Source organism: Meriones unguiculatus, chromosome 12 (assembly GCF_030254825.1).
Source record: "Meriones unguiculatus strain TT.TT164.6M chromosome 12, Bangor_MerUng_6.1, whole genome shotgun sequence".
NCBI classification, from domain to species: Eukaryota; Metazoa; Chordata; class Mammalia; order Rodentia; family Muridae; genus Meriones; species Meriones unguiculatus.
In genome coordinates, this window is record NC_083360.1 from 77,561,852 (window position 1) to 77,812,209 (window position 250,358).

The following is a 250,358-nucleotide window of genomic DNA, read 5'->3' on the forward strand; positions in this document are numbered from 1 at the left end:
TGTCAAATGAAAGGGAGTCTCAACTACGGGGTTGCCCAGGTTAGACTGACTGTGGGCATGTATCTTGGGGACTGTCTTGATCACTAATTGATGTAGGAGGATCCAGCCCACTGTGGGTGATGTTATTTCCTAGGGGAGGTGGTCCTAGGCTGTGTAAGAAAGCTAGTTAACATGAGCTAGAAAGCAAGCTAGCCAGCACATTCTTTCACGGTTTCTGCCAAGTCCCTGCTTGGGTTCCTGCTGTAATAATAGGCCACATTCCATGGTGGTTTCACACCAAGGATTACACAAAATCTAATTTTAAGATATTTGACCTGAAAGGAAATTCCATCATGATGTTCAACACAGTTCCTGCGTTAAAGATAACTTATGCCTTGAATAACTGAAAAATGTGTACGCTTTCTTCAGTGTCCAAAATAAAACAATATACACCAAATCATATAGTATGTCTGAAAAGATTTATTTTGTAAAATTAAAAGCCTTTTAAAATATTATGATTTAAGTATGTACTATGGTAAAACAATATGAAGTATATTTAAGTTGGTAAGAAAATACTTTTAAAGGTAAACCTGGAATTTGACAATAGAGGGATGTCATACTCAAAAATATTAAGAGAATAAAAAACTACTTTAAACAGAGTTTTCTAAAGTTAAATTATAACCATTTTTTTCATCAAAAGTGAAATAAAGATTATACTTAATTAAAACAAGATTATAGAAAACCATGAGTCAAAAGGAAATACAGATTTAATTTCTCTTCAAATACCTAGTGCTTAATTAAATTCTATTCTGAAAAGAAAAATACTGTTGTAAAAGTTAAACTGTAGGACTCCTTCAGACGGGTTCAAAGGCTAAGAGGATCCTAACGACATGAGAAAGACAAGAGTCTTTTCCTATGAACTATAGATAGGCTGGTGAGGCTTCCTGCGCCTCCTCAGCCTCACCCACTTGCCGGACATCCACCCACCACATCGTCACCAAACAACAAGACACAAGGCAAAGCATTCCTGTCATAGCCTTGGGAGGACCTCCGGCTTGACCCTGGGGAAGGAGACTTCAAAACAAAAAATCAAAATTCTGAAGCCAAATGGATCTTACCTTCCATGAGGCCTTTAAGATTTCAAAGTGATCTTGTTGTTGTTGTGGGCATTTAGGTCTTTGAGAGTGGTTTGATCGGGTTATTTTTAAGCTTTTAATTTAAGTGCATATGTGTGTGCTTGCTTGAGTGTATGTATGTGTACCATGTGCTGACAGGAGCCTGGAGAGGTCAGAAAGGGCATTGGATCCCCTGGCTCTAGAGTTACTGATGGTGGGAGCTTTGTGTGGGTGCTGAGAACTGAACCTGGGTCCTCTGCAAGGGCAACCAGTGTTCTTAGCTGTTGAACCATCGCTCTAGCCCCCTGCTCCGCAGCTCCAAGTTGGTTGCCTTTATAAAAATGCTTGATGAAGGGCAAGGGCTTACTGAATCTTTCTTTAGTTTCTAGTTAGTAGGTTGAAAGAATTCACCTCAACCCAAAATAGCCCTGCTGTTGAGTCTATTTGTTCTGTTTCTAGGATGTGAAATACAAAAACAATCCACGTACAGAGGCTCATGCTCCCTCTCCCTTTCTTTTCTTTCTTACCAAGTTTTTTTCTTTTTTCTTCTTTTTTTTTTTTTAATGTTATATGTGTACATGATTTAAAGGACCTCAATGGTTTTGACAAGAATCCCTATTCTCCAGGGCAATCACTGTCAACTTCTGGCTGATTCTTTTGAATTGTATCTAAATAGGGGGATTCTATTTCTAGATTGTGATGTTTTAGTCATTACCTGTTGATTTCCAGGATGAAAGATGCTTACCTTTTTTTTTTTTTTTGAGATGGGATCTCTATATAGTCCTGGATGGTCTACCAGATGGTCCTTGAACTCACAGAGATCCACCTGCCTCTGACTCCCAAGTGTTGGCCATAAAAGGCCATAAATGTTGTCCATTCTCAGCCCCATTTCCCTTTCTTTTGCATGTTCCTCTGAACCTCCAGCATGAAAGTACATGCCAGCCTTGTAAGCTTCTATACTTGCTGTAATTTGTCCCTTCTACTTGAGTAAGAAAATGTCACTGATATAGTGGGCCAATGTGGTGCTCCGCAAGAGGTCTAGAAGGTCTCTTCCGGCTATTTCATGAGAGGCAGCAGGAGTGCCATTAGAAAAGCCTTAGGACCAAACTACAAATGCGCCCTCTTCTCTGTTTCATGAAAATGCCAACTGTTTCTGACCCTTCCTTCTGTTTGGAATAGAAAAAAAAAAAAAATAACATCCACCAAAATCAATGATGCATACAGATACCCGAGGCTGTATGAACCTGCCCTAGAAAACGCCCAACATCTGGCGCAGCAGCTGCATTCTGACCTACTAATAGCGCAAGCTTGCAGTAATCTTCTGTCATTCTTCATCGTCCGTATATTGCTTGTAGGGCCAGATGGTGAGGTAAATGGGGATGTGCTCTGTAGGTCTGTTTCGAGTCATGAGGGTGGCCCTAATTCCTGCCATTCCCTCCTGAAATACAACATTGTTTTCCTGTATGTTCAAATCTGACTGTTTGTGACAGTATTTGTGAGTGAGTCTCTCAGAGGTAAATAATGTATTGTCTTTGTCCTTTTCAGGCTGCTGTGACTAAACTACAGACTGGGTGGTTTATAAACAACAGAAATGTATTTGCGATGGTCTTCAGGGTTGGGAGCCCAGGATCAAGGCACCAGGAGATTTGTATTTGGTGATGGCTGCTTCCTGGCTGAACACTTGCATGGGGACAAAGACTACAATTTCCTTTTTAAGAGCAGTTTATCCCATTTCTAAACAGCTCCCAAGGACTCCAAATGTCACACTGGCAATTAGGAGTCAGCGTATGAACTACTTTGGGGGACACGTACATAATCTGTATTAGATGAGGTCATGAAAATGGACCTTTCATGGTGTGTGTGTGTGTGTGTGTGTGTGTGTGTGTGTGAGAGAGAGAGAGAGACACGGAGTCTCACTATATCATCTGGAATATTTCCAATTTATGATCCTCCTGTCTCAGTCTTTTGAGTGCTGGGATTATAGGTATGTACAGCATGCACAGCAGATCACTATCTTTATTTTTTATTTTTTGGATATTGTTATCAAGTCCTTAAGATTTTATACACTATTTTGATCACATTCACCCTCTACTCATTCTAGCTCCATCCCCACCTCCCTAAGTCCCAACTTTATGCCCTCCCCATTTGAAAATTGTCTTAAAATAACCCATCAATTCCAATTTCTACTACCCATATACTCCGGGGGTCACAATTTTTTTTGGGGGGGGGGGGTGTTCTAGACAGGGTTTCTCTGTGTAGCCTTGGCTGACCTGGACTCTTTTCGTAGACAGAGATCTGCCTGCCTCTGCCTCCAGAGGATTAAAGGCGGGTTGGGATTAAAGGGGTGAGTCACATGCCTGGCTGGTGCTATACTTTTTTTTTTCTTATTTACTTTTAATTCATAATCATAAACTTAATCCAACTAGACTTGGGGAGAAATGAAAAAAATATGGAACCCAGAGAACTTCCATGAGAGCAGAGATCACAGGGCACTTTGAGCAAATGGGATGGGGATGCCCTCCTGAGCTACAGAAGGAATGGTCTGTGGGTAAGATGCCCGCAAGCCAAAATAATTAATTTAGAGTTGTCCACAGTCAGAAATTGTGGTCCACTTGCTGGTCTTGCCATTCTTGGACCCAAAATGCTCCATGGCTTCCATGATGTTCACCTTCCCAAAGACCACATACTTGCCATCCAGCCCCTCAATCTTGGTAGCACAGAGAAAAAATTGGGAACCATTTGTATTTGGTCCAGCATTTACCATGGACAAGAGCAGTTTATCCCAGGACATGTATGCTTCAGGATGAAGTTTTCATCCTCAATTTTCTCCCTGTAAATGGACCTGTCACCAGTGCCATTATGGCATGTGAAGTCATTATCATAGCACATGAATCCTGGAATAATTCTGTGAAAGGAGGAACCCTTATATCCAAATCCTTTCTCTCCAGTGCTCAGAGCACAAAAGTTTTCTGCTGTCTTTGGAACTTTGTCTGCAAACAGCTCGAAGGAGACGCGGCCCAAGGGCTGGCCATTGGCCTCGATGTCAAAGAACACGGTGGGGTTGACCATGGCTGCAGCAAAAGACAACAGGGGACAGCGGCGTCTGCAAAGCCAGTGCTGTACTTCTTAATAAGTTTGTTTGGCCTAAGACATAGCTTGTACAAGACCTCCGGATCCCAAACTTTATCTTCTCTATCTTCTATCATTATCTTCTGATCTCCCAGACCTCTTGTGAGGATCTGGTCACTGAAGAACAACCTGCTGGTCCTGGTCATGGCTTGGTAGCTAAACGCACCTACAGCTCTTACTGAACCCAGGTCCAGAACCCAGCATCTTCGTGGGAAGCCAACATGCGGCCCATGACAGCACACTCTCGGGAGCTGTGAGCTGCTACACGGATTATTTACGATAAAAACACATGCATTTTGAAGGTACAAAAAGACAAGGAAGGCTGGAAGAGAGAGGAAGAGAAATTGCAAGCCCCAGTCTCCAGAACAGCTCAGAGTGCTGCCAAGCCTTTAGATCTAAGAACTGTAACACAGGCCGCGACGGGAACCAAGGGTCCTGGTTCCTGGGGGCTAGTCAGCGCCTGTAACACTACGGCAGCAGTAGCTGCCCGTTTATTGGAAGCTGATGATTATATAACAGCTTCCATTGTGCTGGTCCCACTGGTTGTTAAAATCTATAGCTGTAAGCCTCCCATCTGAGTATTTAGAACCATATTTGGTATCTTGATAAACTCCTAGGGGATAAACTCCTAGGGCTTGTTCTGGATCTGGCAGTTCCATCCCTAGTCTTTGGGCACTCAAGGGCCCCATTCTGCCAATACTAGCTTGTTATTCTCATCTGGTTATGCTAGCTGGCTGACTGGTAACGAGTCCATTTACTAACCAGCTTTTCTTTGCTTTAATGCCCATGGCAATACGGATGCTTCTGGCCTCTGGATGTCAATGTTACTTCAGTCCCTATGAGTTCCACCTCCTGACATATCTGGCAATGTCCATTCCCTTAGCATAAAGTTACCCAAGAAATAGCCAAAGATCTCTTTTGTTAGTTCCAGAGGAAGCTCCAATTCCCCAAACTCCAAAACGCAGTCTAAATATTCAGAAATAAACTCAACCTGGACTATAGGAGGATTTCTGATGACTAGATAAAAGTCAGCCTTCATCAAGAACTTCTGAAATGTGTTTCCATCTACCAAAAGAAGTGATTTCCCTTACCTTTGGTAGAGGGGACATATGGCTACCTGTGGCACCTATCAGCTTATCAAAGTATATATGGCCTCCATGTTCCTTCAGTATCACAAGTACCTGTTTAACAGTTCAAAATCCATGATAGCATTCTGCTTTCTCACATCCTCCTCCACCCTAAACTCCCTCCCTCACAGCTTCCCTTCTTCCTACTCATTTGTCTTATAACCCTGCTATTTGTATGTTTGCTCTCTTTCTCTGTTCTGCTCCTTTCACTATGCTTTCTGTATTCTCTGCCCCTTGTTATTCTCCCTTCTCTCATAGATATCCCTGGCCATGTCCAGGCTGCTGGCCATCCTCAGTCTACCTCTTTCTCTCTCTGCTCTGGACTCTCCCGGATGCCCGTGGCTATTCTCTCCTAACTATAATAAAAACCTTCCCTTTAACTATGCCAGAGCAATCATGTCATCAGTTTATACACCTTTGAGGACGAACTGGGGTGTTGGGGTTTCTATTTCTGTGATAAAAACACCATGACCGAAAGCAGGCTGGGGAGGAAAATATTTATTTCCGCTTACATCTTATAGTCAGTCCATTATGAAAGTCAGAACAGGCACCTTGAAGCAGGAACTGAAGCAGAAGCCATGGGGTAACACTGCTTAAGGCTTGCTCTTCATGGCTTGTTCAGCCTGTTTTGTCTGTTTGAGACAATGTCTCACTATGTAGACCCGGCTGGTTTGGAGACATTTCAGTCAGCGAAGTCTAGGCTTGCAAAGGGGCCGAGGACTGTACACTTAGCAGTCCACGATTTACTGCATGACAGACTCCAGCATCCTGGCCATCTGTGGGGCGCGATCTCAGTGATTGTTGTGGAGGGCTCGGGCCACTATGGGTGGTGCCAACACTGGGCAGATGGTCCTGAGTTGTAGAAGAAGATGGACTGAGCAAACTAGGGGGAAGCTAGCTAATAAAAAGTATCCCCCAGCTTCTGCTTCAGTTCCTGCCCTGCTTGAGTCCCTGTCTTGACTTCATCACTGATAGACCATTACTTCAAAGAGTAAGATGAAATAAACTCTTTCCTCCCTGAGTTGCCTTTAGTTGTTTTATCACAGCAACAGAAACCCTGAGGTGTAAACTGGTACCAGGAGTGGGGTATTGCTGTGACAGACCTCATCATGTTTTGGGAGGACTGTAGGAGGACTCTGGAACTTTGGGCTAGAAAAGCCAGTAAGTATTCAGAACTCAGCTCATATTGCAAGGACTTTGAAGAGAATGCTAAGAGCAATGTAAATGATGGAGGCCTGGTTTGTAAAGTTTTAGAGTCCCTTAGGGAATTTAGTGAGACCATTCCATATTTTGAACTAAGAGTCTGTTGCTATGGTCAGCTAGGACTGAAGACTTAGCTGTGATTAGGGAGAAGTAGGCACAATGTAGCGCATGCCTGTAGTCCTAGCACCGAGGGAAGCGGAGGCAGGCTGGTCTCCGTGAGTTCAAGCACAGCTACAAAGTCCAGGACAGCCAAGGCTACACAGAGAAAACCAGTCTTGGAAAAAAACAAAAACAGAAGCAGCAAGCATCAGTGAAGCAAGATCTTCCAGGAGATGTTTTAAGATGAGCACACAGAACCTATGACCTAGAGGGGACCAAGGCTGTTGTGCTTTGTGCTGGCAGCTGAATTTGGCAGTGTGTAAGAGTGTCTCAGCTTGGCAGGCTCTTTGACCTCCCCACCCCGCAAGGGAGGAGCCACCCTGCTAGGCTACTGAGGAGGACTTTAAAGCCAGGTATTTATCAGATACCTGATAAAACAGGGTCAGATGAAAGGGGAGTAGGTCCTCCCCTATCGGTGGACTTGGAAAGGGGCAGGAGGGAGATGAGGGAGGGTGGGTGGGATTGGGAGGGAATGAGGGAGCAGGATACAGCTGGGATACAGTTAATAAGATGTAACTAATAATGTGTCTCAGCTTGTATTGATTATAAAGGTCATAGATAGCAGCTAAGTCTTGGCACCATGAGAGGCAAGGAAAGGCCATTGGTGAAGGTACAGCTTCAACTCCAGTAGGATCTCCAGGACTGAAAGGCTCATGGACAATATATCTCCATTTCTACCACAGGGGGCAAATGATAACCAGCAAGTCCACTTTTCAGAGAATCAAAATATGTCCTTATGACTTTCTTTTCCACTTTCTGGGAAACCTTCAGTAGCTTTTTTTTTTTTTTTTTTTAAACATGGTTAGAAAAAGCATAGCAAACAACGCTAATTGTCCCCTTTCTTAGTTTAGAAGGGCATGCAGTTTCCCAGAAAAGTTCTGAACTTCTGTAAACTAAACAGAAGACTAGTTGCTGCAGACAGTTGGATTTCAAGAAATGGAAAATCAGATTTGGTTAATCAGGTAGTTTGAGGTATCTCTTATTCTGTCAGTAGAAAAATGAGGCACTTCCAGTGCCTTGCACAGGATGACGACCTAAGACTGATTTAGATTATTAACTCTAGCTTTGCCTCCTGTGTATTTGCTGGCTCTGTTTGGTCTCTGTCTCCCTAGGCATGTTTTATGTGAAAAAGGCAGCTTCGTCTTTTTAAAAACTTTATGAACACGAGTGCAGGCACATTCCATGGCATTCATGTAGTGAGAGGACAACTTTTGGAAGCTGTTTTTATCCTTCCACTGTGGGTTCCAGTGTTGTCTGGCTTCACCGAAAGCACTTTTTCACACTGAACCATAGTGGCAGTGGTTTTTTCTTTTTTGGGACAGGGTCTGACTACGTAGCCGAGATGGGCTGTGATTCATGATTCTTTTTGTAAGCCTTCCGAGTGTTAGCATAATAGGTATAGACCACAACACCTATATCTCAGTCTGTGAAAGAATGCCAGTCCTTTGAACTTCTGTCAGTTCTTCTGCCTCAGCCTCCTTGGTGAGGGATTACAAGTGTGCACCACCATAGCTGGTGTGATTCCTTCCAACATAAGGTCTCTACTCTTGCCTTATTGAATTAAGTCACCATTTAGTCCTTGGCTTTGTGAACCACCCTCTTCGCAGATCTTTCTGCTCGTGCCCTGAGGTCCAGTCTCTTCCACCAGGAGTCACTTTACAAGCCGTGCTACCTACTAGTTCGGACTATTCAATGGCATTCAGCCAACTTAATCAGAGCTTTGACAGGACAGAAATTATGGGGAATTTGGGGAGAAATTATGAGAAGAAACATGGGCAGGGGAAACAGTCCCCTCGGCCTGGAGCGTGCAGGCTGAGAATTCCAACTCATTTGCATTAAGGCTGCCTACATAGCATTATTTGTACAAAGATACTGAATGCCAGCGTGGACGGTGATCCAGGCTTAAGGCTGGAGTGGGTATGAGCCTGAGTAGGGCCTCATTCCTTTCTTTAGGCATCACCTGAGAATCTTAAATGAACTGTGAGTTTGTCTACTTCTCAGTATCCCTGTGGGCTACATCTTTCCTTTACCAACCCTAATCCTGTCAGGAGCCCCCTAGAAACCAATCAGCTATCTCATTTTAGGTTTCTTAGAAACCCTTTAAAAATAGAAACTTTTAATACCTCCAAAACCCTATTCGGGACTACCGTTTTTTTGTTTTTGTTTTGTTTTTTTAATAGCTGCAACTGTCCCTTGAGTTTGTATCCACACTTGGGCACTCCCTTTCTTTCTGGGACTCTTGTTTCTTTCTCCACCCCACCCCCCAGGGTTTCTCTGCATAGCCCTAGCTGTCCTGTCCTGGACTTGCTCTGTAGACCAGCCTAGCTTTGAACTCACAGATATCCACCTGCTCAAAGGCGCCACCACGCCCGGCTGAAAGTGTGGGGTTTTGGGTCTGGGACTCTTCTTTGAGCCTCTCTCAACCCTCACCCCTACATTAAAGTATCGTTAAACTCCAATCCTGCTTCACAAACTGGCCCGTCTGATGATGTGGTTTCTGTGATTAAGCCGCGAATCCCAGCTTGGGCTGAGTGAAAGTCCCTAAAAGTAGATCAGACCGCCTCGGGCTGCCGAGGGATACCTCGGGGAGGCATGACCTGTGCTTCTCCCCTCAAACGCTCACTTCACTGCCATTCCTGCCGTCGTACTTCGACTCGCTATTCTGTAAGCATCCCGCCTCGCTGCTTCCCCAAACACCAAGCGCCTAAAGCTTCCAGGTGCTGCGGACATTTGTGAGGAGCAGCGCTTTCTCCGCAGGGGACCTTCCCTCCGGTCCTGTCGAGGTGCACTTCTGGAAGCTGTCTGCTTAGGTCAAGTCCTTCTCATTATCCCATCGAAACCACCAAGCCGTTACCCTTTTAGGATGCCATCCTGCACTGCTTCAGATCACCGGTTTAACTTCGGTGCCCCGCAGACGGTAACCCATTCACTTGCCGGGCCCCCTCCCTCGAAGAGGGACTGGCAGCACAGTGGGCACCCCAACCCCCCCCCCTTGAACGGATCTGTGCCGAGCTCTCATCGACGGCAGCACCGCGCTCCGAGACCGGCTCACCGAGACGCAGCGTCCAAACCCAACTCCCCCAAACAGGTAAGGCCGTGGCCAGCCTGGGAACGCAAGCCCTCCCGCAACCGGCGGGAGAGGGCGGAAGGATCCCGAGGCCCCAGGGCGTTCGGCTGAGCACCGCCCGCCTAGGGCAAGCGCTCGTTTTTCGGTCCGACGGCCCGGGGCACGCACCGCGGCGGCGTCCGCAAACCGGACGGCCCGGCGGGCGCCGAGCGGCGAGCGGACGAGCTCGGTAGCCATGCTCGGGGAGCCCTGCGGAAGAGCGCATCCCAGAGGGGAGAAAAGGGACGCGGGCCTGCGCCGGCTCGGCCCAGAGGCCACACCCTCCGGGCTCCCCGCCTCCCGGCGCTCCCAGGACGCAGAGCGGAACTCTAACCGCCGGCCGCGAAAGCGCGCCCTGGAACGCCAATGAGCGCGGACCGAGCGGCTCCGGGGGGGGGGGGGGAAGGAGCGACTCCGTCTTCCCGGCCGGGATTGGCTGGGCCTCGCCCCTCCTCCTCTTCTCATTGGCCAGACGGTCTCCTCGGCCCGCTGATTGGCTTTTCGCTTAGGCACTTCTGATTGGTCCCTCTGGGGAGCGAGGTTTTGGAAATCGTTCATCCCGGATTGGCGCATTTGAGGCCCCTCGAGGAAGGGGCGCGTCCCCGCCACACCCTGTCCCGGCTCCCGACGCCGAAGCTCCCGCCCCTCCAGCTCGCGAGCACGCCTGTTTAAAAAGGAGCGAGGGAGGCGGGCGGCGGGGGCGGGAGGAGGGCGGGAGCGAGCCTGCTGCGCGCCGGCCCGGCCCCCTGCGCGGCGCGCGCCTCTGCGAGGACCCGCGCGAGCTGCCCGCGCCGCTGCCTGCGCTGTTTGAACCGCGGGGACCCGTTAGGCCCCGGGAGGAACTACCGTTCCAGCTGGTTCCGGAGCCGAGCGCGCCGGGGGCGAGGGGCGGTCGCGCGGCGGCTCGCGCCTTTCGCGTCTCTGCAGCGTGGGGAGGAGAACCGGCACTTTCCGAGGACGCCGCCTCCCAGCCGCGACGCTGGCGCGGGCGGGGGTTCACTCGCGGGGGTCCTGAGAGTGAGGAAAACGCGCCAAGTTCCCGTCGGCGGCCGAGCGGGGACCCTGCGGCTCGGGAGCGCCGCCAGCGCCGTGCGCCCGCCCGCCCGTCGCCTTCCCGGCCGGGCCGCGCCGGGGATGTAGTGGGGCCGCGGCGGGCAGGACCGAGCGGCGGCCCGGCTCCCGCTCCGCGGACGGATGGTCACTCCCCCGCGGGAGGCTCCCTCCAGCGACCCCTCTCCCGGGACGGCGGCCGGGCTCACCTGTCGCGCCCGCGCCTTGCCCGGCTGGTCTCCCCGGCGGCGGCGCCGCGGACTCGCTCAGGGCCATGACCGGGTAAGGAGGGCCCGGGCGGCGGGGCCCCGCGGCGGCGGCGGGGGACGGGGGCGGACCGTGGGGCGGCCCCGCGGGCCCGGGCTGCCGGGCGGCTCCTGGCCGGCGGGCGCGGCGACCCCCGGGGGCTCGCCCGGCGGCCGAGGGCGCCCCTCTCCCCGCCCCGCCGCTGGCCGCGGAGCGGCCGGCCGGAGTTGGTGTCGGCGATCGCGGCGTCCCGGGATGGGGCCGGCGAGTTTTTTACCGCGCATTTCGTAGCCGCACAGTTTCCCCACAAGTGTGTACGGCGCCACGTGTCTCAGCCCCGCGTCCGAGCGCCTGTCTTTATTGTTCCGTGTTTTTCTGGAAGAACTAGCTGAAGCCTGTCACTCTCCACAGATCTGAAGTAGTGGGGCCGGGGGTCCCCGGTGTCCCTCGGTCAGGAAGGCTTCCTGTTGAGTTCATTGTGCGAAGCTTGGTTTCTGGTGCCGGAGAGACGTTTTTTTGACCCAAAGCCTTCACTTAGAGGGGACGGGGAGAGCGTAAGGTTTGGGCATCCGGGGAAGGGTCGTGCTCTTGGTGACCGTCAGGGCTGGCTGGTTGGTTACAGGCACCCAGAAGGGATGATTGGCCGAGCTGACGGTCCGCTATTTCAGCCGGCTGATCACTTTTTCTTTCTCCTTGGCTCCCGGGAAGACACCTTTTTCCCCAGTCAGTAATGTTTGAAGAGCTCTGACAGTTTAGCGAAGGTTATCGTTTCTAACAGGACATTTCATCAGAAACATTACGGGGCTAGGAGACAAAATCTAAGTTGTGGACAAGGTGGGAAAATTTGTCAGCTATCCAGTTCTCAAGTTGGTTCCCAAATTGGTTTTAGTGGACAATGAACTTCTGGAGTGAAATGTTTAGGGGTAGAGTTTGAGTGGATTTTTTTTGTGTACCTCTGCTTACTACTCAGGTAGTAAATTAAATTTTGTAACTTAAACTTTGGGATAGAAGGATATTTTCCTTCTAGACGTCCCAAATGGAAAGTAGACATTTTATAAAGTATCACAAATATTGCCCTATCCCTTTTTTCCGCTCACATTTTAAAAGTTTTACCTTGAAACAAAAAGGTTCTTTTTCAGTGCAGCTAAAAATCCCAGTTTTGAAAAAACTGGAGCTGACAGGTGTGGTAGCCCACAGGGCTTTCCTAGCAGCACTGGGGAGAGGCTGAGGAAGGTGGGTCTCTGAGTTCAGGCCAGCCAGTGCTACCCAGTCAGACCCTGTCTCAACAAAATTGGAAAACTGGAGTCTGTTGTAATGTTAAGCATACATGCAATGGAGGAAGTTTTTCCAACCTTTTTCAGCTTTGGACATGTAGTTATCTTTCAGGTTTTATAGCTGAAGGCCAGATAATGCTTTTCTCTGCATGTGAATTACACTTGAAGCCTTTTCGAGCCTCTACTGTGTATACTCATATTGACTACAGTGGTCTTTTAAGGACTTGGTAGTGTTCGCTACTACTTTGGCTTCTCGTTCATCCTCGTCTCTCAACTCTTTACAATTAGAGACACTTGTTCAGCCACCATTTTTGCATTAAAGAATTTTTTACAGATTTATTTATTTATCGATCTGTTTATTTATTATGCTTTATCTGCATGTGCACCTGCATGCCAGAGAGGGCATCTGATCCCAGTATAGATGGTTATGAGTCACCATGTGATTGCTGGGAATTGAACTTAGGACCTTTGGAAGAGCACACAGTGCTCTTAACTGCTGAGCCATCTCTCCAGCCTCTAAACCTATTTTTTTGAAAACCTTTATGTGTGTGCGAGTATTCATGGTTGTGCACAGGAAGGTCAGAGGGCACCCTTGAGAAGTTGGGTTTTAAGCTCAAGTTGTTAAGCTTAGCAAAGTACCTTTACCCACTGGGCCATCTTACCAGCCCTGCATTTTTACTTCTAAATTCTATGAGTTTATTGTTCGGTATGAATGATTTTACTAAATGTGTGTTTTGCGATATGGCTTTACTGTCACTGTGTGTGCATACACACACATGCATATATATGTACACACTAAGGCAGCAAAGATTTGGTAGCCTATCTTTAAGAAAATTAGACAGTGTAGTGGCATTTAAGCTAGTGGTTCTCAACCTGTGGGTCATGACCCCCAAGGCTCCAACGATCTTTTCATAGGGGTCACACATCAGATATTTACATTATGATTTATAACAGTAGCAAAATTACAGTTACAAAGTAGCAACAAAATAATTTTATGGTTAGGGGTCAGTAACATGAGGAGCTGTATTAAAGTGTCCCAGCATCAGGAAGGTTGAGAGCCACTGAGCCACACTGTCCAGCGTTGGGTTTTTTAAATACCATGTTCTGATTTGAACCATTCTTTTGGAAAAATTTTCACAGCTGCTAATTTTGTCACTTATACCTGATAGCTGAGGACTAATGAAATTTTCTTGTATGTGATTAACAGATATAATTGGTGATTACAACTTCCTTCAATAAGTTAATTCTCGTCAACTCCTTGCAATTTTAAAAGAAGATGCCTGGTGTCATACCTAGTGAAAGTAATGGGCTTTCAAGAGGTAGTCCATCGAAGAAAAACAGACTTTCTTTGAAGTTTTTTCAGAAAAAGGAAACCAAAAGAGCTTTAGATTTTACTGATTCTCAAGAAAATGAAGAAAAAGCTTCTGAATATAGAGGATCTGAGATGTATGTATTTTACTTTAAACATATTTCTGTACTTTATTCTCAATCAGTGAAGGAGCATTGAATTTAGGATGGTACTTCTGTACTGACCTGACGGTTCACAGGGCTAAACAAACTTACACATGAATTTGCAGTTAGTGAGACAGGAATTAAAGTGAACAGGGTAAATCTGGTGGTGCCGCATATGGATCACAGCCACAGCGTTAATTTATGGCATTAACATCATCGTTAGTAACTAAGACTAACTTGGGGAATCAGCCACTAAAACTCTGAGTTTTATGCCTGATATTTTGATATACTGTTTGTAAAAACAGGTTTTTCTTTGTTACACTACAGAACTACTCATATCTGCTTAAAGGCAGAACAGTTGCAAATTATTTTGAAACTAGATTTTTAAAAAATGTTTTTTAATGCACATAAATTCTTTAGTCACTAAAAAGAAAAAAAAAAGATGGAGGGAATGCATACAAAGTACAGTGAGTCCAGTCATAGGAGCGGGTATTAAGCTAATTCTTTTTCTAGTCTAAACTCTTTTTTTTCTCTTATTTATGGTGGATAAGTACACAAAAAATGTAACAAATAATAGATGTATAAAGCTCCATTGGAACTCCATGGCTTCAGAATGGTTGTCCTATAGGGCTAGACAAGTGTTTATTTGAGTGGCTACATTAATCTAGCTGCACAATGTTTTTAGTTGTGAATTCATTACAATAAAGTGGTTTTTATATTTAAAAATAACGAATAAAAGTGAATATTCCAAATCACTCTAGCTGCAGTTGATAGTAGCTCTTTGTTCAACAGATGGGCAGTCTTTTGGGTAACTAAAAGTGGATTTTATCTCATGTATGTTTCCCCAGTAATTGTTCAGGGTTGGGTATATAGTTCAGCGATCCCCTGGGTTCAGTCCCAAGTACCAAAGATGAAAAAAAAGGTAACTTACTTAAAATGAGAACCAGTAATAATTCTCTTCATAGACTTTCTTCTAAATCTGTCACAGTAAACCAGCATACCAGTTTATCTACTTTTGTGTGATTAACCTCGTAAGGGAATCATTGTGAGGTGTGTGGAGCATAATGTTTTAAGATCTCTTGTGGGGCCCGCCTGGTGGTGGTCATGCCTTTAATCCCAGCACTTGGGAGGCAGAAGCAGGCAGATCTCTGTGTTCAGGGCCAGCCTGGTCTACAAAGTGAGTCCAGGGCAGCCAAGGCCACACAGAGAAAGTACCCTAAATTTAGGGAAGTAGTATTTCCAGGTTAAGATGCCATGCTTTATACCTTTTCTTCCTTTCCTATTAATAGTGATCAAGTTGTTCCTGCTGCACAGTCCTCACCAGTAAGCTGTGAGAAGAGAGAAAACCTGTTACCATTTGTGGGACTGAATAATCTTGGCAATACTTGTTATCTGAATAGTATTCTTCAGGTAAAATGATACAATGTTTAAATTTTTAGATTATTGAATGGGGTTGTGCATACTTTGTCTTAAATTGTAAATAAACCAAAATAGGCTATGATAGTACTTTAAATTGCACATTACTTCCTTTGGGGTAAGAAAAAAAAAGGTGAGATACTAAAATTGGGTAGATTGGTTAAGAAAATACCAACCCCTTTTTTTTTTCTTTTCTTTTTCTGCTTGATTCCTGGTGCTGTGTCTACTTAAAAACTTGGTTTTGGTGTGCTTTGAAAAATATTGTGATTTTTTTTTTTGGGGGGGGGTCTTTGTTACCTTAGTCTTATTAATATTGCCTAGGTTCAGAGCTAAGTGCTATTGTGGGATTATTGGGTTAGTATTGATGGGAAGAGAACATGTTTTGAGGAGGACCTTAATGTCACAGTGTTAGGTAACATGCATTAAGAGTGCCCTGCAGAAGGCATCAGTGATTTTAGGTGTGTTGTTTTGCTCAGTACTTGACGGTGTCCCTTTTTAGGTGTTATACTTTTGTCCTGGGTTTAAGTCTGGAGTGAAGCACTTATTTAACATTATTTCAAGAAAGAAAGAAGCCCTGAAGGATGACTCTAATCAAAAAGATAAGGTAAAAAAATTAAGAAAATAATTTCAAGAGCAAAATAAGCTAGGGGGAAAGCCATGCATGCTGATTGCACACCTTTAATTCCAACACTTGTGAGGCGGGTATGGGTGGATCTGTGAGGCTGAGGCTAAACCTGGTTTGTCATGATAGCGATTTCTTGGCCAGACAGGGCTATTCATTGAGACCCCCTGTCAACACCTCTCCACACACAAGAAACTAATAGGAGGAGTTGAATTTATTTCTTGAATAAAAAGGTAACAGATTCTCAAGAGAGTTCAGTACAGTGGTGACAGATTATTTCTGTTAATTTATAAACAAGAATTACGTTTTTCAGTGGTGTTATGTTGTATTTTTCATTTTGACAGTCTATTGGGTTATTCAGAGTACTCTTTTTTCCCCCCTGCTTTACCTTTTATGCATTGTTTACGACACTTGTCACTTGTACCTCACAATCTCAGATGTCTTACTTGAGTACCAGGTTATTTATCCACTGCATGTTAATTGACATTAATTTTTTTTGGTGTTGAGGACTGAATTTATGGTGCTACACACAAATGAAGCTCTCCCACTGAGCCTTACCCTTAATTGTAAACAAATACTGTAAAACTAAACTGATTAGAAAATTATTGTCTATATAGAAAGCAACTGGGGGGGAAAGTTGGCTTGTATGCTTAATAGAATTTTTGCTGTACTGAAATAAAATTCAGAAAAGCTACATTGTTCCATGAAACTAAGAAGAGGCACTTATGTAATGTTTATAAAGTAATTTATGTTTTTTTTCTTGATAGGGAAGCTGTAAAGAAGATCCTTTGCCAAGTTATGAGCTTATATGCAGTTTACAGTCCTTAATAATTTCAGTTGAGCAGCTTCAGGCTAGTTTTCTTTTAAATCCAGAGAAATACACAGACGAACTTGCTACACAGCCAAGGCGACTGCTTAACACACTCAGGTATAGCCTCTCCAGCCCAGTTCTTATCTTTTTGTTTCTGTCTTTAGAAGAGAGTGATATATATGAACACGTAGGAATAAATGGCAAGAAAGTCGAAGCTCCGGGCTCCAGCCTTTTATATCCCAGAAGTTTTGAAAACTAATTTTTAAAAACAAATGAAACTAAATTAATTAGATTCAAATTTATATTAATCTGTGTATACTTTTACTCATAGTTTTCCTTGGGAAGAGTAATGTTTGATTATAGACTTGGCCTCTATGTAGATGGCTCATACTATTACTTAGGTGCTATATTGCACTCCTTTAAGAAAAATACAGGTATATGGGCCTCATACCAAGTCGCTCTCTGGCAGTAAAGTGCAGGTATTTATATTTCCTTGTTTTTGTGGCACTGAGGCTTAAACCCCATACCTGTACATGCTTAGGTCGTATTGTCATTAGAAATGAAAGTGCCAGAATTCCTAAACAAATGTGGCCCTGAGGATTTCAGATTAGAAATTGTAGGTCTGTATACAGAATGTGGCATGCATAGAATCTGCAGGTTTCAAATACTTATCATATCTGTTTAAAAATATATATATAATAACATTGAAAATGTTCATAATGAGGTCTTACAAGGAAGTCCTTAATAGGGCGTTTATTTCCCTTCACTAAGAGGCATTATAAAAAGATGGCCAAGAACTGACTTAGGGCTCTTAAATAGCTTTATGACTGTTAACAAGCTACTTAACCTTGTGGCATCTGTCAGTGGTTACTGGTAATAACAGTCACTGAGAGGGACACACACAACCTTTTTAATAAAGGCTAGCATATGGTAAAACACCGTCCGTATTGGTTACTCACAATATTTTGAAGAGGGTCACAGTATTGTGATAATAAAAAAAAAAAATTGCTTTTACTTTCAACTATAAATTTAGGTAAGAGATTTCAAATTAGTAGAATGCTTTTGAATATTTAAAATAGTTAATGAAAACATTTTCTTTCATGTTACTATACAAAGCTAGAATTAGCTAAAATAAACACTTCTATTCATAGGGAACTCAACCCTATGTATGAAGGATATCTACAGCATGATGCACAGGAAGTGCTACAGTGTATTCTGGGAAACATTCAAGAAACATGCCAACTCCTAAAAAAAGAAGAAGTAAAAAACTTGGCTGAATTATCTAAGGTGGAAGAAAAATCTCATCAGAAAGAGGAAATGGGTGGAATTAACAGCACAGAGATTGACAGCGTGAGGAATTTGGAGGACTTGAAAGAAAAACTCCCAAAAGGAAATTGGAAGAGAAAAAGTGACAGTGAATCGGGTAACATGAAGAAAAAAGTTAAATTGTCCAAGGAATCCCAGCCATTGGAAGAGAACCAGAGACAAACTAGATCAAAAAGAAAAGTTACTGGTGACACATTAGAGATTTCTCCTAAAATCATCCCCAAGTGTGTTTCTGAAAATGAGAGTGTAAGACCCTCACAAAAGAAATCAAAAGTTAAATTAAATTGGTTAAAGCCTACAAGTAAGCAACCCAGCATTCTTTCCAAGTTCTGTAGTCTGGGGAAAATAACAACAAACCAGCGAACCAAAGGACTACCTAAAGAACACGAGTGTGCTTTTGAAGAGGACTTGGGGAAGTACGGAAGTGACAGCACAGCTAACGGTGTACAAGACTCTCCAGGAAGTAGCATTACATCTGTGGACAGCAGTGAAGTTAAGTCTATAAACAGAGGTCAGTGTAGTTACTAGATTGACAAGTGGGAATATTAGTAGCTACAGAAGTACCCACTATTTAAGATTTTGTTTTGAGAAGTTAATTTACCATTGGCTGTCAACTGAGTTTTAAGGCATTGTACTTGAGTGTGTGAACATGTATTTACTGTTATTAATGTTATGGTAATTTTGCTTGATGGTTTTTAAGGTGGGGAAGTTTAATAAATTTTTAATGGGAAAACTGTGGGGTCCCCCTTTTATTTATGCAGTATGATGTAAAAATATAAGGGAACCGAGTTCAGTAAATCTAAGAGCTAAGCTATAACTGCCTTGCTTGGGTTTGTTTACACATGTATGCATCTTAGGTAAAATCTATAATTAATGTGGCTAATGGTTGTGCCAGAATTTTTTGTTCTCTGGGATAGTTTTATAAGGACATGTCTTTAGGAAACAAGTTAAAGACACAGCTGATTTTATTCTAAAGGTAGTAATTCATATTTGAAAAATTTTGGATTTCATTAATAAGGCAGTGCTTAAGTGAACATGGCTCTTGTGTTCATGATATACCTTTCCAGTGGGAAACTGATGAATTGGGCTATACTGAAAAACATATCTATATAGACTTACTTTCCTATTCTCATTTTAGGTGCAGAGCAAATTGGCTTTGAACTAGTAGAGAAATTATTTCAAGGTCAGCTAGTATTAAGGACTCGCTGTTTGGAATGTGAAAGCTTAACAGAAAGAAGAGAAGATTTTCAAGATATTAGTGTCCCGGTACAAGAAGATGAGCTTTCCAAAGTTGAGGAGAGCTCTGAAAGTAAGCAGATGGGGGCCTGTGGACCGTGGGATAGTTACAGAGTCCTTGCTATATAGTAGATAGCCTTCTAGTTCTCTCAGCACCACTTGTCAACTCTGAAATTGTATTGGTGGGGGCTAGCGAGAGATCAGAGGTTCTTCCAAAGGGTTTAATGCCAAGCAACCACACTGTGGCTCATAACCATCTATAATGAGATCTGGTGCCCTCTTCTGGCCTGCTGGCTCACATGAAGGCAGAATACTGTATAAATAATAAGTAAATAAGTAAATCAAAAAAAGAAAAATTGTAATGGAAAAATGACCTTAATATTTTAGTAGCTTAAGTCTTTTTTACAATTTGTACTTGAGCTACTGTTGTATTTAATTTAAACCATAGAAGGTATGGAAATGTCCTGAAGAATCAAGAGAGACAGCTTTTACTTGTCAGAAATTGACAGCTGATTTTTGAGACTGGGCTTATTCGGCTTTCAATGTCCCTAGCATGTATGTTTGTATATATATGTATGTATGTATTCATTTACTGTGGTTAATACTAAATATTGAAAAGACATGCACATATACTTTCAGGATGATTTCAGAAATCTCTTTAGATGTTGGGGATGGGTTATTTAAAACTGATAATACCATACATGAAACCTTGTTTAAGTTTTGAATGTCTGAAAGATATTTATGAGTGAACAATTCTGTTTTACAGTTTCTCCAGAGCCAAAAACAGAAATGAAGACCTTGAGATGGGCAATTTCACAATTTGCTTCAGTGGAGAGAATTGTAGGAGAAGATAAATATTTTTGCGAAAATTGCCATCATTATACGGAAGCAGAGCGCAGTCTCTTGTTTGATAAAATGCCTGAAGTTATCACTATTCATCTGAAGTGCTTTGCTGCTAGTGGCTTGGAGTGAGTATTGTAAATAAACCAAGGGAAACAGTAGCTTTGTGTACAGTGCTGTGTGTAGTGAAGGCATTTGTGCGAATGAACTCTGCTCTTAATTGAGCAGGTTATTTGAGCAAAAATATATTAATATGATTTGGGGGGGCAGTGATATAGCTCAGGTAGCGTGCTTTCTAACAAAGTTGAGATCCTGAATTTTTTTCCAGTGCCAAAAAGAACAGTGTAACTCTCAAAGATCTTTTCATATTCGTTCTATAGGTGCTAGTAGTAGAATTCTGCTTTGATGGAACTGACTGAAATCTTTTTTTTTCCCCCCCAAACAGGGTTGCTCTGTGTAACCCTGAGCTGTCTGTCCTGGCATTTGCTCCGTAGACCAGGCTGGCTTTGAAATCAGAGATCCACCTGCCTCTGCCTCCTGAGTGCTAGGATTAAAGGCATACAAACACCACACTTGAGCTGAGAAATGTTTTATATATTTATATATATTATATAAATATATAAATTTTTTAATTCCTCCCCCACTTCCTTCAATGAGACAGGGTTTCACGATTGTAACCACAACAATCTACCTCAATGTCCTCCTGACTCAGATTCAAGCTGGGATTACAGGTGTGAGCCACCATGTCTGACCCATCTTTTTTTTTTTTCTTTTCTTTGGAGGGGTGGGGATGTGTAGAAAAGCACATTTTCTGTTTTAAGGAAAGTTAGGAAATCTAGCTCATCTCTGAAAACTTTGGGAAACTTTATAGTTGAGAATTTGTCCAAAAACTATTAAAATTAAATATAAACATGGATGTTTTGGATAATCTGTCTTTCCTGACATGCCATTGTATACTTCATGTTTCTACATTTATTGGCTTGTTTAAATTAACCATGAGAGCTTCCTAGCAGTCCTCCCATGTTGTCACTAAAGTGATGTATGGTCTTTTCTTAGTCATTTTAATATATATTATTTGGACCAAAAATAAAATAAAATATAGAGGATTTTGGTTTCAGATGTTTGGTCTTTTAAAAGTACTAACTTCCAGAAATACAAGTCTAATAAAAGAATGAAGAAAATCCAACATCAGTCAGTTTTCTTTTTTAAAAAACAGGGTTCTCACTGTGTAGCAGTGGCTGGCTTGGAATTTGTTATATAGATCAGGTTGGCCACAAGGGATCCACCTGCCTCTGCTTCCCAGGTGCCAGGATTAAAAGTGTGTACTGTTATACCTAGGTTCTCTTTTAATGTTTTTGTGTATGCATTTATTTTTCAAAATTGAAGTCTTATTCTGCTTTTGTCATAACCAGACATTAAGGACTTACTTTTTGGTTTCACATTGTGTGTAAAGTTTTAGATTGAAAACAATGACAGGAACCCTTTTTTTCCTTCCAAAGGTTTGATTGTTATGGTGGTGGACTTTCCAAGATCAACACTCCTTTATTGACACCTCTTAAATTGTCACTAGAAGAATGGAGCACAAAGCCGACCAATGACAGCTATGGATTATTTGCTGTTGTGATGCACAGTGGCATTACAATTAGTAGCGGGCACTATACTGCATCTGTTAAAGTCACTGACCTTAACAGTCTAGAACTAGATAAGGGGAATTTTGTGGTTGACCAGATGAGTGAAATAGGTAAGCCAGAGCCATTAAACGAGGAGGAAGCAAGGGGGATGGCTGACAATTATGATGATGAAGTGTCATTTAGAGTTGGTGGAAATGCTCAGCCAAGTAAAGTTTTGAACAAAAAAAATGTAGAAGCTATTGGACTTCTTGGAGGACAAAAGAGCAAAGCAGATTATGAGCTGTACAACAAAGCATCTAATCCTGATAAGGTTGTCGGGACAGCATTTGCTGAAAGTAGAAACTCTGAAACTAATGATACTAATGGGACCCACGAATCTGACAGGAACAAGGAATCCAGTGACCAAACAGGCATTAACATGAATGGATTTGAGAACAAGATTTCATATGTAGTACAAAGCTTAAAGGAGTACGAGGGAAAGTGGTTGCTTTTTGATGATTCTGAAGTAAAAGTTACAGAAGAGAAAGACTTTTTGAATTCTCTTTCCCCTTCTACATCTCCTACATCTACTCCCTACTTGCTATTTTATAAAAAATTATAGTGAGTATATTTTCCTTGTATATATTAAGCAGACCTGAACAGACCTTGGTAAAGTTGATTACATCTAAGAGTCTTTAGTTATCTTTTGAAGCTGTTGGATATTATTGGTCTCTCTAGGCTTTTATATAAACAGTAAGATTTTAAGTACTGAAAACCATGTTAATTTTTAGAATCATTTTCCTTAGTAGAGACTAGTGATGAATAAGCTTCTGGGAACAAACTTGTATAGGTACTAAATGATCCAAAATGGAAGCTTGAAGCAGTTAACACTTTGGGACTTAATATAATCTTTTGTTTGCTTTTTAAAATAAAGTGCTTGTATTTGTATTCTCCATATTTTGGAATAATTAATTATCTACTTGATGTTTATAGGTCTGGCTTTTTCACCCAAGAAACAGAATCTCATTCAGTATATTTAGTTTTATAATAGTCATCTGAAACCAAATCTTTGGGCTATATCAGAGGCACAAAGTCTAGAATGTGTATATTCACAGTGGTGTATATTTTGTGCCTTGAAGAACTTTGGAAAGTGTCTCAGAAAACCTGGCAGTCTCCTATCTTCATAAGAATTTTATATGTATTTATGAAGATGTCTCTGTACTCTATCTAGTCAGGCTTTTTGGCTGACTAATTTGTATCTCTTCATACTCATTCTGCATGGTCTGTATATAGTACATCAATTTAGAGGTGTGACCTTTAACTTTTTTTAAAAACTGGGAGGTCAATAAAATTTAAACTGTTTAACAACCATGTATACAAATGTGTGATTTTTTTTTAAAAAAAATGCATACTTTTACCAAAGTGAGTTACTTTAAAGACAGATGTATACATACAAGACAATAATCATGCACAATTACCTTTAATACTCAATTTCTGGCAGTGGAGGAACTACTTCAGTCCATCAAAGTTGTCTTATTTTTAAGTCATCTGCTTTAGAACTTGTAAAGACACACTCAAATGAGTAAATACACAAGGGCTACTGCAGTAACATTCCATTTCAGTAGGAGAGATTGCTTATTCCACTAACATTTTCTCACAGATGGTGTGATGGAAATTAAATGATTCTCCTTGCCTTCCCTTTAGTTTAGAACCAGTGGTAGAACGTTTAAAAAATAACGTGTTATCAGTTAGAGCTTAGAGATTCCTGAGGTGAGAAAGGTTGTATTTTTAGAAAACATTGTCAGGAAGTATAACAAAACAGAGTAATAAGTCTCCATTCCAGTTCATGAGAAAATAACTGGTATTTCATAATAAACCATAATTATATAAATCATGATGGTCCTTTCTGCTATCACTGAGATGTGAAACAGATCAGGTAACCAAGTGGGCAGTGACAGGTGCTCACTCTGTTTCCTCCCCACAGAGGGGAAAGGGTGTCATTTCAAGTGACTTCAGGAGTGGGTCAGCAGTGTTACCACTGTTGCTGTTCTAGATGCCACAGTATCACAACAAATTTGAAACATTTCGAAAATACGAATATTCACTGGGGGAAGAGTGTAAAGTGTCAATTTTTTTCTGTGTACCTTTTTCAATTATTTTGATAGCAACTAATTTATTCATTTTGTAAAAACACATGACATCTCATTTATTTGGTAGAGTAAAATCAGTGAAACCCCAGCTCAGTGTTACCTTCCTATCAAACAGCCTTAAAACAGATTTCTAATTAATGGTTCAGTCAATAAACATTTGATAGATTGAAGTACAGAAATCAGTTCAAATTGCTAGCTCATTAAGTTGATACTAATAAAATGACCCATAAAGATTAAACTGCTGTCATTAGCATTCAGTATTAGGTATTTTGGTACATAATTTTTGTTTTTGTTTTTTGAGATAGGGTTTCTTTGTGTAACCCTGGTGTCCTGGACTTTTGCAGACCAGGCTAGTCCCAACCTCACAGAGATCTACGAACCTTGCCTCCTAAGTGCTGGGATTAAAGGTGAGCGCCACCTTGCCTGGCCCTAGAAATGTGTTGTTATAAGGTAATTTTTTTTGGCAATTCTTAACAGGTTGTCGTTTTTTGGGGGAGAGTTGGGGGGCAGAAATGGTGGCAGTATCTGCCATCATTAACTGATCAGGGGAAATTTGATGCCAGTTTGGAACCAGTTTTTGAACAATTCATTTCCCACTGTAATAGAGAAATTAAAATCCCACTCATTAAAATTAGTGTAAACATTCACATATTTAATAGTACCTTTAAAATAAGCATTACTACATTTAAAATGGTTCCAAAATGAATGAATCTATAAATGGTAATATAAATTAAAAAATAAGAACTTAAAGTAAATAAATTTAACATTAGCTATGGTATAAATAATTGTAAATGTGTACTGTACCTTTGAATCATTAAAACTTTTTTTTAAAGATGACAGCATGTTACCAGAAGGTTAGAAACCACAGCCATAAGCCTCACGTGTAACAGCCTGCATCTGGCAGCACATTCTTCAGTGAGTAAATCAATGCTATTGCTTCCAGAATGATATCCAAGTCTATTTCTCATCAGAAGACCTCACACTCAATGATGAATACATGGCTCTTTTCAAATGAATAGAACAAGTATATTCTAGAGTTCCATTTTTCGAAGGCTCATTCGGCTGAAGGAATCTCTGAGGAAAGTAAGAGGATATAGTTAAGAACAATTTTTAAGCTGTACCACAATTGGTTTTTTTTTTTTTTGGTTTTCCTGCCAGACAGACCTCAAAATTAGATGCTCATCTTACATGCCACATTCTGGTTTGAGATTTCTCCACAGATTAGAGGTATGTGATAGCAGCTACTTTGCCAAATATACTGATTATTTGTCCTTTAGGTGCCATGGGAAAGATTTTTGGAGTATTCAGAATTTCTATGGTAAAAGGCAAGTGTTTCTTTAATCATACATTTGAAATCAAACAAGTGGCTCTCAAACTACAAAATGTTTTATGTGTGTTTATATATTGGTGTTTGCCATATCTAAAATGAAAATGTAAATTTTAACTTATTTTTACAAAGTAACTGATTGTTATATTTTATTAAAAATTACTTTCAAGGGCCAGGCATTGCGGCTCACACCTTCAATCCTAATGCTCGGGAGGCAGACAGAGGTGGATTTCTGAATTTGAGCCCATCTAGGGCCAAACAAAGCAGAACATTTTGTAAGAGTAGTGTGCGGGTGACATGCGGAAGGCACGGACTCTCCCACCTGCTTCTACAACCAACCATTTACAGCGGCACATCCCAGACTGGGAAAGTCCATCCTACCCATGGGAGGGCCAGAGGGTGGTCAAGGTCCCACGTCACATTTTGAAAATTGAAATCCTAGGAAATTTTTATCTCCTAAATTCTGAAGATTGGAGGATTTTATCATGAAATGTCTCTTCATAAGATTTTTTTCCTTCCTCATAAATTGGTTTCCTTTGCTTCCTGATGTTCAAGTTAAGTAGGCATGTGGGCGTTTAGGAAAGGTGGAAGCAGATACCAAGAGAATGACATTTGGCTCTGCATTTCAAAGGCTGCTTTGTTGGCTCCGGGGGAAGGTTTTGAAAGCTGGGTACTATTCGTTAAGACCAGGATTGATGGCTCTGTGATCAGTGTCTGCTGCCCTTGTAGGGAGACCCAGGTTGGGTCCCCAAGACCCACATCAGCTGGCGCTCAGCTGGGACTCCAGTCCCAGGAGAGTGGAGGCCCTTTAGACTCTCGGGGCATCTTCATGCACACGGCGCACATAAACTCACGTACCTAAACAGGAACACACATGCACACACGCGCACACACACATGCTTTCAATAGTCTTTTTGGGGGGTCCTGAGAATGTAACTCTGTTGTTGAATGCTTGTCTAGCATATACCAGTCTCCCCAACACCACACAATCTGGTCTGGTATCCTTATAATCAAAGTACTTTGGAGGTGCAGAAAGAAAGTTCAAGGTCATTGTCCCCTTCATACTGAATGCAAGGCAGCCTGAGCTACAGTACACCCTGACTGAAAAAGAAGACATTTTGCTTTTTAAACAAGAAAAGGGAGGTTGGGCAGTGGTGGCACAGGCCTTTAATCCCAGCCCTGGGGAGCCAGAGGCGGGTGGATCTCTGTGAGGCCAGCCTGGTGTACAGATGAGTTCTGGGACAGCTGGGGATACATGGAGAAACCTTGTCTTGAACTCTCTCACGAAAGTGCCAGAAACTAGGCCAGGACTTTACATGTCGAGAGGGGTTTATGAAGGCAGGCCTAGGAGTACTGTCCCAGTTAGTGTGTCCTGCCCAGGAAAGGGTGACTTTCGGATTCCTTAGGGATTAGGTGGCAAAGGCTTATATAGTAGTTGGATCTGTTCGGTTTCTGGGGATACAACATCTGGATTTTTATAATAAAAAGCTGTAAAACTATTAAAACGAGCCAGGTTTTCTCTTCCTAAAAATCTCTGAGGAGAAAGCACTGGGCATACCTGTGGCAAGTGACAGGCAGCACAGCCTTGTAGAGCTGAGGGATTTTCCTGTTTATCAGTGGCTGCAGAGCCTCTTTAAGGCGATGGTAGTTCCTCTCCAGTTCTCTTTGATACTCCTTTTGATCTGGCCCGATTAAGCTTTTATTTTTTCTTAAGGCATCCTCACACCTACGGGGTAAGAAACACGTTTAGATATTTCCGGTCCCTGGAAATTTGTAGTTTTAACCCCCTCCCACCCCACTCGCCTCTTCTAGTTGATGGCAAAAGACTCTGGTCATTTTGAGGTGCTGCTATGGCTTAGGTATAACATGTCTCCACAGACTTCATGTGTTGAAGGCTTTGTCCTTGCTTTAGGTTTAATGCGCTGTTATGGTTTAGGTGGAATATGACCCCATAGACTTCCTGTGTCCCCAGCTCATGGGCCCGAGAGGTGACAGGGTCATAAGGTCAGTGGGTTATTAGGAAGGTGACCTGGCTACAGCAGGAGGTCAGCAATGGTGTGCCTCTGAAGGTATACTGTGTCCTGTCCAGTTGCCCCTCTCTGCTTCCCGTCTGTGATGCGATAAGCATCTGAGTTGTTTTTTTTTTTTTTTTTTTAATCTGATAAACCACCTTCTGTACTCATAAAATTGAAAACATTTTAATTCATAGCCCAGGCTAGCCTAGAACTTGTGATTCTTCTGCCTCAGCATCCTGAGTAGTAGTGTGCGCTGCAGTTCGTCTTCCCCAGTGTTGGGGGCTCAGGGGCTCTATCGCCGAATTGCTCCTGAGCCATTTCCCTCGCCCACACTGTTTCTACATCAGAAACTCTTGAGTGTGGTCTCCTGCATCTGTATAACACTGGCATCAGGCTTGCTCCCGCCCTACCCCTTGTTGAAATAAAAGGTTTGGTTTAATAAATAGGTCTTTACCACTAGCCCATTTATTCAAATAGTTAAGAAAAAGACATTTAAAAAGTAATACACAAGCACACACCTGTAATCCTAAATGCTGAGAGACTGAAGAAGGCGGCTTACGCGGCTGTCACAACCAAGCCACATCTAATATGCTTATCTAAATATACTGCTTGTAGATGCAGCCCAAATGATAGCAGAGAAATGCATAGCTTTAAAGGAGTAGAGTAGAGTGGATGAGAGAAGGCCACCCAGCCTGACAACCTGACCCAGAGCCCCACCCGGCAGAGAGAGAACAGCCCCCTGCAGTTTTCCTCTGGCCTCCACAAGCAGGTGCGGAGCTTTTCCATGTGCATGCACATACACATATAACCACAAATGTGATCTTAAAAATGTTCATGCTGAATAGTAGGCACTCTGAGCAGACTAACTCAAACTATGAGTTTATATATTTCTGAAAAAGTATGCTAACACCTAGGTGTGGATGAGCATATGAACCCAGAGAACTATTCTAGGGGCACATCTGTTGTGGCATTCCACTCAGACATTCTTCTAGGTACATGTTTTGTCCGTATATGCTTTGTAATAGGAACAAAGCCAGGAATCTCCAAACATAACCAAAATATACCATCTGGAGAAAAGAAGCACACATGTTCATATAATGGAACACGCAGATTACCTCAACAACAGATAAGCACTGAAGACGGCAGCTGGCAGAAACCAGTACACACTATTCATCTACATAAGGCTAAAAGAATGTAAAACAATCGAGCATTCAGAGATTCAGTGATTTCTGTTAACACTGTAAAGACAAAACAAATGAGAAAGCGGAAATCTGGGACACTGCCTACTTCTGGAAGGAAAGGAGGAGGATGACATCACAGTGCAGAAATGGGTTATTTTAATTCAGGATTTAACGGAGGTAAGTTTTAAAAGACAAAACCTCACACAAAAATTAGGTACACAGAAAGTACTTTCAGTAATTAAAAGCCAACGGAAGTATCACTCAAAATTGATGAGCAGAAGGCACCCTCTTTATATGGGTTATGTAACGAAGTGGGGCAGACTACAGCACCTGCGTTCTTGGTATTATTAATACTGAGACATTTTGGGGACACACTATGTTAAGGGACAAAAATGCTTATGTACTTTGGCTCTGTGATTTCATGACGGAAATTTTAATTCAACAAAAGAAAAGACCCACTGTGGTATAAATTACACCATATTTAAATTCAAACAGCAACACAAAACATCAGAGCGGTTAAATTGATGAAATAATATCACCATTTACATAATGGTTCTAACTTTAACTGAAATAAAATTTAAGATTATTTACAAACTGAACTATGGTTGTGTGTGTGTGTGTGTGTGTGTGTGTGTGTGTGTGTGCTTGCAGCAGAAAAACACCATTAACAGAGAAAAATAAAAGTGGAGTATTAACTGTAATTCTTTCTTCCCTCCTACCCTTCCACCCTCTTATTCTTTCTTTGAAACAAGAATTCACTTGAGGCCCAAGTAGGCTGGCTCTCACTGTGTAACCCAGGCTGACCTTAACTTAACAGCCATCCTCCTGTTTAGCCTCCAAGTGTTGAGCTTATAGGCACGTGGTACCACACCGGCTGTGTAACGTTTCTCTGTGAGGTTTGCATCATGATGGAGTTAAAAACTTTGGCCTTTTTTATAATTGGAAATAAGACGTCCTCTGTCCGGACAGTAACACTGGAGACCTGTTGTCTACAAGTGCTCATTCCTCTGAAGTCTGTTTGGGCTTAGGATGCAGCTCACTAGTCCTGTGTAGGCATGGTTGTGTGAGACCCTGCCTTTTATACCAAGCACCAAAGAAAAGACAAATGTTTACAATTGCAGTCACAATAAAATATCCTAAAACAGCAAGAAGAAAATTATCTGGTTGTCTGCTGTCCATTGACATTTAGTATGTCAATGACCCAAAGAGACCAACTGTCCCATGATCACCCAGCCCAAACACAGTAGGGGTTATTTCATTGTAATAAACCTTCCAATTAATGAAATTAGTGTTGGAACCTGTGAGTTCCATAAGTCTGAAATACGTGCACCTGCCAGTAAGTGGCACAGGTCAGGTGCTTTCATGTTAGGAGCTGGCTTTCCCCTGCTTCCCAAAACCAATTCCATGTGGCTATGTAGCCTTTGATTACATTATAGGAAAACTTCAAGCTAAAGAGTTTCTTATAGAAACTTCAGGAAATAGCCAACAGAGTGCAAGAACAGCCTATAGATGGGCAAACATATGTGCAAAGTATACCTGTGACAAGAATTAATATCCAGGGCACATAGTGAACTCAAATGTAAAAATCTAACAATGTGACATGCTATAGATACTGATCTTGAAAGTTACCCAAATGGACAACACACAACAGTTCAACAACACTAATTAGAAAAATGCAAATAAAGGCTATCTTCTCAGGTAGAATGGTTATTATCAAAGGGATAGTCAATGCCTGTGACGGTGGGGGTGTGGTGAGAAGGCAGCCCTGCTCTGGACAGGCCCTGAGTTCGCCTCCTGGCACACACATGGTGGCTCACAGCTATCTGTAACTCCAGTGCAACTGCTTTTTCTGGCCCATGCCGGCGTCAGGAACACACAGGATGTGTGTGCACACACACAGGCAAAACACAGTAAAAAAGCTTAGGAGCAAAACCAGAAGTACCAAATGGACAGTCAGGCATACACCCAAAGGAAACCAAATCAGGTCAAAGCGACATTTCCACCCTCACCCTGTTCACTGCAGCATGCTTCACAACAGCCAAGAAGTGGGAACAACCTACGCCACCTATCAAGTATTTAATGGGGTTTGCAGGGTGTGCAGGAGAGGAGAGGGTGAGAGAATTCAGAATGCTTTACATAAATGTATGAAACAGCCAAAGGACACAATAATAAGGGGGGAGGGGGCAGATGGCTCATTTGGGGATGGGGGAGGTGCCTTAGCTGGTACAGCCCAATCCATTAGCACACATGTAAACAAAGAGGCAGACAAAACACCAAAATGAGCTGGGCGTGGCAGCACACCCTTTTAATCCCAGCACTTGGGAGGCAAAAGCAGGAGTAGCTCTGTGAGTTCAAGGCCAGCCTGGTCTACAGAGACAGGACAGCCAAGGATACATAGAGAAACAACTTCTTGAATCCCCACTTCCCCAAACAAACAAACAAACACCCCCAAACCCCAGACAAACTGGGCCAGGCATGGGGTTTAATGCACATATTAATCTCAGTAGTACGTGGGTGGTAGAGTGGAAGCAGGAGGCAGGAGGACCCTTGGGGCTCACTATCTAGCCAGTCTACTTGCTCAGGGAGAGACTCTTTCAAAACATATAAAAGACAGCCCCAGTGTCAACTTCTGGCCGCCTACGCACGCACACACAAACATACAAATATGGTGCATATGTACAATGGAGTACACTCGAGCCTTAAAAATCAAGTTTTAGCCACAACAACACGTAAGCGAGTGGGTACTGTGCACCGTGACATAAGCCTAGCACAGGGAGCCAGGTACTGCGCGCGTGTAATTTAAAAATGTGATTTTCACAGAAGTTGGGGAAAGAATGCTGGTTACCAGATGCAGGGGAGAGGGGTGGGAAAACACACAGAGAGAAGCTGGACAAAGGCTGCTCAGCCACCTCAGACTGGGATGAGACACACTGGCAGGCTTATACAAAGTAGGGTACCACAGACAACAGTATTACACAGTATACCCCAAAAAGTTAGAAGAAAGGATTTTGAACACTTTCACTATTAGGAGATATATTTGCTCCTGATTATTATAGTGTATTATGTATAGTGTAGAGGAATTTTATTTTTCATTTAATTTAATTAATTAAAAAAATTTTTTTTACAATTTATTCATTTTATATCCTGACTGTAGCCCCCTCTCTCATCTCCTCCTTCCCTCCCTCCCTCTTTTCCCCCTATTCCCTTCCCCTAGTCCACTGGGAGCAGGAGTCTCCTCCCCTGTCATCTGATCCTAGCTTATCAAGTTTTATCAGGACTGCCTGGATCCTCTTCCTCTGTGGCCTGTTAAGGCCGCATTGCCAGGGGGTAGATGATCAAAGAGCAGGCAACGGAGTTCATGTCAGAGACAGGCCCTGCTCCCTCTACTTGGGGACCCACATAGAGACTGAGTTGCCTATGGGCTACATCTGAGCAGGGTGTCTAGGTCCTCTCCATGCATGGTCCTCGGTTGGTGCATCAGTCTCTGCAGGGAACCCCAGGCCCAGATTTTTTGGCTTTGTTGGTCTCTTTGTGAAGCTCCCAAAGTTTGGCTATGAGTCTGAGCATCTGCTTCGATCCCGTTGGGTGGAGCCTTTCAGAGGACTGCTATAGGAGGCTCCCGTCTGCTCAACTGTGTTCGTAGCACCATTATTCATAATAGCCAGAATCTAGAAATAACCTAGATGTCCCTCAATGGAAGAATAGACACAGAATTTGTGGTACATTTACACAATGGAATACTACCCAGCTATTAAAAACAAGGAAATCATGAAACTTGTAGGCAAATGGATGGAACTAGAAAAGATCATCCTAAACAGTGAGTGAGGGATCCCAGAACCAGAAAGGCACGCATGGTATATACTCACTTATAAGTGGATATCAGCCATATAAAATAGGATAACCATACTATAATCAGACCTGAAGAAGCTAAACAACAAGGAGAACCATAAGGAGAATGCCTTTAGAATGGCACAGTGTAGAGGAATTTTAATTCAGAACATGGCTGCTCTGCAAAAGCTCACATCTAAGTCTGTGTGAGCCACGGGAATACAGACATGCCTTTAATCCAGGAGAGAGAGGCAAGAATATCTGAGCTCAAGGGCAGCCTGACGGAGAGCAAGTTTCATTCAGGTAAAGAAAAGCTTAGGTCCAGGTGTGGTGGTACATGCCTTTAATCCCAAACAATGAAGGTAAACTTAGATTGTAGAAGGAAGCATCCATGTTTGAAAGTGATGTTTAATTGAGTGGCAGAAACATCGACACATCAGAGAAAGACTTGACAGAACATGATACGTCCAACTCTCAAGAGAGGAAAGGGAAGCCTCGGAAGGGGCCAGGCTGAGAGCAGAGGAGGCAGTTTACTGGGACAGCAACAGAGAGACAGGTTGCAGAGAGGAAACTCAGGTGAACACCGAATGAGCCAGAGAATGAGAAGGAGCCTGAAGATTAGAACAGATTGCTGGAGTTAGTTTGAGGCCAAGCGGAACAATTCAGAGGCCAAGAGAAGCCAGACTGATTCAGTCAGCTGGGAGAGGAGTCTGAGCCAGAACAGCTGAGTTGAACCAGCCAGCCCCAGCCCCGAGCTCAGCAAGAACAAGAAAGGGGGAGCTCATAAAGTTGTGCAACCCAGAGCCTGAAAACATTCTAGGTCTAGAGTAGGCCTCGGTTAGCAGAGGGAGGCAACAGACTCTGAGATGACAACCGAGACAGGCAAATGAACGTTCATTTTACAGGGCAGTGCAGTGTACATCGTGTAATCAAAGCTTATCCATGTGTAGTTAAAATAAATTTAAAAATCGCAAAATTTCAGAAAACTGATGATGTTTGTTTAGTTTTTCTGACAGAGTCTGATTCAGTCCAGTCTGGCCGGTCTACCAATGGAGCTGTGTCCCCCAAGCCCCTGATGAAGTTTTCTAAGCATTACTTTGGGATGTCTTTAAAGCTCAGGCAGAAGGAACTGAGAGTTTTGTAAAGCTAATGCAATACAAAGGCAGTGCCATCCACATTTACTAATGAAAAAAACAAAAGAACAAAAAACAATGTTCAGCTATTGGTGGAGGGACAGCTTTAATCCCAGAACTTGGGAGGCAGAAGCAGGAAGATCTCTGAGTGTGAGGCCAGCCTGGTTCCAGGACAGCCAGGACTGCACAGGAAACAAACGAAATGAAACAAAACAAAGAAACAAACAAGAAACCAATGTCCAATATATTCAATAACCGATTTGACAAGACAACCTGTGTTAGGAAGTACAGGCCTGGGGTCTCCGGCTCTAGCCCTGCTGCTGTTAGCTGCTCCTCAGGCCCATGGGAATTTGCTTACTGGGTTAGTGGCTCTTTCAGAAACTGTTTTGGTAGCGTGGGGGTTGAAGTGAGTGCCTTGAGTGTACCAGGCGAGTGCGACTGAGCTATGGCTACAGCTACGAGAAGGCTCTTTCAGTCTGACCCCTGTTTCACCTTCCCCGGTGTTTCTCAGGCTCTTCTCCCCGTGGCTTCTGTGGCTTTGGCATCAGGGGATTACTGACCACTCCTATAATGGCACAGAGGCTGTCTTATATTTTCCCCTATTCAGCACATTCTTTTACCTTTTATACTTATAATCTAGAATTAATTCTTCAAGGTCCACATAAAATGTGCCAAATTAATATTAATCATTCTCTGTCTTGGGATCATACTGTTAGTATAAAAATTAAAAATTGAGTAGTGAGTTGCTAATGATTGTTTCCCCTATTGTTAATATTTACTGAATATCTACTTTGTGCTAAATATTAGTCTAGCAAATTTTTTAGGTTCCTTTTATGCTGGGGGAGATAAGACTAGATGCCAACACTGCTGCCCTTAGCCTGTCCAGTGCTGACTCTTGGGAATCTGGATTTGGGGAGGGGCTCGCTGTTTCAGATAACAGGTTGATATCTGCCTCCTCCTCCTGCAAGTCTGGTGCTTTTGTATGTCGGCCTCAAAGAGTTACTGGAAGAATTCAACACAGCCTGAGTCTGCAGAAGATCCTCTGAGCTCTAGACCAAGCGCACCTCCCCCTGCTGACACTACTTTGTATCTTTTCAGTGCAACAAGTCACAGCAGTCAGAACGGTTACAGGCAGAGTCCCTCTTCCTCCTCCTGATAACTTGGCGAATAAGGTGCCTTTGAGATCCTAGACACCTAAGCAATATTTAACTAATTTGCAAACCTTTCTATGAGAGGGAGATTAACATTATCTTTCATTTGTTAAGGAAACTGAAGAACACAAAGACTGGACAAAGATATACATGCACTGATAAGGTATAAAAGATAAATCCTTTTCAACTTTTGTTTGTTTCCAATTTCCGGAGGGAGGGAAACTAGTGCTGCATACTGGAGAAAAATACTTTTTTTTTTTTTTTTTTTTTTTTGCATAAACAGGAGGCAGCTTTCAATTTAAAGGAGTCAGGGTATGGAAGGGTGTGGGTCCGTGCTGGCAAATGCCATGCAGATTGCTTCTCATGGTGAATCAATTCCTATTTCCTCCTTTCACCAGCTCCTTGTGATGCCGACCTCAAATCGGCATTGGCCACTCTTAATCTGAAGTTCTTTGCAAGAAGCCTCAAGTACCTTTTAGTAAAGTCCTTGAAGCAAAGGCGCAGCTTGTTGTGATGTCTGAAGAGCTTTGGGTCACCAGGTATTTCAGACAGGAAGACCTGGGCAACCTCCAGAGGTCCCTGAAAGACAAAAGGAAACAATTAAGTGTTTTTATTCTTGAGAGCCATAGAGTTTATCCCCAGGACCACAGCCCTGACAGGGCCCCATTTACACTGAATACACGCATATCTGTTAGGACTCTTGACAGACAGATTGCTTCAGATAAACATAACGTCAGATCTACATTGTTGCCTCCTACACTTATTAATTTCTTACTGGTTCATCCTTCAAAGAAATGAATAGGCCCGTCTCCTCCAGGACTTTCTATTTCTCTCTTCCCAAAGTTTGGCTATGAGTCTCATTATCTCCTTCCATACCCTGATAGGTACAGTCTTTAAGAGGCCCTCTGTGTAAGGTTCCTGTCCTGTCCCTTGTCTTCTCCTGCTTCTGATATCTATCCTGTTTGCCCTTCTGAGTGAGGTTTCAGCCTCTTCCCTATATCTGGACTATAGATTTTAGTATATTTATCCTATATTATATGGCTAATATCCACTTATGAGTGAGTATATACCATATGAGTCTTTCTGCATCTGGGATACCTCACTCAAGATGATCTTTTCTAGTTCCCACCATTTGTCTACAAATATCATGATTTCCTTGTTTTTAATTGTTGAGTAGTATTCCATTATGTAAAAACACCACAATTTCTGCATCCACTCTTCTGCTGAGGGACATCTGGCTATTACAAATAAAGCTGCTATGAACATAGATGAGCAAATGTCCTTGTTATGTGGTGGAACATCTTTCAGATATATGACCAGTAGTGGTATAGCTGGATCTTGAGGTAAAAATCTATAGTCCCAAAGAAGCTAAACAACAAGGAGGACCCTACAAAAGAGGCTGAAACCTCACACTGAAGGGCAAATAGGATAGACATCGGAAGTAGAAGACAAGGAACAGGACATGAGCCTTCCAAAGAAAGGCACCTCTTCAAGGCTAACGAAGGAGATACTGAAACTCACTGCCAAACCTTGGGCAGAGTACAGGAAACCTTATGGAAGAAGAGGGAGATAGAAAAACCTGGAGGGGACAGGAACTCCACAAGGAGACCAACAGAGCCAAAAAACCTGGGTCCAAGGGCCCTGCTGAGACCGATACTCCAACCAAGGACCATACATACATGGAGAGGACCTAGACCCTCTCCTCAGATGAAGCCCACGGGGCGGCTCAGTTTCTAAGTGGGTTCCCTAGTAAGGGGTACTGGGGTGTCTCTGACATGAACTCAGTGGCCAGCTCTTTGATCACCTCCCCTGGGAGGCTGCAGCCTTACCAGGCCACAGAAGAAGAAGAAGACGCAGCCAGCCCTGATGAGACCTGATAGCCTAAGGTCAGATAGAAGGGGAGGAGGTCCTCCCCTGTCAGTGGACTAGGGAAGGGGCATAGGGGAAGAAGAGGGAGGGAGGGTGGGGCTGGGAGGAGATGGAGGGGGGTTACAGCCGGGATATAAAGTGAATGAACTGTAATAAAATAAATAAATAGGAATAACATTTTAAACTGAAAAAAAGAAATGAATAGGCCTTTGAGGACTGACTAATGACTTTATCAAATGCACTTTGCTCTGTAGCTTTGTTTTTAATTATTCTGGCCGTACAAGTTTCACTGCATCTGCCAATCCACTGGTTATTACACTTGATTTTACAAAAACAATTTCCCTCAACATTGTGAAGATTATATTCCTGATACAGCACATTGAACAAGATCTTTTGTCTTTTAAATCATCTGAAGGGGAAAAAAAAAAACACCAGTTATATGTTAGGTACACAAAAGTCTTATCTTAGTTCTATGCTGGAGCATTTCTTGACACTGGTTTTTAATCCAAAAATAGTTAAGACATATTATGCAAAATTCAACTAAAGCTTTTCCTGATGCTCTACAAAACTGGGCGATGCCTAAAACCATGAGCAAGACTATCTCAGGAAGTCAACTTTAGGGGATATCACAATGACTTCCAAAATGCATAGAAAACAGTGGTGGTATCTTATATGAAAATATTATTACATTTTCCAAAATACTTTCACATTAATTATTCCACAGAATTTATTGTGAAAAGATCTGGAGAAGGGAACGTCATCAAGGATCTAAGACATCAGAGGTTCACACGCATTTAACACAGACCTGGAAATGAGTCTTTTGAATCATGTATACTTTTTTTAATGAAAGATTTTTTTGTTTTTGTTTTTGTTTTCTTGTTTGTTTTATGAGACAGTGTCTCATTATGCATTCTTGGCTGGCCTGGAATTTGCTATGTAGACCAGGCTGGCCTTGAACTCAGAGAATCTGCCTGCCTCGAACTTCCTAGTGCGGGATTAAAGGCATATATGCCTACACAACTGTCTAGTAAAGAATAGTTTAAGTGACCAAATTCCTGCAACATAACAGACAGGCATAGGCAGCAGGGAACGCAGGTATGAAATTTGTGACAATCCGTTTCTCAGTTTATCTCCATGTATACTTCAGTGCTGTGTGACTACTCCAACAGGAACCTTTTCACTTGATTTGCACAAGTCTGTAGTTCTGTAAACATCACGATGCTACTTCAACTGCACACGCCCCGCGAGAAGCACTAACCTGGTTCACAGTGGTGCCTACGGATCCCTGGAGAACCATCTGGAGCATTTTGGGGTCTGCTGGGTCTTGATGTGTCGCAAACGCCAGTTCCTGAGTCTTCTTCTGCATGTCTTCGATGGCAACTTCAATTGGTGTTAAGATGATCTGAGTAAAGCAGGCGCAGTCCGGTCAGTGTAAGGACTGAAAACTACCCAGTCAGCTTTACATAAGAGAGTCAGGCGGGGCGCAGGTGCACACGCCTGGGATCCCAGCGCTTGGGAGGCAGAGGCAGGTGGGTCTCTGTGAGTTCGAGGCCAGCCTGGTCTACAAAGTGAGTCTAGGGCAGCCAAGGCTACACAGAGCAACTTTGTCTTGAAACAACAAACAACAAAAAACCCCCAGAAGAAATGGGGACCCAGTATAAGCTTTCATGTAACAAAAGCCAACCCTTGATCCCTAAATTAATAAAAATTAAAAAAAAAAAAACCCAATAATTAAAAAACTAAGCCGAGGATGACTTCACAAATTTCAAGATAGCCACTAATGAATATGCAAAAACTGCAAAGTCCTCGTATGCCAAGAGGGTGGGACACCTTGTGCTAGGACCACGTTAATTCACACTGTCATGTACTTGTTCGTGAGCTCTCTCCCCCGGTAGCGGCATTACCTCTTCCTTGTGGGTGACGTGGACCCTGGTTTTGATGTAGGGGAAGGCGTGAGACGTGGTCAGAAGGGCCTTGCGCTTGCGCTGCTCGCGGAGCCCCCCGTGGGCGCGCCCGTCTAGCGTGAAGGGGGTGCAGTACACGAAGCGGCGGAGGTTGTAATTTTTGTCAAAGTAAGTGACTCTGTCCTTCATCTCGTAGGTGTCAAAGAACGGCTCCACGTAGGTGATCTGAATGTACGCCTGGAAGAGGGAAAAGGTCCTCGCTCACTGACGGTGATCTGTCCCTCGTCCGCAAGAAGCAGAGCAACGCGGAAACCTTCCGAGACAGCACCGCGCTCCCTCCAAGTGCCAACAACCCACCTTGTTGGGGTCTAATTTACACTTGTCTACAGGATTGGAGTCCTTGATGACTTCAACCACATCCTCGCCAAATCTTTCTCCATAAAACCCCTGTAATGAAGAGAGGGACATTTTTTACGTGATTTTCTTAGTAAGCCACAGTAACCCCCTGAGGAGAACTATGGGATTTGGCAAGTTTTGTTCTAACCATGTTATTTCCACCTATGCAATTAAATTTAACAGCCAAAAAATTAATTTTCTCCAACAAAAGCTGTTTTTTACATAAGGACCTCAAGAGGTGAAGTCTGGGCAACGGTCACGGCTCTGCAGAAAACGAGGCCAACAAAGGAGGTGGACGTTAAATGCAGCCACCCAGGAGGCTCTCTAAGAGTTATCCTCACGCCTCCACAAAGGGGCGTCGTATGATAAAGTTTGGGAAACAGGGTGTCAGTATTTCTCAAGACTTGGCTAGTTCATAAAAAGAAAAGAACCATAGATTGAGCCAGTTTATGAAAACCAAACCCAGTGAAGTCACATGTAAGACTTTGAAACTCCAGCTGGGAGGAGAAGCAAGCCTAAAGCCCTGCTTCCCAAACTGTTCACAAGTCTCTTAAGATCTTGTCAAATGTAGACTTTGATTTGGAGTCTGGGGTGGGATCTGGGATTCTCCTAGGTGACACTAGTGCACCTGAGACATAGCCACACTCGGAGCAGTAAAAGAAGGGTCCAGAAGAGCGACTGGAAAGGAAAGCTGTGTTAACAGAATAAATACACAACAGTCATCTATGAGAAGCGAGGCATTTTTCAAGAGGGGAAGCCACAGGGTTTCCCGATGACTCCAGGTCAACCTCTGACCACGTCTCACTGGACAGCTACTCCACAGAGACAACACTCTCGAGGCAGCTGCCTCCTGGGCTTCTGCTTCCAATCTCATTACACACTGCTCCTTGATCTCTCGTCTCTCAAGTGTAGACAAATTGGAGTAATTCTGAAGGATAAAGGAGCTTAGAAAATGTGTGAAAATAAAACCTCAAAAGTGTAGCTGATAATTTACTGTTTGTCATTAAAGATTTAAAGGCTTTGAAAGGGTGCTGTTGTACCTCTCAAAAATTCCTACACACCCCAGAAGTCATTTATCTGGCTTAGCTAACAAACCTGATGCAAAAGTCTATTCGCTATAGAAACGGGAGACGACACTTGTGCGCCCCCGGAGCATTCACCTCCAGTCTGTGAGAGATCTCTGCGAGTTTGGTTATTGCAGGCTCCTTGTAAATAAACTCCTGTTCATCCAAGTCCCCGAACTTGGTCCCATAAAAGCCAACACGGAAATAGGTGCCAAACATCCGCTTACCATCCTGCGGTTAGGAAAACGAGAACATTTAATGCAAAGCTTTTTCTTTTTTGAAATTATGCTCAAATTGCTACATTGTAAAAAGTCCAAAACAGGGCAAAAATTAGCTCAAAACTATGTTTATTTTCCAAATAAGGGCAATAAAATGAAAACAGTCTTTTTTCCTTATTTCTAACAAGGATTATGCAAATTAGCTTTTTCTTAACCAAATAAAGCAGAATGGCCTCTGTCTTAAAGTCCATACAGTTGGGCTACATTAACTTACTTTTCTTCTTGAACCAAACGGTCTTAATATAAAAGTTAATTAGAACACATCGCTACTATATTTTCAAGTCAACGCAATCCTTCTCATAGTCTCTAAGTATATTAAAAAGACACAGAAGCTGAGGCAAGGATAGCTTCCGGTATAGCATACAAAATCAGCAAAACGTCAAAACCCCTCAGAAGTATTAATATGAAAACTCCTTCATCAGTATCAGTGTTGTTAAAAATATTTGTTATGTAGAAGAGTAAAAATGAAATAAAAAGGAAAAAAGTCTGAGTGCAAGGTAATAACAGAATTTTGAGAGAAGCTATTATTTTAAAGAGTGCTAATAGCAACCTCTGAACTTCCCGATACTCGACCTTTGTATTAGAATTACTATTCAGCTTCCATTTTATTGGTCTTTTCAGTGACATCCTGTATGACTCCCAGCACCCACAATACTGTGCTATGAGCTAATGTTAACCACACACCGACAGCAAGTAAAAGGACAGAAAGTCACCCTAGCTCTCATACAAGCTCAGCAAGAACCAATTCTTTCAATAAATATCACACCTGGACATTTTCCATGCAAGTTAGGGACCACAGAGCCAAAGCTATTCAAAGGGTTCTGCAGTGACTCATAAGAAGCAACGTGTGAAGCCCCCCTGAGCTCTCTGAAAGCCCACTGTTTTGTATTTGGTTTTGCTGTATAGAAAAAGGCAGATGGTGTACTCATTTAAAAAGGGAACAACAAATGTTACAGGCAATTAAGCAAAATGAGAAACTTCAGTCCTTAATTTACCAGTTTTATAATACTGAAGTGAGCAAAGGAATAATAAATTAACCCCGTATTCTCATTCATAAGAAGAAGACTATCTTTGGAGCTAAAGAAATAAAATTTCCAACTTAAAAACATTTTTTTCAATTACTTCACTTTAAAATTTAACATAAATATTAGCTGATTTTTATAGAAAATAAAATCTATGGGTGAATTAAATAAATTTTACAAGGTTTTTTTCTTAGAACCACCAGTAGGCCAATAGTGTACTTTGACACAATCAAGGCAGGAAGGCATAGGGTAGAATACACACAAAAGATCTAAGATGACCACACGCAAGTCTGTGATTGTTCATTTTCAAACTATGTCTCATATATGAATAATTCTCACTCTTGAACTCCATAAACACTATAGTATGGCTCAAGAGGCTTCCAGGTTAAAATGTTATTCTAACTCTTTGATATTATTTAAAGACAGTAATTAGGGTTTGCTTCCCTGAGCTAAACTTAAAATCCTTAAAAAAAAAATATATATATATATATATATTTATTGTGTATACAATGTTCTGCCTGCATGTACACTTATATGCCAGAAGAGGGCACCATATCTCATTATAAATGGTTATGAGCCACCATGTGGTTGCTGGGAAATGAACTCAGAACCTCTGGAAGAGCAGACAGTGTTCTTAATCACCAAGCCATCTCTCCAGCCCAATTTTCAAATTCTTAATCTTTGCACAATGGGATTTTGCTACCTTGCTTCCATTTTATTGGTATTTCCACTGACAATGCATAATGTGTCTGATCCCAAACAGACACAATACTGTGACATGGCCTGATGGTGAGGGCACCTGTGACCTCATTGCCTCAGTGATCTTCACTACCACTTTTAACATACTTTTGGTATTGATATTGTCATGCTAGCTATTATTCATCTTCACTAACAGAATAAAAATAAGACTTGCTCCTCAAAAGAATAAACTATGAAATCAAATAAAGTACATACTGTAATTATCAGTGTCAAGAATAGAAGATTAATCTTGAAGCCAAATCACAGTTAAGGTTCCAGCCACCGACATTTAAAAGTAAATGGCCAAGTGAACAGAGAAAAAAGGAAGGGATATTCGAGTAGATAGAGGAAGAAAAAAAAAGGGCAGATCCAGTCATAAAAGATAACACATGTGAAAAAAGCCATCTAACCACCTATCCAAGGACTGAATGCCTAAGGTTTTTAGGGTCTATGACACATGAATTCACCACGGAGGTCTCATCAAGCAGGTGACAACTGAGGAAAGAGGTGCAAAGCTATTCATACAGATTTCTGGGGAAGATCTAGTCCAGCCAGAGGATGAGCCAGTGCAAAGGCCCCACGGCAAGAGCTACCTGAGGTGCTTGAGGAGCAGGATGGAGAACAGTGTGGGTGGAACAGAGGAAACCAGTTGAAATACAGGAGACAATAGCGTCAGAGACACCACGAGGAGTTCCTGGAACGTGTGTGAGCGTGTGTTTTGTGTGTACGTGTGGAGTAGAGGGTGAGGATAGACAAAGAGAAAGGCTAAGGGTCTGATATTTTGATTTAGAATCTCTACCACTCACCCACTGGACACCAGTTTTTAAGGCATAATCACAAGCTTCACTGCCAGCAAAAAACATCCCTCCAACTTCATTTTCTTTTGTTTTGTACCTGCTTTTGTTCTGAATTGCTTCCTATAACTCAGCATTACTTCCTCTACTGTTCAGAACTCAGGCTAAACTTCCACCACCCCCGCACTAAGCATAGCTCATTCTTCCTAAGTGGTTTACTGACGGCTTTCCTAACTCTGTAGGTTAAGAGAACTACTTCCCACGTCAAAACCATTTCACATCTGTTCTAGGTGTAAAATGATTTGTGCTCTTTCCTGAGGAAGAAACCTGTTGGGCTGGTGGAACACTTGAACAATGACAGCTGCACCCGCTACCCTACCTACTCACCACGCTACCTCACCTCCACAGGCACATTAGTTATTACTGCGCACACAGTCATCTCCTTGCCCCTCTCTTAGCTCTATTCCTAAAGACCATTTGTTGGACTCTTCCGCCCATGATTTCTACACGGGGACGTAATGCATGGGGCCATGAAATTGACCTTTTTTTTTTGAGGAGGTTGGAAGGGATGACCCTGGGGCCTTTCACGCTCTAGGCAAGCACTCTAGCAATAGATAGCGTCTCGACCCCTTCTCCTTTCTGTTCTCCACCTTGAGACAAGACTTTGCTGAATTTTCTAGATTAGCCTCGAACAGCCTCCTCCTCTGGAACAGGTGGGGTTATAGGAATGCCATTGCACCTGGCCTCTTAACTTACATCTTACGTTAAGATTTCAACAGGAGCTGGGGCAACAGCTCAGCAGTCTAGCCCCAGCACTTGTCGAGAGTCCGTGAAGTCGATAGGTCTGATCCCCATCATATCATCATCACCATCAACAAACCCAACAGGTTTCAAGTTACAGTCATGGTAATGTCAATGATGTCAACAAAGCAGCAACAAAAAGTGACCAACACTTTTTGAGTATTTACTATGTTATAAACATTTTGTATGTATTATATTGACTTTCTTTTCTTTTTTAGTTTCTGTAGCCTGTGCTGGCCTTGAACTCTCAATCGTCCTGCTTCAGCCTCCAGAGGACTGAAATTACAGGCATGCAATAGCATGCCTAGCCTAAATGCATTATATTAATATTTATCAGAATTCTGTGACTGGCACCATTATGTGACCACCTCTTACAGACGGACAAGCTTGCCTGTGATCAGACTGTAGTGAATGATGGAGTTAGAAGGTAAAGTCTGGCATTTTTATGTGACACCAAATCAAGACTTTATTTCAGTTACACCTTTTCTGTAGTCCATACACAAGTACAAACAGTAGAACACAAAAATGACCTTTGAGTTGCCTTTACCTCTCTGGTATTTTTAATAAGAACTCCTGTGAATTTCTTCGAGTAATTCAACTTCTTTTTAACTTATTGTTTTGTTCCAGTTTTAAAACAGGGTTTCATGTAGTCCAGGACAGTCTAGAACTCCCTATGTAGCCAAGAGTGGTCTTGAACCGCTGATCTTCCTGCCTCAGCCTCCTGAGTCCTAACATTATAAGCATGAACCACTGTGCCTGCTGAGTAATTCACTATGGAATTACTTCCTTCTGCTTATTTCCCTCAGTGTTACAGTGCCACCCTCTATCATGGCTGCTTCTGCATTTGCAGGTCTTTCTTGTGTAAGCCAATGTAAAGATCAAGTAGTGGCTCACCAGACACTCTTCTCAGACACAGCCTCAGCTGTGTGTCTTACCAGAGGTTCAGTTCTGATCATTACATATTTCCATGACTAGAAAGGATGCCATATTCAATATCATCTATAGTTTGCTGACCACAGAGCCAGCAGAGCAGGCATAACAAACTGTATCATGGTCTTACTGGAAGGTCCACCTTCCTGCATGCTACCAGGGAGGCTCTGACTCCACAGAGCACTTCCTCTCCGGTGTCCCTCTTCCCACCCCATCCCCCAAGTAGTATAGCTAATGTCTTGTTTCTGAGGTAAGGACCCATGAGGGTCTCTCCTCTTGTATCATACAGTCTCCCACTCAGCTACCCTAAAAGTATCATTATGCTCCATCCTCAAAACAAACAAGAAAAAAACCTCTTCTTTCAGTGTTCATTCCTTTCCTCTCATTAATTAGCTGTTTCTAATTCTGCATTCATTTTATTTACTGTATTAATTTCAGTATTTAACTCAATATTACTGAAGAAACCAGAACTGTAGCCAGTATTTCTGAGTACACAAAAACCAAAGCATTAACTCATATTTATGTTCATCCAATTTGGTAATGAGTTAAGACAATCATTTTAGGTGCTTCAAAGTCAGGGGAGACAGATCTCTTTAGTAATGCATCACGGTTCATCATTATAAAACTAAGTTTATTCGCTAGTTGTTCTGGATACTAAGAGATGCATGGAGCAGGGCATGGCAATCTCTGTCTGTCTGTCTGTCTTTTTGAGACAAGGTGTCTGCATAGCCTTGGCTGTCCTGGACTTGCTTTGTAGACCAGGCTGGCCTCAAACTCACAGAGACCCACCCTCCTGTGCCTCCTGAGTGCTGGGATTAAATGGGTGGTCTACCACTGCCCAGTAAGTAATCTCTTTAAAGAAATAGGTTGTAAAAAAATTTTTTAATAGAGAAAATATCAGGCATAGGCAGGCGGATTGCTGTGAATTCAAGGCCAGTTTGGTCTAAAACCCGAGCCTAGAACAGCCAAGGCTACGTAGAGAAACCTTGTCTTGAAAAATCAAAAACCAAAACTCAAAAGGAAAAAAACAAAAAAACAAAAAAAAACATGTGATAAAGATGGATTTCTTCTAACAGATTGATAACTTTTGGGCAAATAAACAAATACATCTTTCAAAAATAAATAGGTGTACACAAAATTTGAAATTGTGATCAAATTTTCACACAAATGAAATATTTTCTTTTAAAAATAATTTAAGTGAATCACAGGAAATATCTTATTTCCTATTATTTTGAGAACAAGAAAAATAAAAATAAATGTGAGCAGCAACCAGGTATCAAGGAGCAAAATGTGGTCAGGAGCGGCAGGTTCTGGAGGGCTTCACAGGGCATCCGCTGATGCGTAAGCACCTCAGCAAACTGCTACGTTCCTGGGCTGAGTCTCTCTTTGTCTCCCACACTCTCACAAAAGCTTTACCAAGTCAAATATTCCCTACTGAATCAAGAACAGAACTGAAGTGAGGAACAATGCAGACTTCAAGGAACCTTATGCAATACAGAAACTGTCCTTACTAGGCATCGATCCAATGAGAGTTCTATGAGGATACTACGAAATTAGCTAAGAAACAGCTTTTAGAAAAAATGAAATCACTGAAGCTGTCAGAGTCAAACAGGAAAATATTCACAAGATAGGAACTTACCACAATAGACAATAGTAAAAGTAGGGAGTAGGTCAGCAACCAGGGGCAAGAGAGAGAAAACAGAAAGCATTTTAATTAGGGGAATTTCAAAACATTTAAGCAGCAAATGGTAGCAAACACATTTTTAAAATGCAAGCGTCCACTTAAGTTTAACAAGTACAGCAAATAACACACGTGCAACAAGTCAGATGCTATGGGGCTGAAGGTCCAGTACAGGCAGGGTAGAAATGCAGACGAGGAAGTCAGGTCTGTGCCACCGTTACCATGCAGCAACATGATGGGAGGGCGGTATTAATGTGTCGTCCAGGGGTCGATTTAGCATCAAGCAGACTAGAAAACACTGCTCAGAGGTTTTGACATATTCGTAATTTCATGTCTAGTTTTCAGCTAATTCTATTTCATGTTAGAATATCCATGAAGAACTTTATCCCTCAAAGATTGCTGTGGCAAGACTTTGCATATGTCTAGCTGAAGCCACAGAAACCAGAGACTATATCTGAAGTATTAATAAGGGCATGCACACGTAATCTGGAGAACGAAGGCAGGTGTAAAGGTGATGGCTCATGTAAAGAGAAGCAGACGGTAGGTGCTGTTTTAGAAATGGAAGGACATCCAGTAGGAACATTTGTTCTCCAAGGTTTTCTATTTGGGTCCCCAAATAAGGATTGTAAAGGAATCAAATAGAGAAGCCTAGTCTTTTCAGCCCCTGTAAGTCTAACTACAAGGTGAGAGGCAAAGCCAAAAATCTTACCAACACACCTAGCCCCAAAGAGACCTTAGTCACTATTAGGGCATTAATTCATAGAATTCTCTCCTTTACAGAAAGATGAAACTTCAGTTAAGATATAATTGAATTGTATTTATTTAATATTTCAAAATTTACCTACTACATAAAAGGAAGCACATGTAGTCTTCATTACAGAGTAAGAAACACTATTAGAATATGATCTTTTTTTTTTTTTTTTTAGTTTTTCAAGATAGTTTCTCTGTGTAACAGAGCCTTGGCTGTCCTGGACTTGTTTTGTAGTCCAGGCTGGCCTTGAACTCAGAGATCCACTTGCCCCTGTTTCCTGAGTGCTGCGATTAAAGGGGTGTGCCATCATGCCCAGAAAGGTCAATTTTTAAAATTTTCTCAATTTATCTTGCTCCCCCAACCAAAGCGACTCATGATCAAATTAAACACCATTTTCTCAATTCCAGCATGCCTATTTTCTGTCCACATTTTAGTTATATCCATAGTTGGCATCCATCTTTACTAACAGGATGCCCAGTTTTATACACAAATGACTTTTCTCTTATACAAAGGCACAGAAAATAGCATGTCCTGTAACTAATGGCACAGACAAAATACGATATATTCTATTTATACCTCTGAGCAATAACATATAAATCGACCTCTGTAAATGAACGATCGGTTATAAGAGAAATCTGTGTATGAGTGTTGATGAAAGAAATGCATCAAAGGGTAAAAACAAACTATAGAGTGAGGACACAGTGGCTCATTTACCAAAGAATCTCATCAGTGAAACGGGTTTCCATGCACTGCCTAGAACCTCTAAATCAAAAAGTTCTTAAAATAACTTACAGTATTTAAATAAAATTTCTTTGGTTAATGAATTCAGTTGATAAGCAGTCAGCAACAGAATGCCCACAGCTAGCACATGTGGGCAAAGCATTGGCATAAGAAATCTGGTCAAATCCATCTATTAGTGTCTTTAACTAACTAAAATATTACCTACCTCCCAGCCAGTACTCTGTGTAATAAAAAGTAAAAAAAAAAAAAGGGCAAGTCATAAAAAAAAGTTCAAATGAACAAAGAGGCCAAAGGAAGTTCAGTTATATGGTACCATACCACAGATTCTTCTCCACAGAGGATAACAAAATATTCTAAACAGCACATATTCGTTCACTCATGACCAACAGAAATTTTATAACGTATTTGTTCAAAACTCAGTACCTAAAATTTTGCCTTTGAAAAGGCAAGTTTTAAAAGTAAAAGCACTTTTTAAGTAGAAGCACACATTTTAGAAAAAGAGAGGATCTGTTGCCTAATCTTTCTGTGACTAACTCAGATCTCTCCTGCCAGGAGCTTCATGCCACTGAAATATGCAGGTCAAACGGTACATACTCTGCAGCGTTGCCAAATGCCAGGAACTCAATCGAATGGATAAAACGTTCTGGAAAACCCCTAGTGGCTCTCCATGTTCCAGACTGGATAAGCAGGATTTGCACCCGAGAGCTCTCAAGAGGAAGTTCCTCAGAGCATGTGCATAACTGATTATAAAAATACCTGGTGGCACCATGAAACCTAACCAAGCTTTTGCAGCTTCGATACTTTAGAAGATTACAATAGAGTCCTGGCTTAACAAACAACTGACTTCACTTTTAGATTGTCAATTCTTCTCTAGCCACGGTGAAGCTCGCAGAGTTCTAGTATGCAGGGGTGGGCAGTCACTCCTCCGAGCCTTTCAGAGGGCGTGCGTGTAAACAGAGGAGGAACTGCGTGAGGAGAAGGAGGCCCAATAGGATTTCAATGGTGCCGATTCAGTTGGAAGGCACCAACCACTAATAGTCTATTTCATTTTCCAACGAAGTTTAACTGATCAGAATTTTGGTGATAACGTGGCCTACTTTGTGAATTAAAGTACTAAGATCACTCAATAAATTACACTAAGAACTTGTTTAATTTGTTATTTTTATATTAGAAATATACTGTGAGTAACAGTGCAAATATAGGAAAAACGAAACAAAGCTACAGCAGGATTTCACGAAAATTTCACATCATTCAGCAAAAAGTTAATTTAAACATAGTAACTTCTGACAGCAAAGGAACATATGTTAACTTAAATATCAAACCCATAATTCTAACCTACAATGTAATATAGAAAAAAGATGCCAAAACATTGCTAAGTGGTAAAAACTTAAAATTTTGAAAAAAAAAATCATTTGGGGAGTTTCTAATAGTCATAACCACTTTTGGTTAACTTATTCTGCTTGTTTGTTTGCTTGCTTGTTTTGTTAGCTATGACCCATCTTTTAGCCCAAGTGAAATGGTCACTCCGTGGGATCTAGTTAGACACGAGCACAAGGCAATGTTAAGGTCTCTAAACACTCCGCCCACCAACAAGCTACAGGGGAACTGTTACCTGGTGAACGATCTTGCTGAACGCTTCCTGAAGTTTGCCATGGATTGTGGAGAGCTTCTTTGCATCCCGATTAGCTTCATGAATAGGAATGAGTACTTTGTAAACCTCATTAACTGCTTCGTACATGCCAGCCTATAAAAACAATGTCTGTCAGATACTGCCTTCTTTTACATAAACGAAAAGTAAGATTAATCAGAATTTGTAAATGCACTGTATTTTTTATTAAGATACCGCCGAAGCCTGCCCAGTAGGCCTAATTTTTAACCATATTAAAAGTTAAAGCCAATTTTACGTAAGGTATCATTCCCTCCGGAAGAACTCAAGTGGGTATGTGCTTATATTCTATACATTAATGCTTATGTTGATCTATAGTTTGAAGTGGACACCCTGTTCCTGTCTAGCCTATCACGACCTCACTAAGGTACACATGTAGATGTGCATATAAACTCTTGAAAACTATTCTGAGGACTCCAAGAAATTCAATTGTTACGAGTCACGAATCCCCTATTCTTTTCTCTTACAATCAGAAAACCTAAGTCATTTACTTTTCCAAAACTGTAGGTCGGCACAGGAAGTTGCTGGAAATTCATGGGAAAGTCTCTAAACGTGTGCTCGTAAGACACGGGAGGTTCTGACGACCGCACTGCTGTTGCACTCTTCCTCCTGGTAGCCGGCCGCTGTACCGGGAGCAGACAGCAGCAGCTTCCAGGGCTCCACACACCAGCAAATGTGCTTCCCCGAGATGGGTTTTATGTGATCTTACAGAAGGATCTTTAAGCAATAATGTAGCTTCAATAGGGAAATAAATTTAGCATAACTAAAACACTCTAACAATTATTTTAAATTAAAAGCTTGAATGAAAGAATTAATACAGAATTAATATAGCAATACTATGTATAAACAAAAGAATGTCTGTACAATAGGCCACTAGTCTTTAATCTAAATCTGAATTATTGAAACTACATATACATTCAGCCACACAAATAAAATATAGTAAACTATTCTGTCAATAGCAAACAAAACAAAACAAAATAAAGCCAACCAAACAAACAAACAAAAAACCCTGCCCCATGCCCCTAGCTGTTTATGGCAAAAATGAGATAGACGTCCTTATTAATAGAACTTTTTTGAAAAGTCTGAATTCTGGAAACATATATATATATATATATATATATAGAAAAAAATATAAAATATATATATATATAAAATATATATATATATAATTTTATTTTTTTGAGACAAGGTTTCTCTGTGTAGCCTTGACTGTCCTGGGTTCATTTTGCAGACCAGGCAGGCCTCCAACTCAATGATATACACCTGCTTCTGCCTCCTTGAGTGCTGGGATTACAGGCGTGCACTAGCGCGCCCAGCTAGAAAACTATTTTTAAAATAATTTTATTTATTATTTGTACAATGTTCTGCCTGCACATATGTCTGCTGGACAGGAGAGGGCACCAGATCTCATTATAGAGGGTTGTGAGCCCCCATGTGGGTACTGGGAATTGAACTTGGGACCTCTGGAAGAGCAGCCAGTGCTCTTAACCTCTGAGCCATCTCTCCAGCCTAGAAAACTGCTTTTAAGAGCTTGAAAGTCATTATACTTAAATACATGGTTCTAAGGACCAACAATGCTAACTAAAGATGGCAAAAATGCCAGTGTACAAGTACTGACTAGGGTATGAGCACTCTACATGTGAACTTATTTGCTCCTCCCTTATGCCAGACCAAAGCACAAAACTATTACTAGATGTTTTTAACAGTTAAGAAAAGTGCGACATGAACAGACTGAACAACCTGTACCTGAAATCTACAGCTGCTAAGTCTGGAGCTCGGACTGTACTCTGCCGAGCTTAACCAACGCACAGCAGGACAGGGGCAGAGCCTGGAGAAGAAAGCTAATCCCGGGGGAGAGGAGCTGTGCACACGGTTTAAAGCTTTGCCTTCATCCTTCGTGAACCTCGTGGTCTCCTGAACCTCGGTGCGGGGGCCCTGAACACTAGAGTCTGAGCAAGCAGGGACTTGGTTTGTCAAAGAAGCTGAAGGTTAGGGAGGGGTCGGCCCTGTTCCGTCTAGACGTCCTGTCCGGGCTTCCTTGACAGGAGCTTCAATTCTTCACATACAAATGGGAGGGAACAAGGACTGATGCTATACAGGAAGGGCAGACAGTACAAAGGATGCAGGATGTACTCTGACAGGCAAAAACCAGTCCCCCAAAAGGCCACCGAGGAAGGATCACTGCACAAGCACAGATTAACATGTGGAGGGGGAAAAAAACTCCAATTCACCTGGCAGAAATGCTGTAAAAGCATCCTAATTTATTCAGACAGAACTTAAAAGTTCAGAGAAGTTTTATTTTGATCTTTGTTTTTTTTTTAATAAAGGTTTCAGAAACTATTTTGTAAACCAAGAAAATAACTGTTGGGGGCTGGAGACATGGCTTAAGAGCTCTTAAGGTTAAGAGTACTGGCTGCTCTTCCAAAGGTCCTGAGTTCAATTCCCAGCAACCATATGGTAGATCACAACCATTTGTAGTGAGATCTGGTGTCCTCTTCTGGCATGCAGGCACACATGCAGGCAGAATACTGTATAAATAATAAACAAATAAAAATTAAAAAAAGGAAATAACTGTTGCAGATTAACCCTGGTTCATAAACAAGCAAATGAAAATCCTGGGGAAGACACAGAGCATCAGGATGCAAGGGAGTAGCAACGGTGGATCTGGACTGACAGTTTTAAGGACACCTGGAGCAAATGCTCTCAAAGGAAAGGCAAGGTAGCAAGGCAAAGAACACTGACATACATGTCTATCATCTAGGAATCAGGAACCTGAGAACAGAATGAGCAAGGTCACCTACCATGGAGAAGGAAGCAGCCGCTTGTTCCAGTAACCCCACGAGCCCTGACTCAGTAAAGTACTTTCCAGAGCAAATACCTTCTTCATCTGGAGATACCACATCATCCGAGACAGCAGACTCTTCTAATACATTAGAGGAAATATTCTAGAGAAAAACATTCAAAAGTACTGGCAGTGAGTTACTTTCCTAGCATAAAAAAAATGTACACAAGGAAGTAACTGACAACTAGGTTTAACTATTAACTAAGGTTAATGACGAGAAGCTGGGTAGAGCTTACGCCCAGGCTCAGCTGTGAGACCCTGAACCCAGGCCTATACATTTCTACACAAGGGAAGGAAGAAAGCTCCACAGACACACTCTATTGTAAGATGACAATAAAGCTACAACACTGTTGCTAGGCAACTTTTCCCCAATAACAAGCTGTGGGAAAAAATGTCTCCTGATCTCCACAGCTGCACCACAGCACATCATGAACACACACACACACTTTTATTTTTATTTCTGGGAAAGGAAATTAAGATGGCTCAGCAGTTAAGAACACTGGCTGTTCTTTCAGAGGACCTAGAATTGAAGCCCTAATTTCAACTTCAAATTAAAAACCACGTCCTCTTTGATAGGGCTAGAGATGTGGTGGAGAGGCATGCCCAGTACTCGGAGGCCCTGATCACACTCTCAGAACAGCATGCAAAGCAAAGGAACGATGTGAGAGCGCACGGAGCACCGGCCTTCCTTTCTGCTCTCTCTCCATTCACCTTGCCGAGCACCGGCCTTCCTTTCTGCTCTCTCTCCACACAGCCAGGTAAAAGTAAAAACCGAGGGACACGACACTCCTTGATCCCACACGCGCGGGGCAGACCCCTACCTGGAATGTTACACACCCCACGGGAAGGTACTTCCGGTCTTCCAGCATGCTCAGGTACTCGGCGACAAGGGCTGCCGAGTGGACCAGGCACTGCGCGGCTTCAGCGTGGTTGCTTCGTTCAGAGTGCTTGCCCGCCATGTTCTGCAGCCAGGTCAGGCGCAGGTCTGGGGAGGTCTGGTAGCCCTTGGCAATTCTAATCGGACAGAAATGAGTCTCAGTGGCCATTAGCTTCCCCCAGTGGGTGGGAATTCAGAGAGCCGCTCGGTCTCCCTAGATGACTTCCTGCTAGTGCGCCAACCTGTTAGAGCAGGTAGTTTGTTTGGAAAATGGCATCGTTTATGGATAGCCATTGTGGTCCTAAAATGGACATTATCATTTTTGGTTGGAGTAAAGAGACACACTAAATTAAAACTTGGTTGCTAGGAAAACATATTTAAATTAGAAAATATATAGTATATATTACAAAATATATAAATTTATATAATAAATAAATACATAAGAAAAATTAGAAAACATGCAAGCTATGTTATATCATCTTTATTTGAAGAGCAAAATGTTTTATTTGTGTAGGTCTTACTAGGGGAAAAACTGTGAAAGAGAGGGCCAAATAAAAAGAAAATCCCATTTTGCTGTTGTGTCTATAGAGATACAATGGAAATTGTATCTCAAAATCTGTACATAGAAACACTGTCCTTAATCATAATCACAATTTGAAATTATGACAAATTCGTATTTTTTAAGATTTTATTTATTTTATGTATATGAGTGCTCTACCTGCATGCCAGAACAGGGCATTGAGGGTATACAAGGTTGTGAGCTTGTGGGTGCTTGGAATTGAACTCAGGTCCTCTGGAAGAGCAGCCAGTGCTCTTAACCGCTAAGCCATCTCTCCAGCCCCAATGTGTATTATGTTAAACATTCACATAGCATGTTTGTTTGTTTGTTTTTAAGATTGTTTTTTTACATTTAAAATGTGGGCTTAGAAAAAAAAATAAAAATTGGGCTTAGGACTCGTCTAAGAAGTTCAAGATCAAGGACACCAAATTTATTTAAAAAAAATTTTTTTTGACAAGCAATAAACATACTGTATTCTGAGGCTCTTCCTTTGATCCCTTGCACTGCAAAACCCACAACATACAAGCAAACCGAAGCTAACTTTAAACTTTAACTTTATGTGTGCGGTGTTCTGCTTTCATCCGTGTCTGCACGCCCCTCGAGGTGTGGTGCTCGTGGAGGCCAGAGGCGGCAGCCGAGCCTGTGGGGCTGCAGCTGCGGACGGTTCTGAGCTGCCACGTGGGCGCTGGAAGCTGAGCCTGGGTCCTCTCGAGGAGCAACAAGCACCCTTAACTCCCGAGCTAGCTCTCTAGTCCACACTCAACAGTATAAAAGCACTGACAGAAGATCTGAAAATGTAGCCTCAAAAAGGTCTGGCTTCTGTGGATATCAGGCACACACGCGGTGCACAGACATACAGGCAGGCAAAATGCCCACGCAGAAATAAAAAGTAAAATTCCTTTTTTTTTTTTATCTGTCTTAGAAAGTCACTTAAATAATTTTTGTCTATTTCACCCAGGTGTTGCTAATCCCACAGTGCAAAGCATGAGAGAACCACGCAAAGGCTACCTGTACATGAGGTCGATCAGCATTTCGGGGTCCTCCTGGTGTTCCTTCATTTTAACAGTGTCAGAAAGGATCATATGAAGGTTGAAAACCAAATCTTGGACCTGTAGTGGAGAATTATATAAAATTTTTCTCTGTCATTCATTCCAATAATTAAATGAGTTTGGAAGCTACTTCAGAAGCTTCCAGAACTTTGAAAACAAGTTACAGCAAGTATGTGGGTGTGGCAGAGGGAGGGCAGGAACTCTGGATTCTTTGGTAGACTAGACTTTTCCACTTCATGTGGTGCTGTAAGCAGGGGTCAGGTGCAGCAAAACGAGGACTGCAAGAGCACAGAAGGAAAGCTCCCTCACAATGGTAACTGTCAGCTTGTTCCTAGTATTACTAAAGGCAAATTAATATTTGACTGACAGGCAGGAGTGCTCCATCACAAATCACTGTCCAAACTGCCTGAGTCTACTGTTATAGTCGACAGAATGAAACACTCACATTAACTCTTAAAAACAAGGGGCTGTGGAGATGGCTCACTTGGAATGGGACTCTCTGTGAAAGCATGAGGACCTGAGCTTGTCCTCAGCACCTACAGGCCAGGCGTGGTGGTTGGCACTTACACATAATTCCAGCACATAGGGAGGTAAACACGAGGATCCTTGAGCCTCACTTTGGGCATCCCAGACAAACTAGTGAGCTCCAGGTCCATTGAGAGAGGTGGGAAAGCACTGAAGGAGTGACAATTGATCTTGACCTCTGGGTCTTCACATGTATGAACACACATGGGCATACACGCATATGTATACACACACACACACACACACACACACGACAGCTTCATGAGACAGTCTTCTCTGGGTTACATGTGGAAAGAAATATGTACAATCCTCGAGCAAAAGCGCAATTTAATAATCTGTAAAGTCTGTACTCAACAGTTCTATGGGAATTAAAACTTTGGATAGGAGCATTTCTCACCTGATCAGGAAATGTTGTTTCCCTCAATTCTAGATCTTCTTCAGCATACGTCAAAATAGTTTTTAGAGACCGTCTTAAGAATTCTTCATTAAAATTCTGAGATGTACCCACCAAAGAGGACAGTGACATTGTTACTTGCATTTTCACTCTGGCAAAGTTCTGCGAAAAGGAAATTGTCAGTATTTAAGACAGTTTAAAAACATAATTCTGAAAGACTTTTTTTAAAATAATGAAATATACGCACTGTAATCTGATTTGAAAAATGTACATAACATACTCCAGGGAACTAAGCAGATTCTCTCTTACAGCTTTCCTTCCTCACCTCCTATCCCTTTGTCTCACTCCACTATCACACAAAACAGTCTCTCCAGTCTCTCCTGGGAATCTGCTGCTCTCGCTGGCAAAGGGGTCAGATCAGCTAAGTGATTTTCACTCTCCTTCCCAACTACCAATTCCAGTTTCCTACTCTTATTCCATCTGTGTAGCGACCAACTGCAGTGCCTCTCCCTTGTGTCTGGTCCCATTCCCAGAGAATAAGCACATTCTCTTCTACAGCCTTTCTTTTCACCCCTTCCCTTTGTCTCAGCCACCAACCCCAGAGACATTCTCTCCCTCGAAACCCACTGGTGGCCAGAAAAACAGATTCTCCAAGGGCCAAATCCTTGAGGTAGACCTGTTTTCTTCCCTCCTGTGGACCTTCTCAGTGTCCCTGCCATCCTAGTCCACCCCCATTCCTGTGTGTCAGCTCCCAACACCTAGAAATACGCTTTACTTGGGAATCAGTGTTTACACATGACGTACTCAGAAGCACCCCATCTGGGCCACCCACCCACACCACATGTTCCTAAGATCCAGAGAGGGCAACAGAATCCAAAGAACAAAAAACACACCTAACAAAGAGAAGACCAGACATCCAGACCTAGAATGACAATCATCCCAAATCCAGAAGCCTAGACACCAACATAAAAGCACAGTCAATAACAGCCAGGAAGATGGCAGACAATATCTTCAGTATAGCCTGGAAACCCTACCACAGCAGGCACCAAGTTTTCCAGCAGAGCTGAAGCACAAGACAAAGACTTCAAAATACCTGTTATGAATATGCTCAAGGATCTTAAGGAGGAGATAAATAAACTAAAGAAATATATTAAAATATAAACAGAATAAAATGAAGAAAACAGTTCAGAACATGAAAGTAGAAATGAAATAACTAAACACCAAAACTGAAGTAAAATTAGACAAGAAAAATTTAGGAACTCAAGTAGGAAACTCAGAGGCTAGCCTCACCAACAGAATACAAGAAATGGAAAAGAGACGAATCTCAATCACTGAAGATAAGATAGAAGAAATGGATACCTCAGTCAAAGAAAATGTTAAATCTAAAAACAAAACAAAACAAAAACACCCTGACAAAAAAACATCCAGAAAATCTAGAAAACTGTGAAAAGGTCAAATCTAAAAATAATAGGAATAAAGAAAGAAGACCCAGGCCAAAGGCATAGACAACATGTTCAACAAAATCATAGAAGAAAATTTTCCTCACCAAAAGTGCTTATCAAAGTCCAAGAAGTATACAAAACACCAAATAGACTGTACCAGAAAAGAAATTCCACATGATACTTAATAATCAAAACACTAAATGTACAAAGAAAGAATATTAAAAGCTGCAAGGGAAAAATATCAAGTAACATATATAGACAGACCTATTAGAATAACACCTGTTTTTTTCAATGGAGACTCTAAAAGCCAAAATTTGTTTTACAAATTCTCAGAGACCACAGTTGCCAGCCCAGACTTCCATAACTAGCAAAACTTTCAATCATAATAGAAGGAGAAAGAAAGACAATCCATAATGAAACCTACTGAGTTTCCTACTGAGTTTCAAGCAACAGCTATAAACCATTCCAGCTCTAAGACAGCGTTAGGAGAAAAACTTCAATGTGAAGATGTTAACCATACCCAAGAAAACACAAGGAATAAATAATCTAAGAACAGCAAATGAAAATGATTTGATATAACAACTAAATGGGAAACAACGAATACTGCTCATTAATAACTCCCAACACCACTGGCCTCAGTGACCCAATTAAAAAACATCAATTAACAGACTACATTATGGAGCAGGGTCCATCCTTCTGCCACATCCAAAAAAACACAAGGATTTTTTTTTTTTAAATTAAAGCTTTATTTGTTTATGTCTATGGGTATTTTGTCTGCATATATCTGCACACCAGAGGAGGGCATGAGATCTCCAGGGACTACCATTGTAAGCGGCTGTGAGCCATCATGTGGGTGCTGAGAATTGGGCTCAAAAACTCTGGAAGAACAGCCTTAATTGCTAAGCCATCTCACTAGCCTCAAAAAATATACCTCAATATAAAGGATAAATATCATTTCAGGGTAAAAGGATAGAAAAAATATTCCAAGCAAATGCACCCAAGAAACAAGTCAGCGTAGCCATTTTAATATTTGACAAAATACTTTAAACCAAAACTAATCAGAAGAGAGGGGGAATGACACTACATATTCATTAAAGGATAAATACATCAAGAGAATATTGCAATTCTAAACATATATGCAGCAAACACATGGGTATCCAAGTTCATACAAGATAACTACTACAGCAAAAGTCACACTGACACTCCGACAGCGGGCACTTCAATATCCTACTCTTACCAATAGACTGGCCATTCGGGCAAAAACTAAACACAGAAATGCTGGAGTGGACATCATAAACATAATAGATCTAACAGATATTTATAGATCATTTTACCTAAACACAAAAGGATATACCTTCTTCTCAGAATCCTACGGAACTTTCTCCAAAATCGACCACATACTCGGACACAAAGCAAGCCCCAAAGGACTTAATAACACTCTGCATCGTATCTGACCGCCACAGGTTAAAGCTGGGCATCAAGAGCAACAGAAACATCAGAAAGCCTACAAACTTACAGAAACTGAGCAATTCACTGCTGAATGAATGGGTCAAGAAGGATATTAAAAACTTTTTAGAATTGAATGGAAATCAAAGTACAACATATTCAAACTTATGGAACATAATAAAGGCAGTTCTAAGAGGTAAGTTCCTTTAGCACTAAGTGCCTATATAAAAAAATTGGAATATATCATATTAGTAACTTTATAGCATATCCAAAAGCTCTAGAACAAAAAGAAGAAATCACACCTAAAAGGAGATGGCAAGAAAGAATTAAACTCAGGGCTGAAATCAATAAAATATATATAAACAAAGAATGAACAAAACAGAGTTGGTTCTTTGAGAAAAACCAATAAGACCGATAAACTCTTAAGTCAAATGAACTACAAGGCATCAAAACCAAAAAGGCATCACCATCAAAAATTCCAATATAATTTCTTCAACAGAAATTAAAAGGACAATTTTCATCTTTATATAGAAACTCAAAAAACCCAGGATAGATAAAATACTCCTAAGGATAAAAGAACTGCTGAAGGTATCAACATCCCTCACTTTAAACTATACTACAAAGCTATCATAATAAAAACAGCATGGTATTGGCATAGAACGGACACATTGATCAACTGGAACTGATTTAAGACCCAAACACAAATCTACACACCTATGGTTTTTGATAGGGAAACCAGAAATACTGACATTACAAAATTCTTCAGCCCAGGGCATCAAGCATGCCAAGGATGTACTCCACCACTAAACTATGTTCAGGCCTCCAGATCCATAGTCTAAGTGGAGTGTTCAACTCTAGCTTACTTCACTAGCCCACGATGTGACGAAAGTTCACTAAGACAGGCCATGCAGAAAGAGCGGTGCAGCAGACTCCTTTATAGAGATGCTTAAGAGTTCACAGCTTATCTTTTTTTTTTCTCTCTCTCAATATAAACCCATCACAGCTCCATTATTTCCTATTATGAAGCCACCCTGAAAACTGTCTTTTTTTTTTTGGACAGGTTTCATGCCACACTTCTGTGTATTTATAGCACTGGTCACTTTCTCCCTGGAACCTCTTGCTTTACCTTCAGTGGCACTGCAGAATATAGATCTCTCATTCTTTGTGTAGTGCTGGGGACTGAACTAAGAGCCTCAGCAGAAGGCACGTGCTACATTCCCAGATTACCTTATTTTTTTATTTACTTCTTTTCTATCTTGTCTATTCCATTGTTATCTGTTTTAAAAACAAATTATGATGGTCATTGCTAATTTGAAAGACTCTAGAGTCACATAGGAGATGAGCCTTTAGGCATTTCTGTGAGGGACTGTATTGATTAATCTCAGCCTCTAAGAACACCTACAAAGGATTCTCTTGATTACATTGATACAGGAAGACTCATTTTAATTGTAGGTTAGTCTATTCCCTGGGCAGAAAACGCTGAACTACATTAACAGAGAAAGAGAACCAAGCAGCGGCCTACTTCTTTGGGGATGTGAAGTGACTAACCAGCAGCTTCAAGTTCTTGCTGCCTCGACTCTCCTGTCATAGTGAATTCCACTTTGAACAGTGAGTGGAAATAAACCTGTTCTCCCTTCCGTCTCTTGCGGCAGGGATTTTACAATAGGAAAAGAAACTAAAATACCAGCGTTCCCTGTTTTCATAAAAAATCTCTTCACACTAGACAAGCACGAAATAGCTACAGTGATGCCTTCCCTTCAGCTAACATGTATACTTGTTTGTCTTCAGTTCATCCTCCTCGGTAGAGCTCCAGACCACTCTGTTTTACTAAATAGTTCTGTCTGGATTCTGCAGGGATGACTGGAAGTCAGTATATCCTATGTACCTTGTTTCCATTCACTTTCTCAGCCAAAACCCGAGAGGTCTGCCCACCTCATCCTTCTCTTACTTGTCAGAGGATGGACCTAATCCAGTCCTTGCTGCCTTCTAAATTGTCAGTTTTTCATTCCCGAAATCTCTACTTTTATCAAAAGCCTTCCCATTTCTGCCCTGAGTCACCGTAATAACTTTCTGGCTAGTCACCTGTTTTTTCAGCCCTGCACTTCATCCTCTGAGTAGTACTGAGATGCTAAATGCACATCCCTCATTTCTTTATCATAGGCCCATGGCCCCCACAGTGTGAATAATACAATTCCAGTATTCAGGGGAGTAAGTATGTTACGCTACACGGTGGGAACTGAGCAGGCAGTGGTGATGAACAGAGGAAGCATCGGTGCCAGTTTTAAACTGCCAATTTCTATTTAGAGGTGCTGCCCAACACTACTCTATAAATTGTCTTTTTTTTTTTTCCTGAATAGAAAAAAAGCATTTCCCAGAACAATAGAAAATGCTATCAAGAATATGTATAGTTAAACTTTAGGGACTTTGAAAAACTATACCAATCTCTAAAGTAACTAGACTCTTTCGTTCTGGGTTATGAGAACCTGGCATGTAGTAGAAACAGAGCAGTTGAGTTTGTATTGCCAAACACACAGCACACGCATACACGCGCCCATGCACACACACACTTCGCTAAGACAGCCACAGGATGAGAAAGACATTCTAAGTTCTTAATACCTATCTAGTAAAGCTGGGTTCCACGTGAACCCAGACAACTGTGAGGGCAGACACTTACATTCCCGATCTCAAAGTTCTGCCTCATGAGGAGGTAAAGGGAGGCACTGGCGTGTGAGCGGATCGTGCTGATGCTGCTGCTGCAGTGTCGGAGGAGCCGGAGGCACAAGTCTGCGCACTGCTCTGTCTCCTCCTCAAACAAGAGCTCAGGAAACTGCGAGAAACAGACAGACATCTGTTACGGTTGCCTGGCGTGGAAATCAGATGGGTGAGCCCAGAAATGAAAACGGTTAACAGACAGTATTAGTTAAGAGCAACAGTGCAGGCCATAGTCAGACAGACAGGGCTGGAGCACCAGTGAGGTCACCTGTTAGGTGTGACACTGGGGATGTCTCTGTTTCCCATGCGGTAGGCCTAATAATATTATCTACAGAAACTAGTGAAACGCTTTGGTCAGGTATTATGAAAACCTGGAGGACCATGTAAGAGCTCAGCATAAACACATAAACACAAATGTGTATGCTTCCAGGAGGAATCAAGAGAGGAAATAAACCTCTGAGGCAGCAGAGCAGAGCCCCTTCTACACAGCAAGGGTGGAACTGTGCACACATTTAGCTCTTAACATTAGCTGAAAAGAAAGATACATGGGCGGGCAACAGAGCTCCGTCCAAGAGTGCTTGCATCACATATGCAAGGACCTAGGCTCAATTTCCAGAACCACAAAACCCAGACGGAACAAGGCAAAATTAAGAGCCTACACTCCATCAGCTACTGATTCCAGGCTCTTCTCAAAACAAAATGGTTTTTACATAAACTATTACCAATAATTCAAATCAATACAAGTTCTGAAGACAGAGGCAGAGACAGAGGAACAAGGTGTCAAGTGTTTAAAATTAATTTTTAACGTATTGACCAGTCAGTGTGGCAAATGACCTCGACCGTGCTGAAGAAGAAAGTGAAGTCACAGAGGAGCACAGGCACAAAACAACCCACCTTTGAGACGAGGGCTCTCTGCGTGGCAAAGCAGTGTTGCAGATACACTGCACTCTGGTTGCAGGCCATGCTCTGCAGAAGCACTTTCAGCACCCCACCCAGAATGCTCTCTTTGGATTCTGTTACAGAAACAGTCTGCGATTTAAAGATAAATACATAAAACAGACATGTGTCTCTAATGTGGCTAGGTAAGTGAACGATGTATGAAAATCCAAACATTTCAAGATAGGGAAATGGTAAAAGCCAGGAGGACTTTCAGAGAAGAGGCCAAGCAGGAGATGGAAGAAAAAGAGAAATAAAAAGGCCAGAGAGAATTTAAGTTGGGTGTGGGGGACAGGAGCACTGACATGGCAGGAAAACATGAAGCATGTTCTAGAAAAATTTGAAAATCAACGTGGACACCTGACTTGAGCACCTGCAGCAGATGAAGCTGCAAGCTGGGCTAAGCACCCAAGCTACATATCAACGGCTACACATAAAAAACAATTTTCTCTCTCTCTTTCTTTTTCTGTTTTGTTTGTTTTGTTTTCGGTTTTTTAAGGCAGGGTTTCTCTGTGTAGCCTTGGCTGTCCTGGACTTACCTTGTAGACCAGGCTGGCCTTGAACTCAGAGATACGCTTGCTTCTGCCTCACTGAGCACCAGGATTACAGGTGTGTACCACTATGCCTGGCTCTCTCTTTCTTCCTTTCAGAATAGGAATCCTGGCTATTGTTTGGAGACTTGGAACTAAGCTAAAAAGAAACACGAACTAAATAAAAGCTTCCTCTATGAAGCCTGTCCTTAGGAACACAAGTGCTCTTGTATCCAATGAAATATATTGTGGTAAGGAGTGAAGCCCAAACAAGCACTGTGCATATCTATTTTAGAAATACTATTTCTTTTCCTACTGTTTTTTCTAAACTAAGACCTAGTTTAACTAATAGAGGTCCAAAATATAAAAGCCATTTAAAGAAGAATTCCACATTTTTGTCATTAAGCCATCAAGAAATACAGATTTTTAAACACTATTATTTGTCATATTTTGTGGCTGTCTGCATGTTGTATGTGTATGTATGTGCATGCTGGAAGAGGGTGCTGAGTGTCTCTACCATGCTCTGACTATGCCTTTGAGGCAGGGTCTCTCTAAACCTTGGGCTTCTATCTTCCTAGCTTGGCTGACAGCCAACAAAACAATCCTCTGCGATCCTCCTGTCTTTAACGTCCACTGGCACTGGGGTTATAGGTATGTGCTAAATGCCAGGCTTGTTATGTAGGTGCTAGGATCTGATCTGCGGTCTTTGCAATTACACACCAAGTACTCTTAACGCCGAGCCACCTCTCTAGTCACTAGAAATACTGAAGGTTTTATGTTTTTAAAATTTTAATCAGGATAACAGCCAGTAAAATGTAAGAAAAATAATCTCAAGGAAGTAAAAAGAACAGACTACAAAGAGAATACAGAATGTTCTAAAGCAGGCAGCCATTATAACAGCACTGGGTAAAGAATCTGACAAAGTGATGGCGGCAGAAGGGAACGGAGAAACAGGCGAAATGTGTACTAAGACAACAGGGGTATCCCAGAAATGGAGTTACATCCTGGTTCTTCTCCTTCCTTTTGAGCACGGGGCACTGCTTAAACATCTGTGACTAATGCTGTTATCTACAAGATGAAGACGATAATTCAACTGCCTCTTTCTTTATACACCAAGTAAGTTAATACTTGTGAAGTACTTAGGACATTGCTTAAAAAAACTTTGTTACGAGGTTCCTGTTACTAACAGGGTAATATTGTCTAGGAGGCTACTGATAAAGCAGTTCACATTTATGTTAAATTACCCAATAAGGTGATTACACACAAAAAAACCTAAACCACTGCTTAATATACAGAATGTAGTGAATAAACCCAGCATAGTTCTATGTTCTATGTTAAATATATCCCAGCGGGACACCCTATCATAAACACAAGTGGTCGTTAGAAACACAAGATCAGGCCTTGAATACGTCAAACAAATGTAGATTTTTATAAGCACCCTCTAAGAATAAACATTGGAAAACCATGAGAGGAAATGGAGTTTGTAAATACAGAATCACCAACCACTTAGAAGGACACGTCAGCTCCTGATGTCTCAGCATAAATAAATACATGGTTCAAACTGACTCTCCATCTCCATCAGCCCAATCTGTACTTAAGCAACCCTTGCCTGCCCTTACCTGGACAACAATCTCCAGTGTGTCTAAGATGATGAGGTTTGCTTCAGTAGCCAGGTTCCCATCGATCAGTGCTTCATGTTCTATCTCTGCTCTTGACCTAGTACAAAATATTGTAAAGAAAATTTTACTTATCTTTTAAAAAAGCCAGAAGTAAAAAATGATTTAGAGATTTATTAAAACACCTTGAAGCTAGTAACATTTGCTTAAACAAAAACTTACAGAAGAGTAAGACGAATGCAGTGTTTCACTCATTAAAAAGTCTTGCTTCCCTCTATCTCACTGACTGAGGCAGCATGCACAGCTTCCGTTTGTTGCTCTGAACAGGTTCTCTCTGTATAGCCCTGACTGGCCTGGGAGTTGTTGCGTAGACCAGGCTGGCCTCCAATTCAGAGACCCACTTGCCTCTGCCTCCCTAGAGACACCATGTGGCAACACAGACGTCTGTCCCCAACAAAACACAGAGTGCCACGAAGGGCCTGACTGTTTGCTTTGTCTTTCAGGCCCGAGGCACTCTTCTTTCCGGCCAACGGCACAGGCGCTAGGTGGCGCTGTGTCCCATAGCGCACTTGGGACGGCGTGTTCTAAAGCCGAGAACTCATCATAGATTCCAAACACTTTTAATGTATTTACTAACAACAATAAAAGCACTCGATTTCTGTAATATTTTATGTAATTTCCTCTTAGATATTCACGCAAATATTCTCAAAAAGTTAATTTAACTCTTAAACAAGACTGGATGGAATCATACATTAGAAATAAAACTTTTTTAAAAAGGCAATAAATTCTGTTAATAAACTTGACTATACCCCCAGGATGTAAAGTAAATAAACTAATATAAAACTTTTAAACACTTGATTATAATCATTAGACAATTGTATATACATGTTAAAACTCATATTGTATAGTATAAATAAGTTTCTTGCCAATTATAACTCAACAAAACAAAAAACAACAAATGAAATACAACAATCTGATGCTGAAATCGGTTGCCAAATGTATTTTCCACTGAGGATTAGTTGGGTTTTAAAATATGCAATGTATTTTACTATAACATATAAAATTATCTTCTCACAGTTTTTAATTTAAAGCTTAAAAACCAACAAACGCTTCTCTTCTAAGACATGAACGCCTAGTAAGAGCAGACAGCTGAGCTGAACCGTGCTGTTTGTGTCTAGGCGGCGCCTCAGCCCGGCAGCGTCTCAGTACTTAACACGGCGGAGGTTATTACTTGTCAAGCTTCTCTGTGTTCTGCCGCCAGTGCGTCATGTCCTTTCTCCAGCGCAGATTCTCCTGGCTCCCAAAGGCACTTCCAGATGGGCTCCTCTCTGTCAAACCAATTCCAAGATGGCATTTCAGCTGGAGCACATATGTGCACATTTGAAAACATACAAGAAATAGTGGGCTTCCTTAATTTTATAGAAAGCCATTTCTCTCAGTTCAAGGGGAAGAAGGAGGCAGTGGTGATTTTTATTTAAAAGTTTTCACAATAACTTAGGAGAAATCTTTTCTATATAGGACATTTTTTGGGGGACTCATCCTTTTAAATAAGCAAAGAAAGGCTCTAACATGGTTTTGTTATCAGGCCAAACGGAATGGTCTCGTTCCCTTGAGTGGTCAGCCGTTCTGCTCTCTTGCTCCCCCTACAGGCAGGGACAGTCTGAATAGCTTCACTGCACACGCTCCTGATCTAGGACATATGCAGGTGGCTACCGAGACGTATCTGCCTGGTCTGCGCACCACTCACTCACCTCCTCCTCATGAGCCTCTCCCACCCTCCAAGGCCTCTTCACCTAAGTATTTGCTTTGCTTTTGTTCGTAACAGTAATTATACATTTTTAATGAGACAGGGTCTCACACTGTAGCCCAGGCTGGCCTGGAATTTAGTAGGTCGCCAAAGCTGGTCATGAATTTAATATAACTGCCCTGCCTCAGTCTGCCAAGTGCCAGAATTACAGATATGAGCTACACACTGGGCTCCATAGCATTTATTTACATAAGGACATGTTACTTGACAGAAGTGATTTCCATTTTGCTCAGTATTTAATAACAAATTACCTGGAATATACTGAGTACACCATAAATGTGGGTCCATAAGAAAGTGTAAAAGGGACCGAAGAGATGATTAAAGTGTTTGTCATGCAAGCAAGAGCAGGAATTTAGGCTCCTAGACCCACACCCACGCAGGGCAGATGTGGTAACCTGCTCATAATTTTAGCCTTGGGAGGAGAAAGGAGACCCTTGGAACAAACTGGCTAGCAAGATGGTCATCTCGGAGTGCTCTGGCTTAACTGCAAGACCTTGCCTCAAAGAATAAGAAGGAATCTTGAAAAAGATTATCTTATCAACCTTAGCCCTCCACACGTTTGCAAAGTACACAGCCCAGCCAACACACACACACACAAACATGAAAATAAACACCCCCCCCCACACAAACCTGTAAGAGTGAGATTAAAATCTTTCTTTTTTTAAAAAGAAGATATTTTCTATGCGAGAGAAAGAGAGGGAGAGAGAGAGGTAGGGGAGAGAAGGAGAGAGAGGGAGAAGCAGAGGGAGAGACCCCCACGGAGGTTAGAAGAGGGTACTGGGTGCGCTGGAGCTGAGGCTGCAGGAGGTTGGGAGTTGCCGAACGTAACTGCTGAGAACTATTGTGTCCATATACAATTACTTCCTTTGGTCTACTTTCTATAGGAAAGGGGCTTCTTTGTCTAGGATTTTAGGTTTGAAGGCAGACTGGATGGCATGGGTAGTCTTTGGAAGAGACAGGCACCAGAAATCTATCCTGAGTGGAGAACGCATGGAGACTGGTGGGAAATACACAAGCATGTGCTGGGGTCAGATTTCAAGCTTCCAACTAGGAAAGGAAGACTCTGACTTCTGAAAACAGTGACACTTAAAGCTGTTGGAGAGGAAGGAAGAGCAATGAAGGTAAAAGTTCAGAGTTGACAAAGGAATTTTAAAAATACTAAGAAACAAAGCCAGGCATGGTGGCTCACACTTATAAGCCGCCCTGCACTCTGGAAGGCAGAGGCAGGAGGATCTCTGTGAGTTCAAGGTCAGCCTGGTTTACAAAGTGAATCTATGACAGCCAGGCTACACAGAGAAAAAAAAAAAAAAAACACCTGTCTTGGAAAAAAACCCAACCAATCAACCAACCAAATACCCCTAAGAAACAGAGATCATTTTATATAATGACAGACAAATCTCTATGCTTTCCCATTGTTTTTCTTTCCTGCCTTTCTGAACGTTTAAATTTGAAATAGTTTTTTCTATATTTATTAGTACTTAATTACATGTTTGTGTGTCTGTGTACTCAAGGGCAGGTGCTCATGGAGGCTGGAGACAATGGATCCCCAGGGAACTGAAACCACAGGCAGTTGTAAACCACCTGCTAACATGCCTGCTGAGACCTGAATTCAGGTTCTCCGCAAGAGCATAGGAATGCTTAACCGCTGAGTCAGCTCTTCAGCCTTACTCTGAAATGTATTTTGATCATATTAACCGTACTACCCCTTCCCCAACTTCTCACCCCTTCCACTTCTCCCTCTTCCTTTTAACCACTGAGTTCAATCTGCATTACTCAGGTACTGCTGGGTGCAGAGCCGCCATGAAGCATGGTCAACACCCCGGGATCACATCCTTAAAGAAAACTGATTCTTCTGCTCCCAATAGCTATTAGTGCCAACAGTTCTTATGCTAAGGGCAGGACTTGCCTACCCCCATGCTGGGATTGTAGGTTTGAGCTCTATAGTTTCTTTCCCAGGCAGAGTGTGTCTTATTCATCATTAAATTCTAAACATCTACAGCTTATAAAAGCTATTTAAATAAATGATCTATGCTAATGGCATGTCAGAAAACTTCTAACAATTACAGCTCATAGGCCAGATGTGGTGGCACACACCTATAATCCCAATACTTAAGGATTGAGATAGTGCGACCACCAACAGCTGAGGTTAGCCTGTTCTACAAAGTCAGTTCCAGGGCTAGACCACCAGACCAGAACCCATCTCAAAATGAACAAATATATAAAGTAGAAAGTAAAATTCATCACAGATTCACATTCTCCACATTTCATACCCAACAAATACATGTGTTTAGTATGTATTCTTTATACAGATGACTGAGCCATTCCTTTGACATTACAGAATTTTTATCAATGTTAGTGTTTATTAGCCATTTTTTAGCATTTGCTAAAAACTTGGAAAATTTAGCAAATGCTCACACATACATTATCATCACAAAGGTGGTAAGATCAGGCACTTGCACTACCTCTAATTTTTAAAAATAATTACCTAGAGGTTAGGAAAAAGAAGCTGGGAGATTAAATATCATGGCGAAGGTTAATGGCAGCCAACTGTGGATTAGAAACAGACTTCAACTGGGAAAAAACTATTTTTTCCCTCCCTCACATATTAGTCTTGTGGGCAACATTTTTGCATTTGATACACAATATATTAATTTAGTGTGCACACTGGAACAACAGTCAAGGGCAAGTTCCGTAGAGCAGACCTATCACACACTAGCCTGGGTGACGGTGTGCTGTGTGGGTTACCATTGTAAGAAGGGCTGATGGCGGAGGAAGCCATGCACGTGTCTTCATGGAGGGCATGTGTATCTCTGTTAGTGCTTAATTTTGCCCTGAATCGAAAGTATTTTTAAAAGGAATGGGAAGGATACTAACACAAGGGCAAAGCTGAGACCATCCACAGCAACCTAGGACACACGCCCATCATCTGACACCAGAATTTAAGCTAGCATCTTCAGAGAACCAACTACCCTGGTGATTCAGTTTTGTCCAAAGAGTTTTTGGAAAGTCACTGGGCTTGCAGCAGTGATAACTATACAACGCAGTTCTTGGAAGTGGTGCAGCCCTGACCAGGAGGAGAAGATGCACCTACCGAGCTGCCCTCGGCTCCGCCGTACCATTTCCTGCCTGGCACCGATGCTCCCCAGAATGGCTTCTTCAAGCTTGGCTCTCATGTCTTTTGATTTCTTAAAGGTTAAACTATTCATTCTTTCAAACACCTTTTTCCCCTAAAATGTAAACATCAAAAGAGGCACTGAGGACATTTCCTTCTTCCTTTCCATGTTACTTTACTTCCTTGTACGTTCCAATGGTGTAATGGCTACTTACTTTGTACTCAAAGCAAGATACACACAGATAAAGCAGATCTAACAGCCGGTTCAGCTGGAGGACCGAGAGGTCGGTGAACCACTTCTGCAGAACTGACTCATCGGCGTTCTTGAGCACCCACAGCAGACAGATCAAAAGGCTCCGGCTTGATTCCGCCGAGAAGGTGGTATGCTGCCTGCCACTCTGAAAACCAAGAACAGGAGCATGAGACGCAGTGACCAGTGATCACTTGTATAACTCCAGTATTTGGGCAACACAGGTAGAAGGCCTCCAAGTTTGAGGCTAGGCTGAGCTACCTATCAAGCTTTAGGCAAGCCTGGTTATATACCAAGACTCTACCTAAAATCAAATGTACAAACAAGTAAATACTTTAAAATAGAATTTTCTTATAAGTATACTACTCCAAAGGTCATTTCATTTAGATAACACAGGGGAAAGCCAGCCAGTAGAAGTTTAACGAAGGGCAGTAGACATTTGCTTTTAATGTGGCAGAACTGCCATCAGAGAACAATACATGGTAGGAAAAAGCATAAAGAGAAAACAAAGTTTCTACTGTTAAAACCCAAAGAACATATCATAGAACATCCGAGAGAATGAGAACAAATGAGCAAAGCAATTGACTCCGAGTAAGTGGTAGTATGTAGTATGTATTCAAAACTAATAGTAAAAAAATGTTTGTAAGGTCCAGAGGACCACGGTTTCTTAAAAATCACCAAAGACACAATGGGGGAGATGTGAAGCCATACTCTGGTGGTTTGAATGAGAATGCCCTCCATGCTGTCAGACATTTACCACGGCTTCCCTGTTGGTGGGAGTGTTTGAGGAAGTTCTGGTAGTGTGGCCTTGCTGGAGGAAATACGTCACTGGGGGCAGGCTCTGAGAGTGAAAAGCCTTGAGCCATTTCCAGTTTGCTGTCTCTGCTACATGCTCATGGTTAAGACACAAGCTCTCAGCCTCCCATTTCTGCCACTAAGCCTCTGTTTGCTGTCGGGGGTGCTGTCCCTCTGGACTTTTATGTTAGACTTTCTTCCTTAAATTGTCTTTGGCCATGTGCTTTATCACAGCAACAGAAAAATAACTAACATACATATAGTAAAAAAAAAACAAAACGCTATTTTTATTTACATCATATAAGGTTGAAAGGTATGTCCTATCTGTAATATGTATCAGGACATAGCATGAACTATACGTGAAAAATGAACATTTACTTAAAAAAAAGAAAGAGATTAGTAAGGAAAGACTCAAGAATGCCGAATACACTTAACTGCCAGGACCTGATTTTACTTGTCTCCACAATCTGCCTTCTGTGTTGTAGGTGAGAATGATTGGAGCAGCTAACACAGATACATGCTCTGTCCTAGGCAAGGCACTAATCGCTGTATGCATATGAACTCATTTATCTCTTGCCAGCACTCAAAGACATAACTATTACCACTCATCCTTATTACAGCAAGAAAGCAGCCACCCCAAATATTCTGCAGCTGACAGTGGGACTGGGATTCATGCTTAGTAATTAGCTCCAGAGAACAGCTCTTATCCATACACTGCCTCTGACACATTCAATCATGAGTGAGGACCATGTGGATGCAGGGAACAAGAGAGACAAATTTATTCTTCTAGATAGCAGCACATTTTAGAAAATCAGGGTGATGAGGACATTGATTTTGGTGTGATGGAGGGACAAACAGTAGAAGAGAAAGCATGCAAAGTGTCCTATGAATTCTGAAAATATGATCCACAACAACACACAGTGTGGGTCAGTGATGAGATGATGGATTATTTAATAAGTGATATTCGGACAACTTATTCCTCTACAGGGAAAAAGACTGAATTGCTATTTTGTATCATTCCATAAAAAGTTAATTTCAGATAAAGAAAGAATTTAAATGGGAAAGGTGACATTCAAAACCACTAGGAAAAAATAAAGAGAAAAGCAGTTATTTCATGGCAACAAAAGATGTAAGCCACCAATATACATTAACAATTTTAATTTAAACTGCTGAATGTGTCATTATCAGTCTATGAAGGAAACCAAAATCTGGTGGAGTAACAATGTCTAAACCTCAACTTCTGAGAGAAAGCAGAGGAAACAGAGAAAACCCCAAACCCAGGAAAGGCCAGAATATTTAAACAGAAGCACCAGCTAATACTATCAGATCTGAACACCATGTATTTACAAAGTGGACCATACACCAGGCCTAAACATAGATCTGGGAAATGTAACATCTTCATGGAAATCCAGATGCACATTCTCTGACCATGAGCAGAAAGAAGAGAGTAACTAGAAATCTTTACAGCTAGAAATTTACAAGGTGTAATTCTTAAGTAGCCAGAAATCTTTACAGATCACCATGAACATTTCAGACATTTTGAGCTGAATAATGAAAATGCCATGTACAAACAGTAGCAGTTAGCTAAAGCAATTATAAAAAAAAAAATTGACAGGCTTAAAATACATATCAAGGAAGAAATGATGGGAACTACTGAGTAAAACATTTATTTGAAGTAAAATAAAATCCAACAAACAAACAAAGAAGAAAGAAAGGAGCATTGTACACAGGAAGGACAGAGAGATGCCAAGATCCAGAGCTGCAGAGTGAAATCCCATCTCAACCACCACCAAACAAATAAACAGAACAGCAAGAAAGATTTGAAAGCTGAACAATCTCATCATCTTAATGACTAAAGAAAAAGTTTTAAAAATAATTTTAAGATGTATTTTTTGATTAAAGATTTTTGTCTCTCTTTGAGTGTGTGTGTGTGTGTGTGTGTGTGTGTATGTATGTATGTATGTGTGTCTGTGTTTGTATGTGAGTGCAGGTACGCCTGAAGGCCAGAAAAAAAGCACCAGAAAAGTGATCATCATACCACTTTTTAAAATGCCTTGTGTGCTTTTCATATTTTGAGTACTGTTATCCATTTCCTTAGTATTCATGGATGCACATTTTTTTTTAATCAAAGGTAGTCCTACTCTTTATCACTGAAAAATTTTAAGATATTTATTTATTTATTATGTAAACAGTGTTCTGCCTGCAGGCTAGAAGAAAGCACCAGATCTTATTATAGATGGTTGTGAGCCACCATATGGTTGCTGGGAATTGACTTAGGACCTCTGGAAGGGCAACCAGTGCTCTTAATCTCTGAGCCACCTCTCCAGCTCAATCACTGAAAATTTTATTGTTTTTCATTATTAAAAAAATTTAAAGTGAGACAGAAAGTGGGGGTACACACCTTTAATCCCAGCACTTGGGAGGCAGAGGCAGGCAGATCTCTGTGAGTTCGAGGCCAGCCTGGTCTACAAATTGAGTCTAGGACAACCAGGGCCACACACAGAGAAACACTGTCTCAAGAAATAAAATAGACGAAAGAAAGGAAAGAAGGAAGGAAGGAAGGAAGGAAGGGAGGGAGGGAGGGAGGGAGGGAGGGAGGGAGGGAGGGAGAAAAGAAGGAAGGAAAGAAGAATGAACATGTAGACAGACAGACAGACAGACAGACAGACAGATAGATAGATGAAAAGAACCCACAGACACATGGTGCTGGATGAATAGAGAAATCTTAAAACCATGCATGGTGTGCAGTCACAGGAAGGAGACACAAAGGTTACAGCATACAATTTCATTTACATGAAATGGCCAGGACCCTTAAGTCTACAGCAATGGAAAGTAGGTTAGTCACAGTCTTGCCCGGGTTGGTAGAAACAAGGGGATGGCAGACATAGGCTCCTTTTGGCAAGATGGAAATGTTATCAAAACATTGTGTAGAAAAAGTTGTGCAGTTTTATCAGTAACTAAAACTGTTAAGCTCTTCAGTTAAATAAGTCTGCTTGGAACATATAAAGGTATTAATAAGCTGCCAGACATGGCAGCATCCATATATATTACTATGTTTTCTGAGAGAAGTAACTTAAAGCTTTAAGAATGTGAAGTGGAAAAAAAAAAAAAAAAAAAAAAAAAAGAATGTGACGTGGTTCCATGCTCTCATAGCCCTCCCTGCTAGGGGAGAAAAAAGGCCATGCATATCTTCCCAGATCACTCTGCTAAATTTAAAAGGCATGAAATTTAAAGAGTAATTATTAATTTTAGATTGTTCCTTAGAGATGATAAAGTGAGTTTTAAAAATGAAGGAAAGATAGCTTGGTGGGTAGAGTCTTTCAGAGGTCCTCTGTGGAAGGCTCCTGTCCTGTTTCTTGTCTTCTCCTACTTCCAATGTCTATCCTGTTTGACCTTCTGAATTAGGGTCCTCCTTGTTGTCTACTGTTTAGAGCTACAGATTTTAGTATGTTTATCCTATATTATACGGCTAATATCCACTTATAAGTGAGTATATATCATTTGTGTTTTTCTGCTTCTGGGTTACCTCACTCAGGATGATCTTTTCTAGATCCCACCATTTGTTTTTATTTGCTAAGTGGTATTCCATTGGGTAAATGTACCACACTTTCTGTATCCATTCCTCCATTTAGGGATATCTAGGTTGTTTCCAGATTCTGGCTATTATGAATAGAGCTGCTAAGAACATGGTTGAGCAAATGACCTCACTGAATGATGGGGCATCTTTTGGGTATATGCCTAGGAGTGGTATATCTGGATCTTGAGCCAGCACTATTCCTAATTTTCTGAGGAAGCACCAGATTGATTTCCAAAGTGGTTGTACAAGGTTACATTCCCAACAGCAATGGAGGAGGGTTCCTCTTTCTCCATATCCTCTCCAGCATGCATCATCCCTTGAGTTTTTTATCTTAGCCATTCTGATGGGTGTAAGGTGAAATCTCACGGTCGTTTTGATTTTGCATTTCCTAAATTACTAAGGACATTGAGCATTCGTTTAAGTGTTTCTCTGCCATTCAATAAGACTCATAGCCAAACTTCAGGCAGAGTGCCAGAATCTTTATGGAAGAAGAGGGACATAGAAAGACCTGGAGGGGACAGGAACTCCACAAGGAGATCAACAGAGCCAAAGTACCTGAACCCAAGGGGTCCTGCAGAGACTGATAAAGCCAACTAAAGACCATGCATGGAGAGGACTTAGACCCCCTGTTCAAAGGAAGCCCATTTGCTGCTCAATTTCCCAGTGAGCTCCCTTCCCTAGTAAGGGGTATAGGGTCTTTCTCTGACATGAACTCAGTGGCTCTCTGATCAATTCCCCTAGGGGGGCTACAACCTTGCCAGGCCACAGAGGAAGATGATGCAGCTAGCCTTGATGAGACCTGATAAGCTAGGGTCAGATAGAAGGGGAGGAGGTCCTCTCTATCAGTGGACTAGGGAAAGGGCATTTAAGGAGAAGAGGGAGGGTGGTTGGGACTGGGAGGAGAGAAGGGAGGAAGCTACAGCAGGGATACAAATTGAGTAAATTGTAATAAATAAATATATAAATAAAATTAAATTTAAAAAAAAAGAAAAGAAGCTACATAAAATAAGGTACTTTACAAAGTTCTTAAAGACAAAAGACAGGGCTGCATCCTATAAGCCCCAAAGATAACAGGTTTTTAAACAACCTGATATATGACCTTTAATATTCTGGGAAAGTTAATGTTTTCACAGGGCTCAGAATATAACTGCATCGGTTAATATAACTTTGGCAATGGACACCTCTTTGTATATACTTGGTAGTCTAAAATAGCTAAACAAAAAATTTAATTTTATAAGGGTTCATGAAACAAAAAAACTAATTTTACAAGAGATTCACTTTACCGTTGAAGTGAGCAGGAAACTGCCAGGCCTTGTTAGCTGAGGGACTGATGTTCCTGCAATTGCCATGGCAACTGTCTGGCTTATCATGCTCCCACTCTCACTATCGTAGTCATCGGGGGCTATACAAACTGGCCTTCCTCGTTGATTGTGTGTTTCTGAAAGGGAAGAAGGGAGGAAAACTTTAGGTCAGCTAATAGTTATGCCCTCCTTTCTTACTTTCCACGATTCTTTAAAAGAAAAAGCCTTCAATATAGACATCTGGCTGACTCTTGAAGAACACTTGGGTTAGGAATCCCAGAGCCAGGAATCCATGTGTAATTTTTACTCTCCCCCGACTCAACTACTAATAGGATGGTGGTTGACTAGCTGTCCTACTGAGACCATGATACTGGTAACAGTGAGAAAAAGCTGCCTTCAGACTGCTTTCTGCTTTCAGAGGTACCTTACTGGCCGTATGAATGCTTAGGCAGAGACGATTAGTGTCACAGCACTTTAAACAGATACTCTTGACACGTTAGCTCGCTGTCATAGCCACAGGAGACAGCTAAACAGTTATTACAGCACCACAGTATGTACCAAAAATAATCCATGCTGTTGCTTTAATGCTGAGTCTTATATATATATTTATATGTCCTTCAACTTTTAATACCACCATGTATACATACTGTGTCTATTTTTAAAATAAATGTTAACTTTTCATAATAGATTTATATACATTATGGTAGAAAATAGTTTTTAAAAGACTATTACCTATATTTTATCATTCAGCATATATCTGACTTTCTCTTGATGTTTTTGAGACATTTCTAGACTATGTAGCTTGTCTGAGTTATGGCAGCAAATCTTGAAAGTATTTGCAGTTTAAATCCATTAAGACACTATCAGTTTTTGCCATCAAGATTCATGCCTTTTTAGGTTTAAACATTAAGTCAGTTCTATTCTAGTACTTTATTGAGGAAACCTCAACTGACTAGTCACAAAGAAAGACACAGCCAGCAGCTGAGAAGAAACCTACCGCAGAAGGAAACAAAAAAGCCTGTTGCATAAACTATTAAAATTTGTTTCATTCCACAGAGCAAATAGACAAGTCTATTTAGATAAAAACCTAATCAAAAAAACCAAACCAAACCAAAACAAAACAAAAAAAAAACCAACTACCAGCACGGACGTTCCTGCTTTCATGCATGAAACAATCCAGCAATTCAAACCCAGGAGGCCATACTCTGCTAATCTTTTAAAGACAAAGAGTTATTTCCCAGTACAGAGCAGGTACCCAGGAAATGCTTTTGACTTCATTACACTAGAAGGAACATTATCAGGCTGCTAGTTTAAATACGGTTCCATCCTAAACTGTGCATCTAACTACCTTCTAAACAGCCAAAGTGAGAGGAAGGAAACTTTGGAGGTTCTTGTTTTATGGCGCAGTGTAGTCTCAACACAAAAACCTGGAGCACATGTGCTTCTTGATGCGCAGGCGAGTTAACTTCAGTCACACATCCCCGGAGGAAGCAGACCATGAGGCAACTGGACAGAGGTTAAGAACTATTCTCTCTTACTGTGCGCAAGGCACATGCACACAGGATCTGTGCTTTCTGAAAGGCAGATGTGAACTGCTATAAACTCCGAATGTAAAATTCACACTAAGATCTTCTTATGGGAATTCACAACCGATCTTCTCAAATACTCAAAAAAATTTTTTAAAGATTTTTTTTAATTTTATGTACATTGGTGTTTTGACTGTGTGTGTCTGTGTGAGGAGTTAAAGACAGCTGCGAGCTATCATGTGGGTGCTCGGATTGTACTCAGGTCCTCTGGAAGAGCAGTCAGTGCTCTTAACCTCTGAGCCATCCCTCCAGCCCCTACTCAAAAGTTTTTAACAACATGGTTAAACATGGCTATTTACAGTTTCTTTTTATAGGGTTGCATTTAAAAATAATTTTAAAATAATTTTCTTTATATATGTATATAAAGAAATTATATTATACATGTATATGTGTATGGGTGTTCTGCCTGCATGTATGTGCACCTCACATGTGCCTGTGCCTGCAGAAGCCAGAAGAGTGTACTGGATCCCAGAGAACTGGGGTCCCTGGTTGTGAGCCACCATGTGAGTACTGGAATGGGTCCTCGGCAAGTGCAGTCAGTGCTTATTACTGCTTACTGCTCGGCCTCTCACCAGCCCTAGGGTGTATTTCCTTTATATTTTTTGTTTGTTTGTTTTCAAGATAGGGTTTCTCTGTGTAGCCTTGGCTATCCTGGAATTCACGGTGTAGCCCAGAGATAGACCTGCCTCTCTCCACCTTCCTGAGTGCTGGGATTAAATGTGTGTGTCACCACTGCCAGGCCGTTTATAGTTACTGAACCTTAAAAGACATTTTCTAGAACTTTCAGAAAACAGGCTTTGAAAACGGCATTAATTAAATTAAGTACCTGTAAAATCGTACAGTTGAGGCACAGTTTCCATGATGATACCAATCAGAGGGAGGTACAACATGGCCACCCGAGCCTTTATCTGAGGGTCAGAGTACCGTGGGTCAGAGTCGTGACTGGACAGTAAGTTGTGTACCATATTGATGACTTTCTTATGCAATCCAAACAGTCTATTTAAAAAGAAGAGATGAAGAAGGAGAAGCAACGGGGTCACAGAGATTAGTAATATCCTCAAAACAAATAGTAAGTAATGGCACTCAACCAGCCTTGTTTAATTTCTTAACTCTGACAGCTATACTTCTGTTATCATTCCTATAAAATACTCACTTTAAAGTACATAAAATACATAAATTTGAAAATAGTGTAAAGAAAATATGGTATCAAAAGGAAGCACTTTATCAAACTCTTTGATATAACTCCTTGTTGGTGCTTTTCTATGACTAGGAACACAAGAGCACACATAGTATCAATTTCAACAAAAATTTACATGTTGTTATTATGTGTAATGACACGTGCCCTGGTGCATGTGTGGAGCTTCGAGGACAACTTTTGGCATTTCTCCTTTTACCTTTTCCTGGGTGCTGGGATTGAGCTCGGGTTGTCAGCTTGCACGGCCTACACTGTACCTGCTGAGCCATCTCACTGGCTCTGGAGCGACAGTTCTGAAGTGGCGGCTTTCACTTTTACTCCAACAAATAAGATCTTTTCACATTAATAAAAAAACGGACTACTTCCTCTCCATATTTTTATTTTGTCTATGTGCTTGGCATAAATATACACATGATTCTTTGTGTTCATGTCTGAGAAACGTGTGTGTATGAGGCATGAGTGTGTGTAGGCATAAAACGCAGATGTGTGGATTTCAGAGAAGGACATCAGATGTCTTCCTTAATTGTTCTCCATTTAATTTTCTGAGGCAAGGTCTCTCACTGACCAGAAGTTACCAGTGAGCTACAGGAATTCTCCTGTCTCCGCCTTCTCAGTGCCGGGATTACAGGCACACGTTGTTGTGCCCAGCATATGTAGGTGCTGGAAATCCACTCGGCTCTTCAAGCTTGGATGAGAACCCCTTCCTGAAGGAGTGAGGCTCTTCAAGCTTGGATGAGAACCCCTTCCTGAAGGAGTGAGCTGTCTCCCCTGACTCTATTGCTTGTTTTGTTTCCTGAAAGAAAAGTCCTCTGACATATCATATATTCAGTAGCTGGGATTCCCCTCAACATCTCTCTTTTTAACTGCTTTGCTCGTGCATCTCATTCTGGTTTTTCTACCATCGGCGAGTCCTCTAACAAGAGTTCTATCCTCTTCACACACTTGTTCCCTCCAAACAGCGAGTACTTTGACTACACAAACCATTCTGATGAAAGTGCACCCACTCCAACTGGCCCTTAAGCTGCAGCAGGCAGCAGCCTCCACGGCTGTCTCTGCAGGATAACTCACCAGCAAGTACTTATCTCAGCAAAAAAGAGCGTTCTGGGTCTCCTCTGGCCATGTCTTTTAAATATGTTCATCTTGTCTAAAAGATTTTTTGCTGTTGTTGTTGTTGTTTTTTAAGAATATATGTATATGTATAAATACAATGTATGGAGGGTGGGCGTGAAGGCCAGCAGGGGGCATAAGATTTCCTGGAACTGGAGTTAGAGGTGGTTATGAACCATACATCATGGTGCTGGGAACTAAACCCAGATGCTCAGCAGGAGCAGGAGATGACTGACAAGTCATCTCTCCAGCCAAATGTGTCTGTCCCTATTCCTAAGACACAATCTTTTTTTTCAATCTCAGAAAATGTATTTCTCCCAGAAAATGTTTTCCCCTTGTTGTCAGAGAATCCCATCTCCCTTCAACTTTCAATGACCACCCTGATCAAATTCTTCCCTTGCTTCAAACAAGCCTTTCCTGTTTTGAAAGCACATCTTAATTTTAGCTATAGGTTTATTCATAAAGTATATGTTCAAATTCTGTCAAAACCACACTCATAGACAGGTTTCAGTCCTCATTCCCATTCCTTGCATGATGCTCTTCCTAAGCTCCCGTTGTTTACACACTCCCCATGAGGCTAATCCAAATGCCGATTCTTTTTAACTTTACTCATTCCTTTACAACTTCAACACAGGCTTCACATATGTTCTTTCTTTTCCAACAAGCTCCGCGCCTACTTTCATGTTTCCCGGAGTGTAAGCATGGACACAGGTGGGGGTCCCCAGGTTCAGCTTTGGAACCCCTGTTGTTTACACTCTTACCACAATGACTTCTGTGCCTGGACAGGCACTCCTACCTTCTCACACCCACACTCCAGCCTGTCTAAGCTGTTTTCAAGAAGCCTCTTCATGTATTTTACTACTTAGTCACATTAAAGTAGTATGTATATAATTATCCACTGCTCATTGCTGAGGACTGAATCTAAACTTGTGTGTAAGCCACACTTACATGCTTCCCTGGGCTCCTGCCCCAGCTCCTGCCCCATTCTTGCTCTCTGAATTAAGATGCTTCTCTTGTCCTTAAAGGGTTTATTGTAGCCAGAGAAAAACAGATACACATACAAAAAACTTTTGCATTGTCATAGACAGTAATATACAAATAAAAAAATATAAATCTTCTCATTTCCCAAACTCTATGTCCTACAAAATTACCATTTAATCACAGTACAGAGTGATATCGGTTAGTTTTTGTTAACCTGACACAAACTAGCGTCATCCAGGTAGAGTGACTGTCAACTAAGAAAATACCTCCATCAGAGTGGCTTGTAGCATGTCTGTGAGCATTTTCTTTATGGATGACTGATGTGGACCCAGCCCTCTGAAGCAGGCACCACCCCTGGGCTGGTGGCTCTGGGTGCCAGAAGAAAGAAAATTAAGCCAGCTGTGAAAGAAGACCATAAGCATCAGTCCATCAGGACCTATGCGTCAGCTCCTACTTCCCGATTCCTGCTTTGATTTCCTGTCTTGACTTCTCGTCATGACAGATTGTGATCTGGACATGTAAGCCAAGTAACCCCTTTCCTTTCCAAGTTGCTTTGGGTCATGGCATTTCATAACATTAACAGCAAGCTGTAACAATGGCTCTTTAAAAGACACAAGGATCTGTGCCTCTATTACACTGTTTCTTGGTCAACTTTCCAGCTATAAGGGAAGTTTGTAACAAGCACATCTTTGGCTACTTATAGAACATATTACTGCTCATCAAGGAACGACTGTAATTACCTACCAAGCAGATGAAGTCAGAGGACAAGCACTCTCCTAAAGCTCTGACAATGTATCCTGCACACTATCTCTGCCTAGACCTGTAAGACTGCAACATGGGTATATGACCATTGACCATCTTAGGGTCATTCAAAGATTGTTTTAGACAGAGAAAATTCAACTGCTAAGGGCCAAAGGTAGAATGGTTTATCTTAGATGACCTGAGCCTCTAGCTACTGAGGTTGTAGGAATACAAAACTGAGAGGGAAACAGCTGTCTGCTCTCTAGCTTATACTCTAATGGGAGGGGACATATGATAAACTTCAAGGAAGCACTTTGCAGAAGAGAAAGCAGGACTGCAAGGCTAAGAGTGAATGTAGCCAGGGCAACAGGCCTGTAATTTAGCAGGCAACGAGAGCCTCAACAGGAATATCCTGCTTTAAAAGAAGATCTGAGAAACTACAAGCAGGAATGGCCTATGGAAGACCCTAGGCCCGTCAAGCACTACTTTGGTCAGAGAAAAACACAAGTGATGAGGCCCAAATGTATGAACTTGTCACATTTAAGATACAGACAACAGCAAGGTAGAACTTTTAGGACTATTACTACAGGTCTGGGTTTTATTCTAAGTGGCATTTAACTTACAGGGAGAGAGCAAGAATAATTTTCAGCAAGGTCGTAGCATAACCTTACCCCATTTAAAAAGACTATTCAGGCTATTGTGTCGAAAATTATTTTAGAGACTAAGAAGGAAACATAATTAGTTCCAGCAGAAGCAGGGATGTAAAGAAGTGGCTGAACTTGGGATATATTTTAGAGAGCTGCAGAATTTGCTAATGGAGTGGGCACAGGAAAGATAAAGAAAAGAATGAAACAAAAAAGGGTGTAAGCTGATGTTCACTTTTAATATGTAGCACACAGGCTACAATGTCTGAATACAAAAAGAAAGGTGATAGCGAACATCATTACTCATGGGATTCAGCAAAAATCTTTCCCAGGGCCGAAGATCAACACATTCTAGCTTAAAGAAGAGAGTTAGTAACAAATTCCTTCATAAGCTTCCTATTATTCCATATAAACCCCATTTTAATAAAATTGGTTATGATGTGCAAAAGAAACATCATTACAGGAATTGCCTACCCTTTATAAAAGATACTGCTGAAACCTAGACAGCATGCATTTCCCAATCATCCATCCTACTTCAACCAAAACTGTGCTCTCCTATGGCTCAGAAGAAGTCCACTGTCTCTAGTTTCAGCATCAGACTCTAGCTAAATCATCCATGATGCTTCAAATGGCCAGTTGGCTAGTTCATTTGTGACAGTCTATGAAGAGACAACCTCTAATTAACCCAGCTTTCTCAGTAGAGAAAGCCTGACAATGATAGCATTGCTTACCCACACAGTTGACTTAGAACTGGGTATACCATGCTTGTCTTGTGTGCCGTAGCAAACACTCTCTGTTTGCTCTAAGTCACGTGATTAGAACTAACCCAGCCTGACCAGCAACCTGCACGACTTTGGGGGCATATCCATGAGAAAAGCCAGCTGGCCCTAACGAGCCTGCACGCAATAGGGAGTCATTCGCCCGCTCACCTGCGAGCCTTTAATTCTAATTCTGTGGAAACCATCCTGCAGTCAGACACCCTGCAGCCAACATGATGAAATCAGTGAGTTGAAGGCTGAATTACACAAAGAACGGTCTTTCTTCCAGATATGAACAAACTTATTTCCTTTAACAAAGCCAGTTTGAAGTTGTTCCAGTTTCTTATACCTAAAGCCACCCTGACCAAGTGAAAACACTGGAAAAGAGAATCACGAAGTTGGCTGGCCTAGCTGCTAAGAGGCATGCATCAGAGGTTTTTCAGGTTAGAGTCCACGGCTCCTGGGACACAATGTGCCCCTTACAATTCCTGAGATACTGACACACTCCCTCAGGGAACGAAGTGTCCCAGCCCTTTCTGTTTCTTTGCATGTTCCCTTGGAAGTCCAGGAAGCACAGAGGCTTGACAGGACGATTAGTCTTAAACATTAATCTGTGTACTCCGTATAATTTGCAAATGCCATTGTATCTGGGCAACTACAACTGTGTTGATCCTAGCAATTGCCATTTTATTCTGTTTCTCATAAAGATACAAAAAATCTGATTGTTTTCTGTAAAATTGTCAGAGCCTCAGTTGTGCTGTGGCCCCTCCACCTGGCTGATTTAATTCCCTGAGGCTGTATCTGGTGACCTTGGCATGGTAAGTAAGAGCAGGCACTTACTCAAATACCTGAGGTACACCAGTGATTAAGCAGAGCTAGTACATTTAAAAGAACTGTAGAGTATCTTCACTCCTCAAAAATGGATACCTTTATTATCTTCAAGTGATGTTATACTTTTTTGTCAAATGGTAAGACATGAAAGTGCTTGAAACAGAACTGGGAGGTACAGTGTCTCAGCCAACTCAACTTTCCTCTCTCCACAGAGTCTACACAAACCCCTACTCCATATGGAGTCCTATAGGCATAGGACACCTTTTCAGAATCCCACAGTTCTGGTGAAAACCAGTTCTTTAAAGGTTATTCCACATGTAGGTTCTCATTATTTTACAAGTTCAAATCTTTCATTTGCAGTCGGTCTGGCCATTTAAAATGTACTCAGTATCAACTATATCCTTGACATGTTACTAAGGACTTTATGAACCTACTTTTTCTTAAGTAGATGATACATTCATTAAAAACCTGTGTAAGGTTGTATGTTTTTGTTTCCTGGACCTCTTTTATGACACTTAACTTCAGGATAGACTTAAACTGATCAGAGTATTTTTGCTTTTAACAATGTATTTTATTTTAATTTTTGTGCATGTGTCTGTGTGTGGGATGAGCATGTGAATGCAGGCGTCCTGAGAGGCCAACGGGGATGTCATATCTGGGGCTCATTCTAGGTGGCTGCAAACCACCTGACGTCAGTGCTGGGAACCGAATTCAGCTCCTCCAGAGAGGCGGGACACACTGTCAAGTGCTAAGCCACTTCTCTGGCCTGTTTTGTTCTTAAAGAGGAGATAGAGTCTTGCTATGCAGACCTGGACAGCCTCAAACTCAGGATTCTACGGCCTCAACCTTCCAAACAGCTAAGAATTTGGGTTAGTGTCATGATGTCAGACTATCAGACAGATTTTTTAATGTTAACTGTTAAGATGGACACCACCCATAAGGGCTACGATCCCGCAAGATCCCTATGTATTTCATAAATGAAAATCAGTCACCAAAGATCCTCCAACAGTGTACTCAAAAGCAGAATTTTTAAAAGGATAGGGTAAGTTTTAAGATAAAATGTTACATAGTAGGATGGCAAATTATAAATTTTTCTCACAAGAAATTTAAGAAAAAAAAGTCTATTTTCCATAACTGAAAAGTGCCTACTGTATTTTAGCAATAGTCCATGTACTAACATACACAACTGTTTCTTATACTACTAAAACATGCTATCGCATCAAACATGATACACCATCATTGTAGATAAGCTCAAATTCAGAGGTGATTAACTAAAATATAAACACCATTCTTGAAACACTCTTCTTGAAAGTAATGAACACAGAAATAACACATATATGGACCTTAGAGAATAAAAAACAGAAAAAATAAACAGGAAGAAATAGTATTAATTTAAATTTCAGCAAGATCTATCCCACTGTCCAAAATCAAACTGATTTTCCTTAGTGTGAAACAGGTCACTCACCCTTCAGCATCCGGGTCTAAAATGAGTGCAAGTTCCGTCAACACGAGGCCGGCCAGGTAATGCTGCTGGCGGAAGGGCAGGGACAGTTCAAACATGTTTGCAGTCTTCTGGTCCTGCACATTTGTGGAAAATCCGGAACTCTGTGGGGGTAAGGTAGAACTCAACTGTTGACAGCTGGGCAACAAACATGCAACAGTTGGGGCATTGCAACCAATGAAACGCAACGTGATTGTGCCAGAGAAACGCTATTCCAGAGAGCGCACAGAAAAGGAACTGCTCTTACTTTGGCTATGGGAGCCTGTGCTGACATTTCTTTACATCCTTTGTCAAACACAAAAGGCTGACCTAGCCTGGGGAGTCTATAGACCTTAGGAAGAGTACTCGTGAGTGCACAAGATCACCAAAGACTTCAGACAGAAAGAGCTTAGCAAAGCAGCCTGCTCAATCATGAATTTGTCTGACAGTAGAAGATGGGCTCTTGCTATGCTGGGCCTTAGTCTTCCAAACAGTTTATCAGTTTTATTACTGAAATTAATTTGCAAAAGTTTAGTTTGCTTTTTTAATATTGAGATTTTCTATTGTCTTCATCTTTTATTTTTTTAATCACCTACTATTTCAGAAATCCTCTGAAGGAAAGAAATGGAACTCAACACAAAAGTTATGTACACCCTTACCCTAAAGGACAAGAGAAATGTCCGTAATCACAGCACTTAGTTTCTATCAAGTATCACCTATGCTACTTTACACAGAATTCACTGCCTCTGAAATCTGTGGATCATCTTGTAGTCTCTTCACTAAATCTTCAGAAATTGTAGTCCTGAAAAAGCTTATATCTCCTAAGACACATTCTATAGTCACATATATGAATATGCATATATATTCATTTTATATATACATGAATATGTATGTCTATACATGTATATATATTTAGATATGTGTGTGTATGTGTACATGTTCATGTGGGTGTATTTCCATTTAGAGCAATAGGCTTCCTATTTCTATAGAAAAAAACTTCCAACTAAGTGTAAAGAATACTTTCTGCCCTTGCCCCAAAGGATATGTCTATGTTAGCCACTAAAATCTGAAAATTACAGTTAAACAAGAAAGTAAACAAGATAATTAAAGGAATTATATGAGAATTTCATAGGTAAACGCCATGTAGTAAGAAAGTTTTAGGAAAGGCCCCCAAGCGGATGTCTGTTGTGGTGGTTTGAATAGGTGCGGCCCCCATAGAATCATGTGTTTGAATGCCCGTAAGAAGTGGCACTATTAGGAGGTGTGGCCTTGTTGGGGTAGGTGTGGTCTTGCTGGAGGAAATATGTCACTGTGGGAGTAGGCTTTGAGGTGTCCCAAGCTCAAGTTATGCCCAGCATAGCACAGTCTTCTTCTGTTGCCTGGGGATCAAGATGCAGAGCTCTCAGTTACTTTCCAGCACCATGTCTGCCTGCATGCTGCCATGCTTTCCACCATGACAATGGACTAAACCTCTGAACTGTAAGCCAGCCCCAATTAAATGTTCTCCTTTATAAGACTTGCATGGTCATGTGGACTTTTCAAAGCAATAAAATCCCAACTAAGACAGAAGAGTAGGGTATTGCTGTGATAGGCCTGACCATGATTTTGTTTGGAGGAATGTGGGTTTTGGGACTTTGGATTAGGAAAGCCGTTGGATGCTTTATATGTGGCTTAATGGGTCATCCTAGAAGGAACATGGAAGACAGTGGTACTAAAGATAATTTGAACCCTGTGGCCTGGGCTTTCAGGGAAGAATTTTAGTATGTGGCCTAGAGAGTGTTATGACAGTTTGGCCAAGAATTTGATTGCTTTTTGCCTTCTCTGAAAAGTTTCCCTAAGGCTAAGGGAAAGAGTTTTGAATTAATTGCATTGGCAAAGGAAATCTGAAAATAGCCTAGTGTGGACTCTGTAGTGTGATAACTAATATTAACTCTTATGAAGAGCATTTTGATGAAAAGGATCAAGCTGAGCAACAACAAAAAATACAAAATAAATTATGATTCAAAAATTAAAGGGGTACCAGGAAGTGGAACAGAGCTAAATACCGTGTTCAAGGAGATAAACAGATTAAAGATAGCAAATGGAATTAAGGGAGTGGCGACCTCAAGGCAAGATCCGACCCTGCTAAGCTTCCCTTTGTGTGAAGGAATTAAAGAAAAGCTTAGGTCCAAGCACTGGTGGCGCACGGCTTTAACCCAGCACTGTGGAGACAGAGGCATGCAGATCTCTGAGTTTAAGGCCTGCTTGTTCTACAGAGCAAGTTCCACAACAGCCAAGGTTAGGTCCTGAAGGCAACCATCAAAAACAGAAAGCTGGTGAAGATGTCACTGAACCATGGGGCCATGGTCTAGCCCCAGCAAACAGCAGATTTGTCAGCTGCGGCCACATGGTTCTGGCTTTAGAGTCAATAACTGAAGAAAGGGGTTACGGAATCTTTCTCCCTACAACTAAGGACAGCCAGTGAGGCCAGGTGTGTGGCAGAGGCGTCCTTGCATATGTGAAGCTGTGAAAATGAAGCCTGAATTGTGTAGAGGCCCCAAGAGGTTAGAGATGACAGAACCATGGGATACCTGCCAATGGAAGATGCTAACAGCAAGTGGAGGCAGCCCGGGAGAAAGAGGTGTGCTGCAACCAGCAAAGCTGAGATAAGCTGGAGATCTGAAGAACATTTTGACATCAGGCGTGGAGATGCAGAGTTTAGAGTGTGCCCACCTCATTTTCAGTCTTTCTTTGCTACAGTATTTCTTCATTATGATCCCTTCCCTACTTTTTGGAATGGTAATGTTATATCTTGTGCCATTATATTTTGGAAGTATGTGATCTGTTTTTTTATTTTGATTTTATAGGGCATTACAGCTAAGAGATTGCATGGAAAAAAGGAGATTGCATGAATCTCAGAAAAGACTTTGAACTTTGGACTTTTAAACATTGTTGAGCCTACGATACACTATAGAGACCTTTGAAGTGGACTAAATTGATTTTGCCTTATGTTATGGGTACAAGCCTATAGGGGCAAGGGACTAAGACATCTACATTAGTCACTGATATCTGAAAATTACACAGCTAAACAAAAAAAGTGAATAATATAACTCAAGAAATTCTATGAGAATTTCATAGGTAAATGCCATGTAGTAAAGAGGTTTTAGGAAAGGCACTTTTGATTAATTTGCCTCTGGCTATACATCTTTGGAAGAAAACAAATGAAGAATGCAAAAGGCCAGATGCATCTGTTAGAGGCAGAAAGATGTGAAAGGAGGTTGATCTGGAAGACGCTCTGAAAAGATGAAATGAAAAGTTGTGGCTGGCTCTCCCATATTTTCCGGTTTATGTGAGGTTTAATATTTTTAAAAACATGTTAAGACTGAGCTAGCTAGGGAACTGCACCTGGGCATTCCACACTACAGAAATAGGATTAGGAAATGTGTGAGATCAACTTTGGCTTCAGGCATTAGACACTACTATGAAAACAGCTTGTCCAATTCATGAAAAACAACAAGAACATATGATTAGGGAGGAGGAAAATCTCGGCTTCCACGACACTACAACTGTAAAGTCTTAATCTTCTTTATCTTCAAAGAAACTGCTAGCTGTGAAAGTCAAGTGCAACTGTAAATGTCCACTGAGTTTCTGCACTTGAGAGAGCCAGGCTGAGCTTGGCAGGCTGGCTGTGCAGCCTGGCTCTTTTCTCTGCTTCCTTTCATAGGTATTTACCCCAAACTTGGTCTCCATAAATGCTTCAAGAAAAGAACTCAAAGCCGGGCATGGTGATGCATGCCTGTAATCCCAGCACTCTGGGAGGCAGAGCAGGTGCGTTCAAGGCCAGCCTGCTCTACGAAGTGAGTCCAGGACAGCCAGGGCTGTTACACAGAGAAACCCTGTCTCACACACACACACACACACACACACACACACACACACACACACACACCACAAAAAATGACTCAATCTGTGAAAACATAAAAGTAAATGAGTTTACATAGGTGAACTCATACACCTGCAAAGGAAGTACCACACATGCTTAAGAACCTGGCTCTGCAATAAAGTCTACGTTCACAGCGTCATCTGACCACCTCTTTCCATTTGTCTCTGATGTGGAGGTATCCAATATGGGTAATAACAAGACAAGCTCCTAGGGCTGTTCTGGGAATCAGATGAACTGATAATTACACAGCATTCGTCAGAGAGCCTGTTACCTAACCAATCACAAAATAACACATTGCCACTTTTCCACCCACTGTTTTGAATCCTTTTGCATAAGTACGAACATATGTCGTATGTATGTTCTCACACTTTGCATACCTGAGATGTTGCAGAAGAAACAGAAGGGGACGGAGATGCGGGCGGGGTGAGCAAGCTGCAGGGTAGGTTTAATGTAACATAGTGCTCATGGCTGCAGATGATTCGCAGGAAGTCCAACCTCAAGGACACCAGGACACTCGGATTTGGCAGCGAATAGAGCTTTGTTGTCACCTTGGAAGCATTGTATAAATAAGAGAACACCAACTGATGTATTTTTTCCTCCCACAGTAATATGACAGCAACAGCAGTTTGGAGTTGTGTGGCTTATACGACAATATCCTCTTTCCTAAAGTTACAGCAAACACGAATCCACAAGTCTACAGCATAAATCTACTTGACGAACCTAAAGTCACAGTCTTTTATTGCCAATGTTGCGTTAATATTTCTGCTTCCCAAAAGGCACTTTGTGAGGGAACAGCATAATTTAAAGAAAGCTCTCTTGTAACACTGCTGTTTCACGCATTTATAACTGTCTACCTTCCCCAGCTATGTCTCAGGCTACTCGAGGAGACACGCAGCTGACTTAACCCATACAGTCATTATTTGAGACAACCTCAATGATTGGCAAGTGTAGGAGGTCAATAAACCACACTAAGTTTGGATAGTAATAAAATATATATATTTTTTTTTTGGGGGGGAAGAAGAGTGTTTTACAAATATCTGTGAGTCAGTGCTCATGCATAGATAATTTCTATGACTGTAAAATAAAAAAATCCAATTCAACAGGCCTGAAAAATTGTAACAATAATATTGCAAAATAGAATTCTTTAAACATTTTTAACTTTAGTTTATTTTATGTGGATGAGTGTTTTGCCTACAAGTATATCTGGGCACCATGTATAGGCCTGGGGCCCACAAAGCCAGAACAGATCGTTGGATTTCCTGAAATTGGAGTTACAGATTTGAGTTGTGAGCTGCCATGTGGATGCTGAAAACTAACTTCAGGTCTGCAGGAAGAGCAGCTAGTCCTCTTAACCACTGAGCTGTCTCTCCAGCCCAGCAGAACTAGTGATCAACAGTTCTCCAAAACTAATACAGGGGTCAGCCAGAAAGGGCTTCATAAGTTTTATTCCTAAACCCCACGAGCATTCACACTTCTTAGTAATTCTGAGATGAAACCCAGAGATTTTATTTATTTTAAAAGAAAGATTTATTTATTTTTTCATTATGTATACAGTGTTCTGTCTGCAGGCCAGAAGAGGGCACCAGATCTCATTATAGATGGTTGGGAGCCAGCATATGGTTGCTGGGAATTGAACTGAGGATCTCTGGAAGAACAGCCAGTGTTCTTAATCTCTGAGCCATCTCTCCAGAGATTTTATTTTTTAAAGTTTTATTAAAATGACTCTGGGAGGCGGGTATGGTGGTGCACACCTTTAATCCCAGCACTCAGGGAAGCAGGGGCAGGTATGTTTCTGAGTTTGAGGCCAGCCTGGTCTACAAAGCTAGTTCAGGAAAGCCAAAGCAACACAGAGAAACCCTGTCTTGAAAAACAAACTCTGGAGAGTCTATCTGCATAAAGGAGCCAATCAAGAAACAAGAACCAGTATTTCCCAAAAGGCAAGATGTTAACAGCCAGTTGATTACAAATTACATTAAAAACACAACTTGCTGGGGCTGGAGAGATGGCTCAGAGGTTAAGGCACTGGGTGCTCTTCCAAAGTTCCTGAATTCAATTTCCAGCAACCACACAGTAGCTCACAACCAGCTACAATGCAATCTGGTGCCCTCTTCTGGTGTGCAGGCAGAATACTGTATAAATAATAAATAAACCTTACAAAAAAACATAACTTGTTGCTTGCAAAAAAGGTGTAGGGTATTTGTAGTTTACTAGTGACACGATAATATACGGCATTTTGAACTTCAGCAAATATATGACCAGGGGCCCAAACTTTAATGTTTAGGGCTAAGTGGTAGTAAAAATCACAAAGCGTCTACTTGAAAGACCACTCAAAAGCTGGCATAGTGGCTCACACTCATAAGTCCAGGAGGCAGTAGGTAGACCAGGAGTTCAAGAGCACCCTCAGCTACACAGTGAATTTGGAGCTGGCCTCGGCTATATGAAACCCTATCTCAGATAAACAAATAATACCCACGATAGGGAAAGTTCAGTCAACTTGACTCAACATAAATGCTGTACCTGCACAGCACTCAAAGGCTGCATCCATCACTACCTGACTATCCTTTAACGGGAAGAAAGCAACTGAGTGGTAAGCTAGCTACTCTGGGGTCTGCTTGCTACAGTCCTAGTGAGTACAAGTCATGGACTTTCACCACAGCAGGAGCCATACGTAACTCAAGGCTACCTTCTCCTTTTAAGACCAGTATATGAATGTGCTCTTAAAGCAGCCTTGAACCAGCTACCCCACTTAGTCAATTACTAATTTTATAATACCTGTTTGTAGCAGGACTTTATAAGGGAAAAGACAAAACCTCTGTCCATAACAGACAACAGATCATTGAGAAAGAAGGCAAGGCTTGTATTGAGTCTCTCAACCATTTCTGTGTCCTAGGAAAGAGAACATAAGCAAAAATATTAAGGATAGTGAACAAAAGCATGACGGTTCACTCTTAGCTTCTAAGAGACATTGATGGAGAGTCCTCATCACCTTCTGGAATCGTGTCACGACGTCACCAGCAATTGTGCTGACGAGGGCAGCGATGTCATCCAGGAAGCGTTCTGGAAAGCGGGTTTTCCTTGGCGCATCAAGCTTGTCATTAAGATACAAGTGGTGCATCATGCTCTTTACCTGTGAAAGGACACTGTTATCTGTGCTGTTGCTCTGCTTTACTTTAAGACAGCGTCTTGCAATGCGACCCAGATGAGCCCTAAGTCCCAAATCCACCTGCCTCGGGCTCTCAGCTCTTAGGATTACATGCATGCTCCACCACCTGGCTAATTTCTTACTTTTAGGTAAACTGTAATAGCTCTACATACTCTGGCTGTTTTTAAAAATATACCATGTAATTCAAAGTCAACTTTTGACAATGTTCCTCAAGTATTTTCTATATGTCAACGAAATGTCTAACATAATACTTTTCCAACTATCCCTATAAATTGTTTTATCAAAAGGAAAAAAAACCAGTGTGTAACAGAAAATAACTTCACAGTATAAGAAAAAAAAATTTAACTAAAAAAAATGTCCAGACAGCAGCTTTAAATTGAGAGATCTGCCTGCCGCTACATGGGCACCCTGCTACTCCCAGCACCCAGGCTTCTTGTTAAAAGCCCTTGGGACAGGAGGTGTGCAAGCCAACTCTTGAACTATAATCTCTGGACTCATTTGAGAAGTCTTAACACAGATGCTAAGACTTCTGTTAAAGCCCAAGTTAAAATTCTTATCTTACAATAAAAGTATATGAGGTACAAATTTGATATTTATAGTCTAAGAGAAAATGAGCCTTTGGACACTTACATATTCCCAGGTTTACCTTTTCTGTAGATTAGTAAATCTATTGGGAAAAAAAAATGTTTTCTATCTCAAATATAGGTAACAGTCAACACTGATAAGGACTCTATGTTGTATTCTAAAAGCCCCTATTGTCTTCTTCTTTCTGTCCTCCTTCCCTCTGTCCCTCTCTCTTTCACTGTCCTCATTTCTTTGTTTTTGTTGTTGTTTTGTCCCTTATTAATTAAATACTATTTTTGTTGAAAGAAAATATTCCTATGATCTTAGTTTGTAGCCCTAAGGGAGAAAAAGAAGAGGAAGAGCCCTAGTTCCAGAATGCCTGAACTTGAATTACAGAGCTGCTATCTAAAAAGTTACTTAGCCGCTCGGAGCCTCAGTAATAGGGCTGATAAGCACTTGCTTCTTTGGTTCATTAAGAGGTGTTCATATATATAAGCATAGCCATGTTTTATAAGACATGAAAATATTAATTGGTTTGTACTATCACTTATTGAATTAAGCAAAAAGTGTTTCTCAAATTAGTTATAACCAGCATTTCCCTATGCAGTGTTCACCTATAACGATAACAGAATACACTTATAAAGCTCTAAAATAATAAAAAATCTACAGCACTGAGTTTATTAACTTGCACTGTCTTTATTAACAGAGTAGCAAAGACTGTCATGTTTCCTTGCTCCAAAAAGAACAAAAAGTGTCCAAAAAGAACAAGATAAGACAAATTAGAGCCAGATTTCAAATGAACCTCACATGGCATAATATAAGCTACATTGTGTTGGTGTCCATATTGTATAGTTAGGAACAAATACATATAATTTTGCTTTGGGGCAAACATGGGAATGTAGTTTCTAAGAAAAGAGAAAAATGAGCTGATACAAAATCGCTCACTGTGCTAAAGAGTATGAAAGAACATGGTCCGTTTGCTCACCATCAACTCAAAAAAGAACCAGGCTTGCTGCAAAGCTGACTCCCGCACGCCGCCACTGCAAACGACCCACTGCAGAGCCAGTTCCTCGTGAAAAAGCTATTCAGAGACACATCAAGTTATTATCAAAGTTCTGCTGGTGACATAAACCAAATGATTACACGGGTACAAATGAAGGTGTAATGAGAATAAGTGGACAGGGCACATGAATCACTGGAGGATGCAGTGGACACACCCATTAACGAAACGGCTACGTATGCATGAAGACAGTGTGGCATGTTCAAAGCTGAAAAATTACATGTTATCTTGGGAGTAAAATGTAATTTTAAAAGGACAGGCAGGAAACAACTTCCTAAATTGCACTTGCAAACAAAAAACTAGACCAAAACCTCACAGCTACAAATTGGATTTTGTCTGTATTTTAAATACATATTTGAACATATGATACGTTCATCAACTTTGCTGGTACAATTTAGGAAACACCATTACAAATTTATACATTTCCATGTGCTGTTAAGTTTCAGGTGTTTAAGATGTATTTTTTGCAGAAACTTCCTTATAATGGATATGCATACAGAGCACTGGCGAAGTAGCACAGAGTACTATGGAAGGCCTGACGGGGCTGAGCATAAGGGGCAGGTCAACAGCGCTTACTAAGAGTGAAAACTTTTCTAACTCATCTTCCTTTCCCTGGAGATTCAAAACAAAACAGAAGTAGTTACAGAAACAGAATTAAGAGCTCAGACATTTTTCTGGTATTAAAATTTGATTACCTAATTTGAATTACTATAGTCTACAGTCAATTTCCAAGATAGAAACACCATCTTAATGTAAAGAAACCCTAAATGATGGTGGTACGGCCCAAAAGGCTCCAGACAAGCACTGCTTGTTCAAATGTATTTTTAGACACACCAAAATTATTTTAGTATCTCACACTGGTTGTATAAAAAGACTTTACAAGTATTTAACTGTTGGAATTACTTTCCCCCTCTATGAACTGTCTTCTTATGGATCTACCTTTTTAGTTGGTAAGCGTCCCGTTAATGTTTGTAAGAAACTTGACGTCTCTGTGTGCGAAGACATACGATTACAACTTCGATCCATAGCCTATGGAGTGAAGATGAATGAATGACGAGATAACATTAACACTGTTGTGGATGATCTGAAGTTCACGGACTGCGCGCAATTTTCAACAGTTAATATTATTTCTGATCTTGTTATGTTATTTTAAGCTGCTTTAAAAGCAGTTATATGAAGATTGCTTCTGTTTTTTATCTTTTAGATGAATTACCTTAGTAATTATAACAGAGTGCTGCAAAGAATGAAACTTATCTGTGTAATCTACACATGCACATATCTAGCGAAAACATGTAAGCTGTAAAAACATACTTCTCAACTGATGTCTGACAAAAAAGAAATCAATAAAGGAAATTCAAACTTTAGAAACTTTACTTTTTTAAGTTTGTCAAAACCCATATGTAATGTCAATCAGTTATATGTAATGTCAATCAGTTATAATCTTAAACAGAGACTTGGGTTCTGTTTTAGGAATAAGAGGATTTTCCTTCAAAGCCAATACACAGGTAAGAAGTATATTTGGTGCATCATGCAGTTAGTTATCAAGCAACTAGTCTTAAATTATGATATAGTTATAATAAATTTCATACTTTGCAACACAATACAAATTAAATGAAGTTTTCCCTCCAGCATTTATTCTTACATCATGCACACTATACACTTCATATTTATTTCTGTTTAACTTCAGCTTACTACCAATCTTTCTAGTTGGTAGTTATGAAAAAGAGATAAGGTAATAAAGACCACAGGAAATGATATATTTAGCTATACTTTAAAGCAAATGGAAAACTGTTAGGTGTTCTCTACATAAAAATTTCCTACTAAAGATGTACAAAAGCCCTGAACAGAATCTGTTAGAAAACTATCAGTGCATAAGCAGCAGGCACAAAGACACTGACACAGCGTGTAAGGAGGAGGCAGGAGGAGGCAGGAGGAGACAGAAAACAAAAAAAGAGAGCATTACTGGTGCAACTGGTGGTATTCATGCAGAGTAGCTGGGAAATGTGCTAAATAAAAATTACACACTTAGAATGATGCAAAGAAAAGCAAGCCACTGAAATCACAGCATGTAGGAAAAGGTAGTGTTCTAAAGGGAAACATCGACAGCCAACAAAGAAACCTCTAATGTAAACACCACCTGTGTTGACTCTGCACTTGGACTGGGGTTGGATCCCCATGGGGCAGCTTTTGGACCAGTGTTAACCCAGGAATTGGAGCGGTCTAAACCCTGAGCACATAACAGAGAGCAGTTGGAAAGGAGAGAAATGTTACATGGTGCATGCTATGAATTATTCCTAAAGAGACCCAGCCCTCCCAGTGCAAACATGTTCCTCATTAGTACTGTTAAAGCCACCGAAAAGATCTCAGGAACAAATACAGTATTAGTTCATCACATCATCTTATCATATAACATAATTTTTAAAGAAAAGAATTATTAAGTATAGTGTGTAAAGGTCATTTCGATATAAAGTGAGTACCTTAAAGTGCGATCCACAGAAATCTCTGCATTACCCTCAAAATGCTTCCTAAATATGGTACAAATTCTCAACTGAACTGAGACTTGGGGGGAGGTGGAGGAAAAATAAAGTCTTTGCTAACAGACCTGAATTTCATTGCATTTCCTACATCTGAAAGCTACTATATAATGAAAACTGCACAAGTCTGTCTGACCTTACCTCTTCTTTCAATTTCTTTTAGAGAACAAAAAACATGAAGGAAAATGTTATGCAAAGGAACAGCTACATTTGCCCTTTCCTAATCGTAACAGTGAATTTACAGTTGTGTTCCTTTTTATTACCATTTGTCATTTAGATATATGGGATACTATCTTATATAAATATATAAGGAAAACATCTCTAGAAATTATATCTTCATCATCACCTTCATTAAGTTTTAATACTAGCACGTTGTCTTTTTTTTAAGGGACTACTGATTCCTGATGAAGTTAGCTGACACCTGACTTCAATTTCCCAAGCCTTAGAGATCATCAGAACCAAGTAAAAGTGCTATATAAAATTCGGACTAACCCCCAGCTTTAACCCCCAGCTTTCTGTCTTCAAACTCAAAAAGGGGTAGAGAACCTGTTAAATTGAGTTGAAGCAAGTTGTAATAGGAGTTTGGAGGACTGAAGGGCAAGAATTACAAAGATAGCCCAAAGCAACCTGATTTTAAAAAAACTAAAGCAGAGAATGTTCTGGAACCAGAAGCTACCATAATCAGACTGACTGAAAATAAAGAAAACGTTGGCAGTGGTGACCAGCTATCCACACAGCAGGCTGCTCAGGAAGAGCCCCTGTAGCAACAGCAAATGTGGTGGCGACAGCCCACCATAAACGGGGCAGTCAGAGTCGACGAGAGGAAGGCCTGCACATCGGTACAGTGTTTAATATTTAATATTAAACATTTAATACTCAAGAGACATTTCTGAAAGGAAAATAATCATTGCTTCAAGTTTGAGTTTAGGGAGAATATTTTCTCTACACGACTTTTCTTCCCAAACACAGAGCAGCTGATGCACTTAATGTTAACTACCCATTTTCCTACATTACTGACACTGCCTAAGATGGGAGCTAAGGTTCCTCTACAGGCTTTCCTACCTACTGATTTAAAAATCTAAAATAAGTGACTATTCAGATTCTTACCTTTAAGACAGAAATAATGATAGTCTTCCTTCTTTTTTTTCCTCCAAGACAGGGTTTCTCTGTGTAGCCTTGGCTGGCCTGGACTTACTTTATAGACCAGGCTGGCTGGCTTTGAACTCCCAGCAATCTGCCTGCCTCTGCCTCTCTTTGAGTGCTGGGATTACAGGCATGTGCCATGACACCTGGCCTTATATTTTAAGAAGGCCCTAAGTGTAATGCATTTAAGGTGGTAGATACCAGAAGTTCTTTATACAAAACTTTTATATTTGAATTAATTAATTTGTAATTAGTATGACTATATTACTAGTACAGATGTATATGCAACCCTCTTTAATAAATTTGGGGAGGGGGGCTTGGAGAGATGTCTCAGTGGTTAAGAGCATTGTCTGCTCTTCCAGAGGTCCTGAGTTCAATTCCCAGCAACTACCACATACTAGCTCACAATCATCTATAATGTGATCTGATGCACTCTTCTGGCATGCAGGTGTACATGCAGCCAGAGCACTCATATACATAAAATAAGTAAATAAATCTTTAAATAATAATTTCTTTTCTTAAAACAATGTTTTTGGTAATAAATATCAGAACAAAATATCAGCTTCCTGCCAGTTATATTTCATACACACAATATTGATGATTAAACAGTTATAATTATACACCAAAAGCTAAGTAAAGCCAGGACAGCAAAGGCTACAGAGAAACCCTACCTTAAGAAAGAAAGAAAACAAAAAACAAACAACAGAAAAGCTAAAAACAAAAACATGTAGCCAATTAGTTTGTGAGGAAGATAACTAATTCAAGTGTTCTAAAACTGAATTATATTTTCAAAGCAACAGTCCTTAAATTAATTACCAATCTAATTTAACAACTTTGTAGCTCTCCAAGAAACAAGGAAAAGGTAAAATGTACCCAGTTGTGTGTGCCAGTACTATTTCTTTTTTTTTGCCTTGTGCCAGTACTATTATTTTTGTCTTATCTTGTAGGTAGACAAAACTTTGGGGGGTGGAAACAAAGCTTTATGAGATAGTCTGGGGTGGGGTGGGTAGAAGATAGGAATTCTGTAAGAAATGCAAGACAGTGGCAGCTTGGCCTGTGAGGCCTCATGGGTACAAGGACTCTCTGTCAAGATCTGAGCTGGTGGGACGTTCATGAGTACTTTGGTCAAAAAGGTTTCATTTTGTCTGTGTCCTGAGAACATGAGTGAAGCTGAATCTAAAGTTAATGGACTAACTGATTTGTGTGGTACAGGGATTTTCAAGGCAGAAATAGTCAGACTGGTGGTAAGAAAACAGCTGTTAAACAGATCATTACCACTAAAGAGAAACCTGTGTGGCACTGGGACAAGAGGAAAGACATCTTGAAGCCAGAATTTCACCCCCGAGAGGCTCTAACTTGTAAAGATCCAAATACACTTCAAGAATAAAATTAACTTGATGGGTTCACCAATTCTCAAAAGCAACTGCCTACGAGAATGTCTCCCTGTGGTCAGCACACTGAAGCAGCGACAGCTTTGTTCCAAGAAACTCAGGCTACGCCTTGAGATGACAGCATAATTTGGCAGCCTTATCTCCCTGACCCTGTTTTTTCAAGGCATGAATACTGCAAGACTGAGAGGGTCTTGGAAAGCAGCTGAGGCCGAGCATTATACGACAGGGTTGGAGTCTCTGGAGGAGACTGTGAGTGGCCACTGTGCAGAGCTATGTAGGTAAAGCCCACGGTTCAATGAAGACCTCGAGATATTGGAGATGCCGGACCCATGAGTCAGGGAGAGCTGTGGGCACGGATGGAAGCTGGCCTAGGAGAGAGCCTCAGTGTTCCGAGGGCAGCAGAGATGGAGGGTGGAGTTACTCCAGCCTTTTGGAACCCAGCTGACTATCTTATAAGTCCCAGAAGCCAGACACGGAGCTGCAGGATTTGGTGGTTGCCACGCTAGCTTCTAGTTTTGCTTTGGTGTGATTGTTTCTTGCTACATCCCAGTCTTTTTCCATTTGGGGATGGGGGTATTTATTCTGTGTCATTAAACGTGGAGAGTATCTGACCTGTTATTTGGAATTTTAAAGGGTAGGAACTGCTAATCACTGTGAGGATTTTTAAAGATGGAGTGAATGCACTGTATGTTATAACAGGGTCAAGAGGCAGTAGGTTACAGTTTAAAAGTGATTTAAAAGTGATTGGGTGCCGATTGGGTGCCAATCGGCAACGGGTGGACTAGTGATGATCAGGGCTAGTTGTCTACTTGACAGAAACTAGAATCTAGAATCTGGATGGTCCTCTGGGTCCATCCTCCTGTGGGGGACTGTCTTGATTATGGTAATTGGTATGTGACTGTATGTAATTGGTATGTGACTACACTGTAACTGTAGGCAGGACCACACTCTGGGAAGAAGACCCTGAACTTGGAGAGAGTGAGCTGAGACCCACATGCAATTATCACTCTCTGCTTCTTTATTAGAACTGCAAGGTAGTCAGTTTCCTGGAGTTCCTGACATCAACTCCCTGACATGAATGACCATAACTTGGAAGCATGAACTAAAGTAAATGCTTCCTCCCTCTAGTTGCTTTTGTGGTGGTATTTTGGTACAGCAATGGGGAAAAAAAAACACAAACACTAATTATACAAGAATTAAACAAGAATCTTAGGCAGACCTCACTGGGAAGGTGGACTTCTAAGAAAAGTCTGAAAGGATTGTAGAGACTTGGTCATAGGAGGATCTTCCTGGAAGAATAAATCTGACTTGATTTCTCTTCTGTATCGTAATTTTTAAAGGAACACTCTAGATGAATGAACTTAAGTCTATGGTTCACCAATTCTCAAAAAACAATTGCCTAAGAGTGCCTATGTTGTGAACAGAAGGTAAAGTAACAGCAGGGTAACGTCTTAAGATTATCATATCAATCCAGGGAGACATACTGGCATCTTTAAGATGGCGAAGATGGTAAGCAGAGAAGAAGGAAGGAAGAAGGAAGAAGGAAGGAATGAAGGAAGGAAGGACTCTACCAAACAGAACCCCCTGAAGCTCTCCTTTTAACATACGTGCAATCTAAGAAAGGATTCAGAAAAGCAGTTTAGTGGAATTCCTGAGGGAGATTTATACTGAAAAGGAAGCTGAGGAATGATTAACCTAGCACTTACAAAAGCCCTTCCTAAAATACTAGACTCGCACAGTAAGAGATTAGTAGAAAAGGAAGCACTCAGAGAAGAATAGGAAAAGATAGAAACGGTAAACTATGAAGAGGACAGAGCCAGTGCGGCATCCCAGAAGAGGAGCAAACTGGACAAAAAGAAAAGGCAGCATTTGTGTGTCACAGATACTGGCAGGACTGGACAATGGCTAGGAGGGAAGCTAGCAGACAGCTGGCAACTGCCTGCAATAGAGAATTTGAAGCTTTTGTACTCAAAAAAAGCTTTGTACAGGCACCTGTACTCGCTTCGCATACCCACACACAGAGCGCACAAAACATAATTTAAAACAAAAGAAGTATTTTTAAGGGAAGCCAAATTCGGACACACAACTAATGGATCTACCAAGGTAGAGAACAACTGTAATATTAACAAGTGCAGTTTCCAGGGGAGACAGTAGGAAAGGTCATTAGAGAAGACAGCAAAAGTCAAACACACATACACACACACAACTAAAGATACCAAGTATAAAGGGCTCTACTTAAAGAGATGGCTTGACTGTACAGTTACCCAACACTGTTTCAGGCCCACTGGTCCCACAACAAAACGAAACAAAACAAAAATCAAGGTAGCAGAACACAGCATAGAAAGTAGCAATAGGAACACCAGGTAATTTTTCTTAGCTGAGAAATGACGCCCTTGTCTGTGGGTGAAATGACTTACTATAGAGGAAGATACTGAACTAGACTGGGAATCCTGAGTAGGTGAGAAAAGGAGACTCAGACATGAAGAAGTAGTGGACTGAAAACAAGGGAGGTTTATCTCCTTCAAGCAGTAGGGAATGGCTAGCAGACATGATTGTCGACACGATCGAGGGGGAAGTATAAGGTGGTTTGTGCAATACACCATGGCAGAATGAAATAGTAAAAAGAACACAAAATGACTATCTGACAGTAGTAAGAAAACTTCAAATGAGGCTAGCTGCCATTTTTCAAAACATAGAAGGGGCAATCAGTTGGTTCGAATGATGGCTTCAAGTTTGAGAAGAAAACAGAAACGGAGGTTTGGCTCTAACAAGAATATATGGCTGGTCCTGACTAGTTAGGCTGACTAAGGAGGAAGAGTATGTAGACACTCCTTCCTCTCCCAAGAAAACAAGATTTAAGGGTCCAGAAGCTGAAAAGGAGCGGAAAACTACCAGACTTGGGACACTAGAAAGAAAAACAGATAATGGTCAGACACCAGGATGCATGAAACTGAAACCCTGAAGGCTAAGTTATTTGTACTGAAATATCTAAGGTGAGACCATGATTGAGACAAAAGACAGTGCCTCCAAAGAGGAAGGAGCTACTGAATCACCTGGACAACAAAATAAGACTAAATGAAGACTAGGCATACAAAAATTTTCAGACTCCTTGCATTTTACTAGATAACAGTATGTGATTAACATTAAGGAAAAATATGAAAGTAATCACCATTTCCAATAAAAGGGAAAAACATAAAACGACTTAAAATAAAACTTAGATTGGAATTGGCAACACATACCTGTTATCACAGCAGTTGGGAGGCTGAAGCAAGAACAGGAGTTCAAAGCCAGCCTTGGCTACATAAGGAGATACTGTCTCAAAGAAAGAAACTTATTAAAACAGGACTGAGCTATTATAAGACAAATTCTCATACTGTGATGACCTTTTTTTTTTTGTTTAAAAAGAAATTAGTATACACACATATATATATGTATACTAATTCATAGATATTTGGACAAGTTGTTACTATGTTCCATTTAATGATCTTTAAATGATCTTTAAGCAAAAAGTAATACCAATTAATATAGATTTTCTTGCTCTAAATCTTGAAGTTATATAATAAGTATATAGAGAATAACTCTTTTTATGGGGCACAATGGAAATCCTACAGAAATGAGGAGATCTTTTCAAGGTAGAATTTCAAGAAATATGCTATCTACAGCCTTTGAACATCAGACATCCGTGGCTCACAAATGTGGCTCATTCTACCTAGGAACCATACTGCTCAGCACTGCCCTTACTAAACAAGAAACCACTGAGGATGAAGAAAGACTGAAAATCTGGAGTACTGTTCTTAGCTTCAATTCAGACTTATCTTTGTATTTCTATGTAGAAAACTGGTCCTCCTGAACATTTTTGTATGAGAACAGTTGGGGGCTCTGAATAAAGTACAGATGTGTCTTATCTCAGATGGCCTCTCTCTCATCTAGGATAATTACTAAACACTGTTAAATAGTCCCACCGCTCTAACCCTAGCGCAGTGCACACAGGTTCATATGAAATGGGCCTATCACCACCCAAGGCCGGTAACTATGCTGGCTGCTATTCTGAGGGCGGAACTCGCACGTGACATCAATGACAGCATGTCTCTATACACAGCAGTCACACAGGTCCCTCCCTATGCTGTAGAACCAATCTACAAAGTTTTCATGTGACACGATATATCCTGAACGAATTTTAGAACTTGGCAGATATTTTTTAAATGCACAATGTACTGACCAGTTTATAACAGCAAACATACTTGAATGTGAAAAGTACTTACTGACAGAATAGGAATACAGAAATTCTTCCTTATTCCTAACTCAATCAAAATAGAAAAACATTCCTTACTTACTTTAAACTCAAATACATCTTAAAATTAAGAATAAATCAAATCTTTGGATAACTGTCAGAAACGGATATTATGTCTTCAGTTTACCTTACTGCCAATGATTGACCGAACTTCATCATCCGGTGAGGTGGGAGTCCCAGATATATCCGGATTACTGTTGCTAAGGCTTCGAGAACGATTTAAGTTAAGGCTTGCCGGCCTCACCGCAGACCTGGCCATTGTGGCATAGTGCACTGATCCTCCCAAACCCCCAGGGCCTGGAGTTACAAAAACAGCACACAGTTAACAAGAGAGAACCCCAGGAACCCCCAAAATATCTCAACACTTTACAAAACTCCACAGAAATAGAAATTGCTTTAGTTTCTAAATGAAAATTAAGTTTTTTTAAAGTATCATTACAAAAAAAAATACTCAAAACCCAGTGACAGTTATATGAAGTTCTACTGTATAGCAGTTGACACAAACCATATGAATTATAAATAAAAATCACTGTCTTAAGTGTTTACGTGTGTGTATACAAAAGTTTACGTGTGTGTGTGTGTGTGTGTGTGTGTATGTATGTATGTATATACAGAGGCTGTTTTTTCAAGACAGGATTTCTCTGTGTAGCCTTGACTGGCCTGGACCTGCTTTGAAGACCAGGCTGGCCTAGAACTCACAGAGATTTGCCTGTTTCTACAACCAGAGTGAATGTTTCTATATTTCATGAACAATAAAAAATTAAACCAATAAGAAACACACAAACACTTCTTGTATTCAAATATAGTTTTGTCTAGGACCCAAAATGTGGTATCTGATACCTCTTCTGTCCCCTTTTTGCCTACACTTCCTGCCCTGCCCCAGTGATATATGGTCACTGCAGGGTCATCCAATTTATTACCAACATCACTTAAATGAAAGCATGTTTTTATTTCTCTATCTTCATGAGTGATAAGAAAAATAATAAAATAGCATCTTTATTGCACACACACAAAACTAAAGACACTTCTAAGAGCCTAGGTTATAAAAAACAAAGAATTCCTTTGTTTAGATAAAATAAAAAATTATATCTTCTTTTAAACATGTACCATAAAAGCAAAAATATCTAGCAATTATATTCATTATATACATCTTTTTGTGTATGTGTGTACAAATGTATATTGTGTGAGAGGGCATACAGATTTATGTAGGTGTGTCTTCGTAACATGGGTTCTGAGGTCCCCATGATTGTATGATAAGCATTTGCAGAATAAGCCATCTCCTCCTCAGTTCTACCCATGCCTTTGAATTGTAGAATATTTTAAAATATCTTACTGAAAATGATACAAATCTGAAAACTAATTAATGTCCATACTTTTTTTTTTTTTTAAGGTCAGGACAAAAAAAAAGCTTACATTAAAATGTGTGCGAGCTTAATAATGAACTAAACACAAAGGCACATGGAAAAGTATTCCAGGTCTACCACTATCACGCACATGCTTAGATGCTCAAGTTCTACAGCTTAACATCAAGACAGTAATTGTGGGTCAGGATAGAAGACAAACGTTCCTTCTTTCCACAATGAAGAAAGGAAATCCCTGGCTAACGCTTAAACCAGTAACATTGCCAATAGCTGCAGAGGGACACGAACCCACCATCACTAGAGATGAGTGATTGCTTCTACACCAAACAGGTAAGCAGCTGCAACAGTTCAATAGTTAACTAAGTGGAAATTCAAACTCAAGCATCCCTCACAAACACCACAATCACCAGCGTCAAACAAAAGTAACTAACTGAGGCTTTAATATTCAGAAAGCTTACGTTATTTTACCTGTCATCAACAAAGTGTAAGTTTTCTAAACAATCATTTTTATATTACTATTGACCTTATAGGGTTAATAGAATCTTAGTCTACCATGCATCTCCTTAAACGTCCAGAAACACTCTGAATGACAAATAAAATATACTATTAATTTTAACAAGAAACGATAAAATGCAGGGACGGAAGAGGTGATCGTCATGGCTCACTCCTGATAATTAATTTAACCGAGCTCTCCAATTCAACTCAAAGAAAGCTGTATATATGATGGTGTTTTAAAACGAAACACACCCTTCAATGACTAACACGGTGAACGGTCCTCAGTAGAGAACGGACAAATATTGCGAATGCGTGAATCATACCATGGACTACACGACTGCTGCGGTCTTGGCATGAACACTTCATGAAAGACACTTAAATGCTCGAAAGAATAAAATACCTGGTGACGGGGAGTTAGGGTAAGTATTTGGCAGGCGGAACACGTAATAGATGTACGATGCGAGAAGGTTGTTCCTGCCATGCTGGTCATGGTTTCCTTCTAAGTTTTTGTGAAGTCGATTTATAATTGATGCCATAGCTTCAAAAGATGCTTGCCCTAGATTAACTTTTCAGAAAGAAGAAAATATTTTTGCTTTAACGTTTTTAGATTTGCAGTTTCACATAGAAGGTGGCTCTTCCCTGTTACAAAAGACTGTAAGTAGAAGGACTGATACAGTAAGTGTATGAGAGATAGAAATATTATGATTTTGGTATTTGGTACTAGCTCAACAAAAAGTAATCTTGAAAACAAGAGGAGCAGAAACACATTTTATGAATTTAGTGTGAAAACTGTGTCAGATTAGTTAACACAGAAACACTGCCCAAGTAACATCTGAACAAAGTTCCTTAACGTATTTAATCATGTCAGAAAACTATGGACAGATAAAGGAGGCCACCTGAGTTTCCTAGTATGAGATAATCAAGTGAGGTGGCTACCTGAAGGATTAATGAACATGTACTGCACTGAAAGGGCAAGAGGACAAGACAGAATCCCTAGTGGGTTTAGCTGTCCTCTGCTTCCTGGTTGATTCCTTTTCTTTCTCCCCTCATTGGAACTATTCCAAATCAGCACAATCCTTCCCAAAGCCAGGGCCAGGGCCTGGAGAGATGGCTCAGATGTTAACAGCACTGACTGCTCTTCCAAAGGACCAGGGCTTGCTTCCTACCACCCTGGTGATGGCTCACAACCGTTAACTGAGTCTCCAGGGATCTGATGCCCTATTCTGGCCTTCACAGGTATCAGACATGCATGAGGTATTATTATATAAATATATGTATGAAAAAATACATATATATCAGGTAATACTCCCATACACATAAAATAAAATTGAAATTACATTACAATAAAAAAAATCCATCTTACTCACTTCCTAGCAATTCTTACCTTCTATAGCACTCAGAACAGGCATAAAGCATGAAAGGCCTCAAATCTGTCTATAAACTTATTAGAAACTGAAACTCCTATCATCTTTCCAAGAAAAAGCAACACCCCATGAGAGATCTAATTTCATTTTCATTCTGTGAACATGCTTTAGTGATCCTTTTCACACTCCATCATCTTGCATTTTTCTCCTATTTTTGCAAAAGATTTATTCAAACATGCTCACATTCACTTTTTAATTTTTATCTTATTTGACATGTATGGGTGTTTTACCTGCATGTGTTTCTGTGTACCACTTGCATGCCTGCTACCTGCACAGGCCAGAAGGGGGCGTTAGATCCCTCTGATACGGAGTTACAGATGGCTGCAAGCCTCCGTGTGGGGGTTGGAAAATGAACCTGGATCCTCTGGAAGAGCCACAGTGCACCACCAAATCCACTCTCAATGCTCCACTCAACCCATCTTTCCCTTCTAACCAAACTTCCTACATTTCTTCCTTCGTTAGACTAAACTGTACTTAAAAACTTGATCAGCGGACACTTGTCAGGCATGAGATGTACTCTAGAGCCAGCTGCTTGGGTTAAATGTTGGCTGTGGTTCAATAGCAAACAGAAATAATTCTTTTTAAAATCTAAGTTAGAAATGCAAAATTATAAATTCCGAGCTTTTTTCCACGTAAACTTAATTACCTATTTGGCCGGCAATCACAGGTGGTCTAACAACTAAAAGTATCAGTTTGTCAAGCAGAAGATGAAGAAACCGGACCACGGGTTCTAGCTGTGAGGAACTCAAGGCTGAGATGCTACTTTTGAGCTCACTCTCTAAGTTGTTTTCCATGATCCGCATGTCCCCAATTCGGACCGGGAACATGTGTTCATCCAGAGCGTTGACAAGAGCAAAGAATTTGTCAAGATAAGGATCCTAAAACAAAGAACAAACACAGAACTAAACAACACTACCCACGTTAATCCCCAAATCCGTAAGAACTTCAGAACACTACTATTAACTGATGAAGAAAAATAAAATAAAATAAAACCACATACAGGTATACACAAACACTTTCCAACTTAATATATCCCTTTTTACGGACCACTGTGAGACAGCCATTTCCAATACTCAGTACTCAAGGAATCCTTGAATCTCATTTTTGGTTTGAGTTTGCCTAATTTTCTGCAGCTCAATTCTCATGGCAGGTATTTCAGTAACCTGTGTCTGTTGCTGTCTCACTGTCATTTAGCTCCATCTCCCTTGTGAACTGTGCAATAGAGAAGCTGGGTCTCTCCACCCATGGTACCTCCTTATCAGCTGTAATCTGCGGGGATGGACGACTTGAAAGGCTCATTCCTACTTTCCTAGTGGTGGCTAAAGGAATAGATGTGCACCACGGCAGTGGCGCTCTCCGCCAGGTTTCTCTGACACCACAAAATGCTACACGTTCTTCAGCAACAGCATCTTCTTGCCAGAGCTTTCTTTGGACTTCTAGGATTCTTCCTTGATAAATCTCTGTCTGTTATCTGTTGTTATCACAGAATTCTCTTAACATCCATTACATCATCTTGAATGTTTTGAAAGGTCTCTATCTAAAATGTTCTCCGCTCAGACTGCTGGTGGATTGTCTCCTAACTGAGCCTGTCTTATTCAGTGTCCCTCTTTACTACAAACAGTGAAAAACCTGGAGCAAATGACCTCAAAACCTTTCCACCTGAGATATTGGACTCTGCCAGAATTAAATGAGCTTGCAATAGATTTTTCTACTCTTATTTTGCCCGGCACCAGAAATTAAGAGTTGGAAAAAGAGCATAATTTGTTCAAAATACATCAATGGCATTTAAAAGACAAAGTATTTCATGGCTTTTTCATTAATAGTTAATGAAAAAGTCCAAATCTATATTTTTAATAAACCTATATTCTTAAGTTCTTGCAAGAGAACAGAACTGACTTAGAAGATAATATGTTCAATTCATTTACGTGGAATCTGATTATAAAAACTCACTTGTGTGTGAATGGACGAAACAGCAACAACTTCAACATTAAATACTCCTTTGTGGTTATCTACCCACTTCATACCAGGCAGGGGAACCTGTAAGACACCAGGCAGAACAGTCATACACGTGCAAAGGTGTTATGAACTCAGCAAACTCAGTAACTCCAAACCTTAGTGACTGAAAATACTGTGGAAATAGCTATTTGTATTTATTCTTTGAGAACTCCATACAAATATACAATGTATTTTGTGCGTGTGTATATGTATACACATGTATGTGTGTATATGTATACACATGTATGTGTGTACATATATATATACATACATACATTACATACATACACATAAAATACATTATACACACACACACACACACATTCCACTTTCTCCTTCCAACTCCCCTGAGGCCCCTCAATATCGGCAAGTATATACACTAGATTCCTTTCGTTTCACACAAATAAAACTGATATAATTAAAAAATTGAATGCAAAGACTTTGAAAGGTGAAAAGAAGGGATGGGCTAGCAACCTCAGCCAGCAAAAAGCCAAAAGCAGGTTTCTTCTGTTTTATTTGTGCTTTATATACCCAGGACTAGATGTGACAGAATGGCAAACAGCCAAAGAAAGAACTCTGCTCTAGCTAATACAATCATAGTCCAGCTATCAGGGAACAACCATCCTTGACACAGATGAAAACCAGAAGGACTTGCAGTCTTGCCAAACAAGCCAAACACCACAGACACACACCCAACCTTGTGGCCTTTTTATGTGTAGAAAAGAAAACCTAGTCCAGCCAGGTTCCCATTTCAAATTCCCACACAAAGTCAGAGATCCAATCCCTCTACTGAGGCAAATAACAAAGGTTTGAAACTTCAAAAATATTTGTTTCCCCTTTAAAGACTATGTAGATAAAATGTATAACGTGTTTATAATTTCAGTATTTCTATGGTCTGGGAATTGGCAACATAAGTATCTGGACACTCTTTAAAAATGTCACCTACATGGAATATTACTCAGCGATAAAAAACAAGGAAATCATGAAATTTGCAGGTAAATGGTGGAAACTGGAAAAGATCATCCTGAGTGAGGTATCCCAGAAGCAGAAAGACACACCGGGTATATACTCACTCATAAGTGGATATCAGATATATAATATAGGATAAACATACTAAAATCTGTACACCTAAAGAAGCTAATCAGGAAGGAGGACTCTGGCTAAGATGCTCAATCCCCATTCAGAAAGGCAAAGAGGATGGACATCGGAGGAGGGAGAAAACAGGGAACAGGACAAGAGCCTACCACAGAGGGCCTCTGAAAGGCTCTACCCTACAGGGTATCAAAGCAGGGGCTGAGACTTATGGCCAAACTTTGGGCAGAGTAAAGGGAATCTTATAAAAGAAATGGGAGACAGTAAGACCAGAAGAGGACAGAAGCTCCACAGGAGAGCAACCGTTCCTAAAAGTCTGGGCACAGGGGTCTTTCCTGAAACTGATACTCCAGCCAAGGACCACTCATGGAGATGGCCTGGAACCCCTGAACAGAGGTGGCCTATGTCAGTTCAGTATCCAAGTGGTCTCCATAGTAATGGGGACAGGGACTGTCTCTGACATGAACTGATTGGCCTGCTCTTTGATCACCTCCCCCTGAGGGGGAAGCAGCCTTACCAGGCCACAGAGGAAGACAATGCAGCCACTCCTGATGAGACCTGATAGACTAGGGTCAGAGGGAAGGGGAGGAGGACCTCCCTTTTCAGTGGACTGGGAGAGGAACACAGGTGGGGAAGAGGGAGGGTGGGGTTGGGAGGGTAGAAGGGAGGGAGGTACGGGGGGGATAAAAAGTGAATAAACTGTAATTAAAAAAAATAAAAATAATTTTAAAAAATCACAAACTAAAAAAATAATAAAATAAAAATGTCATGTACATTTTTATCGCAATCTTTTAAAAACTTCTAATTTAATGCAATTTGAAAGCAAATAAATGGAATGGGGAGAAGATAAATGATGTAAGTTACTAATGTTCCACTGCTTGAATCAATAGATTTAATGAGCAACTATATTATAAATAAAACATTTTATATAATATTATTTTACAGGTAAAATAATAAATTAGAAATTATCACTATCCAACATGGGCATACGGTTGTTGTGTAATTCAAATGCTGATTTCTGTACCCTCCATATCTGGTTGCAATCCTTGTTCTGAGAATCTCCTGTCTTAATGGTGTGTAAATATTGTTCCCCAGTTGTGCCCTGGTATGCCAATAAAGCAGCTTACAGCCAGTTACTGAGCATGGGAGAGAACAGGGCTGGACTTCCTGCCAGCCAGAGAAGGAGGAGTTGGAGGAGGGGCATTCAGCCACAGGCAGAGGTCCAGGAGATACCAGGAGAGAGAGCTCAGCAGAAAAGTTACAAAGTGCAAGTGTCTCTGGGATGCACGCTGGGAGGAATCCAGATTAGTTTACAGGGTTAAGAATAGAGTAATAACTGCTTAGTTCTTGTGCTGTGAAGCTTGTTATTAAACAAATGTAAAGGAGTCTCAATTATTTGTGTGATAACCAGGTTAAGAGAGAAACTGAGAAACAAACACAGTTTTATAAAGATAAATAACAGTCCATCTATAGTGCAACCACTATCAAAGTGAAAACATTCCATATTCAAATCTTCTCACAATTATGCAAATACATCTCTAAGATAAACATCTAGAAGTATAAATCATGAGGTTAAAAACAAATGTATTTTCATTTGATGCTGTTCCGGCATAAACAAATAAAATCGTTTTAAGATCCAGGGAATAATGACGAATAGTCTACACCAAGTTTCATACTTCTACAAAGAAGAAAAAAAATCTAGCCCCAGGCTGAAACACTTCTCTCTCTTATGAATTTGCTCCCTAGAGCCCATCAAACATGGCTCCGGAGGCCATAACATCCAGGGATGTCACCACTCTGCTGAGACACGTTAGTGACTACGATCTTTCCTTCATTCTAAGGTTCTAACAGTATTCAACAAGAATGAGAGCAATTTGGGACATTCTTTGAGGTATCCTTGGAGCTCTCTAATAAAGCGATCACTAAAAACATTTCTTTACCAGAAGAATAATCACAAAAAAAAAATGGATACACAGAAATGATACACCTGCTCATTGTAGAAGTCAAAGGCACTGCTGTGGTTTGGTAGGAAGTATGCCCCAAATGCGTGGATGCCAACTGATGGGCATCAGGTGAGTGACTGCGGCAGCGGTCTCTATCCTCTTGAGTAGAAAGCACGCATGTTTCCCTTGCTGTGTTCCTCTCACAAATGCTCATTAATTGACTACAATAAGCTAAGTACCGTTGTGAATACTTACAGACATCCTGCCTTCACAAAAGGTCTATTCTATAGAGAATGACTACAGAAAAAGTAACAGCCAATGACAGAAAGTACGAGGAGGAAAAAGACAAAGTAAGGAAGTCAGGTGGTAGCAGCTGCTTCTTAGAATAATCACAGGTGACTTCTCTGAAGAGATATTTGAGTGAGTGTTTGATGAAAATGAAAAGCAGGTCTTAAGATACAGCTTTTCCAGGACAAGGAAATGCAAGGGTCTGGGCCTCAGGAACAATCTCTGTGCAATGGTGAGAGCAGAGTGAGTGACAGAATAGAGTATGAGGGTCAGAGCGATAGCCTGGTGGTCTGTTTACATATATAAGCTGATCTGAAAAGCCGTCTTGAGCTTCAGTCTGTAAACAAACATCACGAAGAGAATACACATATATCTCAGGTTATGTTTACCAGTGGCCAGCCAAAAGCACTGACAGACACTACTAGTCATCAGGGAAGGGTTATTTCAAGAGGTACCACAGCTCTGTGAACCACAGCTGCTGGTTCTTCACGAAGATTTTTCTGAGTAAGGCAAGAAGCAGAGATGGGCAGAGTGGGACTCTGCCTTCACACAGCCCAGTCACATCCTGTGAGCTTCTGGTCTCTGGTGTAGGAGGCATGGGAATTTGGCTCTGACAGTTCATTTTGTTCAAGATGACCCAAAATAGAAGCCTCCTACAGAAAACAAGCTGGAGTGTACTGTCCACATCATAGCCTGGAAATCCTGGACACAGAAGGGACAGAGCCACTTCCAACACTGCAGGATTGGCTTGCTGAGAATGGCTACCGGTAGCTTCTCCTTAATTCAGATTACATTTAGCGAACAAAGAACTTGAAGGAAAAAACTGTATGGACTATAATGCAGAAAATGTTTCCCTGGTTGGCAGAAAATGTGACATAGAAGGTAAGTATTAGGTAGCAAAGAACAGGGACAGAATTTGGCAAGATGGTGTATTAACTGCGCTCTTTTAGAAGGTCAACACTTACAAGATAATCTATGGCCTGGTGAGATCACTAAATACAAATTGACATAGAAAAGAAGCTTAAAAAGAACTCCACTGGATATTCTGGACCCACGGTCAGCACCAGCCTTGAGCTGGTTACAGGAGCAAAGAACTGCACCTACTTAGAAAGTGCCAGGATTGCAGACTTCAAGAAATAAAAATGAAGGAGGCTCCCTTTTATACACTACGGGAACAATTTAGCTCTCATACTGGTTTCTACATTGTTCGCTAAAGATAAAACATCACTGTGTATATTGCTGGAAAGTGATAAAACAGACCTTCTCCCTTTGCAACAGGAGCTGTAACATGAAAGTGAACATACTTTATCTAAATATAACTACACGAAGAAGCAGAAATGAATCTCAAATGTTAGATATTACTTGTATAATCAAATGATTTAATGTTTGTTTGGTTTGTTTTTTGAGACAGGGTTTCTCTGTGTAGCCTCGGCTATCCTAGACTCACTTTGTAGACCATACTGGCCCCTAACTCACAGAGATCTGTCTGCCTCAGCCACCACACCTGGCTTTTCATGTTTGTTTGCAAAGATTATACTTATATTATTATTTGTGTACATGTGTCTGTTTGTCTGTCTACATGTTTATATGTGCAGGAGTATATAAGCGCCTTTGGGTCCAGATGAGGGTGTTGGATTCCTCAGAGCTGGAGCTGCAGGCAGTTGCACGCCACCTGGTTTGGGTGTTGGTAAGTGAATCTGCGTCCTCTACAAAGTAGCAAGTGCTCTGGACTGCTGAGCTGTCTCTCTAAGCCTCCTCATTATTTATCCTTTTATGATTCTTCACTGTAAATTATTGAAAAGTTAAAGCATTATATTTTATATCTATAATGACATAGATTATAAATTCTCCCAAAATTATTATAACATATAACTTTTTAGTCATTAATTTTATGTTTCAAAAACTATCAGTTAAGCCAGCAAAATGGCATAGTGGGGTGAAGGCTTTTGCTGACAAGCCTTATAATCTAATCTCGAGCCTTGGAATCTACACGGTGAAAAAAGAAAGTTGTCCTCTGACCTACATATGTGTATGATGAAATGCATATATGCATAAGCGTGAGCTCACACACAAAATCAGCCAAGCAATAAATAAATGTCAAATTTTTAAGTTATCAAGGCTGAGAAGATGGCTCAGTTGGTGAAATGCCTGTCATCCAAGTGTGAGACCCTGCGTTCTCTATTCCACAAACGCACCCAGGCACAGACAGCCACCGCTGCTCACCCCAGAGCTAGCGGAGGGGAAGCAGCAGGTGGATACTGGGGCTCACTGTCTTATCAAACCAGATAAACTGAGGTGCTCAACACTCAATGACAGGCCCTGGCCAAAAGACATGGCAGCAAATGACTGGGGATGACACCCACGTTTGCCTCTGGCCTCTACACACACAATCTAATATACCACACACACTCACACATGCATTCCCAGGCTGGCTTCAAACCTGTGTCAGTCCTTCTGTCATAGCCACTTAGGAACTAGTTTGCTACCAAACCTAGATAAAACCTCTAAAGTTTTAGAAAGAAAAATGATAATTTATCAATTTCTTTACTATTTACATTCACATAAAAGAAACAGCAATCTTTGTTTGGTAAACATCTTTATGATCAAAATCTCCTCTCACTGAGCTGGAGAGTTACGCATGCTGAAAGGCACTGACCTCAGGAGAGAGCACGGAATATGCCTGCGGTGGCTTTTCCAGTGAGACCGGAAGGCAGAACTGCCCCGTCTTCAACCGCCCATTCTGCAGCATTGGTATCCACTGCAAATGAGAAAGAAATCACTGTGTGGACAGCCTGCTTTAAGGATGCGATACAACCCAAATTTCTCATGTATCAACAGGCATTAAGAGTTTTAACTACCAAAGTAATGATGGCCTTCAGCATTCTATTTCCCTGATGATATTTAATTACTGACTATTTTAACATGTAGAATTTAGTATGTAGCATTATTTATCAAAGAAAAATCAATTCTAAAAAGGCTACAAAATGAATCTATTTAAAAACAGTACTTTCAATATAAATAGCAAAAACCTTGAATGCTGGAAAAAAAAGTATATTTCCTTATAGTGATTATAATTTGTCGCAAACATGAGACAAAAACTAGTGAATCAAATATGAATTCCACAATTTGAGCTGAAGGATAAATTGCACAACAAACTTGTGTGACAGCACCTCATGCTGGCCTTTGCTGTACTTTTGACCTTGGCAATTTGACCATAATTAGTTTTTTTGTAAACATCCAAAGGCTTTAATTTCTTGCCTATGGGTTTCTTTTATTTGTCAAATTTATATTCAAATTCTCTCAGTAAATTTATTGTGTTTATATTACATTAAGAAAACACCCAATAATCAGAACCAACATATAAGCCTTTATGAAGGTTACTGGCTAGCTAAGGATATTATTGACATCTGTGATGAGGACGCTTCCTCACCAGTGCACATTTTTATATCACAGAGCATCAACGGGCAGTACTCAAACAATAGAACCATCTACCGAGTACGACATTTGTTGGCATAATGTTCTTGTGGAAGGTATACAATTTACCCTTGTTCGTTGAAATGCTCATTTCTCTACCCCACTATCTGGTTTCAGTCTGGACACTGTATCATGAGGCTTATCCTAAGCATCACCTGTATCAAGTTTATGTAAACATGCCACCACTTGTTCTCTGTATTACCAATAAAGCAACCAGCCAGTGCCGAGCAATGGACAGAATAGGGTTGTCTGGAGGAGAGGAGAAGGAAGCGAGTGGGAGGAGGCTGGGAGAAAGATCTGAGAGGAGAGGACCTGGAGCCACGTGGAGAGATGAACCAGAGCAAAGATATGACTAAAGGCAAGTATAATGTGGGAAATCTGAATGGGAGGAAACTGTGGGCTGAGGTTTAGGATAGAGTAATTATTGCCCAGCACTGTGCTCTAGGTTAATTAAATAAATCCTAGTCTCTGTGTGGTGATTTGGGTATACAGCTAGCTTAGGAATAATCATTGTTTAACTAAAGATAAATCAATAATAAATATTAGTAACCAGCAACATACATTCTATAAATATTTTAAGATATTGAAGATCCCTTAATACTAACGTAATATAATAACAGAATGACTTACTGTGTATCCAACTGGGGTCTCAAGAGGAGTGTTTTGTTTTTGTTGACAACTAACATGATAAAAAGTAAAGAGCAAGTGGTGATGGTCAGTTAAAGTGGCAGGGAGTTTAACCTTGACTTCTTCATGAAAATCAGGAGACCTTAATACAAAGAGATAAAAAACAAAAATCAATAGTCAATAATTTGTTTAAAATAGGTAACACTGCATCCACTTATCTGAATGATCTTAAGATTAACTCAGGTTCATGCATTATTTTTCCTTTACTCCAGGATATTTTTCATCATTCTCAGTTTCTAAATAACTAACTTCTACTTCCAGATGAGGGAGCTAATACTGTTTCTGAAATAGTTCATCACATTTTTATTAATGAGCTGAGGCATCCTACTATTTGGAAATTCATTAATGATTACTGCCTGGACACTGAGATCGTCACCACACTGGATGCTACTACATTTATGAACCAAATTTTACACACTGCACAGAATAGTCAAACAAGAATTGCAGGTATATACTTTTAAGCCATACCATACAAAATCATTTTTCTTTTGTTGGAGTACAATCACGTTTTGAAGGGATATCTCTAACGATACCTTAACATTAAGTTAGCCTCTGTGGAATGTTTTCTTTCAACCGTTTCATGGTTAAAAGGGATAAATAATGTTAGCAAACACACTACTGCTGGCTGACACAAGAAAATAAAGACAAAATCAGAGAAAGCCCACAAATTGCACTTGTTCAACCGCATACAAGTGCTTCTACCCATTACACGAATACAAAGACTGTCACGCTGCATGGTCATGATGCTTCATCTCAAGGGACACTTTAACAGAACCATGGTAGTTTTTCCATGATGTACTAATAAAAGGAACAGAAGTCAATGGAGGCATCTTAGTTCTCCATTCTCAGCATCTTTCAGAATTACAGTCAATGGAAATACACGTAAGTCATGGTTCCAGCCACCTTTAAAGAGAAGGCAGTCCTTCCTGCCAGGTAAGCTTCTTTCTCAGATGTCAGTCAGTGCTTTTTCTGTCCAAATACGCCTCAAAACTGCATTGGCAGGTGTGGCTGTGATCACAGAACACTAAGCGGAAGTAGGGCCTAAATAATGTAACAAAAGAGCTAGTGCTAGCTGAGAGTCTGGGGCCTGGTGATCATTCTAGAAGGCGTGGTGGACCTTGATCCCAAGCTCACCAATCACCACGATTATAAAAACCTGGATTTATTAGCAATGTCAGATGGTATTGCCATGCTAATTCCACTAACAATTAAAACAACAATAATGACGACCCAGCCCAAATGAGAAACTTTTAGAAATTGTTGCTTTTATAAAAATATATTTCCTGGTATGCAGTGTTTGGGTTCATTTCTTCTGGAAATTTTATCATTGGTGTGTGTAGGGATTACTGATTTCAATACCGTGGTTTGTCATATTTAGACTTGATTTTTATTTCTGTGTTTTTTTAAAAGATAAATAAGATAACAATTACCCTCAAAGCCATATAACTTAGTAGGAAAATAAATTGGACACATATGTCAAAAGGTACCCTGTAAAACAAGGGTTGGCAAATGCTCACTGGTGGTAGACCAGTCTACCGCCTAGTTGTATACAGCCTGAAGATCATGAATGAGTTTCATACTTTTAAATGATCTTTAAAAATCAAAATAAGACTGTTTCTTGACATGAAATTCAAATTTCAGGGTCCTTAACACAGTTTTACTAGAACACAGCCATATCACGCACGTTACTGTAACATTATTGACCGTTGTGCTTTGGAGCTACAGCGGCAGAATTCAGTAGCTGCAAGAGATGGTGTGTGTGCCACAGGCTTAGAACTCTTTCATCCTTTTTAGAAAATGTTTGTTAACTACCTTATGTAGTACCCATAAGGTTAAGCATTTCTAGAGAAAAATTAAACAGTTTTTTTTTCAAGTATGATATCAAAATATGATATTTGATACAGGCCTGAAAGAATGTATAGAGTTTAGTAAACACAGATCCAAGAAAGACCCAGAAACAAAAAAACAAAAAAGCAGAAAGGAGAATTTTAAGACTTAAAATTTTTATTAAATACCAGAGAACAAAGAAGAACGTCAGAGATGTCAAATTCTGAACCAGAAAAAAAAAATGATTATAAAAGTAGAAAGTCAGAGTGTAGTGAAGCCAAACATGGAAACCAAGAAGACAAGACACACAAACCAGCGTGTGTCACTGTTAGTGAAAAGATGCATGCGTGCAAAGGGGCAGGGCTGAAAAGGACTTGGAAGCACGCTGTGCACATGTTAAAGTATTAGCATGTTCACTGAATGCAGAGGACAGCATGACTTAGGAGGGGACATACGGAGAGAATCAGGAGCAGAGATTTAGTATTTTGTTTGAGGTGCCTATGTTTGGAAACGGGGTCACTGCAGAAGAAAATCTCAAAAGCTAGACAGAAAGTAACATGTGGCTACAAGAAGAAGGTGAGAAAGAGGGAAGTTTAAAGGAGAGCAAGGAAGCACGCACCGGAACAGCACCAGGGAATGACTGGTGTCTGTTACTGTGCAGCACGAGGGATACTCTGAGGTAACAGATGGCGCCATACAACGCCTGCGGTGAGCAACAGACAAGAGCTGAGCATCTCCTGAAGAAGTGAACGGGACTAGGGGCACATGTGAGCCATGAGCAGGAGAGGGGCCCCTGCTGCCACTGAAAGAGAAGGAAAGGCAGACAAGTGTGGGGAGAATCTGAGCAGTGACGAGAGAAATTATGGATCTCAAGTTTGACAACTATAATCAATAAGCTAGAAATACTGAAAAAAAGAAAAAACAAAACAGAAGCTGCAGGAAACCCACACAGTTCCTTATCTCTCACAGTTCATGAGAGGAAACTACAAAATAAAACCAAATCAAAATGCTCCCAAGACTGAAAAAGAGGAGCTAACGGACGGTCCATGTGATACAAAAGCACAATTCTGCGATGGCTCACCCAATAGGACAATTTTGTGATTTTTTTTCCTAACTAAATTTAATAACTACCCCTCTTACATGCAAAGAAGAAAATAAAAGCTAGCTAAGGTTAGCAATTTCTCATAGATGTAAAACTCGAGTCACTAAATCAAAAGATGATGGACTTGAACACATCACCTCTTCAATGGGCTTGAGCATAGCAGAGTTCAACAAAATGGGGAAGTGGCCGAGGAAAACAATAAGTCGAAGACCAAAGGACCAGAGTACAACACAAATAACCATACAGGAAGAAACAGAATTTTTTTAAAAAGATGTTTTTTGCACAAAGGCTTACATTTGAGACATCTACCAAGAAGAGCTGTATATCTACAGACTGAAAATTGTCACTTTGATGTCAGTCGTGAATTTGGCACATTCAGTGCAGCAAAGCATTTGGTAAACATACGAATGTGAATGCTAACAATGCCACTAAGAAGTGAGTAACTTGAAAGAAATATTTTAATTCAGTACCTGTTATGATATACTACGGCTGTATAGGCTTCCTTTGAAAATTCTGAACAGCTAGATTTACCAAAGATTACCTGTAACAAATAACAGCATGTTGAAACTTGGTTGAAATAAATGCTAGATGTTTCATATCTATGTAAGAATTGTATGCGTTAATAACTACTTGAGAAAATGGGCAAACTCAGCCCAGTGGAGAACAAATGTGCCTACTTACGATCTTTAAAAGCTCAATGGCTCAACTGTGTTTTCAATGGGAGACCCAACTGACATTCAACCATTCAGAAAGCTTCTACACTTATATTTCTATTCACTGAGTAATAAGATACATTTTTGTCCTCTTCCCTTCCCCGGCAGTTTTGAGGCATGTGACCAAAGGTGGCCTTGAACATGTAGTTGAGGAGGGCCTTGACACTAATGCTGGGACGACAGGCTGGCGCCACCACGCCTTGTCTTATGGCCCCAGGGCTTCACACACTAGGCAAGGTCTCTAGCAACTGAACGACATCCTCAGCCTTTTTCTTAGGGAAAGTGAACATTCTGGGCATGACATGTTATTTTGAACTTGTAATAAGAAAATGACCCTACTACGGTAGCGTAAATGTACTATACAAAGTGGTGGCTTTACCAAAACATCAGAGTACTCCTGCCGGTCAAATATTAACTGTTCGTAAATGATACAAAAGTATTATTTTCAGGTTATGCTGTTTACATGCACCCTGCAAGTTATTTCATCATAGAGGTGCTCCAGGTTAGACTTACGCATATGTGTTATTTTAAAAGTCCACCACATTTAAAAATGTACAGTACTTACACAAAATTGAGCCAGGGACACTGGTTAGAGACTGACATCAGTGTCATTACTAGTACTATGACAGTACAGCTTAGAAATGCACAGACTGAACGCTTAAAATCCAGCAACTATCTTTGCATATGCATCAGTATACACTTGTATCATCATACTGTAAGCAATCCAGTCTATTCCTTTTGTAAAGGAGGTAACTGGCATTTGTTTCTTTTCTAATATTTCAAGCAGGTGCTTCTATTTTAACGGAATAGCAAATATAGTAATATTTAATTCTTTTGATAAGCTTTATTTAATCAATTTTCCAATGCCTTAGAATGTTTCTATTAGTTTATTTTGTTCTTACTTTCATATGAGATATGTAGCCCAGGGTGGACTTAAATTTGATATGTAGTCCAGGCTTAAATTCTTAACCTTCCTGTATCAGCCTGCCAAGTACTGGGATTAAAGGCATGCACCACCATATCAGTTACCTTAATATGCTTTTATAACATTTTACGTTAGCCCCATAATTACAAATTTACAGTTTTGTCTTACTGACAATTATGTAATCAAATTATATGAAGACCCCTTGAACAGTCATAGCTTAAAAATATAAACAGTTGCATTATGCCTGTGTATATACTTTTTCATAGCAGCCATTAAAACTATAAAAGCATTACACGATATGTGTATATCTGTATGTAATACACCGTTGCACATAAAAGCATTATATTCTCATATAAAGAATAGTCAGGTGAAAGGAGCAGAGCCTCCTTTTCCTTTAGAAGCTGTCTCTTTTCATAACGCAGAATATTTACCTATGCAAGAACAGAACCAAGTGACCGTGTTCAGTTCTGACCATCTGACGTGTATTTTGTCCCTCAGCAACATGGGTGAGCACCAAGTAAGTAATCAGCGTCAAGACACACAGACGAGTGAGACAGGGTCCCTGCCCTCAAGGAGCGCACAATCTAACACATGCAGCCACACTGTGGACGGAGGGAGAAAATGCTCTCCTAACGCCAAAGAGGAAGGTCTGGCTGCCAGCGTGGGAGGGATGCCCCCAGTGCTGTGAAGAGGAGGCCAGAATGTGCTCAGACACAGAAGACAGGGACAGGGAACGATGCAACACTCTTTGACATACAGGACATCTTTCACGAAGCTCAAGCTTACATGGCAGTTCAGATACAGTGTCTTTTCACAATACAGTACCTCATCTAAAATTAAACATTCATTCGTTTAGCTGAAATAAGGCTCTGATAAAGAGAAAAATACTAGTTTCAAGGCTCAGAAATGTACTGCACATCTATTTAGAAAATATTCAACTCAACATGCTATATGAAAGATATGAAATAGCTGCTGCAGGAGAATACAAAGATGAATAATTTGTGTTCACTGATGTCAAGGAGATCGACAAGTGGATACAACTGTGACAACAGGAAAGAAAAAAAAACATCTTTCCTCGTGAGTAGAACAATCTAAAGAGCTTAATTAAAAGACGGATTTGAAGTATAAAATGAGCAATGCAAACCCTTGCTTAGCTAAGCATTTTCATTACATTTGCATTGTCTGGAGCTAAATGTACAGCTTTGGCAGATGCCCATTCTATGTTTCACTTACCCCAAAAGCTTTATTGTCACAGGACTTGAATGCATTAGCAGTGGTGGCTGTGGTACTCAAGAATCACCACAGGCTAGCCACAACAGATTTCTAAACATCTGACTTGGGTCTGGCTCACTGGCGACTTCACTGTACTCGTCACTCTCAGGGACAGGCCTGGACTCTCGCTGTCATAACCATTTTACTTTGGAACAGGGAGAGGGGAACTTCTTCATAAAATGATTACTTATTATCTCAGCCATCTGTCCCACCTCTCAACACCTTTTCCTTTGACTCAATTAATCTTTCAGTAACATATCACAGTTCTCAAGAGTTTTTAAACTGCTACTTTAGAGCCACAGAGATGAGTTAATTCCAATGAGACTCAGCCTGGGCACTGGGAGTTTTTAACAACTCGCTAGATGAATCCAGTGTGCACTCAAGATTAGTCTCTAGGGGCCACCTATAAACCCCTGTAGATGACAACCTCACCTCCTCCCTCCCTCACCTGCCATTCGTCCTAACGGGTGCTGAGGAAAATCAGAATCACCAGAGCCAGAAGTAGAGGAAAGCCACCCATTCTTCGAGGGTGTTCCCCAGATGGACTCGACTGCAGCCTCTCACTGGGTTACACTTGCTAGACTGAAAGATTTATTCATCTTTGCATCTCTGGGAGTGCTTCACAGAAGCCAAGTATCATAGCTAGAATTAAGCATGTTACTATCTATTCAGGAAGCAATGCAGTTGAAATTTCATTGAAAGATCACATTACATTATACTTTGGAGCTGCCAATCAGTGATATGCAAGAACACAAAAGCATCATGTATTTGAATAAAGCATGAAAAAGGGAGACGGTAAAGAGCGATTCTTACCGGCATTGCGTTACTCGGATCTTCTCCATACATAAACTGGACTTTCACTGTGATATTTCTGGCAGAACCTTGACGGTTGGCAAAATTAAGACTTTGAGGGTAAATGAAGAGGAGATTTCTGTAAAACCAAAAAGTATAAATAATAGTGAATGCACATCTAAGACTACTATTATCGTGAGTGCATACTTGAGAATATTGTGTGCGTGAATTCTGCTGAGTGTATCTAAGAACACTGTGTGTCTTTCACTATCACAAAAGACAGGTAAATCACACTCAGTCACTATTTGCCAGGGCCTATGCTCTACGTGTTTTTCATGGACTTGATCCTTAGAGCAACATTCAAAACAACAGCAGCAATCAAATATACCCTAATTTTATAGGTAAACTAACATCCAGAAATTTAATTCAACCAATCCATCATAGATTGAATTCCACCTTAGACGTAGGTTCTAGTCCCCAAGGTATTTCAGTACATAGGCAAACATCCTAAAGAATTTCAAATTATCAAGTACTTACGGTCTCGAGCATTTGGGCTAAAGGATATTCAATCTATGATGGTTTGGTTAATTAAACTATAGTTTTGGTTAATTAAACTATGGTTTTCATATGCAATGAGATTAAACCTCAAGGTTGAAGACAGACAATAAATCAGACTCCAAACATTCTCTTTCTTCTATAAGAGGCTTTTGAAAATTAAGTATGAGCCAAGACATTACAAAGATTTTAAAAGACAGTTTTAATTCTATTTTAGCTCCTCCAAGTAGATACAAAGAAGACGAACTTCCCAAATGTGTTTTTGGTATAAATCTGATCAAGAACTTATGAGGAACAATATGCCAAAACTATATTCAAAACTATATTGTAGAAACCAGAGTAATAGCTCATTAGTAAAGTGCTGGCCATACATCAAGAAGACCTCACTTTAAGGGCAGAGCCCACCCAAAAGGTGCAGGCATACCTGTGATAGCAGTGACAAGCAGAGACAGGCGGCCCAGACCCTATTCAACATCCAGTCTAGGCCAATCATTTGAGTAATAGGCTCAGTGTGAAACTCAAAAGTAAGTTGTCTCAAAAAATAAGTTGGACAGCTCAATGAGGAGGACACCTAAAATTGACTTCTGGCCTCAACACGCAAAGACATCCATGTGCACGTGTGCCTGCGCATACACACATGCACAGACACACAAGCACACATTCAAATGTATGTATGTATATTACAATACAAAAGAGACAACAGAGTCACATAGTTATTGTAAAACAATTATATTCTACCCTTCATGTAACAGATGTCTTTCCAGTACATAATTGTATATCTTACACTGTTGAACAGTTCCTGCTATCAACAAAGAAAAGAGAAATAATTCAACCAAAGACATAACTAAAGAATAAAAAATGAGAGTTACTTTATGTGAAGACCATTGCTTAGGGCTGATGAACAAAATCTGAATAACAACTCTGAAAACCAACTGCTGGGGCAATGAAGAGAGACCTAAGTTTTCTAGAGAGCGGTACAGTGTTACATAACTTCTTAATAAACATATCTTTGACTCAACAAATCTGCTTCTAGCCTAAGGAGAGAAATAGGTAAATGTGGTGAAAGTAGTTCATTACACTCTTTTTATAATTAAGAATAATTAAAGATAAAAAGGATATACTACACACCACGATGTTAAGCATCCCAAATAAACAGAAGTTCAAAATATTCCCAAGCCTGAAACCCTCTAAGAGAAATTTTATTTATTCGAGCACTTCTAAACTTTTAAATTTATTTTTTATTTTATGTTTTGAAACAGGCTCTTGCTATGTGGCACTGAGTGGCTTGGAACTCCCTCTGTAGACCACGCAGAGTTCAAACGCTGAGATCTGCCTGCCCTTGCCTCCGCCTCAAGATTAAAAGTGTGCAACATCATGCCTAGCTTTTTTGTTTTTCTCTTTATTTCTTTATTTCTCTTCTTTCCTTTCCTTTCTCTCTCTCTCTCTCTTTTTTTTCAAGACAGGGTTTCTCTGTGTAGAGGTAGCAGTCCTGGACTTGCTTTGTAGACCAGGCTGGCCTCAATCTCACAGAGATCTGCCTGCCTCTGCCTCCCTGAGTGCTAGGATCAAAAGCGTGTGCCACCACACCCGGCGAAGGCTTTTAATTTTTTTAATGACACTTACTAAGTGCTGGCATTATACCACAAATATCATGGTTCATTGTACACAAGCTTTTTATTTTTTAAATATACAATGTATTATTTCAAATTTTGCATACATTCCTTCACATGCTATACCTGTGAACCATAAATGAATTCCATCCTTAGACTTAGGTTCTAGTCCCCAAAATATTTCAATACATACACAAACATTCTAGAGAATTTCAAATTATCAAACAATTATAGTTTCAAGTGTCTGGGTTAAAGGGCAATCTACGATGGATTTAAGTGATACCTAACTAGCATGCTGGGCGGAGGATTAAATGAGAAGAAGATTCCAGAAGAGGGATGTGCAGCAGCATTTTCATGTTTATGGAAAATTCTGCTTAGTAGCTTGGGGAGGGGAACGATAGGAAAAAGAGAAGCCAAAAAGAGAAGGTAGGCAAAACTGCAGTTCTAAAATACTTGCTTAAATATTTCAATAAAAAAAATAAAGATTTCAATGATAAGGGATAAGAATGTCTGACAAAAAAAAGCATGTATCCACCGTTACTAATCAAAGGGAGCACAGTACAAAAATAATGACAAGTGAAAAAGGCAATTTAAAAGGCATCAGGATGGCCCATCTGTGATTAATAAAGTGAGAAATCAAAGATGACTATAGCTAGCCAACTGAAATATTTGCTGACCACCGATGAACCTGTACAGAATGTTAGGTCATGGGAAGTCAACAGAAGATCTGGACTGCTAACCCGCTCAGCAGGTAAATACAATGCCGTCAAGCCTGGAGACCTCAGTGGAAGCAGTATGGACTACTGCTAGTTGTCCCCTAACCTACAGCATGCTGTGACACACGCACACACATACACCAGTCTCTTGCAAAGTCATGCAGACACACAGCCACATACATACTCCCGAACTCTGATTTCTCTTGCCATCACCCTACATATTCTCCCTTTTCTTTCCCTCCCTCTCCACACACATGCACGCTCATGCACGCATACAGAAACACTCACAGGCAATGAGATATCTCAGTGGGTAATGAGCTTGCTATGCAAGCTTGAGAGCCTGAATTCAATCCTGGATCCCACAAAGGCATAAGATGAGAAATGACTCCACAAAACTGTCCTCTAACCTCCACTGCTATACTCCCAACACCCACATACATTAACGACACTTAACTTGATAAAAAAAAATAGGAATATTTAAAAGCCATTCTCTTATGGTGAACGTGTAGCTTAATGGAACAGAAATACCTGTAAACAGATCAAAATAATTAAAGAGGTATGCAGAAGCTTTGAAAGACATGCATTTATTTGACTATGAACTTTCTTTTTATTTATTTATTTTTGAGAAAGGGTCTGGTGTAGTCAGATTATTTATTTATTTGTTTGTTTGTTTATTCAGTTAGTTAAGTAGGTAGACAGGTATTTTTGTGAAAGGGTCCCATGTAGCCTACACTGGCCTTGACTTTACTACACAGCTGAGATGGGTCTTAATCTTCTTGCTTAAGAACATCTTCTTCTTCTGATGTCCATCCTCTTTGCCTTTCGGGATGGGGATTGAGCATTTTAGTCAGGGTCCTCTCTCTTGATTAGTTTCTTTAGATGCACAGATTTTAGTAGGTTTATCCTATGTTATATGTCTATATACCGTGTGTGTCTTTCTGCTTCTGGGACAGCTCACTCAGTATTGCCACAGAGGGCCTCTGAAAGGCTCTGCCCTGCAGACTATCAAAGCAAACGCTGAGACTTATGGCCAACTGTTGGGCAGAGTGCATGGAATCTTATATAAGAAGAGGGAAATAGCAAGAGCTGGAGAGACAGGAACCCCACAAGGAGAGCAACAGAACCAGAAAATTTGAACACAGGGGTCTTCCCAGAAACTCATATTCCAACCAAGTACCAGGCATGGAGATAACCTAGAAACCCTGTACAGATGTAATCCATGGCAGTTTAGTGTCCAAGTGGGTTCCATAGTAATGGGAAGAGGGACTGCCTCTGACATAATCTGATTGGCCTGCTCTTTGATCATCTCCCCCTGAGTGGGGAGCAGCCTTACCAGGCCACAGAAGATGACAATACACGCACTCCTGATGTGATCTGATAGACTAAGATCAGAAGGAAGGAGAGGAGGACCTCCCCTATCAGTGGACTTGGGGAGGGGCATGTGTGAAGAAAGGGGAGGGAGGTTGGGATTGAGAGGGGAGGAGGGAGGGGATTATGGGGGATACAAAGTGAATAAAGTGTAATTAATAAAATAAAATTTAATTTAAAAAAAAAGAACATCTTCTTGACAATATTTTCTGTACTAATCTAGAATTGAGCATTTCCCTAAAGAATTTGGTTCCTTTGAATAAGAAACTTCCCTCCAAATTAAAGTTTAAACACTCACTAAGGGTTAACACTTGCTTATAGTTCATTTATTAAGTGTAAACAAGAGAGAATGCTTTAACATGGAAATAGATCTTCCTGTGTCTGTCTCCAAAATTATGTACCACCATATTGGCCATACTGGTGTTTTTAATCCAAATCAGGACTAGAACTATTTACTTGATATTTTATACAGAACATCCACCTATCGTTTTTCCCATGCTAGGACTCATTCTTAAGGACATCAACTGTGGAAGAATCAGAATATTTCACTTGATCTAGGAGTTGAAGTGATACATTCCTCAGGAGGTAGAGGCAGGATGATCATGAACATAAGGCCCACAGAGCAGGGCCAGGCAACATCCCGAGACCCTGGAAGGAAAACGGAGAAGGGGAAGAGAAGGGAAGGAGGATGTCAACACTTACTCACTGGGGCTACTGAGCACCTTGGAATTTGCAACATGAACATCTCCCCTGAAGACAGAGAAGCAAGTGGGGGTGTCCACAAAGAAATGCTTAACACTCTAGCTGAAACTTTTCTCCACGCTAGAACAAGAATGTCAGTTCCCGGAGATGGCCAAAGGGAGCCCAACACAAAGCATGTCATAATGTAGTGGCCTTAATTAGCAACATGACACAGGCTGAGGACCTGCATAGGTCTCCTTCCTGAGAAGGAAAAGTTATTATTCGTTTATTTGCAGGCATAATGGTCTAGAGCTGAAGTCAGACAAAGCAGGAAGTTATACTGCTTTGTTATGATAAGCAAAGGGGCTCATGCCAGAGTGTGAGAATAGTAAGCTCACAAAATAGGTGTGGTGGCAAACATCTTTAATTTTAGCAATCAAAAGACAGAGACCAACAGATCTCTTTAAGTTCAGGCCAGCCAGGGCTACATAGAGAGATCCCGGTCTTTAAAAAACAACAAAAACCACATCTGCCCCAAAATTTTCAAGAGACATTTATAAAATAAAACAGTCCTGTAAAACACACAGAAAAGAAAAACTACTGTGCCATCATTCTACAATTAGACCACAATACATAATTATGTTATTCATATACACACACCCACATACACAGATATATTTTAAAGTACCTTCTCTAATTCTCCAGGAGCCCAAATTCCATAAGGACAAGAGCTTATTCATGTAACTGCCTTCTCTTCCAATGTTTAAAAAAATATTTCATGTTTCTTGAGTATATAGTACAGAATGTTCATAAAAATCTGGCAATTTAATATAGACAAATTCGGACTCCAAGTTAATTAAGAATTGTGTGAGCATTATTTATAAACTTTGATTTCCACAATAAAAAATACAATTTTAAACTCAACTTGGTTTAAATAAAGAAAGGCATGAAGCTGAATCTATTAATTCCATGTATGACTAACGACTCCACTAGAAAGTTTTCAAATAAGCACGCCAAGTCTGCACCCTCCAGAGTGTTCCAAACTAGCAAGGAGAAGACAGACAAAGGAAAAGTGTTAGAGAAGGTCACTAGTCATTGAGAGGAGAAAAAAGGGCAAATATTTTACTTAACATGGAAATCAATTCTATATTAATCAAAGGATTCAATAATAAAACCATGAGTATAAGAAAAGCTTCAAAAAGACTAGTGAGAAGAGAAGTTTCTTAGCATAATGAACAAAATGATACACGACATACATTTTGAAGCTTCTTCACAGAAAGCAGTACCACAAACAGGAGGAGGAAATTAAGAAACTCAAGAAACACTATTTGTTATATATATGACTGGGTATTCCTAAAGTCAGCCAGAAATAGACAAACTGTAAAAGGCACAGGTCCAGGAAATTCTCAGACAGTGACATAGATGGCCAGTAAAACAAACTAAGTGTATATAGACCAACAGATTCACCCATAAGAATTTTTCACTGAAAGCACTGATAAAAGCATACAGTGAAAGAGACTCTTTTACTGACAGAAATATAAACTGGTACCTATGTGAAGAAGCTCACAAAAGCAATCCTAACTTCCAAGTCTGTGCCTATGTAAAAATATTTCCCATAAGCACGGGACATACTTTCTGTAAACTGTTTATAAAGCTGAAAATATTTATTAATCTTAAGGTGCATCCAGAAATAGAAGACAACAAAAACAGAGTATTATTGAGTCCTTAAGAAGACATGGAGGTTTCAGACTTGTAATCCCAACACACTGGGAAGCTGACGCAGGCGGACTCAGAGCTCAAGTCCAGCCTGGAGCATCGCTCAATAGACAAGAAAACAAAAACTGAAGATAACCTACCACGGTAAATCCAGAAGTATTCCTATGTAAACAATTTCAGAAAAAATAAGATCTTGGAGCATGTTAGGTGCATGTGCATGAACTACATGTTCTGCTTTGTTAAAAATATATCTAACTGCCATTCAAGAGAGATGGTATAGCACATAACAAAATATTCGTAAAAAAGAGTCAACATTTTCACTTGCATAGGTTTTTAAATACCTGAGCTCGTGAAAACAAGAACAAAACAAGCTATGTGGAGCGCACTTGAACACGCGCACACACACGGGTTTCGGCTCAGTACTAGAGTACTTCCCTACCACATGTGAGGCAAAAAGTACTGCCACAAACAAACAAAACATAAGATATTAACAGAGGACAGACAAAAACTATACAACTCCTTCCAAGCTCACACAACCTCTGGGTCCCCGTATGACAGCTTCCCTGCTCTGTTTCAGCACGCGGGATAGCAATATAATGCTATGTAACACGCTACACAATACTCTCATGCTGCAAAGTGGTAGAGAACTGTGGTTCTTACACAACCCCGGAGTACCTCTTTAAGGCAGTGACGCTGGGCTATGATGTTACGCTGCATTTAGATGCAGTTCAACTACGTCATTCCCAGCGCAGATGCTGACCATAGGTCAAAGAACACCTCCACATATGTGGCTCACTCTGTAGTTTTTTAAAGAGCAGGGTGTCACGTGTCCCGTCTAGCCTGGAAGTCTCTGTATAAATAAACAAGGATGATGCTGAGATCCTGGTCCTTCTGCCTCCTCCTCCTCCAAGTGTGACTTTACAAGCACACGCCCCACACATGGCTGTGCGGGGGGGGGGGGGAGAGTGGAGCCCAGAGCAATGGGCATGCTAGGCGACCTTCAACATCTATTTGCCTGATGCTGTTGTTCTGATCAGAGAAAGGAGGACTAATGGATCACTCTAGCATTGTTCTTCAATTCACAACATTTGTATTTATATATATTTTTCTCAACTGTCTTCAAGTATTTCTAACAAATACATTATACTAGTCTTTCATTTACCTACATGGTAAATAAGATCCAGGGGATCCAAAGCCCTCTTCTGGCCACTGCATATACACAGTGTACATATAAGCAAGTAAAACACCTATATACACAACATAAATAGAAAAAAATTCTAAAAAAAAAAAAAAAGCCAAAATACCTTCTTTAGCACTATAGATTTTAATACGTTTATCTTATATTGTATGGCTAATATTCACTTATAAGTGAGTATATACCATGCATGTCTTTCTGTTTCTGGGTTACCTCACTCAGGATGATCTTTTCTAGTTCCGTTCATTTGCCTGCAAATTTCATGATTTCCTTTTTTTTTTAATTGCTAAGTAGTATTCCATTGTGTAAATGTACCACAATTTCTGTATCCAGTCCTTCACTGAGGGACATCTAGGTTGTTTCCAGATTCTGACTATTACGAATAGAGCTGCTATGAACATGGCTGAGCAAATGTCTTTGTTGTATACTTGAGCATCTTTTGGATATATGCCCAGGAGTGGTATAGCTAAATCTTAAGGTAAAATCTATAGTCCTAAAGAAGCTAACCAACAAGGAGGACCCTACAAAAGAGGCTGAAACCTCACTCAGAAGAGCAAACAGCATAGGCATCAGAAGTAGAAGAAGACTTGGAACAGGACAGGAGCCTTCTACAAGGCACCTCTGAAAGACTATACAGCTACCACAGTATCGAAGGAGATGCTGAGACTCATAGCCAAACATTGGGCAGAGTGAAGGAAACCCTATAGAAGAAGAGGGAGATAGAAAGACCTGGAGTGGACAGGAACTCCACAAGAAGAGTAACAGATCCAAAAAACAAAACAAAAAACCTGGGCCCAGGGGGCTCTATAGAGACCAATATTCCAACCAAGGACCATGCATGGAGAGGACCTAGACCCCCTGCTCAGATAAAGTCCATAGGCAGCTCAGTTTCCAAGTGGGTTCCCTAGTAAGGGGTACAGGGGCTGTCTCTGACATGAACTCAGTGGCCAGCTCTTTGATCACCTCCCCATGGGAGTTGGGGGTGCAGGCTTGCCGGGCCACAAAGGAAGATGATGCATCTAGCCTTGAGGAGACCTGATAAGCTAGGGTCAGATAGAAGGAGAGGAGGTCCTCCCCTATCAGTGGACTAGATTAGGGGCATAGGGAGAGGAAAGGGGGGATGGGTGGGATTGGGAGGAGATGAGGGAGGGGCTACAGCTGGAATACAAAGTGAAAAGAAAGAGAGAGAAAGAAAGAAGAAACAAACAGACAGACAAACAAACAGCCAGCCAAAATACTTTGTTCTTAATTTGGACATATTACCATAAGATCACATAACCTTGGGAAAAGCAAGCACTCTCTGTGGTTTGCTGGAACTTAAGCATGTTAAGACTGCTGAGTGCCCTATAATTTTGTGTAGCTAGGAAATTTTATATAGGGACTCTTAGTAACAGGCATTCCTAAACTAAATACTAAGCTTACTTTAACAGTGTTTTTTGTTTTCTTTGGTATACTGGCTATATTTGATCACGGTTCTATTTAAAGGACCCCTTTTAGGAGAATGGAGAGATGACTTAGCAGTTAAAAATACTGGCTGCTCTTCCAGTGAACCTGGGTTTGATTTCCAGCACCCACAGGGCAGAACATGTAAGTTTTATACTTGTTACATAAAAAACTCTTACCAATCCCATAGATAGTTACTGTTTCTATAAGGTATAAGACATTGTACAAAGGAGCGAGGGTATACATTAATAATCATTTGGCAAAACAATTGCACCGTAAGAGAGCAGAGTGACTGGCTCATCATGCACTCAGCTAGGGGACGGAACTCTGGTCAAAAGCTGACAGCTTAGTCAAGAAAAATTTCGAAATACGCCCTGCATGACCAAGGAACACTAACATTGCCCATGAAAGGAGAAAATGTGACTGTTCAGTCTAGTTCAACATGCAATTTAATAGTGCCCTGACATACATCAGTACACAGGACAGGAAACTGGTTAGTTTTCATATTTATTGGCGGATGTACACACACATGTGTGTGTTACTTATTTCTGCCCAAAGTACTTATATAATTCTGTAATGCATACTTAAGTACAGGTACTCACAGGGTAAATGCTCAGTGGAATGTGCTTGCCTTGTTTGCCAAGGCCCCATAACCACGCGCATATACATCCTAAAAAGAGAATGAATGCACACATACACAAGCTAATCAAAAGATACAGTTCCTTACCAAGACACACGAACATATCTCATAAGACCTAGATATCGGCAACATTTCCACATCCACATGATCTTAACATTGATCTTCACCAATAAATACTGAGAGTCTAACAACACTCTAATTACAAGGAACAGCCTACTACACAGCAAGATAGGTTCACTCTTCACAATTCCAAATAAAGAACTGTCTCCGCGGACAAAAGAGGAAACAGAGAAAGTTAATGATTTGACCAGGGGTGGAGGAGCTGAAGAGCAGCAGACCGAGACTGAGACTGTACCTCAGGCAGTCTAGCTCCAGAATCAGGCTCTCACACCAATCCTTAACGGCCATCTCCAAAGAAACCCTTAGCTGACCCCTTAACACTTAATCACCCAACCAGGAACACGAATGGGTATTTCTATGAATTGAGTTTTAGATATGGCGTAGTTAGTAAAATTTTGCCTGACAATTAAATTTAAAATTTTTACATTGATTTTTTTTCTTTGCAAAAGAAAAAAAAAAAGCTAAAAATGTGAGTGTTGGAAAGATATGAGCACTGGCTGCTCTTCCAGAGGACCTGGGTTTAACTTCCAGCACCCCCATAGTGGCTCTCAACCTTCTGTAACTCTAGTTCCAGGAGATCCAACATCATCTTCTCACCTCTCTGTTGGTGCACAGACAGACATGAAGGCAAAACAACCATACACATAAAATAATTTTGTAAAGCTGTGGACATGATCCCGATATCAATGCCCAAAATCCTGAGATCAGCCTAGGCCACAGAACAGAACAACGTTACAAATTATGTAGTGCAACTATCCCACCAAAGGAGGAAACTGATTCATGGGAAATTAAATAATTTGTTTAAAGCCAAAACACTGGAGCTTTTAGAACTAGACAACAGTGTGGTTCCAGGACTCATATTCTTAGTAATTCTACCGTGTCAATTTCCCCAAATGATTTATACTTATACTAAGGATAACCACCCATAACCTAAGTGCTTCTCACTTTTTCTTTTAACATCAATTGAGGACACTGGCACATTTACTCTTAAATATACTACTAATCTTTAGTTTTGTTAAATTTATAGTAACAAAACTGTTATTAAGCTCAAAAACTTCAGAAAAATATATGATGAGCAAATCTTCTTTGCCATTGGAAGCTTTAATAATTAATTCTAGTTTATATTCAGATGACCACGTGAAAACAAAGGAAAGGGGGAGAAATTCATTTCCTGACACTATGTTGGGAATTTGTGGTAACACACAAGATAGGTTATGACATATGTGAAGTAAAGACATTACTCAGTAGCTATAGTGACAAATAAATATGTAGTTACAGGTTAGCTTATACAGACTACAGAAACACGAGCTACAGCAATGAGAACCATAGCACCACCTCAAGGACTGGGAAAAGCTTCACATAAGGCTTCTGGGGAATGATGGATGTTTCCAGGATAAACTAGAACTAGGGTACAGATGCTTAATTTTTTCCTCAACTGTAATGACAACTTTACCAACAGAAGTTAAGGCTTATCTGTAAATCTCTTCACAGTAAAAAAAAAAAAAAAATTAAAACGAACTTTTAAAACCAGGTAGATGCTTTAATACTGAAAGAGTAATTCTCAATACAGCAAATATAACTAAATAACAATTTTTAAAATTACCTCCTGTTAGTTGCTAATTTCCTTGATTTCATTTGCCATTGATCCAACTCAGTCTGGGGGAGGGTTACATTCGTGCAAGTTAACACAGCTTAATCGTTAACTGTATTCACCTGCCAACCTTGTGTGCCTGCAGCAAACAGTTGTGTCTATATAAAGTCAAGAGGTCCCAGTCTCCTTACAGGAGAAAGTAGTTCCAAATTGCTTGAAATTGAATGATTAGGGTTAAAAATGCACTCAATTAAAATTTTTCTTTTTCTTATTCCTTTAGTAATTTCTTCCAGAATTGATCTAGATAATTCACCATTTGATCCTGTACCTTCAGAGCCAAAATCAAGATTTGCTATGTTGGACGATGTCAAACTTTTAGCCAATGGTCTCCTTCAGCTGGGACATGGCCTTAAAGATTTTGTTCATAAAACTAAGGGCCAAATTAACGACATATTTCAGAAACTCAACATATTTGATCAATCTTTTTATGACCTGTCACTTCAAACCAATGAAATCAAAGAAGAGGAAAAGGCCCTAAGAAGAACTACATCTAAGCTACAAGTCAAAAATGAGGAGGTGAAGAATATGTCACTTGAACTGAACTCAAAGCTTGACAGCCTCCTTGAGGAGAAAATCGCACTTCAACAAAAAGTCACCGCTTTGCAGGAGCAGCTAACCAGTTTAATACAAAACCAACCTGGGGCGCAGGAGCACCCAGAGGTGACATCACTTAAAGTAAGTAGAAATCATAGCACTCTAAGGGCTTTCAATGTGCATTTTTAAAAATACACTTTTAAGATATACTAATTTAAATACTCTGCTACATTACTAAAACACTTAATTTTGCCAAGAGATATTATTCTAGGAAATAAAATTTTCTTCTGTAACTTGAACTCAGGTTTTGCTTCTCTAATACGTTTGAAAAGAGCTAAAGTTTTTATTTTGTATGATAATTAAATAAAATTTATAACATTCAACTATTATTAGCAGTAGCTAATAGAAGTGAAAAATTAAAAGAAATTTAAACTGAAAAAGTTTTGTTTAATATTAATTTCTATTAATCAAAAATTGATTATATTAAAATTAGTTTTATACTAATCCAAAAATGGACTGATATAGTAAATGATATAATCTAATTCCTCTGAAATATTGTTTAAGTAAAATTCAGAAAATTTTAAATATGGCAATTTTTAATACAGTAACAAACATGTATATTATTTGAGAAAAACATAGGACAATGATAGTGAATGTTCATTTTTCTAACCTACCACTGGTTTAAAAATTAGATGACTATTACAAATAAATAAAAGCTTAAATAAAAGACAGAAGAAATTTTAAACAAACTACAATCTGTGTGCAGAGTTTTGTAGAACAGCAAGATAACAGAATCAGAGACCTCCTCCAGACTGTGGAAGAACAATACAAACAATTAAGCCAACAGCACAGCCAGATAAAAGAAATAAAAAACCAGGTAAGCAGTCTAACGCTGTGGCAGTCTGCTGCACCAGCTGATGTCAACACGGGCTGTCAACCATGCTCCGCAGCTGATCATCTGCTTGCAACTTTCTGTGCAACTGAGCAACTAACCTCTCCTCTGTCTCACAGTTCCTACCACATGTTCTAGCAAGAACGCAGCAGAGCCTATCTTGTAGAACTACTGAGGGAGGAGGATCCATAACCGAGTCCATTAAAGGGATCCTATTACATTTTAAATCAGGTCATCAATCTGTCCTACTTAAAACCCCGACATGGCTTCCCATCTTGCTCAGAATCCCTCTTGGAACCTGCAGCAACCTGACCCCTCATTATCTTACAGACCTCATCTCACCAGCTTCCTCGCTGTGCCTCAGCCTCTGTCTGGGTGATCTCTTGTCTAGAATGCTTTTTTCTAGTATCTGCACTTCCCATACTTTTATCAAACACAAAACGCTTGGTGAAGCTGCCCCAAGTCATTTAATCAAAGATAAAAAAGTCTCCCCCAAATCCATTACATTGCGTTTTCTCTTGAACATCTTTACATTTATCATAAACAGAAGCTATTTCTTGCCTATCTCTGAATTCAAGTGGAATATCGGTGACCCTGGGATTCTTTTTTTATTTCTTTAATTACTAAAACCCTTCATACAGAACACAGTATGACACGTAATAGGCACATAATAAGCAAGACATACAGCCTTACTAGTGCTTTCCCTTTTAATCAACGTTTCTCGTTTGCCTCATTCTCTTAATTTTGTCCTTCATTAAATAATACATTTGGTTAAATATCTCAAGAACAGCATGTCTGTGCATTCTGGAAAGCATGTTTATTCCTCTCGCTGGCGTACAGAACTGTGGTCAGGCCTCTGCACGTGCCCCGCAAGCACTCTGCCACTGAGCCGCACCTGCAGCTCTGCTCATTGTTCTTAGCATCGAACAGTAATATTGTAAACGGAAAGACATGTCCGTAATTGCGATTTTGATATCCTTCCCCAGCATTCCTTAATTTTAAGAGTAGACTTATGATTTATATTCTTTTATCAGCTCAGAAAGACTGGTATTCAAGAAACCACAGGAAATTTTCTTTCTTCTAAATCAAGAGCACCAAGAACTACTCCCCCCCTGCAGCCGAATGAAACAAAAACTATAGAAAAAGATGGTAAGATAATTTGGAGGTATTCTCCATAAAATTCCTATTTTTTAGGGCCTAGACTAAAAAAGTAAAAAGAAATATATATCAAATGCCATCACCAAATGTCAATTTAATTGGATCCTGTTTCTTTTTTTAACATTTTAACACTATAAATGACATTCTTAGGATATGAAGCTGATATAAAAATGGAATGATTATTGAGTTCATAGATATAAAATTATACTACACGTGTAGAAAAGGAATACACTCACATTTATAGGACACATGGAGAACTATGCAAGGGGCCAAAAGTCCTATTTAAAAATTACTTTCAAAAGCAACAAACAAAATACATTCATGTGTATAAAAAAAATGCACTTCTAGAAACTGAAAGATCACGAAGTTCTCTTCCAAAATTCTATTTTCCTATTTGTTTAAATCCTTTCACAGGTAAAAACAAAAGTTCCAGGGAACACAGCCACCATTTCCAGCTAGACTTCAGTAAAACAATACATTTCCAGCAGTTACTTTGTTTCTGCAATTCACACAGGAAAGACACCTATTAGCTCTCTTCCTGTACATTCAGTTTCTACACATCTGTTGGTTCTAGTTATGAACCAAATCCTGTACTAAGGTTCTGCTCCTTAATAATCTCACTATGTCTAGCAAAAATAATGCTTTTTAAAGCTATTTTCTTTTAAAATAAATAAGTTGGAAATGTTATTTGGATAGTTTGCCATCCAATAAACGTGCCTTAACATAAACGTTAATGTACACTCACAGCAATTCCATGACGTGGTAGTGAACTTGCAAGCTCCAAAGATACTTCTAGTCCTAAATATTGTGTAATAATGTTTGTTAATCTAGACCTTCCCGCTGACTGCTCTGCCATCTATAACAGAGGCGAACATACAAGTGGCATATATGCTATCAGACCAAGCAACTCTCCAGCATTTAATGTCTACTGTGAAACCCAATCAGGTAAACCCTGCAGAAGCCGGGAATGGGACGCAGTGAATTCAAGGTACTCATTACCTATTACCAAAACTAAGCCTGTTATCAACCTGTAAGACATGATCATTCATGCAAATAAAGTATATTACCTTAACTATATAGTACCAAATTAACAAATCATCTCAGACAGCCAAAGTTAATACCAAACTCAAAACATGGTTATTTTTCCCGTCAACATTAATCTACTAAAAATAACTACGTTCATTCACTCTCCAGGGCGTCCATGGACATTAATTCAACACCGGAAAGATGGGTCACAAAACTTCAACGAAACGTGGGAGAACTACAAAAATGGTTTTGGGAGGCTTGATGGTAAAGTGATTTCCTCACATTGTTCATTTATCTGCTAAGTATATTAACTGGATGTGTTGTCGGAGGGCTAAAATCTTAACACTTGGGGAAGAGGGTGAGAAGTGAAACAGGAGGACTGAAAGCTTAAGGCCAGTCCAAGTCACACACTGAGACCCGCTTCTCAAAAGAATTATAAATTAAGAAACAACTATAAAATGGGCAGTTTCTGGAAATTTAACAACAGAAAAAAATCCAGCCTTCCTAAAGCTGATCGATACATATTCTACATGTTGGCAATTACAGTTATTGTAATTATACTCACACTGTTGCAAGTCTGCTCTTAAGAATGCTGGCTGAAGTTTAATTCAATAGTTCATGATTATGATAGTTATTAAGGAAAACAGTGTCATGGGTTTTAGCGAGGTAATAATATGAATGAGCTGCAAAGGTAGCATGATGGTACTATTTCATTGAAGTAGCACAGGTTAAAATGTAGCTACAAGTATGCATTGTGGAAGAGCATTTAACTAGCACAATACTGGGCCATATCCCCAGCAGCACAAAGGAAGTAATAAAAATGAAAAATGAAACAGAGTTAGAAGGGACAGGTGAACTATCAGAGATTCAGCGTCTAATTACTTAAGTACTAATTTGAATTATTTAATATTATAAATATACACTAAAGAACTGTGGTTCTCTGTGATATATAGAATATAATATCCTATTTTGATCACAAACAAAACTATAGAAATAAGTAAAAGAATAAAAATAAACAGATACTTCAAATCAAAAAAGCACATTATGGACATTTATGAATGTGCATTATTCGTTTATAAAGTAGCATTCAACTGCTATTATACCAAAAAAAAAATTAAAGACGTATTATTTGTATATCATTCTGCCTGCATGTGAGCCTGCATGCTAGAAGAGGGTGCGGGACCTCATTATTGATGGTTGTGATCCACCATGTGGTTGCTGGGAACTGAACTCAGGACCTTTGGAAGAACAGACAGTGATCTTAACCTTTGCACTCTCTCTCCAGGCCAATATACAAATTTTTTAAAATTCAGTACTATTTGATTGTTTTTAAAGTTCTCTATTCACAGCACTAGTTAAATATCTAAGAGAAGGTCTACCCAGTGACATTCTGCAGCTCTAATTATTCTATTTCTGAACAGGAAATAGCTCCATTTACAATCTTTAAGTGAAGTTTTCTAACTCAATAGTAATATTTATCTTTTTCATTAAACACTTCAATACAGATTTATAACGATCTACTTGTAGCACTTATATTATTTATTTCAGATTTTTAATCCTAAATAAAAAGTTTTAATAATAGAGAAAAATACTAATAACATTCAAATCTATCTTTTAATTTATGAGGTTCTTTCTCTATAGAAAAACCTAATTCATATTTGAAAAACTTAACATCACCCTTATGTAAAACTGGATCTATAAAAGCATTCTCTTGACTAACTGTGGGCATAGTAATGAACAGCTGAGGTAAAGTGGTGTGTGTGTGCGTAAGGAGGCACGAGTCAGCTACTACTCCGCCAACGACCAAACCTGAAAATATCTGTAATATGGAATACGTCCTATAGAAAACATTCTGTAAAACATATCTTTGAAGTAAAGTTGAATTTAATCAAGACAAAATTTTAATATAGACCTAAACACAGGCTTAATTAACATTAAGGGAGAAAAAGTCACACTTCAACTATGAACTGAGAATACAGTTCAATGGGAAAGTCTTTCTCAGCATGCATGCAGTCGGATTCAGTCTCCAGAACTCAAAGAAAGTAGAAAATAAATAAATGAATAAATAAATAAATAAATAAATAAATAAATAAATGGGAAAGATCAGAAACAGAGGGAGGGTGGAATGTAGAGAAGTGCATACACCCAGACACAGACATATTTCGCAAAAGTGTGTGTTAATATAGGTTTTAGAAAGTATTTGGGGTTTTTGAGATAGGGTCTCACATAGTCCAGGATGGCCTTAAATAGCTTTGGGTCGTTGAGGATTTTGAACAATTCTTCCTGTCTCAAGCTCCCAAGTATAAACATTACAAGCACATACCATAACATCAATAACATAAATGTTTTACAAGATTTCAGTATAACCACAGCGTCAGTGCTAAAATGACTCATTTATGTCAACAAACTAGAAATAACTTTAACAACTGGCCAGGGCCCTGTAGTGACAGTGCTGGAGTGGTTAAGGCAGGAAGAGCTGAACTTAACTTCCAGGCAGGCAGGACCTGATGTGTAGGTAACAATACACGGGCTTCTTCTAACCTTTCTCTTCAGGAGAATTCTGGTTGGGCCTAGAGAAGATCTACGCCATAGTAAGACAGTCTAACTACATCTTACGACTGGAGCTACAAGACTGGAAAGACAGCATGCACTATGTTGAATATTCCTTCCACCTGGGCAATGGCAAAACCAACTACACACTACATGTGGCTGAGGTTGCTGGCAATGCCCCTGAGGCACTCCCAGAACGCAGAGACCTGATGTTTTCTACATGGGATCACAGAACAAAGGAACAGCTCTACTGCCCAGAAAATGACTCAGGTATTCAGTTAAGACCAATGCTTTTTTTTTTCTTCAAAGTATCCCTTACGGTTTTGGCTATTATCTATATCTATACTATTATTTCTTTAAAATAGTAATCTCAAGCAAGCCTTCTCTCCAAAGACAGACCTGTTGATTGTAGTTGAAGTGCCAACGCTGGTTCAGCTATTTTCCTGCAATGTTCCTCACTATGTGATGGTGTACGTGAATTGCACAGATTGATGAATATTGGAATATGTACACCCATAATATAATAATAGTTATATGAAATAAACATACATCTTTGCAACAAAGCTAACAGCTTCTTGACAGCAGCCATTTATCCAATTAAATGATACGTCTGTCTTCTTCAGGAGGCTGGTGGTGGCGTGGCGCGTGTGGAGGAAACAACCTCAATGGTAAATACTACAAACCCAGAGGCAAACCCAAGCCGGACAGAAAGAGAGGGATCTACTGGAAGACTCAGAGTGGAAAGCTCTGCTCCATCAAATCATCCAAAATGATGGTTCAGCCCGCCAAATGAGAAGGCTTTGCACGAGCCGAGACAAATTAAAAGGCCACTAAACTAAATATTGAAACCCTCCCAAGATTTAATTTCTGGCATTAAATTTTTAATGGAAAGCTTGGGAAATGAATTTTCAATCAGCTTTAAAGTCACAGTTAAGATGCTACAGCACCATTCGTTCATGTTTGTGGTGTGGGAATCCATTTAAGATGGCCCAAATCCTGGGGGAGTGGTGGCTCATGCCTTTCAGCCCAGGAAAGCAGAGGCAGGCAGATCTGAGTGTGAGGCCAGCACTGTTTATAGAGTGTGCTCCAGGACAGCCAGGGCTATAAAAAAACCTTGCCTCAAAAACACATCAAAACAGAACAACAAAAACAAACAAACTACCACCACCAAAACACCAACAAACAAAACATAAAACCACGATTCCAATCTAAATGGGAACAGGGAAATTCTAAATCGTTCTTAAATTCAAAACCTTAAAACTTCAAATTTTTAAAAAAGAACAGTTTGTTAAACTTCAAAAAGCGGTATATTTTACATTTCTCAGATTCTGAATTACTAGTTTCAAATTTAAATTCGCCCAATTTAAAATACATACCTGTAATAGGAACTTTTAAAATTAAACGTCATTTGCTATAACATAATCCGGAGTAAAGGATTCTTTAAGGTCGTCATGTACTGAAAGCTGAGCGCGATGGAGCGTTTGCACTAGGCTCCATGTCTGCCAGTACAGTAGCTCTGGTCGCTTAGCATATAGTTAGCTTATCTGCACTGTGAACACTTAATACTATGATAATTTTAAGTGATATCTGTCATAGTGCAATAAGAATTAATGCCGTTGTAATATTAAATTGAAATTTAACAAGAATTTATTATTCCTGGGCAGGATGGGAATCTAACATCTTATATATAAGTAGAAATAAAAATCACAATGCATTATCAAATGTTTTAAAACCTAACAGGCATGTATGTTTAAAATTCATAGACACTGGCAGTACAATAAGCTTGATTGTTTCTAAAAAGTAATTCAAACTTTAACTCCCCATGGATTGTCAGATACAATATCATGACATCACCTGTCAGCATTTGTCCCAAGTCAGTTTTTCACAGTTGCTCTTCCAGAAGACCTGAGTTTGGTTCTCAGTATCTACACTGGGGGCTCACAACCACCTATAACTCCAGCTTCAGAGGATCCAAGCCTTCTCACCAACACGAGCACACAAAGATCACACACATACACACACACACGCACACACAAACACACAATTGGTGTTTTGCCTACATGTATGTGTAAGAGTGTCCAATCTTTTGGAATTGGAGTTACAGACAGATGTGAGGTGCTACATGGGTGCTGGGAATTGAACCTTTGGGTCCTTTGGAAGAACAGCAACTGCTCTTATCCACTGAGCCATCTCTCCAGTCCCCAAAAATATATCTTAAAAAAAAACCTGCCAACAATGAGAATTTTGAGTGAAACCCAGTTTTTAAAGATAGGTAGTACCCAGTACACTGTGACTTGACTCGGTCAATACACAGCGTGATAGCTTAAGGTAGCCTATGTCATACGTAGTTTTAAAATCGCATGAGATTCATACGGTCTATATGGACCCTACATTTTTTTTTCTACAGAAAAACACATAAGAATAAAAGCAAGAAAAAGCTATAGTTTTGAGATACAGTCCAATTTGCCAAAAAAAAATTTTTTTTGAGTGTTACCGTGGAATGCCAAAATAGATCCATGACCAAAAAACAACAGGAAACTTTCAAAAACAAAATGACTCTTCATGTAACACAGCAGGCATTTGTTTCTTCTATGCTCTCCTTTTCTCATGGAGTGCTTCGCTTGTTCCTTTTAGAACCACATTGATCTCTCCCCCACCCCCACCCCCCATAGATTGCTCAGATTGAGAAACTACTCTGGTAGAGAGTAATTTCATTTCTTTGCCTGGAGAAGATTTTAGCATTGACCCCCAGCTGACTAATCTGGGGGACTTTTCCTACTCACTTCCCCTAAGCACTCTCTAAAACTTACTAATCACATTCTAGGACCACTACACTGAGCCTGGCTTATCCCTAGCTTCCATCTATCTCTATAAACTTGTCCTTCCTCATATCCTCTTATCAACATGGATCAATACAACCCTTCTTTTGGGGGAGGGAGGCCTGTGTGTAAGAAAATATGTGTGTATTCATGAAGGAGTGTACGTATGTGTAAGTGTGTGCACATTCGGAGGGCAGAGGTCTGTGTCAGCTGTCTTTCTCAATCACTCGCTGCCCTATTTTTTTAAGAGCGGGGTCTCTCACTGCACCTGGAGCTTTTTAATTCAGGAGGTTAGACAGCCAAACAGCTACAGAAGCCTCCTGTCTGGCACCAGACACTGAGGTGGCAGGAGGAGGCCTGCCATTCCTGAGTGTTAGGTAGGAGATGAAGGGGATCTGAACTCAATCTTCCTAATTATGTGATGGGCGCTTTACTGACGGAGCCATCTCCCCAGTCCCAATATGATCTTCGTAAAAGTGACCCTCAAACATTCCATCTACCTTCATGGACTCTGTTTTCCATGGATAATTTTCCCAACTCTATCTATTCAACCCATAATCTTTGTTCATGTGTCCTCACACTGCTTACTGGCCACCTCATGTGTCCCTCTCTGCTATCCTAGGCCATCAAGTAGCAGCATAGTCCCTCCAGGTCTTTCCAGTTGCTCTCCCTCTCTCTCTGTGCCCCACACCCTCCTAACTTCTCTAACCATCAGCACACTACCAGGCCATCAGCCACAGAAGTCTGGAACCTGAAGAATGTCTGGCTTTTTACTTGAACTTGTACACACACTTTCTTGTATCCTATAATCTTTCTTTTGAAATGTTCCTCGGATAAGCCTTCTTCTCAGGGACTGTTTTTAGCCTGATCTACTCCTAGCCCACTAATTTTACTTCCCACTCAATCATGCTATAAGTTTATGATAATGATACAATACCTGTTTTGTTTAAGGTTGTCTACTATAGAAATACAACAGCTAAGAATAATTAAAATATATCCTTATAACAGATTTTAGAGTTATCGGATAATGACCTGCCACTAAAACATAGGATCTTACAACATACTGATCATAAATCTATCTTCATAAACATTCCCCATAAATCTATGTTCACATGAAGCTCTTTTCCACAAGAATCAAAGGAATGATACTCCTTTATGAGTCCGGTCTCTTCTGTGGGCTTCACATATGCTCTACAGCTATACCCTCCCAAGAATATTTCCCAATTCCAAGAGCAAAGATTCAGATCCTTCCAGCAATCCAAGATCCCTAGAACCTGACCCCAATCATCTCTCTAGGTTTTTTGAGCTGGGGACCAGCCGTGCAGCCCAGCTGGCGTCAAAAATGCTGTCCACCTTTCTCAGCCTCCTAAGGTCAGGGGCTGTGTGTGTGAATCTCCAGGGCTGACTCCTCTTTAACAATTTCCCCAACACAACATTGCTCTTCTGAAATCAAAACGTACATACTTTAAATTACAACCTCCAGTGAGCATTTCCCAAATTAATCCCATCTGCCTACACTCCCACCCCTCCTTTCTGACTGGATAGAATGTATTTACATCCCGAGGCTCGGCAATCTCACTTCTTCCACAGATGTAATAAATAGCAGCTCCCTCCTTCTGCCCGTGAATGATGCAGCACTTGTGTCTATAGCCCTAAGTGGCAGCATTACACAGACAAAAAGTAAACCTAGCGGATTGTAATAGCAAGTCAAAACTAGAAAATTAAAAGGCTAAGAGCACCAAACATTCATCTACCCGATCTTAGGGAATACTATAAAATCTGATGCCAAGAGCTTAGTTAGACAATATGAGAGCTAGCACACACATTTCTTATTCCAGAGTCACCTGCTGCTGTATGGTCTAGGAACATATTTTCTCAGAACACAGTAAGCATCTTTTCATGCTATCACCTTCTTAGTAATTCATGGCAGTCAGTTTACTCAGACATTAGTAGATACGTGTTCATCAGCCAGTATTTATTGAATTCCTACTTTACACAACGTATTCCAAATTTGTATTATTAAATATCCTACCTTCTGCACAGAATAGTATTACCTCATGGTTTTGTTTTGTTTTGTTGTCCCCATCACTAACACCCACAAACAATGCACTTATGTGTGCACTACTCGGCATTTTGAAAACTGAAAGTCATCAAGCAATTACCCCTTTTAGCAAAGTCCAAAGTATTCTCCCTGGGTGCAAATCACCTAGAGCAAAATTACTCAACTGATGTCAACTGTGCGGTTCAAGGTTATGGGAGCAGGGTTAACAAGTCCCCACAATACGCCTTCATAAGCTGATATGTCAACTGAGTTTTAAAAAAATACAAAATATAACAAAGAATTCCATCTAAACCACAAAAATGTTTGCTATAGCTCAAATGCTCTCAGGTAGTAGCAAACCTAAAAATGCTTAGGTTTACTGAAACAGCAATAGACAATTACCTTAAAGTTACAGAACTGTTGCTGTTCATCTCTGGAGAAGCAACCAAGCTTCAGTCTACAATCCACACACAGGAGTAGGCACCAGCCAAGCCTGTCTGGGTCGTCACAGCCAGAGAAAGCACTTAAATGCTCTTATAAGCAGAATGTTTAAATACATGCACATATTTTTTAAACCTGGACCTGAGGTTATCAGTGTTCAAACTCCTTCAATAAAATAATCTATATAAATACTCCCCATGAAAATACTTTAATTTTTAGGGTAAATGAACAAAACTTTCCAGGCTGCTCTTGTTTCTGGAACTTTCTCTCTGGAAAAGCAACTGCCACCTTGACTCTTTAAAAACACTTAGGTGACAGTATGAAAGTGCTAGGAAATTGGATTCTCAAGCATGGGGGGGGGGGCGTGCGTGTTTTTGGTTTGGGGGGTTTTGGTGTTTTTTTATTTTTGTTTTTCAAGACAGGGCTTTTCTGTAGTCTTGGCTGACCTAGAATAGCAGGCTGGCCTTAAACTCACAGAGATCCACCTGCCTCTGCCAACCAAATGCTGGGATTAAAGGCATATACCAACACTGCCTGGCTCCTATAGATTTTCTTAGTTTTCATTACCACTCATATGAAATTCAGAATGTAGAAAATTGACCACAGAAGTATTAGCAGTATTTAAGGACTCTGATATTGAGAAAGCATACATATTTTTATATCCCAACTATTATGGGCTATCTCAAAATATTTTCTTATAAACAGTCTTTTGATTATATCAGAGGATAGAATATTTTAGTTTAATTCATTAATAATGATTGGAAGTAATACTTTGATCACATTAATTCTACACAATTGATTTCTTTTGTTACCCTATATATTTTATGTACTAAGCTATTATTCCAAAAAGATCACAGAATTCACATACACACTGAAAACAAATGAGAACTGCTCTGCAAAGGGAGATCTATTATAACACAAGAATAACTATAAGAAGCAAGTGTCACATGGTTCCCCATGTGCTCACACTGACCTGGTCTGACTGGCCAAGCTGTGCCTTGAAATTAAACATTAGTGGAAAGTTTAACCGGTACATTATAAGCTTATGAAATGACTCAAGGGAAAACTGATAATACGTCATTGAAAACAGATTTAAAACTAACATTTGTTACTGTGGCTATTGGAGTACTTATCTGTCACAGAAGTACACCTCTTATCTACAAATGAAATGATGCAACAGTTAATAAAATGAGGAAGTCAATGGTAATTAATGTGAGGGAGGGGTGTGTGTGTATTTGGAATTTCCTATGACAAAACATTTAGAAGTATATCCAGAGCAGTTTACAGACAGTAAGATTACCGGTGTTAATGCTGGAGTCTGCTACATGCATTTACTTTGATACTCACACTGATAATTACCACTCTCGCTTGCAGTCTTAGCTCCACCACACTGCTAAGACTTAAAAACAACAAGCACCAGAAAGAAAAACAAAGACACACAAGCTCCACAGGCAGTCAACACCAACGCCACTGCTGGGAGAGGGCAACTCTCACGGCCTGCCAAGAATACCATGTACTCTGTGGACATGTCTCAAAAAAGCAGAGGTCAATAGAACAAGGATTTGCTCAATTAGATGTACCTTGATCTAGTACAAGTCAAAAAAGCTACAAAAAGGAGTGACTAAGAAGTGATTTGGAACACAACATTATGAGGAATCTACTATCTGACCTCCAAGAAACTTCAAGCATTTCCTGAAATCCCAGTGAGAAGCAGCCCACTGTTTACTGACCCCTGGCATAACAACTGCACAGGATTAAACGACACTCTGAAAGCGTAAGCAATCATTTGATGTAAACCTCACTCATGTGGCCTCTTCTTCCCTGCTAAGATACCTAGTTATCGTTTACCACTGTAGAGGGTTTGGGTTAACTCTATCCAAAACTAGCTAACCAGCTACACAGGGAAAAGCTTGTCCTCTAAACGTGACAATCTACACCTGGAGTCTCAGACTTGGGAAGCAGAGATGGACGAATCCTGAGTTGTGGGCTACATACTAGCATCCTATCTCACAAAATATACATGGTTATCAGTCTCGTGGACACTGAAGGCCCAAGGAAAAGTGCAAAACCATCCAATGCTAACTTTCACAGTTTCTCTTCACATTTTGTATTTTATACTGAAGGGGAGGGCATACATACAGCCCGTGTGTAGAAATCAGAGGACAACTACAGAAAACTGACCTGCTCCTTCCACCATGGCTTCTAGGAGATAAAACTGGGTCATCAGGCTTCCACAGCAAGTACTTTTACTCAGTGAGCTAAATCACCAGCCCCAGGCCCTCATTTTCAAAAACATCCTTTTATCTATTTATACCTCCAATATAAGTCCAATATCTTCATACTTTCCCTTCATACTTTCCCTTCATACTTTCCAAACCAATCTCTCTGTGGCTGTACAATGCATGAATTCCTAGGACATATGGCATTCCATTTTCCCATGTTGAGAGAGGGAGAGTCAGTTGATCTCAGTTTTAATAATCACTTAAAAGTAAACATGGCCACAAAATATTTGTTATGGAGCTACTCTCCCAATTTTTCTTAAGTTAAACAAACAATTATCATCTCAAAAATTATTTCTTTTTATAATTTGGTGACTATTTTTTTAAAGTAGTTTTATAATCAATGTATCATTTCAAATAGAGAAACTCTGGAGTTGAGTCAGGGTGTCTCTGTGTTCTGGAACTCACTATGCAAACCAGGCTGGCTTTGAACTCACAGAGATCAGCCTTTTCTACTTCTAGGGTGATGGAATTAAAGGCCTGTGCTAACATGTCTGGCCAAGAGAAACTTCTGAGCAACAAAACAGAAACAGCCAACCAGGGCTGGAGAGATGGCTCAGAGGTTAAGAGCGCTGTCTGTTCTTCCAGAGGGCCTGAGTTCACTTCCCAGCAACCACATGGCAGCTCACAACCAACCAAAAATGTGATCTGATGCCCTCTTCATGGAGGGCATGGAATGTACATGCAGATAGAGTACTCATATACATAAAAATTTTTAAAAACGACAAATAAACATTTTAAAAAAAGAAACAGCCAACCAATACAATAACCACAATTCTACTTCTGTATTTTAATGTAATTAATTTTCTTTAATTCCTCGAGGATATTCATTAATTTCGTTCTTAACTAAAATGATACACATTTTTCTTGCTTCAAAAGCTCATCTCAAAACTAAGAAACCTAATAACTTGAATATCCTATAGCACAATTTATTGTCTATTAATATCAGTTCCTTATAAAGCACACACAGAGTTATATAAAACTCTAATATGAAGGTAAGTTCTTCTGACTAAAAATAATAAACCTAGCCTGGGGAGATGACTGGCAGCAAACATGAGTGCCTGAGTTTAACTCTCCAGACCCACATAAAAGCTGGGAAGACATGGTGGTTGCCTATAATCCCACCTTTCAGGAAGCAGGAAAAGGGGACCCCCCCTCCCCAGAGCATTCTGGCTAGCTAGATAAACCAGAATCAGAGCGTTCTGGGTTCAGGGAGAGACCCTGTGTCAATAAATACAGTGGACAGTGACAGAAAAAGACACGCTCTCCAGACCCATGTATGAACATACACACACATGCAGATATACACACAGACACACACACACGAACAGTGTACACAACTGTATGTACACCAAACACAGATGATGCATTTACTTGTCATTCCCTTCAGGAGGGTATAAGCATTATGAATATTAACCCTGGACACACACTTAAAAAGCCTCATTCAAGGAGGTTTTCCTCACTTGATGAGTCCTACACCCTCTCAAATTCTATTACATGATTTTCTCAAGCGCTCCTATTTTCTAGTAATTTGTGGCTATGATTCTCTAGATGTCATTTATATCATTACATTGTGTAGACTGTAAGTCATCCATAGAAAATGATGATTCAGATTTTGAGGCAAAAGCATAAGATAAAATTATCTGGCCTGCTTTAATAAATATATATCAAACAACAACCCAGTAATGACGAGAATATTTAATTTTATTCATAACATATGCAATTATATATATATATTGGGTATCCTTTGTCCTACAGTATGAAGATTATGGAAATGAAGCAATACCTAGATTTCAGACCAAATAAGCCTCTTAGTCTCAGCTTCATGTTTCTCTTCTACACAGAAACAATACCACCAAAATTACATAGTTTCTAAGATGTCTATGAAACTGAATGAACTAATTTAAGTGAAATAATCAGAATAAAAGGCACTAAATAATTATCATCTACCACTAACTAGTATCAACATAAAACTTTAAAACATAAGGAATAAAGAAAATAATTGGAAAAAAGCCTTTTGAAGAAACATGACACAAAAAGTTTGCAAACACAGTATCAGACTCTTCAAAAACCACCACTTATAGGGAAGAGATCAGCTATAGTCTCAAGTTCCTGGAGAAAAATAATTTACAACTTAGAATTCTGTACCTAGCAAAACTGTCAATCTGGGGATTCAAAATATTACACTATATCACAAATGAGGAAGGGTGTGTTTGTATTGCTGACTGAGGAGGCTGGGGAGGAGACCACCGGAGCCCAGGGGCGATGAGATAAACAAAGAAGACGAATGAAATCAAAACACGGTCAGGTACATTTTTAGAAGTATCTCCCATACATCATACTTAGGAAGATACTGAAATTTTTCAGTAAAATAAATACATCCAGAAAGAAAAACACGGGAAATATGACTCCATTGAAGGGTTTTAAAAAATCTCTAGGATAATGATAAATAATGGATCATAAGTAGTGATGAATAATGGCTAGGATAATGAATAATGGAGAGTAAGTAACGGTAAAGAATCTCCAGGCCAGTGGTAAACTGGCAGCCAGACAGAGACCACACAGTCAGTCAGTCAGCTCAGGGAACATCCAGCACACGCAACTCCAGGCAGGAAGGAGCGGCTGCTCTGTTCTCACCGCACTGCCAGACACGCCAGCAAGGTTTAATGACAGAGCATAGAAGGTGGGGGACGAACAAGGGAACTATTCAAGGGGACGAACTGCTGCAGCAAACAAAGCAGTAAAATTCACAGTCATCTATAGAGCTCAGCTGTGAGAGTTATGAAATAATCATGAACATTCACAAGCTAAAGTTCACAGTCATCAATATGGCTAGGTTGTGAAAGTTATGCAATAGTCACGAACACACAAAAACTAACACTGACACAAAACACAGGAACAGCCCTAACCTGGAAGTGAACTGTGACATCAACACAGAGACAGGCTGGCAGTAGAATCCAAACCTGGGTTCAGTTTTTAGCCTTATTCTACTCTGTGAACTTTACACCCATATAATTCTTCCAAAAAATGTTAAAATGTAATTAAATAACAATGACAAGCAGAAAAATGAAAGAAAGGACAACTCAGAGTTTCTAACTACTATTTTCTTTGACTGAAATTTTTCAAGCCAAGGGAAGAGGAAGAAACACAAATTGAAGGTACTTTTGTCGACTGTCCTCTCCTGGGGGAGAAGTTGAAGGCGTCAGTTATGCCATACACAGCCTGAGTTGTGCAATCCCTTCTTATTCCTGTCCTTTAAAGCAGTCTCTTGGTAACTTACAGAATAATCTGTATTACTTTCTTCTTTTAAATGCTGTACACAAACATATATGGACACATATGAATATTTCTTCCTGCACTGCATTTTCTTTAAGATGTAAGCACCAGGAATTCACTCACATCAGGTATCGATTACATGGAATAAGGTGTGCTCTGAACTCTGCCAAGAGCATCAAGTGTCTCATATTTTATTAATATAAAGCCCATATGTAGCTTTTCCTAAGCCATCGAAGAGTGGAAGCAGCACCACAGCCATATTCATGGCTCAAAGCCCCATTCTACAGTTCTGACTGCTTTAAATCACTGAATAAGTATTTACCATATACTTTCTATGTTCTCGGATAGTACAGAAGCTCAAAGTAAAGTAACTGATAAAATTAAGTCTTGCCTCTTACAGTAATTATATTAAAAGGAGAAAATACATACTTAAGCATATAAGCGACAGATGATGGCACAGGGAGGTGAGAACTGGAGGAGTGGGGAAGTAGACCAGTTAGCAGTGAGAAAGTTGAGAACCTCCAGGCAGTAGTGTTTCAGCATGTGAAGACAGGAGGAAAACCAAGAAAGGCAAAGGGAGTCTTGGTGGAGAACTGTTAGGCAAAACTGACTTTGTTCAAGGACAAACTGGAGGTCACTGAGAAGAAAATGAAGTGAGGACACAAAGATAACAGACTGTGAGAGGAAGACGGGTGATGGGGAATGTAAAGTCTACTGCACTATTGTAAGGAAGTACATACATTTTCTGCCACTCGAAGGTGCTCTGGTTTATCATGTGTAAAGCCGTTGTTACGTGCACGTCAAGAACTGACTGAGACAAGAACGGAAATGAAATCACCGAGGAAGGTACAGCAAACTCAGACCAGCTGCTATACAACATGAAGGTCTTTAAACCACAGGTGACTAGGAAGAACTTAAGTGTGGCTAAAATACACACAAGATGTTGAAAACACCAAGAAAGAAGAGAAAAAGTATTATTTTGTATTATATGGCATTTATACTGATTTAAATAAAATTACTAAGATTATTACTTTCATCTGATTATACTATAAATTTTTACATTACGAGTGTTGTTTCATAATATTTCTACCTAACAGTACTGTTCTACACGGTAACCTACACTAGGGTTTAGAAGATAGAATGTTTAAAGTATTGGACTAACGGCACATTGTAAGAGTAGACTCTATGTAACTTGATAACCAAAGGAAAGTAAGGAAAGAGGTAAAGCCACTATGATCCCAAAAATCTGGCTTGAGGAACATGGGAAACGACAGTAGTACTACTGGGATGGTGATGTGAGTCTAGAGGAACTCAAATGCTGTTTTAGAGAGTCTGAGTTACCCTGCTAAGATTTCCGAAAAACATGTCAAGTTGTGATCTCAGGAAAAAAGGGGGAGGGAAAGGGCAGGGCATCATCCCACACAGAATATGCAAATGTCAAGCCTGCAGCTGCACAGTACTCAGCCCGAAAAGCTGCACGGAATAATGGTTTCTCAACAGAGTATATACTCACCAGGTGCTGATTACCTACATCATGATGCCAGAAGCATATACATTAGGTTCACGTGTGACCCGAGATTCTACTAAGACTATGAGGAAACAAATTTGCAGTTCAAATGCTTTAGCCTAACAGCCCCCAAATCAAATGCTGGCCACCACCGAATTAAAATGGGACGCTCAGTAATATTTTACATCTTTCTTTCAGTTTAATTGCCTAGAATATGAGGGTGACATTTTGTAAGAGTTAATATTATACCTGGCACATAGGTATAGCATATTACATGTTTTATATACACACACATATATACATGTACATTATTGCACATATAACAATTGCTAATGTAATTGTGCTATAAGAAGTGGAAAACGTAAGGGGTAGAAAAGTAATAAATATATATAGGATATTTAAAATTTTTCATTCCAGTTCTACTTTAATATTAGAACATATAGGATTTTATCCCAGAATTCACGAAAATTGTGTTGTCTCACCTGTAAGTGGTGTTTGGGACATAGACGTCCCGGGCAGGAAATTCTAAGATCTCCCTGGTGGGCCTGACTCGGCTGTCGGGGTAAAGCTTCACCTGAAGCAGCTCTGGGGTTAGGCAGTAATGGGGGTTCTCGGGTGCAGGAGAGATGTCTATCTTCAGCTGAGCTGCAGAAGATAGGTTTTAAAGCCAAGGTGAACACAAATGCTGCAACCACCTCCAAAGACCTTCCCCCCAGGGTGCGGCACACTGTGGCATGAGAGGGAGAGGGGCCTAGCCGAAGGCACCGTGTCACCGGAAGTGTGCCCCTGAGGAGCACCCTCCGGTCCTTCCCTCCGTCCACCTACTTCTGGGCACCACCAACGAAGCAGCTTTGCTCCACCCTGTCAGCTTCACCAAAGCACCCCACTCCACGACGGGGCCCAAGGCAAAGCCACTCAACTAGAGGGGCTAGAAGCGCCAAAAGGCGGGGCAAACTAAATCTTTCTCCGTTTATGTTGATTAGCCTCAGGTAATTTATTCTCATTTGAGGCAATCTGTCAAAGCAACAGAATGTTCGCCTACACTGATAAAACGCTCTTAGAGAGACTTCATATTATTTTGTCAAATATCTGGGATGAACATACAAATATCAAATTATTAAGAAATTAGATATTGAAATCATTCCATTTTATCAAGATTTAAATTTTTAAAATGAGTATATGTAAAACAATAAACGCTAACTGAACGGATGGGGAGTGAAGAGCTAACAGCGACAGCGAGCTGGGCGAGGTGCTGCCCGCCTTTAGTTCCAGCTCTCAACAGGCAGGCAGGTCTCCGAGTGCCAGTGCAGCCTGGCTACAGAGCAAGTTCAGGGCAGCCAGGGCTACACAAAGAAATTCTCTCTCGGCAGCAGCTCAGCTCTAGCACAGACCTGAACAAGCTTTCAACAAGAAGCGACTTGATTTTTAGCTTGATGGGCTCTTCTGCAGACATAGACTCCTGCTGAGTTCTATTCTGGACTGTCTTCTCAACAGTGGCAGTGACCTGGTTCTGAATATTTACTGCTCCATGTGCACTTTAAGGCACAGTTATGATTCATCATTCTCATTTTAAAACTCTATAAACAATGGTATTGAATCCTGACTCTAAACGGTTACTCATGTGATAGTGAGATGAAAAATAACAGGTATTGAACACTGAAAGGTGGGGGCAGATTAAAAAAAAAAAAAAACGGAAAACACAATGGCAAAGAATTGTCAGTAAGAAACACCCTATCACTCAAAATTTGAAAATACCTGTAATTGGTCTCAGTCTCCGTAAGACAGAAGACGGCCTTCTCATATCAGCAAGAAACTTGTACAGATCTTCATCACTTAAGCGGTCTCCTTCCTGATTTCAATGACATTGAGAAAAAGTATTTAATAAATAAAACTAGGAGCTGGGAAATAAACTCTTAGAATTTGCAAATAAGCACTGACTTCTGTAAACAGTGCTATTAGAGTGAAAGATTAACATACTTATGGAAATAAATATATTTATAAAAAATATAAATAAGCCTCTTATTTTTAAACCTGCAACCATTTTAATTATTACACAATTATGATCTATTACTTAGCCTATAAAGTATTACAGGACATCCAACATCCTGACAGACAATACAAAGTACAGGTAACAGGTGTGAAAGGAAAAATAAGAATGTAGACATACGACAGAACCAAAAGAAGACATATAAGAACATGGGACAATTACACAGGTGTCACAATTTAGATTATGTATGTCTTTTTAACTTTATAGTCCAAAACTTCTCAAATGCAGAATCTTTAGACTGTTAATTTCTCACAAAAATAAATAACAAATATGATGTTAGAAAAACAGTCCTATCCTGATATGAAAACCAGACAGAGAATTCCAAATGACCTCAGCTGATGATGAAAAAGTATAGAGAGAAAAGAAAAAGCTAAATGGTGTTTATTTTTTTCCTTCTAGCTACAACAGTTAGTTGATTTTAGTGTTGGACTAGAAAGTAAATCTCTACTGTTTTGTGACACTTTCCTGTCACAGCTGTCCTGTCTGTACTGTCATCTGTGTGGTAATGGTTGATTGAACTCAGCCTCTTTCTTTCCGTGAGCTCCCACTGAGCCAGCTCCCATTTATTCATAATACAGGGGCAATCTGCTTTGTACCATTATTTGAGGAAATGATTTTTAATGTCTAAATAGTGACTATTTAGGGTTAGTGCCTCTAAAATAGTTCTAACTTCTACTGAGTTACAGGTAGAAAATGTGGCCTTATTAAAAAAATTCAGGGGCTCTATGTTATTAATGAAAGCAAATTTTCCATCAGTTGCTAAAACAGTATATTCTCTTTACTGAGCATAGAATACAAATCTTCAATCTTTATTCATTAACACATTCAAGGTTATCACTAGACTTATTTTTACTTACTTAATATGTTCAATTACGTTACCAGCCTCCATTCTTTAGTGATGACTACCATCTGTTTTTTGTGTCTTTTACTGGGTGGGACACACTTTCCTTCCCAATGCTTGGTTATATACCTCCCTCCCTCTTGGTTATTATGTACCTCAAATATGCAAACTGAGACTCATAAAACATTTAAACAGCTAGACTCGGCCTCTCTTGAATTCAGTCCTCTAGTTTATGGAGAAGCTAAGTTTTCCTAGAAACCAGTCTATACTGCTAATCCAGCCAAACTCCACCCTGGGAACAGCTGAACTCAGAGTGGTCAGGCTGACACTCTAGACACCACTCCTTGGTTGGTACTGTGTACCTTGAAGCAAAAAAAAAAAAAAGTTTACTACTATATACAACAAATATCTTTACAACCACTTATAGATTTACTTTTGTTTTAAATCTCCGTGTAATTCTAATAATTTTAGGCTGGTACACTTGAAAGCTTACATGATTATACTACCACAACTATGGATAGTAATTTTTCATAAACTAAGAAAAGGGGCAGAATCTCATTTAGAAATTCATTCCTTGAATTCTTCTTTGTCAAATAAAACTACAATTTCTGCTTTTTACCAAATTTGCATCTCAGTGATGCACTATTTTCTAGCTATTTAAATATGCTTACAAAATAATACATATTTATGGCTAAATATTTTTAATAAAGAACGTCAACTGCAATGCTTTCCACTGCCCTGTATTTTTAAGTTTTTATGAGCATTTCGTGCAGCATCCAACTGCTTAAGTGGAAATAGTACCTACCAGTATGTGACTATCCAACAGAATGATTACAGATCAGAATAATGAACTCCAATTTCAAAACATGGTTAGAAAGTATAGTTTTCACAATAAACATGTTAGCAATATTTGAGGAGCTTATACAATGCACACATGTAATAAAACATTAGGTATTAGCATTAATACGACAGCCTGTTATGTTTCATGTAAGTTAAATAGTACTTTAATTTAAAGTTTATTTTGGGGGGCTGCAAAGATGGGTCGGTGTTTTACAGCACTTGCTACTCTTGCCAAAGACCCAGGCTTGATTCCCAGCACCTGCATGGTGGCTCAAGCCTCTGCAAATTCACCCTAGAACCTGATGTCCTCTTCTGGCCCGTATTGGTACCAGGCACATATGTGTATAAGATCAAGCAGTCATACATATCAAATAAAGCAAATCTAAAAAGAAGATCAAACTTACTTTTTAAACATAATTTTTTTTTTTAAATAGTGAATGCTCAAAAGTATTAGCTGTAAAAATAAGGTGAGTGGCTTCCTCGTTTAACTCTACCGGCTCAACTATGAGGCTTGACTACAGAGGCAAAAGGCTAGTTGTGTGAGTCGGAAGAGAAGCAACACTGCAGCCAAACGCTCCCACCAGAAGGAAGGCGGCAGCATGGTAACTGCCCTGTGTGCGGCTGCTCCCTTCATCACATTTTCACTACTGTCCCTAATACAGAGATCCTGGCACTCGGGATGCACCTCACTTGCTCCCACCCAGCCACTGTCTCGGAGCTGTTGGCTGAGCAGGGCTGCCAGGAAACGTCTCAGCTCGAAGCCTGCTCTGCTTCTGTCCTCTTAAACACACCGGCAGCTCAGGGTCAGCTCCTCTCCCTTAGAATAGCACCTCAGAAGGAGGAATATGGAGATGGTTCTCGGCATTTTCTTTAATCTGCCCCAAAATTAACGTTGAGAGACCTCACTAGTCTGTCACACTAATACATTTTCTCCTCATTCTTCCATAGTTCTGGGTTATCTGGTCACAAAAAACACATTTTCAATTTTTTAAAACTTGATTCACAATATAAAACCCATTTGATATCAAAACCCAATGTATGCATACATATACAAAAGCATTCACATAAAAAAGAGGAGAAATGAGAGCTCTGTGAAGAAAGATTTAAACTCAATATGTGAAATGCACTTATTTTTTTAGATTTTTTTATTCTCCTTTTTTAAAAGCCGTGTGTTATGTACTAAATTGACTTCCGTACTAAATTGACTTCCGTGAAATGACAAGTGAAAAACACTGATCTGATCTGAAGTAGGCAGACTAGAACTGAGAGGATAAAATGCCTTTGATTAAAAGAATATCTTGGACGCAGACATTTACCTCTACAATATTAAGTGTTGACACGGAAATGGGGCCCACGAGTTCTATTCCACAAGCCACAGATACAATCATTAATGTCAGAAAACCTTGGGTGGGGAATCACACAATCACTGACAATTCACAAGCCCTCAGTGTTTTAGAGAAGGCCAACGGGGCTAGAGATGGCTGAGCGGCTAAGAGCACGTGCTACTTTCGCAGAGGACGGACTTCAGTTCCTAACACCCACATGGGGTGACTCACAGCCATCCGTACGAGTAGCTTCAGGGCAATCTAATGTCTCTGGCCTTTGCAAGCACCTCTACTCGGCTGCACATGCCCACACACAGATACATGCAGACACAGAATTAAAAATAATAAAAAGTAAAATAAAAAAGTTGACTATTACAACTGAATAAGATACAGGTATAAAAAACAATTTTTGATGCATCAAAAATGCCAATGCAAGCATTAGTGATAAAACAAGTACAATGTCAATTATTTCATTTTTCTTTTTTTTACCAGTTTTTACTCTTTTATTTTTTTCTTAAATTTGTTAGAAGTTCTTATCATTATGGCCATGGACACGCACAAAACAGTCACCAGTCCCCTGACAGGAGGTGAAGCCTTTTACAAGCTCCTCCCCAGAGCCCCGTGCGACAGAGCATTACCTGCTTGAAGAAGTTTGCCACCGTGAGGGTAGCAGGCCGGAAGCTGGTCAGGTTGCAGGCGTCATCCCCACTGGTCGTCCTTTCCAGGGACCGTCTGCCAACAAGACTAGAATTCCTCCTCTCTGACCAAGAACCTTTTCGTTCTACCAAGGAGATAAAAAGATGGTCAGTTTCGTAAAATGCAACTGTTTTTAGCTAGCTTTTTCAACATGAGAAATAATCCATTAATGTTTGAAAGTTATAGTTTACTCAGCTTATAGGCTACACTAGAAGAATTCATGTCTGGGGAAAATAGTAGGAAAGCAGTTCCGTCTGAATTTTATGGTTGCCACTTCTACAATTTTGCCAATACAAAGTCTCTAACATATAATGATCTACACGTATGACCAAAGATGATATAAATCAGCTAGAGAGAACTATGAACCCACCAAAATGAAATATAACTAATGTTCTCTCAGATTTAGGATTTGACCTTGAAACAAATTCAATAGACAAGTTGCAAGTTCAAAGTCTTGATAAGATCATCTTTTTTTTCTTTTTCCCCCTTCCTCATGAAGCTGGAATTCAAATCTAAGGCCTCAGAGATAATCCCATTTTCATAAAATAGAAGAACAAGGATATTAAAGATGAACAGGGAAAGATAAGACTTTAAGAAATATGCAAGCAATGCCATCTAATGGACCATACTGTCGTGGAAGTTTTGGTTTCTTTAAAAACTCAGTTATGTTATGCAAAAAAAATTTTTTTAATTCCAAGTGTGGGATATGGGCCTGCCTTAGTTGTCCACAGCTGACAACAGCCTCATGCTGCTCAGAGAGGGCAGTGGTCTTTGCCAGCTGGAGATAGTTTAACACTGAGGACTCTGTGACGGTATAAACGTCAGAACCCTGAGAGAAAGGATGCTTCAGGAAAGCTCAGAGCAAGCTTCCAGGAGAAGGCTGCCAGTTCTGCTGGACTGATAGACATCCTGACAATTGATACTGGTATTTTCCCAAAGAACCTGATAACTCTAACCAGCAGAATTAAGTCTAAAGAGCTCTATGTCCCCTGTCCCTTCTAACCATCTTTCTCTCCTACCTCGGGTTGGGGGTCGGAAGGGAAGTAATGACCTAAGGAACCCAAATAAAATAGATTAAAAAGTAGCACCTATACCATACCCTAAGAAAAGCAGAATACGCATTATTTTCAAGCAGTTAGAGGTCATTCTCTAAGACACAAGACAAAATATGAAAAGACCAAAAAGATGAAAATATTTACTAAGAATTGTGTAATTGAACTATAAATTAGCAATAAAAGAAAAAGTAGGAAATTCACAAATATAAAGAAGTGGAGGGAAAAAAAAAAAACACATTTCTAAAAGGCCATGAGAAAGGAGTTGTTCCCAAGGAAAATTACTAAGTGAGATGTATGGAGATGTAGCTTATCAAAACATGTGTGACACCTTCTGCAGCAGGGTTCCAGGGAAGGCCATGGCCAGAAATGCTTCCAATGAAAAGAAGCACCTCAAGCTGACGTGCAGCCACAGGCTGGTAATCCCAGGACTTGGAAGGCTAACATGGAAGAATTACAAATCCAAGGCCAGTCTATGCTCACAAGAAGATCCAAATTCAAAATAAAGAAAACAAATTCTCAATTCAGTAGTTACGTCTCACACTTGAAGGTACTGTGTATCCATAGAGGCTGAGCATGATTACCCAAGGGTAATCACTGGGGGAGCCAAGACACCAAGGTCACTATATAATGATATCTTTTCTTAGAAAGAGAAACTAGAAGGGGAGTTAGTCTGATGGGGAAAGGATAGGAGCTCCACAAGGACCAAATATATCTGGGCACAGGGTCTTTTCTGAGACTGACATTCAACCAAGGACCATGTATGGATATAACCTAGAACCTCCACTCAGATGGAGCCTGTGGTAGCTCAGTAACCAATTGGTTTCCCAAAGTGAGGGGAACAGGGACTATTTCTAACAGGAACTCAATGACTGGCTCTTTGGTCTCCCCACCCCCGAAGGGAGGAGCAGTCCTGTTAGGCCACAGAGGAGGGCTTTGCAGCCAGTCCTGAAGATACCTGATAAAACAGGATCAGATGAATGGGGAGGAGGTCCCTCCTATCAGTGGACTTGGAAAGGGGCACGGTGGAGATGAGGGAGGGAGGGAGGGACTGGGAGGGAATGAGGGATTGGGACACGGCTGGGATACAGAGTTAATAAAATGTAACTTATAAAAAAAATAAAAAATAAAAAAATAAAATAAATAAATAAAATGTGAACAATCAAAAAAAAAAAAAAAAGAAAGAGAAACTAAAGGCCTCCAAAACAGAAAGTCACAACCGTACAGCAGGAGAATGGAAATATGTGAAACAGAAACTAGAAAAATGAAATCAGCAGAGTTTATTAAAACTGACAAATCTTTAGCTAAACTGAAAGGAAAAAAACAAAGCACTGAAGTTACTATACTAAATTCATGCGTCAAAGTGTTATCACTAGGTTTTACTGGTAGAAATGGTTATAATGAAACAAACAGCTGTAGAGTCATACTTCAAAAACTAGGTGGAACCCCCCTTTAAGAGTCAAGCATTGATAAATTAAAAAAAAAATTTTAAATGATCGAAGTATGTGAATATATATTTCTTCAAAGAAGAGCAAACACACACAAGACTTAACATCATGAGCTATCAGGGAAGGAGAATACAGTCCAGAAGGAGGGGCCACTTAACCTACGGTAGGACGCTGTCCTTACAAGCAGACAGCATTCAGCACTGGCAAACATAGGGAGAAACTTTTACACACTGCTGGCAGAATTTTTAAAGCGCAGCCATCCGAAAGACAGTTTGACAGTCCCCGAATCTCTACCAGAGAATTACCACATGATGCAGCAATTACCTTCCTAGCTAGACAGTCAAAGGAAATAAAGACACACAACACGCAAAGGCTTTTACAAAGACTGGGAATGTAGGTGGGGTAGAGTGCTTTGCATGCGTTGAGAGATCACGGGTTCAGTCCCCAGTACCGGGGACCTGAGAACTGCATCTCCAATTGCTCACTGCAGTATTATCCATAATAACCCGCATTGTCATTGGTAAGGAACAGGCTCAAGTGCAGTGTATAAGTATAATGGGGCGCATGACAACAGAAGGAACCGAACACCAGTACTTGCTACGCCATGCATAATAAAACATTACGCTATGCGAAACAAGCCTGCAGCACCGCACGCCATTAATTCTATTTACAGTAAGTGCCTGGGGTAGACAATTCCATGGTGACAAAACGTATATTAGAGGCTGTTTGGAAATGGGCGTGAGAATTTGGGGATAATGAGGAACAATTGCTAATGGGTATGAATATGTTTAAAAAACAAACAAACAAAAGAGATCAACTTTAAGCTGGGTGGTGACGACACATGTCTTTAATCCCAGCACTCAGGAGGCAGAAGCAGGAGTGAATTCTGTGAATTAGAGGCCAGCCTCGTCTATGAAGTGAGTTCCAGGACAGCCAGGACTAAAACTGTCTTGAAAAAAATAAAATAAAATAAAATAAAATAAATAAAACATTGACTTTGGTGGTGCCTGCAGAACCCCATGAAAGCCCAGCAATATACACTTTAATGGGTGACTTGAAGAATGTGCAAATTGTATTTCAATGATACTGTATTTCAATAACAATATAATATTTAAATTTATTTTCTTTTCTCTTTTTCATTTTGTCTGTTTCAGGGGAAGCGGGTGGCACAGCCTCATGAAGAAAGCCTGCGCTGATGTGGAACTGAAGCTGATGCTGACTCGCACAAGCACTGGGATTACAGGTGTGTAGCCCCAGCCCCAGCTATAGAAATCTTCTAAAGAGTTGCCTAGGCTCCAAAAAAAACAAGCCTATAAAAGGGAGAGAGATCACTACATTAGAAACAACTTTTACGAAGCACTCTTACCTCCAGTACTGATCTCTACTTCAGTGGAGTCTCTTTCCAAGCTGCCCGCGCTGCTGACGATATTCATCAAATGGATCGCAGTCCAGGCGAAAGGCATACGGTATTTCCCGAGTCTCTGGCAGAACTGCTCGGCTTGACTTTTCAGCTTCTCCAATTTTTCCTTATTCTGTAAAAAAGAACTTGATCCGTGATCACACTTGAAAGAAACCACCTAAGGGCTAGTTCACGCGGTATCGAGGGCTGGTTAGAAGTGCTCAGCAAGACACAGGTTGAGCAGCTCAGAAGTCGAGCACTTGCTTGCCTGTTGTTTTCAGGGACCTGGGTTTTATCCTGGTGTGAAGGGAGAAAACAGTAACTTTCAGTTGTCAAGACACAAGGTGCTACCTGAACACCATATCTCAACTCATTCTGCAAACACATGCATAGAAAAAAGCATTGCAATTTCTGTTTGTGACTATGTCACCGTGGCCGAACAAAATGGTGACAAGGGCCAAGCACATGTCTGCAAATGGTCTTTTTAGGAGTTAAAGTGTAACAACGGTCAGTCTTTTTAACACAGATTTAATACCAGAGCAACTGGGAAAGAATACAATCTAGGAAAAAATTTGCCATTATGAGCTCCAGAACAAAAACTGAGTCTTTCTTCAAACTTTCTCAAGAACTAAGTTTTTCTCAAAACATTGTTTATAACAATGCTCACACAAAGAACTGAGTTCATTTTAGGCTTTTATGGTCGTTGGTTATGCAGTTAAATCCACGCTAAAGCATTACTGTTCCCATCCCATGGCTGCTGTAATTTATGGAGTGTTTAAAATTAGCTCAGCTACTTCCCTCTTTTACAGCATCACAAGTTTAACAAGTCACAGGCTGGTATTTTATTGCAGCAGCTGCTGACGAGACCACAGCTATCTCTCCTTTCTTAACGTACTTGTAACACACATGCACATGTGGCCCCTGACCATCCTTTTCTCTCAAGAAGACAAAATCACAAACTGTAATTTCAATGCCAGGAAGTTTCATCAACATTGCTATTTGGTGAATAAAAAAACAACTTTTATATTATTTATGATTTATGCTTAATTAGCTCCGTTTTCATCAAGAAAAATAAGTTTTAATCTCTACTGAAATTACTATTACTATTAGCGTGTGGGTTTGTGCTGTGGGGGGAGTGTGTCAAATTGTGTGTCATCGAGTTCAGAAAAGAACATTTGGAGTCTGGGGTCAAGCTAAGGTCATCTGGCTTGCACAGCAAAAACAACTTTACCCACTGAGTTATCTCTCTGCTCCTCCCCACAAAAATAACTTTTAAAGAATTAATATAAGTAGAAGAAATGTTTAAGACTAGCACAGGACATGACACAATCTAAATGACAGAGAAAATGGCAAAAAAAGGATGAAAGGAAGTAGACCAAAATAAAGAAATGAATTAGCAGTAAAATTTTTTTTAACAGGGTTTATATATTTTTGGCTTCCTCAATAGAAGTGATATGGGGAAACTCGGGGCCTGACATGGTACCTTGCTGGCATCAGCTTCTTTGAAAATCATGTATGGTTCTGCACACTCTCCAATGTCTCCTTGCTGCAGGACTTTTTCTAGCTGTCAGAGGCAAAAACAGAAAAGTTTAGTTCAGGTTTAAAATCAAAGCACCGAGTTAGAACGGCAAACACAGTTCAAAATGCTAAAAATCGATGTAATGTCAGTGGCAGGCAGGAGAGCTAGCCTCACAACTTGTCTGCCTCAAGGGAGAGATGCCTTCTCCTACCCTTGCCGCTTGCCACCTATGGCAGGTGGGAGAACTGACCATGGGGCCCTGAGAGCAGGAGAGCGGGCCCTGCCTCTCTCATCTGCTGCGGCACTCAGGAGAATGGGCCCTGTACCATGACTGCTCAACACAATAGAGCTGTCCCTGGCTGTGGTGGCTGCAGTTGAGCCAGCCCTGAGGGTATGAGAGCAGAAGAGGAAGCAAGCTGATGGCTCAAATACCTCTCAGGCCCAGATCCTGGGCTCTGAACTGGTCCACCCCAACATCTACCCCATCATGAGCTGCTGGAGTGCTTGAAGAAGCACGTCCTTCAGATCCAAAACACAGCATCTCCATGACACAAGGCAACAAAGGATGTCTGGGAGGAATCCCATTGAAGTTCTAATATCAATAGAGTAGCAGAAGCCAAAGGCCTTGTACCAGACCAAGGAGCCACTGCCATGAACATTTGCAAGCAAAGAAGTGTGGACAAAAGGGTATACTGTGACACAGTATGACACACTGTGAAACACTTTTTTTCCCTTTTGGGAGAAAGGTTGCAAGGCTAAAGGGTAAATACAAGGGGTGAAGGAGATGAGTGGGATTGGGGTGCACGATGTGAAATTCACAAAGAACCCATAAAAAGTTTAAATCAATATAATACTTCACACATTAATGGAATGACACATGGAATGATCATATCTGTGCAAAAAAATGGATCCAAAAAATAATTCAGAATCATTTCCCTAAAGAAATGCTCAACAAACTATGAATACAAGGAAATTTTCTCAATATAAAAAGGCTATGTATGAAAAGCCCACAGCTAACATTCTCAAGAGTGACTCAAAACTTTCCCTCTGGCAATAAGAACACCCAATTTACCATTTTCTATATGAACCTGTGCTGGATTTAGAAGCAGAGCAACCAGACAAGCAAAAGATATAACAGACGTGAAATGGGAGGGAAGAAGTGAAATGGTCTCTACTGGCAGTGTGATCTTTATCACTATTATTTGGAGGAGGGGGGAGAACAGGGTTTCTCTGTGTAGCCCCGGCTGTTCTGGAACTTGCTTTGCAGACCTCGAACTGCTTCTTCCTCTCAAGTGCTGGGATTAGAGGCGTGCACCACCACACCTGGCATCGTGAGCATAACATCAGCATCATGAATGAACATCATCAGCACAACAGACACTGGTTTTGACAGCATCATCACTTGCGGAAAAACTCCAAAGACTTCATTCAAGGGAAGAGAAAACAGCACCATATATGCTGGCTACTGTTGAGTAAGCCTGCACTGCTGGTCCTGCTGGCACTTAAGAAGATGAGGGCAAGGGTTGCAGCTGTTGAGGCCCAACCGCTTCAGGCCTAGCATCTTCTAAGCTGGCCTGGCCTGCCAAGTGAAATTCGGCTTCAAAACTGAACAAACTACCAAAACTAATTAACGAATACAACAAACTTTCAGTGTACACATTAACAAGGAGGAGTCTATAAAGAAAATTAAAAAAACAATTCTACTGACAACAGCATTAAAAATATTATTTAGCAATAAACTTAACCAAGGAAGTTAAAATCTATACAATGAAAACAAAAGGTTGTTGGAAGTAATAAAAGCATTAAAAAAATTTTTCAAAAGATATTCCAAATTCAAGAAGTGAAAGATTTAATAGAATTAAGAATCCAATGTTTTCCAGTAAATGATGGGATCTGGAAAAGATCATCCTGAGTGAGCTGTCCCAGAAGCAGAAAGATGCACACAGTATATACTCACTCATATAGACATATAATATAGGATAAACCTATTAAAATCTGTACACCTAAAGAAACTAATCAAGAGGGAGAACAATTGCTAAAATGCTCAATTCCTATCCAGAAAGGCAAAGAGGATGGATATCAGAAGAAGGAGAAAAGAGGGAACAAGTCAGGAGCCTGACACAGAGGACCTCTGAAAGCCTCTGCCCTGCAGACTATCAATGCAGATGCTGAGACTTATGGGCAACCTTTGGGCAGAGTTCAGGGAATCTTATGAAAGAAGTGGGAAACAGTAAGATCTGGAGAGGACAGGAACTCCACAAGAAGAGCAACAGAACCAAAAAAAATCTGAGCACAGGGTTCTTTCCTGAGACTAATACTCCAACCAAGGACTATGTATGGAGATTACCTAAGACCCCTGCATAGATGTAGCCCATGCCAGTTCAGTGTCCAAGTGGGTTACATAGTAATAGGAACAGGGACTGTCTCTGACAGGAGATGATTGGCCTGCTCTTTAATTACCTTCCCCTGAGGGGGAAGCAGCATTACCAGGCTACAGAACAAAACACTGCAGCCACTCCTAATGAGACCTAATTGACTAGGATCAGAAGGAAGGAAAAGAAGACCTCCCTTATCAGTGGACTTGGGGAGAGGCATGCATGCAGAGGGTGGAGGAAGGGAGGGATTGGGGCGGGAGGAGGGAGGGAACCACATGGGGGGATACAAAGTGAATAAAGTGTAATTAATAAAGAATTTTAAAAAATGAAAAAAAAAAAGAATCCAGTGTTGCAATTGTGTGAATAATAAAAGCCTCCCCCAGAAGGCTCCTTCAATGTTGCTCAAGTACACAATTAATAAAATTCCTATCAAATTTTTGAGAGAAATAAAAAAATCCATCCTAAATTTGAAAAGGAATATCAAGAGAAATCTGAAGCTGGAGAAAAGCAAACAAGTAGAAACCTCACTTCAGATGTCAATAGAACTGCGGCCTCGAATGAAGACACAGCCGCACTGGAGATCTGCAGGGGCAGCCACGGGTTCATGGTGTGAATGCAGGGCCACAGACCTGCAGGCTGTGGGCACGAAGGAAGTGGAGCCTTGCTGGGGAATAACTCACGGGGCTCCAGTCAAGTATCCTCTGCTCTCCAGAAAACCACAATGTAAAGAAATGTCATTTCATGTACCTACAGCCACAAACAGAGCCTTTTCGACTGTGCTTCTCCAAATGGATGGGAATTCCTCTAAAACTTGAAGCCAAAATAAGTGTTTTCCCCTTTATTTTGTCAGGTGTTTGGATGGTTGGAATCCTTCTGCAACCATAAGTCAAAATCGAGTCTCCCTCCCTTGGGTCTATCAGGCATCTGGACAACTATAAGCCTTCTGAAACAATTAGCCAAAATAAGTATCTTCTCCCACGTTCCTGTCAGGTATTTGGTCATACTGATGTAACAATAATAAATAAATGGAACAGAAGAGGAATTCCAGAAATAACCCTTGCATATAGTCAAGTTTTAAAAAATTACGTGTATGACTCATCTGCCTGGATATATGTGCATACATATGTGCCTGGGGCCTGTGGAAGTCAGAAGAGGGTGTCAAATTCATAACACCATGTGGGTGCTGGGAAGCAAACCCAGATTTTGCACAAGAGCAACAAGTGCTGTTAACTGCTAGGACATCTCTCCAACCTGGTCAAATGTTTCTTGACAAAAGATGCCAATACGATTCACTATTGAAAAGGCACTTTTTCCAGTAAATACAACTGTGAAGCCTGCTAATCCTGCTAAGCTGGCTCCTTACTTTACACTTTACCCAAAATTCAAGCCCAAACGGACCTAAACCCTAAATGTAGGACTATTAAAACTATAAAACTTTTTTAAAAGTGCGTTATGCATTTGGAAGAGTTTGTTCTTGACCTGTATCATTACAGTGATACAGGTAAAAACAGACAACCTACACCCAAACTTACAATTACCATTACAATTAACTTACGTTAAAGGACAAAATATACAGAATGAAAAGAAACCCTGAAGAATCGGATAAAATTATATGCAAAGCACTTGTCTGGCTACAAATTAGTATTTCAAATGCATAAAGAACGACAACTCAGGAACAGCAACAGTGGTGATGAGAAATCCAATTAGCCAATAAACAAACGATTTTATTATAGCTTAGTATAAAATATGCCAAAGAAACTCATGTGTTTTAACACTTGGTTCCCAACCAGTGGAGCTGTTCCGGGAGATGATGGAACAAGCAAGGTATGGCTTGGCTGGAAGAAGGAGGTCAGCTGGGGCTGGCAGTGTGGCTTTGTGGCCCTCTTATTCATCCTATGTGCTCTCTGCCTCCAGTTCCACGCCAGCTGCACATCCTTGTCAGCACGATGCTTCCTGTTGTTGGGCCTCCTCTCCATCGTGGAGGGCATTCAAACTGTTAGCCAAGGAAGTTCTTCCTCCCCTAAGTCGCTTGTTGTTGGTTATTTGATAACCAACAAAAAATGTAACCAATGCAGAAAATCATATCAGAAGTGACACTGTCACTGTGACAAAGCTGTTGTATGGTTCATAGACTCTTGAAGCAGGTCTAGAGAAGGAATGTGGGAGAACTTGATCTGATCCTCGTTTGGTCTGCCTTGATCCCTTCTGAACGGGAACCTTTACTATGTATCACTGTACTCTGGGAGTATGTGAACTGTTTTGATTGTTTGTGTAGGTGTTACAGAGGCTCAGATGTTAAGAGACTGACTTCAGTCAAAGAAGAGACTTGAACTTCTGAATGGTTCTTGTTAAAGACCACAGGCTTTTAAAGTTGGACTGAATGTCTTTTGCATGAGCCTATGGGGCCAGGAGTGCAATGTTATGATTGAAATAGAAAATGTTATATAGCTTTCCTTATAACAGCATTATTCATAACTGCAAAGGAAGGAAGGACGGAGGGAGGAAGGGAGGGAGGAAGGGAGGGAGGGAGGGAGGGAGCGAGGGAGGGAAGGGGGACAAAGAATCTAAATATCCATTAACTTGGACAAACAGATAAGTATATTAAGATATGTGTATATGTATACACATATATCTACATATCTACATATACATATATAGATATATACACAGTGAAGTATTATTCCATTAAATGTAGTCTAACATGTATCAAAACCTTCATGAACCTTGAAAACATGTTTTGTTAGATATCTCCAAAAGACAAACACTTCCATAAGGTATCTCAAAAATCCACTTCACAAAAACAGAAAGTATAATGAGGATTTTCAGAGAATGGGGTAAGGTTTAATAAGGAGTTGTTAGTCAGTTTTTATTTTCTGAACTAAAAAACTTCTGGAGACTGATTACAAAACACCATGAATATACTTACTTAATACTGATCTGTATACTAAAAATGATTAAGATTATAAATTGCAATTTTACCACAATTAAAAATATTTTAGACACTTTCCTCCTCAAACCGTTTTTAGTTGTGGGCACAGAAATACAAAGCAAATTAAGACACGACGTGCAGGTGCCCATGGAAGTCAGGAGCCGTCGGATGCCCTGGAGCTGGAATTTGAGGAGACGCTGAGCCACCTGATGGGAGAGCTGAGATCTGGACTTAGGTCCTCTGTGAGAGCATCAAGTGACCTTAACCACTAAGCTGCCTCTCTAGCCCTCCCCACAGTAATAGTCTCAAGTGGCTAAATGGATGTTTTCTCAATTCCCATTATTTCTATAAAATATCTCACTTTCCTATGAATTTTTTTTCTTTTTAAAAAAAATTCGGCTGGGGAACTGGCTCAGTTTATGAAGGGTTTCTTACAAAAGCACCAGAACCTAGTTTCCTGACACTACTCCCCTCAAGGCTCAGATGTCTGGGTTCAAGAGGCTGGAAGAATGTAAGAGCTCTCAGATATGGTGAGTGAATCAAAGAAACAGTGTCTTCCAGACACAACAGAACCAATGCACATATTAACTCAGAGTCTGTAGCAGCACACACAGGGCCTGCAGAGTTCAAACCTGATGAGGCTTCAGTGTTGAAAGGGGAAGATGGACATGGGATCCCAGCCCTAACCAAGCAGTTATCTGCGACTGATACCTGCATATATCAACCACACTTCAATTCCTAGAAGAGCCTAAAGAGAAAGAATTCAGACGTCTTCCTAATAGATTACAAATGTTCACTGAATTAGCACTACAAGACACAAACTTAAGTAAAGCAAAGTGTGCCCAGCCAGGATAATGGACAAGTTGTCATCTTCATATATTCTTACCATGAAATAATACACAGCAACAGAATACATTGAAAACTTGCTTTAAACGAAGTACAGACTATTCAACTAGATGAAATAGAAAAACATTTCTCCTTCCCAACTGTACCCAACCCACCTTATCCCTTTAACCATTCAAAAACAGGGACAACGTGTTTAGAAGAAATGGGACAGTGGATAGAATGAGGGAACTATGCTATTTCCAACCTTGTGTGGTACTTTCTAGAATTCTTCTGTTTCATTTCTTAACCTGGCTAGTCATTCAAGTGTATTCATTTCAGGATCATTAATCAAACTACACATTAATAACTTCTATAATTCCTTCTATAGTTGTATCATATTTTAATAGAAATTTAATTTAAATGATTTTAGGTAAATCTTATTAACATCACCTAAGTGTAATCAAGTTTTACTTGTCCATGTACATTTTCTTTCAACATGCTTCGTGCTTTGGTTCTTCCAAATAACATTATGTAGAATACAGCATAACTTCTTCATCTACTTGGCCCCAAACAACCATGCCATCAAAGAGTGAGGGGGCGGGGAAGTTGCAGGGAATTAATAATCCTTGCTGATTAAGAATCTAAATATTCAAGCAGCAATACTGCACTAATAGCCCCAAATTTTTACCCTTCTTTTATCTTTCCCTTCCCTACAAGATTCTGTGAACTTTATTCCAATAGAGATCTATTCTATGCCCAATTGTCTGCTCCGTTATGACCTGCTTCAGCCAATGGGATGTTAGCTGTCATGATATGGCCAACTGAGTCTACTCTTTGGTATGTCTACAAAGATAAGAATTTACTGCTAAAACGACACACCCAGAAAACATCTCCATTTCGGGCTAAATCAACTGATTCCAGACAACACTGACACACAAACACGTCTACCTGAAAACAGTATACCCCACATTAGCTGGCCAACACATAAATCAGATGTATAGATAAATACACAAAAAACACTATGAATTACAAACAAAGGCTTCTTGGGACATCCTCTTTTTGTTCTTGTACAGCAATAAGTCAACACAAGTGCTAAGGAAATTTTCTCTCATGAAATGACAATAATGGACTGAAACTATATATCAAACTGTATTAGTTTTTCTAGGAAAAAAAAAAGAGAAATATGATCATGATGGACCACAAATGACTAAAGAAAATCTCCAAAAATAATTTCCTTTAAAATATAATAGCAGAGGTTAGAAAGATGGCACGGTTTGGATGTATATGTGTATTTATTTATACATACAAACATACAATTACTTGTATGTATTTTATAAACAGAATTACAATATATAGATTTATTTTTCACTAAATATTCCCAGAACACAATTTTTCAAATTATGGTTCTACATCATATGAATTTACTATGATTTACCTATTTCTTTATACTGAACATTTACATTCAGTATTTTTATTCCTAATCCTAAAAGTCATTTATTCCCATTATCTCAAGTAAACCATTTCATTTCCAAGCAGCTTATATCCCAATCATCTTTGCCTTACTAGTTTCTTCAAAATGATCTAGCTTATAAAAACTTGCCATTTTCTCCATGTAATATCTGTATTTCTCATTTATGTTCATCTTTCTTAAACATAAATATTATTATATATTTTATTGTATATTATTATTACTATTATTATTTTGGGTATTTGAGGGCAGGGTCTCTCCTTGCTATCCTGGAACTTACTATGTTGACCAGACTGGCTCAAATTCAAATGCTCCTGCCTCAGCAGTGCTGGAATTAAAAGTGTGATTAAAGGTGTGTGTCACCATGTCCCGCAGAACTCACCTCATTTAAGAGGGATTTCTGAAGTGAATTTCTCCATGACTGTTACCTGAAATTAAGCCTAATTGTAACCTGAATTTATAGAAATGTATCCAATAAATTGGAGAATTATTCCTGTGGGTAAAATGGACTTATTTTATGAAAATCCATTTATAATATTATTTAAAAAGTATTACCTTTTAATAATAATTTTATATAAATAAAGTGATTAAGGAATATATTTTAGGCTGCTCTCAAGTAAAGGTCAACTTAACCAAAGTCAAGTAAACAAATTCCTCTGTTTGTTCATTTTTAACATTCATTTATTTATTTTGTACGTGAAGGAGACCTCACCAACATGCGTGCCAAGGCACTCACGTGAAGGCAGAAGACAACTTGCCACGGTCAGTTCTCTTCTTCTACCACGTGCATTCCAGGAACACACAGGTGGCAGTGACCACCTTTGGCTCTGCTGGTCCCAATTAGTGTTTAAGTTATAAGATAGTAGCATAGTGATAATTTGAATTTATTCCCCCAGTGCTGGGGACTAAAGCTAGGGCCAGCCACCTACACACTGGACAAGTGCTCCATCACTGAACACTAAACTGTGTCTCCAGCCTTCATTTTACTTGTTATTTTGAGACAGTTCTTAAGTATCCCAGGCTGGCCTTAAACTCACTCTATAACTCAATCTAGCCTTGAACTTGCCTATCAAATGCTGGAATCATAGACCTATATTACCAGGCCTACCTAGTGTCTAAAATTTATAATTACTTTTGGGGGGGGTATGTTTGGGGCATTTTGTGGTTATTATTTTCATTTTTGTTTTTCTTTCTTTAAAGATTTATTTATTATTTATATAGCACTCCGGAAGAGGGCACCAGATCTCATTATAGATGGTTGTGAGCTACCATATGTTTGGTGGGAATTGAACTCAGGACTTTTGGAAGAGCAGCTAGTGCTCTTGTTCTCCTTTTTAAGAGACAGGGTCTTGCTAGGTAGTCCAGCTGGCTTCACGCTTCCAACCCTGCTGCCTCTATCTCTAAGTGCTAGAACTACAGGCCTGTGTCTCTACGACCAGACAACATTTGTGGTTGTCAACTGGCTGACAGTCAAATTGCAACGATCTATGAACTCAATGCTTTAGCTTTCATATTTATATGACTGTGACATAACTGCAGCACAGTTAATTTAAGGTTAATTTAAGCAGACCTGGGTCCTGAGTTATTTGGTCAAACATTCCTCTAAATGTTGCTGTGAAAGTGTTTTTAGAGACGATTACCAGTGCAGACAGAAGCCCTGAGTGGAGCTGATCAATCTCTACTCTGTGGATGGGCCTCCCCCAATCCGTTGACGGCTTTATGAACAAAGACTGAGTTTTCTTGAAGACAACCGTGACAGAAACCCAGCCCAAGTCTCCAGTCTGTTATGTGGACTCTGAACTAGAGACTGTAATAACATCTAGCTCTTAGCTGAATTTACATTTGGCAGCCTGCCCTACAAATCAGGGCAACTGATAGCTCCCACAGTCACATCAGGCAATCCCTTACGATAAGCCTGCTGCTGGACTGCAGAACCTTGACTACCGCCACTGTCCACGCAGGAAACGTTAGGTCACATTAAACACAAAACCAAGACAGGTACTGTCCTTACTAGGTTTACAATATTAACAAAGATATGAACAGACAGCAAACAACAAATACATATGTTAAAGACATTCTCACCTTTATCACCAGAAAGACATCTTGGGAAGGGTAAGTGATAGAAAAAATGGCTGATCTTGCCAGGGTGGTAATGGCAGCAGGTGGCACATGTGGCCGCAACAGTCCCTTCATCTGTTCTGAATTAAGGTCAAAATAAAAGTTCTCTGAAATCTGAAAAATACATCCAGAAATTTAAATTTTACACCTATACAAAAATTTTGATATGCACAAAAATCATATATCTAGAGTCTCAAGATATTACAGAAAATAAAACCTTTTCTAAAACATTTTATTCAAATCCACAGTTGATTATGTATTTCACTAAGACCAATCTACAGACCTCCATCAATGCCAAAACATATAAGGTCCTCTGGACTATAACATGAGAAACACTTTCTGAAGAGTCGAACCTCAAGTCCCTTTGCTAAAACTGCAGTTAAGGCTGCACTGAGATGAATGACTACAAACTGAAATTTAGAACTTCATGTTAATGACTTAATCTCGGCAACCTTCACTTTACAAAGCTACCTGAGAAGTTCTCCCTAAAGAAATCAATCACAGGTCATGTGCTGATAATGATGGTAACTTCCAAGTTTCTATGACAGAGTGACCTAGTGTATTAAAGGAAGAAATGCAGGATTCTCAGAGATGTGGCTGAGTACTCCACCCCAGGCTCAAATGCCCAGAGCCCTCAGCACCACAGAAAGAAGAGGGGAAGGAAAAGAGAGAGCTGAAGAAGAGGGAGACAAAGAAAGCAAAGGCACAAGAAGAAAAGTTGTCTGATGCCTCATGAAAATTCCAAAGTGTAATAAAAACAGCACAGTAAAACTAAACTCACTCCTTCAGACACTCCACCTAAACATACATGAAACAGTGTCAGCAATTAGAGATCCAGACTGTATCAATACATTTCAGGGATCATCATGTTTATTTTCTTACATACTGCTTCTAGCCAGTACCCTATTCTGCACTAGCTTGTTTATTTCTTAAAAGTTATACCGGCTATTTTCTTTGGGGACGTTTTCAATAAAACAAAACAAACAAACAAACAAACAAAAAAACAGGTTTCAACTAAAGTATTTTCTATGAGAAGAAAATATTTAACTAGGCTTGAAAAGATAAATTCCTGGGATTTCAGCGGCTAAGGGCACTGTCTGCTCTTCCAAAGGACCTGGGTTCAATTCCTAGCACCCATATGGCAGCTCACACCAGCCTATAACCCCAATTCTAAGGGATCTGACAGCTTCACACTAATGCAAATAAATTAAAATTAGATAAATTAATAAAAGGATAAATTTCTATTTTCTTTTTCAATTAATAATGTTCAAGAAATCACTAATTGTTTATCAATCGGGCATTTAAGCAGGTTTCTAAAATGTATCATTATGACAATAACTGCAATCAAATTCCAAAAACTTACCTTTTTCTTTTCCTTGACATCATATAAAGCCAAACTAGCAAAAATGGGCTCAATTTCAATCTCAAACCTTTATGAAAAAAAAAAGAAGAGGATGATAAAGTAGCTTTAAAATGCATATGAAAGGTAGATTTGGGCTAAAGAGATGGCTCATCAATTTAGGACTGCCGGTTATGCCGAGAACCAAAGTTCAGTTCCCCACACAGATATCAGGCAACAGCTAACAGCCACACTGTGCTGCCTCGGATTCTTCGGGACCCCACAGACATCTGTTCTCACAGGTACATATCCACACACGGATGCACAGGCTGAGACAGAAACACACACACACACACACACACACACACAGATCTGGAAAGAAATTCTGATTTCAAACTTCATTGTTTCAATATCTTCCTCCTTTACACCTGTGCCTATCTGTAGTACGCTAAGAAAAACTTTCCAAATGTAGCTTTTATAGTTTTAAAACCAGCCTCGTGTCCTGTGTAACTCTCCTTATTTTTCCAACAACAATACATCTAAATGTGCCAAAAGCTTCACAGAACTTTCTGTTCTGTGGCACTAACCCCTTATAACCTGTAATTAAGTTGTTTGCTTAGGTGTGTTCACTTTGAAATAAAGTTTTAAGATTTTTTTTTTCTGGGCTATAAAGCAAATATTCCATACACAAAAAAGTAAAAATACATTTAAAATATTCAGAGAAAAGCAAAGGCATTTGGCAAGGCCCACCATGCAAGAAGAACTGAGATGAAGTTGAGTCATCATTTACCCAGGCCTCTGTCATAAGGAAGGAGAGGAGGGAGAAGGGAGGGAAGGGGAGGAGAGTAGAAAGCCAAACAAAGGGAAAGTAAAAGAAGCAGGAAGAAATGAAACAAAGAAAGAGACAAGAAAAAAAAATGTTTTTCTTTAGGGGTAGTGCTTGCTATGTTACTATAGAGTTTCTATACACAGATAGAAGCTTTATTGTTTTGTTTTTTCAAACTTAAGTACTAATGACCTGTAAATAATTTTATGTATAAAAGTGAGTAAGTAGTTAAGCTTCCTTTTCCCTCTCTCACACACACACAGGAGGTCAAGGGACAGCAGAGATAGACAGACAGGAATAGGAGAGGAAAGTATTCTAATATCCACTGATAAAAGTTGCACAGGCCTGTGAGTATAACAAAACACGCTGAATTGTACAACAGAATTCATTAGTAAACTGTAAACTGGGCATAAACTGAATAAACTATATAACATGGAAACTGCATCAAATAGAGCTGTTCTTTTTCTTTAAGTAAAACTATCTCATATGTACATCAACTGACACTTTAAGAAGTGGCATAGCCATTCAGTGGACTATCAATTTGGCTACATATAGTCATAAACTTTGATATATGCTACAATTTTGATGAGCCATGAAAACATGTAGGAAGAAAACTCCCCACATAGTTTATAATTCTATTTGCAAGACAGATGAACATACAGAAAGCAGACAGATGAACATACAGAAACAGCAAGCCAGTTTGGCAGCAGCCAGAGAGAAGAATGAACAGGTGGCGAATACTGCTGTGGGCAGAGAGACACCCTCAAATTCTTATGTGAAGCCCATGATCTGAAAAACTACTAAAGTTAGGGTCTGTTCAGCGGGGAAATCAAGGTGAAACAGAATCCTAAGGGTGGGACACGGATCCAGTGAAACTGGAGTCCCTGCAAAAGGAGGAAGAAGGCCAAGGAGTACCTTCAGCACACGCTTAAGAGCTGAGTCTGGATCCCACAGACACAGCCAGGCATGGAGGAATGTGTCTATAGAGCCCAAGTGCTGTGGAGGCAGAAACTAGGGTCCCTGGAGCATGAGTGTTTTAATCCCAGCATTCATGAGGCAGGCAATGTCCAAGGTAGAGGCCAGCCTGTTCTACACCGTCTATATTGCGAGTTCCAGGACAGCCACAGAAGGAAGGAAGGAAGAGAGAGAGAGAAAGAGAGAGAGAGAGAGGGAAGGAGGGAGGGAGGGAGGGAGGGAGGGAGAGAGGGAAGAAGAGAGGGAGGGAGGGAGAGAGGGAAGAAGAGAGGGAAGGAGGGAGAGAGGGAGGGAGGGAAGAAGAGAGGGAAGGAGGGAGAGAGGGAGGGAGGGAAGAAGGAAGGAAGAAAGGAAGGAAGGAAGGAAGGAAGGAAGGAAGGAAGGAAGGAAGGAAGGAAGGAAGGAAGGAAAAGAGAAGATTTCTTGTGTTCATAGTTCCCCATGAAAAACAGCTGCCAGCAGACCTCACAGGCGGCAGTAAATGAAGAGCTGTGGAGCTGCAGTAGTCAGCACTGTCTCTAAAATGTTCTAGCTTCACGTACAAATGTAAAAACTAATACTACTCAGTATAGGGCATGAGAAAGTGCTTCCTGAGCTGGCTTTGGCAACAAGCATCACACAGTAAGCCCTGGCCCTGGGCAAGGATGGCACACAAAAGCAAATTAAGCCTTCCATAGTTTGTTTTAATTTGGAGATCAGTGAGTTTGAAAAAGCTCATGAAATTGTCTGTATAGTTTGTGTTTGTTTCCCAAGATGCCTTCTATTTCTAAATGGAAATCATTTCGGAGGCTGGAGAAATGGCCATCCTCTCAGAGAAGAGCACACACACTGCTCTTGCCAAGGACAAGAGTTCTGTTCCCAACACCCACGCTGACTCAGTCCACTCTAACTCCAGCTCCAAGGAATCCAGTGTCTGCCAGCACTTGGATTTACATGCTCATATACAGAATCAAAACCAAAATAAGACGCCAGGACTCAGAGCAGTGCACTGCTCAGCCATCACCAGAGAAGCTTCTCCGTGCAGCAGGTGGCCACTAACACAGAGAACAGCCGGACAGTGTGTGGCAAGGGAGAGACCTTGCAGCATCTTCACTAAACCCCTCTCCTTAAGGCTCAGGATCTATTCGGAGGAGGAGACAGAGAAACTGTAAGAATCAGTGAGATAGGTAACTCCAAAGAAACAGCATCTTCAGACCCAACAGGGCTAACACACCTATGCGCTCACAGAGACTGACCGTATGCACAGATTTGCACAGTCCAGGCAAACGTCCCAGCTCAGAGAAGAAGCGAACACAAAGTCCCAACCCAACCCCTGCCGAGAAGCTATTGACAATCAAGATCTGCTGTAAAGAAAAAGTCTGTTTTCTCCAAAGGAGTCACTGTGTGTATCACCCACACTCCAGGGCAGGCCCCACACCCAGGAGTCGCTGACCAACGGAAATAGATGCCATTTTTTGTGTCTGCTTTCTGTTTTGGTTTGCTTTGCTTTGCTTGTTGATTTTTATTTTCGTTTTTGCTTTTTGTTTTATGGAGAGATACAGAGTCAAAGAACGTAAGAGAGAGAACATGAAGCTGGGTGGGAAGGAAGGGAGGGAAGATGGGGGGGAGGTGGGGAAGAGGAAAGAATATGATCAAAGATATTATTGGAGAAAATTATTTTTACTGATCCTTGGTGAATTTCACATTATGCACCCCAATCAAACTCACCTACCCACCCGTTCCTCCACCCCTGCAACCTCCCCCCAAAAGAAAACAGCAAACAAACAAATAAATGTCTTCCCATGGAAACTACAGTGTCACACTATGTCACACAGTACAAAATAATAATGATATTAATAATAAGCCAGGAGTGGTGGCAAATGGCTGTAATCCCAGCACTCGGGGAGGCAGAGGCAGGCGGAGATCAGTGAGTTCCAGGCCAGCCTGGTCAACAAAGCAAGTCCACAGCCAAGGCCACACAGAAAAACTCTTGTCTTGAAAAAAACACCCTAGACTTCTTTAAGGTAAAAGACTGAGATCTTATGCCTGTAAGTTTCTCTGTGAATGTGTGGAGGAGACTAGCCTTTCCTTAACCTAACATGGACAACTGCAAAAAAATAAAAGGACAACTCTCAGAGCTTCTGGCAGGAAGCGCATGTGTATGATCACTGTTTATGTCCTCATCACACAAAAGCTTTCTTAAATTAGAATTACTTCGGGGAAAAAAGATTAAGGTATACGCTGAAAATTCGTAAAACCTAAAAATATAAATAAATGATTTTATTTGAGAGAGAAACAGAGGGTCTTGCTATCCAATCTAAGTGGCCTCAAGCCCATGCCCCGCCCCCACAGCCTCCTGAGTGCTGGGATTAGATACACACCAACATCCCCGTTGCCATTTCAGTCTTGTAAGGCAGATACTATGAACACAGTAGTCTCTTACTTATATGCACTTTCCTTTTGAAGAGCTGTTCATAACGGATGTGTGGAAAACATTAAATAAAATTAGACATTTTTCTTAAAAGCAAAATAAATACAAAGTTCTTAGAAAAACAATAACTTCAAAAGAAAAAATGAAAAACAATTCTCATAAGGACACATACATAAACATAAAGTCTGAAGTTTTGTTGTACCGGTAATCAAAATATTAGCCCCGGTAACAGAAATGATACAGTAAAAGAAATACTCACTTGAGTGATAAACATTTTACAAGAAGTCTTTGTCCAAAATGCTCTTTAGGCACATCAGGAACACTGAGCCGTTCTATTGGTTCTTCCTACAGAGTGAGAAGTCAACAGCAGAGTGAACACAGCAGAGTGATCTCAGGGTTTTGTTTTTAAGACTTTAAGCACTCATGCTCTCAGTCTTCAGTCAAGCACAGGAAAGAACGCCACATTTGTCTACGAACAGAAGCCATTACACCCCAAAAGTACTCAGCCACAGAAATTCCTCATTGAAAGTAAGTCCACCAGTATTGAAAGCATGTTTAAATCACATATTCCATGGCTGCTTCCCACCTCACTGTAAATCATACAAAGTATATTCCCAAAAGAGGTATCGGAATGATCACTTGCTGCTTCTATGTGGTGCTCGGGACTGAACCTGCAGCCCTGCTCATGGTAGCTAAGTGCTCTGCCACTGAGCTCCATCCCTGGCCCATTTTACTTTAGTCTGCAATCAATTCTCAGTAGGGTACCCAAGCTGGCCTGGAACTAATTAAGCAGCCCAAGCCGTCCTTAAATTTGTGATTCTTCTGCCTCAGCTTTCCAAGTAGCTGGGATGACAGGAAGGCGCCATCAAGTCTGGCTTCCTTGCTGCTTTATATGCTAAGTCAATACCTCATCTGGTGATGGATGCAAAGCAAACAGCTCCTTGTGACGGTTTGATTTCCTTTGGTCATTATTCTGATGGTCTATTTCTTCATTTGGAGTTCGATCAAGTAAATTAGGAAGCAAGGCATCAGGAAGCGAGTTTTTTAAGTCAAAGATACTACAGGCCCAGCTACCCCTTGGAGTATCATCTATTGACATGGAACGTCTTTTAAGGTCATCCTGTCATGAAAAATATTAAATTATAAACATTAACATATTAGTTAACTAAAAATGCGTTCTTCAAGTCACTTAAGAATAAAAACATTACTTGTTCATCCTGGTAGCTATTGCCATCTGGAGCTTCATCAGATTCAAAGACTTGTCTGGGCAGTCCTTTTTGTCTTTCTTTCTGCTTATCCAATGTGTTAGGGTTAAATCCTGTTCCCAGTTTATGGTATCTATTCAAAATAAAATCAGTAGAGAGAGAGTGAAAACTTCTCTCTCTGAGCATCATCATGTAGTAATTATTCATATATAACAATTATGTTGTCACACAAACATGCCTGGGATCTCTCCTAGCAGTTCTGAGTGTGCTAACCCACCCAAACTCCTTCAATCCAAGTCAAGAGCAGACTATCCACGTCTAAAGGTAAACCCTATTTAGCTTCTTTTCCTGCCAATCATTTAAATTTTACTTTCTATTCAGAAAATTTATCAGTTAAAAACAAACAGAAACAACCAGGAAATCAAGGTTAAAGAATAAACTAAGCAGAAAATATATATTATGTTAATATAAAAATTTAATAATGTATAGATACATATAAACACTGAATTTTTGTTTTTACTTTTTTTGAGACAGGGTCTCACTATGTAGCTCTGGTTGTCCTGGAACTCACACTTTAGACCAGACTGGCCTAAAACTCAGAGAGATCTGCCTGCCTCTGCCTCTTCAGTGACAGGTGTGTCCCACTATTCCCAGCAAGCCCTGAATTTTTAACCTTTTGCAGTGACTCATTATTGTATAAAAACTCTAAATCTAAACCCACAACATAAAATGAAAAACAATAAAATCTATATACCATTATACACATGTTACCTAGTTTACAAATACTTACGGGGGATTTAGAATTTCTAAATTACTATAATATACTTTCTTTTCGAACAATATATAAAATCCTAGTCACCAAGAACTGATCATAAGCAGACCACTGCATCATGATTTTCCTATGTCTGAGTCACACACATCTTCTATCTTTCAGAGATACCAACAACTTCTAGTCCACCTTTTTGTCTCCCATTTATTAATGAATATAACAATATTTAGTGTAACAAAAAAAACTATAAGCATTAGAGTCAGCTGTCCTAACTTCCAGTCCTGGCCACCTCACTTTCTGGTTTGTGGGACCTCAGAGATATTAATATTTAACTGCTTTGAGTCTGAGATACCTTATCTGTTGAAACCATAAATGCTATAAGCATTAAGAACTCAATAAAATATACAGCACATAATAATTATCATTAATTATTATGGATAAATATTAAGACAGTTTTAAAACAGTAACAGAAAATGTGGTTGTGGTGGCACACACATGAAATCTCAGCACTGAAGGCAGGGTCAGGAGAATCATAAATGTGGGGCTCACCTGTGCTACAAAGGGACACCTTTAAAAAAAATTTTTTTAAAAACCTTTAAATAGCTGGATCTGAAAGTTGGTTGTTAAATTTAACTTAGCTATGCAAGTTTTACAAAACTGCAATGTTTTTGAGAAAAATTATCTAGCAATATCCATCATGATTTCCTAAGAGAATGAGACTACAGAATCATCATTACCTTCTATCAGTCTGTACTGATCCCTAATATAGGAATAGCATTCTTACAAGCTTAGTATTTTATAAAAAGAACAAGCAGATGTATGGAACTCCATAAAATCATACATTTGCAGGTAATATTTTTCTGCTTTGACCATTTTGTTTAGTGAATTTTATGAAATCTAACTTAGTAACACTAAAAATTCCACTAAGTGGGTTTTTTTTTTTAAGATTTACTTATTTTCACTTTATGTAGATGAGTACTGGCCTCCATGTATGTATGGCCTCCATGTATGGCCTCCACGGTCTGCCTCATGCCTGCTATTGCTAAAAAGAAGCCACAGAACACCCTCAAACTAGAATTCCAGATGGCTGTGACCTGGTGCCAGGAACCAAACCTGTCCTCCACATCGCAACAAGTGTTCTTAACTGCTGAGCCATCTCTCCAATCCCTCTACTCAGCATTTTAAGATATTATAATAAACAAGCGGCTTACTTCCTGATCACGACGGCCCAATCTTCTGTGTAACTTCTTATACAATCTCTTACATGTGGATCCATTTCACTATTTATAAGAACAAAAATAAAATATATTTATAATTTAGACAGAAAAGTAAGACACAGATTTGTTAGAAACACTCTCCAAAAGGGTTCCAAGGAAGAATACAGCGATACATTTTATAAAATTTTTGTTGAAGTTCTTTTTATAATGAGAAATACCATAAAAGTGTGATTTGAGTAAAGTAAAAAATAGGTTTCCTATAGTTACACTAAAACTAAAACAAGGTAAATGTCGCCTTACCTTTCTTCAGGCACAGCTGAAACAAGGGTCCTGCAGTCCCTAGGACTATATACAACTTCAATATCATCTGGAGGGAATTCAACCAAATCCCTCAGAGGCCCAGAATCCACAGACAAAGGGTGAGTGATGAGGTAATCTTCCAAATCCACAGGATCGACAGCTTCTGTAAGGGGCACCTTAGCAGAGAGGAGTGTGTGCAAAGGAAGAGGTCAATAAAGACTCTGACAACTTTAAGCAAAGAAAAAGAAAAAGCAGAACATGGTTTAACTTAGTGTTTTGCAAGATCTCAGCAGATGTACAGATCCGCTGAGACTCACAGCACCAGCCTCAAGCTCCCTTAGGCTTTCTACACACTCTTGACCTTCACATGGAGAAGGTAATTCCTGTGATTCTCACATTAAAACCAAAAATAATAATTAGCAATCTTGTTACAATTCAGGGCTCTCAGAATACTCATTGCAATGATGATTATTACTACCATTGGAATGTGTATTGGTAAGTTTCTAAGAATTGTCTACATTTATTGTTAGTCATTATTCTAACAAATATATATGACCAGGTTGTAATAAGTAAAACAATGATGCTCCCCAAACTCTCCACACCCTAATCCATGGCCCCTGGGCACGTTAATGTACATGGAAATAAAGTAAGCCTCTGCGTGTGTTACAAAGCTTCTGACGGAGATGCTGTCCTGCACTGTATGGGTGTGCCTACATGCACTTATCAATATCCACTTAAGGAGACAAGACGTGATCTGGGCTGTACACACTGAGAAAGAAGCCACGTGAGATGGAGCAGAGAGACACATTGGAGGAGGCTACCCTACAGATTAAGCGAAGCACCTCAGGTAGAGAAATGTTAGGAGCCACCAGAACCAGGAAGCGGCGAGGCCTGATTTTCCCCAAGAACTACTGCAGGAGCTACGACCCTGGCAAAGCGTTACTTCACTTATATTCTGTAGACTTCAGAAACTGTCTCCAGAAAGGACAGAGTAAATACCTACTGTTTACAGTTTACAGTCACTTGTGATTGTTTAATAATAACCAGAGAGTATTTAATACTCAGAGCCTACTTAAATTATGTATTATTAATGATAAAATATTCATAGCCTTTATGCAGGCTAGAAATACATACTTTTTAAAGATTCTTAAGTTGTGTACGCACGTGTACATGATCAAGCCCATGCCCGAGCAGCTGCCCATGGATGACAGGAGAGGGCATAAGATCCCTGGATCTGGAGAGGCTCTGACCCACCTAACACGGATTAGGTTCTCTAAAAGAGCAGCACACCCTCCTACCTGCTGACCCATGTCTTCATCCCTGAAAGCATACTTTTTATTAAAATATTATACTTCTCGAATTCCAGGGGGGGGGAACATACACTCAGGCAAAATTGTTAAGGATATATAATAAATTTGCAGTTTGTAGACGAGTAAAAATAAGAACATGTTATTTCTTAAGATGTTCAACGGGGTAGGGAGGGTAGAGAGAAGGCTTAAAGGTTAAGCACTGGCTGGCTGCTCTCGCAGAGAACTGGATTCCCAACACCCACATGGTATCCACAACCATCTTGAACTCCAATCAATCCTCGGAGGTCTGATGCCCTCTTCTGGTCTCAGTGGGCACTGCACACAAGCAGTACACAGACGTACATGCAGACAAAATGCCCTACACATAAAACAACAAAAAAAGAATGCTCAGCTTGGAGCGGTGCTGCACGTCCTTAATCCAAGCATGTAGATTAAAGGCACAGCTGGGTAGAGCATTGTGAGTTCGGGGCCAGTCTGCTCTACACAGCAAGCTCCAGGACAGCCAGAATTACATAATAGAGAGGTTCTGTCTCAAAAGATCAAAATAACAATAAATAAAAAAGCACAACAAGAGGAAAAACACTTGCCTATTATTAAGTATAAGAGACCGTTAATCAAGTCTTCTGTGTAATAAACAATGAGCCACAGGTAAAGCTACCTTTACTGCTGGAAAGTAAAATGATGAACATGTATGCCATAAACACCCAAGAGACAGTGGCTGTTATTTTTGGCATTAAATAGTATCTCATTTATATAACTCCTAAATCCCTGTGAGCTCAAATATTTAAATATCACAAAAAGACAAAAGCCTACAGACTAAAGAAATTAAATTTCACAGAATAAACAAAGAAATAGCTATCAAGACACAAAGTAAACTTTCAAAAAAATAAGCAAAATACAATTTTTTTTTAAATTTTACTAATAAAGACAGTCTTTCAGGACTTTAATCCCAGTACTCAGGAAACAGAAGCAGGCAGATGTTTTGTGAATTCAAGGCCAGCCTGGTCTACAGAGTTCAGGACAGCCAAGGGCTATACAGAGAAGCCCTGTCTCAGAAACAAACAAACAAAGACAGTCTTGCTATGCAGCCGAGGCTTGCGTAGAACCCACTGTCTATCCCAGGCTGGCCTCACACCCAATCCTTCAGCCTCAGGTCCCTGCGTGCTGGGGTTATGGGTGCCCACTACTGCACCCGGTAAGAAAGACTGGTAATCAACTGAACAGAAATGACGCCTGACAACTAGAGGGCCAATTACAGTAGATTTATCACCAAATAAGACTTTACTGTAGCAGCTAATTTCAGTCAACAGCACACACCCGTGATCCCTGCACATGGGAGGCAGAGGCAGGCAGATCTCTGTGAGTTTGAGGCCAGCCTGGTCTACACAGTGAGTTCCAGGACAGCCAGGGCTACAGAGAGAGGCTCTTGGGGGTAGGCGGGACTGCCAGAGTGCATTAGTGGGGCACGCCTCTCCATGTGTCTGTGAGCTGGGTTTCCTGCATGAGAAAGACCCTCCATGGAGGAGGGTGGCAGCATCTCACGGGCCGGAAACTCGAAAATAAGTTAAAAACGGAAAAGGAAAAGACAAGTCTACCTGGCCTAGTGAGATGTGGGCAAGCCACGCTCTTGTTACTGGGGTCCTGACTCTCTCCCACCACTGCACCTTCCCCACCTACGGCAGGCTGCGTCCTCAGCCCACGAACCATAATGAAAATTTCACCTGTAAGTTGCTTCTTGTTGGGTAGTCAGCCACAGAAACAAACAAACAAAAATGTAAGGGAAATAACAATTTGTTGGGGAATGAAAGACCTACTGACTCAGAATTGTAGACTAATCACCAACAGTGTGAAAATGAAGCAGAATCAAAATATACTCTCGTGAAAAGAAGTTTTTGTTGCCAGCCTACCCTGCAAGGATACTAAAAGAAATTCCCTATACGGAGAGAAGAAACACTGCCACTCATCTGGGATACGGTTACTGTCGATATAAACTGTCAGAACTTTCGGCATACCATCAGAGGTTCCAGTATAAGCCAAATATGTTGGTATAACCTAAAATCCAGAGGCTGCAAAAGGATCACAAGTTTGAAGCTAGTGGGGGTACTCACGAAAACCCTCCCTCAAAACCAAAGGTGAGCTGGGTGGGGCTCAGAAAGAAGGGTGATAAAATACGAGACAAAGGTTTGTTTTTGAGGTGATGAAAGTTTCCTAAGGGGTAGTATATCAGGGAATTTATAAAATCCCATGGAATTTAATTCTTTAAATTGATAAGACTGCATGGTACAACTCAATGAAGCCAGTTTTTAAAAGTTGGAACAGAACTTTATCCACTGATAGAAAAAAGAGAAGAAAAATGTCTACAAGAAAATAAAAAGGACATTGAAAAGGTAACAAATTTGACCTAACTTCCAATAAGCCAATGGCTTGAACATAGTTCAAAGTTAGAGCTCCTGGGGGGAAGGGGGGGGAGTACATTAAAAGGGCAGAAAACTCTAGCAACCTAAGATCAAATCCCACATGTTCTCCTGAATTCTGGTCTGAATGAACTGACTATAAAAAAATTTCTTGAAACCAGCAAGGAAATAACAAGTTCCAACTACAGAAGATAGCAAGAAATTGCTGTTGAAGTGGTTAAGCGTGATAATGGAAATGCAGTTAGGAAGGAAATGCCAGTATGTGCAGCATTCTGTCTGTCTCTAGCTGTATCTGCGGACTCTCATAGTTAACAAGCACCTTTTCAAAATGACTACAAAGAGAAACTGAATGCCACAAGCACTGCATACCCTTTGAGAAAATATTGTTGCTAAGAAAATTTGGAAGTTGGAGACTGGTAGAAAAGGTGAGGCAAGAAAAAGCAGAATGCTTAAATGAGAGAAAAAAAGCAAAACAAAACAAAACAAGCAAACAAACAAACAAAAAAAAAAAAACAGCCAGCAAGTATGAATCTGAGAGGGCTGAATCAGTCCGAACAAATTTTTAAAAGATGGCATCTTTTCTTAAAGGGAAAATTACAAAAGCACTTAAGTAACTCGGATAATAAATCTTTGCAGAAGGGGGCTGGAGAGATGGCTCAGTGGTTAAGAGCACTGTCTGCTCTTCCAAAGGACCCAGGTTCAATTCTCAGAAGTCACAAGGCAGCTCACAACTGTCTATGCCCCCAATTCCAAGGGATCTGATGCCTTCACACTAATATACATAAAATAAAAATTAAACAAATTATAAAAAATAATAAATAAATAAATCTTTGCATAAATTTAAATGGAATTTAATCAATTCCACTGTGCATTTTCTCTAGCCACATACAGCTACATGGGTATGGTAGGCAGCGACTTGGATTTAAAAAGCACTGAGGTTGTGCCAAGGGATGAAATAACATGAAAGGAGGTTAAAGAAATCAAAGGTAGATGCAACAGAGTAATTAGAATGCTCAAAAAGTAAGTTCCTTGGTGAGGAGAGAAGAGGACATCAAGGCAGAAGGACAATAAAAAATTAGTAGACTTGTGGTGTTTAGGTCCTCATAGGATAGTTAAAATCAGGGTACCAGAACAATAACACAAGACAACAGATGGTAATCGGACTGGGAAGCACAAGACAGATTACATATGAGTTGCAATTATTTATAAAAACCAAATCTGGTGTCTAGCTATGGGATTCTGAATAACTCAGATATAATTCAAGATGAAAGATAGCATGATGAAAGGCAGAACAATAACACACTCAAAGGCCTACCCCATGCACAGTGAGATTACCCAGAAACTCTTGTATTCTAAGATTTTTCAACTAGCATATTGTTTATTGTTCATAAAGAAAATTCCTGTTTTTAAACTTTTAGTAACAGAAACATTTATAACATGTTATTATAGGTCAATGATCCCCCCCAGCATGTTTGTTCAATAACCAGTGTTTCCTTAGCTACTTGTAAAGTACTCTAATTTTAAGATAAAGGTTTATTTTAATTCATATTCCTAACATAAATGAGTTTAAATAAAAATTCTCTCATGATAGCTTCTTTCATAAGAGACAGTTTGTTTACACCTACGATGCCTGTCCAGTAATAATGATTCAATAGCTTTTTCCTTCTCTTAGAAGGGATAGACAGCTACAAATCCACAGGGACTGCCTCAATTGCTGTTTGTAGAAGATTCTAGTCGTGTCATTTAAGGAATCTAAGTGTACCATTCCAGGATTGATTAAATCCCGCTGATAGAGTTTCCGAGTTAACTTGGAAACCATCACTTCTCTCGAGCAGCCCCAGCACTCTCTTCTCAACTCCAACTGCCAGAGTGAGGGACAACAGTGAAGGTGGAGACTGGCATAGAACCCACATGATTGACTTACACTTTCAGAACTTTCTCGTGGACTCCTCATGCATTTGTAACACTCCACAGCTTGAACATGCTATTTCCTGTGGTGTGGTGGATGCATGCTAGTTCCTGTGGTGTGCTGGATACATGCTACTTACTGTGGTGTGGTGGGATACGTTGCCAACTATGTTGAGGTTTTTGAGCAGCTGGGGGGAACCGCTGTACTGTCCAGAGATCTGCTTTCTAACTTCAGCAGCAACAGTTCTGTAACAAAAAAAGTAATGCATCACCAACACACATACACACCCAACATGTATGTATGTAAGTTTAAGAAAACAAAACTCGTTTATAATGGAGGGAAGTACATTAAAAATGTATTTATAAAATAACAAGGCCTCAGCATATCAAAACTAAACACAGCCAGGCATGATGGCACACTTCTTTAATCCCTGCACTTGAGGAGGCAGAGGCAGGCGGATCTATGTGATTTTGAGGCCACCCTGGTCTACAAATCAAGTCCAGGACAGCCAAGGCTACACAGAGAAACCCTGTCTCAAAAAAATAAAAGAGAGACAGAGACTAAATTCTGTTGCAGGATATTTGATCCCATTGTGAACCCCAAAACTGTGAACTGTAAAACTCTTTGTTTTTTGTTTAGTGTGGTTCACCCAGCCCTAGCACACACCTTTAATGCAAGAGCTTTCTGTACAAACAATTTAGTAAAGTTAACCTTAGGTTCAGAGGCAGAGCAAGAAAGCAGCTGGCAGGGATTAAAGAGTAGGAGGAACTCTGAGTTGAGGGGTATTTAAAAAGCGTGGAGAAGAAGAAAGGGTGATTAGCTTAAACTCCAGCTTTAGCTTCAGCTTCAGCTTCTCCACTCCCTCCCTGGCTTTTTGGGCTGAGCTAGCAGGCCTTCAGCCTTGGGTTTTTTGGCCTTATCCTCCTGGACTGTCATGTCAGCTGAGCTAGTGAGCCTTTGGCTTTTTTCCATGCAGACCTGAGCTAAAAAGGAAGGTCAATTGGGTGCTTTCTCTGCCTCTTTGAGCTAGCAGGTTTTCACCCAAGCATCCAGCTTCTGAGTCTTTACTGGTAAAACAGAATGGTAGGGATTTTTTGTGTTTGTTTATAACAACATTATTCATAAAGCACCTTAACAATTTTGTTCTTGCTTAGAATTATAACATCTTCTCTGTTTTGCAGGCTGGCCTTGAACTCACCATACCCCTTTTTTAATACTGATGGAGGACACAAGCAGTGCAGCTAATTTTTACAGAGCTTATTTCTAATGTGACATTTTAGAAATATAACATATGAAAGAGTGTAAGCTATTATATACATATATATGTTAAAATGCATATAAAGATTGAAAATAAATTCTAAAATATTTTATACATGAAACTATGCTAAGAATTGTGAGAAAAAAAGTTCTTCTTTCTTTTTTAATATTACTACTTCCCCATTTATGCCCCAACAAACTATTTTCTGTTTTTACTTAACTAATAAACAATGTCCTGATACCCAGGCAAGAATCGCTTCCCTAAATCTGACCCTAATTTCTCTGTCTTTTCACATTATTAACCAAACTCTTTTATAACCTTTCATGTTGTTTCAGAATTTCATAGATGCATGCAATGTGTTCGTCAAGCCCACCCCATCCCCCTCCTTCAATTCCTCCACATGCCTCTGCCTCCTTACTTCACGGACTTTCTTAGCACACTGGGTCCTCCTGGCTCTGCCCAGAGTGCATGCGTCTAGTTTCTCAGCAGGAGCATCCCTGATCTCGTCAACGAACACAGATTGTTTCCTGAGAATTTTTGCCTCTCTTGGTAACCAGCTCAATTCTCAAGCCATTTTAAAGGTAAAACTCAGATGACGAGATCTTCACGCGAACTTTCTTGACTAAGCACAGTTATACTACACTTCTTTAAAACTTCTATAAAGTACAAAAAAAGAAAAAGTTCTAGAAAGTTTTTATTCTTGTCATTTTTTCTGTTTCATGTATACTATGTTTTGTCCCTAAAATATTTATCATGGTGGGGGGTGGGTATTCAGGGAGTAAAACCCTTGCTTCTGGGGCACGAGATACTGCATCTGATACCCAGCACTGAGTGCCCAGGCCTGTTAACACCCCTGTAATCTCAGCACTTGAGCAGGGACTCATCAGTCAGCTAGTCTGAATCAGCTAGCTCTGGCTTCAGTGAGAGACCCTGTCTCAGACAAGACAGGCACAGTCTAGAAAGACACCCCATGTCAACCTCTGTCAGCCCCAGACACGCGCACACAGGTATGCATCCACTACCAGGACCACACCCCCACACACACACACGCACGCACGCACGAGCGCGTACACACACACACACACACACACACACACACACACACACAAAGCTCTAGCACTCAAAAGCCATATGAAAGCTCCGTGTAGTATACACTCCATATAAATTGCTGACAGATGTACCTGCAAAGGCACCGTAATGGACAGATCTTAATTTGAAAAATCAGCATTAGAGTGCAGAAATCCCAAGACTTTAAAGTATCTGTTGAACCTTACATACTCGTATTATAAATTTGTTTTTAAAAAATTGTATTTTAAAACAAAAATATTTTAGACATTCAAATGGACTCATAGCTTATTAATGACTATAATCCTCAGTTTCCACAAAACTATCAGATAAAATAGTCAATAAGTTTCAAATCATGTAATAAAATAAGGTTCCCCTTTACACTAATGAGATTTTTTCAATGTAGGTCACAAATACAACGAAGATTACTATCCACCGACTTTGTGTAATTACATCACAATGTCACTATCTAACCTCTATTCTACGATTCTCAAACTACTTCTCTATTTGATAAAATTCTCCTTCTGCCCTTTAATGCTGTCAAAAAGTTAACCCTACTTGCTCTCATTATCCCATGCCTGTGAGTGGCCCCAGCTGATGACCCAGTGTCTGTGCAGGGATGAGAAAAGTTTTAAAGATGTTCTCAAGCTCATAGCTGGATTGAGAACCTCAATTTCCAATTGGGTTTTAAGAAAAATCTCATTTTCCAAAAATTACCTGTTTAATGTACTATTTCCCCTACTTTATCTCTTTAGTCTTTTCCCTTCTTCCATAGCAAACATTCTACAGCCACTTCTTAGAGATGCCTATGAGCTAACTATGCAATTCTAAGTGTATGGTTCTGAGATAAAACAGTTCTTCTCTCAGGACACAGATACTGAACTGCTATATTTTCCCTTATATTAATGCTTTGGAAGACTACATCATGACTCATAATTGGCAAGACTTGGATGCAACTAAGCTGTATCTCAGTGGGTGAATAAACCAAGTATGTCACACCCATATAAAAAGAAGATGGGCTATCAACCATGAAAGAACAGTCTCAAGTGAGAGAAACCAGTCTACAAATGGTATATAGTATGTAATTTCTGTTTTAGGACATACTGAAATAGGCAAAACCATGTCTAGAGTAGAAACAAAGAAACAACAACTCTAGGGGCTGGAAGGGGAAGGCGGAAGGGGGAATGAGTAAGCAGGACACAGGACGTTTAGAGACTGTTGTAGTTGCCTTTACATTGCTGTGCTCACATGACAAAAGGAAGAGAGGAGAAAGGCTGTGAAGCAGAGGCCACAGAAGGGTGCTGTTGCTGGCTTGCTCGGCCTGTTTTCTTACATGGTCCTTGGGTGGCACATCCCTGCCACCCCAATCATTGACAAAGAAAAGGCCCCCCCAGGCCTTGCCCATGGGCAATCTGATGGAGGTGTTTCTCAATTAAGGCTGCTTCTTTTTCCCAGACGGCTCTAGCTTGTGTCAAGTTGACAAAACAAACATGGAAAAACAAACAAACAAACAAACAAACAAAAATCTAACCAGCACCGAGAGGACATTTATTCTGTGTGACACTGTTATAGTGGGTATATGTCACTTCATACCAGTCAAAACCCCTGTAATCCGTGGACCTTGGTGACCTTAGGCAACAGGTATGGATACCAACACTGGCTCATTCAATGGCTATTTAGACATTACTAGTAAGGGGAACACTGAGAGGGTAGGAGTAATAAGGCACAAGTCACCATGTTTCCAGACTTTTAGAGTGAAAACCTGGGCCTCTGCAGTCCCAACAAGCTAGACTTACGCAGAGAAAGGAGATCTACTGAGTGTGGCTACGTTGAGAAAGCGAGAAAGGAAAAAAAGAAAGAGTAAAAGAAACCTCACTTAGCTAGAAGGGGATAAGGGAGGAAGAGAAGAGCATCCAAAGTGGCTAGACGTTCAAGCTGACCCCTGGAGAGGACGCAGTCGAGAGAGGACAGACTGAGGACAAAGGGCGATTCTGTGGTCTCCTTGGAGAAAGACAGAAGCAGTCCCTTTAACAGTATCCTTTTCTTCTTACGCTAGAGGGGAAGGTACATGCCTGCTGACTGTGGAGTTCAGAGGACAACCTTTGAGAATCCTTGTCCCTCCTTCTACCACATAGGGTGGGGGAGTGACCTCAGTTCATCAATCCTCCATCTGGCCTTTTAATGGAATTCATGTATTAAAAAAAAAAAATCGTTGTTGCTATTTTTGCTTTTTGAGACAGGGTTTCTCTGTGTAGCCCTGGCTGTCCTGGACTCACTTTGTATACCAGGCTGGCCTTGAACTCACAGAGATCTGCCTGCCTCTGCCTCCGAGAGGGCTGGGTTCAAAGGTATGCACCAACACACCTCGTGCAAGTATTTCTTAAACATGCTTAAAGTCCTTACATTTATATATCCATTAAATATCTAATCAATTTAGAGGGTTTTGGTTTTGGGTTTTAGGTTCTTGTAGCTGTTGCTGTTGTTACTATGCAGTCCTGCTGGCTAGCCTGGAACTTGCTTCCTTAAACAGGTTGGCTCAAAGTCACAGAGATTCACCTGCCTCCGCCCCCAAGTGCTAGGATTAAAAGACACCATGTTCGTTCTTTGATGTGGTAAAGAGAATTCAGTTCTGACTCAAGAAATCAGAAACATTACCCATTATTTGACAATTTCAACGTTAAAGAGAAAAACAAATGAGACAGCTACTTCAAAAAGTGATTGTTTTTTGTTTTTTTTTTTTTTTTTTTTTTTTTTATTTAACAACAGGAGTGGGGTCTACTCAACCTAACTCCATTTTGTCCCCAACTCAATTGTACCTGTGATTTTTTTTTTTCTTCAGAATTCTTCAGGGTAGTACCCTCCTACAATTACCTTGGATTCCAGGAACAGCTGATCTGATTAATAAATGTCTTTACAACAAGAAGAAAAAAATGACCCCAAGCAGCAGAGTCTCACAGACAGATGTCCACATGATGACAGTGTGTGGCTAAGCAGGAACAACTGTCCTACTGCCATACTGAAACCAATTATCCTGACGACAGAACCCACCAAGGCTGAGCCCTAAGGGGAACATCTTCTCACAATGGGAACTGACTTGTTCCCTCCAGTGATAGATTTCTCTGGAGCTTTACAGAGCATCTCCTCACTCCCATCCCCTCCCCTACTCACCTTGGTTTGTTTTGGAGGACAGGGTTTCAACATGCATCCTAGGGTAGCCTTCAATCTCAGCAACACCCCTGCCTCAGCTTCCTGAGTGCTGGGACTGAAAACAGGCACCACTAGCTCAGAACCACTCAAGATAATGATCAACCACAGTACCACCTGAGACACTGCTCAGCCAAATCACCAGGCATGCGAACCACAACCTTGCCTCTTTACACTCTCTATAAAAACCTCAAAGCTCCTGTTAGTCCCTCAAAGACAGATCTCAAGCCACTAGGCCTTTTCTGTTCTTCCCTGTCCCCACACCAATTAAAATGCCTCTCGTGCCTTTCACCACTGTTTTTCTCTGGCATTTCAGGACAAGCAGCCAAGCCTGCTATGCCAAGAGTCCAAGAAGTAGGCCTCCGCAAATATTACTTACTTCCACATGCTGTCATGTCCCTAAAGGGAAAATCAGTAATAATTAAAATAAGATGCAATAACGCAAAAAATAAATCATTTGAAAATAAGCTGTAACAGCAAATGTCTGCTGCCCAGATAAGAGGCCTATTTCAACCTCCTGAATAAACTCTCCCCCAACAATCTCTTAACCAACCTATAATCTAATATATTCAAAAAAGATGACAAATAATTAACTTAAAATCCTTTACCTTCAGTTACTCTTTCCAGCCACTTTCTTATTTCTAGTGACAGTTTATAGTATAAAGCAAAACAGGTAAGGCTATTCATTTTCACTTTAGTAAGCTATTAATACCAACTGCAAAGTGGAAATAACAAAGTAGGTCAAGTGTCTAGAAGTTACTTATGATCCTCAATTAAATATATGAAAATCCTTACTTTCCTCCCAAAAAAAAAAAAATACAAAATTTGATCTACTTCTTTTCAGATCTCCAATTCCACAACCTCCCTCACTGTTAACACAAACCACAGTTTAACACAAACAATCACTGCATTGGGCCACAATAGGAAGGCCCAACAGGAATGACCAGCAGAAGACACACATCAAGCTATGAGAAATAAAATATGTTCTTTTACTGAACATGTTTGGTTTTCTGTTTTGAATTTCGATATCTTGAAGTATTGTTGCAATATATAAATTTAAAGAAGGAATCAAAATGAGGCAGAAAGAAAATGTAAGGAGTATGAATGGAAGTTAACATGAGAATTATTTTCACGGAAGAAAACTGAATTTTTTAATGAAACAAAATTTTGAATTATAGAATACAATTCTGCCCTAGAATAAAATGATAAAACGGGACTGGCTAGAACTGAAGGTTCAACACAACAAGAAAAGAGATGAGGCACAGAAACAAGACTGCCTGGACATCTACTTCATGTCAAGCGTTCTCACAGCCAGAAAGAACCCAAAGAGCTCCCTTGTCTTGTCTGCTGGATACTGTCTTCAAGGCTGTTACCAGCCAAGATGTGACTGAGTTGGAGGGAAAATGAGCAAACAAGTTGCTTTAAGAAGCTGTCACCCTCCAGTCCACTTCAGGTAACCCAAAGGAAGAAGCCATATTCAGAGAACTCCTGATGACCCAGTGTGAGACCCAGTGGCCAGCAGTATAGCACGGGAAATCAGTGTGCACCCTGAGTGAAGAGGGAGACAATGAAAAAGGACCTGTCCAAACTATGCTCAGAGGCTGAGGGTGGTGACCAAACCTGACTCCTTTCATTTCCTCTTTCAGATGAGCATCATCAGGAGGACCCAGGCCTCCTATTTGATTCTCTTAAGTACAATACAGATTTCCAAAGCAAGCAAGAAAAGGTCTGGTTACCAGAAAAGATGCTGGCATTTTATTAATGCGGTGGTTTGGATGAGAACGGCCCCCATAGGCGCCTATGTCTAATGCTTGGTCCCCAGTGAGTAGAACTATCTGGGAAGGATTAGGAGGTACATCCTTGCTGGAGGAGGTGTGCCACTGAGGGGGGAGGGCTCTGAGGTTTCAAAAGCCCATGCTATTCCCAGTCTTGCACTGTCTCACTGCCCCCACCTCACAGATCAGGACATAAGCAGTGCTCCTGCTGTGGCACTATGCCTGCCTGCCACACCTCTGGCCACGACGATTCTGGGCTAACCCTCTGACACTGTAAGCGAGCTCCGAGGTAAATGCTTCCTTTCATAAGCTGCCTTGGCCATGGTGTCTCTTCACAGCAGTAGAAAGTAATTAAGACCGATGATTAAAGAAGTCACTGAATCTACCCACAGTTTAACTCATCCTGGAATGGGAACTCTTTACAACTAGCTTCCTGGGGTAACAAAACTCCCAAACTTAAAGGACATCACAGACAAACTAATGAACCCATGTGTCTACCGACGAGAAGATGATAAATGTTTAAGGAAGCTACCAGTAGCCCGTTAATGAAATGGAAACACAAACCAAAGGCATGCTACTAAAAATCCCTGACATGTACTTACAGCCATGCTACCAGCCCCAGGAAGACTTAGTGCTTATCTCTTCATTTCTGTCAATATTTTTGCTGGTAGATGTAAGCCTTCCTTTGCAAAATAGAAAAGGCGTAAGTTTTAAGAGGATGTTTAGAAGAAATTACTCCCAGGTTTACATTACCCAGATCTGTCTAAGATAACAATGGTTTTAGTCTCTTGTTTCAAAAACAGTGTATGGTGGAACGGAGACATGGCTCAGTACGTAAACGTGTTTGCCTTTGAGCACAACCCCTGGACTCCACATAGAGGTGGAGGGAGAGAAACCATTCCACAAAGTTACCCGTCCTCTGACTTCCACATACCCACGTGTGCCCACTCACACTCATCACACACACACACTTTGTGAGGAATAAAATGGAGGCTACAGGCAGCATGGAGATCCTGTCGTCTGACAAACCTGAAAGGGCCAATTTTAAATTTAACAGTCACATGGTCAAGTGTGGAAAGGCTCAGAGAAATCGGTCGTGACTTCTCCCTGTTGCAGTGCCCCACACATCACAGCTCCCCAGACAGAAGAAGCTCAAGGTTCTTCCTAATTAAAATGCTATATAGAAGGTCTTCCCATAGCTCTGAAGGTGCACTTTGGTGGAGAGAATATCAGGTAATGAAATATAATCAATAGAGGGAAGATGATGTCAACTTTTACTGGGTAGGTAAACCTATAACCTCCCATCTCCTAGAGGGATCAGAACTTTATCCTATAAACCACAGACTAGGTATACTTAAAAACTGGGAAGTTAGGGTCCCCTTAGGACCAACCAAATCAATTAGGGGAGGATATTATACAATCTTACTACTATTCATTCTTCCCTTAAAGTACGTGTCTGGATTCATCACATCAGAATCACGATGACACAAGAACCGAAAGGACTAAGTCCTTTCGAAAGGACTAAGAAACGAAAGGTGAGTCACTAAGACTTAGGCATGCCGAAGCTGAAGGGGTGAAGACCTACCTTCTAATTGTTCTCATCATTCATAAAGCTTTTTTGCCCCCTGAATACTTACAATCTTCTGTGTGTTGACCAAAAACTCAAAATAAATTTAATGCGAATGTCTTTTAAGATACAACCATAAGGACCCTTTGTGTCTTATTCCTCTTTGTTTAACTACATTTTAGTCTAGATTCCCCAAGACATTAAGCCCCTCCATTTTCTGGGCTACATAAGGTGGGAATCTTAATAATACTGACTTCACTCATAGTTTATGTCATAGTTAAATAATACTTTAAAATGTAGTAAAACTCAAGCTGGGGCACTAGACTGTTCCTGGCAGCCCATGACCTACTGTGAATTCACACCAGCAGGATGTCACACCAATAGTAGGAAGATACAGAACCCTGACTGACAGTAAGCAGCTTAGGAGTAAGGGATGAAATGCATCCAGAAAATAGCCACTCGGCAAGGCCGTCATCTTTGGGGAGAACTCCTAAATGATGCACTCTCAAAGTATTCTTTTCCTATTTCTTAAGCTATAATTTTACCAGAAAGCTTAGCAAGCCCAAAAATGTATCCTGGCCTCCATTTTAACAGTTCAACATGCATTCTACTGACATTAGGCTAACCATGTCCACCACAGAATCAGTTAGGCTCTGTGTCACTGACACAGAATGTCCAATGTGTGTTTGTGTGTGTCTATGTGTGCACTCCTGCACGTGGGTACAAGACATCTGAGTGGAGGTGCACTCAGAAGAGCGTATCTGAAGAGGCCACAGGACAACTTCAGGTGTCATCCACCGCGTATTTTTGAAACAGGGTCTCTCAATGGCCTAGGACATGTCCGCCGGGCTGTCTCCACCTCCCAGCACTACAATTCAAAGTACACACCACTTCGCTCGCATTTTACATGTTGGTGCTGGGGACCTAGCCCCGTTTTTCATGCTTGTGTGTCAGAACTTAACCAAGTGGGCTATGTCCACAGTGCCCAGAAATTTTTACTTGGGCTTATAGCTTCAAAGGGTTCAGTACTTCATCATTTGGTCCCATGTGCTTGGCGAAACATCATGGTGGCAGAGGTGTATCACAGAGAAGCTTCTTCATGGTGGACAGGAAACAAAGAGGAGAGACATATGTGATGAGACCAGAGGAATGCATAGGCCCGCAGGGACACACCCAGTGTTCTACTTCCTCCAATTAGTCTCCACTTCCTATCCCCACCTCCCAATTATACCATCATGTTATGGATCCATCAAGTAAATTGCTCTCATTATGTGAAAACCTCCTGATCTAATCTTCTCTAGAGAGGCCCTCTGAGACTCACCCAGGTGTGCTTCACTAACTGCCTAGGCCTGTTAATCCAAGTCGACAGTCAAGGCTAAACTACCAAAGCCATCTTTCTTTGAACTACGATCTCAACGGAGCATGCTCAGGAACACCCTCCTTCACTGAGCATGCTCAGGAATGTGCTTAACCCTAAAAGTCTGACTTACCTGAGTATGCATATGTCCCAAGGGGGGACAAATCCCCATACTGCCTTTAAGAAAGGCAAAGTTTCAGAAATAACTTCCATGTTCTCCTTGCCTGCTACAGTTATGTAAACCTTTCTCCACTTTTCTTGACTATGTTTGTTATTGGCATCACACTCACCAATATATGGAGTTAATACATTCAGTTATACCACTGATACTGAGCATCCCTAAACCTTCAAGGAAACGCAGCCCGAAAGATCAAATAATGAGTAAATTCATCAGTGCTGACAACCTAGCAGCAGAGATGAAAAACCTTGTCTTAACCACAATGAGCTTGAGGCAAGCCATAAGGAAGCCCGATGACTATCAACATTTTCTTTGACAGAAGCATAAAAAAAAAAAAAAATCTTGAAGTAAGTTTCTCTGGCTTAGCAGCATTGCAACAAACAAGCATGCAAACACAGCGGGAAGAGAGGCACAGTGAGGTCTCAAGAATTCGATTTCTCAAGCATGGCGCTCTCACTCTTCAGTGGCAGCTTCACGGCCTCTCTGAACCATTGTTAGGGTCTGAATCTGAAATGGCTGCACAGGCTCCTGTTTTTAACGCCAAACCCCGGCTGTGACATTATGTGGAAGCTTTAAGAGGGAGGGTCTTGAAGAAAGGTGCTATAGGCAGGACTCTGGAGGTTATACCAAGCCCTGTTCCAGCTGCTGGCACATTTCTACCACCTTAGACGACACCCCTCCACCACGCCATTCCTGCTCCGACAGACCACAAACCTCTGGATGGCTGAGTGAAAAGGAACCTTTCCACCATTGTTTCTGACACAGCAACACTAAATAACTACCGCAACCAGCAAGGTCAAGAAAATGTCACCTAAGCTCTGTCTATGCCACTCCTCTCCTATTTTGTATAAATATATTTCAAAACAAGTCATAAAGAAAATTGTGCTGACATTTTTCTATCAAGAACTACCTCATTGGGGCTAGTTATGGCTCGGTGGTTAGGAGCACTAGCTGCTCTTGCTGAGGGCCAGGTGCGACTCCCAGCACCTACATGGTGGCTCACAATCCTGATGAAGTAACTCTAATTCCAGACGATAAAACACCTTCTTCAGTCCCCTAGAGGTACCAGGCACGCACATGGTACACAAACATACATGCACGTATAAGAATAATAACGCATTCCAATATATTAAGTAATTGTTTAATTTTTTGAAAGAACCATCTTTTTGTGATAAGCGACTAATACCCCAGTGACTACAACTACACTTAGCTCCTCCCGACAGGAAGAAAAGCCAATTGAAAGGCAGGACTTCATCTTACTGAGGCCAACCCTCCCAGAAGAGTACCTCCTACACACAGAGTGCTGAGAAAATGCTCTCTGGCTGCAGGGGGAAGTAGAACAAAGAGCAGAATTTGTAATTCCTTCCCTCAAGATCAGGCCAGCACCAATGCTTGAATGGAGCAGCTGCTGGGGCTCCTCGGGGATGGAAGTCAATGCCCAACCTTACAGCCTCAATGTCCAAAACGGTGTGGGACAAAGAGAGACACTTAAGTGTAGAGAGGGAACAAGCAGGTAGAAGTGAAGTTGGTCACTGTCTACACTATGAGATTCCACAGCCTTCAGAGTAAACCGACCTGTAAGTGTGCCGATTTGATTTACCTGAAAAGGAACATGCTTCAGCTATCACTGTAAGAGAGTATTTTCCAGGGGCCATCTCAGTCTTCAGAAGGGTCTAAACATTTCTTTAGAAGCCTAACTTTCATTCATTTTTATACCAGAGGTTTTTTTTTAAAGCTATCATTTAACATAATATTCTAATTTAATGTAAAAATGTTAAACAATTTCAAATATGTAATCCGTTTACCTATCACAAAATAATTTCCATTTTTAGTGTATCAACAAAAGACCGTTTTCAGGGAGCTGATGTAGAAACAAAGGCAGTAAGATTTTACAATGAAGAGAAAAATAAAACAACAACAAAACACTGGCATAAGAAATAAATCTTTAAAACAAATTATATAAAAGAAGTTATATACATTCATTAAAATTCACACAAAAAAGGTTTTCTTTAAAAAAAATTTATTTCTGTCATTACTACTTCCAACTCCACAGTGAAAATTCCTTAACCACTTAATACCTTCATGGATATACTTTATACAAAAGAAAGAGAAAGAGTAAATATTTTTTAGGTGTGCATACATTACACCACACTATCTTTTCTTCATAACTTATATTTGGAAATCTTTCCCAACCAGCACATAAAATTAATAATAGTAGAAACATCTTTCAATGTGCCAAATACTATATAAAGTTACATTTAATATTCAGGAACACCCCATGAAGCAAGCGCTATATAAGGATACTGAAGTTTCAAGGTCACTATGGTTACACAATTAACCAGGAATGATGCCAAGATGTGAATAGAGAGATGCCACAATTAACCACTGTTAATCTGCTATCCAGTCCACTCTGTGGATCAACTGAAATATATTTAACAAGCCTCTATTAGTGAGCATTAGGCTATTTCTAGTTTTCCCAAACATTATCACTAAAATGTAAATTCTGCAAGGCAAAGATTTTTTCTAAGTGGAGAATTATGGGTGACTGTTATTCTTCCTATGGGCCTCCCATATTTCCAAATTTTCTATAACAAATATCTTATAATGAGAAAAATAGGTTTAGAAACTATAAAATATAAAATAAAAGGCATTAAAAATGACAGGGTAGGGTTTAAGTTCAGATATATAACAGGCCTCATTATAAACACCTGTCATTCTAGCACTTTAAAAGTCAAGGCAGGAGACTGCCATAAGTTCCAGGCCACCTGAACTACAGTGTAAAACACTGCATCCAAAAGAAAAAAAGTCACATACATGTGTAAATATTAATTAGATCTATATATACAGTGTATGTATAGCACAGTTATATGATGTGTATATAATATATATTATAGATAAAGTCAGATACCACACACTCATATAGAATCAAGTTTCCAAAAGCAAACAATTTTGGTTATAGTTCATGTGAATTATTTCTCTCTTTGCCCAAACTTAGCTTACCAGGTCAGACAAACACAGTGAAAATGCCTGATGTACAAACTAACAGGTTAACACAAACACTAAAACGTTGGCTGCCATGGTTACAATCTGTCTCCTGCCTGAACAGAACTCTAAGTTGAGGCACTGTCTTTGGCAAAGATTTGAATTTCACCCTATGTTTCAAGAATGGGGTCTTAAGAATCACCTTGCTCATGTGCATATCAATTACAGTCTTTCTATAAGTTATATACATTAGTTGATAAATCGTGGTCTACTCAAACTTCTTTGGTTTTGGTTTTGGTTTTCCTATTGTTAAGACAAGGTCTCCCTCCATACCCAACGCTGGCCTATGATCCATTCTCTCTTTAAACTCATGAGCTATTCCTGCCTCAGCTCCAGAGTGCTGGGACTATTAAGCCCAAACCCCCACGCTAAGCTTACTCTAACTTTTAACTGCTTCGCAAATCTGTGTCCTCTCCTACCCTTCTCTACAGTATTTGACTACAATTCATAACATGCTGCTAGTCAGGCATGGGAGTGCACACCTTTAATCCAGCACTCAGGAAGCAGAGGCAGGGGGATCCCCATGAGTTGAAGCCAGCCTTGTCTACATATTAAATTCTTCCTGGAAAACAAAACAAACAAATGAACAAAAACACCCCTGTGAAAATCTGAATGTTTCTTTTTCCTTAGATGAGGAAGAAAGCGAGGCTTTCTGCTTGTTCAGCACTCCACTGGAGGTTCTAGCCAATGACGTAGGGAGGAAAAAAATCAAGTGTAAGAGCAATGATGGAAACCACTCCAGTCAGCAGGCTCCATAGTTTTACAACACCAGGCTGCCACTAACAGCTAAAGGTCGGATAGGGGTATCAGGAAACAAGCCCCAAGTCCCCAGCCCTGAAAGCGTAACACACAGGGTATATACTCATTCATAAGTGGATATTAGACATACTAAAATCTGTACACCTAAAGAAGCTAATCAAGAAGGAGGACTCTGGCCAAGATGCTCAATCCCCATTCAGAAAGGCAAAGAGGATGGACATGGGAGGAGGGAGAAAACAGGGAACAGGACGGGAGCCTACCACAGAGGGCCTCTGAAAGGCTCTACCCTGTAGGGTATCAAGGCAGATGCTGAGACTCATAGCCAAACTTTGGGCAGAGCGCAGGAAATCTTATGAAAGAAGTGGGAGATAATAAGACCTGGAGAGGACAGGAACTCCACAAGGAAAGGAACAGATCCAAAAAGTTTGGGCACAGGGGTCTTTTCTGAGACTGATACTCCAGCCAAGGACCACTCATGGAGATGGCCTGGAACCCCTGTACAGAGGTAGCCCATGGCATTTCAGTGTCCAAGTGGGTTCCATTGTAATGGGGACAGGGACTGTCTCTGACAGGAACTGATTGGCCTGCTCTCTGATCACCTCCCCCTGAGGGAGAAGCAGCCTTACCAGGCCACAGAGGAAGACAATGCAGCCACTCCTGATGAGTTCTGATAGACTAGAATCAGAGGGAAGGGGAGGAGGACCTCCTCTATCAGTGGACTAGTGGGGCACAGGTAAGGAAGAGGGAGAAAGAGGGAGATTGGGAGGGGAGGAAGATGGGAGCTACATGGGGGATACAAAGTAAATAAACTGTAATTAATAAAAATAAATTTTAAAAAATTCTTCATATGATAACATCCAAAATAAAAGCTTAAAATAAATTTACCAACAGAAAAAAAAGACTAGAAAAGTAAAGCCAGAAGAAGGTGGAGGAAGTGACAATCTATATACTGAAAACTTGAATCGTGCTGAAAGAAAACTATTTGAGACAGTGGGAATGAAGCTTAGTCACTGGAGTATCCGCCCAGCATGGCCTCTGGATTTCATCCCTTCACCGTGCATACTTGTGGAAGCAGTAAGATCAGAAGTTTAAGGTCTCTTGGCTACAAGGCAAATTCAAGCCAGCCTACCCTACAAGAGATCCTGTGTCAAAACAAAATGACGTCCCGTTTAGGACCGAGTACTACCCTGTCACTTACTCTCTGCGTCTGTATCTCCCCTTCCTAGGCTGGAGAAACAGCCAGGAAGAGGAGGAGAAAGAACCTAAGAGCCAAAGGATGGGGGATACAAAGTAAGCAGACATCTGGACTTGACATGGCCACTGCACTTATGAAATCACTGCAGCTGTGGTTAAAGTCTGTCCAACACTGAGCCCAGGACATTTTTCATCTTGGATGTCATTTTCTTCAGTGTTAAAGTCACTGGTAAGTTGCCCTTGCGCCAGTAAATAATATCCTACCCACATTCAAGCAAAGACACCTAATTAAACTCAGTATCTTCCCCAACATACAAACACACACCATGAAAATAGGGCATCAGAAAAAAGTTTCATCAGGAAAAGGAAATGGGGATACAGAGCGAATAAAATTCTTCATATATATATATGAATAAAATTGTCAAAGAATTTGTTTTGGGTTGGTTTTATTCAAGACAGGGTTTCTCTGTGTAGCCTTGGCTGTTTTGGACTCACTTTGTAGGTCAGGCTAGCCTTGACTTCACAGAGATCCACCTGCCTCAGCCTCCCAGAGTGCTGTGATTACAGACGTGCACCACTGCGCCTGCCTAAGAATTTTTTAAAAGAAAATGCTACATAAGATCTAAATAAACAAAGACTTCCCATTCCCATGAGCTGAAGAGCTCAATCTTGTCTACAAATTTGTCCCCAAATTCTTCTAGAGTCAAGATAATCCCTATCAAAATTTCAACAGGATCACTGCAGGTCTTACCAAACTTTCTGTTGGTGCTGACCTAAAATGTGCAAAATTACCTAGAATAGCTAAAACGATTTGAATTAGCAGTTAAACTGGAGGACTCATACTGACAGCTTTCAACCCTCACTATGAGGCCACAGAAATCAGAACAGTGAAAATCTGGCCTAAGCATAAAGAAGTCAGTGACAGGACTGAGGGTGGCATATGCCTAAGAGTTAAATTAGAGATGATGAGCAGTTCAAGTTCATCCTCTGCTACACAGCTCGTATAAGATCCTGTCGTAAAAACACATGCAACAAAAATCAGAAATCCCTCTTGGTTTACCATCAACCAACATTTTTAATTGTGTGTATTTTAATTGTGTGTATTATTGGGAGAGAGGCATGCTACGGTGCACACAGAGTCAGGGTTCTCCTCCACCTTCACCTGGGTTCTTAGAACTGACCTCACGTGGTTAAACTGACACAGTACGTGCTTTTACCTATTGGGGCACCTCACCAACCCTCAACTAACTTTTAAAATACAGTATAGAATGATTAAATTGTGTAATAGTCAAATTAGGAAATTAGGACTTTGTCTCCCAAAACATGAATCATTTGTTGTTGTTGTGAACCTCTAAGGTCTGTCTAGTCCTCTGCGAAACGTTTAATAAATTAGTGCACACTGGCCTGGAGAGATGGCTTAGCAGTCTAGAGCACTGATCTTCCAGAGAGCCTGTGTTCAATACCCAGCACCCACATGGCAGCTTACAACCATCTGTAGCTGCAGCGCCAGCCGGGCTGGTGAGATGGTTTGGTGCTTAAATGCACTTGTTGTTCTTGCAGTTCGCAGAACCACATGGTGGCCGACACCATTTGTAACTCCAGTTCTAGGGGATCTGATACTGTCTTCTGGTCCCTCGGGCACTAAGCATACATACGGTACATACATATACGCAGGCAACACATTCATACCCACAAAGCAAAACAAATAAATCTGAAAATATTTTTACAGAATTGAAACCAAGTGTTCAAAGAAAAGCAGCACACAAATGTTCACAGAGGCACATTCCTAATGGTCAAAAGACAGATATCACTTAAATGTCCATTAACTGATGAACAACAATAACAACAAAAAATGTCCTACATAAAATGGGGTATTAGTCAGCCATAAATAGTAAAAATAGGAATATGTACTGTCATATGGAAGAAACATGGAAACATTAGGCTAGCTTTTAAAAGCCACACACAAAAAGACCTCATGCTCCATAACCCCATTTATGTGACACGTTCAGAAAAGGAACACACAGACATATACAAGACAGTTCAGCAGCTACCTAGGGTTTTGAGTATCAATGGAGACTGACTAAACACTGACACAAAGCATTTTTCAGGGTAATGGTAACACTCTTCAAGTGGGTTGGGTAATGGTTTCATAATCATAAATTTACTAAAAAAAAAAATCACTCACTTGTATACTTTAAATAGGTAAATTTTATGGCATATAAAATACACCTCACTCAGTAGGATGAGTGAGATGTCTCAGAGATAAAATGACTTGCCCCGGGGGGCCTGTTATGCCAGGTTCAGCCTCAGAACCCGCAGTGGAAGGAGAGCCCCAGCTCAGAACGTTGTCCTCGGATCTCCACGTGTGCATGTGTTCGTGCACGCTAATACTAAGACAGTTAAAGTAGATACATTAATACAGCTAGGTCTTTCGTGGCTGGGGCTGCTCAAAGAAGATAAGGGAAGGGTCTCATCAAGGACAGGATGATGGGAAAGCAGGAAAGAAGACAGCCAGTGCAGAGTGACAGGGACGACGTGGGACCCTGAAACACGTTCTCCTATCCCTCTATCTTTAGCAGTAACTATGACAATCACCAAAGAGCTAACAGGAATGAGAGGGTTAGCTCGGTTTGCTGGTCACATGAGAAATTCTAAAAGGAAAACCAGGCAAGCACTCTTGTGAGGGCTATGAAAGGTCACTGCGGTGGTTTGGATGAGAACGGCCCCCATAGGCGCCTATGTCTAATGCTTGGTCCCCAGTTAGTAGAACTATTTGGGAAGGATTAGGAGGTACATCCTTGTTGGAGGAGGTGTGCCACTGAGGGGGGAGGGCTCTGAGGTTTCAAAAGCCCATGCTATTCCCAGTCTTGCATTGTCTCACTGCCCCCACCTCACAGATCAGGACATAAGCTCTCAGCTCCTGCTCTGGCACCATGCCTACCTGCACACCCCTGGCCATGATGATCCTGGGCTAACCCTCTGACACTGTAAGTGAGCTCCGAGGTAAACGCTTCCTTTCATAAGCTGCCTTGGCTATGGTGTCTCTTCACATCAACAGAACAGTAACTAAGATAGGCATTAAGATCTAAGCTAAGCTTTTAAAAATTAAGTGACAGGGAATTTACAGCCAGCTAACATCCAATGATGTTACAATGATTCTCTCTGAATTTCACCAGTTCTTGTACAAGTGACTTTTATTCTCCTGGTTCAGCTGTTGTCTGCTTATTGCCTCCCTCTACTAACCTAGTCTTAGAAGCTTCTAGCCTCCACACAATCTAACCTAGGCCTAGAATGTTTTTCAGCCTCTAAGCCTTACTGCTTAATAAGCTCACTCTTTCTGGTTCTTTTGAACTCTGGGCTGGCCACTGCAACTCAACTGTTCTGGCTCAAACTCCTCTCCCAGCTGACTTACTCAATCTGGCTTTTCCTTTGGCCCCAGAACTGCTCTGCTTGGCCTCCAACTCACTCAAGCTATCTGCTCTAATCTCTTGGCTCCTTCTCATTTGCTGGCTCATTAGATCTTTACCTGAGTTGTCTCTCTGCAACCCATCTCTCTAATACTGTCCCAGTAAAACTGCCTCCTCCTCCCTCTCTTCCTCGCCCCCCAACTCATTCTGTGTTGCTCTTTAAGTAGCTTTCCTTTCCTCTCCTCATGAGTTGGGCGTATCCTACTCTCAAATCTTTCTCATTTATCACCTTTTCTGCCACTCAATTAGGTATCACTTTCAAACATGGGTGCTTCCTTCTACAAACTAACTTTACTTTCAGTGTTTGGGATTACAGGCATGTACCACCACACCTGGACCTAAGCTTTTCTTTACATTAAACTTTCTCTACACCAAGCTGGCCCTGAACTCAGATCTGCTTGCCTCTGTCTCACACATTAAAAATGTGTTTGTATTTCTACTGGATCACACAGACCTAGAAGGTCTTTGGATGTGATCTCTTGCCTGAGCAGCCATGTTCTGAATTAAACTTCTTCTACAGCTTGTACTTCAATTGAAAGAAGACTATGAAACAGTTAAAATCATTAATTTGACACTGGAAGAAGGAGAAAAACAGAAAACAGGACAGGAACCTACCCCAGAGGGACTCTGAAAGACTCCACCCAGCACTGAATCAAAGCAGATGCTGAGTCTCATAACCAAGCTTTGGGCAGAATGCAGGGAATTTTATGAAAGGGGGAGATACTAAGACCTGGAGAGGACAGGAGCTCCACAAGGAGAGCAACAGAACCAAAAACTCTGGGCACAGGGGTCTTTTCTAAGACTGATACTCCAACCAAGGATCATGCGTGGAGATAACCTAGAACCCCTGCACCGATATAGCACATGGCAGCTCAGTATCCAAGTGGATTCCCGGTAAGAGGAACAGAGACTCTCTGACATGAACTCAGTGGCTGGCTCTTTGATCACCTTCCCCTGAGAGGGGAGCAGCCTTGCCAGGGCACAGAGGACAATGCAGCCAGACCTAATGAAACATGATAAGCTAGGATCAGATGGAAGGAGAGGAGGACCTCCCCTATCAGTAGACTTGGAGAGGGGCATGGGAGGAGATGAGGGAGTGAGGGGGGCATGGGAGGAGATGGGGAGGGGGCTACAGCTGGGATACAAAACAAGTAAACTGTAATCAATATTAAAAAATAAAAATTTAACTAAAAAAAAAGAAAGAAAAAACTCATTAATTTGAAGGCCAGGGAAATGGCTTAATGGTTAAGAGCTTGTCACCCAACCATGAGGACTGGGGTTCAGATCCCGACTGTCCACATAAATTTCAGGTAGGCATGCGAGAAACCGTGCCTCAATAAAAAAAAGTAGAGGGTAATCAAGGAAGAAACCCAACATCAATCTTGGGGGTACACAAACACACAAAAACACACACACAGAAGTAAATAAATGGTTAATTTTATTTTGTATGTGTACATTATCTGTATATGTGAAAGTATTTGTACATGTTGTCTTCCTGTGGTGTCATTCCTCAGGTACCACCCTTGCTTTAGAGATGGGGTCTCTCATAGACCTGTAGCTCCCTGACTAAGCTATAATGGCTAGCCAGAGAGCCCAGAGAGTTTGGTTCTGGTCACCAACCTCCGGTTCTCGTGAGGATAACAAGCACAGCACATGAGTCATCTCCCCTGGCCTCCAAATTCACTCTGAAGAGCATCTGTCATCTTGGGATGACTTTCCTTCCTTTCATTAGAAACCCTTTCTGGTGGGCAATGAGTTTACTCCTGAGATCCACGTGGGGCTGACATCATTACATCTCCCTCCAAGCTAGAGAAGGGCAAGGAAGCCAGGACTGACCAGGCTCTTCCGCATCCTGAACACAGCAACCAGTTCAAGGAAGCACATACACCTGAGGCAGACAGAAGACTGAGCTCCTGCTAGGAGCAGAGCCTAGAGCTGTCGAATCGCTTGGCAACTGTTTTGGTTTTCATGTAAAATCTGAGATACACAGAGAGCAGACCTACCGGCAACATCTGCATCCCTTAATCCAATCATCAACTTGCAAGAGTGAGCACTTTTTTCATTCGTAAATTAATCTGATTTGAGCTTTTGTGATTGCATTTTAAAAATTCCCTTGGTTTTTAAAAAAGAAAAAAAAAAGCCAATGAAAAAGTAACTGCCAGAGAGGCTGCCAAAAAGCTCAAATGACTCAACAAAGCAGAGCAGGACTTAATCCTGGAGACTGAGCTGCCTAGAACAGGAGAAAACAGGAAGGTAAGTGCCCTTTCTACAAAAGCCTCTCCTGATCTGGGGAACTCTTTCTCTGTCCACAGCTACTCTCTGTGGGCAGCGAGGACACCCGCCAACTGCTCTCTCCAGTTTTTGTGAAGCAGCAGCCAGGAAGACACGCCTCCACCTTACATGACTTCTCATCTTTCTTAGCCTCACCCCACTTTCTCATGTTCCAGAAGCTGGGACTATACTTCCCGAACAAGGCCTGGATTCTCTGTTTCTAGGGGATGATGTCTGAAATAATTTGTGACAGAAAGAGAGAGAGAGAGAAAGAAAGAAAGAAAAAGAGAGAAAGAAAGAATGAAAGGCACAGAGAGAGAGAGAGGCTGAAAGAAGGAAAGGGAAGACCTTTCAGCAATCATCTAGCTCCAGAGTGAAACAGACCGCTTTGCCTCTGAGATCATAAAACGGGGATGGTGAGAATCACACAATAATGCAAGTTAATAGACAGCTTTCTATCACTACATCAAAGTGAATTATAAAGACAAAGGTTTTACTGGGCTCACTTTCGGAAGTTCCAGTCCATGCCAAGTGGCTTCTTTGCTTTAGACCCATAGCAGTAACACATCTGGAAGTACCAACATAGCAGAGCAAAATCAGCCACCTTATCACCAGCAGCAAAAGAGAAAGAGGCATAGGCCAGGGGTCCCAATCCCTTTGATGCCATGTTACTGATGACCTATAGGCCTCTCCCTAGGCCCCAGCTCCTAAAGGCCCCATCAACTTCCCAAAAGGTCACTTGGGAACTACTTGTTAACATACAAGACTTCGGAGATATGAACCAACTATAGAGCAAAATAATAAATAAATAAATAAATAAACAAACACATTTTAACTCCCAGAATACATGCTTAATATATACAGAAAATATCAAAAAATCTACAGACACATTTTATAGCCAACAAGAGCAAGATGTAGCTGAATACTTAGAAATAAACTTAACCAATATATCAAGGACCTCACAGAGAAAAACTGTGAAGCTTTTTTTCCTATGATAAGAAAGTCCTCGATAGCTGAAGAGAGACACCGCAGATTGTGGAGTGTAAACTCAGTATTAAAAGACCATCATTTTCCACCAAACTGATGTGTAAATTCAACAGAATTCCAATATAATACTAATATGGCATGGGTAGGAAGTTTTGTTTTTGTTTTTACTTTTGGGAAAATACAGTCAAAAATTAATGAGAATTTCAAAGACTTAAATGATGCTAAGACATAATAATAATAATAATAATAATAATAACTAAATTTGGAAGCTGATCAGAATTAAAATCATTGTAACTGGTCAAAAAGACGCACAACCAGATCTACAGAACAAAATGAGAACTTGCAGCAAGGATGTTCCAGTGAAGAAAGGCTGAGCCACCATAATACAGGTCCACGCTGTTCACATAGCAAGTGGGAAACACCTCAGCTCTAAGGGAGCGACAAGAGAGTTTATGTCAATACCGAGGGAAGTCTGCCTCAGGGTAAGCAGAGGTTTCCTATGTAAGAGCCATAAAGTACTGGGGTAGACTTGAGGTCAGTTTGGTAGAATGTTTGTCTAGCATGCAGGAAACCCTGGCTTTGATCTCCAACATCCCATAAATTGGACACAGTAGCCTAGTAATCACAGCCCTCTGGAGGGAGAGGCAGAAAGATCAGAATTTCAAGGTCGGGTCATCCTCCACTATATCAGCCAGGCTAGACTACAAGAGATCCTGTCTGAAAGGAAAAACAAGCAAGTAAACAAAGTAATAACTACAACAACCACCACAAAATATAAGCAGCATTAAAAATGAGAACTAGCTTTACAAAAAGTTCCCTAGGAAAGATTAAAAATAAGTTGATAGTGGCCTTTAATCCCAGCACTTGGGAGACAGAGGCGTGAGGATCTCAGAGTTTGAGGGCAGCCTGAACTACAGAGCAAGTTCCAGGCCAGCCAAGACTACACAGAAAACCCTATCTCAAAAACCAAAACCAAAACAAATGAACAAAAAATAAGCCATAGTTGGGGAGTGCTATAAAAATAATCAATAAATGATTAATACACTGACTGAATGCAAAGTACCTACACAAAATCACAAAGAAAAAAATTGGGAGGGAGTGACCACAAAGATTTAATTCGGCAATTTACAAAGCAAGGCATTTCAACAGAAAAAGCACAGCTCAATTTCATTAATAATTCAGTAAATAAAAATTAAAACTTCACAATGAGCTAGCATCATGAATCCAATACACTGACAAAACTGAAAAACGCGGCAATACCAAGTAGCAGCAATTACACAAAGCCACACTGTTGCAGCGGCAAAATTTTCTACCACCACTTTCAGAGAACAGCTTAGGACTTGGAGCAGCACTTCCTCGGAGGTCACCTGGTCACCTACCAGATACTTTCATTACAACTCATAACAGTAGCAAAACTGCAATTATAAAGTAACAACAAAATAAGGTTGAGTGGAGGTCACCACATGAGGAACTGTATTAAAGGGTCACAGCATTAGGAAGATAGAGAACCCTGCACTGGAGAAACTTAAACACAGATGAGTCCCAGAATATACATGCTGTCTAGTAATCAGAAGGCATGCTTAAACAATAAAACACGACAGAAACACAGAAATGAGTGAACCTGGGCTGCAATCGTGAATGAGCTTCACAGTATAATATTTAGCAAAAGCAAAAGAATAAAGGAAACAAGCCAGACAACATACTCAAATACCTTCGCAAGCAGAAAAGAAAAACTGCATTGTTTACAATGAATCCACAGGTGCTAAGCACAAAACACAGAGGTTATCCCCCAAAGTCAACACTCCGGGGACTCGGCAAGATCTGTACGTCTTGTTTGTTTATATTTACTGTTTCTCGGGGAAGGGGTGCGCACACGCCACAACAGCAAGATGTTTAAAGAAAAACCTATCACAGCAGCCGTGGGGTGGCACAGCAGATAAAGGCACTTGCCAGCGACCGGGGCCTGAGGGAGAACTCTGGGACCTCACGCTGAAGACAGAACTGACTTCTGCACGTTGTTCTCCAGCCCCGCATACATGGCAGTATGTAGTATAAGCAAACATACACACATACACACACGCTAGATCAACCTCTTTTAAAGGAACAGAAAACGAACCATGGAACAGTTATGGTTCTGGGCCACGGTGAAAACAGCTTTGACTGGAGAGCAAGGTAGACACTAAAGAGTGGGTCAACAGCAGCGAGACCAGATTATACAGAACCTCACAACACAAGCAAGCGTTTGGCTTTCCCACTGTCTGGAAAGCGTATGGCGGATGAAAGCTGGGCCTCAGAAGACCTGACCCGCGTGTGAGTAAGAGGGCGGCAAGATCAGGGCTGTGACTGCCCAGGGAAGTGTTGTCATGTGCTTCCAGGCTGCACTGAGGGGGGCAATCACTTCAGTTCCGGCAGCTACCAGGCACTGGGCTTGAACAGTCAAGACCTGATCCAGCAGCATCTTATTATTTGCTTGTTGTTGTTGGCGTTTTTTTCTTTTCCAAACACTGGACTGTAAGACTCATTCATGATTGTAACTGGAGTTCATTTGCTTTGTTACTTTATAGCAAGTGGAGCAGGGGAGCAGACACAAACTGGGAGAGGGCACAGCTCCTGAAATCAGTGCTAAGGCAAAGGAGAGGGTCAAGGGTTAACTGGGACCTGCAACTCAGAACACATAAGCTAAGCATGCTCACACAGCCCGGCATTCCTAAGAAACGAGGCAGGAAGTGGTCATGATAACGGCACCTAGCTGAGAGGACGGTGACTACAGATGGAAAAGCAGTAACTGGTGGCAACTAGGAATGCTGGACAATTCAATACGTCTTTGTCTTACACTGCGACAGGCGTAAGAAGTCTCATGACAGAAAAGAAAGGTCTTTTAAAAGGGATTTAAAAAAAAATGTGAGAATGGAAAGGGGAAAGGGTAGAGCCGGGATTCCGAGAAAACTAGTAAGGAGGAGGCGTCAGAGTTACAATGACACATGCCTACCATTCCAACACGACAGGACGTGGCTAAGGCAGGGAGACCCCAGCTCAAAGAGAGGGGAGGCCATCTGGAGTAACCTCACTGAAAGAAGACGGTAAAAACAGGTAACTCAGCCGTCCTAGTCTCCCTCCAACATATGGCTTAGAAGGTGGAGGGCAGCTAGACACTGAGCTTTAAGAATTAGCAAGGGAAGGCGGGGAGGCGGACCAGAGGTACAGAGTGCTCACGTGGCGCTCACGTAACCCCGGGCTCAGGTCTAGCACAACAAGAATTAGTGAGGACTAGGTGAAAAAATGGTCAGGGAAGTCTCCCAGTCCAAAGAGAAAACACAGCGGCAGAGCTGGTAACACACAGAACTACATATAAAATCAGACTGGGTCCAACACTCAGAATCACCAACAGAGACGAGGTCAAGTTTGAGCAACTATGGAAGACTACAGTCAGTCCTTTGAAAGAAACACTCAACCCAAACCAAAACAAACAAAATAACATGCTCATTAATTCCGCTCTCTGCCAAAAAATCTAGAGCTAATCAAACTCGGAAAGACAAGAAAACAAACATCAAGTTGTGATGTTGACAGCGGCACCCAGGGAACTAACACGGAAAAATACAAATAAAAGCGTGATAACTGGAACCCAAAGACACGCGTGTGCGTGCCAACAGGGGCAACGATATCTCTGTCTGTACTCTCGTCGGGGAAACAGCACCACAAGTAGCAAGGGGTGGCCTGGAACACGACAGCGGCTGACATGCTCCAAGCGCGCATGTTCCTGGCAGTGGCAGGGTTTCAGGGGTGTTCACTCATCTAATCCTCCCAGTAACTGTATAGGGCCTTCCGGAAAGCAAAACAAGAAGACCTGATGAAAGGTTCCGAACTGCCCAGCTACAGTGCCATGTTGGCAGAGTTTCAACTGGTGCAATTTGGCCCCAAACCAATATTCTTTCCTATGTTGTGTGCCTTGCTGGCTTGCATGGATAAGAATCTAGTAAAATGCACATAAATGTCCATCCTTCTATTAACTATCAAGTCACAGGACAAAATGACCCAAAAGAAATCCGACATCATGAATGTGCAAATAGTTAAAAGTTCATAAATGCATGAGCTGTGTCCTCAAAAAGGAGAAAGAACAGAGAAGAGGCAATTTCTTGAGAGGTGCAAAATGCATGGGGCTTTGCACAGCTGAGCTGAAGAAATCAGTCCACGCAGGTACACATGAATAAAGAACTTTCAGAAATCAAATCCCAACCTCAAAAAAATAATAGCCCTCCAAGCAAAGGGCTGGAAAAATAGCTCAGCCAGAAAAGCTGCTCAGTATGGTTCTTTATAAAGATCTCTAGACCAACATGAATCCTTTTTTTCTAAAGTTTCACACAGCAGTAGGTTTTTACAGAGCAATGAATTTCATGTATGCATATATTATGGAAAAGATTGTCACTCTGAAGAAAAGGTCCTAAGCCTCATTTCATAAACATTGCAAAAATGAATGGGGGCTACTTACTAAGCTCTTTACTGCACACAAGGCTTTATTCTAAGCATTTTAGAGGTTCTGGTTTCTTTAACCTCACAACAACCCTATAAGGAAAGTTCTAGAATTATTGCCATTATTAGGGCAATTGGGTGTGGAGTCAAATAACTTGCTCAAGTTTATTCATTGAGTGGCAAGGCTAGGCTGTCAACCCCAATTTATCTCCAGACATTGTTCTGTGTTTCCGCTGGCAGGGAACTTAAAAGTATAGCTATCATTCCCTCAGAAGTATTATTTAATGATACTCAGTAACAAGGAGGGCAGTATTCACTCATAATAGATAACTGCTAATTGCATACAGCTTTCTGCCCTTGATCTGCTCTCTTGACAATCCCATCAGCCCAACTTGTTTCAATTACAAGCTACTTGCTGATGATGCTGGAGTCTAGAATCCCAGTCTCAAACCAACACCAAAAATCTAATAGATATTTCCATTTAAATGATTTATAAGCCCTCAAGGCCAAGCTGCCCAAACCTGAATCAACATTTCCATGTTCCATATTCCACTCTTGAATGGCTTCCTCCTGTACTCATGGACCTCACTGACTCCATCCAGGCAGCTGCACGGTTGGAAAGCTGCATGTCCCCACTCTCCCTCACTCCCGTAGCCAGTCAATCACTCATCATCACTGCCATGTCTACACTTAAGTATCTCTCTTGAAATGGCACGTTCTCATCATTCCCCTGCCTCGATTTCATATCGTTCAAGACTATCCTTCCTTGTAGTTGAGGCTGTTTTCCACAGCAGATTCTATTTTCTTTCTTGTAGCTAGTCCCATTCCATCTGATAGTTCCATTCACAGAGAAGAGGCACTGCCTATATTTCATACCTAACCCCTCCAAGGTGTGCTTACTTTATGAGACATAAACTCTAGCTCTATTTAGAGGAAAAATGGCATGCTCTAAGGCCCAAAAGCAAACAAACAAAAAGTAATACTTTCCAATCCCAGTGACAAGTGTTTACTGAGAGTATGGGTAAGGCACTTAATACAAAAAAATGACCATTTAATAGTCATTACAACTCAACTAGTTAGGTCCCTTTTTTTTTTTTTTTTTTTTTTTTACCATTTCTCAGATGAAGACAACTAACATGAAAGACAGTTTCAACAACCTGGTGAAGGTCCCGATTTAGGAAACAACACTCAGTATCTGAATTCATTTTAGTATGCCAGTAACGCCCACATTCCTAAGAACTTATTTTATCTCTTCAGAAGAAACAGCACATGTTTTAAAACGCAAAATAAAAAGGAGACGTTTGACACCTGAGCTTGGCCAAAGGCAGAGCTTCAATGAGATGTCAGTTTTAAATGAAAACAAAACAAAACAAACAAACAAACAAACAAAAAAATTTGTCCCAAAAGCCTTAATGCTGTGGGGGTCCAGGAGCTAATAAAAAGCCTTTTTCTGACACATCCAAAAACCCTCTACAAACATTAACAAGCTAAAAAAGATTCAGAACCACAGAAATATAACACAACTCTCAAAAAAAAAAAAATTCACCTGAATGTTGCCTTTCTTTAAAAAGAAGTCGAAGAAATAAGGTTTTATTGAACCGAGTTTTTTTTTTTTTTTTTCTTTTTTAATGTCTAGTGCCTTATCCATAAGTGCATCCCCTGGTTACATTCTACAAATCTCCTTCCTTTTTATTTCTTTCTTTCTAAATCTGGACGAGGAGGGAAACTGCTGGGAAACCTTATCCTGGAGAGGTGGCTTACTCCTAGAACGTGAACGCCAGGCCCAGGCATAAAGCACAGCGCGGGTCGGGCCATCCATCTTTCCCTGGGGCCAGGGGAAGGGCGCCCACCGAGCCCACGGGGGAAGCGGGGTGCTGCCCCCCGCACCCCGCAACTTTGCACCGCGGCCTCGGGGTGCGTGTGCAGCCGCCGGGGCGGGCGGGGCGCCCCGGGTGCTGTCAGCGGCGGCGGCGGCGGCGGGCGCGGGCGTGAGCTCCGTGGCCTCCTCGCCACTTCCTTTTGTTGGGGCGCCGGGAGCCGGGGCGTGGGCGTGGAGCGCCGAGGCGGACCCGAGCGCGGACACAAAGGAGCGCCGGGCTGCCGCACGCCCCGCGGGCCCGGCGAGGCGCGGGCTGCGGGCCCGGGACCGCGCGGCCAGGCCCGGGGGCCCGCGCCACACCCACCCTCCCACCCGCGAGGCCCGGCCGGGCTCCCCGCCGCGTACCTGCTGATCTTCTGCGCGAAGGCGCGGCGCTCCGCCATGGCTGCGGCGGCGCGGGGCTGGGTGGCCTCCTCCTCCTCCTCCTCCTCCTCCTCCTTCTCCTCCTCCTCCTCCCCGCGCGCCCTCCCGCCCGCCCGTCGGCTCTCCGGACCCCACCGCGAGGCTGGGCCGGCCGCGGGAGCCGGGAACGAGGGTACCGTAATGCGCCGACGAGGCGCGCACGAGGAACCTCTCTCCGCCCCCGCCCCCCTACCCTCCCGCCCTGCGTGCGAATCACGGCTGGAGGCCGGGCTAGGAGGCGGCTGCGGCCGGCCGGGGCCGACGGGACACGCGAGGCGTGGAAACCGGCCGCGACCCCGCGCTGCCCTGCCGCCGCGCGCTCACGACGGAGAAGACCCGGGAGCCGGCCGTGGCTGCCGGAGGCGCGCGGCGGCGCTGGGCTTTCCCCCGAAGGGAAGGTTAGGAAATGGAAGGGCCTGGCGGCCGGGGATGGCCGAGCCCGGCCTCTGCAGCTCCGGCTCCCGGCTGTGTAATGCACCTTTCTTGCACGCCTTGACCTCGTGAGTGGGGTCTGGCCGGAGAAACAATGGCTCTTCTTTGTAGGAAGAACTCTCCCGCAGAGGTGGTGTGGTTACGGCTGATTTACGGTGCATAGCCAGGCTTCCACGCCTGATTTTACTTCATCTGCACAGCAGCTCTTTGAAGTAGATGATCTCCATTTGAGAAAGGAAAATTGTCTTAGAGAAGCTGTAACTAGCCCTTGGGGTCACACATGGCAAATTCTTCCCGTGAAAGTGAGGCCCAGAGCCCAGGCCTTTCTCTCCGACAACAGTTATTCCTGTAAAGAATTCTCTTGTGACTCCATCACAGTTAACTATGGCGTCTCGTTTTGTATATATCCGACAGACAGTGCATATCCATAGGATGAGCTCTGTTTTCCACCCTTTTGATGTTCTATAAATAATCTCTCTCACTGAAACTGTGTCCGTGCTGATCTAATGCACTGGTTTCTGGAATTTATTTTGTGTATGTGTGAAACTAAGAGAAACCTCTTGGCTTCTTGGGGGACCTTTCCTCTTCAATAGTGTAAGAATTTAGTAGACCTTATTTGCAGTACTGTATGCCCGCTCTGTCCTTGTGGGGCATGTTAGATCCGCTTTCACCAGAGGGAAAACCTGCAGCCGAAGCTGGGCCACTTGTAGGGTCAGGCAGTCAGAAGAGAACGCACCCATTAAGCGGATCCCTAACTTCCTGTCTGTACTCTGACCTGGGTTTGAAGCAGTGCTCACTCCAGGAGCATGATGCTTTGAAAACACGGCTTTGCTGTGAGGATAGCCTGGTTGAGGTGGGTGTGTGCTTAACGTCTGCTTAAATACAGGTGTTCTGGAATAAATTTGAGAGTGAACCAGACACACACACACACAAAGTTCTCTTTCAGAATATTTGACTCCGTGGAGAAAGAGACAGCCGATCAAAGAATTCTAACACCCTATCTGTCCTTTCCATGGTCCATGAGTTGCATTTACTTCCTTACCATGGGACCTTGAGCACATTACTCTAAGTAAGGGGACTAGTTTTACGTACTTGAAACCGTATTGTAAGGATGCCATGAATCCAAGGTCTCAGGGTGGGGTCTGGCCTATGATGGGTACCGGCGGCTGCGCTTTCTCACAGGTGTCACCATTATCCCTGTATACTTGACTTTTCCTTGGTGCTTCATAGTCCCTGGATGGCTTGTCTGCTCTCGTGCTCCGAGGCAGATGTTGCAGGCCTTTATCTCTGCTTGACAAACATCTTTTCAGTCCTCTCTTAGAGACGGAGCACATTTTGCTTTGAATAGTTCTTTGTATACATGACTCACTAGTTGCCAAAGAGTCTGAAAGGACATTGCATGCACTGTGAGGCTTTGCTGGAAACAGAATGAGAATGGGACAAGCGGAGCCAAAACGTACACTGGAAAACTGGAGTCTGAGGAAGACTCCACACAGGAAGTGTGACCCTGACCTCAGGAAGACCAGTCAGTCACTCACCAAGGCCAGTGTGAGCCAGCACCCATCTGCCCCAGATCCAGTCTAAAGGAAAGAGACATGGAACTCGGTAATGGGTGAAAATAGAATCGCTTTGGCTGCCCAGTGCTCAGGCTCCCCGCCACAGGAATGCGCACATCTCTGTCCCCTGTACATTGAGGAGTTACCTCACCCCTATTTTTAAGGGTGAGCCAAAGATCTGGACCTACCAAATGGGCGGCCTCAGGTTAGGCACATGAAGCAAGCCAAGACCGCCAGGACCACTTGGAACTGAAGTCCTTGCTGAGTCAGGGACTTAACATCTTGAACCCCTTCCTGGGCATGGAACCTCACAGAACAGTGAGGACAGCAAAAGTACTTCGGGTCAGCTCCTTACAGCATGACATGAGCCTTGGGCTTTGCTAGGGGTTTTGTTTATTTGGTTTGGAGTCTTATTTTGTTTCGTTTTGTTTTAAGCTATCTTGAGTTGGGCTCTGAGTCATTTAGAATTACCTGACACAGCCCTTCACCCACTCCTTCATCAGGGATGCATGTTCTTCCCCGGAAATACAACTTAATTAAGACCTATTTCTATCCTCAGAGAGTTAGGGGTCTGTTTGAAGAGGTAAATAAGTACCTAAAAAACATGTTAGCGGGCGTTGGTGGCACTTCCCAGCACTCAGGAAGGCAGAGTCAGGCGGATCGCTGTGAGTTCGAGGCCAGCCTGATCTACAAAGCAAGTCTAGTACAGCCAAGGCCTCACTGAGAAACCCTGTCTTGAAAAAACAAAAACAAAAACGGATGTTTAGCGGTGAGGCAAACACTTTCGGAAGTCAGATGCTGACATCCAGCACCAGTTTCAGCATCCCCTCTAGGCTGCCCTTTGGATTTGAGGCCATGAGAAGTGAGCAGTGTTCACCCTGGCTTTGGCCTTTGCAGAAAGGCTGGTTGGCGTTCTGTAGTCTGATCATTGGTGGCATGCAGGACCCAAGCGCCACACCAGGAGGAAGATGCCAACAGAAGAGCTTAGCATGTGTCAAGATCAGTTTCACAGAGTAGCCTCAAAACATTAAGTTTAAGGGCAAGAAAGCCTCAGGACAGCCTTCCCGTTAGACACACGTGTTTGAAAGGCCCTCAAGCAGAAGACCTGGGAATATGGTGGGGAAAAGAAAAGGTGGGGGGTATGAGTTTCATGTCCCACCCTTTCATGTGGTACCAATGAGGATCATGGCTAGGGCATGCTTAGGGTTCTGAGGCAAAGTATACTTGCCTTGCGAGAGATACAGTTCTGACTTTGCAGGAGAAATGCACTCTCTTTCAGCTTTGGGCAGCGTAAGGAATAACCCTTTTTCAGACTTGGTCCTTAAGAAATACTACTGACCCATACAATAGCATGAACATGTATCTCCCTTCACTGAAAGTCTCAGTCACGGCCACATAAAGGCCCAGAGGGAGGGAGGACGGGGCCATACACTTGAGTTTACTGCAACCCCTAGTGCTGCTCTGTATCCATGCCGGGGGTGCTTTTGCCTGGCCTTGTCCTTCCTCACACTGTCTTAACACCTAGCAGGTGTATTTTTTGCAAGACTCAGTGCCAGCCCTTAAACCTGGCCATATTTCACAACTAATAGCACCAAAGCGTGTTCTGCGGTAACACTGCGTTATTGGGTCATTGTCTGTTAATCTGCACCGTCCAGTCTTTTCTTCAGCATCTGCAGCGTCTGTTGTGCTACATGAGGCCCTGTGATCCCTCAAGCAAATATTTTTAGTCTGTAGGAGCCATAAGGTAAAATAGTTCAAGAGACCGCTTTGGATTTTGTTTTTCCTAAAAAGGAACTGGATATATGTTTATTTGAAATGCATTGCTGAGAAGCGACAATAATGGCGTGGAAAGAGGAGAAAGTCCATTGGGTACAACGTTGAGCTCTTGCTGTCATGGACAACTGAGGCTGTAGTCTAGGAGATATTCCATACACCCGACATTGTCCATCTGAGGTTCGATGTGAAGCCCTTGGTGAAAGGCTTACCCTGGAGACATTAAGCACCCACATACCACTCTGCCAAAAGCTAAGAGACGTGGTGGGTGCCTCAGGGGGGATCCCATCAGCACCTGTGAAAAGTGTCTGGTGCAAACTTGTAGCTGCAATCGGATGAACTGTGAGGGGGAAGTGTGGACCATCAATATTAGGTAGTACAGATCTCCTGGAAGTGGTGTAGGGGTTGTGACAACAACCGTGCCACATAAAAACCTACGTGCTACTTAGAAGGTATGGGTTCTGCACCTTGGCACTGCTGACAACTTTGCTGAGATAAGAACTGAGACTTACTGGACCTTGGGTCAGAACAGATCTGAATGAGGGTTGTTTAGAAACAGCGGGGTAGGCCTGAATTAAGCAGATAGGACACGGAGAAAGCACAGATGTTCAGGAGAGTCGGAGCTGCAGAAAGGGTCTACAAAGGGGAGAACTCCAGGTGTCTGTAGCTTGTGCCGGAGGATGTAAAGGAGAAAGAAAATGCAGTCTGCGCCCTGAAGATCCCAGAGAACTGAAATGGTTTCCCCGTGGGCCTTCAGGCCTGAGAAGCGGGACAGCTTGCTTCCCATCCACAGTCCAACAGGCTGGAGACACAGAAAGAGCCGTCTTTCCGCTGTGCACAGAGGAAGGGAGTAGAATCGATGCCCGTTCAAAGTTGCTTAGACAGGAGGTCTCGATTATCTAGCGGATAAACCGGCCTGTTGTTCTATTCAGGCTTCCCACAGTGGAGGAGCCACTACGTTAAGAAAGCCACTTGTTTTCATCAATATATATGTCAGATTCATCCAAAAGCACCTTCACAGAAGCATGCACAAGGACATTTGGCCAATATCTGGGCACCCTCGATCCCACTCAAGTTGGCATATAAAATTAACCATCACATATGGAGTTTGACAACCCAAAGAAAACAGCTGTAAAATAAAAGACATCTTTGACACAGTTGGCAAATCCTAGTTGCTCACTAAATATTAGGCAATATTAAGAATGATTTACTGGAGGTTCCTCAAAAGAAAAAAAAAGGCAACTAAAAATAGAACTACTGTATGATCCAGCTATACTATGCCTGAGTATACAGCTATACGATTCTAAGTCAGCATGCTATAGAAATATTGGCACATCCTTGTCATAGCCTAACAGCCACTGGCCTTAGTTTATTGTACTATATCTTATTGTTTCCTATTCTCACAACCTTTTAAATAAACCCTCCAAAACTTGTCCTGCTTTGAATATATTTTCTGTTTCCTGTTGCTACCTTGATTTACATGTTGCAAAGAACTAGGAGTATGCAAACAGAGGGACACCCTTTCTCCTCTGAATGCATTTACTGAATTACTTACAATTGAGTTTAAGACCCGGCGTTTACTTGAAAAATACTATAACTTGGGCTTAAAGTAATAGTTACAACCAGGGAACAGGGATGTGTTGTTCGTTAAGTAATTCGGAGTTGAAAAGAGACCTGCCAATAAGTGTGAGGCTGAAAAGGAAAAGACACTCAGTTGACTTGAGAAGAAAGAAAGACCATGAGTGTAACCAGCCTAAAATCTAAAGCAGACAAGAATTCAGGCAATAAAAAGCAGGTAGAGTAAATGAAGGTCGAGGGTCAGGTTGCAGCTAATCCTGACAACTTTGCTGAGATAAGAACTGAGACTTGCTGGACCTTGGGTCAGAACAGATCTGAATGAGGGTTGTTTAGAAACAGCGGGGTAGGCCTGAATTAAGCAGATAAGACACGGAGAAAGCACAGATGTTCAGGAGAGTCGGAGCTGCAGAAAGGGTCTACAAAGGGGAGAACTCCAGGTGTCTGTAGCTTGTGCCGGAGGATGTAAAGGAGAAAGAAAATGTGAAAATATCTAGGAAACGCTTTTGAGGAGACAGAGGTAGCTTTTGCCCCCCCTGACTTGGGAGGGATGGAGATGGAAAACCACATAGGGCGTTAGAGATGAAGATGAGGTTGAGGGCACTTGTCCAACCGTGTTTCATTGTCTCACTGAGCATATACGAAGCCAGTATATCGTTATATGACAGAATAAGGCCAGTACAATGGGGGGGGGAGGGTTCTTCTTACATTGTGTCATTGCCTCTCTAAATATAATGATGCGGGCCAGAGATGGCTCAGCAGGTAAAAGTGATTGCTATCAAGGCTGTTGACCTGAGTTAGATCTCCCGAACCCACATGGGGAACAAATAGAAATTACACACACACACACACACACACACTCACACACACACTCACACACACACACACTCACACACAAAACCCCAGAGCCCACATGGGAGGTGAAGAGAGAGTGTACATGTACATGCTCTAATGTTTTTAAAAATAGTCAATATAATTGGGTCAGTAAGCTGGCTCAGCAGGTAAAGATGCTAGCCGCACAAGCCTGACGGCTGAGTCCAAAGCGAGTTCGATTCCCAAGAACCTGTAAAAGCAGAAGCTAACTGATTCTGCCGAGTTGTCCTCTCCACGTGTGTACCGCAGCACTTACGTACACTTGCGTTTACATACATGCACACACAAATAACAATTGAAGGATAGCTAGATGGAAACAGATACACAGCCAATGTAAGGTTCCTCTCGTTGTCTGACCAAAGCTGACTGTCTCCTTTGCCATATAATACATACAGAGTCAACTGTCTTATTACATACTAACCCCACTCCCCCATGAAAGGGAAGGAGGAAGACAGAACAGGTACACCAGGGACAGGAAGCTTTCAGGCCATTAGCCGCAACCAGGCAAGGCTGAGCACCACAGCTCGATGGAGCGTTGCTGGTGCAGACCTTAAACCTTGACAGAGGCCTGCAGTGAGCAATCAGTGACCGTTACCGGAATCTTACCAGGAGACAGTCAGTCAAACGAGGAAAGTTATAAAAGCCACGTCCCTCCTGACAAGTTTGCAACAGGCAACTGGGAGTCCGAACAGGTGAGGTTTGGGTTTGGGGTCAGCCGGGATACTGATTCTGAGCAAAGCACAGACTTTCTGGGCCGCGTCCCTTAACTGTAAGGTAAAGGTCCTCACACCAGGTGACCGCTGACGTAGAGGAAAACATGCTGGTGTTGGCACCCTGTGGCGCTGGAACAAGTAAGGAACAGGGCTATGAATTGTTGTTATTATGGATGTTTCACCTGCATGTATGGCTGTGCATCACCTGTGGTCCTTATGCCTGCAGAGACCGGAAGAGGGCATCAGATCCCATGGAACTGGGGTTACTGACCATTGTGAGTCATCATGCGGGTGCTTGGGAACTGACCCGGAACCCTATGGGAAAAGCAGCAGGTTCTCTTTACTGCCGAGCCTTCTCTCCGGCCCCTCTTTTCCCCAGTATTTTTGAAGAGTCACATGACTTACCTATTTGGGAATTGATTTGGGATAGCCTTGCGTAAAGGAAAAGATAGTGTAATCTGCCTCTTGACAGTGGGTCAGGCTCTAGTCACATGATTCTAAAGTAAAGCACAGTGAGCCAAGCCACAGTCACATGACTCTAAGTGAGCCTAGCACCTCACGGCTTAGCATTTCATTCGCCGCCGTGTTCTCTCTGTGGTCTGAGTTCAAGGCTCTTTTTACTGCCCTCGCTTGGCAGAATGGAGACCACTTAAAGAAGAGGGGATAGTGGGTCAAGCCAGACTCCTACTCTGCCTCTTCGTCTGCTTTTGGCTTCAGAAGTTATTTAAGATCCTTAAGTTCACTTAAGATGGTAAGTAGCTATTTCTGAAAGATTTTGTTGAAACAAATTCAATAAAAATAATTCAAATGAGTAGAACAAACTTAAAGATTGCCAAGAATTTCCTTTTAGTTGGGTGGGGTATGAGGGCTCCTGCTTTTAATCCCAGCTACTTAATAGGCAGGAGGATTAAAAGTCCAAGGCCAGCCTAGGCGACAGAGGGACTTCAAGGCCATCCTGTCTAATTTAGTGAGACATTGTCTCAAAATAAATGAAGTTGGGCTGGAGATACCGCTCCACGTAAAAAGACTTCCCTAGATTTCATGTGGCCCTGGGTTCAACGCCAGTGTTGAGGAGAAAAAGTTCATTTTTACTTGGTGTGTTTTTGAAATGACCCTTTTAATTCATTTTTCGTAACTGTTCGCATTTTTACATGTTTGTTGAGACAACCATGGAGGAGTCAATTCTCTTCCTCCACCACATGAATTCTGGAGACTGAACTCAAGCAAGTCATTACCCCCTGAGCCATCTCGCTGTCCCTAAACCAATACTTTTATTTTAAAGTGCTACAGTGTACCAGGGCTTGTGCTAGAGACTGGTAATAAAAGCAAGAAGCCTTTCTGGTTACTCAGAGAGTAACAGCTGATAAGAAAAGGGGATGGGGCTGGGCTTGGGAAATACTTTGATGAACACACACACAGAATACTTTGGAAACACACAGGCTGCTATAGCCGAGCCTGGAATGCCCGGGAAATCTTCCAAGAGATGCTGCCAGGAGGCCTAAAGGACCACCAGAAACCAGCCAGGCCTAGCAAACCACTCAAGGTGGAGAAAGGTGCCTTAAGAACAGGGTGACAGCTTATACTGGGGCATGGAGATACGCAGGCTTGGCTTGTACTGTTAAGCCGCAAAAGTGTCCCCATGATTGGACCTCCAGAATACAAGTAGAAAGTGACCAGAAGTGAGGCCAGGTGATAAAGCAGGGGCCAGTGAATGAACAGTTTGGTTGTGCCATGCTGAGGAACAGGCTGTAGGAAATGGAGTCGGAAGTGGGAGGCACGTGGGAGTGATACAGTCGCCTCTGAATCTGGCAATGAATGTCCTGATTTTAGTCAAGAAAACAGACTGGATACACGCAAAGAAGTTCAAAGTGGAGGCTGAGAGACTGGCTTCCAAGGCGGCTGCTGTAAATCCTGGAGCTGGTCTGGGATTAGCTCCTGTTACAGGAGCCCCAAGCAACCGCAGTTTGCATGAGATAAAAAGTCACTCCTCAAATGACAACCTGTGAGTTAGCGGTCTGGGGTTGCTTCAAGGTCCCTGACTCAGGGGTCTCCCTCAGATGCACATTCTAAGCTGGCTTTCCGAAACACGGAGAAGGGAAGACACTGAGTTTATGGCTGGGATGCCTGTCTCGTTAGAACCTGCGTAGCTGATCGTTACTTAGCTGCCAGGATAGCTAGGGGAAAGAGTTTTCATTCTGTGGGCCCCCACACCCAGATCAAAACCAGGGTCTGTCACCAGAGACAAAGAGGAAGATGGGTTTTCTGCGTGACTCCTAGCGGTTTCTACTAGGCTAAGACAAAAGAGAGATCAGTTCGAGGAGAAATTGGGAACAGATATCTGACAGGCTGACCAAAGAGTGGACAAGGAGTGGACAGAATGGTGCCGGAGGTGTCATTCTGGTTCCTGACTCCAGCACCTTGTTAGATGAGGGCAACAGCAACATTTCCTTAGTGAGATGGTTTGGAAATGGTTTGGTGGTCACCAAGGGCCCATGTGACAAAACTTTGTCCCCAACGTGGCAGGATCGGAGGTTCTGTGGAACCTTGAAGAGATGCGAAGGCCCTGATGTCACTGAAGGCAGGAAATCTTTCTCCTGCAAACCCCTGAGTTCCTTACACGGTGACTGCCACAGGATGGGAACACAGGTCACACGCAGAGTGCCTCCTTAAGACGCTCAAAGCCCGTGGTTCGATTCCCAGTACAAAAAATATTTAGAAAGGTAAGGATGGAAGCTCAGTGGATAAAGGCACCTGCTGTCGTGCCTGACCTGAGTTCAACCCCCGGGACCCCCAGGTAGAAGGAGAGAATGGACACACACAGAAGAGAATGGACCTCCACACAGGCACCGCGGTGTGTGTGGAGGTCTCTGTCTCTCTCCCTCTCTTTCTTACACACACACACTAAAATAAATAAGTGTGAAAAAAAGGTATGGTGGTGCACACTTAGGATTCTTCTACTCAGAAAGCTGAGGCAGACGAGTCTTGTGTTGGAGCCCAGCCTGGGCTACCATAGCAAAACCACGTCTCAAAAACAAAAAGGGAAGACGGGTGTCAAACAGTTCTCTCCAAGGAGCAAAAGTGGCCTCGCCTAGCCCTCTCTGCTCTCTGGCTGAGATGCAATCTTGTTTCCACCATTGTGTCCCACCAAAAGGTGTCACAGCCAAGTGGTGGCCCTTGCTGCAAAGGCTTTGCCATGCTGATTGGACTCGGAGCCTCTAGAAAAGAGAGACAATTCCCCTTCTAGCCTGTGTGCAGCCTTTTTTTTTTTTTTGCAGGTAACAAAAACTGGCAAGTATTCGTGAGTGGAAACAAATAGGAGATGGGGTCTGGGCAGGAGGTGGAATGCTTCATTTTTGCTCCAGGCTTGAAGGGTATGTAGGACATTCAGACAGAAATAATCCAGTGGGCTGAGTCACCAGCTTCACAGGCAAGCTTCAAAGTACGACAGCAGATGTTATTTGAGGTCTGAGAGAAGACAGAAACCATCGACCAAGAAAAGGAAGAAAAAGATGAGGACAGAGACCAAATTTACGAACAAATTGGGAAGGAGTAATGAGGAGGATGGGGGGGGAGCACTAAGGAAGTAGGGGACACTGGGAGTGAGCCAGTGATGAAGCCAAGGAAAGGCAGCTTTTCAGAAGGAGAAATAAAAGACTCGTGGGCACTATGGAAGATAATTCCAAGGACAAACCATTGAAAGTCCAGATTCTGCAGTCCTTAAAGGAGGGGGGTGAGGGCATTAATTTTCACTCTGTGGGGCAGCTCACTCAGTTCAAAAGCAGAGTCTGTTACTAGAGGAAGATGAAAGTGCCACGCGCTTCCCAGACTGCAGGAAAGGTGAAGCCCATCCAGCATCCGGCACATAATAAGCTGAAGCTTAGCACATTGTGTTTTCTGCATCCGTTTTTGTTGGTCGCTCTTGGTTTTGTGGATTGTTGTGGTTTGAGACCGGGTCTCACTATGTAAACCCACCTGGACTTGAAGTCACAGAGATCCACCAGCCTCTGCCTGCTGGGATTAAAGGAAGGTACCACTATTACTAAGTTAATCCATTTGATAACTACCTGTTCTCTATCTTACTTTTTAGCCATTTCTCCTACTTCTCTTCCTCATTGTTTATCAGTGGTAGTTCAGTTTACCCTAAAGTGAAATGCCTTATTTAGAACCCTGTGAGAGGTCTGACTCCTGTGTGTACAGGGACCCTTGTAATCAGATCAACTGCTGCTAGCAAAGATCTGTAGAGAAGATTCCAGCCATTTCAAAAGTTTGTTGGGGATTGGTTAGGTGCTTTGTAGTAAAACTGCTAAATTCTGGGCCCCAAGATCTGGCTGCTTTCCAGACGAGTGCATTCCCAGGAATGCCTTACACTAAATGATGTTGTAAAACTTTGCTCTCCAATATTCTCTGATTGGTTAAATAAAAGAGGCTGGACAGCCTGTAACTGGGCAGAAAAGAAGCAGGGCCTGGGATCACAGGTAGGGACCACCTACCTGAGGCTTTAGGAGAAGGGGAAGAAGATGGAGATGAAGAATTTTATGGCCTGACGGAGCAGATGCAGCCCAGACAGGATGACGTATTGTCAAGTAACTTGGGGAGTGCAGCTGGGAGGTAGCCAAACTAGCATAGAAAACTAGTTCAAATTGTACCTGCCCAGTTACTGCGCTAAAGCTGTTTAAATGAATCAATGGGTTTCTGTCTCAATTATTTGGGAGCTAGCTGGGTCAGAGAAAAGCCCTCTAGAATATTCCACAACAAAAGTTGCTCTTAGCCAGCACTCAGGGAGGCATAGATCTATGGGTTAGAGCACAGCCCGGGCTACACAAAGAAACCCTGTCTCGGAAAACAATGTCAACAACAACAACAAAAATTGCTTTTCGTTTTGTCCAGGTTCTTCCTGAATTTAGACAAGGTTTTTCTGGGGATCTTCTTACAGTCTGTACATTCGAAAGAACATCACACTTCACAAGAAGTGTTTTAGAGTATAATGCCAGGCAACCATAATAGTTAAGACCTTGGGGTTCAAAATTGAGAGATTGTTAGTTGGGGATTTTATCTAACTTACAAAACTTTGCTTTCCTGACATGTAGAATGATAACCACACTAATACAGTCTCAGCATCATGAGGTAACTATAAAATCTGAATGGTGTTCTATTACCAAATACAGACATTTTATTACTGTTCGGATAGCATCCTCATGAATTCTTTTTTAAATTAATTAATTTATTTTTATTAATTACAATTTATTCACTTTGTGGACCTTGGGCTTGTTTGGAGGTTCTAGCAGGGGAGCGCAGCTACTCTTGACCAAAGACCCTTGACCGAAGACCGGTCCTCCTCTATTCAGGGAAGGTCGTCTTCTTTGGCCAAGCTTGGGCATCTTCAGGAGGGACATACTTAGAGCGGTGAAGGAGGAAGGCGAAACCTGCCTAGCCAGCCAGATCAGCTGAATCAACCCTGGCGACCAATGTCGCAGCCAGATCGCCCTCACATCCAATTTATTCACTTTGTATCCCAGCTATAGCCCCCTCCCTCGTCCCTACCCAATCCCACCCTCTCTGCCTCCCTCTTCTCTTCCCATTTCCCTCCCCAGTCCACTGTTAGATTTTGTCTGTGTCTCTATCCAAAAAACATACCTATCTATAACTTTTTTTTTTTAAAGTTGCCTTCAATGTGGATTTATACACATCTCATTGCTCTTTTTTATTACCATTGTTTTGTTTTCAAGAGAGTTGGGGAAAATCTATATAAAACAACCTGTGTTTTTGTTTTTGTTCTTTTTTTTTTTCTGTTATGGCCTGTTCTCTAAGGATAATAGTGCATGATGTGTATTAATTATTTCAGAGCTGGCCATCTTACTATTTTTTGTGGTAGAAAAGTAGACGAGTAAGTGTATGTAGCAAGTTTGTGGCTACCTGGCATCAATCCCTTCAGATAGTGTCTGTACAGATACTCCATTTGTTTGGAGAAGTCTTGCTTTGCTCTCTGTCCTTATATGTAGGAGTTATCCCAATTTTAAGTGTAGGAGTTATTTGTGACAAAATACACTGGTCTATATGCCACTTTCCATGATCGTAATTATTGGTGGTGGGTTTAAAGAGAAAGGGTCTCCTAACTCAGTCAATACGGAGACAGGACTATCAATGCCAACACCTTTCCTTTTTCCTTTTTTAAAAGTTAGGAAAAATGTTCTCTCACTATCTTTGTCAAACTGCTAGACCATGAGATGGAAAATTCTAGAGACATTTTACCTGCCAAGAGAAGGAGAACAGAGTGAAACAAAGGCCAGAATATCTTCCTGATTCCCTCTTTTAGCATACATGGTCCCGTGTGGCCCCCGTTGGCCATTTGTGATGACTAAGCACTTAAAATGTGACCAGTCTAAACTGGGATATGCGTCAACTGTCAAGTTGCATGTGCTTTCAGAACTCTAATACCTGTAGAAGAATGTAAATTTCCTCATTGGAAATGCTTTCTGGAGGTGTTGGAGATGGGACCCAGGGCCTTTTATGTGTCAGGCATGCACTCTGTCATGGAACTACATGCCCAGCCTAAGATTTCCAAGTAGACACCTCCAATATTAAGCACATATTGGAATGATTCGTGTTTTACCAGTCCAAATAAAATGTGTCGCCAAAGTTGATGTTACCTTTTTGTTACTTATATAAACAGTGAACTATTTTAAATTATACACAGGCTTTATATCTGTGGCTGGCTTTAAAAAAAAAAAATCTGTGCGTGCATGTGTATGTGTGCGCGTGAGTGTGCATTCCATAGCCCACATGTGGAAATCAAAGGATAGCTTTGTGGATTCTGTTCTCTGCCTCCACTTTTATGTGACTACTAGGGATGAAACTCAGGCTTTCCTGCCAAGTACTTTATCTGACTGCAATTCCTTACACCTTCTCTGCCCACCTTTAACGTCTGTTTATTTAGGTGTGTGTACAGCGGTATGTGCATCCCATGGCGTGTAAGCGGAGGTCAAAGGACAGCTCTCTTGCATTTGTTCTCTATGTCTATTGTGTGGGTCCCAGGAATTGGTATCAGGTCATCAAGCTTACTGACTCAGAGCGTCTCACAGGCCCCCCCCCTTTTTTTTAGACAAAATCTCAAGTAGCTCTGCCTCGAGTCAAGGCTATAGCTAAAGCTAGCCTTAAACCCCTGATGCTCCCGCCTCACTTCCCAAGGAGCAGGACTCTAGGTGAGCACTGCCACATCTGCCTTATGGTTTTTGAATAGTGTTGGTCTGAGCAGTGAGCTACACCTCCGGTTAAATATGTCTAGACAAAGATAAGCCAATGAATAGACGATTTTGCTTAAGTCATTTCAAGCTGAAACCTGCTGAATGGGTTGTAGTTAATAAATTACTAAATTAGTCCAGGGGCTGGAGAAATGGCCCAGAACTTAAGAGCATTAGTTGCTCCTTCAGGGGAATCCCAGTTCGATTTCCAACACTCACATGGCAGCTCAGAACTGTCTGTAACTCCAGTTTCAGGGGATCTAAAGACCTCTTGTGACCTCCACAGGCTCCAGTCACACACATGCTACACAGACATACATGAAGGCAAAACACCTGTACATTTAAAATAAAATGTACTTAGTCTAGTATATTTTGTCCACAAACTATTTCTTTTTCTTATAAGAGGAAACGGGGGTAGTGGTGGTGCAGGCCTTTGATCCCAGCACTTGGGAGGCAGAGGCAGTCGATCTCTGTGAGTTCAAGGCCACCTTGGTCTACGGAGGAGTTCCAGGACAGCCTGGAACTGACTACTCAAACAACAACAACAACAACAAAAAACCCAAAACAAAACAAAATAAAAACAAACAACAACAACAACCCTGGGCTTGGAGGCCTACAGATGAACAAAAGAGCAATAGAGAGGAAGGGAAGATGGAGGAGCTGAGCTGTGCTTGCACTGTGAAGAGAGGAGGAAGTGGAGACATGATGGTGGTGACAGGTGTGAGAGAGGGCTGAGGTCAACAGTGGTGGAGGGGTGAGGCCCAGTGTGGTCTGACCGGCAGATGCAGCCTCCTAATATGCCTGCCGGCCACACCATCACCCCGGCCCTGGGCAATGATGGCGGCCCAAGCTGAGGAATGGGCCACTTCCTGGTCACTTCCTCCTTGAAGGACCTCTGTGGTCCGTGATTGTTGGAAAGCCCTGATATGTAAGGGCGCAGTTCTGCCATGTCCAGACAGCTCTCCCTAGCTCAGAGGACTCCGTTTCTCAGCGGGGGACTTCCTTCTCTGAATTTATCGGGTGAGTTTCTCTAAGACAGTCCCCCCCCCCCCCCCCAGGGAAGTCATACAGCCCGTGGCTAAAACGCAGGTTCACCTTCCTTTCTCCTGATAAGAACCTGCCAGACGAGTATCCGGCAGGTAAATAGAGCATTTCCGGTATCTCAAGCCCCGGCCAATAGCGTACACCCACCCTGGAGCCCTCCCCCCATTTCCCAGATAGCATTTGTTCATCCCAAATAAAGTCGAGCAGTCTCGCTGGCCCGTCTGAACCCTTACCCGCCCTCTCCAGGAGGTGAAGTTCCCAAAGAATCAATAAAGAGAAATTACTTTGAGCCAAGCACGGTGGCGCACGCCTGTAATCCCAGCGCTCTGGGAGGCAGAGGCAGGCGAAATCCTGTGAGTTCCAGACGAGCTTGGTCTACAGGCTGAGTAGACAGCTAAGGCTACACAGAGAAACTCTCTCGGAAAACCAAAACAAACAAACAAAACAAAAAAAATTATTTTGAAAAAAAAAAAGTGAAACTTAAAAGCAAACAAACCGTAAGAGGAAATGGGGTTTGAAAAAATAGAAATCAACTGAACAGTGACTCCTTGGAAGTTAATAACAGCATTATATGTAGGTAATAAATATTTAAAAGAAGTGTAAGGGAGAATCACCTGGTTTTTATTAGGACAGAAATTAAACTAAATAGTTACCAAGATAGCCCTAGTAAACAAGCCTAACTAGGTCCATATATATTGTGGTTTGGACATGAAATGTCCCCCTAGGTTTGGGTTTGAACACGTGGTCCCTCCCAGCTGGCGGCACTATTTTGGAAGACTTAGAAATCTGGAGGACGCAGGACTATGCTGGAAGGAAGTCGCTGTGGGGTGAGGGAGGCCAGGGTTCTGTATAACCTGGTCCCACTTCCTCCTTCCCCCCTGCTTCCTGACCTCAACCTCCTGCCACCGTACTACCTGTCGTGGGGCTGTATCCCCTCAAACTGTAAGCCAGAATAAGTAGGGTTTTTGTTTTGTCCAGTGTTTGGTTCCCCCCCCAGCAAGAAACATACAGTATGTAATCGCTGAATACTCACGATTTGCATGGCGTATGAGTGCTCTGTTCCAAAAGAGTTGACTCTTTGCTTAGGGTGGTCACTATGGGCCTTCACAATGCAACAGGGACCCGAGAAGCTTCTGCACCCCGTAAACTGCTCACTAGTAGTTTACACAAACAGTTCCCACCTCTCAGTACACAGAAACATTTCCTCTTTGCTCTTCTGTGCTGGTTGGTTTGTGCTGTTTTCCTGCGATTTGGCTGAAGGATGGTGTGAGCTATGGCAGTCCGAACTGAGCGAAAGAAGACTGAGCGAAAGAAGAGTGTGTCTGCTCTGTCCCTACAACGTCCGCAGAGCAGACAACCTTCCAGAACAGCAAAAAAAGTGTGGTGAGAACAACCCCACAACAGCCTAACCCACATTAAATCAACTCACTCTCCAGTCGAGCAAAGGGTCGCCACTGGATACTGGTGTTTTTCACTTATTTGGGCTCAAAGATAGACATCTCTGATTGAATGAACCTTGGCAAAGCATGTGTCAGAAATTAAGAGAAACCCACCCTGGTTCTTTTCGTAAACCTTATCCAGCCGCAAACTACTCCACATTTGTGCTCACGCTGAATTTGCCGTCACTGGAGATGGAAAGATGCTCGTGGGGGGAAAGAAAGATCTACAGACATTTCAATATTAGCCGGAGCATCAGCTTCGAAAGGGCAGAAATGCAGTCTACAAAATTGAGAGGGCTGATTTGTTATTTCTCATCTCTCCTTATCGCAACTGACCTAGAGGGGGACTTTAAGAGGTCTCCAGAGAAGAATGACTGATAGGTTAGCCAACCCCGAGAGGTTAGTAATAACACAAATGCATAAGAGCACCACTAAATGAACTCAGCATGTTGTATTTTACGCACACTTTGTGTGTGTGTGTGTGTGTGTGAAAGAGAGAGAGAAAAAAATTAAAGAAAATGTCATGAACTTGAGAAGTTAGGGGTCCCAGGAGAAGTTAGAGGAGGAAGAGGGTGGGAAATGATACAAATGCAGTACTCAGGTATGAAACTAAAAAAAAAAAAAGGCCAAGTGTGATAGCTCATGCCTTTAATCTCAGCACTCAGAAAGCAGAGACAAGTGACTCACTGAGTTCGAGGTTAGCCTGGTCTACAGAGTGAGTTCCAGGACAGCCAGGGCTACACAGAGAAACCCTGTTGTGCTGGCTGATTTTATGTCAACTGACACAAGCTAGCATCATCGAAGAGGAGGAGACCTTAAATGAGAAAATATCTCCATCAGATCAAACTGTAGGCAAACCCACAGGACATTTTTTTAAATTTGTGAGTGATAGGGAAGGACCCAGCCCATCATGGTTGGTGCCATCCCTGGGCTGTTGGTCCTGGGTTCTCTAAGAAAGCAGGTTGAGCAAGCTATGAGGAGCAAGCCAGTAAGGAGCACCCTCCATGGCCTCTGTATCAGCTCCTGCCTCCAGTTTCCTGCCCTGCTTGACTTTTTGCCCTGACTTTCTTCAATGATGAACAGTGATATGGAAGTTTAAGTCAAATAAACTCTTTCCTCCCCAACTTGCTTTTTGGTCATGGTGGTTCATCACAGCAACAGAAGACCAAACTAAGATACTTGTCTTGAAAAACTGGAGAAACAAACAAACAAACAAACCCTGGAAACAAGTGCTCTCACTTTATTTTTGTTGATTCCCCCTTGGAACTCCAAAGATATTTTAAATGAACAATTATTTGAGACGTGTAGTCCTTCGCAGGGGAGATTTATAGTTTAGTTGCCTGGTCCCTTAAAAAACAGGTATAGGGGGGCAGAGAGTTGGCTCTGATGGTTAAGAAGATTGTGTACTGCTCTTCCAGAGGACTGGGTTCAATTCCCAGCACCCACATCAGGTGGCTGACAACTGCCTGTAACTTCAGCTGAGGGGAATCCATTAGTTCTCTCTCCCATGGGAACCTGCACTCACATTCATACAGCCAAACACAGAAATGTATAGACACATAATTAAAATAAAACAAACCTTTTTTTTAAATGTAGTGTTCTTTCAAAGAATTTCAGAAATGGGGAAATGCGTTAGTGACTATGCCAGTGCCAGACAGTTAAGGTCACCCATCACCCCCTCCACCATGCTGCTGTTTTTTATGCTGGGCATTGTGTTTGATATGTAGGTCATATCGGTCTTTGCAGGGATGTTAAGGCTGCTATTGGTGGTAAAGGAGTGACAAGATCAGTTTGAGACAGTTGGCTTTACCATCTTGAATGCAAAACCCAGGTCAATTAAAGAGCTTGGGCACTTTCCACTGAGTTTTAGGTTTTTATTTATACAATTGCTAGGCCAATGCTAACTTAATCGAAAGGAAACTTTAGGAGAGGAGGCTTAGCTAGAGGGCCCATGGAACATGCTCTTTGTGGCTATAGCCACTCCTCTCTCTCTCTCTCTCTCTCTCTCTCTCTCTCTCTCTCTCTTCCTGGTCATCAAGATGCCAGAGACTTTGCCCCTTCCTCTGATATTCTGCCTCATTGTAGACCAGATGAACATGGACTGAATCCCCCCAAACCGGGAGCCAAAAGGAATCCTTCCTTCCTAAAGTTGATTCATATATATATATATTTGTCACACTGATGACAAACTGGGGAATACAAGGACAAATGACTGCTGTCAATTTCTTATCTGATTTCTGACTTCATAGGGAAGCAATATAAAAAGACAGGAGGAAATCAAAAGAAATCACCTTCACCGCTCATAAAGCTTAGCTGGGAAGGCTGGCGTCTGAGCAAGTAGGCTCAACAATACTGAGTCCTGAGTTTCCAGATGTCCTTACCTGGTACCTAGACAGATCTACCCCTCTGTCTCAAGGCCTGCTCCTGCAGAATCAGAAACAAAGGCCCGAGCTTGCTCTCTTCCGCCATATCCCAAGAAGGGGAAACTGAACCCCCAGGGTGGAATGGGTCTGAGGTAACCAGCAGAAGACCAGGCACACTGTGCTAAGCCATGCACTGATAGGACCCTGTCGAGCGGAAGAAACCTCAAGACGGGGAGAGAAGGGTCCTCAATCACGCCGACCGCAGACCCACAGGTTGGGTACATCTGTTATTCTAACCAGAAGATTTCAACTGGGTGATCGATAACTCTCATATCCTTTATTGAAATTTTTCCTTTGCCTTAGAAAGTTCAAAAAAAAAGTACTTTGACTGTTCTTAGAGTTTTAATAGTGTCATTACAAAGCGATTACACTCAGCACCTACCTGCTGTAACCTTGGGATGGATAGTTTCACCTGCCATGTTCTCCTGCTGTGATTTCACGAGACGACGTTTATTGTGATAGATGGTGAATCATGAGCGCACTAGTGGGCTCAACACTAATGAAATCTCCAAAGGTTTTCTGTCTGACTCAGCACTACTCCTCCCCAAGCTTTGAGCCTGACACAGAAAGGTTCTCAATAGCTCTTTGTTAGGTAAAGCCGGCAGTTAATATAGCTTCTCTGAATCCCATATTTATCGAAGTGGCCATATCTAAATGTTTTGCAAGAATACTTTTCAAATGCAAGAATTTCAGTTGTGTATGGGAGAGAAGAAATTCAAGAAGAAAAGATGCAATTAAAAGGAAAAGTATGTTGATACTTTTCCAAATATTTGCATAAATTTTTCTCTCCCCAGCATTTCCCCTTCCCTACTGTTTCCCTCTCCATCCTTCTTTCTCTTCTTTCATTCTCTATTGTCTGTCTTCCCTCATATCCTTTTCTTCTCTTTGTTGCTACACTTTATTTATCATGTGGGTGCCCCTGTGCCATGATGTGCTTGTGGAGGACATAGGACAGCTTGCCCTAGTCAGTTCTCTCTTTTTATCGTGTGGGCCCTAGAGATCACAAAGCCTGCAACTTTCCAAACTGTTCATGACATCAGCCAATCAATCTATACTTAGACAGGCAGGCAGGCAGGCAGGCTGGCAGGCATGGTGGTGCACACCTTTGATCTCAACACTGGGAAGCCAGGCAAATCTCTGAGTTTGAGGCCAGCCTGCTCTACAAACGGAGTCTCAGTCCAACCAAGGCTACATAGGAAGACCCTGTTTCAAAAGACCACCAACGACAGAAAAAAGGTAGACAGAAGATATCAGATATGGGAACATGTTTAGTCCATAATAGCTGCTATGAGGACCACAGGTGAAATGACAAAGCAGGTTAAATTTAATGACTTGCATTTACCATCACACCTGCTCCTGCTTCTATAACATTACTCCCCCAAGGTCTCACGGTCTTTATATTGACGTTCCCTTGTCAAACATCTGCTGTCCTTCTGCTTGTCTTCCCCCAAGCGCAACATATTAAAGTGCCCCCTTCTTCCTCCCTCTTTCCAACACCATCAGAGAGGAACTGGTAACATGCTGCAGCTGCTGTAAGCTGAAAACAACTTAATTTTTAGTTTAATTTGTAATTTCGCTTTAAGGTATTTCATTTTTGTTTTAGATTTATTCATTTTGAATTATATGTATGAGTATTTTGCCTGCATGTGTGTCTATACAATGCATGTGTACCTGGTGCCTGCAGAGGCCAGAAGAGGGTACTGGTTGCCATGGAACTGGAGTTATAGAAGCTTGTGAGCCGTTCTGTGGGGGCTGGGGATCGAACCTGGGTACTATGCTGGGACAACAAGTGCTCTTAACTGCTGAGCCGCCTCCAAAGCTCACTTAGTTTTTTTACTGTGGTGCTGGAGATTGAGTTTAGGGTTGTACCTGCTAGCATTCTACCAGTGCTTTCTACTCCCATCTCAGAGTTTTTTTTAATAATTTATTCAATTTTATGTGCATTGGTGTGAGGGTGTCAAATCACCTAGAACTGGAGTTACAGACAGTTGGGAGCTGCCATGTGGGCGCTGGGATTTGAACCTGGGTCCTTTAGGAAGAGCAAACAATGCTCTTAACCACCGAGCCATCTCTCCAGCCCCCAAGAACACCTTCTTAAAAGGAAGTTATCAGTCTGGAGAGATGGCTCAGAGGTTAAGAGCACTGGCTGTTCTTCCAAAGGTTCTGAGTTCAAGTCCCAGCAACCACATGGTGGCTCATAACCATCTATAATGAGATCCGGTGCCCTCTTCTGGACAGAAGATTGTTTAAATAATAAATAAATATTAAAAAAAAGGAAGTTATCATGAGAGTGCTTCAGCAATGACTCCACACCGGGAAATTCTCCCGAAAGGATGGTGCGAGACAGCCTGCTTGGGAGGAGAGTGCACGGTTCTCCCACCTTCTTTCTCAGTTTGCTCCAGCGACAGTTCAGCTGAACACTGTGGAAGGAGGCTGGAGGTCTCTGCCAGCAAAGCCTGCTGGCTACCTAGTGTTCTTTCTCCCACAGATTGCTCCCAAGATCTGTATCTGCTACTTCCCATTACTCCCTCATGCCTGAAAGGAAAGCGGGCACTCTCTGTGCCTGACCCCATGTCACTACAGTGACCCAGCTCAACAACTGTACCTCGAAAGGTGGAACCTCTATCAGGAAAGGAAAAATAAAAAGGAGGGAGAACTCATGACAGTGTCTCCTCTGATTTGCTCCAGACACAAGCTCTTGCAAGTTGTCATTAGAGATTGGCAGAGGGAAAATGTGTCTGGGATTGTGAGGGAAAATGATCACTCCCTGAACTCTCTCCCTGGCTCCCTTCAGCAGCAATAGCTACACACCTGACACTTTCCTCTGCAAGAAGCCTTGCATTTGCTTGAACAGGGAGTGAAGGCTCAAAGTACCATCTTCCCTGATCTGAACCAGCAATAAACTCAGATCTGCACTCAGCCTCCGAAGCACTTTACACTTGCATCAAGCACTGCAGCTTTTATAAATGTCACCGTAGGGATTGGCTCCTAGTTTGTCTAGCTCTGCAGGTTGACAGAGCTGTCCATTCCTCACCTTCCTAGACCACAGAAAACAAAAAGAGTGACTTTTAAACATGCGGACACTCCACGCTGTCCCCCTCGTTCAAAGAAAGCAATCTGGTCAAGCCAGCAGGCGCCTGTCTGCTTCAGCCTGTCTCTGTGGTGTAGGGCAGAGCATTGAGAGAAATTCCATCTCTGGGCTTCTCTGCAGGCAATGAAGGGAGTGGACCAAGCGTCACTCTTTCTGCCTCCTTCAGCATCATCACAGAATTGGCCTCAGCAGAGGACCCAGCACCTTCTAACCTGTGCATAGGGTCCACTTAGAACAACTACGTGATGAACAAGCACAAAGAGTTTGTAGCTCACCAGCATCTCAACAGGACCAGCTGCAGAGGCACACTCTTTCACGAAACAAGATTAAGGAGCGGAGGTGGTTCATTTACCGCATGTGTAGAAGCCAACATAGGAGCCAAGAAAAACGAAGAAACATGGAGGTGTGATACAAATAAAAGATCACGGTAAATCTCCAGAAGCCAGTCCTAACTAAATAGAAATATCTGACTTGACAGGACATCCAAAAGAGCATTCATAAGATCTTCATCAAGGTAAAGGGACCAGGGGGTTGATGTAACAGTAACTTGAACAAGGAATTAAGGAACACATGAGCGGAACTCAAAAATTCACTAGGAGCTGGAAGTGCTGGGGTTGCCTTTAATTCTAGCACTGAAGAGGCAGAGGCAGGCAGATTTCTATGAGTTCCAGGCCAGCCAGGGCTATACAGTTAGACTTTGTCTCAAAACAAAACAAAAAACAGACAAAAGGCGGGGGGGGGGGGGAAGAAAATATAAAACTCACTAATAAAAACGTATTCTCCTCAAACCCCCATTCCTGTAATGGCAGTATACAAATCAACTATAGTCTCTAGCTTGAAGTTTTAAAGGCAAAACTGCTAACGTGACTATAGTCACATAGTCATATAGTTAAGGGACACAGCTTATAAAAGATAGAAACCGTCAACAAAAACCAATCAACAGATTGCTCAGTGAGATGAATGCGGGTTCTCAGCTCACTTACACTCGTGGAACCAAGCCCACGAGATGTGCTGGCCACTTGTAGGATGCGTCTTCCTCCTTATCTAAACTCTTCTAGAGACGCCATCATAGAGAAATGCATGCAACACATAGACACATAAATCCAGTCGCCTGACAATAAAGATCAACAATGACAAGTCAAAAATGACTCATAGACACAACACTTTAAGCCATAACATTCCACCCCTGGCCCCCGAAGTCTCATTCTAGTGATGCAAAGTGCATTGAGTCTGGCTCTAACATGGCCACGGTTTTAGAGTCCCAGCGCCCTCCAAAAGTCCAGTTTACTTTCACACTTAAGACAGACTTAACTATGGGCACCTAATGTTATCAAACGCCAAGCTGTGCCCTTGCAATATGCCATGGCACCGAGTAAGCATTCCATTCTGAAAGGGAGGGATGGGGGCAGGGGAGGTAAAGATCAGACCAAAATCCAGCCGGAAACACATCAAATCCTTCAGCTCCATATCCAGTTTGGGGGCACATGATGGAATCTGTTCACTCTTGCCTGGAGGCAGCTCACCAGCTGGAGGCCAGCTCTTTTCCCAGCATTGGCGCCATCAGGACAAGCATTGCTATAGGTTTTTTTTTTTCCTTCATTAGTCTCTAGGCATCGGAGTGATTTCTCACTGGGAGAGCGTATTATTTCTATAACAGTTGCTTTTACAGAGGACTTGGTTTCGATGCTCAGCACCGATATGGTGGCACAACACTATCTATATAACTCCAGTTCCAGGAGATCCAGTGCCATCTTCTGGTCTCCATGGTCACCCAAAACGCACGTGGTACACATATATACATGTAGGCAAAATACATAAAGTAAAAGTGAAAAATAAAAAAAAAAAGAGTCTTCCACAAATCAAGCAGTGCCAATGTGGAATGTTCCTCAGTTGTCATTGCTACCTGTAATGGGAAATCTGCATGTTGCTTCATGAAAATTTTCTTTTCTCTGAATTTAAAGGGCTGACTTGAGAGAGATGTCTATCACTTTTTATCTCACCCTTTCCCCTCTCACTGTCAAATTCTTCCCACATGCTTCAAGATTTTGGGTCCCAAGAAAGGCTTCTATTACAGAGAGAACTTTTCTTCTCTCTGTGACCTATGGGCTATTAGAAATAAGTAGCCAACACTTGTATGCCATCTTCCTTTCCATCCTATGGTCCCTGCTGATCTGGAGGCCAGCAACTACATGCCTTTTCCCCAATTGTATTTGCTCCCTAGAAAATGAGAGGGGCACAGCTAACAAATGAACAAGTGAGAGCCAACTACCCTAAGGTATGTTAAAAGTCACTCCCAAGCAAGTGCCTGGAAGAGAAAGATGTGGATGGGCAAGAACTATGCTGAGAAGGGGGAAATGATTTGATGTGGCTGGAACCCAGGATCACAAGAGCAGAGGCAGAAGCAAATGTTGGCTTGGAAGTCAAACTCCATTTCATAAACAATGGTCTACATTATGCTTAGGAGTGTGCACTCCTTTGTAAATTATATCTGCATGCTTGGCACACCCACCTTTTCAACTCCATGGGGTGACATAAAATAAGAGAGTCACTGCTGGCAGGGCAGCCTCTCCAGAACCATAATCAAGAGTTCAGGAACTGAGAGGTCCTGCCATTCCTTTATGAACCGAATTTCAGTCCCACAGACCTCCCAACCTAAATTACCACTAAGTGCTATCTGAGCACAGGCTTTCCTTGGAGGCCTTAATTTTGCTGTGTTGACTGAGGCCTGAGCAAGGCTATTATTGGAAAAGGAAGCATTTGTGCTTCAAATACAGGAAATCTAAACAATTAGCTCCGTGGACTCCAGCAGCCTGGGTTAAAGGCCTGGGAATGAATGTTATTGTTTCATCTAAGGCTATTGAGGAAGTGCTTTACAGGCTAGAGTCGTGCTTTTACTAGGTTGTTTGGAGTCAATAGGGTCAGCTGGGAGATCTTGAACACTGATTATTATTTATAGCAGGAAAAAGGGTACACCAGAGAGGTTTTCAGAGGGGGCAGAGAGCATTCTTGAACGTGTATTGTAATTTGGGTATTCAAAGGTGGGAAGGGCCACTTGTGCTGACCAGAAAGAAACTAGCGTAGGAAGGAAAGAAAATAGAAATAGTCATTACACACTGTTACCAGGAGAAATCCACCCCGCAGAAGCAGAGAAGTCAGTATATTTTAGACACGGGCAGACAGAAATAGTTGAAGGTCACCAGAAAGACTTCCCAGAATTAGGATATGTCTCAGAGGGAAGTGCCAGGGAAGCCTCCAAGAAATGTAGAAAAAGCCCAGAGTTAACTGAGAATAAGAATGAGCTTCCTCCATGCCTTAGTAGTTTTTGATAAACCATTCCGAACAAATCATTCCACCAAAGGAGGAAAACACAATATATACAGAAAACTGTTCATTTTTTTTCTTTTATTTTTAAGATTTTATTTTATGAAGCTAGAGAGATGTCTCAGAGGTTAAGAGCACTGGCTTCTCTTGCACAGAGCCTAAATTCTAGTCCTAACATCCACATGGTAATTCCAACCCCAGGGTATCTGACACCCTCTTCTGGCCTCCACAGATACCAGGCATACATACACACAGACAAACTTCTATATAGACTGTTGGTATAGTGTTCTTGTGGAATGTATACAATTTACCCTTGTTCATTCAAATGATGATTTTTCTACCCCACTATCTGGTTTCAATCTGGACAATGCATTTTGATATTTATTCTAACCTTAACCTGTCTCAAGTTTGTGTAAACATGCCATTTGTTCTCTGTAGCATCAGTAAAACAACCAGCCAATGCTGAGCAATGGAGAGAATAGGGTGGGTATCGTTGATTATCAATATTTATATTTGATTTATCTGTTAAACAGTAGTTATTCCTAAACCAGCTGTATACCCAAATTACCACACAGAGACTGGGATTTATTTAATTAACCTAGCACACAACGCTAGGCATAGTTACTCCTTCTTAAACCTCCAAGCCCACAGTTTCCTCCCATTTAGATTTCCCACATTATACTTGCTTTTAATCATATCTTAGATCCAGTTCATCTCTCCTCATGGTTCCAAATCCTTTCCTCCCCATATCTCCTCTCCGACCCCCAATTGCTTCCTTCTCCTCCCCTCTGGACCAGGATGTCCTACCCTATTCTCTCCATTGCTCAGCATTGGCTGGTTGTTTTATTGACAATACAGAGAACAAATGGTGGCATGTTTACACAAGCTTGAGACAGGTGATTCTTAGAATAAACACCACAATGCAATGTCCAGACTGAAACCAGATATTGGGGCAGAGAAATCAGCATTTGAATGAACAAGGGTAAATTGTATAGATTCCCAAGGACATTATACCAACATTTCCCCTTTTAAGTCCAATAAAAGACTCCTTTTCTTTTAACACAATAATAAATATAAAAGTTATGAAAACTATTAGGTAAAGATGTACAGTCCATGTATACTTAGCAATATTCTTAGGAGAAAAAATCTGAGTATCCTATCTTGACAAGTTTAGAGTTCTATACCTAAATTAACTTTTATCCTTATTGGTATTACCTATATGAAAACATTTTCTTAAATTCTAAACAAGCTTCATTATGGAACTATAACTATTTGGTCCTCAACCCCACCAGAGACTTGAGAAGGAATAAAATTAGTTATTAGAGTAAATAGGAAGTGAATGTTAGCAGCTTCCAAAAATTAGAAAATTAGAAAAGAGACAGTTTGCTGTCTGAACAGTCACCCAAAACTCTGTAATGTTGGAGCATCATCTTCAGCCTTCTGGCTCAGAATATTTGACAGACATAAATGTGAAGTAAGAACTATTTAGGACTTGCTTACCCTGTCTTGGCAGAGTTCAGCAGTCGACTTGTCCTGCATTTACACTTGCCCATTTTTGGCAGAATTCTGTCTGTTGTGAAACGAGGGCATTTTATTTTTGCCTAGTGGCTCATTTGCCACATTTGAAGCCATCTCTATATGGAGATTCTTTGATGTTCATCATCTTCTTTGAGGTAGGCTGGGTGCTGCCAGGAGATGACCTGTATCATTGTCAAAGAATCTTTAAAATAATAAATATATTTTTAAATGCCATATGCTGTAGATCTCTGAGGTTTTTGAAGACTTACCTATCTTTATATAATAAATCTGTCTACAGAATTATATCTATCTGTTAAACCTAGGGTGTATACTCCTATGATAAATTAGACTAGAGTCTAATATGACTATGAGTTAATTAACTAACAATTAACTTGCATTACCTAATATCCTAAACTTATTTTCAATCTGAGTGAGATCATTAACAACTTATAACCATCTGCCAATGACAATTAACATTCATAGCCCCAGAAAACAACCAAAAACCTACTCAACACACGTTAAAGGAAATTGGATGGCATTCTCATGAAAATTTTTTCTTATTTATTTATTTATTGCTGATTTTTTTTTTTTTTTTTTTTTGTACACACAGAAATCCTGTTAGGGGGCCCAGAGGAAATTAGGAAAAATGGTTAATTAGGCAAGCATTAACATTTGTGGTCCAGTCTTTGAATGTTGAAAATTTTCAGGCTTTTTAGAAGTCCTGTTTGAAACAGTCTAAAATGCTGGACCAGTTGGGATTAGTAGCTTTCTTCAAAGCTCTTTAGGGAGCAGGATTTGATGAGAGACAGCAATTGAAGCAGTTGAGGCAGGAACAAGCAGAATGCTGGAACATAGAAGATGCTGGAACAGATGTGTCAATGTCTCAGCATGCTGGAAGGATGAATTCTGCCAGGTTTGATCCAGCACCTCTGGTGTCCAGTCCTTCTGTTCTGCAAACATATAATTTCTCATAAGCATTATACAGTCTTAAAAGTATAAATGTATGAGATGTGCAGGATGAAACTAAACTGTAAACAGATTTTATCTATGCCAATTAAAAGGATGGCATAACAAATTTTGAAGATATTGTAGCCAAAGATTTATTGGCCATGTATTGTTGGAGTTCTGACTGGAGACATTTTTTTATGTCTCAATCAGTTTCAGAGTTGTTCCATGTGAAGGGATCAGCACTTTCTGTTACTCATTTTGTGTGGTCTTCTTGATTTCTCTCTTCTTGTGTGTGGCCAAGGTCGTCAGGTGATCTTCCTCTGTCATTTCTGATTTTTTTAGTTGTGATAGAACCCATAATTTCTCTTCTCCTGTATGAATATATGCAAAACCTCTTCCCCAGCATAACACATTCCCTGTTCTCCATTTTGGACTTAGGACTTTTTATATGCTGCTCTGATTCAGCAGTCTTTTCTAAAGTTCACTGTGTCTTAGCAGGCTGCTTATCTCATTTAAACATTTTTAAATTGATAAATCATTATTCAATCTATTTGGGGGAGATATTATATTTCCCTTCTGTTTTGTGACCATCTTTTTAAAATTACTGTTAGATATTTTTATAACTGTTTGACCTGTAGGATTATAAATTATATCTGTAACAGGTTTCATGTCATAATGTCTAAAATATTGTTACATTCCAATGGATATACGTGCTGAAGCACCATCAGCCCCAATTTGCAAGGGCATCTCCAAAGCATTCACCATCTCTAACAAATGTGTAATCTTAGGATCATGCTTCCCAGAATTTAAGGCATAAGCCCACTGGAATTCTGAATATGAATCTATGGCATGGTACATATATTTCCATTCTCTTAACTATGTAAAATGGAGCACACCACTATACGACCCTGTTCCAAGACAACACTAAACAGGTTCTGCATTTCTACTTTAGCATATACACCTTCATCTAGTAATTGAACCTTAACAAAACGCACATAATCTCCAGTCTGATCAAGTTGGCCTATTGCTGAAGACTTTTTCTCCAGCATATCAGTAGGCTGCCATTCTGCAATCTCTTCAAACCTCTGTGGGCTTTTCTCATCTGGAACCACCTCTATTGGTGTTATTGTAAGTACCAGATTGGATTGCTCTGAAGGCTCTCTATTTTGATTTAAAGATTCCCCCAATCTCTGTTTTATGGCCTTCAATTTAGCATCTATTTTTTCAGTCTCTTCTTTCTCCAAGTCTGTCTTATCCTGATCTCTCCCTGAGAGGATATACAAAACTGAAATCAGTGAAAAAATTATTTGTATGCAAAGAGAAACAAACTCAAATGGTAACCAGAAGCACTGTGCCATTTGTCTTCATCCATTTTCAACATAGAAAATTGTCTTTTTAAATCTCAAAACCTCTCCCTAAGGACTTTACTTTCTTAGACCCAGCTTCCTTTTCAGACTTTACCAGTTTAGATGCTTGAGGCTTCTCTGTCTGTCTCTGGCTCCTGCTTCCAGAGAGAGGTATTTTTTCTGTCTCCCTCATTGGATCCTGACCCCTTCCTCACTCTGGGAAGTTACTGGGTCTACAAATATTTGCTCCTCAGACTTGCAAGAACCCCTTCTCCATGGGATTTTGCTTTCAGCCTTGGCTAGCAAAGTCTGGCTTTGAGAAGCTTCCTTGTGGCAGAGCAGGTTGGGGTTTTTTGTTTGTTTGTTTGTTTTGTTTTGTTTTGTTCTCTACCAAAAGAAACTGTCTCCCTGCGATTTGTATGTATCAAATTTTGTTTTTCTGCAGCCTGCTGAAGGCCTTGCTGCTCTGTGGGGGGTCTGTCTAATCAGGAATCTGCCAGCTCCTAGTTTAGGAACTTCCTTTGCTTTGTTTTTAAGGACAGAACTAAATACCTGCGTTATAGTTTTACTTTCTATGTAAGTTCTTGCTAGATTACTGTAATATCTGCTCCACATGGGCACTGTTTGATGTTAATTATTAATATCTAATATTGATTTATCTTTTAGTTAAACAATACTCCATCCTAAACCTCCAAACCCACAGTTTCCTCCAATCAGATTTTCCACATTGTACTTGCTTTTAGTCATATCTTAGGTCTGGTCCATCTCTCCTTGTGGCTCCAAGTCCTCTCCTCTAAACTTGTCAAGATAGGATTCTCAGATACTTTCTCCTAAGTTGCTAAATACACATGGACTGTACATTGCACATGTAAATATTACCTAATAGTTTTCAAAACTTTTATAATTATTATTGTATTGAAAGAAAAGGAGCCTTTTGTTGGACTTAAAGGGGGAAAGGTTGGTATAATGTCCTTGTGGAATCTATACAATTTACCCTTGTTCATTCAAATGCTGATTTCTCTACCCCACTATCTGGCTTCAATCTGGGCATTGCATTGTGATGTTTATTCTAAGCATCACCTGTCTCCTGTGTGTAAATATGCCACCATTTGCTCTCTGTATTGTCAATAAAACAACCAGCCAATGCTGAGCAATGGAGAGAATAGGATGAGACATCCTGGTCCAGCCTGGGGAGGAGAAGGAAGTGAGTAGGAGAGTCGCAGAGGAGAGATCGGCAGGAGAGGACTTGGAACCTCCAGGAGAGATGAACCAGACCGAAGATATGACTAAAAGCAAGTATAATGTGGGAAATCTGAATGGTAGGAAACTGTGTGCACTTGGAGGTTTAGGAAGGATTAACTTGTCTAGCATTGTGCTCTAGGTTAATTAAATAATTACTGGTCTCTGTGTGGTGATTTGGGTATACAGCTGGTTTAGGAATAACCACTGTTTAACTAAGAGATAAATCAATATTAAATATTAATAATCAACAACAATAAGTAAAACACCCATAAACAGAATAAAGTTTTTAAAAGAATACTAATATGACAGCCATTATAGTAAACACTGTATTTAATTTGTAGGTTTTTTTTTCCTCGTAAACTTTTCAGTGTTCTTATAAAATTATTCCATAACTTAGGTAGTATCTATAAAAATAGACACAAATACCCTCTGTTTCTGGTGTTCATGCCTTGTGTTGAGCGCCTTTCCTTGAATGTGGGTGAAACCCGTGGCTTGCTTTAACCAGTAGCATATGGCAAAGATGATGTGATGATATACAAGACTGCAGAGCATGGAGCTGTAACTTTGACCCTGCTGGTGAACTCCATTGACTCCTGGTTCTGATGAAGCGAGTTACTACATAGAAAGACTTATGTGACAAGGAATTAAAAGTGACATCCATTTAGCAAGGTCCTCAGTCTGCCAATCTGTAAGAATGTGAATGTGACCAAGAGCCATGTGAACTCGTGAGAAGATCCTATCCGCCTGGAGCTTTATATAACATCTGAGTGAGACACCAGGAATCATAGGACTGATCACTGCTCAGAGAGACTAGGACAGTTAAATGAATTTTTCTTAAGCCTTTAGCCAATGAGTGATGTTTTAAGCTAGTTGATTTGTGGCGATATTGTTATACAATAATAGATTACTATGAATGAAGGTTCCTGGGAACAAACTGCTATTTGCTGAGGCTGACTGACTCATTGGAGCTGACACTGTGAGGACATGGGAATGTTGTAGGTCCCAAGGTTAGTGACCTTACCTTGGGCTAGTTCTAGCCCTCCAGAACAGCCATTCCTTGCTCCTCACTGTATCAGAACTAACATCTGGGGGGTAATAGATAGAAACCTTTTGGAATCTATAACTTAGCTGCCACTAGCTTCTACCAACACAAAAGCTAAGATAGGATTGATGCGTATAAGAAAGTTTCCAAAAAAATAAAAAAAAAAAAAAGAAAGTTTCCCCCATCTCACTGTACCTGCCTCTCTGATGTACCCTCCACTGTATATTTTAGATGTGCCTTGATTCATGACTTTCTTTGTTCTGTAAATCCATGAAACTTCTTTCATGTTGGAACATAGGATTCAGGGCAACCTAAATCTGTGTTCCTAGGCCGTGGTCACTGAAAATGGCTTCACAATAAACTCTCTCTTATTCCCTTTAAAACAAGAGCTCTGATTTCTGCATTGATATTACTGACACAAGAAAGTATAGGAATACTACATTTTGTTGTTTTCCAATAATCAAGTCTGTTAAGGCTGATAATTTAATCAACTATTTTTAGAGGGCCTCACTTCATCCTTTACGAAAGTATATTAAGGCTTATATAATGGAGATGACCCATGAATGGAAGGGGCATGAGGAAAACCCTCATTACTCCACTGATGGGATACCCATTGCCCAAATCACAGAGTCTATTGAAAGGAGGTCACTTCTATGAAGAAACACCTACTCCTCCTGCCAGGTGTGACAGCTGAGACCATAGGGATGGCCCTGCTTAGCACTAGTCTCTAGGAACACACAGTCATGCCAATCAATTTTTCTGTTACTTCCAAGACATTATAAGGAGTGTAGATGCCACAGCTAGTAGACTTCCTATAGTTTGTCATACTCAAATCATCTTGATTCCAAGCCCCCCACCTTCCTTCCTTCCTCTCTTTCTTTCTTTCTCTCTCTCTCTCTTTCTCCCCCAGATGTTTTATTTATTTATTTATTTATTTATTTTTGTAGGTCAATCTAGAAAGTCTCTAACTAAGTGAAGTTGTATAAGGGCCAAAGAAACTCCCCAAGGACAGATCACTTCCTGGAATGCTGGGGGTTGATGTTCAATGTAGGATAACCAACCCTGTGTTTTCACTTCAACACACAGGTTGGTTGCCCCAACTGTACAGGATGTTCTGGATCACATATAGGCGAGAGATAAGCAGGCAGGATGTATGCTTTCCCCCACAGGACAAGTTTGGAAAGCACTTAGCCTTGTGGGTTTGGTTTTTATAGGGATCTGACTGACCTCATTCAGCACCATTCTCTGGGGATCCAGGGTATGGACCTGGCCAGTGTCCATCTTCCTGGCCAGTACTAAATAAAGCTTGCTTGCATTGGACAATCATGGATTTGGTCTTTCCTCGCAATTTTCAGGTTTAATTGTAGCTTCAACCTACTAAATAGAGTGCACTCTTAGTTGTCTTATCCCAAGAAAGTGAGGGAAAAATGAGTTTCCATTCTTTTGTGATGACTCCTCAGCAAGCAGAAGTCATTTGATCTGTTGCTTAGGTTACGGGACCACATGAGCAGCCAAAGCAAGATGAAAACAAGGACACTCCCAATTTTCTGGTTATTGTGGAAGATGCCTTCTCCTCAAGAAAAACAAGGCTTGTAACTCAAAATCCTGCATGGAATTTTTATTTTAGGAAATAAAAGGACAAGAGCATCGAGGTTTGCTCATTCTAATTCTAGTTTAAAGTCTAGATTTCGGTGAGATCAACGTGCCAGTGACCCTGGGCCTGTACCAATTACTACCCAAGTACAAGGGGAGGAGAGTGCCAGATGTCAAGATACGTTAAAATACAACCAAATATACACATTACAATTTTTCTCCTCAGAGCTGGGACTCAAGTCTGACTTTGAGCATACTAAAAAAGTGCTCTGCCACTGGGCCACATTCCTCAACCCAATGTCAAAATTTGCATTTCACAGCTTTTAGAAATAATGAATACTGTTTACTACTATGATCCTTGTCTTTATGCTTTCTTCTTCCCCTTTCAGATGCATTGGAACATACCCAAATGCCTAAACCAAATACAAGTTTGAGTTTTTTTCCCCTATAAAGCTATGATTTTTTTTACAGTGGTTGTATCCTTCCTCCTTCCCCCTTACTCATTTTCTCTAATAATCCTGTATTATCCCTCCCACTCAATAGCAGAGAAAGACAGCCCAACGACTTCTTCTCCCAACGTACTTACAGGAAAGAATAGAAACAACTCAAATCCAGCGGGGCCAGCACAAAAGCCAGGAAGCTTTTCCTGGATTTAGGAGTCCTGTGCAGTCAGTGTAGGTGCTTCCTGGCAATTTGGTTTTATTATTTTTGATTCTGCTCTTGCTGCAGAAACCCGACAATTGTCTGACGTTGGCGATATTCAGTAACTGTTGCCAAGTTTAATTCCAGTGCGGTTGTTTGGAGGGTCTGAATGGCCACGGGAGAACGTTTTTATGAAACTCCTTGTTTGGTGCATTGGCAATTTGCTCAGGA

The 250,358-nt window shown here is 41.1% G+C and overlaps 3 protein-coding genes and 1 pseudogene across 12 annotated transcripts; 2 read left to right on the top strand and 2 right to left on the bottom strand.

Annotated features, from left to right (window-relative positions):
• Nucleotides 1-3,657: 3,657 nt before the first annotated feature.
• LOC110564586 (peptidyl-prolyl cis-trans isomerase A-like) lies at nt 3,658-4,223 on the bottom strand (annotated as a pseudogene).
• A 6,366-nt stretch (nt 4,224-10,589) lies between these two features.
• Nucleotides 10,590-23,069, top strand: Usp1 (ubiquitin specific peptidase 1). The gene is made up of 9 exons (XM_021662071.2): nt 10,590-11,150; nt 13,596-13,834; nt 15,130-15,250; nt 15,756-15,860; nt 16,646-16,806; nt 17,841-18,526; nt 19,154-19,324; nt 20,018-20,219; nt 21,591-23,069. The coding sequence occupies exons 2-9, from the start codon at nt 13,665-13,667 to the stop codon at nt 22,321-22,323; spliced, it is 2,349 nt and encodes a 782-aa protein (XP_021517746.1). The 5' UTR covers nt 10,590-11,150; nt 13,596-13,664; the 3' UTR covers nt 22,324-23,069.
• A 96-nt stretch (nt 23,070-23,165) lies between these two features.
• Dock7 (dedicator of cytokinesis 7) lies at nt 23,166-217,883 on the bottom strand. Of its 10 annotated transcripts, none has more exons than XM_060365936.1 (51): nt 217,843-217,883; nt 187,586-187,691; nt 181,814-181,989; nt 181,508-181,576; nt 179,531-179,660; nt 179,230-179,442; nt 178,582-178,667; nt 174,136-174,202; nt 172,737-172,886; nt 163,022-163,102; nt 161,506-161,671; nt 157,582-157,724; nt 153,646-153,739; nt 152,373-152,535; nt 121,694-121,811; nt 118,441-118,511; nt 114,985-115,123; nt 113,537-113,638; nt 107,513-107,599; nt 106,209-106,440; nt 104,539-104,703; nt 102,410-102,579; nt 95,061-95,150; nt 93,863-93,952; nt 93,500-93,535; nt 92,849-92,944; nt 91,123-91,263; nt 90,909-91,022; nt 88,514-88,684; nt 84,200-84,339; nt 77,304-77,473; nt 74,874-75,028; nt 69,184-69,366; nt 68,948-69,083; nt 65,281-65,377; nt 64,053-64,149; nt 61,862-61,996; nt 60,930-61,082; nt 55,371-55,529; nt 54,408-54,508; nt 52,785-52,977; nt 51,923-52,066; nt 49,068-49,199; nt 47,661-47,675; nt 39,816-39,941; nt 38,617-38,706; nt 38,260-38,496; nt 37,614-37,757; nt 34,959-35,065; nt 26,737-26,904; nt 23,166-24,925 (listed from the first exon to the last, which is right to left on the bottom strand). In XM_060365936.1, the coding sequence occupies exons 1-51, from the start codon at nt 217,866-217,868 to the stop codon at nt 24,883-24,885; spliced, it is 6,417 nt and encodes a 2,138-aa protein (XP_060221919.1). In that variant the 5' UTR covers nt 217,869-217,883; the 3' UTR covers nt 23,166-24,882. The 10 variants fall into 10 exon arrangements, with proteins under 10 accessions (XP_060221919.1, XP_060221916.1, XP_060221920.1 ...); XM_060365933.1 differs by lacking the exon at nt 217,843-217,883 and adding an exon at nt 216,262-216,457; XM_060365937.1 differs by lacking the exons at nt 93,500-93,535; nt 217,843-217,883 and adding an exon at nt 216,262-216,456.
• Angptl3 (angiopoietin like 3) lies at nt 133,473-140,418 on the top strand. The gene is made up of 7 exons (XM_021655556.2): nt 133,473-134,042; nt 134,668-134,778; nt 135,828-135,942; nt 136,783-136,896; nt 137,146-137,241; nt 139,531-139,797; nt 140,151-140,418. The coding sequence occupies exons 1-7, from the start codon at nt 133,548-133,550 to the stop codon at nt 140,318-140,320; spliced, it is 1,368 nt and encodes a 455-aa protein (XP_021511231.1). The 5' UTR covers nt 133,473-133,547; the 3' UTR covers nt 140,321-140,418.
• Nucleotides 217,884-250,358: the final 32,475 nt, after the last annotated feature.

Excerpts from the sequence above, each read along its gene's own strand:
- Usp1 (XM_021662071.2), top strand. The coding sequence starts at position 13,665 with ATGCCTGGTGTCATACCTAGTGAAAGTAATGGGCTTTCAAGAGGTAGT. Across the intron at positions 13,835-15,129 it reads GAATATAGAGGATCTGAGAT|TGATCAAGTTGTTCCTGCTG; the intron begins GTATGTATTTTA and ends TCCTATTAATAG. Across the intron at positions 15,251-15,755 it reads ATCTGAATAGTATTCTTCAG|GTGTTATACTTTTGTCCTGG; the intron begins GTAAAATGATAC and ends GTCCCTTTTTAG.
- Angptl3 (XM_021655556.2), top strand. The coding sequence starts at position 133,548 with ATGCACTCAATTAAAATTTTTCTTTTTCTTATTCCTTTAGTAATTTCT. Across the intron at positions 135,943-136,782 it reads AAAAACTATAGAAAAAGATG|ACCTTCCCGCTGACTGCTCT; the intron begins GTAAGATAATTT and ends TTGTTAATCTAG. Across the intron at positions 136,897-137,145 it reads CTACTGTGAAACCCAATCAG|GGCGTCCATGGACATTAATT; the intron begins GTAAACCCTGCA and ends TTCACTCTCCAG.
- Dock7 (XM_060365933.1), bottom strand. The coding sequence starts at position 216,299 with ATGGCGGAGCGCCGCGCCTTCGCGCAGAAGATCAGCAG. Across the intron at positions 61,083-61,861 it reads AGAGAGCCCTCGTCTCAAAG|TTTCCTGAGCTCTTGTTTGA; the intron begins GTGGGTTGTTTT and ends TGTTTCTCGCAG. Across the intron at positions 49,200-51,922 it reads CGGCTGCTTCCTTCTCCATG|GCTGGCATGTACGAAGCAGT; the intron begins GTAGGTGACCTT and ends TTGTTTTTATAG.